Below are 288,358 nucleotides of genomic sequence, written 5' to 3' on the forward strand. Positions count from 1 at the left end.
GTACGATGGAATCCGTAAACAAACAAAGTTACGTCTGCCGCAGTTATTCACACTGTTAACAGGGCGTACATCTCCAAAGACCACAATGACGTGTTGCCGATTCTCAGTGAGTAGCTACACGACGGCAATGAGGCAGCCATGGGTCATACCGTAACACATCATGATCGATGATGAGCTTCAAGCGTTATTGCGTTCTAACGCGCAGAACCACGATTTCGAAAACAAGTAGTTTCAGAAGGTATGGTTGTAACAGACGGAAACCAGAAACTTGTGACAACATGGAAGTGTTTGTTTAAGCTTCAATATACCACGGTCCTTGTGCCAGCTTGCGAGAAGTTCCTACAGTCTGCGATGTCAGCACTATATCTGTATGGCGAATGCATGTTGCCCAAAGATTCGTACGTACCTCCTGTTCCTCATACAAGGGGTGTATGGACACTAATTCATTCAGAGAATTACGCACCGTGAATAGGCCATTAATAACTTCACTCTGGCTGTCTAAAATATTTTTATGTTCTCTGATAAATTTACGTGGTTCATGGTGTGGGTTCCTGTAGTCATGTCCTAGTTCATGAACCACGGGCAACGTATGAGTGGCCAAGTAAGTGGTCCCGACAGTCGGGACACCAGTTACTTTGGAATAAGGCTGGGCATCTCGGACATATTCTGAGTCGTGGTCACCTTTGTGCTCATACGGCAAAGACTAACAAATCCACCGGTTAGTCCCTCAACCGTTAGGGGTAAAACTCAATGGGAGTCGGGGCAAGTAAGGCTAGCAACCTGCTTCCCTGCTACTTTAAATATGATGCTGGCAACAATCAGAGCAAAATGCCTCGGACCTTTGAAGGTGACGGAGTCCCACCTCTAACTGACAAACTAGGGACTCCTAAGTTACGACTTGGCAAACAAATGGTAATGAGATGGGGAGCTATTAATATCAATGGGGGCTACTCTGGGAAGAAGGTAGAGCTGGCAGAGGCTGCAAGTAAGATGGGGCTGGACGTTTTAGCTGTTAGTGACATTCGGGTAAGGGGTGAGAAAGAAGAGGAAGTGGGAGAATACAAGGTCTACCTGTCAGGAGTCAAAGCAGGAATAGCACAATGGGGTATAGGGCTTTACATCAGGAAAGAAATGGAACCCAGCGTAGTTACAATAAGGTATGTAAACGAACGACTGATGTGGATGGATTTGACAGCGTCTAGCAAGAAAATTAGGATTGTGTCAGTATATTCGCATTGTGAAGGGACAGACCAAGATAAGACGGATAGTTTTTATGAGGCACTCAGTGATGTAGTTGTTAGAGTAAAGGACAAGGACAGTGTTCTGCTCATGGGTGATTTTAATGCCAGGATTGGAAATCGAACAGAAGGGTACGAAAAGGTTATGAGTAAATTTGGAGAGGATATGGAGGGCACCAGGAACTGGAAACAACTCTTGGATTTCTGTGCCAGTATGGGCTTAGTAATCACAAACTCCTTTTTTAAACATAAGAACATTCACCGGTATACTTGAGAAGGCAGGGGAACCAGATCTGTCATTGACTATATAATAACAGATCAGGAATTCAGGAAGGCTGTGAGGGATACACGTGTATTCAGGGGATTCTTTGATGACACTGGTCATTATTTAATCTGCAGTGAAATTGGGATTGTGAGGCCGAAAGTGCAGGAGGTAGGTCCATATGTAGGAGAATAAGAGTGGAGAAACTTCAGGATAAGGAAATCAGGCACAAGTACATAACAGCGATCTCATAAAGGTACCAGTAAGTTAAATGCAGTCAATTATAGTCATTGGAAAAGGAATGGACAAGGTACAGGGACACAGTACTAGAAGTGGATAAAGAATGTCTTGGAACAGTAGTGTGTAAAAGTAGGAAGAAGCAAACAGCTTGGTGGAATGACACAGTCAAGGCAGCCTGTAAAAGGAAAAAGAAGGCGTATCAAAAATGGCTACATACTAGAACTCAGGTAGACAGAGAAAGTTATGTTGAAGAAAGAAACAAAGCCAAACAGATAATTGCAGCATCCAAGAAGAAATCTTGGGAAGACTTTGGAAACAGGTTGGAGACTATGGGTCAAGCTGCTGGAAAACCACTCTGGAGTGTAATTAGCAGTCTTCGAAAAGGAGGTAAGAAGGAAATGACAAGTATTTTGGACAGGCCAGGAAAACTGCTGGTGAATCCTGTGGATGCCTTGGGCAGATGGAGGGAATATTTTGAAGAGTTGCTCAATGTAGGTGAAAATACGATCAGTATTTTTTCAGATTTCGAGGTAGAATTGGATAGGAATGATGATGGAAATAGGATCACATTTGAGGAAGTGGAGAAAATGGTCAATAGATTGCAGTGCAATAAAGCAGCTGGGGTGGATGAAATTAAGTCGGAACTCATCAAATACAGTGGAATGTCAGGTCTTAAATGGCTACACAGGATAACTGAAATGGCCTGGGAGTCGGGACTGGTTCCATCAGACTGGACAAAAGCAGTAATCACAACAATCTTTAAACATGGAAACAGAAAAGATTGTAACAACTACAGGGGTATCTCTTTAATCAGCGTTGTGGGTAAAATCTTCTCAGGTATTGTTGAAAGGAAAGTGCGAGTATTAGTTGAGGACCAATTGGATGAAAATCAGTGTGGGTTTAGGCCTCTTAGAGGTTGTCAGGACCAGATCTTTAGCTTGCGGCAAATAATGGTGAACTGTTACGAGTGGAACAGGGAATTGTATCTATGCTTTATAGATCTAGAAAAGGCATATGACCGGGTTCCTAGGAGGAAGTTATTGTCTGTTCTACGACATTATGGAATAGGAGGCAATCTTTTGCAAGCAATTAAAGGTATTTACATGGATAGTCAGGCAGCAGTTAGAGTTGACGGTAAATTGAGTTCATGGTGCAGAGTAATTTCAGGGGTAAGACAAGGCTGTAACCTGAAAGTTCCTGGCAGATTAAAACTGTGTGCCCGACCGTGACTCGAACTCGGGACCTTTGCCTTTCGCGGACAAGTGCTCTACCATCTGAGCTACCGAAGCACGACTCACGTCCGGTACTCACAGCTTTACTTCTGCCAGTATCTCGCCTCCTACCTTGCAAACTTTACAGAAGTTCTCCTGCGAAGCTTGCAGAACTAGCACTCCTGAAAGAAAGGATATAGCGGAGACGTGGCTTAGCCACAGACTGGGGATGTTTCCAGAATGAGATTTTCACTCTGCAGCGGAGTGTGCGCTGATATGAAACTCCCTGGCAGATTAAAACTGTGTGCCCGACGGAGACTCGAACTCGGGACCTTTGCCTTTCGCGGACAAGTGCTCTACCATCTGAGTGAGCTACCGAAGCACGACTCACGTTCGGTACTCACAGCTTTACTCCTGCCAGTATCTCGCCTCCTACCTTCCAAACTTTACAGAAGTTCTCCTGCGAAGCTTGAAGAACTAGCACTCCTGAAAAAATGGATATAGCGGAGTGCTAGTTCTACAAGCTTCGCAGGAGAAATTCTGTAAAGTTTGGAAGGTAGGAGGCGAGATACTGGCAGAAGTAAAGCTGTGAGTACCGGACGTGAGTCGTGCTTCGGTAGCTCAGATGGTAAGTCGGCTTTTGGCGGCCGTGGTGTGCGGACTTCCGGCGTGTGCTGTGCGCTGTGGTCTGCTGCGCTCCGCTCGGTAAGTCAAGCGCCTGTTGCAGTAGTTACTGCGTTATTTGAGACTCTTGATGGATTCATATTAGAAGGAGAGATGGATCAGCCTAATAGAAGAGACACATTGAAATTTGTTTTTGACCAGAAAGGGCAGAGACCGAATTCGTTCGAAATTGAGACATGGTTAGAAGAAGTTGTGAAAATTTCATTTGAGTGTATACAACGCCGAGTGGCCCAGCTGCCTGCGGGCGAAGCAGTGAGACCCCCAGCCATGTCATCGTTGCCTTTAACTTATGTAGCGGCAGCCGCTGGACAATTCCATACGCGTGACGCTCCTGACGCTACTCGGGACGCTACCCAGGATGATGCAGCTCGCGACAATGAAGTGATAATAGAAGTTAACGACTCGACGGTGACAACACAGCCAAAGAGTCAAGACAAAGAGCCAAATGTCTCTGTTCAAATAGAAAGAACTCCTGAACCGGTTATAGTCCTTCAGAATGAGCAGTCTCCAGAAAACCACAAGGAAACCAACCCATCACTTGCCAGCGAACAGGACCGAGCGCAAGAAACCCAAGATGTAATGGAAAACGATGAAACCTTCCCAAGAGTCAGTCCGCCAAGGAAGCATAAAAAGAGGAGACTAGCTCATAAGGGAGCTGAACAACTGGCACCCCCTTTGCGAGAAAAAGCAAAGCAGATTAGCAAAAAACTGCATGAAGAACAACATCGTAATCCGGTTCTGAGTATGCAGGCACCTGACCCCTTGCAAGCCAAATAAAATACACCATGCCCCATGTCAACGGACCATTCGTCACACGAGAGGTTGAAGCTGATAGTACATTTCGATGCAGACAAGGTTTTCCTTGATACTAGAAATGCAGAAAAAGAGACATCAAAAACTACTCAACACAAAACCTGGGCTGATGAATCGGATGAAATGAATCAAGATGAAGAATTGAATGAAACTGGAGGAACGGAACAGACTCCTGCCCCAAGAGATCAACTGAACACGATGGATACATCATTGCCGGAACATACATGTGAAAAAGGATTTTCCTCCGACAGCACTTCGTTTGACGAATATTGACTTCGGTAATGAATAGGACAATATGAACGCAGCACAAGCCTACAAAATCGCTACGTTGAACATTAATAAGATACGTTCCTCCCTGCATTTACAACATCTGAAAGACTTTCTATACGCAGCTGACGTTGATATACTACTGTTACAGGAAGTAACAGATATTAAATTAGAAAAGATACGTGGATACAACGCCATAATAAACCCCGGTATCGGTGCAGAGCTGGGAACCGCAATTCTCACGAAAGAAGGCATCCGTGTCACACAAATAGCAAATCTTGAAAACAGCAGAGGGGTTGCAGTGACTGTTAACAATGCCCGCATCATCAACGTTTATGCACAGTCAGGCAACAATAACAGGCGTGCTAGAGCTGATTTTTTTAGAAGGGAAATCGTTCATCTCTTCGGTACACGTCAAGATTATATAATCCTAGCCGGCGATTTTAATTCTGTACTTAGCCCGAAAGACCAGACACCGAATTTCAACAAGTCCGTAGAACTGGTAAGAATATTCCACCAAATGCAGTTAACCGATACCTGGGAACATACCCATGGCGCATAGGCCGGTTTCACATATTTTAACAGTCACTCAGCAAGCAGGCTAGACAGAATTTACGTGTCGTCCAACCTTAAGAACCATGTACTCCAGTCTGAGGTCTGGCCCACTATGTTTTCTGACCATGCCGCGTACATCACCACAGTAAATTTGGAGAAACAAGAGACTTACCGAGCGAGGGGCATATGGAAACTCAACATTACACATCTCCAAGATGAGGAATGTCGCGTAGCATTTACTAATGTGTGGCAAGAATGCGAGAAACGATTCCCGCAATACAGTTCTGCCATAGCTTGGTGGTTACAATGTGCGAAGCAAAAAATAAGAAGAATGCTGATGGATTACTCGCGACAGAAAAGTTTCTGGATTAAAAAGACGACTGAATTTTATTTTAGCTGCCTTAGAGACCTGTACACCTTGGACACACGATTAATGGAGAACTTTAGCCGGATTCAGAAAGTTAAAGCAGAACTTTTAGCGCTGAAGCGGCGACAGACAGAAGGTTTAAAAGTCAGAGCGAGACTACACAACATTGTAGAAGGGGAAGAAACGGCTATGTACCATGTAATGCGTGAGAATAAGAGATTAAACAGAAAAGTACTGACAGAAGTTAAGTTACCTGATGGGACCAGGCACACAAAACAGCATGAAATTCAAAACGCTGTTCATAAATATATCTCAGATATGATGTCCACCAAACCTACCGTCGACGAGGCGCGGCGTGATCTTGTTAGAAACGTATCAGGACGAATTAGTACAGAGCAAGTAGAAAATCTCATGGCCGAAATAGAAGAGAACGAATTGAAAGACGGAATAGCACAGAGTCCTAAAAATAAGTCTCCAGGACCTGATGGTATCCCCGTGGAATTCTACCAAGTGTTCTGGCCACAAATGAAAAGCAAGTTGCTATGTATGTACAACGAAATCATGAGTGGCACTGTTGCCGCTCCCAAAGAATTTCCTGAAGGGATCATAGTTCTAATTCCTAAAAACTCACTTAGCAAAGCGATTGAAAACCTTCGCCCAGTAACATTACTCAACAGTGATTACAAAATTATGGTCCGCGTATTAGCAAGACGAATAAAAATGGTTATTATCTCTGCAACTGGCATGTACCAAACATGTGTAGGCAAAGACAGAAACATCTATCAGAATATATGCGAATATAGGGATATAATATCAACCGCAAATGTGTGCCGAATAAAATGTGCTTTAGTGTCATTAGACTTCGAGAAGGCGTTTGACAGAGTCGATCATAAGTATCTCCTTGGTATCATGGAAGTAATGGGATTCCCACCACGATTCGTGAGGATTATTCAACAAATTCTGAAAAACAGTGTAGCACGAATAATGATAAACGGACAACTAAGTAGAGAGATTGAATTGACTGGATCTGTACGTCAAGGTTGCCCAATGTCAATGGCCCTTTTCGCAATAGCAATAGAACCTCTCCTCGCGACGCTCACGCATCACCTGCAAGAATTGTGTATAAACGGCAAGAAAATAGTGTGCAACGCCTACGCAGATGATGTGGGCGTCCTGGTTATAAATGAAGATGAAGTGGCGAAAGCTCTTCAGATTGTACACACATATGAACTTGCTTCTGGCGCCAAACTAAATAAAAGGAAGTCAGGCATCACGAACCTAGGCAGAGGAATATCCATGCAAAATCGGGGACAATTGACGGAAGTATCCACATTGAAATGTTTGGGTATTGAATTTAGGAGCAACATCCAACACACTATTGCCGTCAATTATAAAAGACTACTTGCAAGCAGACGAGCATCTGTACAAGGAAACAGTATGAGGCAACTGGACGAGATACAGAAAATCAAACTAGTAAATGTGTATATAACATCCAAACTTAACTATGTTGTCCAAGCTTTTCCGATGCCATTAGAAACAGCCAGAAGAATTTTATCCGTGATAGGAAGCTTTGTATGCCAAGGCAACATTTTCAAAGTGAAGTTCAATACACTGACACTCCCAACAAGGAAAGGAGGTTTAAACTTTGTTGATGTCAGTTACAGGTCACGAGCGTTATATGTGTGTCGAATGTGCAAGCAATGGAAACAGATGACCGACAGCTTAACGGCCCACTTGCTGAATGAAATTGCTCCAACAAGCATGCAGCCGCCAATAGATGTGAAGCATATACCAGCTGGTCTTTGTCACCTGAAAACTTTTCTTGTTGAGTACAGTTATATCTCTTCGAGGCTCTCAGAACAGCAGTTGAAGAGACTAAAGGACATCTATACATATTTGATGGAAGATAAGGAAGGAAATATTATTGAAAGAAAATACCCCAACAACGACTGGTCTGCAGTTTGGAAAAATATCCACGATCGGAACTTACCCTCTAAGGTGAAAGCAACTTGGTATAATGCAGTCAACAGGAAAATATCAACTAATTCCAAATTGCATGCTATACATCTCACAAATTCGCCCTTGTGCGCGTCATGCAACCTTCTTGACACTGAAGAACACCGATTCGTGTGTGAAAGAGTAAGAGACATATGGCATATAGTTATGCAGAAATTAGCGACCGTTAACAGAACATCTCCAACCGTTTTCACCGCCGCAGATTTTCTGACTCCAGACGCAGTGCCATACCCTGCTACGAAAAGAAATGCTGTTAACTGGCTAAAAGGGCACACAGTGCACTATATCTTGAAGGCAGGAAATAAAAGCAAAGAAGATTACTGGGTGTATCTAACGGCTCAGCACCATCATATCATGCGGACGAAAGACTACAAAAAAAATTACGCATGCTTCCTAAATAGAATCATGGAGTAACATTATACAGAGAACAATAACAGATTAAGATTGGTACGGAATTCAGAGTTGTCAGCCTTACACGATTACAGATACCTGGAACCGGAATGTCTTCGATCCTTTCACGAGACACTGCAGAAAAGAAATCAAGTCCGTGGCAAGACGCACCGGACTACATCCTCATGAAGATTATAGACATCAAGTTTTATGTATTTTATTTTTTTTAATTATCTTATGCCATATGCAGAGAATTTTAAGTTCCAAAAAACGTTTTTCAAGGGGATGCAAGATTTTATGTTTTCCTTATGAAGATGAGAGACTTCACGTTTGAGTTTATTTTAATATACTTGTCTTTCCATTAGCAAGAGGAGGATTCATTACCTTTAACTAATATTAAGAAGAACTATTTATTCTCATTTCTGTTAGCTAAGGTAATTTAGGCATCCAGCTTACAGAAAAAAATTAAGAAGCCGATATAAACAATAAAATAAAATGAAACAAATAAAAAATACAAACAAAATAAAATAAAATAAAAAGGTACAAAAAAAGAAAAAGTGGCCGAGCACTCGCTAAAAGTAAGAAAAATGAGGATTTTGCATCAAAAACATAAAAAAGTACATAAAATAAAAAAAGTAAAAAAAGAGTTGGTACGTGGGTGGATTCATAATAATAATAATAATAATAATAATAATAATAACGACAAAGCAAAGAAGCTAGCCGAAGAAGGCAAAACAAGGTTAGCGTATGGAAGGGCTGTGAGGGGAGAAGGGAGGCCCAAAAAAAAAAAAAAAAAAAAAAAGAAGGGGAGAGATGGTAGAGCACTTGCCCGCAAAAGGCAAAGATCCCGAGTTCGAGTCTCGGTCGGGCACACACTTTTAATCTGCCAGGAAGTTTCATATCAGCGCACACTCCGCTGCAGAGTGAAAATCTCATTCTGGAAACATCCCCAGGATGTGGCTAAGCCATGTCTCCGCAATATCCTTTCTTTCAGGAGCGCTAGTTCTGCACGCTTCGCAGGAGAACTTCTGTAAAGTTTGGAAGGTAGGAGGCGAGATACTGGCAGAAGTAAAGCTGTGAGTACCGAACGTGAGTCGTGCTTCGGTAGCTCAGATGGTAGAGCACTTGCCCGCGAAAGGCAAAGGTCCCGAGTTCGAGTCTCGGTCGGCCACACAGTTTTAATCTGCCAGGAAGTTTCATATCAGCGCACACTCCGCTGCAGAGTGAAAATCTCATTCAGGGCTGTAACCTGTCTCCACTGTTGTTCATATTATTTATGCATCATATGTTGAAAACAATAGCCTGTCTGGGTGAGATTAAAATATGTAAGCACAAAATAAGCAGCCTTGCATATGCGGATGACTTAGTTGTGATGGCAGATTCGATTGAAAGTTTGCAAAGTAATATTTCAGAGCTATATCAGAAATGTAAGGACTATGGTAATAAGATTAGCATCTCCAAAACGAAAGTAATGTCAGTGGGAAAGAAATATAAACGGATTGAGTGCCAAATACGAGGAACAAAGTTAGAACAGGTGGACGGTTTCAAGCACTTAGGATGCATATTCTCACAGGATGGCAACATAGTGAAAGAACTGGAAGCGAGGTGTAGCAAAGCTAATGCAGTGAGCGCTCAGCTACGATCTACTCTCTTCTGCAAAAAGGAAGTCAGTACCAAGACTAAACTATCTGTGCACCGTTCAATCTTTCGACCATCTTTGTTGTATGGGAGCGAAAGCTGGGTGGATTCAGGTTACCTTATCAACAAGGTTGAGGTTACGGATATGAAAGTAGCTAGGATGATTGCAGGTACTAGTAGATGGGAACAATGGCAGGAGGGTGTCCACAATGAGGAAATCAAAGAAAAACTGGGAATGAACTCTATAGATGTAGCAGTCAGGGCGAACAGGCTTAGATGGTGGGGTCATGTTCCACGCATGGGAGAAACAAGGTTAACCAAGAGACTCATGGGTTCAGCAGTAGAGGGTAGGAGGAGTCGGGGCAGACCAAGCAGAAGGTACCTGGATTCGGTTAAGAATGATTTTGAAGTAACAGGTTTAACATCAGAAGTGGCACCAATGTTAGCACTGAATAGGGGATCATGGAGGAATTTTATAAGGGGGCTATGCTCCAGACTGAACGCTGAAAGGAACAATGTCTTAAATGATGATGATGATGAATTTACGTTCACAAATCACTGTGCAGCGAACCGTCATAATATGCATAACTAGACCAGATAACCCCCCCCCCCCCTATGAACCATGGACCATGCCGTCGGTGGGGAGGCTTGCGTGCCTCAACGATACTGATAGCCGTACTGTAGGTGCAACCACAACGGAGGGGTATCTGTTGAGAGGCCAGACAAACGTGTGGTTCCTGAAGAGGGGCAGCAGCATTTTCAGTAGTTGCAGGGGCAACAGTCTGGATGATTGACTGATCTGGCCCTGTAACACTAACCAAAACGGCCTTGCTTTTTTAGTACTGCGAACGTCTGAAAGCAAGGGGAAACTACAGCCGTAATTTTTCCCAAGGGCATGCAGCTTTACTGTATGATTACATGATGATGGCGTCCTCTTGGGTAAAATATCCTGGAGGTGAAATAGTCCCCCATTCGGATCTCTGGGTGGGGACTACTCAAGAGGACATCGTTATCAGGAGAAAGAAAATTGGCGTTCTGCGGATCGGAGTGTGGAATGTCAGATCACTTAATCGGGCAGGTAGGTTAGAAAATTTAAAAAGGGAAATGGATAGGTTGAAGTTAGATATAGTGGGAATTAGTGAAGTTCGGTGGCAGGAGGAACAAGACTTTTGGTCAGGTGAATACAGCGTTATAAATACAAAATCAAATAGGGGTAATGCAGGTGTAGGTTTAATAATGAATACAAAAATAGGAGTGCGGGGAAGCTACTACAAACAGCATAGTGAACGCATTATTGTGGCTAAGATAGACACGAAGCCCACGCCTACTAAAATAGTACAAGTTTATCTGCCATCTAGCTCTGCAGATGATGAAGAAATTGATGAAATATATGATGAGATAAATGAAATTATTCTGGTAGTGAAGGGAGATGAAAATTTAACAGTCGTGGATGACTGGAATTCGACTTTAGGAAAAGGAAGAGAAGGAAACGTAGTAGGTCAATATGGATTGGGGCTAAGAAATGAAAGAGGAAGCCGCCTGGTAGAATTTTGCACAGAGCATAACTTAATCATAGCTACCACTCGGTTCAAGAATCATGAAAGAAGGTTGTATACATGGAAGAACCCTTGAGATACTAAAAGGTTTCAGATAGATTATATAAAGGTAAGACAGAGATTTAGGAACCAGATTTTAAATTGTAAGAGAATTCCAGGGGCAGATGTGGACTCTGACCACAATCTATTGGTCATGAACTGTAGATTAAAACTGAAGAAACTGCAAGAAGGTGGGAATTGAAGGAGATGGGACCTTGATAAACTGACTAAACCAGAAGTTGTACAGAGTTTCAGGGAGAGGAGAAGGGAACAATTGACAGGAATGGGGGAAAGAAATACAGTAGAAGAAGAGTGGGTAGATTTGAGGAAAGAAATAGTGAATGCAGCAGAGCATCAAATAGGTAAAAAGACGAGGGCTAGTAGAAATCCTTGGGTAACAGAAGATATACTGAATTTAATTGATGAAAGGAGAAAAGACAAAAATGCTGCTAGTGAAGCAGGCAAAAAGGAATGCAAACGTCTCAAAAACGACATCGACAGGAAGTTCAAAATGGCTAAGGAGGAATGGTTAGAGGACAAATGTAAGGATGGAGAGGCTTATCTCATGAGGGGTAAGATAGATACTGCCTACAGGAAAATTAAAGAGACCTTTGGAGAATAGAGAACCACTTGCAAGAATATCAAGAGCTCAGATGGAAACCCAGTTCTAAGCAATGAAGGGAAAGCAGAAAGGTGGAAGGAGAATATAGAGGGTCTATACAGGGGCGATGTTCTTGAGGAAAATATTATGGAAATGGAAGAGGAGGTAGATGAAGATGAAATGGGAGATATGATACTACGTGAAGAGTTTGACAGAGCACTGAAAGACCTAAGTCGAAACAATGCCCCAGGAGTAGACAACGTTCCATTAGAACTACTGACAGCCTTGGGAGAGCCAGTCCTGACAAAACTCTACCATCTGATGAGCAAGATGTATGAGACGGGCGAAATTCCCTCAGACCTCAGGAAGAATATAATAATTCCAATCCCAAAGAAAGCGAGCGTTGACAGATGTGAAAATTACCGAACTATCAGTTTAATAAGTCACAGCTGCAAAATACTAACGAGAATTCTTTTCAGACGAATGGAAAAACTGGTAGAAGCCGACCTCGGGGAAGATCAGTTTGGATTCCTTAGAAATGTTTGAACACGTGAGGCAATACTGACCCTACGACTTATCTTAGAAGAGAGATTAAGGTAAGGCAAACCTACGTTTTTAGACTTAGAAAAAGCTTTTGACAATGCTGACTGGAATACTCTCTTTCAAATTCTAAAGGTGGCAAGGGTAAAATACAGGGAGCGAAGGGCTATTTACAATTTGTACAGAAACCAGATGGCAGTTATAAGAGTCGAGGGACATGAAAGGGAAGCAGTGGTTGGGAAGGGAGTGAGACAGGGTTGTAGCCTCTCCCCGTTGCTATTCAATTTGTATATTGAGCAAGCAGTAAAGGAACCGAAAGAAAAGTTTGGAGTAGGTATTAAAATCCATGGAGAAGGAATAAAAACTTTGAGGTTCGCCGATGACATTGTAATTTTGTCAGAGACAGCAAAGGACTCAGAAGAGCAGTTGAACGGAATGGACAGTGTGTTGAAAGAAGGGTATAAGATGAACATCAGCAAAAGCAAAACGAGGATTATGGAATGTAGTCTAATTAAGTTGGGTGATGCTGAGGAAATTAGATTAGGAAATGAGACACTAATATAGGAAAGGATTTTGATATTTGGGGTGCAAAATAACTGATGATGGTCAAAGTAGAGAGGAGATAAAATGTAGACTGGCAATGGCAAGGAATGCATTTCTGAAGTAGAGAAATTTGTTAACATCGAGTATAGGTTCAAGTGTCAGGAAGTCGTTCCTGAAAGTATTTGTATGGAGTGTAGCCATGTATGGAAGTGAAACATGGACGATAACCAGTTTGGACAAGAAGAGAATAGAAGCTTTCGATATGTGGTGCTACAGAAGAATGCTGAAGATTAGATGGGTAGATCACATAACTAATGAGGAGATACTGAATAGGATTGGGGGGAAGAGGAGTTTGTGGCACAACTTGACTAGAAGAAGGGATTGGTTCTTAGGACATGTTCTGAGGCATCAAGGTATTACCAATTTAGTATTGGAGGGCAGCGTGGAGAGTAAAAATTGTAGAGGGAGACCAAGAGATGAATACACTAAGCAGATTCAGAAGGATGTAGGCTGCAGTAGGTGCTGGGAGATGAAGAGGCTTGCACAGGATAGAGTAGCATGGAGAGCTGCATCAAACCAGTCTCAGGACTGAAGACCACAACAACAACAACAGACCAGAGAAAATCGTACATTACTTTTGGACGTGAGTGTATATAGTCCATCAATGTGTAGAGTGGAATGCTTGGGGACGAAGTCATAGACTCACACTAGTTCACAAGAACTCTGACATTTGAGAAGTGTCGTGTTTAGTTTTCAACCCCGAGCATTTTTTGCATACTATGCCCATGACATTGTAAAGAATGTTTTTTTTCGTAATACATTTTACACGGGTGAATATTATTGTCACTACCTTTCTTTTTTCTGACTAGTAATTCCAAACTGAAAAACTATTCCTGCAAGGAATACCGTGTGTAGTAATCCTCCAGTTGCATTTAATATAAGGGTCAGGAGCGCGATTCCCTTCTCTAAGTGGCTACAGATGGGACGTATCTGTCTCCATCTGTACTGGAATAGCAAGACTTGTAAGAGACCTAGTTGCATCTTCCTGTGTTAAATCAAAGCATCGACTCTCTAATATTTCCACCAACATGACGTCGTTAAGTGACGTCGCCACCCCATCACAGACGTACCACGTATATCTATAGCTGTGAGGCTATAATGGAAGTACAATGAAACAAGCTAAGTTTCCTTTCACTTAAATAATGAGTTCCGTAGCTCATAGGGATGCCTACTACCTTTTTTTTTATTGTACGCATTCTTCTTTCACATAAGGCAGCAAACTCGACAATTATTTTGCGTAATAATGCGCAGACCTACAGAAGTCACTCGAAAAGTTACCAATCATTCTGAATGGGTACAGTACAATTCTTTGTTAGTTTCAAACCAAGGAACTAATATTATCGTACCAGAAGTCAAATTTTGCTTTCCTCAACTCAATAATAGCTGCTCACAGATTCTTCGACTTAGACGCACCCTGGGTTACATCCAACTTAGCAACAGAACTATACTCTCTTCTGATTTAATACTGAACTGTTTTGCGAGAATCAACTTGATAGTCGCTCCTTTGGCAAGAAGCTGATGACACATAAGTGATTTGGCTCTTTCTACTTCCTCAGTTGTCTACTGCACGGACCGAGCGAGGTGGCGCAGTGCTTAGCACCCTGGACTCGCATTTGGGAGGAGGACGGTTCAAACCCGCGCCCGGCCATCCAGATTTAGCTTTTCCGTGATTTCCTAAAATCTCTCAAGGCAAATGGAGGGATGGTTCCTTTGAAAGGGCGCAGCCGACTTCCTTCGCCATTCTTCCCTAAACCGATGGGACCGATGACCTCGCTGATCGGTCCCCTCCCCCAAATTAACCAACAAAAATCTACTGCACGCTACATCTACATCTACATCTACATTTATACTCCGCAAGCCACCCAACGGTGTGTGGTGGAGGGCACTTTACGTGCCACTGTCATTACCTCCCTTTTCTGTTCCAGTCGCGTATGTTTCGCGGGAAGAACGACTGCCGGAAAGCCTCAGTGCGCGCTCGAATCTCTCTAATTTTACATTCGTGATCTCCTCGGGAGGTATAACTAGGGGGAAGCAATATATTCGATACCTCATCCACAAACGCACCCTCTCGAAACCTCGACAGCACGTTACACCACGATGCAGAGCGCCTCTCTTGCAGAGTCTGCCACTTGAGTTTGATAAACATCTCCGTAACGCTATCACGCTTACCAAATAACCCTGTGACGAAACGCGCCGCTCTTCTTTCGATCTTCTCTATCTCCTCTGTCAGCCCGACCTGGTACGGATCCCACACTGATGAGCAATACGCAAGTATAGGTCGAACGAGTGTTTTGTAAGCCACATCCTTTGTTGATGGACTACATTTCCTAAGGACTCTCCCAATGAATCTCATCCTGGTACCCGCCTTACCAACAATTAATTTTATATGATCATTTCACTTCAAATCGTTCCGCACGCACACGCCCAGATATTTTACAGAAGTAACTGGTACCAGTGTTTTTTCCGCTATCATATAATCATACAATAAAGGATCATTCTTTCTATATATTCGCAATACATTACATTTGTCTATGTTAAGGGTCAGTTGCCACTCCCTGCACCAAGTGCCTGTGGTTCTTTAGTGGACACAGGAGCGAGAAGCACATACTGTTCATAAATAGAGAATTCCGGCATTAATTTATTCTACACCTAATATCAAATAATGAAAAACAATACGTAACTTTGTTGCTGTAGTCTGCAGCGTCATATTTGAATGTAGAAGTATATACAGACACAAAAGATTTATAAATCTATCTACTACTACTACAATGTGATCAGGCCCCGTGAACCGCACGCATCTACAAGTTTCCTCCTCCACTGTATTCTGTCCATTGCTGCTATCCGCCATCCGTCAACATCTATTGACACTTGGTTTAAATCTTCATGGAGTCCATCCCTCCAACGCTTCATGGGTCTCCCTGGCGATCTCTTTCCTGTAGGTGTGAAATCAGGAGCTTCCGAGGCCATCTGTGATCCTCCGTCCGGGCCACATGGCCGGCCCACTGAATTCGTTTGGCTGCTATGGTGGACTGCTGGTATAGTTACTCAAGCTCTTGCTTGTATCTGATCCTCCATTTCCCTGTATCTGCATCCAGAACCGGACCGAGGATCTTCCGAAGCACTTTTCTCTCAAAAACAAGGAGCTTATTGAAGTCCTGTTTCCGGATACTCCATGTCTGTCACTCTTTCATACAATTTCTATTCAGAAAATGTCGATCCCTGACCAGTATGAAGGTCTGTAAATGTTATTCAACTGGCGAACACATAAAATGGACTCAGTGCATGAGCGTTCGAACTTAATTAAGAACACCCTCCGCTGGAGCTCCGGAAAGGGTCTGTTCGCACATCATGGATAGCGGCGTAATCGTTCATGGGATCTCCTCGTCCCGCGGTGTCGGCTGTACGAAACGCGGCATTGTAACTGGCGGCCAGCCTATTTGAAAGTGCGGCCGACTGGATAGCGGCCAATACCAGATAAATGTTTGATGAAATCTTCTCACGTTACCGGTCAAGTCATGGCGCCGTGTTGTCGCAGTCTTTCGATGAGTTGCCTAGTCGTCATTGTGAGGCGGAGTGACTTGGTCTGAAGATGATGCGAAGAACAATGATTGAAACTTTGCGAAAACACAACGCCACGACTTGGCCGATAACGTGGGAAGATTTCATAAATGAAATTCACCAACAAAGCCTACGTCCGTGTATAACAACGTGGTGTTTCGATTACTGTACCTTTACTGAACTGAGGTGTGATATGTGGGAATGAAGCCATGGCTCCAAGTACCAGATAGTTTACAACCTGAGGTTTTCGGAGATATCAGGATATCTTTAACGAAATATTGCTAACCAACCGCACAGGCGTATTAGAAACAAACTGTTTTCAGTTAGATCCGTATCTAAATGGGCTCAAATTTCACACAAGAAGTGGTAAAGCGCGACGGGGCAGTACATTTTTTTCCTGATGTGAGACAACTAACGAACCAGTGTGATCCAAGCCCGAACACAGTTTTTATCATGCCCACCAAAATCACCTGACGTCAATCTTCTGGATTTTCTGGCTTGGGTCACCTGAAAAGTGATTCGTACAGCTCTCCTGTTGATAGGGAGAGAATATATTTATTCTTTAATGAAATTTGTCATTAAAAATATAGCACTTTTTTAAACCAACAGATCAATTCATGGAATCAATACTAGAAATAAGAATAATCTTCACAAGAATTTCAAGTCACTTAGTCTTGTACAAAAAGGTGTGCATTACTCAGGAACACAATTTTCAATAACTTGCCAGCAGCCATAAAAAGCTTAACAACCAATGTAATTCAGTTTAAGAGAAGCCTAAAGGATTTATTGGTGGCCAACTCCTTCTACTCCATTGATGAATTTCTCAGTAGAACCAACTGATTTGTGTGTGTATATATAAGTACAATATAACTTATGCACAATTTCAGTGCAGTAATGTGTTCATTGTAATTAAGTGTGTTTGTGTGTGTGTGTGTGTGTGTGTGTAAGTACAATGCAACTTCTGCACCATTTCAGTGCAGTCATGTGTTCATTGTAAATAAGTATTACAGTAGTTGTATTACTCGTTTATTACCTTATAAACAAATTAAAAAACCAATTTTATTTTAAATAAATATTAGTATTTGTAAAATGATTCTTTCATATAGTGTTCATTAAAAAACGACGATCATTCCACTTGGGACCTGTGGAATGGTGCATTGTTTGAGTTGTAAATATTTGTCAGGTATTATTGTTTTTCTGACATGTTCTACATCCTGGAGGACCTCCTCACTACGGATCAATTGGAATGAAAGTAAATCTAATCTAAACCGGAAATGCGAACTGTAGAATTTATCAAGATTTACGAGACCGACCTTTGGGTATTATAAAAATTTCTTATTCTACTGCAGAGAAGAATGCATTATTGCATCACAGTACGAGAGCGACACGTGTAACACTAAGTTAAATTTAACAGTTTATGTTCTTGTTTTCCTTTTAAGGCTGGCCATGTTTCAGATTCGTGCCGAACTTGATGGGGTCGTAATCGAAGAGATTACGTTTCAAATACTTGTATACTGTCTAGTCCAATAGTTGAAGTCAATGGCCCTTCCTAATAACATATTCTGAGATTGTGGACACACATTTGTTTCTAGTAAGTTGAGAGTTGGCAATACTCTCTTAGGATTTAAAGGTTGGCTACAGCGCGCATACACAAGCTCTGGAATCTAAGATATTGTTGTCGCGCTTCGCAGCGCACGGATTAATTAGTGGCAGTTTGGAAGCCAGTGTAGCAGCCCGCCTGCTGTGGTGCGCACGTGTGTTGGGCGAGGGGTCGTCGCCGAGCTGCCGTACTGCCGTGTCCGCCAGCAGCGACACAGGATTTGGTATTGAGTTGATATTTTTTTAATAATTTGCAGCGCTCTTATTAATTTAAAGAAAAGGGTTTGTGTATGTGCATAGCAGCAGGCGGTAATTTTGATAATGATAGGAGTTGAATTCTTAAGGGACACCATTGTTAGGCGAATAGAGTAAATATTGATTTTTGTCATTGATTTCTTTTGTAATTGTCACGGAATTGTTTCACTATGTATTTAATTGAGAAGTTTTTCAGTCTGTCTCAAGGGTTTGATTAATTTGTAATATTGCTTTAAGGCCACTGGAGGCGGATTTACATACGAAGCGATTGTTCAAAGAGCTTCTAGCGTTTTGTTAATTGAATGAGAAAGAAGCGCTTTCAGAATATAGTTTTTGAAAAAAGAAATTACTTGTTTGGGTTATCATTTATCGAGTTTAGATTTGACCAAACCCTTTCTCTTGAATTATATGTAGTTGTAGTAAGCAGCAGCAGCCGCAGCAACAGCAGGAGCCGCCATGCAGAACATGCATTGCACTCAGCAAGAACAATAGGTTTTTTTATGTTTTTGATAAATAATGGAGTGCAGCAGATCAAGCAGTGGCAGCAGAAAGACCAAGTAGATTATTTGTTGCACATAGGACCAATTAAAAAAAAATAAAGTTTACAAGAGTACAACCATGAGATTTCCAGTAGAAAACACGAGAAAAGAAAGAGCTCCCGCGACTGTCAAAGTGTATTTTCAGTCATCTTATTTTCCATTGTTAATTATGATTTCCTGTGTAGATTGTGTCATTCCACTGATGGTGCTTTAAGGCGTACACTTTTCACAAGCAGAAGAACAAAATAACATACTAGTGTTTCACAACAAGATTTATTAGTATTGACACTATCCTTTTAAAGGAGAGGTGACAAGCTTTTCTTCTGAGATTTAGTTGTTAGCAGTAGACTTGGCCCATATTACAAGAAATAACGATGAGCCATCGAGCCGGGCGCCGCTGTCGAGATTGCAGGGCGCCGGCCGCTCAGTAGCCCAGCTGCTTGAGGGCGGCCAGGACGCCCATGAAGGGCGCGTTGTAGACGATGCACACCTCGTTGTGGACGTAGTCGGTGCGGTCGTCGTTGTAGTCGTCGTTCTCGCCGGGCCCGCCCACCAGGGCACCGGTCACCTCGTGCGGGTTGGGATCCGTGGTGCTGTACTGCGTCCAATCACAGGTGGCGGGCAAGTCCGGGCACGACCTGTGGACGCGTTTGTCTGCGGTCAGCAAAAATAGCACGTGTGCGTAGTAAGCGTCTTCATAGTTTTACGAAAGGCACCAGACAGCGTACCGAATTAAGGCATGCAACAGGTATGCTACGAGGGGCGTTCAGTAAGTAATGCAACACACTTTTTCCCGGCCTGTTTGGACTGAAAAATTGCTGAATTTATTGTGGGACATCGTAGAATATTCCCAATTCATCCCCTATAGTTTCACATAGTTCCGATAGGTGGCAGCATTAACGTAGCCTCCAAAGTGGTGTCTGCAACAGCAATGCGTCCCTAGACGTTAGCTGTCATCGAGTTCCTTTTGGCGGGAAACCTGAGCGTCGCAAACATTCGCAGGAGTTTGCAGAACTTCTACGGAAAGCTGGCAGTGAACAAAAGCCCTGTGAGTCGTTGGGCGATGCGTCTGTCATCAATGCAACAAGATCACGAAAATCTGATCTCCCGAGTACCGGCCGGCCGCAAGCAGCTGTGACTCCCGCCATGTTGGAACGTGCGGACACTCTCATTCGTGGTGATCGATGGATCGCGATCGAACACCTCCCGCCAAAACTTGCGGTCTCTGACACATTCATCCACCAGTTGGAGAACTGAAAGGTATGTGCCCCCTGGGTTCCTCGCCGCCTTACAGAAGACCATAAAGAGCAACGAACGACCATCTCAGTCTTTACGCGTTACGAGTCTGGTCGTAACAATTTTTTGTCGAACGTCGTCACAGGGGATGAAACACGGGTTCATCGCTTTGAACCGGAAACAAATTGGCAATCGATGGAGTGGTGCCGCGCCGTGTGCAAGTCGCGTTGATGCCTTCCATAGCAAAGCATCTTGTCTCGTTTTCTTAGTGTCTTCACTGGCGCCACTACGTTTTCTCCCCTTGTCTGTCGGTGAGTGGCAGCATCAGCGCTTATCGATAGGGGTAGCTGCGAGAGCGACGACTTCGTTGCACACCGTGCCCTGCACGTTTAAGTTGAGTGAAGACTTAACTGCTAATGCAGCCTCGACTATTCTGTTGGTGAGCTTCGGCCCCAAAATAGTCGATTTTTTTCCTGTGATAAGGCCTTCAGCCGTCAAACAGTCAATTGTGTTTTTTAAGGGGTCGTTTTAAAATTTTAATTTCTTTAAATAAAGTTTACGTATTTGTTGTGCAACCGAGAGTAACTGATTACGGCCCCGTCCACAATCGTAACCTTATCCTGTCCCATCCTGAGAAACCAGCTCTCAGGCACCACTCCTTCTCCTCTTCGAAGGAAAAGTTCAAAGCCGCACCATTGCTGGTAAAGTCATGGCGACTGTCTTCTAGGACTCGGAAGGGATTATTCTGTTTCATATTCTCCCTGAAGGCGCAACGATCAAGTCTGAATGTTGTACTATCCTCAGAAAATCGAAGAAATAACTTCAGCGTGTTCGTCGACACAAAAATGGAAATGAACTGTACTTCTCCATGAAAACGCAAGGCCCCGACCAAGTCTGCGCACCCGAGTGAAGCTCAGAAGACTTCATTGGACTGTTCTGCCTCATCCACTCTACAGCCCGGATCCCTCACCTACTGACTTTCATCTGTGTGGCCCAATGAAGGGGCCGGCCGGAGTGGCCGTGCGGTTCTGGGCGCTACAGTCTGGAGCCGAGCGCCCGCTACGGTCGCAGGTTCGAATCCTGCCTCGGGCATGGATGTGTGTGATGTCCTTAGGTTAGTTAGGTTTAATTAGTTCTAAGTTCTAGGCGACTGATGACCATAGCAGTTGAGTCGCATAGTGCTCGGAGCCATTTTTTGAACCCAATGAAGGATGCATTCCGTGATGAGCAGCATGTGAATGATGGGGGGGCTATTGATGCAGTAAGACGTTGACCAGGAGAGTGGTGCCATACACCCATAGAGTCCCTCCCACTAAGGTGGTGTAAGGCCGTCGCGCCGAACGGAGATTAGGTTAACAGCACCACTCACTAACGTTACTGGAACACGCCCGCTTCTGCCGCAATTTCAACGTTGGGTTGTGCTTCGCCTGGTCTGATGGATGGCTGCGAAGCACTGTGCTCTAAATACCGCCCACCTTTATTAGTGCGGGGCCATGTCTGGCGCATTCCTAAGCCCTGACCTTTGTTATCCTCTGTAAGAGGCTTTCTGGCAGCTAGGATTGAAGAGGATATTCTCTTGCATCTCACTTACCAGAGATGCTCTATTTTAAGATATTTTAACCTATTTATCCCTAGTCAAACATCCTGTGTAAACTAACATTTTAATATACACCTGAAGAAGGGGACGTGAGTTCCTTTCTAGAAATAAATAATTTTTACAACAATAGCGGATTTTATCATTGACTATGTATAACAGATGTGGATGTCCCGTGAATAGAAACTTGTGTAAAATAGGAATTTGTAGCCAAAAAAGTGGGGAATCATATGGTGCTTCGGAATCCTGAAAGAAACTAACGTGCTTCAGGAGAAAAGAAAAGTGTGTTACAATACTTCCTGAACGACCCTCGTACGATGTCATTTTCAAATTTTCAACTTCACTGTTGTTTAACATTACATGTAAGGACGGAGCTTTTCAAGTTTTTTGCGCAACACACAGGGGCATGCTTCCCTCGAACCTACGAGTGACATGTCACTAGCAAAAACGATAGTATTCGTAATTATAAATAGATAAAGCTATAAGCGTCTTTGAGAGAATGTGGAACGAGACACGGAGCAGTAGGGGCAGCTAGTGGTATGCCGCCCGCAGCGCTACAACTGGTGGGAGCCACAACTACAGCTTAGGGGAGTGTGACAGACTGCAGACAGAGGCCATCCGTGTTGTCCTCTCCAACGCTCCAACTACAGTAACAAGTTAATCTTGCTTGCTATCTGAAGCTACTATAATTAGACAGGAGTCAGTCTAGGAAATAAAGATCGCTGATTTTTGCAACAGTGCATAAAGTGAGTGTAACACCACATCCCAGAACACTTCAAAAATTCAGAAACAGACCGAAAGGCGATTTTTTATTTATTTATTTCCTTTCAAACAAAAAAAAAATTGCTCTTCAGTTTGTAGCGACGCTTCGTATTTCCACCTCGATACTTTTCGATCTTTGCAGAATACAATCAAGCATAATACATGTGGATGTTTAATATGTTGACACATTTACCAGGACCATTGTTAGCATCATATAATTCACTCGTTTCCCAACTTCCTTTCTAATTACTTAAGTAAGAGCAATTACCTAGCAGGTACAGAATCGGTTGGAGTCACTCACTGCACTCAACGCTAACAAACTGTGGAGAAGCGAGTGGCCAGAGGCATGCAAATAATTGGTAGAAAGTGGAGGGATGCAAAGCTGCGAAGTTCCGTAACTTCCCAACGCGAGAGTCTGGGGTCATTCCGTTGTCACTCTTCTGCATTCTTCTTCTGTTTTCTGAGTCAGGTGGACTGCTTTACGAGATTAGCAGGCATCTCTACGTCCGGCTGCCCTGGCAAAGGACAGGAGGTACTTGTGCTTGGCAATTACCAAGTGCAGACCGGCCAACTGCATTAGCATGTAGTCAAGTAGAGCTTTTTCTGTTTTATCTTCAGTTGTCACGGATGAAGCTCTGTTCATAGCTTCAAGATTTAACAGACTGCTGGTTACGAGAACGGAAAATGAAAAGGATTTCGAAAAATTTTCGTTTGCTGATCCATGTTTGGGGAGCTTTGACACTAAGTGTGGATTCACTCAGGAGCTTCACTCAGAGTCATACGGTCTACTCTCCCGTTAGTTTTTCTTTACTTCTACTGATTTTTGCACAAGTTTCATACCCTTTACGCCGAATGCACACCGACCAGCGCAGGTCGTTGCATCCGCAGCACAGTACAGTCACCCGCTATTATAAAGTACCGCTCAGCTCCGGTGTGGTACGAAAGTCAGGTGGCAACACTGAGGGCCATTTCATTCGATTCATTCGCTTTTCTCTTCTCTTCAAGGCATCTAGTATTTCGTTAACATCTGTAATACAGATTCATTATTATTCGGGAAGGACAATTTGTCTCGTGAACGAGGAGTAGGAAATCTGTTGGTTTCTATTCCCTTCTTTCCCGTATCCAAACACCCGTCAACTATTCAGTAAAAATCATTCCTGTTTTTCTAATGGATCCTATGGTTGATGTTTATTGTGGTCTCCAATTTCTGAAGTCATTTTCAATGCCCGTATTTATGCGGTGAATATAGATGGTATTCACTGAACGAAACATCTTGTTTCAAACAGTAGCACCATTCATCCTCTAAATTCGTGTGTTAGGTTAAAAGACGTCCCAAGTTCAGTTCACGTAAGTCGCATGCGTAATGAAAAAGAAATATGAAATTCAGTTTAAGAAAGTCAGATGCGTTATTACAAATAGTTAGGAGTAAGGGTAATTTGTGCTAAATTCCAGACCATAAAGTGAATGTCAAGGGGTCAAATTCATTCCTTTAGATGCGGTTTTTAGATCTTTGTGCGGGTTCTTCCAGACATTCTACTTTTGATCTGCGCACACGAGTCAGCCGACACTTAAAAATATAATCACTCCAACCGGCATTTCAAGTCGTCCGACCACAATTTAAGAGCCCAAAATACTTTAATGACAGTGTCATTTTTGTTTGATATTTTCGAAGTATTACCACTGACTACGGCGACAAAGAACGCCACCATACGGCTCTGCAGGCACTTGACACCGTGGGGAAACTACTTATCAGTCTAGATGAGTCGAAAGGGGAATCATTCTAGCGGTGATCCGGACCGGGAATGAGGAAAGCCACTGACGTAAGTTGCTCTGACAAAGGGCAGATTTTTGTTGGTGAGAGTTGTCTTTAAGTGTTACTGTCGAAAGGGTCGCACCCAGTGCTTAAGTTACATTTGGACAGTGGTACGAATATTGCACGTTCTGCTTTGCGACAAACCAGTCTTACGCATGACAGCTAAATTTGGGGCCGTTGTTCAGAAAGCGAGACCGAGGTGGGTTACCACCCGTCAGTTGCCCAATGTGGAGAATTTTTGTGCGGGCCACAGCTTCACTGCTGCTAGCAGCAGCAAACTACAGGAACTAACTGTGAATGCAGGTGTGTGTTCCTCTTGTTCAAAACTTTGTCCCCACTGCGCCGTCATTATTTTAATGATTAGGCCGCAATGCCATAAACAAGACGTAGTCCGATTGCCGGACTAATCTCGTGGCTGTACAAAGGTTTTCTGACATCTTATCGGTTGGTAAAGCCTAGGGGCAGGTGAGTCGAATCGCTTTGTTCAATAGAGCTGCGACATTAACATAACCAGGCAGTAAGTAGTGTTACACACAAACAACCACGATATGGAGTATTTTCACACATATGACAAGACTCGAAGAATATTTGGCTAACAGAAAGCAGTACGTTACACATATCGCGAATGTTCAACTGAAGAGTGTAATGTAACTCTCTCAATACATATGATAAGAGCAGGAGCTCTAACAAAGTGTTCTCTAATAATGCCGTTGTCTACATGGAATTATCGTCGTTGAACGATCGTGGGGAAATGTAAAAGGACTTGGACAAAATTCCACTTCGTGTAATGAATGGAACTCCTCGTGTAATGAATGGAACATAATGTCCACAACAAAGAGTAGTATCAGTCAGTATCGGCTTACAAGATGTGAAATGTGACAGTCATACGAAGAAAATCTTAGGTAAGACGAAGAAGATTTGTTAAAAGAGCCATGGAAAGTGTAGAACACAATGAAGAAAGTAACTAAGAAGGTGCAGTTTGTATGGTTTACTTCGATAATCTGTTGCGACATTCGACACAGAACATCTTCAGATCCATACAAATAATCACTGCAAAGAGCAACTTGTCTGCAGAGTAAAGAATGAGATAAATCATACTAAGTGACCCAAACGGCGTCCTTCTCCATCATAAATACATGTGGTCATAGTTCTGCATATCTTCAACCCAGTAACGGATATCGCTCGCATCGAGCTATTGTGAACAATGTTAGAACACTGCTCCAGCATTTGTGTTCTTCACTCTAGATGTTGAAATCACAGGTGCGCTGCTACGATCAGTACACATTGGTATAGTTTATAGGAAAATGAAACAGAGATATTTGTCGAATTTCTGGAAGAAAGGCAACGTTTCTGTCATGTAAATCTGTCCGGTAAATTTTAAGAGTCGTTATTTAACGAAGACTGTACAACATTGTGCTCCCCTATATCGGGCAGGGATAGGGAGAATAGCATAACAGAGGTTAGGTTAGTATCTGCAGAAGCTATTCAATCTGCCAATGGAATAGGGCAGGAAATCGCTAATATTGGTAGAAAGCACCTTCTGAAATTCACTGCGGCGTGGCTTGCGAAGTATATTTATAGAGATTTAGGCGTCCGGTCGAGTAAGGGTAGCATTACACAAGGTGAGACTATAGCAGTAGTTTGCATAGAATAAGTGGCTAAGAAGGATGGAGAAGTAATAAAGATAGGTCAGTAGCGGTTAAAGTTCCCTAAACTCACAATCTAATTTTGTCACGGAGCTACTTTGACTGCTTTGAGGGTTGTTATGAACGCATTTTGGATTGTTAGCATTTACTTGTACCACTTGGATGAACTTTTAACATAGCACAATGACGACTGCTTGTTAGGTTGTAAGGTTTTCTCAGACCAGCTGTGAAAGTAGTTAAAGTGACAACTGAATATATAGACTGGTTCAACAAACATGGAAGATAGCGCCTGCGTGTTGATTTAAAAGAAGTGATTATAAAATAAAGAAAAACACAATGCCTGTGAAAGGTTTGTTTCCAAAAACACTGTTATCTCATAGGTGTGGAATTAACAGCCCGAAAATACAAAGGGTGTACAGAAAGTAACTTCAGATCGGTCGCCAAATGGAAACAACGGTGAAATCCGAAGAAGTTTTGCGCAGATATGTTGGATAGTGTATCAAGTATGACCGTCGATCGCGTCACGTTGACTTTGCGGTTCTGAGCGCATAGTGAGTACGTAACAGGAAAACAGGCCTAGAAAATAGTGTCTCCTGCCAATTACAGGTTCCTGGTGAGAGATTCCCCTTATTTCATGCAAGCCCACATTACGTAACTGTCATGTACTTCCTTTTCCATTACTATTCTCTACCGTACACTGCAGGAGCAATGAAGACGATTCTGCAGCATCTGATCACCCACTATAAAGTCTGGACGTGGCTCCCACTGATGTTCGTGTCTCTTCGCACGAGTCGCTGGCTGTGAAGAGAGCATTTAGGCATAGACAACGAAACGCAGACGGCTGCCGTCTGTGACGAGGATATTGGAAATTTGCTTCAAAATGTCTAAGTCGGCGAGGCGACTATGTGCAGAGGTCGGTGGAAGGTTGGTTTTCACTGTGGTTTCCATTTCGCGACCCATCGGAACCTACATTCTGGACAAAGCTCGTAACAAAAAGTATGTTGCGACCGCGAGTCGAGCGATCGCAATTTCACTGCGAGCTAGCCTTCTCTCCAGCATCATAGTTTCCACGGGACAGCCTAATTGCCAGGCGGTGTCAGCGCGCTGGCAATTCGAGCGTCGTACTATAGACGTCGCCAGCATAACGGGAGCTGTGATGGATGTCAGAACTTAAGTAGAACCAGTGGAACGAAATTTCATGTTACTGTGCAAATCAGTATAGAAATCGCGTTGCAGTTGCAATTGCACCTCCAGTTCATCTCAGTACATCTACCGAGGTACGCCGATCTGCCCGCCGAAGGAGCCGCCACGATCGTCAACGACGAGTCTAACGTGGTATCAGCAGCCCAGTGACAACACAAGATGTAATCACCGTGGAGGCATGTCTACGCCCAGAAGATCACAGTAGTGTTCACCGATTTGGACTTAGTCTCCGAATGGGACTGGCACAGGCTAGGTCATTTTACTGAACAAATCAATGTTTGGAAGTAGACATTTGTAGTTGCTTCAGTAGTTGTGCTTTATGTGTCTGCTACCAGGTGCTGTTTGTTGAGAGTAGCGCTGCCGGTCACATAGACATATCACTGGCACTTCGTGGGCTGTCAAAGTACAGATTTCACAGTAGTCACATAGATTAACGTCAAAGTGAAATTGCAACAAAATCTAAACCTCTTTCCTTGACAGAAACACCAGAATAAAGAAAGACTCGCCTTCTATACCAAACCATGGTTCTTCTTATGGAATCTCAACCTCTCAAGAAGCCTGACCGGCTTTCTGATGGGTCGCAACCAATAAGCCACGTTTTTGCATTGAAACAGAACCATGGAACAAAGAAATGTGTCTGTGGATATTAAAGCGCTCCAAAGCATGCTGTCTGGGGATTCCTCCGTATGAGGATGTGACCACTGCTTGGTGGTCACAACTGCCTCGGCATGTAGCACGAGGTGCTAAGGAGTCATCTTGGCACATACTAGACAACACTGCTGACTTACAGTTCATAAGAGACTGAATGGCACATAGTAAAAGCGCTCCCCGTGCACTATTGGATCAGCAGCGCCGCTGAGCTACTGGTTTCCGCACCTGAGGAACTCGAGAAGCGAGTGGCGGTGGTCCACATTAGATATGTCAACCCCACAAGAAGGGCGCATACACACTGGAGTGGTCGAAGAATTCAGCGTCCTCCATAGTGCCCACGGAGATATATTTATGCACCTACCAACTGTTTTACGGCAGATTATGAGGAATCTGTAACGTGAAAACTGTGTAACTGAAATGAGCAATTTGATAAGATATTATAGCCAGTTTTCTGTGATCATTCGCTGTAACGGCAGTGTAAATTTTATTGAATTAAGTAGTCACAGGTAATTTGATAGTAGTACTATAGAAGATGATTCCGATAGTATTATCAGTAACTTAATTTACTTCATCACATGTGTCCACTTATCAGCATATAACACCATTATCGATTGTGAGTAATTGGTACAGTGTAATTAATTGTACATAATTATGAAGTGTTTATTCAGTATGAGTTAAGTTCTTTGAATTGTTGGAGGGAAATGGTACTTTATGATGTATAATTTGTTTAACTTAATAGTGTGCTTAAATAATGGAATTTTATAAAATATTTCTGTTCGTTGAAACAAAATTTTATGTAAATAACTGGTTCATACTTAGGGAAATTATATGATATAACTTAAAAGGCGTAGGTAACCCCCACCACTACGGAAGGGGCTTGGCGCGCAAGAAAAGGTGGAAGCGGTGGTCATTCTGTGCGGCAAGAGAGAGAGCACGTTAGGCAGTCAGTGGCCAGCAGTCGCTTCGACAACACCGCAGGTACCAAGTGAGGCGTTCTGAAACCAAATGTATGATGGAATGGCCTCGGATGTGGTTGTGGCTGTAAAATGGTGCTCTCGTATTTGGAATTCTAAAAATTATTAACTCACCGCCAAGAAGAAATGAAATAGAACATTAAACGGCCAGAGAAGAGATCAGATAGCCGCCACGTGCTTGCCACCGCTATTGCGCCACTGATTCAACTAATTTGGGAAACAGCTATGTATACCAGTATGAACCAGTGCACTTGTGTGCGTTTCTGCTATAATACTTCAAGTGTTGCAAAATTTGTGTTTGACCATTGAAATTGTCCACTTCATGATACCAAGTAGGGTCCTATCCTAAAAGTGCTAAAAACCGAATATCCTGTTTGTGAAGAACTAATAATTAGTTTTTAATTTGAGCCCAAGTTTCAGTGCTAAAGAGCATAAATGTTGTTAGTTAAAACTACTTGCTTCACAAGTAGTAAAAGGGGTACAAGATATTAACATTGTGGTTAGTTAAAAAACACTTTCTTCACAAGTGGTGTTATAAGGTATTTAATTTTGACCCTATTTCAAATTTAACTCTAACTTGAAATCATTCTGTTGGTTATAATGCTTTGCAAATAATTAATATCAAGTGGGATGGGGAATCAGTATTATTGTAATGAAAAGTGTTTCTGTAAGATGTGCATAGTTGATGATAAAGGAAGGAACACTTTAAGGGTCCCCACTTTAATTTTTGCCAGCAGGAGAAAGTTAATTAGAATCTGGTTTTTGCTTATGAATCTGAAACAGTATGACTGTGGAATGAATATGAAATGTGTTATTTCAGTGTCATATTGTTGCTTTTAAGATGTGTGTATATGTAAGTTAGTTTAACTTGAACTCTCGCCAGGTACTACTTAATCTCGTATTGTCTTTGGGAACATTTTTGTGCTGAATTAGTTAAAAGCTGAAGTAATAATTGAAGTTAACAGGGGTAAAGTCTCTTTTACATTTTTGTGACTGCTAACCTACGCTGTTGATAACTACTGCTACACACTGTGTAGTTCGTCTGGTCGTTGTAGGTGTTCATTGCACTTTAATAAGAAAGAATTAATTAAAGTCCCCTAGTAAAAGAGAATATTTAAATTTTTTGAGAATAATGTTTTCATATTATTGTGCCTAATTAGGCTGGCGACCTTTCTTTTTTGTTCCATTTACATAAATTTTTTACTGCGTTCATTATATTCTAAATTATATTCTTTCTGCTTTCTACTAATTGCCACCCTTACAAAGTTCTCGTTCGGTACTCTCTATCCGTTCTCTGTCCGTTAGGTTAATGCTCGGCCAAACTTCTCGAAATTCCTCCCTTATTACACGTTAAGGTCATATTTGGCATTTGACATTCCGCTTCAATGTTATACTTGGCTTTCCTGACACAGGGCTAGAAGTTCGGTTATTAGAAAACAGGTAGCACGCGCCGCCAAAAGCGTAATAAGCAGTTGCCTGTACTCAGATGCCATAACCTTCTATCCCGCGATTCTTCTTCCGACGCACCTCACATTCCTCAGCTCTGCCTATAGTTCCCCTCCGCTTTGTCCTCGGCCTAGCTATTGGCAGTATAAGTATAAAAGCTCAGCTTTCCGGCGCTAGACAGGCCAACCGGGCTACAACGACCGCCATCTAATCCTCTGCCAATTGTGTCACCGGGTGCTGTACGGAGGGGTTTGTGGCATCACATCGCTCTCGCGGTTGTTATCGGACTTCTTGAACTTGGAGCCTCGTCTGGTTCGTCAAGTAGCTCCTCAGTTGGCCCACGAAGTTGAGTGCACCCCGCTGCACCAAGGAAAATCTCCGGCAATATCGGGAATCGAACTCGGGTCTGTCGCATCGCAGTCAGCCGCGCTGTCCATGCCGCTACGGAGGCGGACAGCAGTAATAATTGTAACATCTGCTCTGCTTCTAACCAATATTGTTGGTTATTGTTTAACATAAAGTGAACACAGAAATAGACGTTTAGACAGAATAACGTGGCTTTCAAAGCACTAGCTAACCTGCTACAATGTAGAGGCCATTGCATCCGTAGGAAAGGACGTGAAGTCTGCCATACGTCCTACCTAAGGATTACTGCTGAGAATGGATTAGACTAAATTTTCTCTTTTTGACAAGACACAATGAGCGACCTGTTTTATTTGCTGAAACATTCTAAAGCCAAACTGCATTTTTTAAACAACTGGTTTAGACAGACTTTGCTGTCATCTTCACTCTTAAATAATATTTTTGTTATGAAAAGTCGTCATTTTAAGTTGGACCTCAAGCCACATTGCCATGTGGCTAAAAAAACAGCACATTATAAAAGGTTTGTCATAACTAAAATATTTAAAAAATATAAAACACATGGCCAACTAAACAAAGTGCTTTATGTTTTTTTAAATATTTTAGTCACGACAAATCTTTTATAATGTGCTGCTTTTTATCCACATCACAATTTGTCGTGAGATCTAACTTATAACAATCACGTTTCACAACAAAAAACATATTAAGCTTTGAAGATGACAGAAAAGTCTGCCGAAACTGCTTGTTTTACATACAGAATTTTTTTATGTAATCTTGGCTTTAGAATGTTTCTAGCAAGAATGAATTACTGCAATCTCTCACGAGTGTAACCTGAATCCCTGCCTATTGTGACCAGTATCCTACTAGTTGCTCAAAACAGGCGCCGATCCAGACCTCGTTTTAACTGCTCACAAACACTCAACGCCAATTAAATTCCACACCGAGTCAGAGACTACAGTATCTGACCAAAGGTATCCGGACGCGTATTAGCGGACATTATTAATACGGGGTATGCTCACCTGTCGCTTTCATTACGACTTGAACTGTGCTGGTGACATTTTCAGTGAGGTGTCTGGAAGTCTGTGGAGGAATGCCACCCCATTCTTCCTCAACAGCCGAAGCTAGAGGAAGTAGAGATGTTGGGCCCTGGGGTCGGCTGCGAAGTCGACTTTCTAAGTCATTCCTATGGTGCAACTCTGGCCCGGACACTCCACGAATCTTATAACCCACACGCCTATGCCTCACAGGTGCTGCTCCAAGATCGGCTACATAGTCATGACAATTAAATGAGCGGATGGCATTGTTGGTCGGTAGGTCCCATTCGGGTTCGGCTGCCAAGTGCAAGTCGTATTTCAGTCTGCGCCACATTGGGCGACTTGCGGCCGATGATGAGAACAACACAACACACAGCCCCAACTGGAGAAAATCTCAAACCAGGCCGGGAACCGAACCCGGACCCAGTGCATGGGAGGCAAGAACGTTACCACCCAGTTAAGCAGGCGGACTGCATTGTCATGATGATACAGACATACTCACAGAACTGTTCCTCCGGTGAGTGCAGAGTTTTTTTTTTTTTTTTTTTTTTTTTTTTTTTTTTTTTTTTTTTGTCATCAGTCTACTGACTGGTTTGATGCGGCTCGCCACGAATTCCTTTCCTGTGCTAACCTCTTCATCTCAGAGTAGCACTTGCAACCTACGTCCTCAATTATTTGCTTGACGTATTCCAATCAGTGTTTTCCACATATTCCTTTCATCTCCGATTCTGCGTAGAACTTCCTCATTCCTTACCTTATCAGTCCACCTAATTTTCAACATTCGTCTGTAGCACCACATCTCAAATGCGTCGATTCTCTTCTGTTCCGGTTTTCCCACATTTCCCACAGTCCATGTTTGACTACCATACAATGCTGTACTCCAGACGTACATCCTCAGAAATTTCTTCCTCAAATTAAGGCCGGTATTTGATATTAGTAGACTTCTCTTGGCCAGAAATGCCTTTTTTGCCATAGCGAGTCTGCTTTTGATGTCCTCCTTGCTCCGCCCGTCATTGGTTATTTTACTGCCTAGGTAGCAGAATTCCTTAACTTCATTGACTTCGTGACCATCAATCCTGATGTTAAGTTTCTCGCTGTTCTCATTTCTACTACTTCTCATTACCTTCGTCTTTCTCCGATTTACTCTCAAACCATACTGTGTACTCATTAAACTGTTCATTCCTTTCAGCAGATCAATTAATTCTTCTTCACTTTCACTCAGGATAGCAATGTCATCAGCCAATCGTATCATTGATATACTTTCACCTTGTATTTTAATTCCACTCCTGAACCTTTCTTTTATTTCCATCACTGCTTCCTCGATGTACAGATTGAAGAGTAGGGGCGAAAGGCTACAGCCTTGTCTTACACCCTTCTTAATACGAGCACTTCGTTCTTGATCGTCCACTCTTATTATTCCCTCTTGGTTGTTGTACATATTGTATATGACCCGTCTCTCCCTATAGCTTACCCCTACTTTTTTCAGAATCTCGAACAGCTTGCTCCATTTTATATTGTCGAACGCTTTTTCCAGTTCGACAAATCCTATGAAAGTGTCTTGATTTTTCTTTAGCCTTGCTTCCATTATTAGCCGTAACGTCAGAATTGCCTCTCTCGTCCCTTTACTTTTCCTAAAGCCAAACTGATCGTCACGTAGCGCATTCTCAATTTTCTTTTCCATTCTTCTGTATATTATTCTTGTAAGCAGCTTCGATGCATGAGCTGTTAAGCTGATTGTGCGATAATTCTCGCACTTGTCAGCTCTTGCCGTCTTCGGAATTGTGTGGATGATGCTTTTCCGAAAGTCAGATGGTATGTCGCCAGACTCATATATTCTACACACCAACGTGAATAGTCGTTGTGTTGCCACTTACCCCAATGATTTTAGAAATTCTGATGGAATGTTATCTATCCCTTCTGTCTTATTTGACCGTAAGTCCTCCAAAGCTCTTTTAAATTCCGATTCGAATACTGGATCCCCTATCTCTTCTAAATCGACTCCTGTTTCTTCTTCTGTCACATCAGACAAATCTTCATCCTCATAGAGGCTTTCAATGTATTCTTTCCACCTATCTGCTCTCTCCTCTGCATTTAACAGTGGATTCCCGTTGCACTCTTAATGTTACCACCGTTGCTTTTAATGTCACCAAAGGTTGTTTTGACTTTCCTGTATGCTGAGTCTGTCCTTCCGACAATCATATCTTTTTCGAATATAATGCCGTAAAATTCGTTGATATCCTTCCGCATTTAGTTGTTTCTTCAACACAGTAAGGTAACCACGTAAAGCACCCCCCATACCGTTATACCAGTCACCTGTACTTCAACGTTGGCACTACGCATTATGGCAGGGAATCTTCTCAAGGAATGCCTCAAACACAAATCCTTCCATCGGATGCCCAAAGTGTCTCACCCGTTTATAGTGTCCTACTGTCCAGTCTCGTTACAGCACTTCAAGCGTCGCTCACCACTGATTTGATACAGTTCCCCACAGTCGTTTAATGAACAAAGTAAGAGCATATGGACTATCAGGCGAATTATGTGATTGAATTGAAGAGTTCCTAGACAACAGAACGCAGTATGTCATTCTCAATCGAGAGAAGTCTTCCGAAGTAAGAGTGATTTCTGGTGTGCCGCAGGGGAGTGTCGTAGGACCGTTGCTATTCACAATATACAAAAATGACCTTGTGGATAACATCGGAAGTTCATTGAGGATTTTTGCGGATGATGCTGTAGTATATCGACAGGCCGTAATAATGGAAAATTGTACTGAAATGCACGAGGATATGCAACGAATTGACGCATGGTGCAGGGAATGACAACTGAATGTCAATGTAGCCCAGTGTATTGCAACCATATAAAATTAATCGTCGGTAAAGCAGATGCCAGACTGAGACTCATTGAAAGAATCGTAAGGAAATGCAATCCGAAAACAAAGGAAGTACGTTACAGTACACTTGTTCGCCCACTGCTTTAATACTGCTCACCGGTGTGGGATCCGTACCAGATACGGTTGATGGAAGAGATACAGAAGATCCTACGGAGAGCAGCGCGCTTCGTTACAGGACCATTTAGTAATCGTGAAATGGTTACGGAGATGATAGATAAACTCCAGTGGAAGACTCTGCAAGAGAGACGCTCAGTAGCTCGGTGCGGGCTTTTGTTGAAGTTTCGAGAACATACCTTCACCGAGGAGTCAAGCAGTATATTGCTCCCTCCTACGTATATCTCGCGAAGAGACCATGAGGATAAAATCAGAGAGATTAAAGCCCACACAGAGGCATACGGACAATCTATCTTTCCACTAACAATACGAGACAGGAATAGAAGAGAGAACCGATAGAGGTACTTAAAGTACCCTCCGCGACACACCGTCAGGTGGCTTGCGGTGTATGGATGTAGATGTAGATTACAGATATTTGACCCCTATGAGGAGCTGCACGATGACTGAACCACGTTCTTTTTAGCTCCCAATACACAATCATTGCTCTAGCTGGGCTGCTGGTAGCACTTTGAAATTCAAAAGTGACTACCCCGCTGATTTCATGCGACTTTTAAATTTTTTATAACCACCATCACCAACGGTGCACCCTCTCTGTCCGTCAGTAAGTGAGATCTACATGATTTAAAAATGGTTGTTCCTTCGCGTTTCCACTTCACAATCACATCTATCGACAATGCCAGTTTTATAAGCGTTGAAATGTTCGTGATGAATTTGTCAGTTAGAGGACATCCAGTAAGTACGTCACGTCGACGTCAGGTGGCCGAGAGGTTCTAGGCGCTCCAGTCCGGAACCGCGCGACTGCTAAGGTCGCAAGTTCGAATCCTTGTAGGGCATGGATGTGTGTGATGTCCTTAGGTTGGTTAGGTTTAAGTAGTTCTAAGTCTAGGAGACTGATGACCTGAGATGTTAAGTCCCAAAGTGCTCAGAGCCATTTGAACCACGTCGAAGTCACTGAACTCTCCCGTCCGACCCAATCTGCTGTTACTACTTCTACACTTACTGGCAATACACCCCGCTTCTCCTGACAGCTAGTGGTTAATTCCACGTTGCATAAGGTTGTCCGGATACTTTTGATCAGAGAGTGTACTTTATGCAGGCATTTTCTCTCTGCTCTTAATGGGGAAACACTATAGACTTCTTTTAAATATGTTTCTTCCTTCCTACTTTGCACTTTGGTCAGTTCCACTTCGCTCTCCTACTCTCTCTGCCTGTTGCTAAACCATTCATCTTCACGTACCAAATGGTACGAAATCCTCAAACTCCTATATTCTAAATTAGGCACCTTCCCATACTTTTTTCTTTTACAGTTTTTTTGTAGTGCAGTTTAGTGCTCACAAACACGACAGCATATATATCACCAGTTCATCTTCCTAATCCGACCAATGCTTTAAAACTCTTCTCGTGTCATTCTACACAGTCCCTCAATCCTATGTTACACTTTGGATTTCCCTAATGTACTGTGTAAACTTTTGAAAACCCGTCAATGTAGTTATATGTACGCAGTGTAACACGCTCAAATAAACTTGGCTGATATTAGACAATGAAACGCAGATAGAAGAGGAATGATGATAATTACCTGCCGGCCGGGGTGGCCGAGCGGTTCTAGGCGCTACAGTCTGGAACCGCGTGACCGCTACGGTCGCAGGTTCGAATCCTGCCTCGGGCATGGATGTGTGTGATGTCCTTAGGTTGGTTGGGTTTAAGTAGTTCTAAGTTCTAGGGGACTGATGACCTCAGAAGTTTAGTCCCATAGTGCTCAGAGCCATTTTTTTTAATTACCTGCTTTTTTTCGAGCATGATTAAACTTTTGGCAACGTAATATACAATAAAATTTTTAGAATGCTTGCCATATAATGTCTGGAGTACGTATTTATTTAGTTAGATATTTCATAGACAATTTGAAAGACTCTCTTATGAAAAATATGGAACCTGTTAATCTACAGGATACGTATACGTGATCAGTTTTAACCTTACTGTAGCTTTGTGTACAGACTAAAATTCGTCCATGGTACAGAAGGGTTGTTATGCAGAAACGATTCTAGGTTAGGTTTAAAACATGCCTCGCTACTTCCAGGTATTTTACATTATTGGGCAAATTATCAAACTTTTTGGTGCTGCACATTGAGCTTCTCCCGGAGCCACTGACAGTTTTAATAATTAGTAACAAAGGTTGTGTTTTTCTCTAGTGTTGTGGGTATGGACATAACCATTCACATATTGTGATGTATTAACCACCACGGGTAGCTGAGTGGTCAGCGCGACAGACAATCAATCCTAAGTGCCCGGGTTCTGTTCCCGGATGGGTCGGAATATTCTCCGCTCAGGGACTGGGTGTTGTGTTGTCCTAGTCATCATCATTTCATCCCCATCGATGCGCAAGTCACCGAAGTAGCGTCAAATCTAAAGACTTATACCCGGCGAACGGTCTACCCGACGGGACGCCCTCGTCACGCGACGTCTTCTTCTTCTTGTGATGGATTGCTTATGATGAATTTGTTCAACGAAAGTGTATATTTTGGTGGCTTAGTTAAAACGCCTAACTCCTTGTACGGCTTCTGTTACTACATGGCTACTGCAGGAGAACTCGAAATATTATTCTTACTATCCGGTTTTCTGCGATCAGTACTTTCTTTCTAGGTGATTAGTTACCCCAGATAATTATTTCATACGATATTATTATGCAAAACATACGCGGAGGAGATTGGCTTTGGTACGGGGCTGTTTTTCTAAAATTCCTCCATAGCCCTAATGATTAACCTTTATTCCGATGAGGAGACCCTGTCCATTTAAATTATTAACGGTGCCTGAAAGTATACTCCTTTACTACTTGAAGTGTCTCATTTCCTAATCTAATTCCCTCAGCATCACCCAACTTAATTCGACTACATTCCATTATCCTCGATTCGCTTTTGTTGATGTTCACCTTATACCCTCCTTTCAAGACACTATCCATTGCGTTCAACTGCTCTTCCAAGTCCTTTGCTGTCTCTGACAGAATTACAATGTCATCGGCAAAACTCAAAGTTTTTATTTCTTCTCCATGGATTTTACTACCTACTCCGAATGTTTCTTTTGTTTCCTTCACTGCTTGCTCAATATACAGATTGAATAACATTGGGGAGAGACTACAACCCTGTCTCAGTCCCTTCCCAACCATTTGCTTCCCTTTCATACCCCTCGAATCTTATAACTGCCATCTGATTTCTGTACAAATTGTAAATAGCCTTTCGCTCACTGTATTTTTCCCCTGCCACCTTCAGAATTTGAAAGAGAGTTCCTACTCCAAATTTTTCTTTTATTTCCTTTACTGATTGCTTGATATACAGATTGAATAATTCTGTCTCAGTCCGTTATCAACCACTGCTTGCCTTTCGTGCCCTTCGACTCTTATAACGGCCATCTGATTTCTGTACAAATTGTACAGATCCTTTTGCTTCCTGTATTTTACACCTATTACATTCAGAATTTGAAACCGAATGTTCCAGTCAACATTGTCAAAAGCTTTCTCTAAGTCTACAAATGCTAGAAACGTAGGTTTGCCTGTCCTTAATCTTTCTTCTAAGATAAGTCGTAGGGTCAGTATTGCCTCACGTGTTCCAACATTTCTATGGAATCCAAACTGATCTTCCCCGAAGTCGGCTTCTACCAGTTTTTCCATTCGTCTGTAAAGAATTCGCGTTAGTATTTTGCCGCTGTGACTTATTAAACTGATAGTTCTGTAATTTTCAAATCTGTCAACACCTGGTTCCTTTGGGATTGGAATTATTATTCTTGAATTCAGATGGTATTTCGCCTGTCTCATACATCTTGCTCACCAGACGGTATTGTTTTGTCAGGACTGGCTCTCCCAAGGCTGACAGTAGTTCTAATGGAATGTTGTCCACTCCAGAGGCCTTGTTTCGACTCAGGTCTTTCAGTGCTCTGTCAAACTCTTCACGCAGTATCATATCTCCCATTTCATCTTCATCTACATCCTCTTACATTTCGATAATATCGTCCTCAAGTACATCGCCCTTGTATAGACCCTCTATAAATTCCTTCCACCTTTCTGCTTTCCGTTCTTTGCTTGGAACTGGGTTTCCATCTGAGCTCTTGATATTCATTCAAGTGGTTCTCTTTTCTGCAAAGGTCTCTGTAATTTTCCTGTAGGCAGTATCTATCTTACCCTTAGTGAGATAAGCCTCTACATCCTTACATTTGTCCTCTAGCCATCCCTGCATAGTCATTTTGCATTTCCCATCATTTTTGAGACAATTGTATTCCTTTTTGCCTGCTTCATTTACTGCATTTTTATATATTCTCCTTTCATCAATTAATTTCAATATTTCTTCTGTTATGCAAGTGTTTCTACTAGCCCTCGTCTTTTTACCTAATTGATCCTTTGCTGTCTTCACTATTTCATGTCTCAAAGCTATCCATTCTTCTTCTACTGTATTTCTTTCCCCCATTCCTGTCAATTGTTCCCTTATGCTCTCCCTGAAGCTCTCTAAAACCTCTGGTTCTTTCAGTTTATCCAGGTCCCATCTCCTTAAATTCCCAACTTTTTGCAGTTTCTTCAGTTTTAATCTACAGTTCATAACCAATAGATTGTGGCCAGAGTCCACATCTGCACCTGGAAATGCCTTACATTTTAAAACCTGGTTCCTAAATCTCTGTCTTGCCATTATATAATCTATTTAATATCTTCTAGCATCTCCAGGGTTCTTCCATGTATACAACATTCTTTCATGATTCTTGAACCAAGTATTAGCTATGATTACGTTATGCTCTGCACAAAATTCTACTAGGCGGCTTCCTCTTTCATTTCTTAGCCCCAATCCATATTCACCTACTATGTTTCCTTCTCTCCCTTTCCCTACTCTCGAATTCCAGTCACCCATGACAATTAAATTTTCGTCTCCCTTCACTACCTGAATAATTTCTTTTGTCTCATTATACATTTCATTAATTTCTTCATCATCTGCAGAGATAGTTGGCATATAAACGTGTACTACTGTAGTCGGCGTGGGCTTCGTGTCTATCTCGGCCACAATAATGCGTTCACTATGCTGTTTGTAGTGGCTTACCCGTACTCCTATTTTTTATTCATTATTAAACCTACTCCTGCATTACCCCTATTTGATTTTGTATTTATAACGCTGTATTCACCTGACCAAAGTCTTGTTCCTCCTGCCACCGAACTTCACTAATTCCCACTATATCTAACTTTAACCTATCCATTTCCGTTTTTAAATTTTCTAACCTACCTGCCCGATTAAGGGATCTGACATTCCACGCTCCGATCCGTAGAACGCCAGTTTTCTTTCTCCTGATAACGACATCCTCTTGATTAGTCCCCGCCCGGAGATCCGAATGGGGGACTATTTTACCTCCGGAATATTTTACCTAAGAGGACGCCATCATCATTTAATCATACAGTAAAGCTCCATGCCCTCGGGAAAAATTACGGCTGTAGTTTCCCTTTGCTTTTAGCCGTTCGCAGTACCAGACCAGCAAGGCCATTTTGATTAATGTTACAAGGCCAGATCAGTCAATCATGCAGACTGTTGCCCTTGCAACTACGTTTGTCTGGCCTCTCAACAGATACCCCTCCGTTGTGGTTGCACCTACGGTACGGCTATCTGTATCGTTCTGGCACGCAAGCCTCCCCACCAACGGCAAGGTCCTTGGTTCACGTGGGAGGGTGGAGGGGGGGGGGGTGGGGGGGGGGCGGAATCACGCGTTACATGCAATTAAATCTAATACCAATGATTTTTCCTTTAACTCTGTGCGGTGACAGTCCTTATAGTGTTCTTTGAAGGCTTAGGATAGCCTGACGGCTATGAAAACGAACAAGTGCTCGGAAGGGGTGTGCTGCAGACAGACATTACTAATGTTTCTGCTGAAAGCAAGCAATGAGTCAGGTACAAGCCGGGAATAGAGTGCTGCTTGTTTTCGAAAGACTCGAGAACAGGAGGCGTTCATTGTGTGGGCCGCAGGCCGAGAGAGAGTGCTGTGCACATTATAAACTTTCATAAAGCAGGGTGCTTAAGGAATGACCTTTAGAAAAGACAACATCTGTGAAGGTGGAGGAAAAAAACGTGACGCACTAAGTGCGCGGCACAGCCGTTGTGTGGCCTGAAGAACGTCACAGGCGCAGAAGTTTAAATTTTGTAAGGGGGCCGGTCCTTGGCTCATGACAATTAACTTCGTAGTAGTAATAGAAACTCGCTAGTGAATACGTACATTAGTTTCCATTAGACGAAAAGCGAAAAAACAAGTACTGTGCGAGAGAATTTCTGTCTACTGCCCCAGTCTAAGAGACAACTGAGCACTACTGACTTACTACAACAATCTCGTTATGAGAAGGGAAAATGAAACTTTTTTTTTGTAAACTATTTCGTTGGTTGGAACTCAGAATGTATACTGCCACTGTCTACCAAGATCGCAGTACTGGCAGAACCAGACAGTTTTTGTGGAGGACACAAGAGTGACTCTTCGTCTGCAGTGAGGAGAGATTTGGTGTCAGGGTACAAGAGAGTACACTTTAGTACTGCAGAGGGATACGTCGTAACTTTAGAGCTGATCACAGATACTGGTACTGAACTTAGGATTCTCAGTCACTACTACAGCCATCCTTTCCGTCTGAATATCGGCAGAGTTGAAAGCATAAGGCTCATTTGCGTACTTCGTGAAGAGGGGACCGCGAAGTTATTTGTTTGAACTCAAAGTACGTTATTCTGAACTAACTAGCTGCACTCAATAAGTGCTTAGGCGAGACTTGAAGACTTTTGCAACCTTGTGCCTCTTGTAATTATTTGTATGGCTTATTCACTGACTTTGACCTCATTAACGCATCTAGCAATACATCTGATTGTTATAGTGACCTTTAGCTTCATTTACCATTTTGATGGAAGCCCTTATCAGTATGTCTATGTGAGTTGCGATGCCCGCATTGCATGCTTAATTGGGCCACCCCTGTTTGATTCAGATATTCAACTAGTTACCCGTCAGGCGACTTTCCTTTTTACTTCAACTGATCTCATGGGGAGCGATTAGTTCACTGAACAGTTTATAGGGTTAAAGTCTCGTGGCATCCAAAGGGTATCGTAAATATTCACCCGTCACCTCGCAGTATGATTCATAGACTAGCAGTTATACGAAGAGCGAATGTTGTTGGTGCTGTTGTTTTCAGTCCAGAGACCGGGTTGAAAGAGCCCTCCATGCTACTCTATCCTCAGCAAACATCTCCGAATTATATCTGTAACATTCATGCTTCTGAATCTATACTAGATGTTAACAAATTTCTCTTCTTCAGAAACAATTTTCTTGCCATAGTCAGTCTACCTTTTATATCCTCCGTACTTCGACCATCATCAATTATTTTGCTCCTCAAATAGCAAAACTCATTTACTGTTTTAAGTGTCTCATTTCCTAATATAATGCCCTCAGCATCACCTGATTCTAAGTTCTAAGTTCCATTATCCTAGATTTGCTTTTCTTGATGTTCATCTTATATTCTGCTTTCAAGACGCTGTCCGCGCCGTTTAGCTGCTCTTCCAGGTCCTTTGCTGTCTCTGACAGAATTACAATGTCGTCAAAAAACCTCAAAATTTTTATTTCTTCTCTATGGATTTTAGTTCATACTCCAAATTTTTCTTTTATTTCCTTTACTGATTGCTTGATGTACAGATTGAATAATTCTGTCTCAGTCCGTTACCAACCACTGCTTGCCTATCGTGACCTTCGACTCTTATAACGGCCATCTGATTTCTGTACAAATTGTACAGATCCTTTTGCTTCCTGTATTTTACACCAATTACATTCAGAATTTGAAACCGAATGTTCCAGTCAACATTGCCAAAAGCTTTCTGTAAGTCCACAAATGCTACAAACTTAAGATTGCCTTTCCGTAACCTATCTTCTAAGATACGTCGTAGGGTCAGTATTGCCTCGCGTGTTCCAACATTTCTACGGAATCCAAACTGGTCTCCCCCGAGTTCGGCATCCACCAGTTTTTCCATTAGTCTGTAAAGAATTCGTGTTAGTATTTTGCAACCGTGACTTACTAAACTGATAGTTCGGTAATTTTCACACCTGTCAACACCTGCTTACTTTGGGATTGGAATCATTGTTTCTTCTTTAAGTCGGTCGGTGGGTATTTCGCGTTTCTCATACATCTTGCTCACCAGCTGGAAACGTTTTGACATGGCTGGCTCTCCTAAGGCTATCAGTAGTTCTAATGGAATGTTGTCTGCTCCCAGGGCCTTGTTTCGACTTTAGTCTTTCACTGCTCTGTCAGATTCTTCACGCAATATCATATTTTTCATTTCGTCTTTATCGTCCATTTCGATAATATTGGCAATTACATCACCCTTGGATACACCTTCTAAATACTCCTTTCATCTTCCTATTTCCCCTTCTTTGTTTAGGACTGGTTTTCCATCTGAGTTCTTGATTTTCATAAAGGGGATTCTCTTTTCTCCGAAACTCTATTTAATTTTCCTGTAGGCAGTATCTACCTTACCCACAGTGATGCATGCCTCTACATCTTTCCATTTGTCCTATAGCCATCCCTGCCTACCCATTTAGCACTTCCTGTCGATCTCACTTTTGAGATGTTTGTACTCCTTTTCGCTTTCTTCATTTACTGTTTTATATTTTCTCCTTTCATGATTAATTCCAATATCTCTTCTGTTACCCAAGGATTTCTACGAGCCCTTGTCTGTTTACCTATTTGATCCTCTGCTTCCTTTACCATTTCATGTCCCAAAGCTACTCAATCTTCTTCAACTGCATTTCTTTCGACTGTTCTTGTCAATCGTTTACTAATTCTCTCTCTGAAACTCTTTGCAACCTGTGGTTCTTTCAGTTTATTCGTGTTTCATCTCCTTAATTTTCTACCTTTTTTCAGTTTCTTCAATTGCAATCTAGAGTCATAACCAATAAATTGTTGTCAGTGTTCACATCTGCCTCTGGAAATGTCTTACAGTTTAAAACCTGGTTCCTAAATTTTTGTCTTACCATTATATAATCTATCTGAAACCTTACAGTGTCTCCAGTCATCTTCCATGTATACATGATTTTTAAACCACGTGTTAAGTATGATTAAGTTATGCTCTGCGCAGAATTCTATCAGCCGGCTTCCTATTTCATTCCTTACACCAGTCCATATATACCTACTACTACATTTCCTTATCTTCCTTTCCCTACTATCCAATTCCAGTCCCCCATGACTATTAAATTTTCGTCTCCCTTAACTATGTGAATAATTTTTTTTTTCGCATCCTACAGTTCTTCTGTCTCTTCATCATCTGCGGAGCTAGTTGACATATAAACTTGTGATAGGCGTGAAATTCGTGTCTATCTTGGCTACAATAATGCGATCACTATGCTGTTCGTAGAAGCTTATCCGTGTTGCAGTTTTTTTTTTTTTTTTTTTTTTTTTTAAATGGTTCAAATGGCTCTGAGCACTATGGGACTTAACATCTGAGGTCATCAGTCCCCTAGAACTCAGGACTACTTAAACCTAACTAACCTACGGACATCACACATATCCATGCCCGAGGCAGGATTCGAACCTGCGACTGTAGCGGTCGCGCGGTTCCAGACTGTAGCGCCTAGAACCTCTCGGCCACACTGGCCGGCGCAATTTTCTTTAATTCATTGTTAAACCTACTCCTGCATTACCGTTACTTCATTTTGTATTTATAACCCTGTATTCACCTGATCAGAAGTCTTTTTTCTCCTGCCGCCGAACTTCACTAATTCCCACTATATATAATTTTTACCTATCCATTTCCGTTTTCAAATTTTCTAACCTAACTGCCCGATTAAGGGATCTGACATTCCACGCTCCGATCCATAGAACGCCAGTTTTGTTTCTCTTGATAATGACATCCTCCTGAGTGGTCCCCACCTTGAGATCCGAATGGGGGACTATTTTACCTCCGCATTAATTTAACTAAGAGGACGTCATCATCATTTAACCAAACAGTAAAGCTACATGCACTGGCAATGATTACGGCTGTAGTTTCCCTTCCTTTTGCTTTCAGCCGTTGCAGCACCAGCACAGCGAGGCCATTTTGGTTGAAATGTTACAAGACTAGATCAGTCTATCACCCAGAATGTTGCCTTGCAACTACTGAAAGTCTGCTGCCCCTCTTCAGGAGCCAGAGGTGTCTGACCTCTCAACATATACCTCGGCACTGTGGCTGCACCTACGGTACAGCTATCTGCATCACTGACGCACGCAAACCTCTCCACCAACGGCAAGATCCATGGTTCATGAGGGGAGACCGAATGTAGCTATTGCTGGAAACTTGACCTGGAAGAAGCATGTAAATTAGCTGCTTAAAAATTAAGTTCAGAGCGAATGTAGCTGTACTTAATTTTTTGAGCAGCTAATTTACATGCTTCTTCCAGTTCAAGTTTTCAGCAGCACATACCCTCAAAAATTTGGAACATTCTAGCCTGTTCACTGACTTCCCTTCATGTGCTACATGAATTGTCGGTGAGACTATTTCGTTATAGAGAAACCGACAGAGTATGTTTCCTCAAGGTTAAGGTAGATTTCATTTACAAAGAACCACTTGAGAAACATCGTGAACAACCACTCTCGTTGCCCTCTCCCTAATGGTATTTGTTATAACACCAGTATCGTTCGCAAAATGTATAGATTCTGCTTGATGAATTTAAGAGGAAAGTCTCTCACGTGTATAAGGAATAGGATTGCATCCAAAATTGAACCTTTTGGGACCCTCTTCGTGATTTCTCTCCAATCAGTAGATTTTTGTGTATTTCAACATTGCCGGCCGCGGTGGTCTCGCGGTTCTAGGCGCGCAGTCCGGAACCGTGCGACTGCTACGGTCGCAGGTTCGAATCCTGCCTCGGGCATGGATGTTTGTGATGTCCTTAGGTTAGTTAGGTTTAAGTAGTTCTAAGTTCTAGGGGACTAATGACCACAGCAGTTGAGTCCCATAGTGCTCAGAGCCATTTGAACCATTTATTTCAACATTATTTGAATTATTCATAACAACGCTGGTGTGGAAAGCCATTAATTCCATAGAACTTAACTTTTTCTGATAAAGTAGCACGATCTACGCAGTTGAACATCTTGGAAAGATCAGAAAAAATACCGATTGGTTATATTTTATTATTGAAACTTTGTGATATTTGGTGAGTGACTGTATCAATAGCATTCACAGTGGAACAAATTTCTGGAATCAGATCTGCTAAAACGTCTAATTTTGGAAGAGAAAAATGAAAGGGGAACAGATACTAAGACTGAGATTCTGATCAGACCTACGACGGACTTAGATGACCTGTTCAAAAGAATATACAATACACTTAATATAAAATATGGCTTAAAATTAAACAGAGGAACAACTTTGATAACGAAGAGTGGTAGATGGTAAAAATGACATATTTAGCATCAAAACTGAGAACTACACAGTAGCTCGAGAAATTGAATGATTCTGCCTTCTTGCAAGCCAGGCTACACTGGATGGCCGAAGCGAGAAAGGTATTATGATTAATTCGGCACAGGTGAAGAAAACGTTGGAACGGGAAGGGGGGATCAGTCAGTGGTACCAAAGCATCCTCTGCCACACATCGTTAGGTGGCTAGCGGATTATGATGTATATGTGGAAAGGCATGTTGAATGTACAAAGATTCGATGCAGTGAAGGAAGCTACTATATGTCCTAAAACAGAGAGATTCATAGGTTTGCTTTCGTAAGTGGCAGAAACGTGGGATGGTTGTATTCGCTTTGAAGCAAGTAATAGAGAATGTGATCTAGGTAAGTTGTGATAGTTCTAATTAGTGTATTTTGGGAACTTTCAGACACCACTTTGTATATAAACTTAAATTTTAGTAAGACAACACGGTGATGATGTGAAAACCACGTTTATGGTGACACAAGTGCGAACTAAAAGGAAGCTCAGTGTTGGCCGTAATATAGATGTTAATTTATAGCAGAATCGATTTTCGATCACATAGTGATCATATTCAGTGCTGTACAAATTAAACTTAGACACTGGTATCAAGTTATCAAGAACCAAAACTGAGAAGCGATCACAATAACTTGTTCAGTTATTGTGATCGCTTCTCAATTTTGGTTACTGATAACTTGATACCAGTGTCTAAGTTTAATTTGTACAGCACTGAAGATGATTACTATGTGATCGAAAATCGATTCTGCTATCAATATTACGGCCAACGCTGACCTTCCTTTTAATTTAACATATATGGTCGTTGTGCACACAGCGCTCCATGGAGTCGCCAATCAACAAGTGCGATTGTTGATGCTGTGGAATACTGCTAACTTTGCATGTGGAATTTTGGTAATGAGGGCTTTGGAGATAATTTTGTGTGAGAAAGAAAGTAACATGTGCGTGGACGCAGGCTGAAAGCAGGAATTTCTAAATGAGTAATTTTGCAGTTTGGCTGGAGAAAAGTTGGGATGAAGCCTTCATTTTGGACGATCTGGAAAATGAACACGGTGTATGTACGATGGAAACATCTCAGGTGTGATTTTATAGTCTGGAGGATGAAGGTGGTGAGATTTGCTTTGTGTCAGTATTTGGAGTGTCTGCAGAGGAAAGAAATATGGTATACGTTTCTATAGCCGTTACAGAAATCCATTGTTCTTAAATACTAGGTGTACGATGGACTACTGGGAGATGTAGGAGAGACGAATTTGGATTTGGGGATCGAGAAGGTGTGGGTTCTTCATGAGCTGGTGCAGGATACAGGCAGGGGAAAGTGACCGGAAACGGAGAGGAGTTGTGAAATATGGAGAGGAGCGGCCACAGCTGCAAGACGTGGGTGACGGCTTTTGGAGCAGCTGAGGTAGGACAGTACAGCGGGAGAGGAACGGAGCGCAGAGCTACTCACGCGGCGCGGTGGTGGGCCCGCAGTGGCGGGTTCTCGCCGAAACCCACGACGTAGCTGCGGCCCGTGTCGCCCAGGGCGTAGTCGATCTGCTGCTTAGCGAACGCCTGCAGCGTCTCCTGGTCCAGGCCGAGGTTCGACACCTGCCGCGAACGACGGAAGCACGTGAGAAAAGAGGACACTGGGGCGGATACGTGTTACTGTCGGAGACTGCCACATAAATTCGAGCAGTTAGCACCAGTGATGCACCAAAACTACACTACTGGCCATTACAATTGCTACACCACGAAGATCACGTGCTGCAAACGCGAAATTTAAACGACTGGAAGAAGATGCTGTGATATGCAAATGATTAGCTTTTCAGAGCATTCACACAATGTTGGCGCCGGTGGCGACACCTACAACGTGCTGACATGACGAAAGTGTACAACCGAATTCTCATAGACAAACAGCAGCTGACCGGCGTTGCCTGGTGAAACGTTGCTGTGATGTCTCGTGTAAGCAGGAGAAATGCGTACCATCAAGTTCCCGACTTTGATAAAAGTTGGACTGTAGCCTATCGCTATTGCGGTTTATCGTTTCGCGACATTGCTGATCGCGTTGGTCGAGATCCAATGACTGTTAGCAGAATATGGAATCGGTGGGTTCAGGAGGGTAATACGGAAACCTGTGCTGGATCCCAACGGCCTCGTATCACTAGCAGTGGAGATGACAGGCATCTTATCCGCATGGCTGTAACGGACCGTGCAGCCACGTCTCGATCAATGAATCAAGAGATGGGGGCGTTTCCAAGACAACAACCATATGCACTAGCAGTTCGACGACGTTTGCAGCAGCATGGACTATCAGCTCGGATACCACGGTTGCGCTGCATCACAGACAGGAACGCCAGCGATGGTGTACTCAACGACGAACCTGGGTGCACGAATGGCAAAAGGTCATTTTTTCGGATGAATCCAGGTTCTGTTTACAGCATCATGATGGTCGCATCCGTGTTTGGCGACAGGCAGTTGGAAGCGTGTATTCGTCATCGCCATACTGGCGTACCACCTGGCATGATGGTATGGGGTGCCATTGGTTACACGTCTCGGTTACCTCTTGTTCGCCTTGACGGCACATTGAACAGTGGACGTTACATTACAAATGTGTTACGGCCCGTGGCTCTACACTTCATTTGATCCCTGCGAAACCCTACATTTCAGCAGGATAATGCACGACCGCATGTTGCAGGTCCTGTACGGATAGAGAAAATGTTCGACTGCTGCGCTGGCTAGCACGGTCTCCAGATCTCTCACCAATTGAAAACGTCTGGTCAATGGTGGCCGAGCAACTGGCTCGTCACAATACGCCAGTCACTAATCTTGATGAACTGTGTTATCGTGTTGAAGCTGCGTGGGCAGCTGTACCTGTATACGCCATCCATGCTCTGTTTGACTCAATGCCCAGGCATATCAAGGTTGTTATTACGGCCGGAGGTGGTTGTTCTGGGTACTGATTTCTCACGACATATGCACCCAAATTGCGTGAAAATATAATCACATGTCAGTTCTACTAAATATATTTGTCCAATGAATAACCGTTCATCACCTGCATTTCTCCTCGGTGTAGCAATTTTAATGGCAAGTAGTGTAAATTATTGGTGCCAACTGGGGTAATTACTTTGTAGCAACTCACCTCATGCACAAAGGTCTTTCTGACCCAAAAGCAAGTCATTCGGATAAAAAGTAAAAGGTTTATCATAATTAAATTTAGGCTATTTAGGAGAAATGAATAATGAAATGTACACATAATATAACATATACATAGTATACCTCGCTGGAGGATGATACGATGGTAAAATAAACCAAAGGAAAGCTAGATTTCTTGGTTATGTTTTCTGTATTGTAAGTCTGTTGTTCTTGTGTAGGGATATCAGTCCACACGTTATACATAAGAATGGGGAGAGCTGCTGGACTAACAGGCGGTCACTTGTTCTGTACCCACTCAAAGAATTTCATTTCTGTGTTAATATTCAAAGAAGTTACGGGTTCACTGGCAGCCGTCATTAACTAACTCGGCACCTGCCAGTCACCTTCAGTTGAGCCATTGAAGAGTGAAGAGGAATCTCCCAACCCTGCAATTTATTATTGCGCTCGTGTCTTTCGGATTTGCATTAAGCCTTTGAGTGCCACTTCTATTTCAAAAAATTAATGTATTTTTATTTTAATTAATGTCTTAGTCAGATGTAACTACACGAAAAGAATATTCCCACCGTTTCGTTTTCCGAGGAATTTGGGGGGTGGGGAGTAGGACAGATGGCATTATTCGTAAGTACCTCCAGGGTTTCAAAAGACAACTGTGCATAAACTACAAGACACCCTGAGCACAGACGCAGCTCGTCACAGAGCTTCTCTCCACGTCTGTACTTCGCACTACAAGGGCTCAGTGTGGGGTTTCGTTTGAGATGTGGCAAGCGTCCGTCCGTGGATGCAAGTAGTTGACGCAGTGTGTCCGGGAAGGTGTGAAGGTAGCCCGCTTTGTGAATCTGGTAATTGGGTAGCTACGAGGGTCATTCCAAAAGAAATGCACACTATTTTTGTAAAAATACAGTTTTCAGTCTGCATGTGTGAAACTTTTACAGTGTGTAGATACATCCATCCCGCTTGTTTTCAAACTTAGTTCAACCTGTTCCCGTGAGTGGCGCCGTCACAGCATGTCTTCAAGATGGTTGCTACACTTGACGTTCGTCAGAAGTAACGTGCTGTCGTAGAATTCCTGTGCTGTGAAAACGAGACACTGGGAAACATCCACAAGAGGTTGAAAAAGGTGTATGGAGATGCTACTGTCGATCGCAGTACAGTTAGTCGGTGGGCAAGCAGGTTACGTGATGAAAGAAGCGGGCACGGCAATATTGAGGATTGTCCTCGCAGCGGCAGGCCTCGTACTGCACACACTCCAGACAAAAGGCAGAGAGTTAACGAATTGGTGACTGCTGACAGTCGCATCACAGTGAACGAGTTGTCACGCTACATTGGGATAGGGGAAGTAAGTGTTTGCAGAATACTGAAAGTGTTGGCGTTAAAAAAAGGTTTGTGCCAGGTGGGTTCCCAGGATGTTGACAGTGGCTCACAAAGAAACAAGAAAAACGGTATGCAGCGAACTTTTGGAACAGTAAGAGAATGGTGGAGATGAATATCTAGGAAGAATTGTGACAGGTGATGAAACATGGCTCCATCTTTTTTCACCAGAGATGAAGAGGCAATCAATGGAGTGGCATCATGCAAATTCACCCAAGAAAAAAAAATTCAGTACCACACCTTCTGCTTGAAAAGTTAAGGCTACGGTGTTTTTCGATTCCGAAGGACTCGTGATTGTGGACATCATGACAAGTGAAACCACCATAAATTCTGATGCATATGTGACGGCTCTGAAGAAACTTCAAGCTCGACTGGGTCGTGATCGACCACATCGGCAAAAGCAGGATGTTAAGCTGTTGCACGACAATGCACGGCCCCATGTCAGTCAAAAAACCATGGAAACGATCACAAAACTCGGATGGACAACACTGAAATACCCACCTTACAGTCCTGACCTGGCTCCATGTGACTATCATCTCTTTGTGAAACTGAAAGACTCTCTTCGTGGAACAAGGTTTGAAGATGATGACTCCCTTGTGCACGCTGCCAAACAGTGGCTCCAGCATGTTGGTCCAGAATTTTACCGTTCGGGCATACAGGCACTGGTTCCAAGATGGCGTAAGGCAGTTAAGAGGGATGGAAATTATGTGGAGAAATGAAAATATTCTTCCTAAAGGATGTATCTACACCCTGTAAAGCTTTCAAACATGTAGAATAACAGATGGATTTAAAAAAAATAGTGTGCATTTCTTTTGGAGTGACCCATCACGTTTCCGACTTTGATAAAGATCGGGTTGTAGCCTATCGCGATTGCGGTTTATCGTATCGCGACATTGCTGCTCGCGTTTGTCGAGATCCAATGACTGTTGGCATAATATGGAAACGGTGGGTTCAGGAGGATAATACGGATCGTCGTGCTGGAACCCAACGGCCTCGTATCACTAGGAGTTGAGATGGCAGGCATCTTGTCCGCGTGGCTGTAACGGATCGTGCAGCCACGTCTCGATCCTTGAGTCAACAGAGGGCGACGTTTGCAAGACAACAACCATCTGCACGAACAGTTCGACGACGTTTGCAGCAGCATGGATTATCAGCTCGGAGACCGTGGCTGCGGTTACACTTGACGCTGCATCACAGACAGGAGCGCCTGCGATGGTGTACTCAACGACGAACCTGGGTGCACGAATGACAAAACGTCATTTTTTTGGATGAATCCAGGTTCTGTTTACAGCATCATGATGGTCGCACCCGTGTTTGGCGACATCGCGGTGAACGCACATTGGAAGCGTGTATTCGTCATCGCCATACTGGCGTATCTCCCGGAGTGATGGTATGGGGTGCATTTGGTTACACGTCTCGGTTACCTCTTGTTCGCATTGACGGCACTTTGAACAGTGGACGCTACATTTCAGATGTGTTACGACCCGTGGCTCTACCCTTCATTCGATCCCTGCGCAACGCTACATTTCAGCAGGATAATGCACGACCGCATGTTGCAGGTCCTGTACGGGCCTTCCTGGATACAGAAAATGTTCGACTGCTGCCCCGGCCAGCACATTCCCCTAATCTCTCCCCAATTGAGACCGTCTGGTCAATGGTGGCCGAGCAACTGGCTCGTCACTATACGCAAGTCACTCCTTTTGATGAACTGTGGTATCGTATTGAAGCTGCATGGGCAGTTGTACCTGTACACGCCATCCAGGCTCTGTTTGACTCAATACACAGGCGTATCAAGGCCCTTATTACGGCCAGAGGTGATTGTTCTGGGTACTGATATCTCAGGATCTATGCACCCAAATTGAGTGAGAATGTAATCACATGTCAGTTGTAGTATAATATATTTGTCCAATGAATACCCGTTTATCATCTGCATTTCATCTTGGTGTAGCAATTTTAATGGCCAGTAGTGTAGTAACATGTCGGTCAATTAGCATTACTCCCAGTTATGACCGCGCAAGTAAACCCCTCAATGCCGCGTGTCACACAATGCGGACGCCAGGGGATGTGCTCACCTCGAGGCACATGAGAGCGACGGTGGCAGCGACCTGCAGGGAGCCCCACTCGCTGAGGAACAGCAGGCCCTTGGGCGTGCGCTTCTCGTTGGTGAGCAGGTAGCTGCAGGTGCCGCGCAGGTGCTCCAGGTACTGCCCGTTGCTGGAGATGTTGGCCAGCACCGCCTGCGAAACGAGAAAGTAGCAGTTCGCACACATATGAACAGTGCCTCTAGCGGTGTACAAGTAGCTCTCCGTCCGGACGAAACGCTCCAAAACTTTTAACAGCATGACGGATGGGCAGCCGGAAAGTAATTAAAAGAATTACCGAAGGCTATCCTCAAGACTCGATCCGCTGCCGCATATTCTGGGACATTACGATCGATCCACTCCTACAGCTTCCAAATGAAGATGACAGGGTGCCTATTCTGAATCTTTCCCTATTGTGCCGATCGATTCGGTACTCAAGAGCACCGAACGGTCTAGAACTCGAATTAGAGCACCTGCGTTATTCACTACGCATTTCGGAAGCGATACCGTTCGGGTCTAGAGAACTGAAGCGCAGTTGTCGGTTCGCGTCGTTCAAGCCAATCAAAAGCAAGCGGCCGCGCATGTGCACAGTGCCACGAAACAAGTGGCTGGCAGGCGACACAGGAGCGCTATTCTTCGAAGTACCGAAAAGATAGCGTATTTGACTGTATTCTGCAGATTGTCGTAAATGCCGCATTATGTCATCTTATTCTCATTCTCACTGTCATCGTGTTTTGGATTTTACGTTTCGGAAAATGAGTTAGAATAGTATGTAGTACCACATTGTACTAATACATCTATAAAAACACCCGAAAATTTGATTCTGAGAGTTTCAACGAATAAGAAGATAAACAGAATGTGGCTTTAACTCGCTCCAAGAGATCCAAATGATTAAGTAGCCCACTTCCCTATATGATACGTCAACGATTAGGGTATTAAAAACAAAATTGAAAAAAAAACGCTTTTCGAAAGCTCCTGCAGTTAGTCGAAGTTTATAACATGCATCTCACGAATGAAAATGTTTCGTATATGGTGCTACAGTCTAAAAATATTACGATGGAGATCTCTCATCTCCGTCTACTGTTGTTGAGGATTCGATCTCAGATAAATACTTGTGACAAGCAAGATTATGAAGATAACTGCTGCTAGTTACATTCCCAGTATTTTAAGTTGTGCTCTTAGATTCCTGTCTAACCGCATACTCGTAAATAGCTACAGATTCGGAAAAAATGGTGATTCATTTCTGACAAGAAAATATATAAAGGTCACTGTCGGTTGTTTCACTCACAGCAATTTTATATTTCGATTTTTAAACACACACAAATCACGAAATCATTACTGAGGAAGTGTGCTCTTACGTGTGATAACAAAAATTGCAGAAAAATCTTCACTTACACGAACAACATTGTCTTAGAACCTGTTGCATATATGAAGAGGGAAAAAAATTTCCTACTCCTCCTTTTTTTAAATTTTTTATTTAATTTAATTTTTATTTGTTTATTCATTTATTTTTTATTTTATTTTATTTATTTTTTTTATTTTTATTTTTTTTTGAAACCATGCTTGAACCTGTGTCCTTTCATATCACATCCACGCACGCTAACCACTTCGGCACGCCAAACAACAGTAACACAGAGCTCAATTCTTGTACTATTGTGGAGAGGAGCGTAGGCTGACTTCGTTGCCAAACGGTGTTGCGTAAGTCATAAATGCGTGATAGTTTGGAAGGTTTCCAATATGAGGCTACTCATAATTGCTTACCATTGTTACTTGAAAGTTGTAAACACGTTTCGATAATTACTAACGAAACCATTTGTGGGAAAAAGTTCACAAAGTGACTAGTAACATCAGTTTACACTCATGTAATATACGTAAGCAGAGCCGATGTCTTGATATTTAATGATCTTTAAACTCTTGTTTGCATAAAAAATAACACGTATTTTGAGAGAATATTGACCGAAAACGTTTTTTTTTTTTTTTGATGTAATTATTCACAGTAACAACCTAAGCTAACCATATTTCTAACAAAGGACAATAGTCTATTATGAAGTCACTTTCCAACTGGATGCATCCTCTGGTGATTCTTTAGTAACACAATCACTAAATCCAACGCTAAAACCGCTAAATATATTTAAAATAACAAATTATAGGTGTACATAAACCACAGATCACCGAGCGACAGAGCCACACCGAAATCCAAAACCTCTCGGTACAATTGTAAAATCGATGGGAGGACCGTTCGGTAACAGGTCTCAGAAGCTTACTGAATAGTATATTTCGATAAAGAACCGAAAATGACACTACCGAGACTAACCCGCTACACCGACCGGTATGAACGATGCAGAATAGGGCCCCAGGTCAGACGTAATTGTCGCCTGCGCAGACGATCTATTACTTGTATTCACTGCAAACAACAGAGCCCAGCTAGATGAGAAAGCCAGTACAATATTACAAACAATTACTCACTGGTGTCACATCAACAGAGTCGGGATAGCCGGAGACAAAGCAACATACACGTTACTGAAACGATCACTGCAAAGGAATCTTGCATTTAAAGTAGGGGATACAAACATCAAAGAAACACATGTTATACGATATCTTAGGGTACATATATATAAGAAATTGAATCTACACGAACATATAAGGCTAACAACAGGAAATGCCAAAAAAAAATTGCATGAACTGCTGAGTTTAAATTCAACCAGCACAGACAACCTCACCAGTAATACGGACATACCACTGTGCATTCTTCGGTTCAGCACGCAGCTTGGCAGCTAGCTCGTGGGCATATAGACAAAATCTGGTCACCAACTAACAAGGGGAGGCCGCCAATTGTGAAATTCAGATTCGATTCATACTGCGCATAATAAAAGCTCATGGCCAGAGGTGTAATGTGGCAAAGCACCAAGATGCACTTCTCAGCCGTTGTCGAGAAAATCGACAGTTAAACAAACCGTTGCCGTGAAATACTCTCTACGATCATCAATTTTCTACAGCGTCGTTCGTGGCGCAGCGGTCGCGGGATCGAATCTCGCGCCATGCAACATTTTTTTTAGTATTAGTTTATTGTAATTCATATATATATATATGAATTACAATTCATTAATAGTTTATATATATATATATATATATATATATATATATATATATATATATATATATATATATATATATATTAATGAATCGCTTATGCATGTTGGTGAAGGCGGATCGCTCTCCAATTGTACCGCCTCCATTTTTCCGTTTTTTTAACAGGGTGTACTAAAGCTCTCACGTCCGCACTGATTTTCGGCGATGTTATAAGTTGCGCTAGGGACCGCATCTACCTTCTTTCGAAGTTAGCAGGCAACTACGCTGTTATGCGGCGGCTCGTTTCGGCCCATTCAATGTCTGTCCTTCAAATGTAACGAGCGAGTAACGGAGTTTATATTTCATACCTGCCACAGCAAATTTGTGTTCGTGGGGTTTCTATTCTAATTCGAACGTTTGACTTACGCTATACGTATTCGTTTCGGAATATCGTTTCTACGTCTTCCGTTAACTATACGTGGTTAACATTATGAAGACAATTAATAACATTGGTGAAATACAACTTTGTTTGCGGAAAACATAATGATGTTCGAAGTCGCCAGTTTTTCCACGACAAACGACTTTCAACAACTTATTATATGCATAATTATTGCAACTGATTGCCGGGAATTATATATATATATATATATATATATATATATATATATATATATATATATATATATTTGAATTACAAAAAATACTTAAAAAAAGTTGCAAAGCGCGAGATTCGATCCGGCGACCTTCAGATTACGAACCCGAGCGCTTACCGCCACGACACTGTAGGAAATTGATGATCGTGGAGAGTATTTCACAGCAACGGTTTATTTTAACTTCCGATTTTCTCGACAACGGCTGAGAAGTGCATCTTGGTGCTTTGCCACATTACACCTCTGGCCATGAGCTTTTTTTATGCGCAGTATGAATTGAATCTGAATTTCACAATTGGCGGCCTCCCCTTGTAAGTATCAGTCAGACCAGGGCAGAGAAGTGCCGTGCTGATTCTGCTTGGAGCCTTCGTCGCCACCACAGTGGATGCACTCTCTGTGGTGTCCAATAGATGTCACAATCAAATACTGAGTTGAAAAGTACTGGTTAAAGCTGTGGAGACTACATAAGGTGCACACAATAACTACTGTACCAATACAGGCTACAGGTCAACTTAAAAGTTGGCGTTTGGGTACATGGCAAGGTGACTGGGATGTAAGTGATAAGCGACTTGGAGTGCACGACTTCCTTCCTAAGGGAACGGTTGAGAATGAGACATATCGATCCCAGCCGCGGCATGGTACATTTCTTGAGTGGACACGACCTTAACCGACGCACTGTATAGAGAAGACGGGTACCGACTTTCAGAGTCTTCTCTGCCAGCCGTGAAAGCTTTGCGGAAGGACAGCTCTCGCAGAGCAACAGGCACGCGGTACGCCACAGCGGTGGAGGGGTCCACAGAGCGCCGACGCGGCCTAGTCGATACTAGGCAGTTAGTAAACAACGCTACGCTGTGGTCTCCTATTCGCCGATTTCCAGCGATGGAAAGCACTAAAGGAAACTCCAATGAAAAACGCCCGTTTCCGCGAAAGATAACACGCAGTGCAAAGACCAATAAAATGAACTCCTAATAACCTTCCTCCTCACCCTCATATCCAATGCCAGCACTCCTCCAAAGCATATAATTATCCAAACTAGTGCTCATTCAGCATTTAGCAATACACCTTGAGGAAGGCGCCTTGCAACAGTGGCCGAAACGTCGGGATTTTACAAATGACAAAGCGGCCTCCACCCCAGAAGAATTTTATTGACTGTGACAACGGCCGCTGAAGCCTACATTTACATTTAACGGATCACAAACAGTTTATGTTCCGTCGTAGCCTGCTGCTGTGAGAAAGCGTGGTGCTCTGCTATGGTACCAAGGAAGTAACAGTGCGAAACACTGAAAACTGTAATGATAAAATGGATGACTGCCGCTGAATACTAAAGAAATTTTATTAATGAAATGCGAACCCAGTGACGATGGAGCAACTATGATGAAACATGTTTGGGCAATACACGTTTATATAAAAAGGTTATTAAGACACACAGGAATTACAGTCATTGGCTGCAAGCGGACATTGATTGAAATCTTTTTTTAGTCAAAGAAACCACCTTTTTTTTTTTTTTGCGCCCAACGGAAGAAATGGGGGCAACGTGGACAGCGGCCCTAACCCTAGGTCTGACCACAGTGTCCTGATCTCTCCCGCAGGAAATAAGGAAAGCATAGAGAACACGAAGTAGAGGTACAAAGCATGTGAAGGAGAGAAGGCTTTTCATTCAGTGTAATTTATTTACCTTTTATTCATCTTTTTCTTAGGTTTCATTTAATTCATCGAATGCATCAGGAAACCGACGTCGCTGAGAAGAACAGTCCAGTGATCAGAGAATAACCAGTACGAAGAATGAAAAATGCGTGGATCAACTCCTCATTGCAGTAAGAACGCAACGCCAGAGTAGATGAAGAAAGACACAACAAATTAAGATAGAGGAAAATTGTCTGCATTTGAGACTGCGGACAACTGCACAATATCGTTGATTAAGGAAGTGACAAAAACCAAGTACATTTTTCTCGCCCTCAGCCAACAACTGCATGACCACAAAGCCACTTCAGGGAAATCGTCTTAGTTTGTATGAAGCAGTCCGGAAAGATGAGCAGGCGAAGAGGTATCTGTTGGGGAGTAGTACGGGTAATTAAGCCCATCATCTGTCGCACTAGCATGGACTGTGCGGCTGGTCCCGGCGGAGTTTCGAGTCCTCCCTCGGGCATGCGTGTGTGTGTTTGTCTTTAGGATAATTTCGGTTAAGCAGTGTGTAAGCTTAGGCACTGATGACCTTAGCAGTTAAGTCCCATAAGATTTCACACACATTTGAACGTTTGTCGCACTAAGAACCAGACACTTACCGCCGATCCGTACACTAGACGAGGCTCGTTTATGTCCAGAAAATCACAGCCATCCGGACACAGTGGTAATTAGAGTTGCACGCAACATCCTAGCACGCTTCCGATCTGACCAAAATTTTCAACTTGTCCCACACTACTAATCTAGTACCATTTGCCGATTATCCTCATTATTCGCAGCATTTCTCAGATTCTCCTATTACCGTAAGAGTTCGAGCCTGGTGTACGTCTGCACTGAAGCGGTCATTGGCCGTCTGGCCTTATATACAGCTGGCCGGTGTGGCCGAGCGGTTCTAGGAGCTTCAGTCTGGAACCGCGCGATCACTATGGTCGCAGGTTCGAATCCTGCCTCGGGCATGGATGTGTGTGTCCTTAGGTTAGTCAGGTTTAAGTAGTTCTAAGTTCTAGGGGACTAATGACCTCAGATGTTAAGTCCCACAGTGCTCAGAGCCATTTGAACCATTTGAACCTAATATACAGGGTGGTCCCTTGATAGTGACCGGGCCAAATATCTCACGAAATAAGCATCAAACGAAAAAACTGCAAAGAACGGAAGTCGTCTTGCTTGAAGGGGGAAACCAGATGCCGCTATGGTTGGCCAGCTATATGGCGCTGCCATAGGTCAAATGGATATCAGCTGAGGAACCGCCATTTTTATTACATAGTCGTGTAGTACGTAAAGAAATATGAATGTTTTAGTTGGACCACTATTTCGGTTTGTGATAGATGGCACTGTAATAGTCAAAAACGTGTAAGTACGTGGTATCACATACCATTCCGCCAGTGCGGATGGTATTTGCTTCTTTATACATTACCTGTGTTAAAATGGACCATTTACCAACTGCAAAAAAGGTCGATATCGTGCTGATCTATGGCTATTGTGATCAAAATGCCCAAAGGGCGTGTGCTATGTATGCTGCTCGGTATCCTGGACGACATCATCCAAGCGTCCGGACCGTTCGCCCGATAGTTACGTTATTTAAGGAAAAGAGGAAGTGTTCAGCAACATGTAAAACGTCAACCACGACCTTCAACAAATGATGATGCCCAAGTAGGTGTTTTAGCCGCTGTCGCGGCTAATCCGCACATCAGTAGCAGACAAATTGCGAGAGAATCGGGAATCTCAAAAACGTCGGTGTTGAGAATGCTACATCAACATCGATTGCACCCGTACCATATTTCCATGCACGAGGAATTTCATGGCGACGGATTTGAACGTCGTGTACAGTAATGCCACTGGGAACAAGAGAAATCACGGGACGATGACAGATTTTTTGCACGCGTTCTATTTAGCGACGAAGCGTCATTCACCAACAGCGGTAACGCAAACCGGCATAATATGTACTATTGGGCAACGGAAAATCCACGATGGCTGCGACAAGTCGAACATCAGCGACCTTAGCGGGTTAATGTATGGTGCAGCATTATGGGAGGAAGAATAAGGGGCCCTATTTTATCGATTGCAATCTAAATGATGCAATGTATGCTGATTTCCTACGTAATGTTCTACTGATGTTACTATAAGATGTTTCACTGCATGACAGAATGGCGATGTACTTCCAACATGATGGATGTCCGGCACTTAGCCCACGTGCGGTTGAAGCGGTTTTGAATAGCATGTTTCATGAAAGGTGGATTGGTCGTCGAAGCACCATACTATGACCCGCACGTTCTCCGGCTCTGACGTCCCCGGATTTCTTTCTGTGGGGAAAGTTGAAGGATATTTGCTATCGTGATCCACCGACAACAGCTGACAACATGCGTCAGCGCATTGTCAATGCATGTGCGAACATTACGGAAGACGAACTGCTCGCTGTTGAGAGGAATGTCGTTACACCTTTATTGCCAAATGCATTGAGGTTGACGGATATTCATTTTATGCATTTATTGCATTAATGTGGTATTTACAGGTAATCACGCTGTAACAGCATGCATTCTCAGAAATGATAAGTTCACAAAGGTACATGTATCACATTAGAACACCCGAAATAAAATGTTCAAACTTACCTACGTTCTGTATTTTGATTTAAAAAAACTACCTGTTACCAACTGTTCGTCTGAAATTGTGAGCCATATGTTTGTGACTATTTCAGCGCCATGTGTCACAAAGCGAAAAAAGTGGTTCAACCAAAACATTCATATTTCTTTACGTACAACACCGATATGTAATAAAAAAATGGGGGTTTCTACTTTTAAAAAACGCTGTTGATATCCGTTTGAGTTACGGCAACACCATCTAGCGGGACAATTATAGCGCCATCTGGTTTCTCCCTTCAAGCTAGCCGAGTTTCGTTTTTTGTAGTTTTTTCGTTTCATGCTTACTTTATGAAATATTTGGCCCGGTCACTATCAATGGCCCACCCTGTATATTTGTGTGTGTGTGTGTGTGTGTGTGTGTGTGTGAGTAGCGTCTGTCCTTTTGGACAGGTCAGAATGAACAGACACCACACAAACAAAAACACACACACTCACATGTATAAACTTGTCTCCTTGAATGCGCAGTAACGTTGCCGTATTCCTTCTTTACACTGTGACTTGCAATAGTTGAAATCACACCCGCCATTCACGATAAGAGAGCACCGGAATCGGCGCTTAAAGCGGTCGCGTTAATATGGCCGTCGGCCGCTGCAGCCGCATTAGTGTAACGAGGTCTGCGGTAGGCACAGCTGTCGCCAAGTGTACACTCCAGGGCCGGAGACCGCAGCGCCACGCCTGCCAGCGGCTGCTAATGAAACACTACGGCGGACCGTAATGGCCAGCGAACCCACGACGCTCGCACGCTAAGCTCCCCTCTTCTGCGGTGAACCGCAGCGCAGCGGCTGAACGCCTCGACAGCTCTGCTGTTCAATGGTCACTTCCGATACCTTTCAAAAGCGAAAAGAAACCTCGGGTAATCGTTTGTGCAACAGTTAAACGTACGAGAAGGTTCAGACCAGGCGAAGAGAACTTATACTCTCTTCTTTCTTTCTTTCTTTTGCTGGTGCCTTGTCCTGCAGTTTCGAAGGATCGGCACGGTTAGGAACGGATTTGGCAAGGTTAAATTTAAGGGGTGGCCGGATGCCCTTCCTGCCGCCACCCCGTACCCACCGGGACGGAATTAGGGTACCCCAGCTGCCTCGCCGGCCGGAGTGGTCGAGCGGTTCTAGGCGCTAGAGTCTGGAACCGTGCGACCGCTACGGTCGCAGGTTCGAATCCTGCCTCGGGCATGGATGTGTGTGATGTCCTTAGGTTAGTTAGGTTTAAGTAGTTCTACGTTCTAGGCGACTGATGACCTCAGAAGTTAAGAACCATAGTGCTCAGAGCCATTTCAACCATTTTTTGGAAAAGCTGCCTGCGTCTAGTGCAATCCATGGAATAGTGCGAACGCGTTCAGGTGTCTGCGGGCCGTGTAACTAAGGCGGAACGTGGGGACCAGCCCGGTATTCACCTAGCGGGATGTGGAAAACCGCCTAAAACCACATCCATGCTGGTCGACACACCGGCCGACGTCGGTAATCTGCCTTGCGGATTCGATCCGCGGCCGGCGCGCCTACCCGATGTCCAGGAAGCAGCGCATTAGCGCTATCGGCTAACCTGGCGGGTGAAGAGAAACTTCTACTGAGATGACAAAAATCATAACTCCCAATATCGTGTCGAAGCTCCCTTTTCCCGGCATAGTGCACACACTCGGCGCAGCATCGACTCAAAAAGTCGTTGATTGTCTCCTGAAGAAATATGGTGCCATGCTGCCTGTACAGCCGCCAGTAACTGCGAAGGCTTTGCCGGTGCTGGATTTTGAGCACGAACTGACCTCTTGATTAAGTCTTGTAAATGTTCCACGTGATTCCCGTTGGGAGACATGCGTGGCCAAAGCATTCCTTCGAACTACCCATAATGTCCTTCAAACCAATCGCGAACAATTGTGGCCTGATGATACGGTGCATTGTGTAATGGTACTTGAATTACATAACCATTACGGCACCTCACCTCAACCTCTCGACACCAGCAATATTCTACTGTGTTTCTGTAAAATAGTTAACATACACTTATGGAAATGGAAAAAAGAACACATTGACACCGGTGTGTCAGACCCACCATACTTGCTCCGGACACTGCGAGAGGGCTGTACAAGCAATGATCACACGCACGGCACAGCGGACACACCAGGAACCGCGGTGTTGGCCGTCGAATGGCGCTAGCTGCGCAGCATTTGTGCACCGCCGCCGTCAGTGTCAGCCAGTTTGCCGTGGCATACGGAGCTCCATCGCAGTCTTTAACACTGGTAGCATGCCGCGACAGCGTGGACGTGAACCGTATGTGCAGTTGACGGACTTTGAGCGAGGGCGTATAGTGGGCATGCGGGAGGCCGGGTGGACGTACCGCCGAATTGCTCAACACGTGGGGCGTGAGGTCTCCACAGTACATCGATGTTGTCGCCAGTGGTCGGCGGAAGGTGCACATGCCCGTCGACCTGGGACCGGACCGCAGCGACGCACGGATGCACGCCAAGACCGTAGGATCCTACGCAGTGCCGTAGTGGACCGCACCGCCACTTCCCAGCAAATTAGGGACACTGTTGCTCCTGGGGTATCGGCGAGGACCATTCGCAACCGTCTCCATGAAGCTGGGCTACGGTCCCGCACACCGTTAGGCCGTCTTCCGCTCACGCCCCAACATCGTGCAGCCCGCCTCCAGTGGTGTCGCGACAGGCGTGAATGGAGGGACGAATGGATACGTGTCGTCTTCAGCGATGAGAGTCGCTTCTGCCTTGGTGCCAATGATGGTCGTATGCGTGTTTGGCGCCGTGCAGGTGAGCGCCACAATCAGGACAGCATACGACCGAGGCACACAGGGCCAACACCCGGCATCATGGTGTGGGGAGCGATCTCCTACTCTGGCCGTACACCACTGGTGATCGCCGAGGGGACACTGAATAGTGCACGGTACATCCAAACTGTCATCGAACCCATCGTTCTACCATTCCTAGACCGGCAAGGAAACTTGCACGTCCGCATGTATCCCGTGCCACCCAACGTACTCTAGAAGGTGTAAGTCAACTACCCTGGCCAGCAAGATCTCCGGATCTGTCCCCCATTGAGCATGTTTGGGACTGGATGAAGCGTCGTCTCACGCGGTCTGCACGTCCAGCACGAACGCTGGTCCAACTGAGGCGCCAGGTGGAAATGGCATGGCAAGCCGTTCCACAGGACTACATCCAGCATCTCTACGATCGTCTCCATGGGAGAATAGCAGCCTGCATTGCTGCGAAAGGTGGATATACACTGTACTAGTGCCGACATTGTGCATGCTCTGTTGCCTGTGTCTATGTGCCTGTGGTTCTGTCAGTGTGATCATGTGATGTATCTGACCCCAGGAATGTGTCAATAAAGTTTCCCCTTCCTGGGACAATGAATTCACGGTGTTCTTATTTCAATTTCCAGGAGCGTATTTCTGTGACAACATTCAGATTTGATTTCATTATTGTAGAGGTACCTCGATACATCGATATGTATATATTGCAATGATATTATTCTTATGTGTATTCTTTATTTTGTCACTATGATCTTTGACGTACTTGTAACTCTGATTTTTGGGCGCGTAAGCGGTTATTAGAGAGTCAAGCTTTGGTCGTCATGTTAAAAAGACGCAAATTGTAGTCAGTTTATGAAATGTGAACTTTAACAGTGAGGAAGATATTTTCAAGTATGTTTTATATTGTGAAGTGATGTTTTGGAACGAGTTACGTGATATTGCAACAAAAGTAATAAAAAAGAAGTGTAACTTAAATTCGGAGTGCTGATTACTTTTTTACATCACCATTGTCCTAACTTGCAAAAGTTTAATCTTCAAGAATGGTTTATGAAACACGTCTATAAAACTTTTGAATATCGCAGAATAACACCAGGCCTCTTTGCATCCGATCTTGGAATCATTACTACCTAGATTTTCGACGATTGAGCCATGAGTTCACAACGAGACCAGCGTGGGAAACACGAAAAGATGAGTGCCTAATCTATCCATTATTTCAAGAAATGACTTTAGTAACTCTGATCTAATGACCCCTGCCACATAATATAGCTTTGGCCGGCCGGAGTGGCCGTGCGGTTCTAGGCGCTCCAGTCTGGAACCGAGCGAGCGCTACGGCCGCAGGTTCGAATCCTGCCTCGGGCATGGATGTGTGTGATGTCCTTAGGTTAGTTAGGTTTAATTCGTTCTAAGTTCTAGGCGACTGATGACCTCAGAAGTTAAGACGCATAGTGCTCAGAGCCATTTGAACCAATATAACTTTGTAGTTGCCCCAAAATGCAATATTTAGCAGCGTGAGCAACACTACAATCATAATTAATTTTTGACCTTTGTTGTTAGAATTGCCAGCCAGAAAAATTCCATCGTTGTTCGGCAACACCAAATCTGTGTATGGCTATACATGGTCTCCAGGTAGCCGCATAACCATTTCCAACCAATGATCATTTGTACTTGATGACCCAGTCCTTTCCATGCAAACACCGCCAACACCGTCACAGAACCACCACCAGCTTACACAGTGCCTTGTTGACAAATTGGGTCCATGACTTCGTGGAAGCTGCGGCACATTAGAACCCTACCATCAGCTCTTAACAACTGAAATCTGGACTCATCTGACCGGGCCATGGTTTTAAGGGGACATTGTACGAGGTGTGGCTAGAAAAAAACCGGACTAGTACTGGTGAAACAATAAAACGAATGCAATAAGGCTGAAAGTCGCGTGGCCTGTCACGTGACTCTCGCTCCGCCTACTGCTCGAGTTTCATCTGCCTCCTGCACTCAGTCTGCCCGTGGCGTCTGTTTTAAGTAGTTGACGTTTTGTCTGTGCGTCGGAAAATGTTGAGTGTACAGAAAGAACAGCGTGTTAACATAAAATTTTGTTTCAAACTAGGAAAATCTGCAAGTGAAACGTTTGTAATGTTACAACAAGTGTACGGCGATGATTGTTTATCGCGAACACAGGTGTTTGAGTGGTTTAAAAGATTTAAAGATGGCCGCGAAGACACCAGTGATGACACTCGCACTGGCAGACCATTGTCAGCAAAAACTGATGCAAACATTGAAAAAATCGGTAAACGTGTTCGACAAAATCGCCACAGGAGGCAGATGAAACTCGAGCAGTAGGCGGAGCGAGAGTCACGTGACAGGCCACGCGACTTTCAGCCTTATTGCATTCGTTTTATTGTTTCACCAGTACTAGTCCGGTTTTTTTCTAGCCACACCTCGTATGTCCTATGCCGCCAATGTTAAATTATCGAATTTTGTGACCCATTATCTTGGAAACTTTTCAGGACACCAACTTACAATTTTCCATAATTATTGAATGGACTTTTCTAGATACACTGAACTAGAATTATTACTAAAATTGTATTGCGGGGCATGTTATCTTTTTTCTTCAAACGCGCAATTTTTTGACAAAATTTTGTAAATAAATGAACATAAAAAGAAAACAGATCAGGATATTTTCATTATTCTAGTTCCATATGTGTTGAATCTCACACTTGGCATGGTGTGTAAATTTCATGTCTCTACCATCAGTACTTTTTTTTAGAAAACGGGTCATTTATTGCAAAAAATTTAGTTCAGAGATACTGAGATTTAAAACTTTTTTATTACAGATCCTTATACAGACTTACATTTCTGCGTCTTTTATGCACAAGATTACCCTGGCCCATATTCTGTGTCTTCTTCAGTGTCGCAACAGCATAGTGCTTGCCTCCTCCTTTTCCCTCTTGCTTTTTTTGTCATTTGCCGACAGCTAACTCTGCTTCACGTACAGGAAGCTCATCCAGTTCCCGAAGTCCTTTAGCTGTGTTCTGTCCAAATTTTACCTCTAACTTCTCCAGAACCTTAAGTCTTTCATAGTTCCCACTGTGGTGTCACCGCCAGACACCACACTTGCTAGGTGGTAGCTTTAAATCGGCCGCGGTCCATTAGTACATGTCGGACCCGCGTGTCGCCACTGTCAGGATCGCAGACCGAGCGCCACCACACGGCAGGTCTCGAGAGACTGACTAGCACTCGCCCCAGTTGTACGACGACTTTGCTAGCGACTACACTGACGAAGCCTTTCTCTCATTTGCCGAGAGACAGTTAGAAGCTAAGTCCATGGCTACGACCTAGCAAGGCGCCATTAACCATTTGAAGATAGAGTCTCACTTGTATCATCAAGAATGCTGTATACAAATGATGGAATAAAGTTAAGTATTCTAGCAGCTACGTACTTTTCTTTATAGCATTCATTACGAATCCTGTTTCAGACCTATCTCTCGCCTGCGTCAGTAACGCGTGCCTTTCGGCTACTTCCGTGGCGTGGCTGTCTTGCTACGCCACAACAGCCACCATTAAAAGTTATTACAGTATCAGACACTGCTAACTTTAGAGTCATAAGGCCAACAAGTACATTTTTAGGCGTAGGGCACCACACAACATTATTGAAGGACTGATTCTGGGTCTTCCCATGTAAACACTTCTTTAGTATCTCAGGATCCGCCAAATCTCTGTAAATAGGTTTGATTGACTCCATTACTGCCAAAGGAAGAGAATGTTTATGTGTAAATTCATGCAGAGTGGCAGAAAATTCAGCTTTCCTATATTTACACCAAGTGTTTGGAGGTGGACACAAAGCATGACATGGCTTTCCATAGGTTGATACTCGATGAAAGAAAGTCCTCCACACAGCTATTTTCATCTTTTTGTACTTTCAACACTGCAGCACAGTCAGCAATCGTGATAATCTATTATATAAGAAACTATTAGCCTCGATTGCGGTAATGAACCCAACCTTTACCAAGGTTTGAGCCCAAATAATTGAGCCTTCTTCAGAAAATATACCTGAATCTATAATTTGTCAAAGAGGGCATGGTCTAGAAATAAAACTAAAACAGCCTGAATAGGACTACACGTTTTAAAAATGCTGTAATTAAGTACTAAGTCAACAGCAAGACTTAACTTAAGCTCTGGCGTGCGCCTCGTCTCCATGGACGCCGTGCAGTGGGCCTCGGGAGATCACGTGAAACTAAGTAGGACTAGATAGCGCGCTGCAAATCAACATGGCAGGTAACATGGCGCATGTCTAATTGATACCATGACTGTCAAAGATAAAAGACTAACGCAGTCATTTCTTAAAACAAATCACTTATAGAAAGGTTGAAAATCTTAAACATGAAGCCTCTGCACCAGATTATGACTAAAATGTAACAAACTATGCATGAATTTATATAAGTTCGAAGACACTACCCCTACTTACACTATTAGAATATATCGGCCCTTTCACAACGAATGCTGCATAACGCACCCATCGTTATTAATGAAAGATGACATAGGAGATAAAACAGTGAAACTGTTCTATATAAACGCCATAATGCAATAATTTCGGTTAACCCGTGCACAGATGGTCGAGTAGGAGTTTTTATCAGTTGATGTAGATATACTTCTTATTGCTGACACGCACTGAATCAAGAAAATGATCGAGATTAATATTTTTATGTTACTAAAATTGACGCGTGAGTGAACGAACAACGCCATTTCATGGCCATGTAATAGCAAATGACCAGCATAGATCAAGTTATGTTTTGCGTGTAAAAAATATGGTAATTGCGTGAACGGACCTGCAACGCCCTTTCATCGCCCTTATGCTCTATCGACCGACAGAGGTCAAGTTCACTACGCGCTACAAAAGAGAATTATCGCCTCTTATAGTAAAGGCTATTGTTAAATAGATATGATATGATAAAACGTGGCCGGCCGCGGTGACCAAGCGGTTCTAGGCGCAACAGTCTGGAACCGCGCGACCGCTACGGTCGCAGGTTCGAATCCTGCCTCGGGCATGGATGAGTGTGATGTCCTTAGGTTAGTTAGATTTAAGTAGTTCTAAGTTCTAGGGGACTGATGACCCCACAAGCTAAGTCCCATAGTGCTCAGAGCCATTTAAACCATTTGATAAAACGTGCTTGACCCGAAAAGACACATCGAAAAATTTTATGGACACTTCACATGGGAAAACGGCATGTTCTTCACTGGGGAGAATTAAAAAGAAATAAAAGATAGCTACTAATATGCCCATGTGCATAACCAATGATGCCAATTGCTGTTGTGTGTTTGTCCGTCTGATGATGCTTCCCAAATAAAGAAGCGAAACACTTATAGCAATAAACCTTCATTTAGTTGCATAGACGGCACATACCTCCATGAATTTAGAGCAACTAAGGGAAAGACGGAAAACAGATAAAAATGACGGTACTGCAATATTGTCAGTAAAAGCGAAACATTTCACCATAGATCTTCATCTTCCTGGTACTAGATGGATTCCTTCGACGTGTTTCTTTCGTAGTTCTTTATTCCACTCTCTCACGACCTTTTCTGAAGCCAGATTGAAGAGAATCGGTGACAGTCCATCGCTCTGCCGAACATCTTTGTTGATTCTGAAGGTTCAGAAACCTCTCAAAGGAATTAAATTTTTCAAGTTGTGTCTGTGAGTGTCTATTCACTTAACTGTGTGGTGGTTTCGTCGATATATACTTCTTTCACTGACAGAAATACTGTCTGTCTGTCTACATAAGCACAGGCTTCCTTGAAATCAATGAACGTAACGACTGTGTGAAGGCTCCAGTTGATCTTATCCTGAGGATTGTTTTCAAGTTAAAAATATGCTGTGGGCAAGATCCTTTTTTCTCTGACTCCCGCCTGGTAGCCGCCAATTGTGTGTCCTGCTTGGTCATCTGTCTTATTCAATGCAGCTTTGGATATAATTTTGCAGGTGACTGGAAGCAGAAATATGTGTCGGTAATTGTTGGTGCTTGCGCTGTCACCTCTCTTCTGTAGCGGGTGAATTACGGCTTGTATCCAATCGTTCGGTATTCTTACTTTCTGTCACAATGTTTAAAAATCTTCATACATGATTTCAGATACCCGCTTCTCTCCCAGTTTCCAAATACTCATTTGATGCATCACGGTATATGTCGGCTTCAGTATCCCATGGAGTTATTTGAATAGGTCCAGAATTTATCTCGAGACTACATAAAACAACAACATATTTATCAGTGAAGCAATTTGATTGTTACCCCATGGATATTTGGCGGAAAGGTGGTTCCATTTTCCTTTTGAGACCACATACATACAAAACCTACAAAATAAAAAATACCATCAAATAAAGTGCTGTGATTAAGTCAGTTGCATCTAATGTAGCTGTCTGTAAGACTCCTCTAAATCTCCTATTTACGCAGAAAAATTTGCTGTATTTGTGAATACATACTGAGCAGTGTTCATCCTAGAGCACACAGAGTTCCGTTCAACAGATACGTCCTGTTGAAGTGAAGAGATCAATTCTCTGTAACTGAATCCGTAAATAAATGTCAAGGTAATGCAGTTATTGCCTTCCTGTAACACATCAATGGACAGATGCTGTCCTTCAGACTTCGGTCATCAAAGTCACTCGTTAATCACATAATGCAATTTACAAACAAAGAGCAGCCGTGGAGCGGCAGATAATCTCCCTCCGAGAGTTTAGATTCGGTCCCCTGTGAAACATGTGTGCAGCTCGTGTTTGCACAGCCGAACAAAAAAAGTCTTCTCTCTCTAAATTAACCGATTCGAGGGCTTAATGAAGTATTTTAATGCACAGCTATTAAAATGATGAATAGCAGGCCCCTAATAGCTTAACAAATTTATTTCTCAATTTCAGTGTTTTATGAGTACGTTATTAGATGCCTGTTAGAGCCTTTATTAATTTAAAATCTTTGCCCTGCAGCACGGTACAAAATTCCACAACGAATCTCGGCAACTGCGCGCGCGGAGTATCTTTCGGTATTTATTACGGAACTCTCCTACATTATAAAATACAGTATCTGTGCTCTCTACATACACAGACTGCTCCTGTTACGTTGTTCAAGCTGGATAACTCACTCTACAAAGGGACTCGTTCTTTGTACTGTAGCAGAAATTGTTTCCATTTGTCACAGAAATTCATGTGATGCTAAAATCTGCTTTAAACTGTTTGCTAGAAGGAAGTTAAATTGCACATACGTTCTTGCAGTAACGAAATTATACAACGGAGTAATGAGTATGAACCCCAGATAAATCGGCCGTTGATCCAACCTACAAGAGTGCAGTAATGCACGCCATATTAATACAGGCAGAAGATATTCAGAATTGAACGAGTCAGAGACGGAAATTTAGTAGTATCAAAACTATTCTCAAACGTCCTACAATAAATTTCAAGAACGCTAATATGAGAAAACGGCGCAGGAAGTCGTGTTACTGGAACTCATACGAACCACGATCGTTCATTTGACCAGACTGTACTGTTTGACTCTGCTGCTGATAAATTTCTTCTGAGAATGAAGGAACTTTGCGAAGTAGATTGTAGAGTAGGTTGAAAATCTTTTACCATCAGATAACCCACATATCGAAATGGAAGCAATAAAAATCAATCATGTAGTCAGAATGCAAATACTAGGATTAGTGGTGCATATGGAAAACTTCAGCAGGTGGACCTAAATTCGTCGAGGTTTTTGTCCATCTCGGCCTTTCTAACCGTGTGTGGAACTCAAACTTCAAAGAAGAAAGTTTATTGGTAAACTTCGGCCGCGAATTTCCACGCACCCTGACACAGTTCCGACATTCACATCCTATAACTTGTTGGTATTGAATCTGAAGTTGACGAAAGCAGAGCAATTAGAGACTACTTTCACTTTGATGTAGTGCATGATTTGGTTCCTATAAAAGCCAGATCTTTTAGTTAGTTAGCCTCATGGTCTTCCCTCGTATAGGGCGGTCCATTGATAGTGACGGGGCCAAACATGTCACGAAATAAGAATGAAACGAAAAAACTACGAAGAACGAAACTCGTCTAGCTTGAAGGGGGAAACCAGATGGCGCTATGATTGGCCCGCTAGATGGTGCTGCCATAGGTCAAACGGATTTCAACTGCGTTTTTTTTAAATAGGAACCCCCATTTTTATTACATATTCGTGTAGTACGTAAAGAAATATGAATGTTTTAGTTGGACCACTTTTTTCCCTTTGTGATAGATGGCGCTGTAATAGTCACAAACGTATATGTACGTGGTATCACGTTACAATACGCCAGTGCGGACGGTATTTGCTGCGTGATACATTACCCGTGTTAAAATGGACCGTTTACCAATTGCAGAAAAGGTCGATATCGTGTTGATGTATGGCTATTGTGATCAAAATGCCCAACGAGCGTGTGCTATGTATGCTGCTCGGTATCCTGGACGACATCATCCAAGTGTCCGGACCGCTCGCCGGATAGTTACGTTATTTAAGGAAACAGGAAGTGATCAGAAACATGTGAAACGTTAACCACGACCTGCAACAAATGATGATGCCCAAGTAGATGTTTTAGCTGCTGTCGCGGCTAATCTGCACATCAGTAGCAGACAAATTGTTCGAGAATCGGGAATCTCAAAAATGTCGGTGTTGAGAATGTTACATCAACATCGATTGCACCCGTACCATATTTCTATGCACCAGTATTTGCATAGTGACGACTTTGAACGACCTTGAACCCAGTTCTGTCACTGGGCACAAGAGAAATTACAGGAGGATGACGGATTTTTTGCACGCGTTCTATTTAGCGACGAAGCGTGATTCACCAACAGTGGTAACGTAAACGGGCCTAATATGCACCACTGGGCAACGGAAAATCCACGATGGCTGCGACAAGTGGAACATCACCGACCTTGGCGGGTTAATGTATGGTGCGTCATTATGGGAGGAAGGATAATTGGCCCCAATTTTATCGATGGCAATCTAAATGTTGCAATGTATGCTGATTTCTTACGTAATTTTCTACCGATGTAACTACAAGATGTTTCACTGCATGACAGAACGGCGATGTACTTCCTACATGATGGACGTCCGGCACATAGCTCGCGTGCGCTTGAAGCGGTATTGAGTAGCATATTTCATGACAGGTGGATTGGTCGCCGAAGCACGTTCACCGGACCTGACGTCCCCGGATTTCTTTCTGTGGGGAAAGTTGAAGGATATTTGCTATCGTGATCCACTGACAACGGCTGACAACATGCGTCAGCGCATTGTGAATGCATATGTGAAAGTTACGGAAGGCGAACTACTCGCTGTTGAGAGGAATGTCGTTAAACGTATTGCCAAATGCATTGAGGTTGACAGACATCATTTTGACCATTTATTGCATTAATGTGGTATTTACAGGTTATCACGCTGTAACAGCATGCGTTCTCAGAAATGATAAGTTCACAAAGGTACATATATCACATTAGAACAACCGAAATAAAATGTTCAAATGTACCTACGTTCTGTATTTTAATTTAAAAAACCTAAATATTACCAACTGTTCGTCTAAAATTGTGAGCCATATGTTTGGGACTATTACAGTGCCATCTATCACAAAGCGAAAATAGTGGTCCAACTAGAACATTCATATATCTTTACGTACTACACGAATATGTAATAAAAAATGGGGGTTCCTATTTAAAAAAACGCAGTTGATATCCGTTTGACCTATGGCAGCGCTATCTAGCGGGACAACCATAGCGCCACCTGGTTTCCCCCTTCAAGCTAGACAAGTTTCGATCTTTGTAGTTTTTTGGTTTGACGCTTATTTCGTGAGATATATGGCCTGGTCACGATCAATGGACCACCCTATATATATATATATATATATATATATATATATATATATATATATATATGGTGAGTCACCTAACATTACCGGTGGATATATAGCCCCTCTCCTCACGTTCGGTCTGTGGAATCGGTTCGTCAGTATTTGATGTGGTTTACGAAATATATCCAGCAACATTACCGGTGGATATATATATATATATATATATATATATATATATATAGGGTGAGTCACCTAACATTACCGCTGGATATATTTCGTAAACCACATCAAATACTGACGAATCGATTCCACAGACCGAACGTGAGGAGAGGGGCTAGTGTAATTGGTTAATACAAACCATCAAAAAATGCACGGAAGTATGTTTTCTAACACAAACCTACGTTTTTTTAAAAATGGAACCCCGTTAGTTTTGTTAGCACATCTGAACATATAAACAAATACGTAATCAGTGCCGTTTGTTGCATTGTAAAATGTTAATTAAATCCGGAGATATTGTAACCTAAAGTTGACGCTTGAGTACCACTCCACCGCTGTTCGATCGTGTGTATCGGAGAGTATCGAATTACGTAGGGATCCAAAGGGAACGGTGACGGACCTTAGGTACAGAAGAGACTGGAACAGCACATGACGTCCACATGCTAACACCTTTTTATTGGTCTTTTTCACTGACGCACATGTACATTACCATGAGGGGTGAGGTACACGTTCGACGGGCGTTTCATAGGACGTGGAGGACGCATAAATTGGCCAGCCCGTTCTCCTGATCTTACACATCTGGACTTCTTTCTGTGGGGTACGTTAAAGGAGAATGTGTGCCGTGATGTGCCTACAACCCCAGAGGATATGAAACAACGTATTGTGGCAGCCTGCGGCGACATTACACCAGAAGTACTGCGGCGTGTACGACATTCATTGCGCCAGAGATTGCAATTGTGTGCAGCAAATGATGGCCACCACATTGAACATCTATTGGCCTGACATGTCGGGACACATTCTATTGCACTCCGTAATTGAAAACGGAAACCACGTGTGTACGTGTACCTCACCCCTCGTGGTAATGTACATGTGCGTCAGTAAAAAAGACCAATAAAAAGGTGTTAGCCTGTGGACGTAATGTGCTGTTCCAGTCTCTTCTGCTCCATCACCGTTCCATTTGGATCCCTACGTAATTCGGTGCTCTCCGATACACACGATCGAACAGCGGAGGAGTGGTACTCAAGCGTCAACTTTAGGTTACAATATCTCCGGATCTAATTAACATTTTACAATGCAACAAACGGCACTGATTACGTATTTGTTTATATGTTGAGATGTGCTAACAAAAATAACGGGGTTCTATTTAAAAAAAACGTAGGTTTGGGTTAAAAAACATACTTCCGTGCATTTTTTGATGGTTTGTAGTAACCAATTACACTAGCCCCTCTCCTCACGTTCGGTCTGTGGAATCGATTCGTCAGTATTTCATATGGTTTACGAAATATATCCAGCGGTAATGTTAGGTGACTCACCCTATATATGCCTGTGTTGTGTGTGGCCATATGCACACATGTGAAGTTCGTACATTCGATTTTTGAGGCTGCATCCCTCTTACTTCATCCGCAGCAGCCTATTACCCAGTAAGCCTCCGTAGTTAAGTGGTCAGCGTAGACGACTGCGATGCGGATCACCGGAGTACTGCCAAGGATTATTCCTGCGTTGGAGGACCGGTACCGGGTGCACTCAGCCTCGTGACGCAAGTTCGGGAGCTGCCTGACAGAGTGGCAGAGGCTCCTTAGTCTGTAAAGTCTGCGAAAGGCTAGGAGAGCAGTGAGCTGACTACGTGTAACCCCCCCCCCCCCCCACAGACACACACACATACACACTATTGCATCGGCATGACGACGCAAGACAGAGGACGACACGGCGGCCGGTACACAACCCTTGGACCTTGTAAGGTGCCCCTACGTGAGTAAGACGTATTTACCAGTTTTAATAAATTATTGTGTCTCACTGATTAAGAAGTGCTGTAGTCCGTAGCCGGCCATGAATCGGAGAGCATTTCCCACGCTGGCTGGCTGGCTGGCTAGGTGACGAAGCGACCATATGTCGCGCGTAGTGGGGTGGGGCTCGGCTCTGGACCTTAGGCCGGTATTACACTATCAAATTTCTTTGTCCAATATCTTTGTCCAATATCTTTGTCAAAGATATTTGATAGTGTAATAGGGATCTTTGACAAATGACGTCCAATATTTGATCAAATCTAGGCCGAGGCCGTATATTTGATCAAAGAAATCGCTTGTCTTCTGTTCACTGCAATGCGATATGTTACCACGCGGAGCGCTAGCATCGCTGCAGCGTTCTGTCGTCTGTAGTGTTTTTATAACCATTGCCGGTAAATACAATTGGTGTGTGCCGACAACTACTAAATTAAAAGTGATGTCTGAAGCTGATGAGGCGCTTTACAACGTGAGGCACCCTGAATACAAAAATAGATTAAGAAGATTGGAGACCTAACCTAACCTAACATAACCCTCTCCTGTAGCAAGGAATCGGAGTGTTATAGTGAGCCTGTCTTCTGAAGATGTAGCAGTTCTTAAGTGAAAATTGTGCTTTGTGATATGAGGATACACTTCATTGAGCACATACAGAAATGTATGCTCATCCATTCTTAAGTAATTGATGTACGACTTGACGTCTTCCACTGTAAGCTCACGTAACAAGTTTTGTTGAATGCTTTTATCGTGTCGTCGTAAAACCCACGGCTTCACCCAGATTAGATTAGTTTTTCGTTCCATAGATCCGTGCTGAGGAGATCCGCGTGGATGTGGAACATGTCGATTTTTTTTAAGCTGAAATAAAAATGCTAATAGTATGAATAAATACAATACATCATTTGTTTCTATTAAAAATTTCGCCAATGGAGTAGAAGGAGTTGGTCAGTAGTAAGTCTTTCAGGCTCCTTTTAAACTGATAAACTGATCTTTATTTCTAACTAATTTTTTTTATGTTTCCTGGAAAATTATTGAAGATTAGTGTTCCTGAGTAGTGGACCCCCTTTTGAACTAAAGTAAGTGCTTTTAAGTCGTTGTACAGATCAGTTTTGTTCCTGGTATTGTATGTATGAACTGAGTTGTTTGTTGGAAAAAGAGATATATTATTTACGACAAATTTTATTAAGAAGTAAATATACTGAGAGGCAGTAGTTAGTATACCCAGTTCTTTGAAGAGGTTTCTGCAGGAGGTCCGTGAATTTACTCCACAAATAATACGTATTACACGCTTTTGGACCTTGAAAACTTTTGTTTGACTTCAAGATTTACCCCAAAATACTATCCCATATGACATTATGGAATGAAAGTATGCAAGCTTTTTCATTTTTATGTTGCCTATGTCTGCTAACACTCGAATTGCAAATACAGATTTGTTAAGGCGTTTCTGCAGTTTTGTGGTGTGCTCCTCCCAACTGAATTTATTATCAAGTTGTAATCCCAGGACTTTTAAGACTGTCAACCTCGTATGTATGGTTCCATTTTTCCCCCCCACTTCTTTTCCGCATGTGCACACAATGCAATTGGTGTACGTAGAACTGCTGCGGTTAATAACAAGTTGTTGTCAGCCATCTTGAACTTTGACGAAAAATTTGATGACAGTGTAATACCCCTTGTAGCGCTACGTCAAAGATCTTTGTCAAATATATTGGACGGAATATTGGATCACATCTTTGATCAAATCTTTGACAAAGAAATTTGATAGTGTTATACCGGCCTTAGCAACTAAAGTGCGCGTCATATATCTTGGCGGCCGAGTTTAGGTTCGTTCTGCGCATCTGACGTCACAAAACACAGTCAGCCAATGAACAGAGAACGACGTTGCCAGATCTCGCTGCAGCGCAGAGCACGGACGAGTGTCTTCAGTTTTAGAAACGTTCAGTCATAAATAAAGTAATAGAACAAAAGCCATGTCTTGATAGCAGACTTTCTTTTATAGAAAGTTTGTAAAAAGTGTTTTTTATACCAATTGCTTCATATTATATTAATTAATTAAACCAAACAAGCAATAAGACTCCTAATTCAGGCGATAACAAGGGAAGGTGTTTGCATCAATCTCACGAACCGCCTTTTCGCAATAAAGAACAGCGGTAATTGTTTATTTCCTATTATACTTCGACGAAGCATGAGTAATTCATAGTCATACCAATAGTGTTTGTCAGTATTTTGCTTGACATATTAGAATCTTTATGGAGTATTACTGGCACACAAGCTGCGATAGTGTAACGATTAAAGTGCTGAGCTACTAAGCGAAAAGTTTTGAGGTCAAACCTTGTGTGGTGCATAAATTTTTCTTTATTTAAAAACAATATCGAAGTGTCTTACTTCAAGAATTTTATTCGTTTGAATGGAGTTTTTTGAAATTTCTAGTGCTTTGTCTCTTCATTAACCCTTTCGCTGCTGCAGACACGTGTTCCCCGCATTCCGCGCTGTGCGCGATTTTGTCATCACTGCACTGCTTGCCTGTGCAGACACACGGTGTTCCGGCTGGTTTGACACACTTTATCATTCGATTTCACAAAAACTATTTGGCCCAAAAATTTGATTTTTACACATCATCTTGACTGATGCCTTCCGCCCATAAATGACTAAATTTTGTTTCGATGTTCAACTCAGTTATTGTGCAGCATTAAATGTAGTAAACCATTTCACGGAATTTTGAGGAGTTTGCAGAGGTAAAAGTCCATAGCGTATACTTTCCGTATGGTCGATTTTAGTTGCCACAATGTTGAGAATGAAATGTGGACAAGATACACCTAAATTTCATATAAAATTTACTGTATAACAATATCTCATTTAATTTAAGTACCACATAGGTCTTGTATGTAATATTGAGAAATATTCCATCTTCCGCGACTATAATAAAAGTTTTATTTACACCAGGCGCTTTTGGCTTTATTTTAAAGCACTTCAATCAATGAAAGGTATGGTACATACACAATGGTACTCATGTTCTCTTTCTTGTTTTTGTTCCACAGTCGCAGTTTCACCTATGGTACTGAAATATATTCCTCTTCTGCAACTGTAATAAGCGACTTATTTAGACCAGACGCGTTTCTCTCTTTTGAAGCATCATAAGAGGACTGTATTTTGTCTCCTCCATTGCCAAGTCACCTTTCGAAGTTTTGTGCTGCGGTAACACAATATTCAACATTTTTGTCGGCTGATCAGTGTTTTAGCAAATAAATGCTGTCTGTGTGTGCCACACACAAAATTATATTTGACATAGCTCTGAGCACTTCACTGACAGATGGTATATTCAAGTCCTAATGTTTTTGTAAGTCCACAGTTTTGTTTAATGTATTTTGTCTACTTCCTTTTGATTGATTGAAGTGCTTTAAAATAAAGCCAAACGTGCCCAGTGTAAGTAAAACTTTTGTTACAGTCGCGAAAGGTGGAATATTTCTCAATATTAGATACGACACTTATGTGGTACTTAAATTAAATGAAATATATAGGTATCTTGTCCACATTTCATTCTCAACATTGTGGCAACTAAAATCGACCATACGGAAAGTATACTCTATGGACTTTACCTCTGCAAACTCTTCATAATTTCGTGCAATGGTGTACTATATTTAATGCTGCATAATAACTGCGTTGAACATCGAAACAAAATTAAGTCATTTATGAGGGGAAGGTATCAGTCAAGAAGATAGGTAAAAATCTAATTTTTGAGCCAAATAGTTTTTGTGGAATCGAATGATAAAGAGTGTCAAAGCAGTCGGAACACCGTATGTCTGCACAGGCGAGCAGTGCAGTGACAAAATCGCCCACAGCGCGGAATCCGGGGTGCACGTCTCTGTAGCAGCGAAAGGGTTAATGCGGCCGTGGTGGCTTTACTTCATGAACTGCGCGCTCCCCCCTAAACGTAAGCTTGCGAACTATGCTATACTATGGCGCTGCTTCTATTGGCGCGTGCGTCGTGTGCAACTGGCAACGCAGCAATCTCCCGCGTCTGGGCGGGCATGCGCGAGCCGCCAAGATAAAAGAATTGAACTATAGCGTTATCCTGGGAAATATACATGACGGGAAGTACCGCCATCTTGGCGCCAAAGTCAACGATTTTGTTTATTTATATTTAATAATTAAAGTCATTTATGACAACATGAATACTAGGAGGAGCCTCTGGATGTTTGAAGCTATTTATCATAACTTTGCCTCGTTCAAATTCACACACGTTCATTAACAAATGCATATCTTAGTAAGTACGAACTTGATCGGAAATCCACGAACTATGACGAAACTAGTAAGAGATACGGACTGCGCGCCAAAGTCGGCAGTTGGCGTTAAGAACTCTTCCTGTCTTGTTCGATGGTAGTCATGCTCTCGGTTACGAGTAGTTTGTGACATGAGTGTTTCATTATTGATTTAATAGGAATAAAAGTGATACTACGGCATTCTGAATGTTAATTTCCAGTAAATAGATACCCCAAAGTTGATCGACAGCAAGTTCAGATAATTAGCTTCCACCGACGGAGACATCCAACGCGCCAATGAAGAATCTGAACGGGACGACATTTACGAGAACTGCACCGCGCACAGGTAGGAGAAAATCCGACAACATGACCCACCAAGGCGGATCAAGGAAGGTCCGACTTACACTCGCAAATTTCGGGTGGAAATGCTGACCAGTCATACTGTACGTCACATATACCACCCTCTACGGACTCGCGGATAAGCTGAGTAGTAACAGTATCAGTTTAGAAGCGACGGGCTCTTGCAACCTTCACAGCCTGGCGGGGTGCTCGTAAAAATCTACTCCTCAACATCTCTCCGTACCGTGTCCATCAATTTCTCGAGTGGGTGCTAACGAATAACCGCTTTTGCGGCATAGAATTAGCGAAAAGGCAGTGTCAGTGTGCTAGCGTTACTGGCTGTTAACTCTGAAGTGGCAGGTTCGGTTCCCGATGATAACCTCGGATTTTTCTATGACGAAAAGGTCTGAAAGTGGATGCACTCATCCTCTTGAGGCCAAAGGAGAAAGTTCTCGGTAAAGTCAGTATCTAGTAATCGACACGTCAGAGTGACATGAGATCGACAGGCATGCATCAGACTGGGAGTTATGTCATTATTTTTTTATTCGGTTAACTAAAATCTTATTTACTCAAAGGGCGTCTGCTTTGTGACTACTTCAAGCCGAGAATGTTTGCTGTCAAGTCTTTCAGTTCTATTAGGGCTTCATAATGCGTTTCTTAATTCTCCTTCTAATGTCACTTAACAAGCCTTCATCTTCATATAACCACATGCTGCTCCTTTGGTTTTAAAGTATCCCTGAGAAGAGCTTTTTTTAATCAAATTATTTGAAATTCTCTCCAGACAGCAGCAACGATTAATGTATACAGTACTACACGCCAGCGTTCTACGTCGTATCCGCAAATTTAATATGCAGTTTCGTGCCAAATATTCATGGAATACCGACCCAGTTACTTCACTGATAAATAATGTTGCTTTATGTAGCTTCCAGATAAATTCCGACCATGTGCGAATCATTCTGTGGGGCACTGACGTCGACGTAGGTTGCAACACATCAAATACCACATTGACTAATGAATGTAACAATACTCTTACGTTCACAATGAAGATTGTTATGTCTTGGATGTCAAATAATCTTCAGATCAAACTGATACCAGTGCAGGCATTACGTTCAGTCTTGTGATACTTACGTCAACTCCTGACGCCTTCTGCTCCCAGTTCAGGCCGCCTCCTATGTTGATGAGTCCGAACTCCTCGTACACCTCCTCCGCCCGCTGCAGATAGGTCTGATCGTTGGTAATTTTCGCCAGCCACGCGTAGCCCCAGGCCAGTTCGTCCCCGTAGCCTTTGGAGCTGAAAAAATGTGTCGCATGTGAGAAATAACAGACCCAGTGGCAGTGCGTTACATAAACAGGGGCCTGAAACTCAAATCCATAGATGTTTGAACACGTGAGGCAATACTGACCCTACGACTTATCTTAGAAGAAAGATTAAGGTAAGGCAAACCTACGTTTTTAGACTTAGAAAAAGCTTTTGACAATGCTGACTGGAATACTCTCTATCAAATTCTAAAGGTGGCAGGGGTAAAATACAGGGAGCGAAGGGCTATTTACAATTTGTACAGAAACCAGATGGCAGTTATAAGAGTCGAGGGACATGAAAGGGAAGCAGTGGTTGGGAAGGGAGTGAGACACGGTTGTAGCCTCTCCCCGTTGCTATTCAATTTGTATATTGAGCAAGCAGTAAAGGAAACGAAAGAAAAGTTTGGAGTAGGTATTAAAATCCATGGAGAAGGAATAAAAACTTCGAGGTTCGCCGATGACATTGTAATTTTGTCAGAGACAGCAAAGGACTCTGAGGAGCAGTTGAACGGAATGGACAGTGTCTTGAAAGAAGGGTATAAGATGAACATCTGCAAAAGCAAAACGAGGATAATGGAATGTAGTCTAATTAAGTCGGGTGATGCTGAGGAAATTAGATTAGGAAATGAGACACTAATATAGGAAATGAGTTTTGATATTTGGGGTGCAAAATAACTGATGATGGTCAAAGTAGAGAGGAGATAAAATGTAGACTGGCAATGGCAAGGAATGCATTTCTGAAGTAGAGAAATTTGTTAACATCGAGTATAGGTTCAAGTGTCAGGAAGTCGTTCCGGAAAGTATTTGTATGGAGTGTAGCCATGTATGGAAGTGAAACATGGATGATAACAAGTTTGGACAAGAAGAGAATAGAAGCTTTCGAAATGTGGCGCTACAGAAGAATGCTGAAGATAAGGTGGGTAGATCACGTAACTAATGAGGAGGTATTGAATAGGACTGGGGAGAAGAGAAGTTTGTGGCACAACTTGACTAGAAGAAGTGATCGGTTGGTAGGACATGTTTTGAGGTATCAAGGGATCATAAATGTAGCATTGGAGGGCACCGTGGAGGGTAAAAATCGTAGAGGGAGACCAAGAGATGAATACACTAAGCAGATTCAGAAGGATGTAGGTTGCAGTAGGTACGGGGAGATGAAGAAGCTTGCACAGGATAGAGTAGCATGGAGAGCTGCATCAAACCAGTCTCAGGACTGAAGACCACAACAACAACAAACATCAATATGTAACGCAAAAAGGGATGACAGTCAATCGACGGTAAGTAACACACCACTCCTATACAATGCATGTCTTTGAGTGGAAGGCAAGTCGAGTCGCTTTTACTTTTGAAAAGTCAGGTCCACAACTTAAGGGGGTGGCAGGATGGAGGACAGGGACCCCGGGCCAGGTGATTCAAACTGGAGGGCCGCCTGTAGCGAGAGCATCGGTACAAGACCAGAGAAGAAGCTTTAGAAAACTGCAGTTCGAAATTCCAATGGGATACGAACAAAAGCAAGTGACGCATTTTCGTCCAGCGAGTGAGACACATGAAAAGGTCAATGTATTTTAGGCATCTAGAACGGGCACAAAACGTCCGATTGGTGGAAACTCAAGAGGAAGGAGGAAACTACTGAAGTTTTTACGCATTTTGATAGAAGGGACGTTGCGATTGGTAGAGGGTGTTTCTACAAAATAAGAGGAACGCTCCTATTGGTCGAGAAAGGCCGTGACGTGAAAAAGGAACCTAAGTGGAGGGAGGCAGATTTGCAATGAGAGGACAAGAGAGAAAATTTTGTGGGGGACCCTTCTCTGAACTGGTGTAAAGTGCAGAACGGAGCGCTTAACGCTACGTACGATGCAGAGAAGAAATTGGTGTTGACACTGCATTCACAGCAGCTGCACTCCAGCTAAAATTAGCTGTAGCAACGTTTAACTCCAATTGTGGAGAAACGAACCAGCCAAATTAGTTAATTGCTCTGGCGAGAACTGAGAGGGCACTATAATATGCACGCTGCTCCAACCATGTACGTGTATATTGCCACATAATAAGACTAGAGCTGAGTATATGTTTTCTCGCATAATGAGAAACATAGGTGCCGCGCGGGATTAGCCGAGCGGTCTTAAGGCGCTGCAGTCATGGGCTGTGCGGCTGGTCCCGGCGGAGGTTCGAGTCCTCCCTGGGGCATGGGTGTGTGTGTTCGTCCTTCGGATAATTTAGGTTAAGTAGTGTGTAAGCTTAGGGACTGATGACCTTAGCAGTTAAGTCCCATAAGATTTCACACACATTTGAACAGTTTTTTGAGAAACATAGGGAAAGTTTCTGGTGAAAAGTTCAGCAAAGGCCAGATTAGTTTTGTAGGAATTTCAGTGGGAGAGAGCGGCCTTGCAGACAGCAGCACATCGCAGCTTAGGTAAATATCGCGTGCAGAGGCGTAAACTCGAGCGTAAACTCGAGCGGCCTTGGGTAATCCTGCGCTCGAATTTGTCACTTGACTAACCATCCACCATAGACTTGATTGTCAACCTAAATAGTACCGAACTTTGAACCGGAATCGGGTGATTTTAATAGTACTGACCAACATCATAACGTATATGTAGGAGCAAGTTTGTAAAGAAACGTTCAATTAAACTTTCAAATTATTGTGCTTAGGATTAACGTAAAGAAACTTTCAATTAAACTTTCATAATATTGTGCTTAAGATTAATGTTCTTTCAGAGTGTTAATATATAACATTGTTTTCTATAAACTTGTTTCACTTTTTGATGTTGGCAAGATGCGTTATCCATTGCGCTGTTTTTTTGTTGGCGAGTTGAAAACTGTGTGAAAACTGTAATGTGGTGAGAAATACTGCAGCATTAAACTTGTCATTTCACCTCACACAGTTGTTCTCAATTCAAGAATAAGCAAAAACATAAACCCCACCCTGTTGGCAATTTGTCGAACAATAATATCGCTTATTTCACGAAAAAAAACAGGAGAATACACTAGAAACGTTCCACTCATGCCGTAAAAACGCTCATTAACAAGCAAGGTGTTGGTATTTGCCTGGAGCAGATTTCCGCAGACTGGTCAACCTCTTTGCACCAAGTACAGTGATGAGGACAATTCGTTCGATTGGACACATCACAAATTTGCACTGCTCAGGTAGCGCCACGGGGTCTTGTCGATTGATATCCGTACAGAAAGGCAAAAATCTCGTACTTAATTATTTTCTGTGTATGGCAGTGGCTGTACGGTGGCCTCTGCCCTCAGCGAGGACAGGCATGGGCTCTAACCAACAAAAGGATGAAGTGGGCCATGGCCCCGCTGCCGTGAAACTGCTCAAATGTCCAGGGATGCTGGCCCTTCCTAGGGACATTCACAGAACCCTTCTGCCGACAAAGGAATCAGAGCCCACACCAGCTGCGCAGCTTAACAGCAAGAAAAACGCAAATATTTCCTCCCAAGCTAACATGCCCAGTACTCTCAACAGAATACCTACGAAACATGAAACAGTATCGCATAGTGATATGTGGCAGTCACGTTACAGTCTAAGCGCCCCCTAGCCAATAGCTGTGGGAGGGTGAGTTTTTCATACAGAACAAGTTCCTGGTATTCTTTGACAAGTACAGCAGAATGAAAAACAAAGTGAGACTGCAAACAGTTACCGTCCCTTGAAAGCATATCTCCAAAGGGCTCGACACCACTTGTACGATCGACGCAGCCGACAGGAAATCTGTATACACTACTACTTCTCTGGTGTCCAAGTGGCTAGATCGCAGTTGTCGACATCTGGAAGAACTGCAATTGAAGGACAGTAAATACTCTGCAGTGTATTGTGCGACCCATTTGCCATTGATAGACAGGTATAAAAAATTTTTACGACCCACTGGTCTATTAGTTGGTTGCAAAATACCCATACCATAAATTATTCAGAGAAAATAACTCACACAGGATCATTTAACAACGGAGTTTGGGTACTATTGTGCGTTTGGTGCATTCTCCCCTTATTATACCGAGATTGTAAAAGAAAATATTTAACACAGTGAATTAAAATGTATTTTAACCTACTGCAGCAATTCTTGGGCTTCTGCTGTTTCTGTCTTGTCTTCATTATCACGTGGGTAGCTTCGGCTGATATTTAAAATTCGGCATTACGTCATTATTGTTATATTATAAAAGAAATGGTCCTTACCGTTTACAGTACAGGTACACCAGACTATCACACACGAAGAAACGTCACCTGGATCCCTTGTGTCTTCACCGAATGTTGTTTCCGACCAAAAAAGCAACTGCACAGTCGTATTTCTTTCCCTAGACCTAGAAAAACCCTTTGACTGCACATCGAATTCTTGTTTCCTTTCTGAAGTCAGACAAATGCCATTCCATTCCAATGAGCTATATCGGACTAACTGCGTTCTCTCAATGCTCTTCGTCCATCTTGCGTATCGCATTCAAAACTATCAATACATGTGTGAAAGTGTCCCAGAGGCTTGTCATAGCCACAATACCACACACGTCAAAAAAAGTTTACTATCACTTCGGTTCCGAGAGTTCCGGTTAAAAATGGTTTAAATGGCTCTGAGCACTATGGGACTTAACTGCTGTGGTCATCAGTCCCCTAGAACTTAGAACTACTTAAACCTAACTAACCTAAGGACATCACATACATCCATGCCCGAGGCAGGATTCGAACCTGCGACCGTAGCAGTCGCGCGGTTCCGGACCGCGCGCCTAGAACCGCGAGACTACCGCGGCCGGCTAGAGTTCCGGAATCAGTACGCAACATTGGAATAGAGATCAACATAAACATCATTTACACCATTTACACCCTTTTTACTGTTCACGAAAACCACACATTGCATGTTGTACCACCATACAGTCAAACCTTCAGGGGGGGGGGGGGGGGGGGGTGTTCAAGACTGCAGTACACAGAGGTACCTCTACTGCATTAAATCAATCGTCGGAGGCATATGACACGATGAATACAGGCATGCACGTCTTCTTGCATTGATGCATGCCTGTATTCATCGTGGCATACTATCCACAAGTTCATCAAGGCACTGTTGGTCTAGATTGTCCCATTCATTTAAGGCGATTCAGCGAAGATCCCTCAGAGTGGGTGGTGGGTCACGTCACCCAGAAAAAGCCCTTCTTCAATCTATGCCAGGCATGTTCGATAGGGTTCATTTCCGGAGAACATGCTGGCCACTGTAGTCGAGCGATGTCGTTACCCTGATGGAAGTCATTCACAAGATGTGCACGATTAGGCGGGATTTGTCGTCCATGAAGACGAATGCTTCGCCAATATGCTGCCGATATGGTTACACTATCGGTCGGAGGATGACATTCACGTATCGAACAGCCGCTACGGTGCCTTCCATGACCACCAACGGCGTACGTCGGAGCCACATAATGCCACCCCAAACATCAAGGAACTTTCACCTTGCTGCATTCGCTGGACATTGTGTCTAAGGCGTTCAGCCTGATCGGGTTTCCTCCAAACACGTCTGCGACGATTGTCTGGTTGATCGATGAAGAGAACGTGATGCCAATCCTGAGCGGTCCATTCGGCATGTTGTTGGGCCAATCTGTACCGTGCTGCATGGTGTTGTGGTTGCAAAGATGGACCTCGCCATGGACGTCGGGAGTGAAGCTGCGCATCATGCAGCCTATTGCGCATAGTTTGAGTCGTAACACGACTTCCTCTGGCTGCATGAAAAGCATTATTCAACATGCTGGCGTTGCTGTCAGGGTTCCTCCGCGCCATAATCCATAGGTAGCGGCCATCCATTGCTGTAGAAGCCCTTGGGCGGCTTGAGTGATGTATGTCATCGACATTTCCTGTCTCTTTGTATCTCCTACATGTCCGAATAACATCGCTTTGGTTCTCTCCGAGGCGCCTGACCACTTCCCTTGTTGAGAGTCCTCCCTGGCACAAAGTAAACGCGATATAACGGCGGTATTGATCGTCTAGTCATGCTTGAACTACTGACAACACGAGCCGTGTACCTCCGTCCTGGTGGAATGTCTGCAACTGATCGCCTGTCGGACCCCCTCCGTCTAATAGTAGCTGCTCATGCATGGTTGTTTACATCTTTGGGCGGGTTAAGTGACATTTCTGATGAGTCAGAGGGACTGTGTCTGTGATACAATATCGACAGCCAACGTCTATTTTCAGGAGTTATGGGAACTGTGGTGATGCAAGACATTTTTTGATGTGTTTGTATCCAATTTACGCAGGTGACATTCCCATTTCGTATACTCCAGTACTCCTACTTCAGTAAGCCGACGACATCGAGTTCCTTTCTTTGACGAAACCCTTCATTTCTTCTGAAGATCCCTTCAACTGCATCTTAAGAATTTCCCTGCGTATCTTAAATCCGACTAAGGGCCAGGCAATAACCATACTAAGAGACACCTGACAATTCCACCTTTCCGACTCACTTTACAAAATCATCCCGTCCTGCTCACTACGAAATTAAAACCGCTGGGATCGGCCTCAACCTAACTTATGAATCACACCATCCTACTCACTACGAAATTAAAACCGCTGGGATCGACCTCAACCTAACTTATGAATCAGAGTCACTGTTCAACAGAAAGACACCGATAGAACGAAGCCAATGACTGATCGTACAAAGGAGTTGCTTAGTGCTACCGCCATACTGAGCTATACAAGCCTTAACCCTTTCGTGGGAAAAATTATTGATCAGTTTTTTTTTTTTTAATGAATGGAGAGCAGATGGTAGTTAACAGATAGGTATGTTTACCATACAGAATATCAAATTTGCTCCAACTGTGAAAGTGAGGTCACACAACAAGGTGGGAAGTATTCTTCCCACTGCCCTTCCTTGGAGTTAAATGACAAAAACAACAATTTTTCAATATGTCATATTTATTTAATAAATTTACTTCTCTTGTTACAATGATTGTTCACAGTTACTTGCCATTAAATTTTCTGAAACATGGATCTATGCAAAGTGGCATATGACAATATGTACAAACACAGCGAGTGCTCTTTTCCGTAGCATTGGTACTACAATGACGGCACGTCCAGTAGGTTTCTCCTAAAATGGGTCGATGCTCCCCTACAGCCACATGACGAAAATCTTCAGGTACTTTAACCCTTTTTGCCAGAAAGACAGGTTTTTGTCCGCGCCATTTTTGGGATGAGAAGCCAGCGATCAATTGTCTGGCTAGATGGATCCTGTACGTGATCTGATCATGATGTCCACTTTCTCTTTTACTTATTTTCCACAAGATAGAACTGTTCACTGCAGCAACGTCCACAAGGAAATAAAATATTCTGTGCCACCATTTTACAGAAAGTCTGCCAATAGCATACCTTTCTCGTAATTGATCAAACTTACCGACACCACCCATAATTTTGTTGTATTCTGACACAACTGCAGGGCAAGAAATCTCTGTACTAGTACCATCCTTGTTTTTCCTTTTCACTGTTGCTGTTTCTAATGGGTCATGAATTGAGGACAGGAAAGTGACTGGACGGTTATCCATCTATTTTACTGCAGAAATAGCTCCTTTTGTTTCAAACTGGAATTCGTCTCGTTCCAATTTTAGGTTTTCTTTCATAAATTTGGGTAAATTAAAAGTATTTACCTTAAACTATAGCTTTGAGGAAAATATCACAAAATGTTCGCAAACAGCAGTGAAAGGCTCCTCTACAGAACAACACTCAGCTATACAATGCCTCTGCGCGAAGGTACGGCAAAAACGGCGGTAACTTCCGATTGGAAGCAGTACCCTATACTGTTCACTAGGTGGTAGCACCATACAGAGGTGGGAACTGTGAATCCCACGGGACTAGGAGCGAGTTCATTTTAGTGGGAAGCATGTTTCCCACGGCCCACGAAAGGGTTAAACTGACTTAGTTTTTCCTTTGAATATGTTCATTGGACTTCTGCTCCTCTGATGTTTTACAACTCTCTAAACGTTCTTGAACTCTCTGCTCACTACCTCACACCTCACATTCACCTATCCTCCCCTAGACGAATCTATCAACAGCTAAATAAGCTTCCACACTTCCTCAAATTCCTAAAACATCACAACATGACCGGGAGATTCCCAAAGTGGCTCCACTACTCACCCGACTTGGACCGCTGCCGCTCCTCAGTCAGCATGTGCGTAGTCTTCTTCCTATCCACATACTACGTATCCTGCCTCCAGTTAACCTTAAACAATTCTCAGTTAATGGCTTCATGATTCACAAATAAATATACAAAGCTATCCATACCAGCTTTATTCCTTCCTTCCCTCCATCAAAAATGGTTCAAATGGCTCTGAGCACTACGGGACTTAACATCTATGGTCATCAGTCCCCTTGAACTTAGAACTACTTAAACCTAACCAACCCAAGGACAGCACACAACACCCAGTCATCTAGAGGCAGAGAAAATCCCTGACCCCGCTGGGAATCGAAACCGGGAACCCGGGCGCGGGAAGCGAGAACGCTACCGCACGACCACGAGCTGCTACGACGAGTTCTTTATGGAGATAAATATATCGCCGTCATTACCGTATAGCCTAACATATATAGGGTGTTTCCGTAAGAGAGAGCAAAAATGTAACAGGACATTGAGAATGCTCCACTGAACTGTTTGAGGATAGGAATTTCGGGTCGGAGAAGCTAACTTACGAAGACGTGGAAGTCAACTTGTCTACCGCTGTGTCTAGCAGTACTGTTTTCCTATCTTACTTACAACAAACTTGCGTACAGGTTTACACGTACTGTGCTGTTTATTTACATGTAAATTCATTATTTCCTGCAAGGAAACAAGGAGGGCAAGCCTGATTACCAGGAAGTTATGATGCACGTTTTGTTTACTTTACTTGTCCATAAGGTGGCTCTGTTGTACCGTATTTACATTGGCCCATGACAGAACGTGCTATGAATTAAAGGCAGACCCATTCATTACTCACTGCTGTTCAGAGACGTACAGCACAATACGATGGAGCAGTACCGGTACAGTATTTCCTGGTCGCTGGATTGGAAGGGAAGGTCGTATTCCAAATCCAGCGAGGCCGCTTGAGTTGAACCCCGCATGGGGAAATCTAAAGTCACTTGTGAATGAGACCCCAGTGCATACGGAGATGGAATTAGTTGCCAGAATTGGGGCTACCTGTGATGTGATTCGAAACACACGAGGGGTATTTGTCAGAGTGCTTCAGAATCTTGTTCGTCGATGTCATGCTTGCATTGAGGTTGACAGACGTAAGTTTCAGCACATTTTGTAAGATACGGTACAAATGGTACGTTCATTGTGTCAACGATGGTACTTACAGTTAACAAATGTACATAAAAAGTACACTAATTTTACTCCTAGTGCCTCCTTAAGCTGGCTCCTCTGACCCTATGTTCCCTACATCAAATTGTTCAGTGGAGCATCCTCTATATCCTGTTAAATTTTTGCACGTTCCTACGAAAGCACTTGTGTACATCCCTATCTGAATTAAGATATTCATTTCATTATCTTCTGGTTTGAGCTAGCTTTCATTTGCTTACAGTATGGGCATTATATAACTACGTAAGCTATACGGACGCCATTACCTTTAAGGAACTATAGTAATTCTGAACACTTCTGCAGTTGACTAATACCATGTTAACAATTTCTGCAGGACAATAGTTCTCCACTGAGTAATGTAGCATATCTCTCTCTGCTTTCATCAGAAAACTTATCATTGCCCCAAAGGAGGTGTTCCTCTAACCTACAAGAAAAGTCCCCGTATGCAAGCCACAATCATTCTGCTACTCGAGTAGTCGATTCCTACGCATAGTGCACGTCTGACCTATTAAGGGGAACCCTATAATTTTCGACTCGATAGTGGAGGTCGAGAAATTCGCATCTGAAATTCATGCAGAATCGCCTGACGCTCTTATTTAGATGTTCCACTCGATTCCAAAACAACGGGCCGCGATCTTTTCGGGGTACGAGGCTGCAAAAACCCATGTGTGTACCCCTCGGGAGAGACTAACTGTCTTCACCAGTTTAGCCAACTGTCTAAAGCAACTGGGCTCAGCATACAGGCGGCAAGCGTATTTGGAGCCACCTGCAGCCAGTGTGCTCAGTATCTGCTGGTATAGTCTCAAACCTCGGACAACACCTCCCCGCAAGTGGACTGAGCGCGTCCTGGCGTTGTTTACAGATTTGCCTGTTATTCCCAAATGGTTCAAATGGCTCTGAGCACTATGGGAATTAACATCTATGGTCATCAGTCCCCTAGAACTTAGAACTACTTAAACCTAACTAACCTAAGGACAGCACACAACACCCAGCCATCACGAGGCAGAGAAAATCCCTGACCCCGCCGGGAATCGAACCCGGGAACCCGGGCGTGGGAAGCGAGAACGCTACCGCACGACCACGAGATGCGGGCTGCCTGTTATTCCGCTGAGATGTTCTATTACCAGCCTAATTTTTGATCTACCAATGGCTGTGATTGTCCAGATGTAGCAAGAAAATTGATCCCAGACATAACAAGCGAGACGTCAGATGCTGACTCAAATGTGTTATGAAGACAGGGCAGCCCGTCGTAGATGTTACAAAGGCTTAACGTGACACTCGCGTGGCCAGTTACCTCCTATGCCTTCCACCGAGAGACACCCGAACCAATAACTGTCTGCCAGTCGGGCTCGATTTAGCACAAGCCGGTTGGATGGTATGTGAAGACGCAATGACATCGTAATTGCCGGGGGATTACAACGCCAGCAGAGATATCGCAGCCTTCGCCACTTGTGCGCAAGCGCTGCTCAAGTTTTGGGCTGCAGCCAGCAGATCGTGGCCAACACGGCTTCAACTTGTTACCGGACAGGCGCTAACTCATCTTGCGTTAGCGCATAGCAAGCACAATCCCTATACAACTGGTAAGGTAAAAAAAAACTAGCTCTGATGTCCTTTTTATGCCGCTGAGGGCGTTACTACAAACCGACGTCACTAAATGAAAAGCGCAGGCTGCTATATGAACAACAGCACACTGAACACACTTGCACAGCATACAGGCAGCGAATGAAATGGGATACAGGGGATTGAAGCAATGAGATACACGCGAATAATTACACTACTGGCCATTACAATTGCTACACCACGAAGATGACGTGCTACAGACGCGAAATTTAGCCGACAGGAAGAAGATGCTGTGATATGCAAATGATTATCTGTTCAGGAGGTTGGCGCCACTGATGACATCTACAATGTGCTGACATGAGGAAAGTTTCCAACCGATTTCTCATACACAAACAGCAGTTGACCGGCGTTGCCTGGTGAAATGTTGTTGTGGTGCCTCGTGTAAGGAGGAGAAAAGCGTAGCGTCACCTTTCCGACTTTGATAAAGGTCGGAGTGTAGCCTATCGCGATTGCGGTTTATCGTATCGCGACATTCCTGCTCTCGTTGGTCGAGATCCAATGACTTCTAGCAGAATATGGAATCGGTGAGTTTAGGAGGGTAATACGGAACGCCGTGTTGGATCCCAACGGCCTTGTATCACTAGCAGTCGAGATGACAGGCATCTTATCCGCATGGCTGTAAAGGATCGTCCAGCCACGTCTCGATCCCTGACTCAGCAAATGGGGACGAACAGTTCGACAACGTTTGCAGCAGCACGGACTATCAGCTCGGTGACCATGGCTGCGGCTACCCTAGACGCTGCATCACAGACAGGAGCGCCTGCGGTGGTGTACTCAACGACGAACATGGGTGCACGAATGGCAAAACGTCATTTTCTAGGATGAATCCAGGTTCTGTTTACAGCATCATGATGGTCGCACCCGTATTTGGCGACTTCACGGTGAACGCACATTGGAAGCGTGTATTCGTCATCGCCGTACTGGCGTATCACCCAGCGTGATAGTATGGGGTGCCACTGGTTACACGTCTCGGTCACCTCTTGTTCGCATTGACGGCACTTTGAACAGTGGACGTTACATTTCAGATGTGTTACGATCCGTGGATCTACCCTTCATTCGATCCCTGCGAAACCCTACATTTCAGCAGGATAATGCACGACCGCATGTTGCAGGTCCTGTACGGGCCTTTCTGGATACTGAAAATGTTCGACTGCTGCCCTGGCCGGCATATTCTCCAGATGTCTCACCAATTGAAAACGTCTCGTCAATGGTGGCCGAGCAACTGGCTCGTCACAATACGCCAGTCACTACTCTTGATTAACTGTGGTATCGTGTTGAAGCTGCGTGGGCAGCTGTACCTGTACACACCATCCAAGCTCTGTTTGACTCAATAACAAGGCGTATCAAGGCCGTTATTATGGCCAGAGGTGGTTGTTCTGGGTACTGATTTGTCAGGTTCTGTGCACCAAAATTGGGTGAAAATGTAATCACATGTCAGTTCTAGTATAATATATTTGTCCAATGAATGCCCGTTTATCATCTGCATTTCTTTTTGGTGTACCAGTTTTAATGGCCAGTAGTGTAAAACGAAAGAGAGAAAGTCCAGGATGGGAATAATACAATGAAATAAATGATTTGTTTCCTCAGGATGAACTCAGCAGTACAGAGAAACAGTAAACACTCGCGAGAAAGAAGCGTTGCATGCATCTGAATGATGAACTAGGAAGTATCGGCCTGTGCCGCGCCTTACAGGTAAGCCGTGCCGTCGGAGTCTGGTATGGCGCCGGACTCTGTGTAGATGGCTCGGTAGTTGTCCGCGAAGGCGATCAGCTCCTTGGCGTGCTGCAGCAGGGTGTCGGCGTACGTCGCGTCCACCGAGCGGAAGACGCCGGACGCGGCAGCCAGCGCCGCCGCCGTCTCGGCCGCCACGTCGGTTCCTGCCGAGTAGGAAGACCGCTGTGTTACCTGCGTCTCAGACACACCAGGAACTCAGAGCTAGCCACAATTCTAAGTGAGCTCACCGCAGGAAATTCAGGTCAGCAGTTAAGAGAGGATACTAGTCGGCCTGGAGCGTTGCGGATGCTGGGGAACTGGTGTCAGGCGGTCAACTGACCATCGACCGCTGACTTATCGTGGCAATGAAGTGACACATATGTAGCATTCGGGTGTCTGGGACGACCGCAGTCAGATAGGTCGACGTGTAAACGTGACAGAATAGCAGAAAGGCGCTATCGCGTTTGTACGTGACCAGTACCGAGCCCTGAATGTACAGGGCTATTACAAATGGTTGAAGCGATTTCATAAATTCACTGTAGCTCTATTCATTGACATATGGTCACGACACACTACAGATACGTAGAAAAACTCATAAAGTTTTGTTCGGCTGAAGCCGCACTTCAGGTTTCTGCCGCCAGAGCGCTCGAGAGCGCAGTGAGACAAAATGGCGACAGGAGCCGAGAAAGGGTATGTCGTGCTTGAAATGCACTCACATCAGTCAGTCATAACAGTGCAACGACACTTCAGGACGAAATTCAACAAAGATCCACCAACTGCTAACTCCATTCGGCGATGGTATGCGCAGTTTAAAGCTTCTGGATGCCTCTGTAAGGGGAAATCAACGGGTCGGCCTGCAGTGAGCGAAGAAACGGTTGAACACGTGCAGGCAAGTTTCACGCGTAGCCCGCGGAAGTCGACGAATAAAGCAAGCAGGGAGCTAAACGTACCACAGCCGACGGTTTGGAAAATCTTACGGAAAAGGCTAAAGCAGAAGCCTTACCGTTTACAATTGCTACAAGCCCTGACACCCGATGACAAAGTCAAACGCTTTGAATTTTCGGCGCGATTGCAACAGCTCATGGAAGACGAAGCGTTCAGTGCGAAACTTGTTTTCAGTGATGAAGCAACATTTTTTCTTAATGGTGAAGTGAACAGACACAATGTGCGAATCTGGGCGGTAGAGAATCCTCACGCATTCGTGCAGCAAATTCGCAGTTCACCAAAAGTTAACGTGTTTTGTGCAATCTCACGGTTTAAAGTTTACGGCCCCTTTTTCATCTGCGAAAAAAACATTACAGGACACGTGTATCTGGACATGCTGGAAAATTGGCTCATGCCACAACTGGAGACCGACAGCGCCGACTTCATCTTTCAACAGGACGGTGCTCCGCCGCACTTCCATCATGATGTTCGGCATTTCTTAAACAGGAGATTGGAAAACCGATGGATCGGTCGCGGTGGAGATCATGATCAGCATTTCATGTCATGGCCTCCACGGTCTCCCGACTTAACCCTATGCGATTTCCTTCTGTTGGGTTATGTGAAAGATTCAGTGTTTAAACCCCCTCTACCAAGAAACGTGCCAGAACTGCGAGCTCGCATCAACGATGCTTTCGAACTCATTGATGGGGACATGCTGCGCCGAGTGTGGGAGGAACTTGATTATCGGCTTGATGTCTGCCGAATCACTAAAGGGGCACGTATCGAACATTTGTGAATGCCTAAAAAGACTCTTTGAGTTTTTGTACGTGTGTGCAAAGCATTGTGAAAATATCTCAGATAATAAAGTTATTGTAGAGCTGTGAAATCGCTTCAATCATTTGTAATAACCCTGTACGTGGTGAACCAATGTGGACCGTCAACCTGTGTTGCAGGAATGGTGTACCACTCCAACCCACATAACATGAGCTAAAACCTGTGGTCGTAAGTAGATCATAAACGACAGAGACTGGTTGCGAATGAAGTCTAATGACTACAGGCTATGGATTGAAGAAAGACGAGAGTAACGAGAAGCAGCAGATATGAGAATAGTGACACACTTAACACCAAAATTGCAATCTCGAAGTAGATGAAATTAAGGAATTATACTACCTTGTGAGCAAAATGACCTACGGCAGACGAAGCATGGGGAACGTAAATACACTACTGGACATTAAAATTGCTACACCAAGAAGAAATTCAGACGATAAACGGATATTCATTGGACAAATATATTACACTAGAACTGACATGCAATTATCATGTGATTACATTTTCACGCAGTTTGGGTGCATAGATCCTCTGAAATCAGTACCCAGAACAACCACCTCTGGCCGTAATAACGGCCTTGATACGCCTGGGCGTTGAGTCAAGCAGAGCTTGGATGGCGTGTACAGGTACACCTGCCCAAGCAGCTTCAACACTATTCCACAGTTCATCAAGAGTAGGGACTGGCGTATTGTGACGAGCCAGTTGCTCGGCCACCATTGACCAGATGTTTTCATTTGGTGAGAGGTCTGGAGAATGTGCTGGCTAGGGCAGCAGTCGAACATTTTCTGTACCCAGAAACATGCGATCGTGCATTAACCTGCTGAAATGTATGGTTTCGCAGGGATCGAATGAAGGGTAGACCCACGGGTCGTAACACATTTGAAATGTAATGTCGACTGGTCAATGTGCCGTCAATGCGAACAAGAGGTGACCGAGACGTGTAACCAATGGCACCCCATACCATCACGCCAGGTGATACGCCAGTATGGCCCTCACGAATACACGCTGTCAGTGTGCGTTCACTACGATGTCACCAAATATGGGTGCGACCATCATGATGCTGTAAACAGAACCTGGATTCGTCCGAAAAAATTACGTTTTGCGATTCGTGCACCCTGGTTCGTCGTTGAGTACACCATCGCAGGCGCTCCTCTCTGTGATGCAGCGTCAAGGGTAGCCGCAGCCATCGTCTCCGAGATGATAGTCCATGCTTCTGCAATCGTCGTCGAACTGTTCGTGCAAATGGTTGTTGCCTTGCAAAAGTTCCCATCTGTTGACTCAAGGATCGAGACGTGGCTGCACGATCCGTTACAGCCATGCGAATAAGCTGCCTGTCATCTGGACTGATAGTGGTAGGAGGCCGTTGGGACCCAGCACGGCGTTCCGTACTACCCTCCTGAACCCACCGATTCCATATTCTGCTGACAGTCATTCGATCTCGACCAACGCGAGCAGCAATGTCGCGATACAATAAACCGCAATCGCGATAGGCTACAATCCGACCTTTATAAAAGTCGTAAACGTGATGGTACGCATTTCTCCTCCTTACACGAGGCATCACAACAACGTTTCACTAGGCAACGCCGATCAACTGTTGTTTGTGTATGGGAAATCCCTTGTAAGCTTTCCTCATGTCAGCACGTTGTAGGTGTCGCCACCGGCCACAACCCTGTGTGAATTCTCTGAAAAGCTAATCATTTGCATATCACAGCATCTTCTTCCTGTCGGTTAAATTTCGCATCTGTAGCACGTCATCTTCGTGGTTCGGCTCTAACTACCATGGGACTTAACATCTGTGGTCATCAGTCCCCTAGACTTGGAAACTTCTTAAACCTAACTAACCTAAGGACATCACACACATCCATGCCCGAGGCAGGATTCGAACCTGCGACAGTAGCAGCAGCGCGGTTCTGGACTGAAGCGCCTAGAACCGCTCGGCCACATGGACCGGCCATCTTCGTGGTGTAGCAATTTTAATGGCCAGTAGTGTAGCTGACTGTCACAGACAAAGAGGGCATTCTTCGAAAAGGGATGTCCACTAGTATCAAACATAGCCCTTTAAACCAGAATTGTACAGGTTATTTATAAATTATTTGTATGAAAATAACTTTTAATTGCAAAAAAGGTAAATAACTTGCAAAAATGTTTGATACAGTACTGAATGCAGTACTAACACTGTTAGTTCGTGACGTTCTTGCTGGGTGCTTTGAATGTTAGTTCGTGACCTTCCTACTGGGTGGCATTTGTTACTCCAACAGTCATCATGGAGTCCTTTAACGACACAGCGCATGCGCAGTTTTCTTTATGGTTTCTCGCTGCTAATGTTCGGGAACAAATCGGGCCTCTCGCGCAGCAATTGAACAAGTGCGACATTCTTACATTAATAGCCCGGGTAAATCACCGAAAGGTACCAGTTTAGAACTGAATATGCCTAGTGTTATACTGTAGAAGGTATTACGGAAAAGCCTGTCATTTAAACCCTGCAAATTGGAACTGTTGCAAGCTTTGAGAAAAAGTGACAAAGAAAAACGAGCTGAGTTTCGTGCGGAAATATTTTTAAAAATGCAGAGGAAATGTGATTTTCTTAATAAAATTCTTTTCAGTTGCACGTTCTATACCTGCTGTAAAGTGAATCGGCATAATATTCGGATATGGAGAAGGCAGAAACCACGTCGCGCAATCGAACATGTGTGGGACTAACCTAAGGCAAATGTTTTTTTGCGCTTAAGCTGTAACAAGATTTACGATCCTTCCTTTTTTGTCGAGTCAACTGTAACTGGCATATTGTACCTGGACATGCTTAAACACTTTCTAATGCTTCAATTACTGCAGATCATGGGCACAGATTTATTTTCCAGCAAGATGGCGCGCCACCACATTATCGTCGTAGTCCCGTACCTCCATAGGGATGTTCCTGCTTCGATTGGACAAGGTAGAACAATATCGTGCCCAACAAATCATCTAATTTAACGCCAATGGACTTCTATGTGTGGGGCTACATTAAAGTAAGAGTGTCTGATTCTCCGCTTCGCGGAAACGCGGACTAGCTGAGATAAAGAATAACCAAGCAGTTGGCACCATACACCAAGACCTGCTTCATACGATTTCAAAGTAAATTGACTGCAGATGTGACACTGTAATTCTATCAGAGACAGCAAAGGACTTGGAAGAGCAGTTGAACGGAATGGATTGTGTCTTGAAGGGAGGATATAAGATGAACATCAACAAAAGCAAACCGAGGATAATGGAATGTAGTCGAATTAAGTCGGGTGATGTTGAGGGTATTAGATTAGGAAATGAGGCACTTAAAGTAGTAAAGGAGTTTTGCTATTTGGGGAGCAAAATAACTGATGATGGTCGAAGTAGAGAGGATATAAAATGTAGACTGGCAATGGCAAGGAAAGCGTTTCTGAAGAAGAGAAATTTGTTAACATCGAGTATTGATTTAAGTGTTAGGAAGTCGTTTCTGAAAGTATTTGTATGGAGTGTAGCCATGTATGGAAGTGAAACATGGACGATAAATAGTTTAGACAAGAAGAGAATAGAAGCTTTCCAAATGTGGTGCTACAGAAGAATGCTAAAGATTAGAAGGGTAGATCACATAACTAATGAGGAGGTGTTGAATAGGATTGGGGAGAAGAGAAGTTTGTGGCACAAATTGACTAGAAGAAGGGATCGGTTGGTAGGACATGTGTTGAGGCATCAAGGGAGGGTAAAAATCGTAAAGGGAGACCAAGAGATGAATACACCAAGCAGATTCAGAAGGATGTAGGTTGCAGTAGGTACTGGGAGATGAAGAGGCTTGCACAGGATAGAGTAGCATGGAGAGTTGCATCAAACCAGTCTCAGGACTGAAGACCACAACAACAACAACATGTGACACTGTCGTGCTACTAAAGGTAACCACATTGAGCATTTGTAAATAAAGCTGTATCATACATTTCTGTAAATTATCTACCTTTTTGACAATTAAAGGTTACTTTTGTATAACTAATTTATAAACACCCTGTACTTTGGAGCACGTTGTGAGTTACAGAATCGTGGACAGTCGGAACATCGGCAGAAGACAAACGGAGCGTCTGAAAAGTGGTGCTGTCGAAGAGTGTTGACAATTAGGAGGACTTATGAGTTAAGGAATCTTAAGGTTCTTGGTAGAATTGGGAAGAAATGAGCAAGGAAAACAGTGACAAAAAGAAGGTAGACGATGATAGGACATGAGTGAAGACATCAGGAAATAACTTTCACGACAGGAGATCGAACACTATGAAGGGTAATGGATGCAAGGACGTTTGGTGTTGGATACATCTAAAAAGGCAACTGCTCACAGTGGAACATGAAACTGTAAATTGTCAATGGACCTAACAATATGGGAACTGGATGGTAGCCCGACTGGAGGCGTTCTGTGTGGTCCGAAGAGTCGCTGTTTCGCCTCTTTTCGAATGAAGCAGACTGCCGAGGGCACGGACTGCACAGTGACGTGTTTAATCAACCGATTTAGAGGATGCAGTTCTGGCCGAGATGCTACTGTGGCCTTTTTGAGATGCTTCTTGCACCGTGAATTGGACTGACTTGTTCAGGTTACTGTGAACATTCATCAGGATGTTCATATCAACATTTCCGGTGACTAAAGGTTACCCTTCCTTCTACATATTCATTATGAGTTTGTTGTGGGCGACCCCGTCTTTCATATTGAGGACAGTCATTTTTCCACTGCTGCACGCAAGTTTCTGGTTTGACGAACACACAGGCATTCTGTCTCTCCTAGACTGGTCCACTAAATCACAGATCGTAATTCCATAGAAAATTTCTATGAGTATTTGTGTAAGCAGCCCTGTAATTTAGTACCACTACGGTTTTTAACTGCCAATGTGTGGCTTTAGCTGGATATGGCATCCCTGAAGAATCTTGCGAGCTCTCGGACTCTTCCACACCGAATTTCGGCTCCTGTTAAGGCCAGATTAAGTGGTATGCCTTATTAGCGTCATGTCTGCCGAGATCGATAACTGCTTTTGTGACCGGTGTGCTTTAAGTTAGTGTTAACCACGTGAATCAAAATATCCGATGGAGTTTGATTTGACTGTAACGTGTAACAGGTGCTTGTAGATTTTTGCTCTTGTCAAATTATGTCAAAACGTTTTCTTTTTTGCTTTTTAGGGTTATAAATTTTGGTTGAATTCGATAATTATTCTCTTGATCGAGTTAATTAGAGACAGTTTCCGTGTAGCAGAGCACTAATGTGCACGGCGAACAGTATACTATGAAGTGCCGCGGGACTGGGATGGAGATATGCCCTACACTGGCCGCCGAAATGACAGTCCTGCACACAATGGAGAATACCGGTGGCAACAGAGAGTTTCATCGCTTCCAGACAATGGGTGTCCGCCGTATGTCGGTGTGGAAGACTAGGGAATCCATTATTGGAGTCACAGTTTAAATGAGCTTTGGAAGGACTGAGATCAGAAAAGGGGGGAAGAGTTACACAACATTCCTTTGGATTTTCTAAAATCATTATAGGAAACTACCACTCAAGTTGGTTTGTAGAATCTATAAGACTGGAGATAGCCCATGACACTTTTGGAAAAATACCATAAACACAATCGTGACGACAGCAAACCGTAGGTATGAGCGAAATCTGTCGTACGGTCAGTGTAACAACACATGCATCAACGACAAAAAAGTGTTCAGAAAAACGGAAAAGAAAATATATCACCTGTTAGATGATGATCAGTTTGGCATTAGGAAGGGTACAGGTACCAGAGAGACAATTCTCACGTTGTGCTCGACAATGGAAGCAACAGTTATGAAAAATCAAGAAAAGTTTAGGGGATTAGTCGATCTAGAAAAAGCATTCGGCCATGTAAAATGCCGGAAAATGCTCTAAATTCCAACACAAATATGTGTCAGCTGTAGGGATAGATACGTAATACGCAGCGTCTACAAAAATCAAGAGGAAACAATACCAACGAGAGGCTAAGAACGAAGTCCTCCAATTGAGCAGATAGGAATAATACTTCTACCATTATCGTTCAACCTAAACATCGAAAAATCTCTGACATAAATAAACGACATGTTCAGAAGTGAGAAGAGAAATTAGGAGTGAAATGATGTCAACTGTAAGGTTCACTCACGGCATCGCTATCCTAAGTGAAAGTGAAGGAGAACAACAGGAACTGTTGAATGGAATGGGCTACCTAATAAGTACAGAATGTTGATGGAAGGTAAATCAAAAAAAGACGAAAGTAATGAGGAGTAGTAAACCTGAGATTAGCGATAAACTTTACATCAGAACTGGTGACAGATGAAACTGAATTATTATGCTACGTTGGAAGCAAAATAAGACGTGATGCGGAAGCAAATAAGACTAGCAAACCGTAAAGATGATGAAGTTCCATACTCCTCGACAGAGCATAGGCGACGATGCGGGAGACATGTACTAGGTAAGGTCCTAGCGGAGGTGGTTTACCATTGCCTTCATCCAACCGAAATTGGGATGAATGATGATGATGAAGACGACACACAACACCCAGTCATCTCGAAGCACGTGAAAATCCCTGACCCCGCCGTGAATCGAACCCGGGACCCCGTGCTGGGGAAGCGAGAACACTAGCGCGAGACCACGAGCTGAGGACAAAGCGTAAAGGGAGCTGGGAAAACAGAATGGCACAGGCCAAAGCCCACTTTTATCCATGAGAAGTCTGTTAGTAACAAACATAGGGCTTAATTTGAGAAAGAAATTTTTAAGTTTGTTTGTTTTCAGCACAGCATCCTATGTTGGTGTATCATGGGCTATGGGAAAAGCGGAAAAGAATAGATTCCAAGAGTCCGACATTTGGTGCTATAAAAGGATGTTACAAATTAGGTGCACCACTGAGATAAGGAAAGAGTTGGCTCTCCACAAAATAGGCGAAGAAAAAAGCTTATGGAAAACACTGGCAAGAAGATAGAAGAAGATAATAAGACACGTGTTAAGGCGTCACAAAAAGAAGGGATCTACTGAAGGTAAGACCTGTAGAGGGAAAGAGAAATTAAAGTATATCGAACATATAATTGAGCACGTTGGAAGTATGTGCTGTTGTGAGATGAAGAAGTTGGCACAGGAGAGAAAGTAATGGTTGGGCGCATCAAATTATTCAGAAGACTGATAACAAAACGAGAACTGGAAGACTGCCTATAGGTCTCACCTTCCGAAACTTTTGGCGAAATTGGATTTAGATTAGATTAGATTTACTTTCATTCCAATTGATCCGTAGTGACGAGGTCCTCCAGGATGTGGAACATGTCAGAAAAACAACAATACATGACAAATATTTACAACTAAAACAAATAAGCTAATGTACCATTCCACAGGTCCCAAGTGGAATGATCGTAATTTTTTAATGAACACTAAGAGTCATTTTACAAATACTAATGCACTGAATTTTAAAAAAAAGTTTTTTATTTATTTATAAGGTTGTATAACAACAGCACTCAAAACAGTAATCGCGGACATCCTCACAAAAGCACAGGACGCCTGTGCGTTTGCCGTAAATCTAAGGAACGGAACACTGATCTTCCGTGAAAAGTAGCTGAAAACTTAATTCCTAAGCGAAATCGTAGTACGCACCATAAAGCTGTCCGCTCCCGTTGGCTGAGTAGTCCGCGCTACAGAATATAGCGGGTTCGATTCCCGGCTGGATCGGAGATTTTCTCCTCTCGGGATCTGGGTGTTGCGTTATCCTATTCACATAATTTCATCCCCATCGACGCACAAGTCGCCGAAGTGGCTTCAGATCGGAAGACTTGCACCTGGCGAACGGTCTACCCGACGGGAGACCCTAATTCACACGACATTTACATTTGCAAACATGTAAATCGTAAAGACAGCTTTTTTTCTTAACATAAACGTTGTAGTCCTATGGAGGACTTGGGGTGCAGCCCAGGTTTCTGTCTCCATATATGTATAAGATATAGGGTTGTGAAACTGGATGAAACTTTTAGAAATACACTCGTACGGATCGCACGCAGTAAATCGTGGTGATAGGATCATCCATGTTATAACATCCACGGTATATATATTTCTTTTTATGAGTGGAGTACGAACGTGTGGATAATATTCATTCAATTATGTAATTATTTCTTTAAAAGATGATAATTATGTAAAACAGAGACAATATTTGTCTCACATTCTTTGTTAATCTATGTCATTCTTTTCTTTTGTTTTGTACCCTTTTGTCGTCTTCTTCTGATGTACATCGCAAAACGCGAATCGATTTGAGGTCTGTTAAATAAAAAACATTTAATGTAAAATTATTGTACTTTTATGTTCGTTTGCTGATAAAAACAAATAGAGCCAGATACGTTAAAACTATTTATGATTAATTATTGAAAATTCACTTCCTGTTTTAATTATAATTTTGTATTAATTGTTTTATCATAGCTGCAAGAAGCGCAGCCATTGTCAGTTGCGATTATATAGCAACTTCGTCTGTACTTCTAGTTGAAAATAGCATGGGTTTGTGTTAAACTAATTTGAGAAATAATTTAATAATTTCTTTTTATTGGTAGCAAAATTTAAATGATTTATTGGGAAAGGGAAAATCTTAATTAAAAAAGAAATCCTCTATCTTTTGTTGGCCGCCATCTTAACTTTTATTACAGTGGCAAATTTAAATTACTTGAAACTGCAAACTTTCAATATTCCGATGTGTAAGAAATAAATGTGCACAGGTGGTACTGAACTCAATTAATAAAAGAAAAAATTAATCGAATCAGACTGCATTTTCTAAGAACAGTGCTGATGGTATTTATTGTTGAACAAGATTTCATTGCTGATGTATGTGGCCAAAATTAAACTACGCACGAATCACGGAGAAAAATATTTCTGCTGGCATACGTCAGTGTTGTGTGCGGGTGGTATTCTGTGGTTCCTTTTCATGATCAATTTGCTAAGAATAATTAAATCCATCGAAGACAAAAAAAAGTTATAAAAGCTCTGATGTACGATCTGTAAATTTAGTGATATGAACACAGCTTACAGTCAACATTATTACACTACGTCAGGTGCAATTCTTGTGCAATTTGAACAAAATAATTATCCGGGAGAAGTTGTAGTTTGAATAATGCTTTATACATGTGTATAATATTGTCAGTGTCATCTACAAAATCAAATCAATGCAAAAACTGCTAAAAAAAACAGAGTGAATTCAAACCGCAGAATACCATAGAGTATCGTAGCATCCATATTCATTGCACTTGTCGATGTTGACGATACACAAAAACCGCCACAATGTTTCAGAAGTTGGTTTAGTTCAATAATTTCTCTTTTTCTCAATAACAGAAAAATATATTAATGAATTTCTCAGAATTCGTAAAAGCAATAACAGAATTTGCAAAATGAGATTCCTAATGTGCAGTTATCAATAGGCCAGAACATTGGACATGTTTTTCCATAAAGCATGAGGAGAGTAGTGGCTGCTGCGTTATTGTCATCAGACTGTGGTCAACCCTCATCTGTGTACACTGCATTTGCTGCTAGTCATACCTGGGTGTTCCGTGTCGACCTTGTAGGCAGGCCTCTCGAGCGTCATGTCTTCGGGTCGCCCCCAGTAGTTGTGGTCGGCGGTCGTGTTGCCGACCTGCACGTACAGCTCGTTGGCCGAGACGTGGGCCTTCAACAGGTAGTCGGTGCCCCATTTGATGGCGTCGCGCACGCCGTCCAGAGCTCCGGCGCTGGAGTAGCCCTGCTCGTAGCTGATGGCGCCCCACGACAACAGCGTCAGTGTGTAGGCCAGTGTGAAGCCGAACTTCATGTAGTCGCCAGCTGCGGAGCCCCAAATTGTGTCGAGTCAGAGGCTGGTTTCACACTTTGGTTTAACCGTGGTGGTTCAAGTGCACAGTTGAAACTGGTGCTAAATTGAGTCTGACGAAGAGCTACTGCTTTCTGCTGTGTTACTGACCACAGACTGCGGCGACATCAATGGAGGTACTGTATTCATCTAACAGTTTATAACAATGAAGTAGACGTCATCAAAATTTTGTAAGTAGTTTAGAATGTTGAAAGTATCTTAGACAAAATTGTATCATTTTTTATTTGTCAAAGTATCAATGACAAGATTGTTCCAAATTAATTATTCAACAAACCTGCATCTGACTGCGTCTGTGAACTTGTTTCCTGCACTCCTCCATTTTGGAAGAAATGGAACATGTATTTGAGTCAGCAGTCAAGTTTAAGAGAATAATGCCATTTGTGCAATGGCATTAAGATGGTACTGAAAAATTAACTTCTGCTCCTGATGTTTATTTAATGAAATTATATATTGACTTGAATAACGCCAGTTGTGCAATGGCATGAAATTAGTTTTTTGAAATAACTTTGCTCTGATAACGTTAGTTATACCAAAATCGATTTCAAACCATGAACTGCACATATATATTGCATAGAGGCCTCATTTTCTTTACGTTCTTTCATTGGTGGGTAACTTTACTACTCATTTTCATATTCAGTACAAGCAAGGGATGTGGATTATGATTCAGGCTGTTAGAATTAAACACAATGTTGATCTCAATATACAGGGTGATTCAAAAAGAATACCACAACTTTAGGAATTTAAAACCCTGCAACGAGAAAAGGCAGAGCTAAGCAATATCTGTCGGCGAATTACGGGAGCTGTAAAGTTTCATTTAGTTGTACATTTGTTCGCTTGAGGCGCTGTTGACTAGGTGTCAGCGTCAGTTGATGCTAAGATGGCGACCGCTCAACAGAAAGCTTTTTGTGTTATTGAGTACGGCAGAAGTGAATCGACGACAGTTGTTCAGCGTGCATTTCGAACGAAGTATGGTGTTAAACCTCCTGATAGGTGGTGTATTAAACGTTGGTATAAACAGTTTACAGAGAATGGGTGTTTGTGCAAATGGAAAAGTTCTGGACGGCCTTCTTCGAAGGTGCTACTGTAACTGGACTACAGTATCTGGAGATGTTAGAGAATTGGCTGTTCCCTCAGCTCGAACAAGAAGCACAACAATTCATATTTCAGCAGGATGGAGCGCCACCACATTGGCACTTATCTGTCCGTAACTACCAGAACGTCAACTACCCGAGGCGATGGATCGGCCGCCAGGCAGCCCGTGACAGAGCACTTCATCACTGGCCTCCAAGAAGCCCTGATCTTACCCCCTGCGATTTTTTCTTATGGGGGTATGTTAAGGATATGGTGTTTCGGCCACCTCTCCCAGCCACCATTGATGATTTGAAACGAGAAATAACAGCAGCTAACCAAACTGTTACGCCTGATATGTTACAGAGAGTGTGGAACGAGTTGGAGTATCGGGTTGATATTGCTCGTGTGTCTGGAGGGGGCCATATTGAACATCTCTGAACTTGTTTTTGAGTGAAAAAAACCTTTTTAAATACTCTTTGTAATGATGTATAACAGAAGGTTATATTATGTTTCTTTCATTAAATACACATTTTTAAAGTTGTGGTATTCTTTTTGAATCACCCTGTATACAGGGTGTTACAAAAAGGCACGGCCAAGCTTTCAGGAAACATTCCTCACACACAAATAAAGAAAAGATGTTATGTGGACATGTGTCCGGAAACACTTAATTTCCATGTTAGAGCTCATTTTAGTTTCGTCAGTATGTACGCTCAATGGATCACGTTATCATGATTTCATACGGGATACTCTACCTGTGCTGCTAGAACATGTGCCTTTACAAGTACGACACAACATGTGGTTCATGCACGATGGAGCTGCTGCACATTTCAGTCAAAGTGTTCGTACGCTTCTCAACAACAGATTCGGTGACCGATGGATTGGTAGAGGCGGACCAATTCCGTGGCCTCCACGCTCTCCAGACCTCAACCCTCTTGACTTTCATTTATGGGGGCATTTGAAAGCTTTTGTCTACGCAACCTCGGTACCAAATGTAGGGACCCTTCGAACTCGTATTGTGGACGGCTGTGATACAATACGCCATTCTCCAGGGCTGCATCAGTGCATCTGGGATTCCATGTGACGGAGAGTGGATGCACGTATCCTCGCTAACGGAGGACATTTTGAACATTTACTGTAACAAAGTGTTTGAAGTCACGCTGGTACGTTCTGTTGCTGTGTGTTTCCATTCCATGATTAATGTGATTTGAAGAGAAGTAATAAAATGAGCTCTAACATGGAAAGTAAGCGTTTCCGGACACATGTCCACATAACATATTTTCTTTATTTGTGTGTGAGGAATGTTTCCTGAAAGTTTGGCTTTTTGTAACACCCTGTATATATATTGTTAAAATTTTAAGTCATACACAAAACCTACGATATCCAACAATTTTGTAGCACGAATCGCTCTTACAAAAAATTTTACAAAACGCTTACTATGTCAAACCTTGGACATACAAATCCTAACACTGAACATTATCTAACAAAAACCATTTTGAAATCATTATATATCTTCTCTCATTTATATGCTAAAGTTTTCTTAGGGTAACTGCGCAGCGAGAGCGACTCCTACCTTAAAGCTGTCTGCACACATCTGCTTCCTCTGGACACCTACCTGCGACTCCCCGGTTTTTACTGCCCTCGCCCGGCTCTCTTAACCATCAAAGATCCTCCTACTCAAAGATATTATAATAATTCCACCTTGCGGTTGGCAACTACCGACTTTATTTTCTGTCTCTACCCTGGTCAAACCTTAAAAGTTACTTTTCAATGTGACTGTCACCTTTTGGTGAGGTACTTGTTATTTTTTTTTTTTCACAGCTCCTCCCAAGCTCAAGTATTATTTGTTATGTTGCATTGAAGTAATCTTCATTTACATAATACAAAACTTTGGGATAATTTTCTACACAGACATGAAAAGTTTTACAGTGAAAGTCATGCTGTTACACGAAGTAACAATTCTCATAAAACGCAACAGGAAATGCATGGTGATCCCCAAGTAGTCTTGCAGCAAGAACAAATGAGGAGCAGCGCGGTCAGGCGGGGGAAAGAGTGCTATGCTGACCTCATGGATAAATCGTCATTCTGTGAGGGCTTATGGCAACTGCTTGGTAAATGAACACTATTCTGCTGCACGACTAACCTGTCAGTGATTAAGTCCTTTGGTGGAAAATGTGTTACTGTTCTATTTGTTCTTCGCACCAAAACGAATATCAGCCTTCAGCTGCACAAAAATTTTATGAAATTCACTTTAACGGTTTTGTCTCTCTGACAAACGACGACTTCATGATCGAGTCCTTCTCTAACTTCGGCTTACTCGTGGTTTATGCCTGTATCAAACTTCTGAAGATGACAGATTAATCTGTCAAAACCCGGTATAGTGAATTAACAAAACTTTTGTGGTGCTGTCGAGCGATTTTTATTTTGTTGAAAAGAATACGCATCGCAGCTGCTGAACAAGACCTATAAACAAAATCGTCTTCTGTTTGTGTTTGGAATCAAATCAGATGAAACTTCCATATGTGTGGTGGTTAGGTAATGAGAAAATAATCTAGAAATTATACATCAAATATAATCTATTTGATACAAACAGACAAATCAACTTCCAAAACAAAATTTCAGAGGTTTTCCAGAGTTATTTTCTGATTGTCATGGTATCAGAACATAATGGTGTCATCGTTATCATCTAACTTGATAGCTACAATAACACTAACATACTTGCAGAGAACGATATTGGTTTTATTTTAATTAATTAATCTATTTCTTTGAATAAATAGATTATTGATTGAGAGAGATTTATAATAGAATAAAACTCTAATTTGCACCATTCGTTTACTTGGACAGGGAAGAGCATCAGTTAATCTAAAAATGTGCACTAGCCTGAGCCTCGGATTCCTAACTTAAATTGAGTGGGAAAGCTGCATTACATTAGAAGAATTCCAACTGTGGAAAACTTTCATATGATCCTTGATGCGTGTTCTGATATATCAACATATAGAAAGTTCTCTGCAAATGGAAAAAAGAGTTCTACTTCTACTTTTTATCTGCAGTTTTTGTCAATAATTCTTTCATTTTATGACCTTCTCATTAACTAAAAAAATAAGAGTGTATTTAGCCCATTAATCATGCAAATAAAAGTGACTCACCGTCAAAGTATCCACCAGTGAGATCCTCTCCGTTCTGGCCTTTGTCATCGAGGCAGGAGTCCTTCCTCCAGTACAAAGAAGGATCCATTCCTGATAATTTGCCTGTGCGCTCCGCCTGGTAGAACAGCAGAGACTTCTGAATCACTTCTGCATAGTCATAGGTCCCACCTGGAAGAAGATATAGCTTGTGTCCATTAAACCAATGTTAAGTGGAAAGTGCCTCTGCTGTATTCGGATTCTAAGTTAATTTACAACTGTAGAACTTTCATGTCAAGTGTAATTGATGTCAGAAAGTAACACACAATATACACTCTTGGAAATGGAAAAAAGAACACATTGACACCGGTGTGTCAGACCCACCATACTTACTCCGGACACTGCGAGAGGGCTGTACAAGCAATGATCACACGCACGGCACAGCGGACGCACGAGGACCCGCGGTGTTCGCCGTCGAATGGCGCTAGCTGCGCCGAATTGCTCAACACGTGGGGCGTGAGGTCTCCACAGTACATCGATGTTGTCGCCAGTGGTCGGCGGAAGGTGCACGTGCCCGTCGACCTGGGACCGGACCGCAGCGACGCACGGATGCACGCCAAGACCGTAGGATCCTACGCAGTGCCGTAGGGGACCGCACCGCCACTTCCCAGCAAATTAGGGACACTGTTGCTCCTGGGGTATCGGCGAGGACCATTCGCAACCGTCTCCATGAAGCTGGGCTACGGTCCCGCACACCGTTAGGCCGTCTTCCGCTCACGCCCCAACATCGTGCAGCCCGCCTCCAGTGGTGTCGCGACAGGCGAGAATGGAGGGACGAATGGAGACGTGTTGCCTTCAGCGATGAGAGTCGCTTCTGCCTTGGTGCCAATGATGGTCGTATGCGTGTTTGGCGCCGTGCAGGTGAGCGCCACAATCAGGACTGCATACGACCGAGGCACACAGGGCCAACACCCGGCATCATGGTGTGGGGAGCGATCTCCTACACTGGCCGTACACCACTGGTGATCGTCGAGGGGACACTGAATAGTGGACGGTACATCCAAACCGTCATCGAACCCATCGTTCTACCATTCCTAGACCGGCAAGGGAACTTGCTGTTCCAACAGGACAATGCACGTCCGCATGTATCCCGTGCCACCCAACGTGCTCTAGAAGGTGTAAGTCAACTACACTGGCCAGCAAGATCTCCGGATCTGTCCCCCATTGAGCATGTTTGGGACTGGATGAAGCGTCGTCTCACGCGGTCTGCACGTCCAGCACGAACGCTGGTCCAACTGAGGCGCCAGGTGGAAATGGCATGGCAAGCCGTTCCACAGGACTACATCCAGCATCTCTACGATCGTCTTCATGGGAGAATAGCAGCCTGCATTGCTGCGAAAGGTGGATATACACTGTACTAGTGCCGACATTGTGCATGCTCTGTTGCCTGTGTCTATGTGCCTGTGGTTCTGTCAGTGTGATCATGTGATGTATCTGACCCCAGGAATGTGTCAATAAAGTTTCCCCTTCCTGGGACAATGAATTCACGGTGTTCTTATTTCAATTTCCAGGAGTGTATAAAAAACATTTTGTATTCTGACGCACGGGAATTTTCCGAGTTGTTTCTCAGTTGCTAAAATATTACATCATTTTCCCCTGCACCTTTTACGTAACGAAGGTGGCAAGAAGTGGATTTAAACTACGGCATAGAATATTGCATGTACTTCAAACGTGAAATAGTATGTTGTCTGATTCTCAATACGATTTTAGGGCAAAACTATAAACAGTGAAATGTTTTGCAAATAAAGTTTCAGATACACTCTGTTACTCTGAATAAAATTTGTTTCTCATTAAATGGATTGGCGCCTTGCCGTTATGAATTCTTATTTATAATCTGTGTTTTGGGTTGGATTGGATTGTTTGAGGGAAGAGACCAAACAGTGACGTCATCGGTCTCATCGTATTAGGGAAGGACTGGGAAAGAAGTCAGCCGTGCCCTTTCAAAGGAACCATCCCGGCATTTGCCTGGAGCGATTTAGGGAAATCACGGAAAACCTAAATCAGGATGGCCGGACGCGGAATTGAACTGTCGTCCTCCACAAAATCTGTGTTTTCCTGACATCAGAAAGTTAGAACTTAACCCTAACAGAATAATACCTTACTAATGAAGGCAGAAGGTAAATTTCAAGTTGTATCTCTTTTGCTTATTTTATTGCACTCTTTTTGCGTACAATTCGTGTAAAATAACTATACTGCATAATGCCGTGTAAATCTTTTCGTTGTGTCACAATAATTAAAATTGGAAATTCGAACTGGAAAGTAGCTGATGGAATTAAGTAAACGAAACTTAGAATAACAACAATTTGGTTTGAAGATAATAAATTAGCTGTAAAGTAAGTTGAAACAGTAAGTGGCTTTTAGCTTGTATAAAATTGACACAAATATTATATTATTTAAATTGATTATTGTACACCTAGAATCTAACTGAACACAGAACTCTTTATACTGTATAATCAGAAGCCAAGTATTTATTTAGAAAACTCCAAGTATGTGTGAGAGATGGTTCAAATGGTTCAAATGGCTCTGAGCACTATGGGACTCAACTGCTGAGGTCATTAGTCCCCTAGAACTTAGAACTAGTTAAACCTACCTAACCTAAGGACATCACAAACATCCATGCCCGAGGCAGGATTCGAACCTGCGACCGTAGTGGTCTTGCGGTTCCAGACTGCAGCGCCTTTAACCGCACGATGTGTGAGAGATATCATGTTGCTTAGGTCTTATTTAACTTTCTTTTATACTTTAAATGTTCACATTGGAATGGACACTGTTATGTGGAAGCTCTTGGGGGAAAGTGAAAGTTTTGCGTAATAAAACAGACCTGTCACATGAGTTGCAGCAGTCATAACACATCTTACAACAAAATGTGGCCTAAAAATTCACTTTTCTAAAACTAAGAATTACGGCAGCCTAATTGTTTATACTCAGCTGCCTATTGTATACAAAATAAGACCACCCAAACTACAAATTACGGCGATCAGTTAATCAACATAATACACATCAAAAGTTACCTCCTGCTCATTTCTGGACTTAGCTTTACAAAAAATAATAAACATACCTGAGAACTAGACGTTTCAATACACTACTTACAAAAAGAAAACCTATCTTATTAAATACTTTACAAAATGTCATACAAAGTTAGCTTAGAAAGGCATTTCTCACTATTGAGGAATGCATCAACTGCACAAAATAGGAAGTTACATATCGAGTCGTTCTTTGAAAATTTGTAGTTTTTTTTATCTTTTGCAGAATTGTATTAATATCTAGCTTTTATTGCTGCCTTTACTAACGTACATTTCGATTTTTTCAACCTATGATGACACTGATAGCGCTTACAATGCTCAGAGGTTGATGAGTGTATTGAGAATTGAGTCAGCTAACCTGTGCCTACAATACTCCGTCTTTAGCAACCAATCATAAGCTGTAAACAGTCGCAAACTCCGAAGTGGACACATCACAAATTACTGTGTATTGCTTTCAAGGTACCATCACCAGCGTCGTCGCGCCAGGTAGTAGTTTATTATTAAAAGTTAGTGGTTCATAAACTAACGTCTCACATACCCTGCTTATTCAAGTCTTCGTATCTCCAGAAATATTGCTTCTGCCCACTGTTTTTTTTCATCTCAGAATACTCATTTTGAGATCTTCTACTGCCTGTTTCATTTTCATCCTAAAAGTTTGGGGCACAATATAACATGTTCTCTGGTACTCTCAACTAATGTCCGACCATAGGTAGCGAACGGACAACCATCCCATCACCTGTACACATGTCATGTAAAGGAAAGCCTTCAAGTAATTGGCAACCCCAGAATGTCGCTCTGGGGACTGATGTATTCGGCGCTGTAAAGAGCTATCCTTCGAAAATTCATTATTGTCACAGAACAATAAATGAGCTAATGGACTACATTTATCTTTCTACATCTACAGCTTACGGTGCGTGGAGGAGGGTACTTCCGGTGCCATCATCATATTCTCCTTTCTTTGTTGCAATTACGAAAGGTACTTGAGGACCAAGACCGTCGATAAGTCGGCGTACGAGCTCCACTTCCTTTGATTTACTCGTCGCGATTATTTCGCGAGGTGCCTGAACCAAAACATTGTGCCACATGCTTAAGAGACTGCTGGTCCCAGTTTGGAATGCAACAGCGGATCTGCTTAGCATGGATTTGATAATCCTTGGTACCTTTTGGAGATAAGAGGCACTAAATGTATACTACAGGTCACGCAATTCCCGTTCATTAAAGGCCGGTGGTTTGTGGGTAAGGAACTGGCGTCTCCCATGTGCTCCATTGGGTTCAGCTGAGGCGAATTTGGTGCAAAGACATCAACGTGACTTCACTAGCGCTCTTCTCAATCTCCTGAAACACTTTTCTAGCCATGTGAAACGGGCGGCTATCCTGCTAGAATACACCATCAAGCATGAAGAGCTGCAAGTGGTCCACATAACATTAAAAAACTCCACAGCTAACATTGTGCCTTCCATTACTACCAGAAATCCCATAGTCCCATGGAAGCCCAGGTATACGTCCCCCCACAGCATAACACTGCCTCCAGTGGCTGGCGTCCTGGCTCTGTGCATGTTTCGAGCAGCTGATCGCCTGTGTAACTGCGTATGCGGACGCAACCACCGATGTCGAATTAGTGTAGACGCGTGGTACGAATACAAACGGCAGAGAAACACAGAGATAGGTCACAAAACAAGCACCACTAACCTAGACTCTAATAACAACAAGATTATAATTTCCCATGGGCTAACGCACGAGCATGGCGCCGGCTGTCAACAAGCAGGACTTTCAGAGAAAGAGGACAGCTCCACCTTTTCAACTGTATCATCCATTCTCGCAGTATAAAGCAAGTATTTACAGGCAAAATACTGTTTGGACCAAATGACTGTAGACAGTTCAATAGACTACCTAGTAGCTCTCGGACTGGCGCAAACTTTCCGAGTGGGCCACACTCGAAACAAGCTTGACGAGTGGGGTAGAAGGGAAGAATCAATGTGGAAATAGCTCAACACATAAGAAACGAATAAAGAAAACTCTAACATAGTATGATCTAAAATGAAATATAAATGGGAATACCACTCTGAAAAATGCAGAAAACATGTTAAACGCATGTCAGGAGGTTTTACTAAGCCGCGCGGGATTAGCCGAGCGGTCTGGTGCGCTTCAGTCGTGGACTGTGCTTATGGTCCCGGCGGAGGTTCGAATCCTCCCTCGGGCATGGGTGTGTGTGTTTGTCCTAGGATAATTTAGGTTATGTAGTGCGTAAGCTTACGGACTGATGACCTTAGCAGTTAAGTCCCATGAGATTTCACACAGATTTGAACATTTTTTTGGTTTTACTAAGACACAAAGACAAATATCGAAACTACCAGCACAGAAACACTGCTAACTCTAGAACCGGAATGTGCTGACCCCAACACAGCTACATCCTGCCTAGTGATGCAAGATATAACCAGAAACTACGTTACATAGTATCGCAGATAATACAAATGTTATTGGAGGAGGAGATTAGTGTTTAGCGTTTTGTCGACAACGAAGTCATTAGAGACGGAGCACGAGCTCGTAGAAGGGAAGGATGGAGAACGAAAGTGGTCATAGTCTGTCGAAGGAACCATTCCGGCATTTGCCTTAAGCGATTTGTGGAAATCATGGGAAACCTATATCTCACATATTACTACAGGTATTCTTAAATATATACAAGTTTATATGCGCTTAGAAAATTGATTTTTAATAGCACGAAGTTTTCGTGTTGTCTCTTGCTACTGAAATGATTTTTATTCCAATTGCGCTATAGCTTGTAAATTGGTCAGTAGTTTCTCTGATTCAGTCACTATTCTACCAATATACAAACAGTGCCATGTCATGGAAAGTTGCTTTCTTAAAAGCCACGACGCATAGCATCACTTAGTATCTTGCCTGCTGTATAGGATATTTTCCTTGTTTTCCACCACGCTAAGTCTCATTCTGTAAAATGTGCTTCCACATTGCACATGTGGAATCTACGCAGTATAGTACTTGCACTGTGGATACGACAAACTCATATAGCTGAGTGAAAATTGTGTGTTGTTTCCTGGTGCTATGTTTGAGTAGCATAATGTTTTAATTGTGATCTCACAACGAACATATGGAAATTATCTGATATTTTATGACACAGTGGATTCGACAGTCTCTTAGTATTGCAATAAGAATTTTCCTTTGATATGAAGATGCACTGCGTCATAATATTTGTTCATTATCTGAATATATCCTTTTGGTGATTTTATATTAATGTTTCATCGAGGTGTACAATAAGAATGAACTACGCAGCTTACACAACATTTGTGACAATGTGTCCTAACAATTGATGATTGTACATAGAAAAAAAGTATCCTGCGGTACGTATTTACGTTGTGGATCTGTTCTGTAAACGAAATCTTCTGTGATATTACAGATCCGAAGATGGCTAACAACGTTAGCCGAAATTAGTAATAAATAAAAATAATTAATTGGGATACTGACGAGTAAAGCATTTTCTCTGAATCTACTAACCGCAAATAAACGCAGAATAATAACAAACATACGTTAACAGCAACTAGTCCACCAAAGTCAATGGCAGAGTAAATGGAGTCTTACGACAATGCAGATTATAAAAGAAAGACTACATTCAGACTGCCCAGAGGGTAGCGATACAATTGACACGTCCACAAGGCGATAATATCTGTTACTAACAGCGGAGCAAACATAATGTTACTAGGAGCAGTAAATCTACCAGTAAATGCTTCAGAACTGTGTGGCCTGAAGAGGGAAATATGTACACGGTACGTTCAGGGACTAAAGCTCTACAAAATATATAAAGATCTTGTACGCAAACGTGGAACAGTTTTATTAGATCTCACCAAAATAGCGCCGCAGTGTTAAGTGTTTAGAAAATATCCGCGATGAAAATAATGCAGCTCAGCGCCAGAAAAGGAGGTTCGTAAGCGCAGAACTAACGAACTCTTTGTGGAGTAAATTCACCTCCAAAAACGGCACTCCACATATCGTCGACGCACATGCCTGCCGCCAGGGACAATGCCGATTACAGCTGACCGAATGTCAATGGCTGCCATAATAGTACTGAATACAACGTTTTAGTAACCAAAATAAGTCATCGCTGTAGTAAACACATAGTAACAACAGGACTAAAATGGAAACATACCAGTTAGATCATAGTATCTCTATACGCACAGTACTCCGGCAATATATAAACATATGCACATTACATTAGGAATATTGTACAATATACAAGGTATAAAGGCCGTATAGTATGCACAGATATCGTCGAAGAATCAGAGTTATGGCGCTACACCCCAGTTAACAATAGAGGCAGTAAAGTAAACGATACATTACATATTACATGAACAGACTTTATACATTATTAACAGTGAGGGACACCCAACAGTCTTTCAAGAAAGCAGAGGGTGGCAAAGAATCACAAATGCATCTATCGTAAATAAAAATGCCGTGACAGAAATGGGAGACTCTACCGTGCACGAAGGCTGCACATAAATTGAATGTAATACAGTCACATATAGATCCGGATCTGTAACGTAGCAGATGACGTATCTAATGACAGACTATCACACCATAAAGCAGACTGGGACAGACTATGTGATATCATGTGAGATTATCAACTGCAAAATGTAACAGGAAGCGTGAGTTATCAAATCCATGCACTCACTGAAGTGTTACCGACGCTACAAAAATCAGCAATAACAGAAACAAGAGCCCACAGGTCTATGAAAACAAACAAAGCAACCTGGAGAATATTAGGACTACAAGCACCTAAAGTGATGAAATACAGACAAAAACCGTTTCAGACAAAGCAACAATATTGGGACCACTTTACAAAATAAATGGTTCAAATGGCTCTGAGCACTACGGGACTTAACACCTGTGGTCATCAGTCCCCTAGAACTTAGAACTACTTAAACCTAACTAACCTAAGGACATCAGACACATCCATGCCCGAGGCAGGATTCGAACCTGCGACCGTAGCGGTCGCGCGGTTTCAGACTGAAGCGCCTAGAACCGCTCGGCCACGTCGGCCGGCGGACCACTTTACAGAAACACAATTACAAGTGCACGTATGGGGATTACCTTATAATTTTTGAAAGGAAAAAGCAAACCCCCACTGGTTTTGTCAACGCTGAGACAAGATGATGGTACGAGTAAGCACGGGTAGAGAGGCCCAGCAGAATACTTACTGCGAAACCTCACACACACACACACACACACACACACACACACACACACACACACACATATATATATATATATATATATATATATATATATATATATGTTAACAATCGAAACACAGATTAACAGATGCAGACCAACATAAGACTTGTTCTCTTGAGCGAGAGGATGTCGCGAGAGCGATAACAAGGAGAAGAAAAACCCCTGAAACAGGAAACTGCCAGGGGTGTGATAAACACATGAAGTACTGGAGTACTCAATGTAAACTAACGATTATCCGAAGCAAAGCCCTTTTGCCATCTTCTCAAAGCAGCACTGATCAGAAACATATCGGTGAAAATTGAAAAGAGAAACATAGCCCGAGTACAGACGACAAGATACCTGGGAATTACAAATAACTACTCTCCTTCAAGATCCATGTACAGAAGAGACAAGGCCGAAGAACTGCTACAAAAGCTAACAAAAATAAGCACCATAGATTACAGATTTCCACTAACACCCATGAGAACATACCAATGTGCGATCTTTGAATCCGCTTTACGCTTTGCGTCAAGCGCATAAGTACATACACTTCGCCTGACGACAATAAGAGCTGTGCGGCGAAGGCAGAAGGGTGTGCTCCTACGGTTAGCAGGCTTCTTTAGAGCTATGTCTCTGGAAGACCACCCACATGCTGCAAAGACTGTTTCGAGAACGTTACACATCTTTTTCTGGGAAGCCCGTACATATTCTCCTCTCAGATCTCATCTTTACGCAAGCGATTTCCGTATTTTTGGATCTCTGAAGAAAGACATTCGTCGCCTTTGATTTGCTTCGGACGAAGAGATGCAGTCGTGGGTACAAACATGGTTCCTTAGGCAACCGCAAACATCTTTCCATGAACACATTGATCTTATTGTATCATAGTAAGACAAATGTAGGCTATTAACGGCTACGGCGATTACTTTTGAAATAACAAACAATTTAATTACTTTTTTCATCTGTCTCGTATTCATTTGACTGCCACTTATAGAATAATATTAGAGATAGAAATATGTACAAACACAGCTGCATAAAAGCTTACAAATAAAGAAAATACTGGCCATAGATGCATAACACCATTTCGAGATCTCTCTTCCTAAAAAGCACCATCGAGTATTGAGAGCAATAACTACGATAATAATCGTCTTTAAACTGTACTTCGTATTGGTATGTAAGCAGTACTGACTACTGCTGCCTAAGAAACACTTATAAATGGAATTAATTTAGGAAATACAGTCAAATTAAATACAAAACTCGTAATGTCAAATCGAAAGGATAAGTCTTGATGTAAATCCGATACGTTCGCATCAAATCATTGATAGTGACGGGAGTTATCATTATCTATCTTCCTCTTTTTCATAATTACTAACTATTTCACTTAATACCTTCAGTTTGTGTCAACTAATTTGCACTTTCTATTTTGTTTTCTTTATTTTCTTTTCCTTTCCATACATTATTATTACTTTTTTGCTGAAAGGAAATATTTCATCCTAATATGGAACTGTTAATGTTATTACAGGTTAAACATTATAAAATCTACATCCTGTTTTAAAGTGCTCAGTAAAAGGTATTCAAATTTGCAGTAAATGAAATGAAAAATGATGTCTGTAACGAAATGGTAGAACGATTGGCAACTTGCTTTAAATGTTCAGAAATGAATAACACAACTCAAGGATGAGGCAACGGGACTGTTACGAATGACCTACTGTCGCCTACAATAGAGTACGAGCAGCCGTCTATGATTGTGGGACATTTGACCTGTACGTCGCACATCTCTCCAGCCGTTACTGCCGGTGGCTGAATCCTAATTTGCCGCCCTTCTTTACTCCTGCAGCTTCTTATTTGGCCTCGCGAGGGTGAGCGAACTCTGTCCCAGATCTCCCTTTCTCAGGAAAATTCCGAAGCGATATTGGAATCGAACCCAGCACCATCAAAACTGAAGGCAGCGACGCTAAACTTTCGGCTACAGAGATAGTCTCCAGGAATATGAAAGTGTACATTTCACGTAAAATGTACTTAGTCTCCTAAAATGGCAGATAGTTTTTATGTGAAAAATTTTGAAGCTTTTGGAATAAAACAAACGTTATTAACATTCTACATCTTTATTCTCCATCTGTACATATTTATTTATCGTCATAGTCACCATGGTGACGAATACATTTCTCCCAATGAGAGAAAAGTTTGTTGATGCCGTCTTCGTAAAATGTCTGACTTCTTTGAAGGAGCAAGAACCTCACCTCTGCCTGCACAGCTTCATCACCGTCAAAGTCCTCGAAGATGTTCTTTAAGTTTTAGAAAGAAATGAAAAGCTTATCGCACAAAGTATGTATGGAGGATGATCGATGGCAACGAATTCAAAACGTCGGATTGTTTCAGGTGTCGCGGTGCTCGTACGTGTTCTGGCATTGTTATGTTGAAGGAGAGGCTGTTCCACGTGATGATGAACGCTTCAAATTCGAAACTCGATTACAGCACGCTGTTTCTCACACACCGACAGTGTTACGTTACACATCACCGTGTTACACACTACAGTTCTGAGACCTGTAGCGGAGAAGGACAGCAAATATGTCTACGTGAAGAATAAAGATGCAGAATGTTAATAAGGTTTGTTTAACTTAAAAACCTTTAAGAGATTTTACTTAAAAAATTCGGACGCGTTACTGTTCATCAAGGGAAACAAAAAATATTTTTTTCAGATCAGTAAACTTGCTCTCACGCTTTCGTATGAATAAGCTGCACAACGATTAGGATTCACGATATCGAGTTTTATGGCACTATACGATAAGCTCGTTGATTCGGAAAAATGCATATGGGACCTGAAGATGGCAAAATGAATTGCCGAAACTGGCTGCGTTCGAAATAAAATAAAACATCTTAGCGTGTACGGCTGTTGGTAAAGTTTATTGATTTGGAAAGTACGTACCAGCCGATGTCCGCTGGTCTCGTAATTGACCGACAGAGAACAAAAACCTTTTGATCACGTGTTTGCTCGACCAACAGCAGAGCTTCATGGATGTGCCTAAAAACGTAAACTAGCACAGTCTCGAAGACAGGCCCAACATATTCCCTGACAGCTACTTACAAAGTTTCAAGAATCGGCTTTAAGTGAGATATGTAGGATTATACACTCCTGGAAATTGAAATAAGAACACCGTGAATTCATTGTCCCAGGAAGGGGAAACTTTATTGACACATTCCTGGGGTCAGATACATCACATGATCACACTGACAGAACCACAGGCACATAGACACAGGCAACAGAGCATGCACAATGTCGGCACTATTACAGTGTATATCCACCTTTCGCAGCAATGCAGGCTGCTATTCTCCCATGAAGACGATCGTAGAGATGCTGGATGTAGTCCTGTGGAACGGCTTGCCATGCCATTTCCACCTGGCGCTTCAGTTGGACCAGCGTTCGTGCTGGACGTGCAGACCGCATGAGACGACGCTTCATCCAGTCCCAAACATGCTCAATGGGGGACAGATCCGGAGATCTTGCTGGCAAGGGTAGTTGACTTACACCTTCTAGAGCACGTTGGGTGGCACGGGATACATGCGGACGTGCATTGTCCTGTTGGAACAGCAAGTTACCTTGCCGGTCTAGGTATGGTAGAACGATGGGTTCGATGACGATTTGGATGTACCGTGCACTATTCAGTGTCCCCTCGACGATCACCAGTGGTGTACGGCCAGTGTAGGAGATCGCTCCCCACACCATGATGCCGGGTGTTGGCCCTGTGTGCCTCGGTCGTATGCAGTCCTGATTGTGGCGCTCACCTGCACGGCGCCAAACACGCATACGACCATCATTGGCACCAAGGCAGAAGCGACTCTCATCGCTGAAGACGACACGTCTCCATTCGTCCCTCCATTCACGCCTGTCGCGACACCACTGGAGGCGGGCTGCACGATGTTGGGGCGTGAGCGGAAGACGGCCTAACGGTGTGCGGGACCGTAGCCCAGCTTCATGGAGACGGTTGCGAATGGTCCTCGCCGATACCCCAGGAGCAACAGTGTCCCTAATTTGCTGGGAAGTGGCGGTGCGGTCCCCTACGGCACTGCGTAGGATCCTACGGTCTTGGCGTGCATCCGTGCGTCGCTGCGGTCCGGTCCCAGGTCGACGGGCACGTGCACCTTCCGCCGACCACTGGCGACAACATCGATGTACTGTGGAGACCTCACGCCCCACGTGTTGAGCAATTCGGCGGTACGTCCACCCGGCCTCCCGCATGCCCACTATACGCCCTCGCTCAAAGTCCGTCAACTGCACATACGGTTCACGTCTACGCTGTCGCGGCATGCTACCAGTGTTAAAGACTGCGATGGAGCTCCGTATGCCACGGCAAACTGGCTGACACTGACGGCGGCGGTGAACAAATGCTGCGCAGCTAGCACCATTCGACGGCCAACACCGCGGTTCGTGGTGTGTCCGCTGTGCCGTGCGTGTGATCATTGCTTGTACAGCCCTCTCGCAGTGTCCGGAGCAAGTATGGTGGGTCTGACACACCGGTGTCAATGTGTTCTTTTTTCCATTTCCAGGAGTGTACTACAACCCGTAATAATTTCTCCCATACGGATCGGGAAGACAAGATTAACTACTGCACGTAAAGAAACGCTTAACTCATTAATCTTTTCAAGCTTCGATATACCCTCCGTAGCTGAGTGGGATAGTGTCGCCTTGCGCCTATGCCGCAGCGCCGTTTGTATCGAAGCTACTCAGTCTTGTTGGTGTATCGGCCGGAGTCACTTTGTAGTTGCGTAGCGTAGTTTGTTGTCGTTGTCCTCTTGGCGGCGGTGTTTTCTGCCCGTGCCATGGTGTCTGTCGAGTCTCCTAAGTCTGTTCCTCGTCGAGCTACTATTCGTTTCAGTTTTGACAAGAGTACGCGTCGTGTTCAGCTCGGCTCTTTAGAAATTCACGATTGGTTGGCTGATGTCCGTGTTACACTTGATCAAGTAGATACTGCTTCCTTTGATTCTGGTTTGTATGCGTTCTTTGTGAAGTTTTATGATCCCGTTCAAGTAGAACGGCGTCTCTCTCGGAATGGTTCTAAAGTGTTGTTTACACATCGAGATGGTTCCGTTAGTCAAGTCCTTCTTGAAAATGCGGCACTCGAGTATACTCCGTTTATAGTTTATAACCTTCCTACTGAAGTGTGCGATTCATTTCTTAAAACAGCGTTTCTTCCGCTTGGAGTAATGCGGCATATCCGATGGAACGCTGGCCAGCACAACACCGCTTCCGGTGTTATAATGGTATCCCGACTGTGGACATGTGCGATAAAAAGAATATTCCTTCCCACTTAACTGTTTGTTGTTACCGGATCCATGTTACGTATGCAGGGCAAGAAGGAACATGTTGTCTCTGCAACGAAAGCGGTCATCTCAGATCCGATTGTCCGCACCGTACTACTGTTCTGACGTCGTCTTATCAAGAACGTCTTCCTTTAACATTAGCAGACATAGTGTCTTCGCAGTCTACTGACTGTCAATCTCCAGCCTTGAGCGATGATGGAGTAATATTACCCCCTAATCCTCGCGAATTTCCACCGTTACCAGCGGGTACCGGTGCGGCATTTAACCATGAGGCTCCTGCAGCGCAAGTCAAACGCCGGCGAACTGAGGACGGTACAGATTTCGAGAGCGTCCTCTCCAGTCTCGGCGTTGACCGAGGGTGCACCTTCTGACGGTACTGAGTTGTCTACTGCCGTTAATTGTGATTCCAGCATTACCAGAGATGATGTAGCTGCTTCTGTTGACATTGAAATGTGTGTTGCATCTGCGCCCCCCCCCCCCCCCCCACCACACTTCACCTGTAGACATCTACATCTACATTTATACTCCGCAAGCTACCCAACGGTGTGTGGTGGAGGGCACTTTACGTGCCACTGTCATTACCATCCTTTCCTGTGCCAGTCGCGTATGGTTCGCGGGAAGAACGACTGCCGGAAAGCCTCCGTGAGCGCTCGAATCTCTCTAATTTTACATTCGTGATCTCCTCGGGAGGTATAAGTAGGGGGAAGCAATATATTCGATACCTCATCCAGAAACGCACCCTCTCGAAACCTGGACAGCAAGCTACACTGCGATGCAGAGCGTCTCTCTTGCAGAGTCTGCCACTTGAGTTTGCTAAACATCTCCGTAACACTATCACTCTTACCAAATGACCCTATGAGGAAACGCGCCGCTCTCCTTAGGATCTTTTCTATCTCCTCTGTAAACCCGATCTGGTACGGATCCCACACTGATGAGCAATACTCAGGTATAGGTCCAACGAGTGTTTTGTAAGCCACCTCCTTTGTTGATGGACTACATTTTCTAAGTACTCTCCCAATGAATCTCAACCTAGTACCTGCCTTACCGACAATTTATTTTACGTGTTCATTCCACTTCAAATCGTTCCGCACGCAGATATTTTACAGAAGTAACTGCTACCAGTGTTTGTTCCACTATCATATAATCATACAATAAAGGATCCTTCTTTCTATGTATTCGCAATACATTACATTTGTCTATGTTAAGGGCAAGTTGCCACTCCCTGCACCAAGTGCCTATCCGCTTCAGATTTTCCTGCATTCCGCTGCAATTTTCTAATGCTGCAACTTCTCTGTATACTACAGGATCATCCGAGAAATGCCGCATGCAACTTCCGACACTATCTACTAGGTCATTTATATATATTGTGAAAAACAATGGTCCCATAACACTCCCCTGTGGCACGCCAGAGGTTACTTTAACGTCTCTCCATTGAGAACAACATGCAGTGTTCTATTTGCTAAAACCTCTTCAATCCAGCCACACAGCTGGTCTGATATTCTGTAGGCTCTTACTTTGTTTATCAGGCGACAGTGCGGAACTGTATCGAACGTCTTCCGGAAGTGAAGGAAAATGGCATCTACCTGGGTGCCTGTATCTAATATTTTCTGGGTCTCATGAACAAATAAAGCGAGTTGGGTCTCGCACGATCGCTGTTTCCGGAATCCATGTTGATTCCTGCAGAGTAGATTCTGGGTTTCCAGAAACGACATGATACGCGAGCCAAAAACATGTTCTAAAATTCTACAACAGATCGACGTCAGAGATATAGGTCTATAGTTTTGCGCATCTGCTCGACGACCCTTCTTGTAGACTGGGACTACCTGTGCTCTTTTCCAATCATTTGAAACCTTCCGTTCCTCTAGAGACTTGCGGTACACGGCTGTTAGAAGGGGCGACTGCTACGGTCGCAGGTTCGAATCCTGCCTCGGGCATGGATGTGTGTGATGTCCTTAGGTTAGTTAGGTTTAAGTAGTTCTAAGTTCTAGGGGACTGATGACCACAGATGTTAAGTCCCATAGTGCTCAGAGCCATTTGAACCATTTTTTTGTTAGAAGGGGGGCAAGTTCTTTCGCGTACTCTGTGTAGAATTTAATTGGTATCCCGTCAGGTCCAGTGGACTTTCCTCTGTTGAGTGATTTCAGTTGTTTTTCTATTCCTTGACACTTATTTCGATGTCAGCCATTTTTTCGTTTGCGCGAGGATTTAGAGAAGGAACGGCAGTGCGGTCTTCCCTCTGTGAAACAGCTTTGGAAAAAGGTGTTCAGTATTTCAGCTTTACGCGTGTCATCCTCTGTTTCAATGCCATCACCATCCCGGAGTGTCTGGATATGCTGTTTCGAGCCACTTACTGATTTAACGTAAGATCAGAACTTCCTAGGATTTTCTGCCAATTCGGTACATAGAGTTTTACTTTCGAATTCACTGAACGCTTCACGCATAGCCCTCCTTACGCTAACTTTGACATCGTTTAGCTTCCGTTCGTCTGAGAGGTTTTGGCTGCGTTTAAACTTGCAGTGAAGCTCTCTCAGTAGTTTCCTAACTTAGTTGTTGAACCACGACGGGTTTTTTCCGTCCCTCACAGTTTTACTCGAAACGTAGCTGTCTAAAACGCATTTTACGATTTCCTTGAACTTTTTCCATAAACACTCAACATAGTCAGTGTCGGAACAGAAATTTTCGATTTTATCTGTTAGGTAGTCTGAAATCTGCCTTCTATTACTCTTACTAAACACACACAGTGTTCCAGTGAAATACTATCCTTCCTCCACGCTGAGACGGTGGAGCAATGGGATTCTACGTGTTCTCATCCTGATGACCATGTGATGCAATCCAACACCGGCACTGCATTACCTGTCTCTTCTGTACCTGATGCTGTAAGTCGTTTTGACTTGTGCTCCCCGATTTCCGATGAGTGCAGTGGAGATGGCTCCTTTATGAAATCGGAGCTTGACGTTCCCCCAACCCTTCCACATCAAGAGTGTATGTGTTCACGGAATGGTGTGAAACAGCGTTTTCAACGTGCAGCGGCGCGTCGTAAAAAGAAAAACGAGGATTCATCATCTTCCGGTGGGGAGGATTGGCATTAAACCTTCTTTCCACCGCCTCCGGACGTTGGGGAGAGAAGGGCGTGATGAGTGCGTTTTCCTTAGTGTTGTTTCATTGACCTTACATGTGCTGATGGATGCAGGCATATACATTTCTTACTCTCAGTGTTCATACGATATGTTCCCAATTACGGCTTGCTGCTGTACGCCAGTTTATTTACGATCCCCAAGCTGATATAGCGTGTTTACAGGAGGTTTTATTTCATGTGGTTTGTCTTCCTGGATACTCTATGTTTTTCAATTTCGCCCATGAAAATTCTACCGGTACGGCTTTGCTTTCTCGAGATGGAATCCCGCTGACTGACTTCGAAACGCTAGACGATGGTCGGAGTATAGCCTGTAGCATTTAGGACTCACCTTAATTTTGCTTTACGCTCCGTCTGGATACTGTCGTTCATCCGACCGCGCGCGGTTTGATAAGGAAGATGTTGTCTATTTACTCCGACGGAACCCGCGCAAGGTTTTTTTGGGGACCGATTTTAACTGCGTCCTACGTCGTGTAGATCAGAACCCCAGTTATACATATTGTCGTGAACTTAACGATATGGTGACGTCTTTGCATCTCCGAGATGCTTAGATTTGCAGATATCTTACACTGGTGCGGTTTACGTTTCTTTACAGCTACTTCAAGTAGACGATTGGACCGCTTTTATATATCTGCCCCAATCTGTAGTCTACCGATTGATGTAATTCCTTACCAGTTTCACTGATCACTGTGCTGTTTCAATAACTTTTAACCAAATCCCGCAGCGGGTCCATCTTTCGCTACCTTTGTGGAAGCTAAACACTTTACATCTCACGGACCCCTCTCTGGAAGGCATCATCGCAAACGTATGGCGGCGGAAAATCCAGTCCCTGGCGCGTTACCCCTCAATTCTAGAATGGTGGGTTAACTTTGCTAAACCTCGTATTCGAAATACACTCAAGCATTTTAGCGCTGCAAAAGCGGCTGAAATAAGACGAACTAGGGAATTTTATTATGTTGTCCTTCGTGATCTTTACGATAATGCTCGCGATGTCCCCTTGAGAGTCGTAGACGTCCACCGTGTGAAGGCAAAACTTCTACAACTCAAACGTAGACAAATGGATGGTGTCCGATTGCGTTCCCAGCCAGGATGAGTTGGCCTCTCTCTATTATCTTCTTCGCCTTCACAAACGATCTCAAATGTCGTGTCTTACTGCCATTCGTTCTCTAGAAGGACGTGAGTGGTCCTCCCAATCTGATATCATGCGTGAACTTTACCAGTACTTTTCCGAACTTTACACTGAAGTGGATTCAGAAGGCCTACCGTCTGTTGATTTTACCTCCCTCCTGATAGTGTTGTTACGCCAGCTCTCCAGGAAGAGTTTTTCTTTGTGTTCCATCGCGATGATACACTTGATATTGTGGCTCGTTCTCCCTCCCACAAATCGCCTCTCTTCGATGGCCTTCCCAAAGAATTTTATATTCGATTTTGGCCCCTGATAGGAGATACGATAACTTTTATGGTGAATGGAGTATTCCACGGAGGCCTTATCCCGCCCAGGTTTAAGGTTGCTAAAATTGTCCTGATCCCCAAGATGCCGGCGCGAGCGGTAAATAGCATACTATCGGTGTTGTTGGCTACCATCATCGCGAGCCATCAAAGTTGCCTTCCGGGTCGTAATCTCCTGACTCCCGTTGCTGAATGTCATGATCTAATTTCGATTGCTTCCACCATTCCCGTGCCAAGCGCTTTGCTTTTCATTGATTTTCATCATGCGTTCGACCGCGTTAATCACGAATTTCTCATGCGAGCATTGACAACTGTTGGTTTCAACGATGCTGCACGATGGATGTTTAGCTCTCTAATTACTGGTATTCGGGAGTCCATTGACGTCAATGGCCCTCTTACTTCCCCCATTGCGGTGTGTCAAGGCATCCTTCAAAGGAGTCCATTATCTGTGTTGCTCTACGTGCTGTTTCTGGAACTCTTATTGCGATCTATACCTGTTCGTTTGTGTGGCTGGTCGCTGTTGGGTGTAAGGTTTACCGTTCATGCATATGCTGATGACGTTATAGTTCTGATGATATACCACTGCTGAAGGAAGTTTTGAATGCTGTTTGTCGTCCTACTGGAGCGCGGGCTATGACCAGAAATGTCGCTTACTGTTTGCGAGAATTTGACGCTGTTGAAATTCCATGGGCTTTGAAGGTCACCCGTTATCGATCGTTAGGTGTCATAATTGACAGTTGTCCGCTAAAGATGGATACGATAAACTGGAAGTCTGTCACGGATAAGATTCAGCGAGCAATCATTGAACACGAGCGTCGCTCCCTCTCACTTCTTCATTAGGTCCGGGCCATGGAAACGTATGTGTTAAGTAAGGCTTATATTGTTGCACAAATCTTTCAGCTTCCCGCGATGACGTACCGCAAGTTGCAAAGTTTAACTGGCAGGTTTATCTGGCGCCACTCTATATTTCACGTGCGTTACGAGGTAATGGCGCGCCCCCGTCTCTTGGGAGATTTGGGCCTCTCTGACATTCGAATTCAGGCTTCTGCCTTATTCATCCGTCGCACCGTTTTAACATGTATACGCGTCCCCCAGTCACTTACTGCTCGCCTTCATGACTGTATCCGATAGGCGAGTTTAACACCTTGCGTAGATATTGGTAGGATTAGTTATAAACTAAGGCACGTTAAGGAATTTTTTCTTGAAGTCCGTTATTTAGGAGTAAATATCCTCTCCCAAGAGAATCTCCCCCTAAAAATGTTGTTACGCCGCTGGCCAAATCCTCATAGCATTCCCTCTGTGCAAGCCCTGTCGCCAAAAACGAAATGGAAGATTGTTTTATCTAACGTTAGCCTCTCGATTTTCCCGATGAAAGTGGCGTCCTCGCGGTACCAAGTTGTTCACGATATTGTACCAACCAACGTGCGACTTTTTCGTATTGGCCTCTGTGTAACGGATCGCTGCAATCGTTGCCATGAAACTGATACATTACATAATCGGTTGATCTCCTGCGGTCATGGCCATTGGAGATGGCTTCGCCGACAACTGGCTTTTCTTCTCAGAACGTCGGAGGCGGCTATCTCGGGTGGAGATTCTCGTGCGTCCCGATTCAACCTTCTTTCCCCGATCGAAGAAAAATGCCATCATGTGGCTTGTTGGATATTATGTCCACTACGTGATGGTAAGTGGATATGACGCAGACCAGAGTCCTTTTCCCAATATATGGTCACAGCCCATTGGACGTGGCTCAGGATGCCACGCTATCGAGAGCTTTTTTCTAATATGCTGTATTTTGTTTTTCATCGACAAGGAGTCGGATGAGTTACAATAGCACCCCTCTTTTTTGTGGACGCTCTTGTTTGGATTTAAATGCTACACGATGTAGATATGACGGAGGAAAAAAGGTGTGGGCACGTTAAAATTAACGCCATATTCTTTCATATACGTTTTTTTCTGATTTAACCCTTTTGTTTTTGTCGAAATGACTTTTTTATTTTATTTTTAATTGATTGCGTTAAATAAGTGCTTTGGAGGAAAAAAAGGAAAAAAGACAGTGGATAGTGTTTTGGGTTGGCGTGTGGGAGGCCGAGGGTTCGCTCCTGTGTTGGGGCAGATGTTTTTTATTTGGCTGGGTCGGGGATTTTCCCGAAGAAAAGAAAAGAGTGGGCAGCGCAGCTGAGTGCCATGTGGGGGATCCGGGTTCAGTTCTCGGTACTGCGCGGAATTTGTCCTACTGGTACGGGGTGCATTCAACCTCGTGAGGCCAACTGAAAAGATTCTCGGCCGATTAGTGGCGGCTCCAAAGTAAAAAAAATAAAAAAAAAAAAAAAAAACAAGGCAGAGACCGGGAGAGCGTTGTGGTGACCGCATGCCCATACCAATGACGCCGTTAGCAAAGGATGACACGACGGCCGGTCGGAGCCGATTGATCCGTCTAGCAGCTGGACTTCACCTTTCCACCATCGACACGTGAATGGCGTAAGTGGTACAAGATGAAGCATCCTCAGTCTCTGCAGAGTACAGATGTAGATGTAGGGTAGAGATGCCATGTTTCTGGAAGTCTAGAAATGTCTTTAACACATGTTAACGAAGAAACTTCCCTGAAGATTAATCGCTGTAGCAGTAACTTAAAGAGATGTTAAGGGGACCACACCCTGCCTATCTAACCCATGTTAATTTAGGCAAGTATTTGACCCATTTCTAAAAAAACTATTTCATGCAGGACTTAAATATTTTTACTGTATGTTACATGATGCCAATAGAGTCAATTGTACTAAAATCTATTTCAACCATTTTATAGTTTTTAAGAAATCCTTTTTTAAATTTATTAACAAAAAATATTAAGTTTTTTCTACAGAAAATATTTTTTGTTAACTATCTAATGGAGGAATATTAATGAATGTGGTACCGGAGGTGCCGGCCGCGGTGGTCTAGCGGTTCTGACGCTGCAGTCCGGAACCGCGGGACTGCTACGGTCGCAGGTTCGAATCCTGCCTCGGGCATGGGTGTGTGTGATGTCCTTAGGTTAGTTAGATTTAAGTAGTTCTAAGTTCTAGGGGACTTATGACCTAAGATGTTGAGTCCCATAGTGCTCAGAGCCATTTGAACCATTTTTTTTTGGTACCGGAGGTGGCTTTTTATGTTATGCAGAATCTCTGAAAATTTCATTCATTTACCTTTGATAGTTTTTGATACGTACTGAAAATTTTAGTTTTCGGAAAATTTACTATAAAGAAGAAACTTTTGAAATTTGTTACAGTTAATTAAAATTGTCCTGCTGCATATGATGGCCCTTCTTTGGCCTCTAGCAGGTCTTCCAGATTCTTTTTCACCTTTCTGAAAGTTTGTCTTGCTTTCTTTTCCAAATTAGGTGCAGATCTGTTTGCATCGGATATCCTCATTCTATCGCAAAGTTGCAGCCCAGTGATTATATTTTTACCAGGATTAATTCCCAGCTTTTTCAGTACCCAACACTTTCCCATATTACGACAATTGAATGTAATAACAGCATCACGAACTCCTAGTTTCATTGTATACATGCCTACAAATACAGTTTTAGGAAGGCAGTTCCAAATTATGCTGCTGAAACATTCATTTGGGTTCTGTGTCTGCCCATGCAGACATTTCCTTAGAAGGTCAGGATGAGCCAGGTCTCTGAAAATAGGTTTAATTGCTATAATAACAGCAGCAGGAAGAGAATATTGGTGAGAATAAGATTCTCCAGTTGTCTGAGCCCTATTATATTTGCACCACGAATTTTCTCCTGATCTACACAATCCATGACATGGCTTATCATCAGTAGAGGACGTTAGATATAGGCTTAACTTTCAGGAGCTTCTCTGTAAATGGCTGTGAAAGAGGTGAGTACATTTGTAAACAAGCACTACAAACATAAGTATAACTACTCGCAGTCACACTTGAACAAAACTAACTGCGTGATTGAAAGCTTGTTGTTTACAAACAGCAGAAACAAAATAATACCGACCATTAATTCCAAGGATAGCCAACACACCCAGGAGTAAAAAAAAAAAAAAAAAAAAACCTAACGTGCAATGTAAAGGATATAAAGATTAAAAATATATGCAGAAGAGTGGGTACAGAAAAGTGGGCGTGGCACATAAACACACGTGGTAGGAAAATGCTCTTTATATGCTCGAAAAGAATTGTTTCAGCAAAATCTTTTTCAGGGTACTCAAATAAAACCTTAATCCATCGAAATATCATGAAAACCGAAAATCGATTTTTTTCGACCTGAACCACGGTGTGGTCCCCTTAAGGTGAGTCTACAGAGGTTGGTGTTTTTACCACACTTCACAGTTGACAGTGTACCTCCCCCACTTACCGAGACAGGCGACGGCCGCGCTCAGCAGCAGCAGGAGAATCGAACGCAGCGACGCCATGACGGATGCACACGGCACTCTGCGGCGCCCCGCACGCCATTTATAGCTGCAGGTAGCCGTGTGTCGCGGGTCTGCCGCGCAGCCCCTGCCACCTGCGATAACAGTCGACGTCTGCGGCGGGCCGCGCCGACACGCCTTTGTGCTCGAGCCGCGACAACAAGACCAATGGCGACGGCCGCGCGTCACGCGACCGAGTGTGCCTGATCAAAGCCCGCACGGCATACTGGGCGAGACAATGGACCGTGTGGTGAAGCTAACGAGCCAAAGAGAAGGTGACCTTCGCATACTGAGCAACAGTTACCACTTTATACACTTTGTCAATAAGGAGGTATGAAAACTATTACCGATACTTCTAGTTCACGAACAGATCATTCTTGTTTATACGACAGGTGAAAGAACAAATCTACACACCATATGCTGCATGCATGACAATAACCTTAAATACCGATCTTGAAGTATATCTGCTACAAGAACTTAACAGCAATTTGTATCAGAAAATAAATAACAAATACAAAAATTTGCAATACACACCATAAGAGAAGGAAAAAGAAACAGCGGAAAGAAGGAAACTGACAATGACAGGCTTCACTATTAATCTTTCTTATGTTCGCCCGTCTGTCTCTTTGTCCTCCGCATCTTCGTACCCTTCAACAGTATTGAGCTATATTTGATAATCGTCGAGAAAAAAATATTTTGCCAAAATGTAGTAGAGCCGTTACATACTGAAGCTGCCATAAGACTCTCGTTGGTCATGTTACAGATATTTCTCCATCGTATTAAAACATTCTGAAGTATAAACCTAGAATACCAGTATGTATATAGTAAATAATACATTATAAATTCAATATCATCATAGTTACATATTCCGCAACCCATAGTATAGTGTGTGGCAGTGGATTTCTCGTACGAATATTAGCAATTTCCCACCCATCTGAGTACTGAGGGAGACAAAAATAGCTGTATATATGCCTTTAAATTTTTTTACCATATTCTCATGATATGTACATGATGCATACGATATTAATAGCATACCCGTCGCAGAGTCTTCCTCGAACAGCGATTCTCTACAGTTATCCAATAGAATCTTCCGGGAACAACATCACTTTTCTGACACAGAATGCCATTACCTTCCCCGAGAGTGTCTGTTACACTTTGGTATGTCCTTCATCGATCTGTTCTTACATCTGCGTGTGTTTGGACTTTTCCCGCGTCTGCTATCATGTCTATTTGATAAGGACTCCAAATTCAATAGATTTTCCCAAACACTGGTTACTGCATGTTGATCCCATTTTTTATTGCATCTTAGTATTACCCTTACGTATATGACGTATGGAACGTTTGATTGCCGGCCGCGGTGGTCTTGCGGTTCTAGGCGCTCAGTCCGGAGCCGCGCGACTGCTACGGTCGCAGGTTCGAATCCTGCCTCGGGCATGGATGTGTGTGATGTCCATAGGTTAGTTAGGTTTAAGTAGTTCTAAGTTCTAGGGGACTGATGACCACAGATGTTAAGTCCCATAGTGCTCAGAGCCATTTGAACCATTTGAATTTGAACGTTTGATTCAGTGTCTGTCTAAAGAAACATAAGTACGTAGAGGGTTGTGTGCTATCTTGTTGGAATCAACGATCTTTCACATCGGCATTGAACCTCTGGAGCTGCGGAATCGATCAGCCACGTAATATTACGAGGTAAGATTGCTGGTTCAAAGAGTCTACAAAGAAAAGGACCCACTCAATTATTTAAATCATAACCAGTAGAGGCTTATACTGCAGTTCATGTGGATTGTCTTTCCTCGTCCTCGTGGTAAATTCGCATATATCGGAGACAAAACAGCTTTCCCCATTGAGGCTCAAGCTTTCCTTGCCATGTCGCTGTATTCTCAGCCACTTTAGCAGTTCGAGTATTATTTCCCAGTCCAATCACAAAGGAAAATTCGTAACACGTATTACACTCGTAATACCAAGCGGTGTGAGAGGAGGGGACAGTACTTTATTACCACTTCTTAAAAATATTTTGATCTAGTCATGTACTATGCATTTTAAAATTTAGAAAATGTATTTACCTTTTTTAATGATTTCTTGCACCCAGATTCCGTAACTGTTTTAATCTTTTCAGTGAAGCTTAACCCAAAACTTCGAGTGTTAGCACCATATGTGACTTTCCACAACACAATAGCCTATTCATATTTTCTGGTTCAGAAACCCTCTTACACATCTGTATATCTTCAAAAAGTATCTTGCGAGTAAAAGTCTACGTCTATTAATGAAATCCATGGTAATAAAATACTACTCCCCAAGGTGTAGAAATTATGAAAAATGCTTTGCTATTGTTGCTATTGCTAATACTGTACTAAAGGATATTTTCAGGCTCTGAACCCTACCTGTTCATCTACACCTATTTAAAAAGTATGTTGTTCATTAATATGAGTTAACAACAATCAATGAGCTTTTTTTTAATTTTTGTGATGGACATAAAGAACGCCCACACCCCTGGTATGAGATGGATGGAAGATCCATTCTTATTGATAAGGTTAATAGCAAACGGCTGGTAATAGAAATTACAAGTGGATGATGGTAGCATACGAAATCGTAAAATTGTCACTATTGATATTTCAGCGCAATCACACGAAGTGCTTAAAGGGACTTCATCTAAATTCTGTGTATAAGGGAAGAGTACCCAGTTCATAAATCGAGTTCGAATGTTGATTGCTTGTGAGAAGATTGTGTTACAGTCTGTGGAGTGAGTTCGTGGTCGGCTAATCAGTAGAAAAATGTATTTGACAGGAAATTCACACATATACATACATCGTCTATGAACGAAAGAAGAATGTAGTTACAATTAATAATTCATCCAGTCACCTGCAGCGTCGATAATTGCTTGGTATGGCCGAGGTATGCTTTAAATCAGATTTTCCGCATATTCACGTGAAAGAGACATCCAAACACGCCGAATTAGCGTTGAAAGCTGTTCCAACGCGAAGATCTTTTTTCCTGGTAGCTTTTTCTCATGAGGGACAGTACACTTTTAATAGGATTAATGCCAGAGAACTGTGACGGCCAATGCAGTACCTGCATACTTTCCTCCTTTTTCCATTCGCTGCAAAGCCTTCTGCGTTGTTACAGATCACTGTCCTGCAGTATCGAGTCTTCATTTTCGTCGATGAATTAACGTATGGCAGTCTGCATCAACTATCTCTGATAATCGCCACACGTAAGCTGCACTCGTGTCTCTTCTTGTGCATCTCAGCCAAGAATTCAAAGTAAATTAATGCTTTGTGGACACTGCATGAAGGACAAAGGTTTTCTCTGTTAGAGGCAATATGTTTTACCATCTGTGTCTAATGCCGACCAAGCTGTTAGTTAACAGACTGTACGTCCCGTGTAAGGAGGATAACTATTACCATTGTGTGTAGGAACTCGACAGCAGCAAGGTGGTGTCCTGTTAAGGCTGCGCATTACCACTCCGCAATATTACTGCCGCCTTTGGCCAGAACCAACGAGTGCAATGCGAATATGGTATCGATTCTTTTCGTGGAGCAAATTCAGTCGTGTTTGCCATAAAGTCAAACGCATAAAACTACACCCAGGCAAGAATGGGTCAAATGCATGTATAACGCTAAAATACGGAACAATGCTGATAGTCTCAATTTTTGCCTTGTGAAGGTTTACAGTAGTGTGGTGACACAACAGAAGTCAGTAATGGTAATAAAGGAGAAATTTCATATGGTAAGATGAAAGTGACTTTATAAAAATACATGTTCTGTCAACGGCATAAAAAATCATCATAAGGAGACGACGTCTCTTAGACACAAAACAGGGCTGTTTACCTCTGACCTGTTTGTAGCTGTCATACATGCACAATCTTACGTGCTAATACAGGTCCGACTAGACGAGAACTGAAAACTTCTTTCCAGTATGCCAACAGCCCGTGAGGACGAACTCGCTGTTGACTCTTGCGAGAAGAATCGTACAGCCACGTTAGCTACCTTGATTCAGGAAATTGGCTAATTTACAGCGTCCACACTAAAAATACGACGGACAACGCCAGCATGGGACCATAATTTTGGCATGCCCTTGGCGGGGCAGTAGAAATGGCTCTGAGCACTATGGGACTCAACTGCTGAGGTTATTAGTCCCCTAGAACTTAGAACTAGTTAAACCTAACTAACCTAAGGACATCACAAACATCCATGCCCGAGGCAGGATTCGAACCTGCGACCGTAGCGGTCTTGCGGTTCCAGACTGCAGCGCCTTGAACCGCACGGCCACTTCGGCCGGCAGGCAGTAGAAAGACACGCTCCTACAGTAGTACGCCGAAAGACTACACAGGTCAGAAGAGTGGTATCACGTCATCTTTTCAGACGAGTTCACGTATTCATGAAGAAGCACGTATCCATTATAGCAGTCTGCGAGCAGAGCGTTACCAGACTGTTTCCAGCGCCTGGCATGTTGGCAGGGGGTGCAAATGGACTGCAGCCGCTGTATTTCTGATGCGTTAAGGCCGCTGGATGTGCTCTATCGTCTAGGTGTCTCTTACGTCATCTTTTAAGAAGATAATGGAAGACCGCTTGTTCTCCTTGTTGTCCTGACCTGGTTCAAAATGGTTCAAATGGCTCTGAGCACTATGCGACTTAACTTCTGAGGTCATCAGTCGCCTAGAACTTAGAACTAATTAAACCTAACTAACCTAAGGACATCACGCACATCCATGCCCGAGGCAGGATTCGAACCTGCGACCGTAGCGGTCGCTCGGTTCCAGACTGTAGCGCCCAGAAACGCACGGCCACTCCGGCCGGCTGTTCTGACCTGCTTCGATACGAAGTATAGCCCTGTCCAACGTTTTCTCCATATCTCCCAGTCAGTGAAAACTGTTGACCGTGGGGTGCCGAGAGAAAAATACGACGCCACTCTCTAGCCACAGAGATTGATGAACACTGACAAAGCATTTACTGACATACCCGATCTGTCATCCTAACTCAGTTCGACTCGATGTCCAGCCGGCCTAAAAGCTTACGTTGCTAGCAGAGGTGGCAGCTTCGTATAGTAAATTTCACATCCTATTTATTCGAGATCACCAATTAATTTTCTTTATTAGTGGGCCTATTACGCTGTAAATGCATGACAAGCAAAATTTCGTTAATAGCTGTCCATTATTTTTCTGCAATTTTAATGACCAACAATGTTCTAAGAGATGAAAAATAGCAAAAAATAAATATTTTGGAGCAACGCCAGAATATATTTCATCAATATATTGTAAATGCGTTTACTTCTAACAGTAATATGCTAGGATGGCATTTAACAAATACGTAAATACTAAAGTGGTAGTAGTCATATTATCAATTACTTATGCAATATTTTCAAGGATGATGTACAGGAAATAATTAATAAGTAGAGTACATTACATATGGAATACGTTTTCGTGTGCATAACCGTGTTATAATAGGCCTCTCCAACGATCGTAGGAAAAGGGAATACTTCTGATCGTATAGGATCAGGAACACCTATTCGCCGGCCGCTGTGGCCGAGCGGTTCTAGGCGCTTGAGTCCGGAACCGTGCTGCTGCTACGGTCGCAGGTTCGAATCCTACCTCGGGCATGGATGTGAGCGATGTCCTTAGGTTAATTAGGTTTAAGTAGTTCTAAGTCTAGGGGCTGATGACCTCAGATGTTAAGTCCCGTAGTGCTTAGAGCCATTTGAACCATTTGAACACGTATTCATAGACTCAGCGATACCAAACAAAACCTCGCGGGGTGGACCATTCCATTATTTTAAATAATTTTTTTCAGAAATTAAAGATGTTCGTTATCCGTTGCAGAGACCCTTCGGTGTTACTATCAAGTATTTGGAAACAAAGAAGTCCTTCAAACCTAACTCCTAGATGATTAATGTCAAGCACACAGCGAAAATTATCAAGATTTTGAATGTACCATCCTACAGTGGAACATAAGCTTTACTTTTAAAATGGCATCTGAGAATCTCCTGCCAAGCACTGAAATATACGCGTCAAAGTCAAGGCTGTTGGAAATAACAAAAGAAGTGTTACGGAGCTAAAACACAAATAGAGTAAGAAACTTGTTCTATTCATTAAAAATGTGTGAAATCTTATGGGACTTAACTGCTAAGGTCATCATCCCTAAGCTTACACACTATTTAACCTAAATTATCCTAAGGACAAACACACACATCCATGCCCGAGGGTCTATTCATTAACTAGAGACCGGTGACTACTTTTTGAAAATTAATGAGGCATAGATAACTGACGCTTAAAGCTCTAAATGATATCTGTACTATGAGGGCAAGGACGAAATTTGTCCAACTGGTCAGATGTGCAAATTATGTTGATAAATCTATCACATTAACCCTTGTTTTGTGCGTTAATAGTACTGAGTCGTCTCATGGCGGACAGATAAATTAGTTCCTTTCCTTCTCCATGTGAATTGCAAAGTGTTAACTCATTTATATTTCCGTGGTTCAATTTTTTTCACGCGAATAGCCAAGCTTAGCAAATAATCAACAAAAGCAACTACATGGTGATTCACAATGTTATGACGACTTCAAATTTGAATAACACACAAAGTAATCGTGAAACAAAGTTGAACATTTTGCGCAAGGTACAGCGTTTATTTAAATTTACTTGCAAAACACTACATCGAACAAATGGCGAACTTTCGTGACCACATAAAGTTTTTGAACCAATTTTTCGTTGTTGCTTGTGGTATTCTGGAAATTTCATCGTGAATTCGATGTTTTAACTGTAGCAAACATTGGGCACGGTTTCGTAACTAACGACAAGGATTCGCCTGAAAACTGCTACGTACGCGTTCCATGTTCTCACGAGTTTACACAGTTTTCCGAGGGCTGGTTTTCCGATTCGATGCATTGTCCTTTGCACGGAAGTTTCTCACCCACGTGGAGCAACTGGATATTGCTGTTGAATCTTGAAATTCGCAAAAATTTCTCGTTGCCCACGTAAGACAGATTCTCAATGACGAAATTAGCACTCCACCGCTAAACGCACGACGTAGCTTTGAGCTGTGCAATATGATTGCTGACCTGGACAGAGAATGAAACTTGGCACTCCACACTTCTAATAGACGGCACCAGCGTCCCTGTGTCTTGTGGTCAACGTGCACTGCTAAAATCTGAAATCGTCAAAACATTGTGAAACACCCTGTTGCAGGGCTTCTTGAGGGAAAGAGGATTTAAGTTAAGCAACACAAGCGATTTGTCATTTGTACGTCATAGGCAGCTAACCAAGACGTATAAAGTGGTACTGAAAAATCACGCCTACAAAGGCACATTCAGCGAGAGAATAGAAAGGCCAGAAGCGATTAATAGTGGCGTAAAAATAAAAAATAAAAATATGAAGAAAATGACCAAATTAAATGCTTAGGCACTAATTCTCAATCGATATTAAGATTTCTTTCCTCACATGGCTGTTTCTACCTCTAGAGATGGCGGGCATATGTGGAAATAACGTATTTCACGGCTTCATTTGAAACTGCAGGTCTCATTACAACTGGCTGGCTAAGTCAGAGGACCATTGGGAAGCAACAGCACACCACTCGTCATGGGAGTGTGCGTAGTAGGGCATTCCAGTACTGCAGTTTTCTCACGAATCTACGAGTTAAGGACTGATGTGTCTTTACCACACAGTTCATCTGATTTGGAGCCCTCCAACTTCCGTGTACCCCACATCGGAGGCAGTTCATAGGCAGCATCTGTTTTGAATGCAAAGAACATAGTTTGGCAGCTACATTCGTGTGTATTTCAACCCTCGACCTACAGCCCACAATAGACTGTGAGCAGGAAGGGAGATCAGGATTTAACGTGGCGTCGACGACGAGATCACTAGGGACAGACTATAGGCTCGCAACAGAAGATATCGGGGAAGAAATTCGACCCTGCTCTCCCTCAAAGCAACCATTCAGCATTCGCACGGCTCTTTTACACAAGCCACGGAAGCTCAAATCTGGATGCCCAGAAGGGGATTTTACTCGAGTTTCCCTCACAAGCGAGTCCAGTTTCTTACCTGTGGCTACTCCAAGCTTAGTGCAATCTCTGGAGAAATATATCGTGTTGGCAGGAGGAAGTTGCTCAAAAAGTAGATGTGTTTTTTTTTTTGCCAAACTTTTTATCGTATCATTTTTAAATGCCAGTCCGTAAACTTTTGATTTTCATCTCTTAGAAGATACAATTGCTTCAGTTTTAACTAAATCTAATGCAACATGTTCAACAGCGACCTCTGGTTGTTTAGGTTCTAATTTCCTTATTTATTTATTTATACCAGTCCACTTTCATTACATACAAAATTACATTTATTTGACTCTTCATGGTGATCTTCAGTTTTCTTTTTTCTTCTATTTTGAATCCTGATCTGAAAAAAGGAAGACTAGGGTTTAACCTTCCGTCGACATTGACGTCATCAGAGACGGAGCACAAGTTCTGATTGATTGAAGAATGGGTAAGAAAATCGGCGGTGCCCTTTCAAAGGAACCATTCCAGCATTTACCTGCACTGGTTTATGGAAATCAAGGAAGAAAATCTAGATGGCCGGACGTGAAATTGAACCGTTGTCCTCCTGAATGCGAGAAACCCGTGCTAAACACATCGCCACCGATCTCAGTTTGAGTACTGAACCGTGTTTGCACTACCTATCATACCCCCCATGAACCATGGACCTTGCCGTTGGTGGGGAGGCTTGCGTGCCTCAGCGATACAGATAGCCGTACCGTAGGTGCAACCACAACGGAGGGGTATCTGTTGAAAGGCCAGACAAACGTGTGGTTCCTGAATAGGGGCAGCAGCCTTTTCAGTAGTTGCAAGGGCAACAGTCTGGATGATTGACTGACGTGGCCTTGTAACAATAACCAAAGCGGCCTTGCTGTGCTGGTACTGCGAACGGCTGAAAGCAAGGGGAAACTACAGCCGTAATTTTTCCCGAGGGCATGCAGCTTTACTGTATGATTAAATGATGATGGCGTCCTCTTGGGTAAAATATTCCGGAGGTAAAATAGTCCCCCATTCGGATCTCCGGGCGGGGACTACTCAGGAGGACGTCGTTATCAGGAGAAAGAAAACTGGCGTTCTACGGATCGTAGAGTGGAATGTCAGATCCCTTAATCGGGCAGGTAGGTTAGAAAATTTTAAAAGGGAAATGGGTAAGTTAAAGTTGGATATAGTGGGAATTAGTGAAGTTCGGTGGCAGGAGGAACAAGACTTTTGGTCAGGTGAATACAGGGTTATTAATACAAAATCAAATAGGGGTAATGCAGGAGTAGAGTTAATAATCAAAAAAACAATAGGAATGCGGGTAAGCTACTGCAAACAGCACAGCGAACGCATTGTTGTGGCCAAGATCGACACGAAGCCCACGCCTACCGACAGTAGTAAAAGTCTATATGCCAACTAGCTCTGTAGATGACGAAGAAATTGAAGAAATGTATGATGAAATAAAAGAAATAATTCAGATAGTGAAGGGAGTCGAAAATTTAATAGTCATGGGTGACTGGAATTCGGTAGTAGGAAAACGGAGAGAAGTAAACGTAGTAGGTGAATATGGATTGGAGGTAAGAAATGAAAGAGGAAGCCGCCTGGTGGAATTTTGCACAGAGCATAACTTAATCATAGCTAACACTTGGTTCAAGAATCATAAAAGAAGGTTGCATACATGGAAGAATCCTGGAGATACTAAATGGTATCAGATAGATTATATAATGGTAAGACAGAGATTTAGGAACCAGGTTTTAAATTATAAGACATTTCCAGGGGCAGATGTGGTCTCTGACCACAATCTATTGGTTATGATCTGTAGATTAAAATTGAAGAAACTGCAAAAAGGTGGGAATTTAAGGAGATGGGACCTGGATAAACTGACTAAACCAGAGGTTGTACAGAGTTTCAGGGAGAGCATAAGGGAACAATTGACAAGAATGGGGGAAAGAAATACAGTAGAAGAAGAATGGGTAGCTTTGAGGGATGAAGTAGTGAAGACAGCAGAGGATCAAGTAGGTAAAGCGACGAGGGCTAATAGAAATCCTTGGGTGACAGAAGAAATATTGAATTTAATTGATGAAAGGAGAAAATATAAAAATGCAGTAAATGAATCAGGCAAAATGGAATACAAATGTCTCAAAAATGAGATCAACAGGAAGTGCAATATGGCTAAGCAGGCATGGCTAGAGGACAAATGTAAGGACGTAAAGGCTGATCTCACTAGGGCTAAGATAGATACTGCCCACAGGAAAATTAAAGAGACCTTTGGAGATAAGAGAACCACTTGTATGAACATCAAGAGTTCAGATGGAAACCCAGTTCTAAGCAAAGAAGGGAAAGCAGAAAGGTGGAAGGAGTATATAGAGGGTCTATACGAGGGCGATGTACTTGAGGACAAAATTATGAAAATGGAATAGGATGTAGATGAAGATGAAATAGGAGATATGATACTGCGTGAAGAGTTTGACAGAGCACTGAAAGACCTAAGTCGAAACAAGGCACCGGAAGTAGACAACATTCCATTACAACTACTGACATGCTTGGGAGGGCCAGTCCTGACACAACTCTACCATCTGGTGAGCAAGATGTACGAGATAGGCGAAATACCGTCAGACTTCAAGAAGAATATAATAATTCCAATCTCAAAGAAAGCAGGTGTTGACAGATGTGAAAATTACCGAACTATCAGTTTAATAAGTCACAGCTGCAAAATACTAACGCGAATTCTTTACAGACGAATGGAAAAACTGGTAGAAGCGGACCTCGGGGAAGATCAGTTTGGATTCCGTAGAAATGTTGGAACACGTGAGGCAATACTAACCTTAGGACTTATCTTAGAAGAAAGATTAAGAAGAGGCAAACCTACGTTTCTAGCATTTGTAGACTTAGAGAAAGCTTTTCACAATGTTGACTGGAATACCCTCTTTCAAATTCTGAAGGTGGCAGGAGTAAAATACAGGGAGCGAAAGGCTATTTACAATTGGTACAGAAACCAGATGGCAGTTATAAGAGTCGAGGGACACGAAGGGGAAGCAGTGGTTAGGAAGGGATTGAGACAGGGTTGTAGCCTCTCCCCGATGTTGTTCAATCTGTATATTGAGGAAGCAGTAAAGGAAACAAAAGAAAAATTCGGAGTAGGTATTAAAATACATGGAGAAGAAATAAAAAATTTGATGTTCGCCGATGACATTGTAAATCTGTCAAAGAGAGAAAAAGGACTTGGAAGAGCAGTTGAACGGAATGGACAGTGTCTTAAAAGAAGGATATAAGATGAACATCAACAAAAGCAAAACGAGGATAATGAAATGTTGTCGAATTAAGTCAGGTGATGCTGAGGGAATTAGATTAGGAAATGAGACACTTAAGTAGTAAAGGAGTTTTGCTATTTGGGGAGCAAAATAACTGAAAATGGTAGAAGTAGAGAGGATATAAAATGTAGACTGGCAATGGCAAGGTAAGCGTTTCTGAAGAAGAGAAATTTGTTAACATCGAGTATAGATTTAAGTGTCAGGAAATCGTTTCTGAAAGTATTTGTATGGAGTGTAGCCATGTATGGAAGTGAAACATGGACGATAAATAGTTTGGACAAGAACAGAATAGAAGCTTTCGAAATGTTGTGCTACAGAAGAATGCTGAAGATTAGATGGGTAGATCACATAACTAATGAGGAGATACTGAATAGGATTGGGGAGAAGAGGAGTTTTTGGCACAATTTGACTGGAAGAAGGGATCGGTTGGTAGGACAAGTGTTGAGGCATCAAGGAATCAGAAATTTAGTATTGGAGGGCAGCGTGGAGGGTAAAAATCGTAGAGGGAGACCAAGAGATGAATATACTAAGCACATTCAGAAGGATGTAGGCTGCAGTACGTACTGGGAGATGAAGAAGCTTGCACAGGATAGAGTAGCGTGGAGAGCTGCATCAAACCAGTCTCAGGACTGAAGACCACAACAACAACAATATCATACGCTATTGGACATTAAAATTGCTACACTACGAAGAAGACGTGCTACAGACGCGAAATTTAACCGATACGAGGAAGATGCTGTGATATGCAAATGATTAGCTTTTGAGAGCATTCACACAAGATTGGCGCCGGTGGCGACACCTACAACCGATTTCTCATACACAAACAGCAGTTGAACGGCGTTGCCTGGTGAAACGTTGTTGTGTTGCCTCGTGTAAGGAGGAGAAATGCGCCCCCTCACGTTTACGATTTTGGTAAAGGTCGGATTGTAGCCTATCGCGATTGCGGTTTATCGTATCAAGACATTGATGCTCGCGTTGGTCGAGATCCAATGACTGTTAGTAGAATATGGAATCGGTGGGTTCAGGAGGGTAATAGGGAACGCCGTGCTGGATCCCAACGGCCTCATGTCACTAGCAGTCGAGATGACAGGCATCTTATCCGCGTGGCTGTAACGGGTCGTGCAGCCACGTCTCGATCCCTGAGTCAACAGATGGAGACGTTTGCATGACAACAACCATCTGCACGAACAGTTCGACGGCGTTTGCAGCAGCATGGACTATCAGCTCGGAGACCATGGCTGCGGTTACCCTTGACGCTGCATCACAGACAGGAGCGCCTGCGATGGCGTACTCAACGACGAACCTGGGTGCACGAATGGCAAAACGTCATTTTTTCGGGTGAATCCAGGTTCTGTTTGCAGAATCATGGTGGTTGCATCCGTGTTTGGTGAAATCGCGGTGAACGCACATTGGAAGCGTGTATTCGTCATCCCCATACTGGCGTATCGTCCGGCGTGATGGTATAGGGTGCTATTGGTTACACGTCTCGGTCACCTCTTGTTCGCATTGACGGCATTTTGATCAGTGGACGTTACATTTCAGATGTATTACGACCCGTGGCTCTACCCTTCATGCGATCCCTGCGAAAGCCTACATTTCAGCAGGACAACGCACGACCGCATGGTGCAGGTCCTGTACGGACCTTTCTGGATACAGAAAATGTTTGACTGCTGCCCTGGCCAGCACATTCTCCAGATCTCTCACTAACTGAAAACGTCTGGTCAATGGTGGCCTAGCAATTGGCTCGTCACAATACGCCAGTCACTACTCTTGATGAACTTTGGTATCGTGTTGAAGCTGCATGGGCAGCTGTACCTGTACACGCCATCCAAGATCTGTTTGACTCAATGCCCAGGAGTATCAAGGCCGTTATTAAGGCCAGAGGTGGTTGTTCTGGGTCCTGATTTCTCAGGATCTATGCACCTAAATTTCGTGAAAATGAAATCACATGTCAGTTCTAGTAGAATATATTTGTCCAATGAATACCCGTTTATCATCTGCATTTCTTCTTGGTGTAGCAATTTTAATGGCCAGTAGAGTATTTTTCCTTACCTCTCTTTCTTCTACTATTGGCCTAACATTTAGATGTTACATTGACGCTACTCTATACGTAGTTGTCCTCGGCTCCTTTGTCCACTCTCAGTCAGGTGCTGCTCTACTGTGACAAAAATGAAGCATAAGTTTTCGTTATTTCAAACTACTTCGACTAACTTCTCTGGTACTATTACAGTAGCATACACTACTACTGCTACAGTACCAAGCGACATAACGATTACAGCTGTATCCTCTGGTTAGTTCCCGCAAACAGGCGGTCGTGCACGGAGACAGTGAGTCAGAGTGAAGCTGTGGGCTTCCTCTGTACGCCAGGCCGCACCGCACCCCTTACGAAAGGGCACAGGCGAGCAAGGCGGCCGTCGGTGGCCCTCGTGGGTCTGGCGTGTGCCCCGCTGTTGTGTTCTGCGGCCGCCCACACAGATGTGGGTACTGCCCACTTCTCCGAAGCACCCTGACGTCAGCCACCTTCGCAGAGCAGAAGCCGCCAGCTTTGTTTGTCTTCCCGCCCGCAGCTCGCATAACAACAACGAATGCTAGAAAACAACTTCTTCGGCTGTTCGATAACAATCAACTATTTCTTTGACGAAGCAGTGTTAGTCTCCCTTCAAACTGGAGCGTGAAGAACTATTTCAAAACGAATGAAAAGTACACTAAAGCAAGATAAAAATAGACATTTCTAAAGATGTGACTGCTAATAGAACTGATACGCAGAACTACCGTCTTATTCTTCTACTTCTCCTTCCTCCCTTTCTCGTTTCTTTTCGGAGTCGGCGTTGTTACATGGGCTGAGGCAATGTTAGTGGTTCTTAGTAGCAGTATGCTCTTCTGACGCCACCACTACCCCCTGGAAGGAATCTGTGTTTCTCACCTGTCTGGCCGCGCGGGATTAGTCGAGCGGTCTAAAGCGCTGCAGTCATGGACTGTGCGGCTGGTCCCGGCGGAGGTTCGAGTCCTCCCTCGGGCATGGGTATGTGTTCGTCCTTACGATAATTTAGGTTAAGTAGTGGGTAAGTTCAGGGTCTGATGACCTTAGCAGTTAACTCCTATAAGATTTCACACACACATTTGAACATCTCACCTGTCTGCATCTAAATTAAAACCTGTCAAATGTGAGAACATTTTATAAATGTTTGTATAGCATCTATCGAAGGCGAGAAGTGGGTACCAGCCGGTATTTACCTAGTTGGACGTGGAAAATGCCCTAAAAACCGATTCAATAGCCCTCGTTCTTAATCTGGCTTGCCTCTGAGTCCAGCGGAAGTAGTGATTTAACGCTCTTTTTTATTTATTTGCTCTAACTGAAAAAAAAATGTTTGACGTGAACGCGACTCGAAGTACGGTGGGTATGTATACCCGTTCCCACCGCATTTCTTCGTCTCACTTCTTTTTTCTTCTTCTTCTTCTTCTTCATAGGCCTTGTTATAACTGTTATAACTGCGAAGCGCAAGGTGTAGCGGTAAGGGAAGTGCATCGCGCAACTAAACATGAGTGCATGACATCCACGTGGCCATGGACAACACACACCCAGTTGTGTGACTTTTTTCTTAATTTTACAAAAACAATGATCGAAGTCACTGCGACAAATATTTTAAAAGCAAAATAAAAATTTGAATCACCTGACGAGAATAGAACTCCCGAATGACTGCACAGAAAGGCCCGACCTTAAGCACTTCTTTTTGCATTAAAAAAATCAAAATAACAAAGACGAAACATTAACAGGAAAGGGATTGTACACATCATCCAAGTTCTTGAAGATTAAATGCGAGATGCAGCATATTCGCAAAAAAGCGCACGCTAGAGTGGCATGTTTTACCATTTCCAGTGGGCCAGACCATACACTGGCACAGGGCAGAAGAGTCCGGGTCATACTCACTCCCAACCACCTAAAACGTAGCGAACGTAATGCCGAGTAGGCCGTATGATTGTGTTGTTCTTCGTTCTGGGAAATAATGTTGAATTGGGACGAAGGGGAATCTCACCGTCTTCCTGGTAAGGAAGGCCAATTGTCGGCGAAGCCAAATCCAATGTCTGTGGTTGCAGGTGACCAACCGTTCATGCAACGTATCCGTTTGATGGCAACGACCGCATCGGTCTGCCTCACTAAGGCCAATTCGAAAAGGTCGAACGTCAGTGGAGAGAACGTTACCAGCGACTTTGTACCATGAGGACGCCACTTCCATCGGAGTGGATCAAACAGTCTTCCAGTCTGTCTCTGGTGAATGAACTCCACTGAGGAAACGCGATTTGGAAACGTCCAACAACGTAACACAATTTTTTAAAGAGAGATGCGACTGGGAAGGAATATCAACCCCCAAATAGCTGACATTAATAAAAAAAAATTCCCGAAAGCGCCCCAATTTATTATTTATCCTACCAACATCTATTGGAGGGCTTAAGCTCGCAGGTCGGAGACAAACAAAAAGGCTAGCTGCAAGTGACTGGGAGACGCAGTGACACGTTAAAACAGTGCGTCTAAGAAAGAAAGTGACCCGAACATCAGAGAGGCCAAAAGCTCCCATCAACCCCCATCTCGCCATAGCCCCATACTGCACCCGAAAGACGGAGTTTCACCAGATTAACTGGTCCGCAGCTCGTGGTCTATCGGTTAGCGTTGCTGCCTGTGGATCATGGGGTCCTGGATTCGATTCCTGGCCGGGTTGGAGATTTTCTCTGCCAGGGACTGGCAGCTTGTGTTGTTCTCATCATTTCATCATCATCATCATTATCATCATCATCATCATTAGTAACAGAGGCTAGACTGGACTGTGTAGAAATTGAACTGTGTAAAAACTGAACTGTGTAAAAATTGGGACTTTGTATGGGCTCCGATGACCGCTCAGTTGAGCGCCCCACAAACCAAACATCATCATCAGATAACCTTGCCAAATAATCGTTGTAACTTTCGGAACATCATCACCGGAAGGGGAAAAATTTGTGGTACAAAATAGGCTTCACTCAACACATAACTTCCCAAGGCCTTATAATGTAACTAGAGGAAGCGACGGTCGTATTCGAGCATCACCCCTTGACTCCTTTCGTTCACAGACTTCCAGTTTAATGCAGCCAACTTCATCACACAAAAATCAATAATACCACCATTCAATCGATGGTGGGTGACAAAAAGACTATTAGAAAGAAATAAACAAATGACAGACGACTACGCGACTTTACACGTCACAGATATTAAAATGCAAACCTGCCCCTGCTAAATACGAAACTACACAATGATTTGACGGATTTAACTAAATAAGTGCGCTAAGAACACTCAAACAAATTTTCAACTTCACTACAACACTTATATGAACGCTAAATAAGCCACTTGCTGCCACTTGCGGACTGCTGACACACTGCTCGGCGGCAGAAGGCTAACTGTATTTTCAGCTGTACGCATCTATATTGCTGCATAATGTTTTACAGTTTCATCTACCATCTATTAGGTCGTTGTTGCAGTGTTTGTATATCTCTTGGGATCTAGCATAGAACTTCATTGGTTGCTCTACCAACCATCTGCCATCGACTCAAGCCCAACTCCATTTAATTTTCACTATGTCTTCAACTCCAGTGTGTGGCTGGTACATTTGTTTATCGTCCTGTTTCTCGTAGCTATTCTCAACAGTAACACAACCCTCAGTTTTTGAATGGTTTTCAGGTTTGAAGTCCAAGTGCCACCAACGTAAGTAATAAATATTACCAAATACTGACTATGAAGGCATAAGAAACTTTGTTTAAAAAACATACTTTGGTTCAACACAATGAATTTATGACAGTTTTGGTCCTCTTTTTTTTATCTTCCTATATATCCAGACAGTTCATCATCTATTCTAAACACAAGAACCTCATCAACTGCCTCCATAACTTCAGCTATATTGGTTATTTCTTGTTTTAGTCTCATTATATTTCGTTTTGAAGTCTATTTACAAACTTTCTCCCCATAATTATTTCATTTGTTGTTGTCCTTTGTCTTCACTGCATGCAAATACTTCCGCTTCATCAGCGACCAAAAGATGGGACAAATTTATTCCATTAAAGCGAATTTCTTATTTAGTTTCACATTATCTGGAAAATTCTTAGAATATTTTTGGGGAAATTTAATTTCCTCACAAGATTCCTCTTTAAATTTTGAATTTCTCGCCATCGTAATGAGGTCAAAAGCATGCTACATCATTTATGTATATATTTTTGAGTTTACCATTTGTATCTGCTCGTCCAAACCATACTATATTAGTCATGCACTGTATTATTCTCTTTTAAGTTCACAAATAAGCGATGTGGTGATAGATTCCATAGGAAAATTATCCTTGGCTTTCTGATTATGGTTTTTTTTTTGTTCAGGGAGGAAACTTCCGCTTAAATACTGGGGTATATATAGCGACGAAATTTTATTGGTCATTAAAAACAGTTTTTGCTTTGTAGAAGCTTTGTCACGTTTCTCTCTGTTCTCTCTAGTCAGGCTTAGGAATTTTCTTTACTTAAAGTTAAGCCAAATCAAACTGATCTGCTTTCCGTTGTGTGCATTCTCTGCAGTACAGTAACTTCATACACACAACTATTTCTTTGTGAACTTCTGTCATTGCTCGGTTTGCAAGTCTAATGCCCAGGGAATTACTTTATTTTGCAATAGGTAGAGAGACAACTACTTACAAATGAATAGTGGTTTGTACAAATTACTCATCCTTTTGCTGTAAAGTATCACCAGTATACCAAAATTATTTGTATGTCTATCAGTGCTTTTGGATGCACGCAGTAGATCATTGAAATAGTCTGAATTACAAATGAATCGAACACAGAAACAGCCATTAGTTATCAAAACCTCACCTTTACTTCTCAGATTCCTGCCATAGCGTTGTAACACAATTTAAGACAAGATTTGCAAGGAGCTGCGTGCTAGAACTTCAGGTAGCTAGATTAGCTGTAACATTCTTACATAGTTGGTTAATTCATTAATTTTTTCCTGTTAGCAACTAGTATTTCCTGGGAAATAGCTGCTTGCAAGTAGCAGCCAGCATATCCATACTCCCACATTCTCTCTCTGACAGATGTGAAATACAGTTAAAGAAGGAAGAACTAGTATCGGTCTCCTTACGAACGTTTTCGCGAGTGGTGCATCAAGTTCAGTCGATTTACTGCCAGTATTCACATATTGTGACATTCCAATATATTATAACACACTATGAGCTGTTATAAGATGATTATCCCGTATCAGAATTAAAGTACGAAAGCTATTTGTGCAGAGTAGATGGTCTGACTCATCTTGGAACGAACATGCAGTATCTTCAACGTATGACGCCACTACCTTCACAGCCTAAATTGTAAGTCAAAAGCGGCATATTTAGCTGCATAAAAGTCATACCAAGTAATGATATATAGCTGGAAGAGAAACACAATCCCACCACCTTCATCTCCATTTCTCGGAAGCCATCATTAGGCATTAGTAGTCGATGAAGGGGATTACAAGAGCAAGGGTCAAGGTAAAGTGCAACATCAAGGTCGTAGCCCCTCCCCTCCTCTCCCCCTTTGATGTCACTCCCCTCCTCCCTTCACCTACTGATATTGCAAGGTGTCAGCAATCTGAAGTTTAAAGTTCTAGATTTCATTCCCAGCATGTTTACTTTTCTTAATTTCATCTGCTTTACATAAATTCTCAGATGGGATTTGACACACTTAGTGTATCTTTTCGACTCGTTATCTAAATTTCATATGCAACGATGTATGGCTTAAAATGCGACAGACATAAAGTGCTGAAAGACGACATTTTACAGTATAAACTCTTAACAATATGTGGTATGGCAGTGCCTGTATTATTCTTAATTACGATACAAAAATCATTATGACATGCATGCACGTGCAATGGAACAGGCACTGTGACTACAGCTGTTATGAAATACATCAAATATATACGCAATTGTGAATATGGACAACCATTAGCTTACCCATATTCACAATTGCGAATACATTTAATGTACTTATTAATGTGTAATGTGTGGTCAGGTACTTAAATTTCAAAGTTTCGTTATAACTATGGATAACAACGAACAGAGATCCTAATTGTCAAGTGATGATATGAAACTGTAAGATGTGAAACATGCAGTTTCCTTCCAAATCGACTGAGAGAGATTTCATGAGAGAGGACATACACAAATGCAATAATCAACAGGTTGATGTAGCTTTCCTTCTTTCATATAAAAATGTTTAAGGGGAGCCGGAGGTGCCTATGCTGCCCATGTTAAAATCACTAAGTTTGAGGAACATTTATGAATAAACTACCAAATAGAAAAAATTGATTTTTTTTTGCATATAGTGTGGTTTAGTATTGCAGTTATGACAGACGGATTTTGGAGTATCTTTTCTAGTTTCCCTCCAATTATTTTTTTTATTAATGACCCAAATTTTTTTACAAATAATTGCTTTATAATTAAACTGAAATGAAACTACTGAACATATTACCAAATGGCTGTGTTACAATGTACGTTTGACCACTAGGAGTGCAGTATAAAACTTTCATCTCTCTAGCTTGAGTGGACTTTGAGAAAATGTTCCTTATATTCGAAAAATTCTAATTTACGGGAAATGGCTATCAAAGTTTCTCAAAACATTCCTGCACTATAGGATGGATTATCGGGGTCTTCTTCTTCATCCTCCAAAAGCTTCCTCTCCTGTCTTCTTTTCTGGCCTGTTGTTCCATCATACTTCATATGCCTTTCTCTTCTTTCTGCTCCTCTTATCCTTTCTCTGTCAATGTTTCTTAGTGCTCGTACAGTGTTCACCCCAGCTGTAAATCCTAATGCCTTCAGAACTTCACACTTCATACTGTTCCCTTAGTTGTAGGTTGCTATTGCATCATAAATGCAAAAGTGCAGTGTTTTTATGCTTACAAACACCCTTTTAGGAATCACTTTCCAAATCAAATTGTTTACGCTCTCATTAGGACTCTGCGTCATTCCGTGTTGACATTTGTGTAACAATTCTGGTTGTGCTAAGTCATGAAGAATTGGTTTTATTGTTCCCTCCTGATTCTTGTACATACTGCATATTACCCGCTTTACACAAGAAGTATAATACTACCAACAACAGGCGCAACACTGAACTAATTCGAATTGGTAAACAGCAAAGAGACGATGTTCCGCGCTCTTATTCCTTGTAGTATCGCAACTTGGTATTAGTGTTAATTTTCTTTTCCCTACGTTCTTCCTCTTCTTATGAACACGGTTACTAAAACGTGGCATCGTAACCAGAACAAAAGTTACGACAATATTAAATGGAGCAAGATGTTCGAAATTCTGAGGAAAACAGGAGTAAGCTGTAGGGAAATACGGGTAATTTTTGTCACAGAAAACAATGTAGCCAACCCTTGCACACTCGCTGTATGCGTAACATAAGGCGCTGTATGCGTAACAGGCTGAGAAAATCCCAAGGAGTTTGCCAGGAAGTCACGAGAGACGGTTAGATGCATTCAGTGGCCGCCCATTTCCTATGCAGGCGTGGGGGAAAATGGTAATAACTCTACTTCTAGGGCGAGTAGAACAATAATTCAAAGTTTACATTAAAGAGGAATGTTCCAATTAATTTTCGGTAGCAAAAAAAATCGTAATTTTTTGGATTTGACCACCTCCGGCTTCCCTTAACGGTATAGCAGATGAATCGATGTTTGGCCCTCTACAGCTGTCTATAAAATGATGTTTCGCCACAGTAGATGTACATATTCTGCTCATGTGGTGTGAGCCACAGTATTATACTAATTCCGTTTAATTTCTTTAATACACAACATATTGCTTGCTTTATTGGCTTATTAATATTGCAGTAAATTTGGATTCCTTATGCCTGGTAGTTATCCCTTGCCCTATGGTGGGATGGGATGGCTGAGAATTCTGTGCCACGCTAAGAATGCGTGCTCCTGGGACAACTCATTACGTATGTATCCTGTAGTGTTATGTATCACTTGATCTCTAAAAACAAATTCTGAGACCTCTTAAATTATGCTACAAATTCATATTATCGATTTCATTGATAATAATGATGAGCTATATGAGCTGCAGTTTATTCTGTGAGTTTGATACAAAAGTTCCCTTGTGCTGAAGATGTTGTGATCCATACATCAGGTAATAAGACAATACATTTATGCCAAGTATGTGACTTATTACTAAACACAATTACCAAGTATGTGATTTATTACTAAACACAATTCACAGAGTTCATGATTATTCACAACAACAATCATAGCAAAATTTTTCTCATTGTTGCCAACTTAATACTGGCAGATCTTCACAAAAATACGGTGCATATCGAAATGCCGCTAACCAGCAGTTTAAGGAAGGTGAGGTCGCAAAACCAATGTACAATAAAGCTATCTAGTGGCAAGTACTATTTTAATTCTAATACTTTAACACGAAAGAAACAGTTCTTTGTATATTAAATCGACCAGCCTGTATATAAATGAGTTAACAACAATATAGGAGTTACTTATTCCTCCCATGACTCATTCTGTCACCCTAGCAACATAAGTTAAACGTTTCTGATGAACTTTAGAATGAGAGTCAAGTTATTGGTGAAAAGGAGTTGTTATGTTGATTCCTAAAGTGGCCTTCATGTTAGCAAGTCTGTAATAATTCCAGAATTACAGAGAATTGAATATTGCAATTAAAATTTTATTACCATTAGTTCGCCTTGTGTCTTTGGGCTGCAGCTATTTGTGTAAAACATTATCATTTGTTCTCTAGCATCACTTGAGTGAACATAACTGTTGAAAACAGTAGTTAAATGAATTTTTGTAACCCAAAACAGATTCTTTTGTCAGAGTGTGATACTGTTTTGGAATTAGTCAAAAGAGTTGGTAGTGTATGAAACCTATTATCCTATCATAACCTTTAGTTGATATAGATCCTGAATTTATTGAAGCAATATATAGGGTAATGGATTTATCTAGTTACAACTTTCTAAATACCATACGTATTTTCTTACAGGGATGTGTAGAAACGATTTTGGAAAAATTATATGGTATCTATGGAATCAGTAAGTAATTAGCAGTATCATGCTGTTCATCACATCACGTTTTAAATATAGTTTAGGGAACATGAGATTCAAGGCACTTGACAATCGATTACCTAAATTATATCTCAGCGCCCCCCCCCCCCCAGAATTTTATACAAACAGGTGATTAAACATTCAGTTCTATTACTAGGAAATATAATTTCTTTTAAGCAGCTACATATCAATTTATGCAAATACTATCTACGCAGTAACTTCATGGCTGAGAAAAATGAGGTAATAGTTGTTCTTCAGTGGACATAAAGATGATTAATAAGCGCTTCAATCTAATAGTTTTTTCTAAGTCACAACATAAAACACTTTAGAGATAAAAGGAAACTGGTTATGTGTACATAGAAATTTTATGCTGTGTGAAATATTATGACAAGCTTAAGTATTATTTGTGTCTTTGCTTAATAGAAATTGGTTTGATATTTTGCAAATGGGTGACATGACCAAAGAACATTATTAATACACCAAAAACAAAATAACTATAATACACTACAGTATAAAACAATTTTCGTACAGGAGATTTGAGTATTGATACTGCAAAGACCAAGAATATGTTTAGCTTGTGTCCTGGTTGAATGGACATTTGTGTGGTGTTTTGTAAATTGGTGAAACATTCAAAAAACATTTTTAAGGAATCAACAAACAAGGTATTTAGTATGTCTTCCAATAAAATCCTTAAATTTAACAAATTTTATGTTATGATGGAATTGGTTTATCCTGACTAGTATCAAGACCAGACGTTGTTGTGCTACATTTGAAGCCTTTTGCACAGCATTCATTGGAATCCTACTATGCCTTTGTACTGTCCCATCTTGTCTTACAGACTCATTAGTTTAATATACTTCATTTAACATAATTCTTACTTGGACTACTTTCAAGGCTGTTTTTGCCTGCAGAACAAAACTAGGTATCAATACCAAGTAAATGATGGTGTTAAAATAGAGGTTTAAAACCTGATAGAATGACTGAGACTTACAATGACTTTCAGATGATGCTGACAAATTTAGATCTTGACAGCTCTCACATTCAGTCTCAAGCTGGCAGACTCTCACATCACTAACAAACGTTGTGTGTCGATAGAGTATCAACCAAACCATTTAGTTCGCGCTATGTGCTGTCGTCCAGCAGAACACACATAAACGGTAATTAAAACTAACATCAGAATACAGAGCAAATGAAAAGCGAAGCTGTGAGAAATTGATCCACAAATCGCCTGCTGGTGAGTTGGTGGAGTGTGAGATTATCGTACCGAAGGAGCTGCGTTCAAACCCCAGGGAAAACAATTGTTTTTAACTGTTTAAGCGTGAAACAGTTATATGAAAGAACATTTTTCTGACATGCAAAAGGACTTTTCGGAGTTTGTATCAATGTTCAGCTGGCAGTCTTTTCCTTCGTTGGCAGAAAGAAGCAAACCTTTATAGTACATTCGAACAGATAGGCATGGTGTTCTGTTGGACATGACAGACACCATAGAACAGACACCACTCGTGATGAAGCAGCTAGTGCACTTGTATTTCGACAGAAATAATCTTAACTTCTTCAGAATGAACAAGCATATGATTCGTAAATGTCCAATTCTCCTCGAGATTCTTCAGAGGAGATTAGTCTGTAACAGGGGAATAATCTATTTAAGCTGCTGTCATTCACATATAATACATTGTGTTCCCCGCATTTCTATAACTCTCATCGGTCGCAGGTCGATAATGGCTAAACTCTTTGATGACTAAGATCCTTTGAAACTCTGAAAAAGTTGTGTTTCAGACACGAGCTTTCACTCTGCAGTCTACAGGGTGAATGCACAATCGTGAGACTCAAGTGTATGGTCTCTTTTGCATTGATATTTCAATGTAATGTAAGTATTGTTAAGCTTATTAATTTGTTTATTATTACTGTTATTAACAAGTTTGTTTGTGTGGCCATCCTCTGCCAAAACAAGTATTACTGTTATTAGTTTTATTATGTGTATTATTGTTATTATTATTTCTTTCCTTTCTCAGATGTTATATCTGGTTAAAAATGGAAAGTGTCTCGGACCTTGATCAAGCGTAACTCCCTTTTAACTGTATGGTATATGTTACATTGCATTTAGGAACTTTTGTGTAATTGAAGATGTATCAATAATTACAGATTTCTGTAGTTGTGTATATATGTTTGGATGTAGCTGTATTGCGTTGATGTACTGGTGGATATTGTGTAGTATGACTCCAGTAGTTGATAGTATAATTGGTAGAATGTCAACTTTATCCTGATGCCTCATGTGCTTGACTTCCTCAGCCAGTTGGATGTTGTTATTGCTGTTGTCTTCAGTCCTGAGACTGGTTTGATGCAGCTCTCTATGCCATACAGTAAAGCTGTATGCTTGTTGGATGTATTTTTCAATTTTTTCTCCTGTTTTCTTCTGTATATTGTTGTATTGGTATGGATATTTCGATTAGTTGTGTTAATTTCTTCTTTTTATTGGTGAGTATGATGTCAGGTTTGTTATGTGGTGTTGTTTTATCTGTTCCAGTATAATTTCTATTCATCATTCTCATGTACATTTTGTGGTGCATACTTGTATGTGGGAACGTGTTGTTTTAGTAGTTTATGTTGTAAGGCAAGCTGTTGATGTATTATTTTTCCTACATTGTTATGTCTTCTGGTGTATTCTGTATTTGCTAGTATTGTACATCCGCTTGTGATGTGATCTACTGTTTCTATTTGTTGTTTGCAATGTCTGCATTTAACTGTTGTGGTATTGTTATCTTTAATAATATGCTTGCTGTAATATCAGGTGTTTATTGTTTGATCCTGTATTGCAATCATGAATCCTTCCGTCTCACTGTATATATTGCCTTTTCTTAGCCATGTGTTGGATGCGCCTTGATCGATGTGTGGCTGTGTTAGATGATATGGGTGCTTGCCATGTAGTGTTTTCTTTTCCAATGTACTTTCTTTGTATCTATTGATGTTACGTGATCTAAAGGATGGTTATGAAATTGCAATGGTGTAGCCGATGTATTTATATGAGTGATTGCTTTGTGTATTTTGCTACTTTCTCCTCGTTATATAAAGAATTTTCTTAAATTGTCTACCTGTCTATAATGTAGGTCTTTTATGTCGATAAATCCCCTTCCTCCTTCCTTTCTGCTTAATGTAAAACTTTCTGTTGCTGAATGTATGTGATGTATTCTATATTAGTGGCAATGTGATCGTGTAAGTGTATTGAGTGCTTCTATTTCTGTGTTACTCCATTTCACTACTCCAAATGAATAGGTCAATATTGGTATAGCATAAGTATTTATAGCATTTGTCTTGTTTCTTGCTGTCAATTCTGTTTTCAGTATTTTTCTTAGTCTTTGTCTGTATTTTTCTTTTAGTTCTTCTTTAATATTTGTATTATCTATTCGTATTTTTTGCCTGTATCCTAGATATTTATAGGCATCTGTTTTTTCCATCGCTTCTATGCAGTCGCTGTGGTTATCCAATAAGTAATCTTCTTGTTTAGTGTGATTTCCCTTGACTATGCTATTTTTCTTACATTTGTCTGTTTCGAAAGCCATATTTATATAATTGCTGACTACTTCTGTTATCTTTAGTAATTGGTTGAGTTGTTGATTTGTTGCTGCCAGTAGTTTTAGATCATCCATGTATAGCAAATGTGTGATTTTGTGTTGGTATGTTCCAGTAATATTATATCCATAATTTGTGTTATTTAGCATGTTGGATAGTGGGTTCAGAGCAAGGCAGAACCATAAAGGACTTAATGAGTCTCCTTGGTATATTACATGCTTAATCTGTATTGGCTGTGATGTGATATTATTTGAATTTGTTTGGTTATTAAGTGTGGTTTTCCAATTTTTAATTACTATGTTTAGGAACTGTATCAATTTAGGATCTACTTTGTATATTTCCAATATCTGTAGTAACCGTGAGTGGGGTACACTATAAAAAGCTTTTTGGTAATCAATGTATGTGTAGTGTAGCGACCTTTGTTTAGTTTTAGATTGATATGTCACCTCTGCATCTATTATCAGTTGCTCTTTACATCCTCGTGCTCCTTTGCAGAAGCCTTTTTGTTCTTCATTTATAATTTTGTTCTGTGTTGTATGTGTCATTAATTTCTGTTTAATGGCTGAAGTTAACATTTTGTATATTGTTGGTAGGCATGTTATGGGGCGATATTTTGCTGGGTTTGCTGTGTCTGCTTCATCTTTAGGTTTCAGATAATTTATTCCTTGTGTAAGTGTATCAGGGACTGTGTATGGGTATGCAATGTAACTGTCAAATAATTTAGTTGGATGTGAATGTGTTAAGGTGAACTTCTTTAGCCAGAAATTAGCTATTTTATCTTTTCAGGGGCTTTCCAATTGTGCGTAGAATTAATTGATCGGGTGACTTCATGTTGCAAAATTATCACTTCAGGAATTTGTGCTATCATCTTATATGTGTCTGTTTCAGCTTGTATCCACCGTGCATGTTTGTTATGTTGTACCGGGTTTGACCATATGTTGCTCCAGAAGTGTTCCATGTCTGTTATGTTTGGTGGATTGTCTATTTTAATGTGTGTGTTATCTATTGTCTGATAAAATTTCTTTTGGTTAATGTTGAATATTTGGTTTCGTATCCTTCTATTTTCACTTTTTTTGTATCTTCTAAGTCGTTTGGCCAAAGCTTGTAATTTCTGCTTCTTTTCATCTAATTGCTCTTTCGCTTCTAGTTGTGAGATTTTACCTAACCTTTTTCGTTTCTTCTCTGATATTTCATTTCTTATTAATTGTGTTAGCTGTCTGATGTCTTTTCTCAGTTCTTCTATTCTGATTTGTAGCCTGTGATGCCATGGTTTTGTGGGTTTCTTCTGTGTGTTGGTTGTTTCTGATCTCTGCCTAGTGTGCATATTTAGTGTAGTGAGTGCTCCTATGTAAACCAGTAGTTGTAACTATTCCATAGTTGTATTTTCATTTATTTTGTTGTGTATGATCGTGTTGATAGTTGTTATTGTTGTTTCGACTTGTGGGTTATTTGGGGGTCTACGCAAGAATGGTCTAATGTCTGCATTGTGTCTTTGTATTCTATATATGTCAGCTAAAATTTTTCTTCTATATCTAACATGTGTGTCACTTCATGTTCTATTTGAGCTTGTTCTGGTGGCTGTCTTAAGATTTCGTTTTCCTCCGATTGTTTAATTGATGTGTGTTGTTCTTTGTTTGTTTGCTCTGGGATGTTTTGTCCATTACTGTATTTTCTTCTTCTTCTGTTTGCACATTATTTTGTTCCAGTATTTGTTGTACTTCTTGTTTGATGTTCTCTAATTCTGACTGGGGTATACTGTTATTTTTGATTATTACACGTATCTGATCAGCTAGTCGTTGTTCTGTTAAAAATTTTAATTTTGGGTATCTGGTAATAAATGTTGCGTATACTTAGCTTGTGATCTGTATCCAGTTGTGTTGGTTCCTAAGTTTGTTGCTTGGTAATAACAAAACATGAGGTGTCGGTTAATTTCATCTGACCATCTCATCCTCTGTCTTTGTTTTCCTTCTAGAGTGGTTGCAGGAAGCATATCCTGCAAAACACCTCTGTTTGCATTTAAATCATTTTCCATGTGGCTAGCAGTGTCGTTACCATTGTGGGCGGGCATAGGGTTCAAGCGTCGTCCCCAACCATGACAGTGCTTGTCCGAGACTTCATTAGTTCTGTCCTGAACCAATTAATCACATTAAAAGGGGGTTAGCCCTATTAGTGGTTTGTTCTTTTCGTCGCCTTTTACGACTGGCAGAACATACCGGAGGCCTATTCTTTGCCTGGGCCTCCACAGGATTTATTATTATTATTATTGTTATTAATACTTTCGCATGTGTGATGCAATTTTTTTTTCTGTTCTGATTGTATATTCTGTGAAACTACAAACGTACATCACATGTTCATTACTTTCAAGGAAACGAATCGAAACCAGATTGCCAAGAGAACATTGCTGTAAACTCCAAACACCCCTTTCACAGTTCATGAACATGTTGTCCACTACAACACTTTCATGCCTAATACAGTAAAAAACGTTGTACTCTTTGGCGTTTGGACCCAGCGCCCTCAGCAAGATGACCTAATATTCTACCAACTTCCCCACAGGAACATGAGTTAGTCAGAGTTACGCTTTTCCTGTGCTACATAGTTCTGGTGTAACTTGCAATTAAGGTTTACGCCTGTTCGGAGGGATGACAGTAGATAGTGCGAACTCAAACGAAGTTTTGGTCAATACTCTATTAACATACAACGTTTGGTACCGATCTAAGTGTCTCACAGTTGCAGGTTTGTGGGTCATTGACTGTGCTGGGGTGTATATATGACAAGCACTTATTGGTACATAACTGACCAACGTTATTAACCCAAATGTAAAAATTAAAAACAATATAATCCCACAACCATGTAAGGTGTACTTAAAAATAAAATTGTAATCAAGTTCGATTACTTACCATTATTAAAAAAAATGGTTTAAATGGTTCTGAGCACTATGGGACTTAACATCTGTGGTCATCAGTCCCCTAGAACTTAGACCTACGTAAACCTAACTAACCTAAGGACATCACACAACACCCAGTCATCACGAGGCAGAGAAAATCCCTGACCCCGCCGGGAATCGAACCCGGGAACCCGGGCGCGGGAAGCGAGAACGCTACCGCACGACCACGAGCTGCGGACACTTACCATTATTGTTCGTACATTTTTTGTCTTACCTTATCACAGTTCTTTAACTGTGTAATACTGATTGTCTTAAATTATTGAGACAGATATGATAATCTATACAGTAAAATTATTTTTGTTTAATGTATAAAGAATAGAAAGGAATTAATATTCACTTCAGCTACAAATGTTACACATCTACAGAATGAAATATTATTCTTAATCATATACTGACAACTCAGGTCAGCCTGGCTTTGTTAGCACCAAGTAAATCCTTGTATTATGCACAATAAATAGGTCAGTCTTGTAATATGAGAAGGTAAGTAAAACATATTTGGATAAACAAGTCAGTCATAATTTTAAATACCAGCCTGCTTAAATAGTTCTAATTCAGTAACTTTTCAAAGTACAAGTTTTATTTTGATTTGGGAAGCAACAGACTGTATGGACGTGAATGTGGATTTTGCCCACAGAAGGTCCACAGCATAAGAAAATTTTCTGAGATAATTAGTCATATAGCATGACTTTTCTTGAGATATTATTAATTCCTTATCCCCTACTTTAAAATAATTAGCTCATCTTCTTTTTAGTTATGCCTCCTTATCATGATATTATCCTTCTTTATAACAGTCTCCACACACTACTGATTCACTTTCTTCAGTTGGTGTAGCATAGCATGGTGAAAATTATTTATCAAATAAAATTCCAAGGTTTCTTATTAAACACTATCTTAAATGGAGAGATTCTCATGGAAATAAGCTGGAAACTATTCATTAAGTACTCAAAACAGGGTTGTATTCTACCCAAGTGGCATGTTTTGTGAACAATATGTTCAGCATGAGTGTCCAGTTTGTTTCATGTACCTCCCTGCAAGGTTACTTCCAGGCTGGTACACAGAATTAGTACATAGCTGATAAAATTCTGTCAGTGAAAACTTTCCAAGTTTCTAATACAAACTGAGATCCATTATCTGACATCATTGCTTCTATGTTTCCTACGTAGGTAAAACAGTCTCTAATTTTGAAATTCAATCGACTGTGACTAAAATAGAGAGAACCCCAACTAGAGCTGGGTAGAGGTCTATTTAGATTCATTGCAGCAAGTCTCAAAAATTTTTCTGATGTGATACTCTGCGTGTATCGTTCGCTAGTTCTATTAGATACCTTGGCCATCTGACACCACTCACATGTAGCTGTTTGCAGTTTTTCTTTGCCATGTTACAAAAATACAAGTTTTCTTGCAGTTTCTACAAGCACTTCTCTGCCCCACTGTACCCACAACTTTCATGGACATTGTTTATTAATTTTGTTTCCTGCTCTTTATGGAAGCATGATTTCTATTTGTCAGAATTCAGATATTATCTTCTAAACGAAATTCCTTTGAAAACATTGCAATATTTGTTTAATTTCTCATAACCCTTGGTACCTACTAGACTCTCCAGTAGTTTCCAGTTTCAATCTTCATTCTGATGCCTCTTGAGATTCTTGTGTAATTCAGCCTTTACCTCTAGCATAAACATCATTTTAAAATCCTATCACTTTCTTTATAGTTAACAGCTTTGTCTCTACCCGGCTGTGATATAAATGTGGCATCAGGAAGGATCTCTGCATGAATTTATATGCAAGGATATATATTTCGTCTGTTTGGGAAAAAATTAAACTTATCGGAAGGGTTCAGTGTGGGACCCTACCCACTCGACTCGTATGGGGTGCCTAAAGAATGCTGCGTTCTCGGGACGCTATACAACAATTCAAGGAAATAAATTAATAGTCTTATTTCAATAAAGCAGATTGACAATACCTAACGTTGTCTTTACAAAAAGTGTCACAAACGATGGGCGACAGGCAAACACTAATATTCTTCACTGAAGACAATGTTCATACAAGCAATTGAGATGGATCACTAACAACTGTTCTGCGAGTACCGACCTACAAGTGTGCTAATACTGTCCTATACTGTCCGAATACTGAGTCGATACTGTACGGTCCAGGCTGACAGGAGAGGCAGTTATATTCTTCTCTTGTAGAGGTCGCTTCTGTCGAGGTGCGGTCCTAATCAACACACCATTGGCCGACGTCGTTCCGCCGCCTTCTCTTCTCTTACGTTCTTCATCTTCGTTCCAGTGCTTGTGGCTACTCCAGAACATTCAGGTTTAGACGTCGAGCTGCAAGACTTTCCAATTAGTGTGAGGCAACTGACCTACTATGTCTTCAGCCGATATTGTGGACCTGATACAAGGTTAGCGTATTTCTTGGGAAAGCCCACCATGTAAGTGAACTAAACTGAGCACTGTTAGTTGGCGCAAGTACTGCAATCCATGTTGCGCAGTTACAGATGGCAAGAAGAAAGTCACCTGTGCAATATTACAACCAGTTCTTCGGCCAAAGGAAATAATGCCTCTGAACTGAACACAACGTAAACTGTTTCACTAAAAACTGGGAAACTTCTGGGTGATTTACAGTCATATAGACCAACAGCACTTCAGTCATGTTCCTTTAAGATGTTACAAAGGATAATAACAACTTGGATAGAAGGGGGTACGAACATACAGCTGTGTAATACATTAGCTCAACTTACTACAGATATCAAGCTTCACCTCAGCAACGAAAGTTTCGTAATAGCGGTTTTTGCGGATACTGGGAATTCCTTTGCCTGCTATGCAGTTAATCTCCGGTTACTAACCAAGAAGCTGGAGCAGTACAATACCCATTTTAATTTTATTGTCGACCTAATTTTCTATGTAAGGACAAAACTTGTATGAATGTTATTAATAACAGCGTACGACAAAGGAGGACGAGTAAAGTTGTCTCGTAAGGATCAGTTCTGACACATTGTTTAACATCTACACCGCAGATGTGAACTCCATTTTCGAAAGCCAAATTAATATACTACCAATCGATGATGATTTTTGCATATACACTCCTGGAAATGGAAAAAAGAACACATTGACACCGGTGTGTCAGACCCACCATACTTGCTCCGGACACTGCGAGAGGGCTGTACAAGCAATGATCACACGCACGGCACAGCGGACACACCAGGAACCGCGGTGTTGGCCGTCGAATGGCGCTAGCTGCGCAGCATTTTTGCACCGCCGCCGTCAGTGTCAGCCAGTTTGCCGTGGCATACGGAGCTCCATCGCAGTCTTTAACACTGGTAGCATGCCGCGACAGCGTGGACGTGAACCGTATGTGCAGTTGACGGACTTTGAGCGAGGGCGTATAGTGGGCATGCGGGAGGCCGGGTGGACGTACCGCCGAATTGCTCAACACGTGGGGCGTGAGGTCTCCACAGTACATCGATGTTGTCGCCAGTGGTCGGCGGAAGGTGCACGTGCCCGTCGACCTGGGACCGGACCGCAGCGACGCACGGATGCACGCCAAGACCGTAGGATCCTACGCAGTGCCGTAGGGGACCGCACCGCCACTTCCCAGCAAATTAGGGACACTGTTGCTCCTGGGGTATCGGCGAGGACCATTCGCAACCGTCTCTATGAAGCTGGGCTACGGTCCCGCACACCGTTAGGCCGTCTTCCGCTCACGCCCCAACATCGTGCAGCCCGCCTCCAGTGGTGTCGCGACAGGCGTGAATGGAGGGACGAATGGAGACGTGTCGTCTTCAGCGATGAGAGTCGCTTCTGCCTTGGTGCCAATGATGGTCGTATGCGTGTTTGGCGCCGTGCAGGTGAGCGCCACAATCAGGACTGCATACGACCGAGGCACACAGGGCCAACACCCGGCATCATGGTGTGGGGAGCGATCTCCTACACTGGCCGTACACCACTGGTGATCGTCGAGGGGACACTGAATAGTGCACGGTACATCCAAACCGTCATCGAACCCATCGTTCTACCATTCCTAGACCGGCAAGGGAACTTGCTGTTCCAACAGGACAATGCACGTCCGCATGTATCCCGTGCTAGCCAACGTGCTCTAGAAGGTGTAAGTCAACTACCCTGGCCAGCAAGATCTCCGGATCTGTCCCCCATTGAGCATGTTTGGGACTGGATGAAGCGTCGTCTCACGCGGTCTGCACGTCCAGCACGAACGCTGGTCCAACTGAGGCGCCAGGTGGAAATGGCATGGCAAGCCGTTCCACAGGACTACATCCAGCATCTCTACGATCGTCTCCATGGGAGAATAGCAGCCTGCATTGCTGCGAAAGGTGGATATACACTGTACTAGTGCCGACATTGTGCATGCTCTGTTGCCTGTGTCTATGTGCCTGTGGTTCTGTCAGTGTGATCATGTGACGTATCTGACCCCAGGAATAAGTCAATAAAGTTTCTCCTTCCTGGGACAATGAATTCACGGTGTTCTTATTTGAATTTCCAGGAGTGTACAAAACAAGTGACAGCCTGTAAGACAAACAATAAGAAATGGATTCCGCGATGAGAGCTCTCATCTACTCGCTGGAGGAAAACGGAAAACTGTCTAATCATATCACAGATAAAGTATGTTGTAACCATATACATCATATATCTGATGCCAGAAATACGATCTCTGACGCTAACAGGATGTGTTCTTCCGGCGAAGCCAATGGTGACCCATTTTGGCCTATACATCGATTGTAAAGTATGAGACACAGTATATGAGTGAAGTGGTAGCAAAATGGGAGATACACCTTAATGTGTAAACAACAGTGGCAGACAATAGGTGGGGTGCAGACTACGATACCAGCATACCTGCATGAATATATATCGTGGCCTAGTGTAGTCACATTTGGCTACGAAAGTGTGTACTATGGATCGGCGACGGATACCTTACTTCAAAAACTTAATGATGTACAGTACAAAGCAAAACTTAATGATGTACAGTACAAAGCGACTATAGTATGTCTTGGTATCATTAAACAATAGCAACAAATAAATTACTTGTGGAAAGTAACAAACCACCCACACACATACGGCGGAAATGTTTAAGCATATAATTTTCAATGAAGACGGCTCAATTTTAAGAGAAAATTTTCTCATCAAAAATTTAGAAACGTTTTGTAATATATTAGATGTCTACTTCCACTAGCAAGGGAATAGGCAATATGCAGTGTAGAGGCAGCACTGACATTTGATTATCCATCTCTACACGACGAACTATCTTGTGTGAACCATTATCGCTGAATCTGACGTGACACTTGTTCGACCAGTTACAGTAACTGTTTCAAACTGTGCCTTACGTGAACTGCTTATCAAACGCCCGGCAAGGATGCTCTAAAATGATCCTCATAAAACCAGGAGGGAACGTAATGCACCCTCCGGGAGTCTCATGTGCAAGTAAAATTTAAGCACAATCTGTCAAAGGAAATCACGTTAACAGCGGCAGAGCTTACGGCAACCTTGAAAGACCTTAAGTAATGTCGTGCACTACTGAGGAAAACACTGACATCTTCTCGGACTCTGTGCTCACTCTCCTAACGTATTTAAATCGAGGACATAAAAGGCACTCGATAACGCACGAGATAGTAACCAAACGTAAAGCAACTAGAAAGGAATCGCCACTGGGTTTCCATGTACTGGATTAAAGCGCATAACATACTGGAAAACCGCTACCTCTCATCTAAGGAAAAAGGAACCTCAGGTATAGAAGACCATAGGTATGTTCCAAAGGAGGATATATTACCCGTTTTACAGGAAGAGGATTCATAGCGAGTGAGATTAAGAATGGCAAGTATCTCTGACAGCTAAAGGAAATACGACGCGCTGATAACAGCATTGCTACCAACCACACTTTCGTACCGTGGAATCAAGTGTACATGACAATTTGCAACTAGCATAGAGGGGTTAATGTTCAACCACAGCTACTTTTCAAAACACCTTCAGAGCATAAGCATAGCACTATTTCCACCCTGTGACTGCGGCAAAGTGGTAGACACAGTCGTAGTCGGTGGATCCTCAAATCGAATTTGTTAGAGAATGTTGTGAGTAAGAAGTATTGCTGAGTGGTACTTAAGATAGGTAAATAAGTTAGTGAAATCAATGTGAAGTGAAGTAGAAATTAGAAAATAAATTAAACACTTAGTTTAGTTTAGAAGAATTACACACTGGCAAACAGTGGGCAGATCAACACTGACAGAAGAGCCAATGACCATGAAGTCCGCAAGTTCAGGAGAAGCCATCGCCCTCCCCACATAAGCGGAAGCTGTCGATTCAGCCGTCAGGGCACCGCCCGACCGGCTCACATGTTTCTTAGTTGTCACATGTGATCAAAGGCCCTCGCCTGCATTCCAAGAGCTGTCGATTCAGACGTCAGGGCATCGCCCGACCGGCTCACGTGTTTCTCAATTGTCACATGTAATCAATGGCCCTCACCTGCATTCCAAGAGCCAATGACCGACGTTGAGAAGATTCTTCGAGAAGCTTTTCAACGTGACAGAAGAGACAATGACCGTGAAGTCGTTCACCTCCAGTGAACTGAAGTGAATAAATACGCGAGACGCAGTGGGCCCGACAAGAAGAGTAGTTTTCAGTTCAGTTTCGGAGCTGAAGACCGTCATGCAGGAAGAGACTACATCGAACACAGAAGCACCAAGTCCGCCGCTGTAATGGAATAGCAAGCAGCAGCCTCGCCGCGAGAAGACAGAAGTTAAAAGGTGTTTGAAGACTGATTTTTACGTACCCGGGTGACTCGTGAGGACGGGAAGGAGACGGCCTCACATCAGCAGTCACCTGTTAGCTGGTGATGAAGATCTGTCAGCCGAAGACTGGCAAGCGGGAGTCCGTTGTTCGAGTCCGGGATACTGGTCTTCCCCCGCAACGCTGCTCCACTGACCAACGCACAACACACGCGGCCGCTTAGAGAAGAGAAACACTGGGACGCCACATCCAAGGTATCACCATCCGATGCATGACTTTGCTCTCAATAATTAAACGGGCCACCTCACGACGCGCATCTCCAGTCAACTGGGCGAAACAGCGACACGAGATACACACCGCCAGGCGTAATCAGACGCCGCCGCCCACGCAGCAGAAGGCTTCGCAAAAGAAACAGCTGCCGCTCTCCGAGCCAGAACATCCAGTAAGGAAACAGTTGTACAAAAATTTCAATAAAAATTATTTAAAATGCTGTTTCATTCTACCTCATACCCGAGCCAAGGAAGAACCCATCCGGCGAACATGTTGTTAAGAGAGATAAATTAATTTATTTAATATGTTCACCCTGAAATAATGCTTTAGAATTAAATGGCCATTGCAGTAATGCTCATCCTGACAACTGACAAGCATCAAAAGAGAAAACCCAGTTACATTTAGTAGCAGAAGTGTTACAGTATCAGTTACCAACAATTGTGCAAACATTATTTGCAACCACAGACATTGCAGTGCATAGAGAACTCTACTTTATGGAAGTCAAAAGACAGATATGATGTGATGTAAGGTAAGTAACTTGGTGTTATTGCAAGTGATTTTGCCTTTGTTTTATATGATCGTAATTAGTGGCAGTTTTACCAGTTTGATTTCTTATCTACACCAATTACCAATAATTCAGATTTTTTTCCATTAATTGTTGTATGTGGTATCCTAAAAGCCAAATAAAAACTCTACGAAAACAAGCTGCAACTCTCAATTAAATCAATTTCTCCATTTTCTGCTTTGGCACTTAATTACTATCAGTACAAGACATTCGCTTCCAAAAACCCAACCCTTACCCAAGTAATATCTTTTCAACTACACTCCTGGAAATTGAAATAAGAACACCGTGAATTCATTGTCCCAGGAAGGGGAAACTTTATTGACACATTCCTGGGGTCAGATACATCACATGATCACACTGACAGAACCACAGGCACATAGACACAGGCAACAGAGCATGCACAATGTCGGCACTAGTACAGTGTATATCCACCTTTCGCAGCAATTCAGGCTGCTATTCTCCCATGGAGACGATAGTAGAGATGCTGGATGTAGTCCTGTGGAACGGCTTGCCATGCCATTTCCACCTGGCGCCTCAGTTGGACCAGCGTTCGTGCTGGACGTGCAGACCGCGTGAGACGACGCTTCATCCAGTCCCAAACATGCTCAATGGGGGACAGATCCGGAGATCTTGCTGGCCAGGGTAGTTGACGTACACCTTCTAGAGCACGTTGGGTGGCACGGGATACATGCGGACGTGCATTGTCCTGTTGGAGCAGCAAGTTCCCTTGCTGGTCTAGGAATGGTAGAACGATGGGTTCGATGACGGTTTGGATGTACCGTGCACTATTCAGTGTCCCCTCGACGATCACCAGTGGTGTACGGCCAGTGTAGGAGATCGCTCCCCACACCATGATGCCGGGTGTTGGCCCTGTGTGCCTCGGTCGTATGCAGTCCTGATTGTGGCGCTCACCTGCACGGCGCCAAACACGCATACGACCATCATTGGCACCAAGGCAGAAGCGACTCTCATCGCTGAAGACGACACGTCTCCATTCGTCCCTCCATTCACGCCTGTCGCGACACCACTGGAGGCGGGCTGCACGATGTTGGGGCGTGAGCGGAAGACGGCCTAACGGTGTGCGGGACCGTAGCCCAGCTTCATGGAGACGGTTGCGAATGGTCCTCGCCGATACCCCAGGAGCAACAGTGTCCCTAATTTGCTGGGAAGTGGCGGTGCGGTCCCCTACGGCACTGCGTATGATCCTACGGTCTTGGCATGCATCCGTGCGTCGCTGCGGTCCGGTCCCAGGTCGACGGGCACGTGCACCTTCCGCCGACCACTGGCGACAACATCGATGTACTGTGGAGACCTCACGCCCCACGTGTTGAGCAATTCGGCGGTACGTCCACCCGGCCTCCCGCATGCCCACTATACGCCCTCACTCAAAGTCCGTCAACTGCACATACGGTTCACGTCCACGCTGTCGCGGCATGCTACCAGTGTTAAAGACTGCGATGGAGCTCCGTATGCCACGGCAAACTGGCTGACACTGACGGCGGCGGTGCACAAATGCTGCGCAGCTAGCGCCATTCGACGGCCAACACCGCGGTTCCTGGTGTGTCCGCTGTGCCGTGCGTGTGATCATTGCTTGTACAGCCCTCTCGCAGTGTCCGGAGCAAGTATGGTGGGTCTGACACACCGGTGTCAATGTGTTCTTTTTTCCATTTCCAGGAGTGTATTTTCTAGTGTTTTCTTATTGAAATAGTGGAAATGGTTCAGCTGGTAAATGAGCATTTCAGTATTTAGCTCAACGGGAAGCTAACGACCCTTTGTTGAACATCTCTCTTCCGTCTCTCATTTATTCGTTGGAGTGTAGCAGAGCTTTCAACACCAATAATGGTGGAACAGCGGCTCCTCCGGAATGTTCATTTCCTAGTGCGTGGATAGCGGCGCCGCGCAGCTATTTCGCGAGTTCCACTCGAGTACGGGGTTTCCGCCAGGGCGGGGTCTGCACCGATGTGGTCATTTCGGAGCGTAGTGTTTCATTAGTATTGCGGTCTGTGGGAGGATGGGAATGTACACGGCCGGCTTGCAGCCACGTCTGCTGCCGAGACCTCATTACACTAATGCAACCGCACCGATGTCAGCAGCGAGGTCTGCAGGTGCTGCGATGAAATTAATCCAAGATGCACAGCCAGTCACTTACATACTGGGGACAGATCTAACCTACAGAAGAAAATCCCTCTGCTGCATAACGCTGCCACAAACTGCAACACTAAAGTAGTATTCTTTAAAACAGAAGAAATTATAATATACTTAGATTATAAGTATCACCTGTCAATAACCAGACTTTTACTTCCGCGCTGATAGGCCGTGGGCGAAGTATAAAACTCTCCCCTGACGTTTCGTCTCCGGCTGCGGGAGACATCCTCGGAGGTAAAGCGGTGAACTGCGAAGAGAAATCGAGGAAGCGCTAGTTATATAAGCAGTACAGATGGCGCCAATGTCCCATCAGGTGTCGTCGGCTATGAGACTGTCTCTGGTAACGCCAACATTCTCGATTGAAAGCAGTCGATCGTCACGCTTGCGGTGCAACGCTGACATCCAGATTTTATCCAGTTTAACACCTTCGTCTTTACTGTTAAAATTATTACAGTGTTTATCTATCTCGATTGCCTGTCTATACATGGGTGCATAATAATGCGAGGTTCTAGATATGACGCTCGTCTCGCTGAATTTTATTTCATGATCACCTTCCTGATAAAAATGTTCGGCTACGGCCGATTTATCCGTGTGACCCAGGCGGCAATTCCTCTTATGTTCAACAAAACGGGTGTTCACATTTCTCTTTGTGATACCGATATAAACCTGTCCACAACTACAAGGAATTTTATAAACCCCCGGTGTAGCCAGAGGGTGTCGTCCATCTTTTGCCGACCTTAAATATTCTTTTATTTTCCTGGTGGGTCTGAAAATAGTTTCCACTCCATACTTGCTTAAGACTTTCCCAGTGCGATCTGTATGTGCATATCGACCAGCCTGTCACAGCATTTGGAGTCTTTAACTTCTGCGCCCTCAGTCAGTGCTCTGGATCTACATGTACGGGTGTGTCTGTTCTCTGGGAATCACTGGGAAGTACCTAGCAGAGGATGACTTTTGTTACTGTTTCTTCCGTTTCACTCGCGGCTGGAGAGTGAGGGGACTGTTTATCAACTCTGTGGAAGCTGCCACTAATCTACGAAAGTCTAGCCGTGCTACCTGTATAGGAGCAGCTGTAGGAGTTTTATAAGCAGGTTCTCGCGACATGTACCGCGTCTTTCTCGGGGTGCCTGCCACTTAAGATATTACAAGATTTCTGTTGCAGTCTCTCGCCTGTCAAACTATCCCATGACTATTCACAAAACGTTTCTTTATACACGCTTGACATTCCCTGACAGACCAGCTTCATACTGAAAGGCGACACCTTTGGTGCAAACTTCCTCCGTACGGCAAACTCATTCGCCATACGACAGTCACTTGTTACCCTCAGAGACCAGCAGTCACCTAAATCTCTTCTAGAGCGATGCATCTCTGAGCAAAAACTGCAAGATATATCCTGACAAGACGATCGAGCTTTGACATAATGCAGCCAGCCCGAATGCTACGTTGGATGTTACAGCCTGGTGGCCAATGCACAAAGGGATCTTCCCTTTCCTGCTTTCAAGACGACTGGTCGTGCCGGCCTGCCCCTTAGTACAAACGCTATTACCTGCGATAGTGAAATGGGCGCTTCGTACCCACTACCTGTCACAGCTGCTCTGCAAAAACGAGATTGTGAATTACGTTGGCTCGAAGATCATGAGGAATTTGGTTTCCTTTCGGAAATACACTTTGTAGTCGTAGTCGGACTGGGAACGTTTCAAGTTACCCACTTCTCCAGGACATGCAGGTAACAGTATCGATTGACACTCACCTCCAGAAAAAACAGAATACGTTGAACGGCTAGAGATAGGACGTTCATATTCACAGGGCATGTACACTGGTATGTTCTGAAGAATTAATTAGCATTTGAACCACGCTGTCCGCGAGTTCAAGGTCAACATCGATAACGCTGTGCAACACCACCTGCTGGTAAAATATGCCTGCGGCTCTCATTGTCGCTGTAAACCGAAGGTAATGGGTTAGTGTGACTTAAGAAGACGTGAAGGATGCCTCGCAGACGTATGCGCAAGCCATACAATCAAATCAGTGAGTCTGAAAGAGGGCGCATTATTGGCATGAGTGAATGTGATGCATCGATCGGGGAAATTGCTGTTCGTGTGGAACGAAGTGTTTCGGCAGTGCAACGGGTGTGCGCAGAATGGTTCTCGGATGGTGGCAGAACACGACGAAATGGGTCAGGCTGCACGAACGAGATTATCGCCCGAGAATATCGACACTTCGTACTGTGAGGTAATGGGCGAGTTGTGGCGTCCTTAAAATATTGTAAGTTCGGAGTTTTCGTGGCCGCACGGGCCGCTCGGCAAGCTGGGGCTCGTCCACGAACGCGTGGTGCCGTACATTAGCCGGAGCTAGAGGGGTAGTCGCAGTGCGTGGCCGGGAAGTCCTTGTTGACACTGTGTCGAGGACTGTACTTTGTGTCGATGAAGGAGATTTGTATGCCACAGAGTGCCAGACATGGCGGACTTAGTGAAAACGTAATGGCGGACGTTTCACAGTTCATGTAGAAATTAATAATAGCCTGAGGAATCATGATAACTCAAAAAGAAACATGTACAATACCATTATTTGCACGATTATGATGGTGCAATCAGATTTTCAGTATCTTTATTAGGTTAAATTTTACAACTAACACCCACAAATGAATATCAAAATCTAAACGCTTCATCCGATTTCGTCGATCGATGTGTCTTTAGAAGGTATTAGTGTGAACCTAAACTGGTATGAATTACAGGCATGTAACTTGAATAGTACATGAGCTATTGGAGGTCAAAGTGGCCGATTACAATTAATCGCATCAGGCCATAAGTACTCCACAGTTACACGAATAAACAATAGCAGCATGCATATAATATATTTATTCGTCTATGTCTTTGTTTATATTCCATATGTGCTATTCATGAAGAAATTGGTTAAATAATTACTGTGTTTTAGAAAGCACAGAGACATAAGGCTACTGGCCTACCTTTTCTTTCCGTTCCTTTTATATATGTTTATTTGATATGTTTATGTATTTAATAAGGTGTGTTAGAGCGTGTTTATGGTCCATCCGTAGGAATATTTATTTAATTTCAAATTATTTAAATGTAAATCCAGTATTTTCTACGTTTTGCAGTATGTTTGTGAGTGTGCGTTGGCTTGGAGAAACGGCGGGAGCTCTCTAGCCAATCACAGCGTTCGTTAATGGGGAGACTGGATTGGAGTGGGGTAGGGGCATCGAGTGGCAGAGAGAGAGAAGTGCTGTACGGGAAGACGAGACAGGAGTCGCGGGAATGACCTGGAGAGTGGAGCAGTTTGCGAGTGTTCGCGGGAAATATTTCGTAGTGCCGACTTTTGCACTTGTCAGATTTCCGTAGCTTCTGCAGTGAAGACGTTATATGCGTTTAGAAGTGAATATCTCGTGAGCTATGTTGTTGTTCATAACTAATTACGTGAAATATAAATCTATTGTTTTCCTGTTATTCAAGTTATATTTTATTTAATTGATTTGCCATCGACACCAACAAGTGTTTTTCAGGAATATACCGCATTCTCAAAAGTACTTCTACTATTGTACCCATTCTTTAAAGTCGTTAAAATAATACACGTAGATTTTATTTAATTGCAACCTTTCATTTATGAATTTCTATGTCACATTCAAAATACGCAATTGCCGAGTGATATGAACCTTCGACCATTCAGTTCATGTATACTGTAGACTCAGCTGTATTTGGCTTGTAATGCGGCAACTACGTATCCCAGCCCCTAGATAACGGTGAGTCTGAGGCTTCGTAGTTGAGGGCCACCACTCATCATATCATTTTATTCGAAAGTCGACCACATGAATGGAATTGCAGGACAGAACTGCGTCATCCTTGTCGATGACACAACAGCTGAACAGTGTACCACATTGTACACTATCAGAGGTGACAGTCCGTTACTGCGCGGTATTAGCCGCGCGGTCTTAGGCGCTGCAGTCATGGTCTGTGCGACTGGTCACGGCGTAGGCTCGAGTCCTCCCTCGGGCATGGGTGTGTATGCTTGTCCTTAAGATAATTTAGGTTAGGTAGTGTGTAAGATTAGGGACTGATGACCTTAGCAGTTCAGTCCCATAAGATTTCACACACATTTTTGACAGTCCGTCACCGTTTATTACGGCATGGGTTACGTGCACATCGTCCACTTCTCTGCCTACCTTTGACGAATGTGTGGAAGATAGACAGCAGTGGTGTATGGAACGACGTCACTGGGGACAGGAATGGCATCAGATAGTGTTTTCAGACGAATCCAGGTTCTCTTTGTTTGAAAATTATGGTCGCATTTTGGTTCGCCGCATACATTTATTTATTCTATTTAAATGTCTTCCGTAGGACCAAATTGAGGAGCAAATCTCCAAGGTCATGGAACGTGTCAGTACATGAACTTACAACATAAAAAGTAATAACACATAAAAATAAATGTTCATCAACCTGAAAGAAAATCGGTCCATAAGTTCAAGCAAACGCTATCAGCAATACAATGAGAATCATCTTAATTTTTCAAGGAACTCCTCGACAGAATAGAAGGAGTGACCCATGAGGAAACACTTCAGTTTCGATTTGAAAGCGCGTGGATTACTGCTAAGATTTCTGAAGTCGAGTGGCAGATTATTGAAAATGGATGCAGCACTATACTGCACACCTTTTTGCACAAGAGTTAAGGAAGTCCTATCCAAATGGAGGTTTGATTTCTGCCGAGTATTAACCGAGTGAAAGCTGCTTATTCTTGGAAATAAACTAATATTGGTAACAAGAAACGACAATAAGGAATATACATATTGAGAGGCCAATGTCAAGATACCCATACTCGTGAAAAGAGGTCGACAAGAGGTTTGTGAACTCACACCAATTATTGCCCGAACCGCCTGTTTCTGGGCCAAAAATATCCTTCTAGAATGGGAAGAGTTACCCCAAAACATAATACCATACGACATAAGTGAATGAAAATAAGCAAAGTAGACTAATTTACTTGTCGAAATATCACTCAGTTTCGATACCGTTCGAATAGTGAAAATGGCAGTATTAAGTCTTTGAACAAGATCCTGAACGTGGGCTTTCCACGACAGCTTACTATCTATCTGAACACCTAGAAATATGAACTGTTCAGTTTCACTAATCATAAGCCCGTTCTGTGAGATTAGAACGTCAGGTTTTGTTGAATTTGTGTGTTAGGAACTGTAAAAACTGAGTCTTACTGTGATTTAACGTTAGTTTATTTTCTACAAGCCATGAACTGAGGTCATGTACTGCTCTACTTGAAACCGAGTCAATGTTGCACACAACATCCTTTACTACCAAGCTAGTGTCATCAGCAAACAGAAATATTTTAGAGTTACCCATAATACTAGAGGGCATATCATTTATATAAATAAGGAACAGGAGCGGCCCCAACACTGATCCCTGGGGCAACCCCCATTTGACAGTACCCCACTCACATCCCACATCACAGCCGTTATCAACATTGTGAGTAATGACCTTTTGCTGCCTGTTGCTAAAGTTAGAGGTGAACCAATTGTGAGCTACTCCTCTTATTCCGTAATGGTCCAACTTCTGGAGCAATATTGTGTGATAAGCACAGTCAGATGCCTTTGTTAAATCAAAAAATACGCCAAGCGTTCGAAAGTTTTTGTTTAGCCCATCCAGTACCTCACAGAGAAAAGAGAATATAGCATTTTCAGTTGTCAAACTACTTCTAAAGCTGAACTGTACATTTGATAGCAAATCGTGTGATATAAAATGATCAATTAACCTTACATACACAGCCTTTTCGATAACTTTTGCAAACGCTGATGGCATAGAAGTAGGTCTAAAATTATCTACATTATCCCTTCCTCCCTTTTTATAAAGTGGCTTTACTATGAGTATTTTAATCGCTCAGGAAACTGAGCATTCCTAAAGGAAAAATTACAAATATGGCTAAATACAGAGCTAACAAGTGCAGCACAGTACTTTAATATTCTACTAGACACTCCATCATAACCATGAGAGTCCTTAGTCTTCAGTGATTTGATTATTGTCTCAATCTCCCTCTTGTCTGTATCACAGAGGAGTATTTCAGACGTCAATCTCGGAAAGGCATTTGCTAAGAAATTTATATGATTTCCTGTAGATACTAAATTTTTATCTAATTCACCAGCAATGCTCAGAAAATATTACATACTGTACATATATCTGATTTATCAGTAACAGAAATATTATTACTGCAAACTGACTTTATATCGTCAACCTTGTGCTGCTGACCAGACACTTCCTTCACAACTGACCATATGGCTTTAATTTTATTCTGTGAATTAGCTATTCTATTTGCATACCACATACTTTTTGCCTTGCTAATAACAATTTTAAGCACCTTACAATACTGTTTGTAATGGGCTACTGTATCTTGATTGTGACTACTTCTAACATTTTGATATAATTCCTGCTTTGTTCTACATGATATCCTTATCCCACTAGTCAGCCAACCGGGCTGGCCATTACTGCTAGTACCCCGTTTAGAATGTTCTAATGGAAAGCAACTCTCAAAGAACATGGTAAATGAGTTATGGAAAGCATTGTATTTATCGTCTATATTATCGGTACTATAAACATCTTGCCACTCTTGTTCATTGACAAGTTTTGAAAAACTCTCTATTGCTGTTGGATTAACTTTCCTACGTAATTTGTAATTAAATACGTCATTGGTTAGAGTACAAAAACCTTTTAGTGTTAAAATTTGTGCATCATGGTCTGAAAGGCCATTCACCCTTTCACTAACAGAATGCCCATCTAGTAATGAAGAATGAATAAAAATATTGTCTATGACTGTGCTTCTGTTCCCCTGCACCCTAGTTGGAAAAAACACAGTTTCCATCAGATCATATGAATTTAGGAGATCTACCAACATCCTTTTTCTTGCACAATCATGTACAAAATTAATATTGAAGTCACCACATAGAACTACTTTCTGGTACTTCCTACAAAGTGAATCGAGAACCCTCTCTAGCTTAAGCAAAAATGCTCTGAAGTCGGAGTTAGGGGACCTATAAACAACAGCAATTAGAAGTTTAGTTTCACTAAATTCAACTAATGCTGCACAACTTTCAAATATCTGTTCAGTGCAGTGTCGTGATACGTCTATGGTCTCAAATGAAATACTGTTTTTTACGTACAGAGCCACTCCCCCACCCCGCAAGGAACTCCTTGAGAAACAGCCAGCTAATCTGTAGCCTGGTAAAGGAAGCCTCCGAATTATCAAATTATTTAAGTGGTGCTCAGATATACCAATAATTTCAGAGTTAGCATCTATTAGCAGTTCACTAACTTTATCTCTAATACCTCTTATATTTTTATAAAATATGCTAATTCCTTCTCTACTTGGAAACATTACATCCTCTGGAGGTGAGCCCTTAGTTAGAGGCACTTCCTTTAAGCAGGTATACCTATCAGCTGACTTCAGTCTAAAAAAGGTGCAGCTCTAACACCAACTACTGTAGGAATTTTTCCGTGAGTGATACCACTACCACCACCACCACCCACTACACTGTTACCTATAAGCTTAGCCAGCCTCCCCTTCCCATACCTATTGAGGTGCAGGCGATGCCCAGTGAAACCCCATCTACTGATAGACCCAACTGGCACCACTGAGATGTGATCCATGCCCTCCGCCATCAGTGCCCTCCGCAGCCCCACATTAACGCGCCTAACATCCGCATTAAGGTGAGGCCGATCATGACGCTGAAACAGCTGCACGAAATGCACATTAGTACCACCAGTTTGAGTAGCTATAGTAGTTACATGGGAAGCGGCATCACAGTGACTGCATTCGCACAGGACATACAGCGCCAGCTCAAGGCCTTATTGAGTGGGATCCTACTGGGTACAACCACATTAGCCGGCCGGAGTAGCCGAGCGGTTCTAGGCGCTACAGTCTGGAACCGCGCGACCGCTACGGTCGCAGGTTCGAATCCTGCCTCCGGCATGGATATTTGTGATGTCCTTAGGTTAGTTAGGTTTAAGTAGTTCTAAGTTCTAGGGGACTAATGACCTCAGAAGTTAAGTCCCATAGTGCTCAGAGCCATTTGAACCATTTTTGAACAACCACAAATCACATCTTGGACGCTGTGACTAGTGTGACCTATGCGAGAGACATCGTGCGATCCGCAGCTAAACCCTTTCTGCATTTGGACATTTCGGTCTATTATCAGGTGCCTTAATTGCGCAGCTCTGTTTCTACGTTTCTGTACATCTGTCGGTAATACAACATGGAAATCGTCTCAGACCATTGATTACTCCAGAGCAGATCAAACGACCATTTTAGGAGGATGAGTCAAATGAAAACCTTAAATTTGTAAAAACAAATCGAAATTTCGCGCCGTTATCCTGTAAGATAGTAAGCGTGCTACAAATAGCATGAGGAATGGCCTGTAGGTGGCAGCATAATGCAGATGCACACATACCGTCGCAGTACCAGTATAAAGATGGCCGCCCCACTTGCGACTTGCACCACGGACGAACAGCGTTCTGTTATTCGGTTATTGCGTACTGAAGGTGTGAAACCTATTGAAATTCATCGACGAATGAAGGTTCAGTACGGTGACGCATGTTTGTCACTGCAACAAGTCTACGAATGGAGTAGGAAGTTCGCAAATGGTGTGACTTGAGTGGACGATGCTCCTCGTCCAGGTCAGGCACAACGAGTTGTGATTCCACAGAACATTGCAGCAGTTGAAGCTATAGTGAAGGAAAACCGCCGAGTGATACTGAATGACGCAATGGGAGAATTTCCGTTCTGATGAAAAGGTACGCCACGCGGTGCATGAGTGGTTGTGCGGACTACCAAAAGAATTTTTTTCTAAAGGAATTTATGCACTTTGTAAGCGCTGGAGGAGTTGCATTGAGCGTGGGGGAGATTATGCTGAAAAGTGACACAGTTTTGTACCACTTCTGCACAATAAATAATATTTTTAAAAAACTTTAAGGTTTTCATTTGACTCACCCTTGTACAAATAACATTGTTTTTTTGTTTGTTTGTAAGTTACACTTCCTTATGACTTTTCCAATAATTCCCCTTTTCCTCATTGTTGTCTCATCCTAAACTGGTCGCGATCGACACTTCAAAATAATTTGATAATATCTACCTGCTCATTTATTTATATCGTAACTAGTAACGGTTCAATACCACTACGTTGAGGTACACCATACACTACCTTGGCTTCGGATGATATCTCCCACTACTTTATGTTTGCTAAGAAGTCTACATGCACTAGCTTAACATTTCGCATATTGGTGTGGTCAAATCAAGACACAAGATCCAAAATGATACATAAAATTGTGCAAGATTGCTTCACACAGAGGTTATTGCAGCATATCCGGAGTTCACAGTGCTAGACCCCTGAGCGATTCCCCAGCTGCGGAAACCCAAGAGAGTCAGAGCCGTATCCAGTCACTAGCCGAGTTCTCTGTGGTCCTTGCCGGTTGCAACACTACGTGGTATCTCTTTCGATTGATACAGACGTGGTTAACATCACCCTCCAAACTCCACTTTCACGCGTGACGTCAACGGCGGAATTCATTGTGATCGAAGTCTTGCTGTTCAGCTGAACAGCCACCGAAACACCAAAAGGGAAATGACTAGTGAAGTACTGCAAAAGCATGACCGTCGTGATCTTCAACGATTCTATGCTAGCGTATTTTTCTACAAAGTAGTTGATATTTTTTTGGCATGTAGGTCTGACTTTATTTTTAATCACAAGTCATACCGTAAAATCTCAGTGTTTCTACTTGAACTACATGTTTTCTGTTCATTACAGTTGTCTTTTAAACGCATGTATAATAACTTTTGTTCCAATCAGTGAGTGACTAACCGTCTTACTGCGATGATTCAAGTCTTAACTGATCAGAAATTAATGTTTAGCTTCAAGAACCTCAAATATCGGTTTCTTATTGAAATTATCCCCCCACCCCCCTGGACCGTGGACCTTGCCGTTGGTGGGAAGGCTTGCGTGCCTCAACGATACAGATAGCCGTACCGTAGGTGCAACCACAACGGAGGGGTATCTGTTGAGAGGCCAGACAAACGTGTGGTTCCTGAACAGGGGCTGCAGCCTTTTCAGTAGTTGCAGGGGCAACAGTCAGGATGATTGACTGATCTGGCCTTGTAACAATAACCAAAATGGCCTTGCTGTTCTGGTACTGCGAACGGCTGAAAGCAAGGGGAAACTACACCTGTAATTTTTCCTGAGGCTATGCAGCTTTACTGTATGATTAAATGATGATGGCGTCCTCTTGGGTAAAATATTCAGGAGGTAAAGTAGTCCCTCATTCGGATCTCTGGGTGGGGGCTACTCAAGAGGACGTTGTTATCAGGAGAAAGAAAACTGGTGTTCTACGGATCGGAGCGTGCAATGTCAGGTCCCTTAATCGGGCAGGAAGGTTAGAAAATTTAAAAAGGGAAATGTATAGGTTAAAGTTAGATATAGTGGGAATTAGTGAAGTTCGGTGGCAGGAGGAACAAGACTTCTGGTCAGGTGAATACAGGGTTATAAATACAAAATCAAGTAAGGGTAAACAGGAGTAGGTTTAATAATGAATAAAAAAAATAGGGGTACGGGTAAGCTACTACAAACAGCATAGTGAACGCATTATTGTGGCCAAGATAGACACGAAGACCACGCCTACTACAGTAGTAAATATATGCCAACTAGCTCTGCAGATGATGAAGAAATTAATGAAATGTATGATGAGACAAAAGAAATTATTCAGGTAGTGAAGGGAGACGAAAATTTAATAGTCATGGGTGACTGGAATTCGTCATAATTGGTGAATATGGATTGGGGCTAAAAAATGAAAGAGGAAGCCGCCTGGTAGAATTTTGCGCAGAGCATAACTTAATCATAGCTAACACTTGGTTTAAGAATCATAAAAGAAGGTTGTATACATGGAAGAACCCTGGAGATACTAAAAGGTATCAGATAGATTATATAATGGTAAGACAGAGATTTAGGAACCAGGTTTCAAATTGTAAGACATTTCCAGGGGCAGATGTGGACTCTGACCACAATCTATTGGTTATGAACTGTAGATAAAACTGAAGAAACTGCAAAAAGGTGGGAATTTAAGGAGATGGGACCTGGATAAACTGAAAGAACCAGAAACCGTACAGAGTTTCAGGGAGAGCATAGGGGAACAATTGACAGGAATGGGGGAAATAAATACAGTAGAAGAAGAATGGGTAGCTTTGAGGGATGAAATAGTGAAGGTAGCAGAGTATCACATAGATAAAAAGACGAGGGCTAGTAGAACCCCTTGGGTAACAGAAGAAATATTGAAATTAATTGATGAAAGGAGAATATATAAAAATGCAGTAAATGAAGCAGGCAAAAAGGAATACAAACGTCTCAAAGATGATAGGAAGTGCAAAATGGCTAAGCAGGGATGGCTAGAGAAAAAAAGTAAGAATGTAGAGGCTTATCTCACTAGGGGAAAGGTAGATACTGCCTACAGGAAAATTAAAGAGACCTTTGGAGAAAGGAGAACCACTTACACGAATATTAAGAGCTTTGATGGAAACCCAGTTCTAAGCGAAGAAGGGACAGCAGAAAGGTGGAAGGAGTATATAGAGGGCCTATACAAGGGCGATGTACTTGACGACAATATTATGGATATGGAAGAGGATGTAGATGAAGATGAAATGGGAGATATGATATTGCGTGAAGAGTTAGACAGAGCACTGAAAGACCTGAGTCCAAACAAGGCCCCCGGAGTAGACAACATTCCGTTAGAACTACTGACAACCTTGGGAGAGCCAGTCCTGACAAAACTCTACCATCTAGTGAGCAAGATGTATGAGGCAGGCGAAATACCCTCAGACATCAAGAAGAATATAATAATCCCAATCCCAAAAAAAGCAGGTGTTGATAGATGTGGAAATTACCGAACTATCAGTTTAATAAGTCACAGCTGCAAAATACTAACGCGAATTCTTTACAGACGAATGGAAAAATTGGTAGAAGCCGACGTCGGGGAAGATGAGTTTCGATTCCGTAGAAATGTTGGAACACGTGAGGCAATACTGACCTTAAGACTTATCTTAGAAGAAACATTAAGGAAAGGCAAACCTACGTTTCTAGCATTTGTAGACTTAAAGAAAGCTTTTGACAATGTTGATTGGAATACTCTCTTTCAAATTCTGAAGGTGGCAGGGGTTAAATACAGAGAGCGAAAGGCTATTTATAATTTGTACAGAAAGCAGATGGCAGTCATACGAGTCGAGGGGTATGAAAGGGAAGCAGTGGTTGGGAAGGGAGTGAGACAGGGTTGTAGCCTATCCCCAATGTTATTCAATCTGTATATTGAGCAAGCAGTGAAGGAAACAAAATAAAAGTTCGGAGTAGGTATTAAAATCCACGGAGAAGAAATAAAAACTTTGAGGTTCAGAGCAAGGGACTTGGAAAAGCAGTTGAACGGAATGGACAGTGTCTTGAAAGGAGGGTACAAGATGAACATCAACAGAAGCAAAACGAGGATAATGGAATGTAGTCGAATTAAGTCGGGTGATGCTGAGGGAATTAGATTAGGAAATGATACACTTAAAGTAGTAAAGGAGTTTCGCTATTTGGGGAGAAATGTAACTGATGATGGTCGAAGTAGAGAGGATATAAAATGTATACTGGCAATGGCGAGGAAAGCGTTTCTGTAGAAGAAAAATTTGTTAACATCGACTATAGATTTAAATGTCAGGAAGTCATTTCTGAAAGTATTTGTATGGAGTGTAGCCATGTATGGAAGTGAAACGTGGACGATAAATAGCTTACACAAGAAGAGAATAAAAGCTTTCGAAATGTTGTGCTACAGAAGAACGCTGAAGATTAGATGGGTTGATCACATAACTAATGAGGAGGTATTGAATAGAATTGGGGAGAAGAGGAGCTTGTGGCACAACTTGACTAGAAGAAGGGATCGGTTGGTAGGACATGTTCTGAGACATCGAGGGAACACCAATTTAGTATTGGAGGGCAGCGTGGAGAGTAAAAGTCGTAGAGGGAGACCAAGAGATGAAAACACTAAGCAGATTGAGAAGGATGTAGGCTGCAGTAGATACTGAGAGATGAAGAAGCTTGCACAGGGTAGAGTAGCATGGAGAGCTCCATCAAACCAGTCTCAGGATTGAAGACAACAACAACAACAACAACATTGAAATTATGTTCTAATGTTGGGAGTATAGGCCTGTATAAATGCTAAAGGTGTTTAAGGTAAGTTCCAGATGGTCAGATAAACAAAATATTTCTTCGTTATTCTGTAGCTAATAATATGTCACTTCAAAACGAACTGAGTCTTTATAAACTCACCTGGCCAAATGTTATTCACTCGTAAAAAAACATAATGATGGTCTTCTAGCACTGCAGATCGTTTGGAGCAGCTGCCACGGGGTTATCTGACTGAGGCCGACAAGCGTCAAGAAAGTGAAGTGGTGCGTACGTATCAGTCGATTGTATGAGATCAGCGTAGGACAAACGTCACAATATGGCTGAAATGTGCTTTCATAATGGACATTCCTGTGACCAAACTGTGAATGAAATTGTCCTTTTTTTGATATATCAACAGGAACTGCTGTCCAACTTGTTGACACGGAATTCTGTACCATTCGCAGCTAGGAATCACTGTGTAAGAGCAGTTGTCGTAAAAGTACGACAATCGACAGAGTCTGGAGACGAGTGTCACGCTATCTCAATGTCAATAGGTTTAAAAATCGACAGGAATAGCTGCCATCAGAAAATGCTGGTCCGTCTCTCTCATTTCCTAGCGAAATGCTTGCAGTTGACATTTACGATGAGGTACCGTGCACCCTCATGAACCACTGACCTTGCCCTTGTGGCTTGCGTGCCCGAACGATACAGATATTCGTACCGCAGATGCAACCACAATTGAGAGGTACCTATTGGGTGGCCATAGAAACGTGTGGTTTGTGATGAGGAACACCAGTCTTTTCAGTAGCTGCAGTTAGGATGAGTAACTGAACTGGCCTTGGAAAATCAACCAAAACGTCCTTCGCTGTACTGGTAATGTGAACAGCTGAAAGCAAGGGAACACTGCAGCCGTAAATTTAGCGGGGGCATGCAGCTCTACTATGGCATCCTTATCAGTAAAATACACCGGAGGTACCCTTTCGGATCTGCGCAGGTTGTCGTCATCAGGAGAAACAAAACTGGCACATTACGGATCGGTGGATAGAATGTTAGGTCCCTTAGTTATGTAGGTAGGTTAGAAAATTTTAAACGAGAAGTGGATAGGTTGAATCTACACTCCTGGAAATGGAAAAAAGAACACTTTGACACCGGTGTGTCAGACCCACCATACTTGCTCCGGACACTGCGAGAGGGCTGTACAAGCAATGATCACACGCACGGCACAGCGGACACACCAGGAACCGCGGTGTTGGCCGTCGAATGGCGCTAGCTGCGCAGCATTTGTGCACCGCCACCGTCTGTGTCAGCCAGTTTGCCGTGGCATACGGAGCTCCATCGCAGTCTTTAACACTGGTAGCATGCCGCGACAGCGTGGACGTGAACCGTATGTGCAGTTGACGGACTTTGAGCGAGGGCGTATAGTGGGCATGCGGGAGGCCGGGTGGACGTACCGCTGAATTGCTCAACACGTGGGGCGTGAGGTCTCCACAGTACATCGATGTTGTCGCCAGTGGTCGGCGGAAGGTGCACGTGCCCGTCGACCTGGGACCGGACCGCAGCGACGCACGGATGCACGCCAAGACCGTAGGATCCTACGCAGTGCCGTATGGGACCGCACCGCCACTTCCCAGCAAATTAGGGACACTGTTGCTCCTGGGGTATCGGCGAGGACCATTCGCAACCGTCTCCATGAAGCTGGGCTACGGTCCCGCACACCGTTAGGCCGTCTTCCACTCACGCCCCAACATCGTGCAGCCCGCCTCCAGTGGTGTCGCGACAGGCGTGAATGGAGGGACGAATGGAGACGTGTCTTCAGCGATGAGAGTCGCTACTGCCTTGGTGCCAATGATGGTCGTATGCGTGTTTGGCGCCGTGCAGGTGAGCGCCACAATCAGGACTGCATACGACCGAGGCACACAGGGCCAACACCCGGCATCATGGTGTGGGGAGCGATCTCCTACACTGGCCGTACACCACTGGTGATCGTCGAGGGGACACTGAATAGTGCACGGTACATCCAAACCGTCATCGAACCCATCGTTCTACCATTCCTAGACCGGCAAGGGAACTTGCTGTTCCAACAGGACAATGCACGTCCGCATGTATCCCGTGCCACCCAACGTGCTCTAGAAGGTGTAAGTCAACTACCCTGGCCAGCAAGATCTCCGGATCTGTCCCCCATTGAGCATGTTTGGGACTGGATGATGCGTCGTCTCACGCGGTCTGCACGTCCAGCACGAACGCTGGTCCAACTGAGGCGCCAGGTGGAAATGGCATGGCAAGCCGTTCCACAGGACTACATCCAGCATCTCTACGATCGTCTCCATGGGAGAATAGCAGCCTGCATTGCTGCGAAAGTGGATATACACTGTACTAGTGCCGACATTGTGCATGCTCTGTTGTCTGTGTCTATGTGCCTGTGGTTCTGTCAGTGTGATCATGTGATGTATCTGACCCCAGGAATGTGTCAATAAAGTTTCCCCTTCCTGGGACAATGAATTCACGGTGTTCTTATTTCAATTTCCAGGAGTGTATATATAGTAGTAATTACTGAAGTTCGATGGCAACAGGAACAGGATTTCCGGTCAGGTGAATACTGGGTTAGAAATGGGCTGAATAATAAATAGGAAAACAGGGATTCGGTAAGCTAATACAACCAGCATAGTGAGCGCATAATCGTATGTAAGAAAGACAAAAAGCCAACACTCGCCACAGCTGTAAATGTTTATATGCCACCTAATTCCGCAGATGATGAAGAGACTGAAGAGATGTATAATGACATTAAAAAAATCATTCAGATTCTTAATGGGGACAAAAGTGTAATAGGGATGGGGGGGGGGGGAGCCTGGAATTCGGTAGTAGGTGAACGAAGAGAAGGGAATATTGTAGGTGAATGTGGACTGGGGGAAAGGAATGAATGAAAAAGCCGCCTGGGAAGTCTGCATAATTTAGTCATCGACAGCACTTGATTTAAGAATCATGAAAGAAGGCTGTATACATGGAAGAGACCTGAAGACCTAGGAATGTTTCAAGTAGATTATATAACAATAGGACAGAGATTTCGGAACCAAGTTTTAAACTGTAAGACACTTCCAGGGCAGATTAGCACTCTGACCACAATTTATTGGCTATAAACTGTAGGTTAAAACTAAAGAAATCGTAAAAACAAAGGGAAATGTGACTTGGACAGGAAGAAAGAACCAGGGGTTGTCGAGAGTTTCAGAAGGGGCATTAGGCAACGACTGGCTGCAACAACGGAAAGGAATACAGTGTATGACGGATGGGTAGTTTGAGAGATAAAACAGCGAAGACAGAAAGGATAACATAGGTAAAACTACAAGGTCCAGTACAAATCCTTGAATAACGCAGGAAATATTGAATTTAACTGACGAAAAAAGGAAATATAAAAATGCAGCAAATGAAACAAGCGAAAGGGAATACAAACGTCTACAAAATGGGACTGATAGCAAGCTTGAAATGGCTAAGCAGGAATGACTAGAAGACGAATGTAATATTCAGAAGCATATATCACTAGAGGAGAGAGAGATACCGACTAAAGGAAAATGAGAAGCAGCTGTACGAATATCAAGAAATCGCGTGAAAAACCAGTCCTAAGCAAAGAAAGGAAATCTGAAAGGTGAAAGGGTGTATAGGGGGTCTATACAAGGGAGATGAACTTGAAGGTAAGATGACAGAACTTGAAGAAGGCGTAGATGAAGATGACTCGGGAGATACGATACAGAGAGAAGAATTTCATAGACCACTGAAACACCTAAGTCGAAACAAAGCCCCGAGAGCAGACTTCAAGGTAACTGTAATAACTCCTATTGCAAAGAAAGCAGGTGCTGACAGATGTGCATATTAACGAACTATCGGTTTAGTGAGTCATGGTTGCAAAATACTTTACATAAGAATGGAAAAACTGGTAGAAGCCGAACTCTGGGAAGATCATTGGGATTCTGAGGAAATGTAGGAACCAACGAGGCAATACTGACCCTATGACTTACCTTATAAGATAGGTTAAGGAAAGGTAAACCTTCGTTTATGGCACTTGTAGACATAGAGAAAACCTTTGACAATGATGACTAGAATACACTCTTTGAAATTCTGATTGTAGCAGAGGTAAAATGCAGAGAGCGGAAGGTTATTTGCAACTTATACAGAAACCAGGCGGCAGTTGCAAGAGGGACATGAAAGGGAAGCAGTCTTTGAGAATGGAGTGGAGCAGAGTTGTAGCCTATCCCCGACGTTGTTAATTTTGTACATGGATTAATAAGTAAAGGAAACAAAAGAAAAATCTGGAGTAGGAATTAAAGTTCTGGAAGAAGAAATAAAACTTTGAGATTTGCCGATGGCATTATAATTCTGTCAGAGACAGCAAAGAAATTCGAAGAGCAGTTGAACAGAGTCCGCAGCTCGTGGTCTCTTGAGGTAGCGTTCTCGCTTCCCGCGCCCGGGTTCCCGTGTTCGATTCCCGGCGGGGTCAGGGATTTTCTCTGCCTCGTGATGACTGGGTGTTGTGTGATGTCCTTAGGTTACTTAGGTTTAAGTAGTTCTAAGTTCTAGGGGACTAATGACCATAGATGTTGAGTCCCATAGTGCTCAGAGCCATTTCAACCATTTTGAGTTGAACAGAACAGACTGTATCAATAAAGGATATAAGATAAACATCAACAAAAGAAAAACTAGGATAATGGAATATAGTCTTATTGAATCATATGACGCTCCTGGCATTATGTTAGGGAGCGAAACACTTAAATTAGTAGCTGAATTTTGTTATTTGACAGCAACGTAACTGATGATGGCAAGAGTAAAGACGATCTTAAATGTCATCTGGGAATGACAAGACAAGCATTCCTGAAGAAGAGACTTTTGTTCACATCGAATATAGATCTAAGTGTCAGCAATTATATAACGAAATAATAAGCAACCAGCCGCATAAAAAATTTAATGTATTGACCATTTTCGGGGACTTAATGCCCTTCTTCAGAATGTTTTACTTGTCGCATTATTTGCGAGTGTAAAAAATCAGCATACAGGAAAACGCCGTGGTCCTAAAAAGTATGGAACCAATAAACAGTACCGTAGGAAGTCTTTTCTGAAAGTTTTATATGGAGTGCAGGCATGTGTAGAAGTGAAACACGGTCGATAAACAGTTAATACAAGAAGAGAACAGTAGCTTTTGAAATGTGGTGCTACAGAAGAATGCTGAAGATTAGATGGGTATATGACGTAACTAATGAGGAACTACTGAATAGAAGTGGGGAGAAAAGAAATTTTGGCGCAACCCGACTAGAAGAAGAGATCTGTTAATAAGACACAATCTGAGAGAAGAAGAGGTCACCAACTTAGTACTGGAGGGAAGCATGGGGGTAAAAATCGTCAACGGAGACCAAGAGATGAATACAGTGAACAGATTCAGAAAGATATAAGCTGCAGAGGTTGTTTGGAGATGAAGGGGCTTGCACAGGAAAGAGTAGCATAGAAAACGCAACAAGACAACCGCACAAAAGGCTGCAAGACAGCAACGATTCAAACTGTACTCAAACTGGACATTACCTGTCTAGAAGCGTGTAGGATGGTGCACAGGGTCAATTGGTCTCTTTTCAAACGATCAAAGGCGTCGAGAGCACTGCCGGGCGAAGAGGCGTCTACCCTGCAGTGTATTGAGAGCGTATTCAGGTGGTTCTGTGACATTTCAAGGATGCTTTTCGTACCATGATTTGGACCTACTCGAACAGGTTACCGTCAACACGAAGTAGGATGTGTTGCTGTTGTTGTTGTGGTCTTCAGTCCTGAGACTGGTTTGATGCAGCTCTCCATGCTACCCTATCATGTGCAAGCTTCTTCATCTCCCAGTACTTACTGCACCCTAAATCTTTCTGAATCTTCTTAGTGTATTCATCTCTTGGTCTCCCTCTACGATTTTTAACCTCCACGCTGCCCTCCAATGCTAAATATGTGATCCCTTGATGCCTCAGAACATATCCCACCAACTGGTCCCTTCTTCTTGTCAAGTTGTGCCACAAACTTCTCTTCTCCCCAATTCCATTCAATACCTCCTCATCAGTTATGCGATCTACCCATCTAATCTTCAGTATTCTTCTGTAGCACCATATTTCGAAAGCTTCTATTCTCTTCTTGTCCAAACTATCTATAGTCCATGTATCACTTAAATACGTGGTTACACTCCATACAAATACTTTCAGGAACGACTTCCTGACACTTAAATCTATACTCGATGTTAACAAATTTCTCTTCTTCAGAAACGCTTTCCTTGCCATTGCCAGTATACTTTTTATATCCTCTCTACTTCATCATCAGTTACTTTTCACCCCAAATAGCGAAACTCCTTTACTACTGTAAGGGTCTCATTTCCTAATCTAATTCCCTCAGCATCACCCGACTTAATTCGACTCCATTCCATTATCCTCGTTTTGCTTTTGTTGATGTTCATCTTATATCCTCCTTTGAAGACACTGTCCATTCCGTTTAACTGTTCTTCCAAGTCCTTTGCTGTCTGTGACAGAATTACAATGTCAACGGCGAACCTCAAAGTTTTTATTTCTTCTCCATGGATTTTAGTACCTACTCCGAATTTTTCTTTTGTTTCCTTTACTGTTTGCTCAATATACAGATTGAATAACATCGGGGAGATGCTACAACCCTGTCTAACTCCCTTCCCCACCACTGCTTCCCTTTCATTCCCCTCGACTCTTATAACTGCCATCTGGTTTCTGTACAAATTGTAAATAGCCTTTCGCTCCCTATATTTTACCCCTGCCACCTTTAGAAATTGAAAGAGAGTAATCCAGTCGACATTGTCAAAAGCTTTCTCTAAGTCTACAAATGCTAGAAACGTAAGTTTGTCTTTCCTTAATCTTTCTTCTAAGATAAGTCGTAAGGTCAATATTGCCTCACGTGTTCCAATATTTCTACGGAATCCAAACTGATCTTCTCCGAGGTCGGCCTCTACCAATTTTTCCATTCGTCTATAAAGAATTCGTGTTAGTATTTTGCAGCTATGACTTATTAAACTGATAGTTCGGTAATTTTCACATCTGTCAACACCTGCTTTCTTTGGGATTGGAATTATTATATTATTCTTGAAGTCTGACGGTATTTCGCCTGTCTCACACATCTTGCTCACCAGGTGGTAGAGTTTTGTCAGGACTGGCTCTTCCAAGGCCGTCAGTAGTTCTAATGGAGTATTGGCTACTCCCAGGGCCTTGTTTCGACTCAGGTCTTTCAGTGCTCTGTCAAACTCTTCACGCAGTATCGTATCTCCCATTTCATATTCATCTACGTATAAAAAATTGATGCTGTTGAGTGCAGATCGAGGATCTACAGTTAGGCACAACGTTGTGCACAATTACACCCCGCAAGTGTCGTCCTAGCATGTCCCGTATTTTCTGTACTAGGGGCATGCGCGATTATCTAGAGGAGTCAAAATTTTTACCCATTCTCTTAACGAGTTCTTCTACACTTTATGACGTGTGTGCCTTTTAGACGAATTCAAAATTGACAACAGCTATGTTCTTATTCCTGGTTTGGCGAACACTCAGGCACCAATTCTAATTTCGACTGGCCAGTTATATCACACGATATTAATCCCACATAAAATTTGTGGGACTCATATGGGCTGTTTCAACTATGTGTGGTAAATGTGAACGTACTCCCTTCTTAGCCGATATGAAGCCATTACATAATTTAGAGACCGGGATTCGCCCTGTTTGCGGGATGTTTCCTAGAGGTAACTAAATCTTTGACGCATGTGTTTCAGTTGTAATCGTGGAATCAGTTCATGCTTCGATGAATATGATGTCATTTGTAGTTGGAAGCTAGGAAATGAGGTGCTGGGAAAGTAAGGATGGAAAGTGCTTGGATAGCTCAGGTGGTAGAGCATTTGTCTGTGAAAGGTAAAGGTCTCCGGTTTGGATCCTAGTGTAGTACACAGGATATTTCATATATACTGGGTGGTCCATTGATCGTGACCGGGCCAAATATTTCACGCAATAAGCATCAAACGAAAAAACTACAAGGAACGAAACTCGTCTAGCTTGAAGGGGGAAACCAGATGGCCTTATGGTTGGCCGGCTAGATGGCGCTGCCATAGGTCAAACGGATATCAACTCGTTTTTTTAAATAGAACCCCCATTTTTTATTACATATTCGTGTAGTACGTAAAGAAATATGAATGTTTTAGTTCGACAACTTTTTTCGCTTTGTGATAGATGGGGCTGTAATAGTCACAAACGTGTAAGTACGTGGTATCACGTAACATTCCACTAGCGCGGACGGTATTTGCTTCGTGATACATTACCCGTGTTAAAATGGATCGTTTGCCAATTTCGGAAAAGGTCGATATCGTGTTGATGTATGGCTATTGTGATCAAAATGCCCAAAGGGCGTGTGCTATGTATGCTGCTCGGTATCCTGGACAACATCAACCAAGTGTCCGGACCGTTCACCGGATAGTTACGTTATTTAAGGAAACAGGAAGTGTTTAGCCACATTTGAAACGTCATCCACGACCTGCAACAAATGATGATGCCCAAGTAGGTGTTTTAACTGCTGTCGCGGCTAATCCGCACATCAGTAGCAGAAAAATTGCGCGAGAATTGGGAATCTCAAAAATGTCGGTGTTGAGAATGCTACATCAACATCGATTGCACCCGTACCATATTTCTATGCACCAGGAATTGCATGGCGACGACTTTGAACGTCATGTACAGTTCTGCCACTGGGCACAAGAGAAATTACGGGACGATGACAGATTTTTTGCACGCATACTATTTAGCGACGAAACGTCATTCACCAACAGCGGTTACGTAAACCGGTATAATATGCACTATTGGGCAACGGATAAACCACGATGGCTGCGCGACAGTTGAAGTTACTCTCCATCTCTACTCCAGCCCACTCCTGTTGCCTATACTCTTTTGTTACTTTCTTTAAGATGACAATGAACAGAACACATGAGAGAGCTTTCCCTTGTCCGAGGCCTGTCTCAGTCTCGAATGTTTCTGATGTGGCTCCTCGCGAACGTACTACTGCCTTCGACCCTTCCATACAAGCTTGCACTATTCTCACTAGTTCTCAGAGATTCTGAAGTCACGCATTGCATTGTATAGGCTATTCCTGTGGATTCTGTCATATGCACACTGAAAATGGACGAACAGGCTGCAGATATCTTTACCTTATTCCCAGTGTTTTTCAAAAAATTGTCTTAGTGTGGAAGTGTGATCTGTTGTCGATCGGTTTGATCGAAAGCCAGCTTGGTACTCCTGTATGTTGTTCTCTATGAATGATTGCAATTTTACTGAGGATAATGATGGACAGTACCTTATATGTTACAGTCAACAAGCTGATTCATCTGTAGTTACCAAATTCCATTTTGCTTCTCTTCTTGTATACTGGGCATATTATAGCCAATTTCCATTCTTCTGGCAGTGTCTCCTTCTCCCATATCAAGTGGATCAGTTTATTTATCTCTAAGTGTAAGCTCTCACCTGCCTCCTTGATTAATTCTGATGTTATTCTGTCCTCCCCGGGGGTTTATTGTTTCTCAGTCCTTTGATTACGATCTTCATGTCTTCTTCACTAACTTCCCATTCTTCTTCATCTTTCCTTTCCTCCGTAGTGTCTGCAGGTAACATCTCATCTGGGTCTGGGCGATTCAACAGTTCTGAGAAGTGTTCTTTCCCTCTTTCTACAATTCTTTCCTTTTCATTTCTCAAGTTGCCGTTCTTATCGCTAATGAAAAATGTTGGGCTCTGAAGTCCACGTTTCCGATTTTTTACGTATTGTAAGAATTGCCTTAAATTCTTGTTTTGGCTCTCCGCCTCCATTTGTTCTAGCAGACTGGTTCGATATATTCTCTTCTCTGCTCTTAGGATTCGCTTTGTCTCTCTTCTGACACACAATGTTCCCTTTTCTGCTCATTCTCCCTGTCAGCTAGTCACTCCTCCTTCATCTTCCTTGTCTTTTCTGTAGCCTTCTGGCATGTCTCGTTGAATCATTTCCTCTTCTTCACTATCTTCTTTCTTCCCAGTATATCCTCCGCTACACTTAGTACCGTTGACTTCACTTTTTTCCACTTTCCCTCCACGTTCTCTCTTGCTTCCAGGGTCTCTAGGACCTCAAAAAGATTTTTAATTTCTGTAGCACATTGTTTTTTAATGACACTTTATCGTAGTTTCTCAACATTCAAAGCAGGTTCTAGTGTCCCCTTCTTCTTATGCATGTAGGTGAACATGAGTTTAAGCCTGCACACAATGACTAAGTGGTCTGACGCACAGTCGCCTCCTCTATACTACCTGACGTCCATGACTCTATTGCTATAGCGCTGGTCCACCAAAATGTGATCTATCGGGTTAGCGGTTCCTCCATCCAGTGAGCACCATGTTCTCTTATGTATTCTCTTGTGTTATAAGTAAGTCGAACTTACTTTCAGGAGTTCTTTGAGATAGCTAAGCTGATCATTCTCTGACCATTCTCATTGGTCTCATCATGCAAACTGTGCCTTCCTATAGTTGGTAGGTAGAATTCTTCTTTTCCTGCTTTTCCATTAAAATATCCCAGCGCTATCCTGATATTTCTAGTTGGTGTGCTCTCAATTGTTTGTTCTAGTTAGTCATAGAACTCTTCCTTTTCCTCATCTGGTTTCTCCTCAGTCGAGGCACGAACAATGATGAATGGGATGTCAGATACTTGGTTTCCACGTACTATGTAGTATATTCTCTTGTAAACAACTTTGAATTCCTTAACGTAATTTGCTACTTTGTTGTTTATCACAAAACCAGTGCCGAATTCGTTTTTATCTACACATCCGCCGTAGAATAGTGTGTATTCATCCTCTTTGTGAGTTCCTGCTCCTAGCCGTCTTGTCTTTTGTTCCGCCACCAGGTTCAGTTTATATCGGTTAATTCCTGAGACCATGGTCTGGATGGTTCCTGGTCTATACAGGCTGTGAACATTCCAAGATCCAAAGTTAAAATTTGTAAATCGTACACCGTTTTTCCTTTGCAGTTTTCGTATTCCATTGTATCCATCCATGTCCGAGGCAAGTTTGTGTTTCATAACAAAGAGTTTATTTTACAGGATTTGGTTGTTAGCCCAATGCCCAACCCCCCCTCCCTTTATCCGGGCTTCGGGCCGGCAGTGGCTGTTGCAAAACAACTGACCCCAGGCGGAGTTTTCCATTTTATGTAGTGTATATATTTCTTATGCCACACATATTAAATAAATGTGTAGCCTTTTTCTGTCCAAACGTTTATTAGAGTATTATGTAAGAATTTGAGTAAATCTAAGAGGTGTGTAGCCTTTGTCCATCCCCACATTTGTTAGGGTACTATGCAAAAATTTGAAATAAATATGTTAAGAATTTTTCGATAACTTTTGCTGACAATATTTCCCTTGGTTTAAAGATACAGATCTTATGTCCATGAAAATGTTTACCAGAGCATCGGGTAAGAAATTAGAAGTAGTTTGGTCATAAGCTTGAGACTTTTTCTGACAACATTGACCTTTATATAGTACATATATATTTGCATACCATATTTATTAAGAAAATGAGTAGCCTATGTCCCTTCGTACGTTTAAAAATCTGAAGTAAATTGGTCAAGTTATCGAGATTTTTAGTAACAGCATTAAACAACGATACACACACACACACACACACACACACACACACACACACATATATATATATATATATATATATATATATATATATATATATATATATATATATGTCTATGCAACTCAACAAAGAAAAAATCATCATGCAAATTAATCACGAAAAATCAACAGACTGGAAGAAACTAACAGAGAAAATTCAGAAAGCCCTCAAATTAGGACAGCCCCCTCGCAACAGGAAACATCGCTGGTGGAATGCAACCTGTGATGAGGCAGTCGACAACCGAATAACTGCATGGAAAAAAATTTAGCAGTCACAAAACTGAAGAACACTGGGAGAACTTTCTTAAAACTCAAATACAGACCTCAAAAATAATTAGAAAAGAAAAACGGGGATATGACAACAATAGACTCTCTGAAATGCAGCAGGATTTCATAAAAAAAATACAAGAAATTTTTATAAGACTTTCAGAGAAAACTTACAGGGATACCAAGCGCCTAGCTTGTGCTTCAAGAAACCCGATGGCTCTTTGGAAACCAACACGAAAAATGACTGCAAAATCTTAGCCCAATATTTCAGTTCCCTCCTCAACTGCGAACCACCCCAAGAAAAACTTGTCTTCTCTTCTCCAGTATTCACACACCCAGACTCACATGCCCCGGATCTTGAAGAAATTATGGAGATAGTCAAGCAGTTGAAAATTAACAATGCACCAGGAGAAGATGGGATCATTGCTGAGTTCTGGAAACTAAACGATCCTATACTTATGCAGAAATTACACCATATAATGTCAGACATATGGATAACGGAGCAGATACCAGAGGACTGGAAATGCGCTCTAATTCACGCGCTTCACAAAAAGGGCTACAAGACAGACATGAACAATTACAGAGGAATTTCCCTGCTCCCAGTCGCTTACAAAATCCTTTCCAAAGCGCTTTTAAACAGGATAGAATCCCAAGCAGATACACTAACTGGTGAATACCAGGCCGGATTCAGAAAAGGACGCTCATGTGCAGAACTGATCTGGTGCTTAAAGACAATATTACAAATGAGGAAATGCAGAAACACAGTAATTACATTCATTGACTTCAGGAAAGCATATGATTCAGTGGACCGTGGGATCGACCGAAAGACACGAAAAATCACAGAACAGACACTTACAGGAACAACGGCCAAAGTGAAATTTATGGGCGAAGTATCAGAACCCTTCGAAATCAAATCTGGAGTCCGACAGGGGGACGGACTATCCCCAATCCTTTTCAATATTGTTCTAGAAAAGATAATCAGGGAATGGGAACCTCACGTAAAGGGTATCCAAATTGGTATCAAGAGAGAGAACCGAGTTAAAGTCAAGTGCCTTGCTTTCGCTGACGATATTGCAATTATCACCAATAACAGAACAGAAGCGATTCACGCAGTGGAAAAATTACATGAAATATCACAAAAAACCGGACTACAGATATCTTATGAAAAAACCCAATATATGGAAAGGCAGCCAGAAAATAAATCCCTTTAATAACAAATTATGGTAAAATTGCACAAGTCTGCCATTTTAAATACCTCGGTGAATCTATACAGTCCTCAGGATTAAACCGAATTGCCAATGAACAAAGAATCACCAAGCTCCAGAAGGCCTACAAGCTAACATGGACGCATTACAACAAGAAGTGCATTTCGACAGACGCAAAATTAAGGCACTATACAACAGTGATTCTTCCAGAAGCAATCTATGCAGCTGAAACAATGGTGATTGATGGTCATTCAAAAATTAAGGAAATAGAAAAGCTGGAAAGAAAAATTCTCAGGAAGATTTACGGTCCAATCAACAAAAATGGCATTTGGATGAAGAGACCACAAAACGAACTGTATAGAAAGATCAACATAGTAACAGATGAAATCAGAAAGCGCCGGACCAAATTTTAAACACACATCTACAGGATGGAAGACTCCAGAACAGCAAAGAAATTATTCAATATTATAACAAGGAGTAAATGTGGCACAGAATGGCTGAAAGAAGTCCAGAGGGATCTACAGCAGATCAACATAAAAAATCTCGAAGATCGCACCGAGTGCCGGCATAAAATCACAAGTGTGAAGTTTGGGGAAAGAACATCGCGTCAGCCTGGTAAAAAATGGGCAGAGGAACGGAGGAAGGAGCATTCTGAGAGGATGAGGAGGTTTTTGGAAGCAAAGAAGAAAAACATCCGAAGATGAAATTATGAAATCAAGTTCAATCGCTCTCCTAAAGGGGAACAATCGTTATAATAATAATAATAATATACTATGTCTCTCCGAATGTTTATTGAGTATCGTGTTAAAGTTTAGAGAAAAATTGGTAAAGAACCATTCGAGGTTTTTTATAACAACGTTAAACGATAACTGGTATTTATATAGTAGTATAGATTTAAGTAGAAAGTAACTGATTTCAATAAAAAATTAAGTGTCCCGATCCACAGCAGTGTAATAAATTTCCCCCTTCTCCTGCTTTCTGTGATCAGGTACATGCTTAATGTTATTAACGGCGGACGAGCAGTCGCGTCAGCGTTAGCTGCTGGCCGCTCCATGGTGCGCGATAGAAAGAGAGAGGCAAGAAGAGAGAGACCGGGTGGAGGCGGAAGTTTGCTGCCGAGTCAGCCGCACTGCTCGTCTGCCGTCGAGTCTGCAGATTTCGTGGAGACTGCAGGCCGTGGCGGGCTTCCCATTGTGGGAGCCTGAGGGGTGGCAAAGGTCGACGGCTGCGTCTCGAGCTGCCGCCACCAGCACCCTGCTAATTCCGTGTTCTCGATGGCAACCGGGTATGGCCTGTGACAGCAGTGATATTTCTGAAATATACTCCAAGACAAAAAATGAGCATCCACGAAGGAATTATTCGAATGGGACGGAAATCAGTAGATGTGATGTACATGTACAGACAAAGAAAAGATTACGAATTAAAAGAAAAAAGAGTGATTCATTCAAGAGAAGGAGCTTCATAAATTGAGCAGGTCAGTAATGCGTTGGCCCATCTCTGGCCCTTACACAAGCAGTTATTCGTCTTGGCATTGGCAAAGTTGTGGAATGTGCTCCTGAGGGATATCGTATGAAATTCTGTCCAGTTGGGGTGTTAGATCGTCAAAATCACAAGCTGGTGTGAGTGCTCTGTCCATGACGCTCCGAACTTTCTCAATTTGGGAGAGATCCGGCGTACGTGTTTGCTAAGGCAGGTACGAAGACAAGCAGTCCAAACTCTAGCCGCGTGCAGGCGGGCGCTATCTTGCTGAAATGCAAGCCACGACAGCTTGGCAAGGAGAGCAAGGGCGCAGATCTTCGTCGATGCACCGCTGCGCTGGAACACTGCAGCGGATAACAACCAAAGAGTTAGTGCTACGAAAATAAATGACACCCCACCATCACTACTGGTAGTTTGGCCGTATGGCGGGCGACACTCACCATGTTATCCCACTACTGTCTGGGATGTCCCGAGAAGTTTTCGGCCTGCAATCTCATCGACTACAGCAGAATTGTCTTCAGCGATGTGTCCCTCTTCGAAATGAGCTCCGATGACCAGCCCTGCTTTGGCCAACAAGTTCACTGGAGCTCTCCCCAGCTCAGAACGTCTGGCGCATTATGAGCACGGCCCTCCAATCAGCTAACGATTTTGACGAACGAAAGTGCCAATTGGACAGAATTTGGCACGAATCCCACAGGAGCACATCCAAGAAATCTATCAATGCCAAGCAGAAAGACTGCTCGCGTAAGTGGAAGTGGTGGACCAACGCGCTATTGGCTTGCTCAGCTTGTGAAGCTCTTTCTCTTAAAAATAAAAAATAAAATCGTCTAAATTTCCTGAAATTGTAGTCACTGTCTTGTACATGTACAACGGATCTATCCATTTCCGTCTCATTATCGTGGTGCGCCCTTGTTTGTGTATGTAGTAGAGCGTATAACATGATAACAGGGGGAAATAACTATTTAATAAGAGTGCAACATTACTGCGAACAGTCATGCTTAGGTGGAATGGAGTGACTGTCTTCCCGTCATTACCCTTATTTCGAGCCGTCCGGAGTGGCCGAGTGGTTCTAGGCGCTTCAGTCTGGAACCGCGCGACCGCTACGGTCGCAGGTTCGAATCCTGCCTCGTGCATGTGTGTGATTGCGTTAGGTTAGTTAGGTTTAAGTAGTTCTAAGTCTAGGGCACTGATGACCTCAGATGTTAAGTCCCATAGTCCTCAGAGCCATTTGAACCATTTTGAAACTTCTTTCGACCGCCGCTCGACGGCATTGAGTGCTGGAAGTTGTCGTACCACGGAACGACAGTGGAGGGAGTTCGGAGTTTATTGCGTGGTCGGGCTGGAAGATACTATCAGGCTTGAAGATACAATCAAAGATTTGCGCTGTGTACGGTCGACGTAAGAGAAATTTACGAAATCAGAGTGCCGAGTTTAATGGAGATGTTAGCACCTGATGAGGTTTACTTTTCCTCTGAGGCGTAGTAGGAGAATCATTGTGAGCTAGGTACAAAGACAAATTTATTAGAATTATGTGAGATTTCTTCAAGCCACGTGGTCCTAACGGTAAATGGGTCGTTCAGCGTAGTTTGAATATCTGTACTCAAATTTTACAATTAAGATAAAATTATTTAAAGACTGAACTTACAGAGAGGTACTTTTAAGTATCATCTCGAAATAATGGAGTCACGATAGTAATTTGTTGTTTTGTTTTTGTTTGCATGCACATATCTGAAGTTTTGGTACGCACTGAAATCCACAGAACTGTAGCAAGCCGCTAGAAGGGAAAACCAAAATCCGCAGCTCGTTGATGAGGTGGTGTGTATTGCGGTAATCTGTTTTCTGCACTTGCGTGGGCACAACGCTGCAGCAATCCAAACTGATTTCCTAGATGTATAAGGCAACTTTTTACCGTCGTGTGACAGTGTTTTTGTGGCAGGCGCTTCCAGTGTGGTCAAACAGGGACGTTGTGGCAGACCGTCGTTTTGACAAGAACCTAAAATCGCAAAAGAAGTTGAGACCTTGGCGCTCCGAGATGGGCGCATCATAACCGAAGCGTTAATCGAAAGAACAAAAATCACGGATCAGTATTCAGCACCTTGCACAACAATTTGAAATGACAATTGTCGACTTCCACTAGGTTCTGCACCTGCTCACACCTATTCAAAAAAGTCAAGAGGAGTTCTCCGGTCACCTAACCACCACGGACTACGCCTATGTACATCAAATTTACTCCGACGCAAAGGAGAAAAATAAACAGTGTAAACTAGCTCAGTCTAGATACAGTGAAGTGAAGTGGCAGATAGACAAGGATTTCTGGTCGGATAAATACAGGATAATATCAACAACAGCAGAAAATGATACGAGGGCAGTTCAATAAGTAATACAACACATTTTTTTTCTGAAACAGGGGTTCTTTTATTCAGCATTGAAATACACCAGGTTATTCCCCAATCTTTTAGCTACACAAAACTATTTTTCAACGTAATCTCCATTCAATGCTACGGCCTTACGTGCCTGCACGGTACCATTCCAGTGGTCGATGTCGGAGCCAACGTCGTACTGCATCAATAACTTCATCATCATCCGCGTAGTGCGCCCCACGGATTGCGTCCTTCATTGGGCCAAACATATGGAAATCCGACGGTGCGAGATCGGGGCTGTAGGGTGCATGAGGAAGAACAGTCCACTGAAGTTTTGTGAGCTCCTCTCGGGTGCGAAGACTTGTGTGAGGTCTTGCGTTGTCATGAAGAAGGAGAAGTTCGTTCAGATTTTTGTGCCTACGAACACGCTGAAGTCGTTTCTTCAATTTCTGAAGAGTATCACAATACACTTCAGAGTTGATGGTTTGACCATGGGGAAGGACATCGAACAGAATAACCCCTTCAGCGTCCCAGAAGACTGTAACCATGACTTTACCGGCTGAGGGTATGGCTTTAAACTTTTTCTTGGTAGGGGAGTGGGTGTGGCGCCACTCCATTGATTGCCGTTTTGTTTCAGGTTCGAAGTGATGAACCCATGTTTCATCGCCTGTAACAATCTTTGACAAGACCCTCAGCCACATGACGAGCAAGCAATTCCGCACAGATGGTTCTCCTTTGCTCTTTATGGTGTTCGGTTAGACAACGAGGGACCCAGCGGGAACAAACCTTTGAATATCCCAACTTGTGAACAATTGTGACAGCACTACCAACAGAGATGTCAAGTTGAGCACTGAGTTGTTTGATGGTGATCCGTCGATCATCTCGAACGAGTGTGTTCGCACGCTCCGCCATTGCAGGAGTCACAGCTGTTCACGGCCGGCCCGCACGCGGGAGATCAGACAGTCTTGCTTGACCTTGCGGCGATGATGACACACGCTTTGCCCAACGACTCACCGTGCTTTTTTCCACTGCCAGATCACCGTAGACATTCTGCAAGCGCCTATGAATATCTGAGATGCCCTGGTTTTCCGCCAAAAGAAACTCGATCACTGCCCGTTGTTTGCAACGCACATCCGTTACACACGCCATTTTAACAGCTCCGTACAGCGCTGCCACCTGTCGGAAGTCAATGAAACTATACGAGACGAAGCGGGAATGTTTGAAAATATTCCACAAGAAATTTCCGGTTTTTTCAACCAAAATTGGCCGAGAAAAAAAAATGTGTTGCATTACTTATTGAACTGCCCTCGTATATAGGGAGTAGCATTCCTTATGAATAGGAAGGTGGGACAGAGAGTGAGTTAATGTGAACAAATGAGTATAGGGTTATTCTAATCAGAATCGACAGCGAACCAACACCGACAATGATAGTTCAGGTACGCGTGCCGACGTCGCACGCTGAAGAAGGGAGGGATAGAAAAAATACGTGTCTATATTGAACGTGTAATTGCGTACGCAAAGGGAGACGAAAATCTAATAGTTATCGGGAAATCGAATGCGGTTGTAGGGGAGGAGTAGAAGAAAAGTTTACGGGAGAATATGAACTTGCTAGAAGGAATGAAAGAGGAGAAAGACTAACTGAGTTCTGAAATAAATTTCAGTCAGTAATAGAGAATACTCTGTACAGGAATCACAAGATGAGGATGTATACTTGGAAAAGGTTTGGAGATAAGGGAATATTTCAGTCAGATTACATCATGATCAGACAGAGATTGCGAAATCAGATACTGGATTGTAAGGCATACCCAGGAGCAGATGCAGACTCAGATCTCAATTTAGTAGTGATTTGAAATAGGATGACGGTTAAGAGAGTATTCATGAAGAATCAGTGAGCAAAGAAGTGGCATACGAAAGTACTAAACAGTGAACAGAGACCCTTCAAGTCCTCTGAGGCTTTAGATAAGGAATAGCTCGGAACACAGTTCACTAGGAGAGGAACGGACAATCACAAAAGTTGGAAGGAAAAATATGGGTACAAAAAAACCGTAGTAACAAAAGAAATACTTCAGCTGGTAGACGAAAGAAGGAGGCACAAAAACGTTCAGTGAAATTCAGGAATACGGAAATACAAGTCATGAGATAAGTAGGAAGCGCAGGGAAGTAAAGGTGAAGTGGCTGCGTGGAAAATGTGAAGAAAACGAAGAAGAAATTACTGTCAGAAAGATTGACTCATCATATAGAAACCTCAAGCAAGGGTGGTAACATTAAGAGTGCAAGGTAATATCTCTGTTAAACGCAGAGGAGAGGGCAGATAGGTGGAAAGAGTACACTGAAGCCTTCTATGACTAGGACGACTTGTCTCATCACTTGATGGAGCAAGAAACAGGGGTCGACATAGAAGACATAGGAAGTGCAGTATTAGAATTAGAATTTAAAATAGCTTTCGTAGACTTAAGATCGAATAAAGCAGAAAGGATAGATAACATTCCATAAGGATTTCGAAAATTATTGGAGGAAGTGGCAGGAACACGATTGGTGTGTAGATTGTATGACGGAAAGTCGAGTAAAACAGAAGTGATTTCTGGCGTTCCCCAAGGTAGTGTTATAGGTCCTTTGCTGTTCCTTATCTATATAAACGATTTGGGAGACAATCCGAGCAGCCGTCTTCGGTTGTTTGCAGATGACGCTGCCGTTTATCGACTAATTAAGTCAACAGAAGACCAAAACAAACTGCAAAACGATATAGAAAAAATATCTGAATGATGTGAAAAGTGGCAGTTGATCCTAAATAACGAAAAGTTTAAGATCATCCACATGAGTGCTAAAAGGGACTTGTTATACTTCGGTTACAAGATAAGTCAGTCTAACCTAAAAGCCGTAAATTCAACTAAATACCTAGGTATTACAGTTACGAATAACTTAAATTTGAACGAACACATAGAAAATGTTGTGGGGAAGGCTAACCAAAGGCTGCGTTTTATTGGCAGGACACTTAGAAAATGTAAGAGATCTACTAAGGAGACTGCCTACACTACGCTTGTCCGTCCTCTTTTAGAATACTGCTGCGCGGTGTTGGGTCCTTACCAGATAGGACTGACGGAGTATATCGAAAAAGTTCAAAGAAAGGCAGCACGTGTTGTATTATCGCGAAATATGGGAGAGAGTGTCACAGAAACGATACAGGATTTCGGCTGGGAATCATTAAAAGAAAGGCGTTTTTCGGTGCGACAGAATCTTCTCACGAGATTCCAATCACCAACTTTCTCCTCCTAATGCGAAAATATGTTGTTGACACCGACCTACATAGGGAGAAATGATCACCACGATAAAATAAGGGAAATCAGAGCTCGTACGGAAAGATATACTTGTTAATTCTTTCCGCACTCTATACGAGATTGGAATAACAGAGATTTGTGAAGGTGGTTCGATAAACCCTCTGCCAGGCACTTAAATGTGATTTGCAGTGTATCCATGTAGATGTAGACCCAAGATAATGACAAGAATAGTGTACAGAAGAATGGAAAAGAAAATTGAGGATGTGTTACGTGTTGATCAGTTTGGCTTTAGCAAAGATAAGGGCACCAGAGAGACAATACTGACATAGTGGTTGATAATAGAAGCAAAAATATAGACAATTGAGACACGTTCATACTATCTGTCGACCTGGAAAAGGCATTCGACGATGTGAAATGGTGCAAGATATTTAAAATTCTGAGAAAAAGAGGGGTAAGCTACAGAGAAAGGGGATAGTATAAAATATGTATAACAGCAAAGAGAGAACAATAAGAGTGGAAGTGCTCGGATTAAAAAAGGTGCAAGATAGGGATGTAGTCTATCGCCCCTACTGTTTACTCGATATGTCGAAGAAGCAATGACGGAAATAAAAACCGCCAAAGGGTCATACTACGGAAATCTCTTTACGTGGTTAAGCGGAGGTTCCGGTCGACAGATACGAAAAGTAGGTGAGTTCAGATTTTTCTTCGTACAAAGACTGTTTTTATTAAACGGGACTTTAACCACTCTACCACGCATATGTTCAAGCATGAAAACCTTTTTCTATCTCATAACTAATTAAAAATAACAGCTGCAGCTCTTGTCGAAGTATGAGTCTCGTGGCACGTCCTTGTTTGCGCAAAGCGTTGTACTGATCAGCAACTGTTTCTCGAAGCCAAAAAAATACAAGTTTCTGAAATTAGTATGAATCAGGGGGGAGGGGGGGGGGGCGGGGGGCGAGGTTGGATGCATCAAGATGAGGGTTTGAAAAGTACCTCTAAATGAAAATAGCGGCTATTTGAAAAACATGTCAACTTCTTGGTGTGCTTTACTTTTTTGAAATATTTAAAAAGTATTTAAAATTCTATTAAAGAAAATTTCTCGCTAAGGTCAACTAAATTTAATTAAATTTCATTAAAAAAATCAAATGTCGAAATTCTATTGCGCTTTGCACACTGAAAAATGTTTCGAGAAAAACATGTTTAAAGATCGGAATAAAAAAAGTAACGTTGTTTCAAAACATACGGTTAATCTGCGATTCGAGGAGCTTAGAGACCTTCTTCCCCTTCTACAAACACGCGCTGGTTCTGGATCTTTTTCATCCCAGGCTCTTTTAACAAACTGGGTCGGTGGCTATGCGTTTCCTGTCGGCTAATGCCTCGAAGTGTGCGCTGTTCGTCCCTTTAATGATTCTTACTTAATACGTTCAGTGACTTCAGAATAGAGGAATAACCTTCGTTGAATATACCTCCAGCTACATATGTTGCTATTTCAGCGATTTTTGTCCCACAATGAAGATGTTTCGATACCAGATTCAAAATGCACGCATTGTACCTGTCATTGTCATTTTGCGTATTATCATCGATGCATTTTTTAAGCAATTCTTCGTTGGACGGAAATTCTTACACTGGTCGAATCTTTCCTTGAGCCTATTCACCGAACGACTACAGCTGCCTATATTTGGGTCGGTGATGTTCCGTGCAACGCGCTGCAACTTACAAAATACTTTTACAAACAAAAAATCCTTTTGCAGTCATAATTAATATACTTGAGGGATGCAAATCGTTCAAAAAATTCAGTTTTTCGGCTATATCTTCCAGAATTACCTCCTGAACAAACTGTCAAGACAAAGTGTTGCAGGAAGCTGTAAAACGGAACGGTTTCTCTCCGAGGCAAAGCACCACTTTATGTTACGCAGGACAAAACTACATGTGTTAGTTGTTAGGGATTTCACATTTTGTCTCTCTTCTCGCATTTAACTGACATGGCAACCATTTATTCGTTCCTCTCTCCTCAGACGAAGAAACCACTGCGTCGCAGGTAATTACAAAAAGGATAAGGTGATTTATGTAGTGAAACGGTTCATGACCAGCCAAGATAAATATTTATACAGCCAGTCACCAAGAGTTATCTGCCGTTACGAAATATCTGTTGTATTGAAGCCGGCAGGAGTGGCCGAGCGGTTCTAGGCGCTTCAGGTTGGAACCGCGTGACCGCTACGCTCACAGGTTCGAATCCTGCCTCGGGCATGGATGTGTGTGATGTCCTTAGGTTAGTTAGGTTTAAGTAGTTCTATGTTCTAGGGGACTGATGACCTCAGACGTTAAGTCCCGTAGTGCTCAGAGCCATTTGAACCATTTTTTTTTGTTGTATTGAAGGATATATATATATATATATATATATATATATATATATATATATATATATATATATAAAAGGACTATAACGATTACCCTATTTCGAGGTCTACATTGATGCTTTTGGTGTTGATCATTAAATCTTGACGATGTAAGTTATGTATATCAATCAATCCGCACTAAAAACCACACAGATCTCTAATACACTTTGAGACAAGAAAATGATACACCACGAAGGAAGTATCCGAGTGGGACGGAAACCCCTACATACGATGTACACGAGCAGACAGACAAATGATTACAAATGCAGCAACACTGAATTTTTTATGCAAGAGAAAGAGCTTTACAAACTGAGCAAGTCAACAACGCGTTGGTCCTACACTGCTCATTGTGCAAACAATTACTGGGCTTGACACTGGTAGTTCAAATGGCTCTGAGCACTATGGAACTCAACATCTGAGGTCATCTAGACTTAGAACGACTTAAACCTAACTAACCTAAGAATATCACACACATCCATGACCGAGGCAGGTTTCGAACCTGCGACCGTAGCAGCAGCGCGGTTCGGGATCGAAGCGCTTAGAACCGCTCAGCCACAGCGGCCGGCGCTTGATATTGATTAACTGAGTTTTTGGATGTCCTCCTCCTGAGGAGTATCGTTCTAAAATTCTGCCTAGTTGGTGCGTTACATCATCACAATCCCAAGCTGATTGGAGAGCCATGCCCGTAATGCTGCAAACGTTCTCAATTGGGGAGAGATCCAAAGACCTTGCAGGCCAAGGACGGAGGCAAGCAGCAGAAACACTCACCCATCTTGCTGAAACGAAGGCCACGGTTACTTGCCATGAAGGGCAAAGTAACGGGACGTAGAACGTCGTTGACGCAGCACTGTACTTTAAAGCTGTCGAGGACGACAACCGAAGGTGTGCCGCTATGGCACGCCAGACCATGTTCCCTTGTTGTCGGCCGTCTGACGGGCGGCAGTATCCCACCGCTGTCTGGCACGTCTCAAGCCACATCTTCCTTGGTCATCGGGGCTCGATTCAAAGTGGGACTCATCACTGAAGACAGTGCTACATCAGTCAGTGAGATTCTAGGCCGAAAATGTGTCTGTGCTTCTTCACTTTCAAAGCAGTAAGAGTGCTGCTGATATTCTGGACCCCGTTTTGTTGCCCTTCATCGAAAGCTTGAATTTCAGAAAGATAATGCCTTCCCGCACACGACGACAGATTCGTCCAATTGTCTTCGCGCTGGCAAAACCCTCTCTTGCCCTGCGAGGTAGCTGAATCTCTTCCGAATTGAAAAAGTTTGGAGCATAATCGGCTTGGCCTTGAAACCAACTAGGGATTTCTCAATCTAACACGTCAATTGGACAATATTTAGCACTATATCCTTCAGGAGGAAATCTTACAACTTTGTCGATAAATGGCAAGCCGAATAACCGATACGTTACTGGCTCGATCATTTTGTGAAGCTCTTTCCTTTGAATAATCCATCCAGTCTTTCCGAAATTACAAGGTGTACAACTTTGCTTTCGCCGTTTGCCGATCGGTGGCGACAACGGTAAGTAGCGGTCGATTTGTGTCTGCATCATAAAGTTGTTCTTGATTGAAAATGTCAGTTTGTGAACCTAATTCTCGTCATTTGCGGGAGGTGTTACTGTTTTGTTTCAATATGAAGAAAACAGCGGCTGAGTCTCATCGAATACTCTCACGTACGTATGGTAAGGACGCTATTAGTGGAAGAACGTGTCGTGAGTGGTTTCAACGCTTCAGGGACTGTGATTTTAACATCTTAGACCGGCATAATGGTGGAGGAGAGAATGTTTTCGAAGATGCAGAATTGGAGACATTGCTGAGTGAAGACTGGCGTCAAACTCAAGAAGAATTGGCACGATTAGTGGGAGTGTCCCAGCAAGCCATTTCAAAACGTCTCAAAGGCTATGGGCATGATTCAGATACAAGGAACTTGGGTCCCGTGTGAGCTGAAAGCAAGAGACGTTGAACGGCGTTTGTGTGTTTGTCAAGAGTTGCTTCAGAGGCAAAAATGGAAGGGATTCCTGCATCGCATTGTGACCGGGGAAGAAAAATGGGCTCATGACGATAACCCTAAATGCAAAAAATCATGCGGATATCCCGGCCATGTTTCCAAGTCGACGACTCAACCGAATATTCACGTCTCCAAGATCATGCTCTGCATTTGGTGGGACCAGCTCGGCATCGTGTACTATGAGGTGTCAAAACCAAGTGAAACAATCACAGGTGCTCGTTACCGAATGCAATTAATGCGTTTGAGCAGAGCATTAAAAGACAAACGCCCGCAGTACAGCGAGAGACACGATAAAGTGATTTTGCAGCACGACAACACTCGACCCCACGTTGCAAAAGAAGTCAAAACGTACTTGGTTAACGTTAAAAAACAGAAGTCCTACCCCCGCCCGCCGTATTCTCCAGACAATACTCCCTGTGACTGTCACCTGTTTACACCAATGGCGCATGGCCTGGCTGACCAACACTTCCGATCTTATCAAGAAGTCACAAATTGGGTCGATTCGTGAATGGCTTCAAAAGATGAACAATTTATTCGGCGCGGGATTCGCACACTGCCCGAAAGATGGGAGAAAGTAGTGGCCAGCGATAAAAAAAACTTTGAATGATACATGTGTAACCAATTTGTTTCATTAAAGCCTCAAATGTTGCGGAAAAAACGGCGGAAGGAAAGTTATACACCTTGTACAATGATAAGTTTCTCTATAAATGTACTTCACATCTACTGATTTGCGGCCTTTTTTGTCTTAGAGTGTAACAGAACAATTCAAGTGAAAATCTAGGTCTATAATTTCCAAGTGAAGTGTATGTCACTTGAAACAGTTAGGAATGTTCAGTTGCGCAAAACGATTCACGGTTGTCACTTTTTTGACCAAATAATCTTTTGACGCTTACATTTATAAATGCTGCCACGTGTGTACAGAGCCCTTACAAGAGAAAACCCAGTTTTTGGATGTTATGGAACACAATCCGTACCGTGGTACGGTAGAGGTAAGATCATTTTAAAAGTGTACCAGAAATTTAGGTCTAGAGGCTACAAAAATGATGCTGTGCGCTTTTCTCGTTAGAGCATTGTAGTGTTCGATTTTACACAACGCAGCCGTCACATTTGGGAGCCAATTGTGAAGTGGACAATTCTGTGGTTCGCAGCGTAAATATAGGCTACACAAATTATATTTTAATTTATTAGTATTTATTTAAATATGTACATTCAAGAGTGGTAGCTGATTAGTATCCAATCACTTTATCGATAAGCTATTCAGAAAAAAATGAAATGATTTGAAAGTACAGTTGTCTTTTAATATAATTTCTGTTATTAGGAAAAAAGTAAATAAATAGAAGGCAAAAAAGGAAATATATTACACACTACCCCAGCAGACACCAAATTTCTCTTTATTTGGGTCACGCAAGGGAGAAAACTTACCTGTATGGCCTGAGCTGATTCTGAAATGAAGCTTTCTCACTCACCAGTAGCCTACAGACAAATATTCGGTCCATTCCGCAATTCACAATACATTGTTGTAATAATGGAGCTATGTGCCCACAAGCCTCTAGTTGTTCTCGTTACCTGTAAGCCTTGCATTTTTCTAAATGTATCCCCATACGCTATCATACTTCTTCTTTCTCTGTCACAACCTCAGTATGCTTTGTCAAGGCTCCACTCTTATTATTCCCTCTTGGATCTTGTACATATTTTATACTACCCGTCCCTCTCTATAGCTTACCCCTATTTTTCTCAGAATTTCGAACGTCTTGCACGATATTATATTGTCGGGCGCTTTTTCCAGGTAGACATATCATATGAAAGTGTCTTGAGTGGAATTAAAATTGAAGGTGGAACGATATAAACGAAACGATACGCTGATGACATTGCTATCCTGAGTGAAAGGGAAGAAGAAGAACTGGAGAATCTGCTGAATGGAGTCAACAATCTAATGAGTGCGCAACATAGATTGATAATAAATCGAAGAAAGACGAAATTGATGACAAGCAGCAGAAATGAGAAAGAAGTTTCTGAGACTGTACGTTTGGAGCATAGCATTGTATGTTAGTGATACATGGACAGTGGAAAATCGGATCAGAAGAGAACTGAACCATTTGAGATTTGGTGATACAAACGAATGTTGAAAATTAGGTGGACTGACAAGGTAACGGATGAGGACGTTCTAAGCGGAATCGGAGAGCAAAGGAATATGTGAAAAACACTGACAATTAGAAGGGTCGTGATGATAGGACATCTGTTAAGACATGAGGGAATGACTTCCATGGTACTAGAAGGAGCTGTTGAGGGCAAAACTGTGCAGGAAGACAGAGATTGGAATGCATCCAGCAAATAATTGGGGACAGATTGCATGTGCCACTCTGAGATGAAGAGGTTCGCACGGGAGAGGAATTCGTGGCGGGCCGCATCAAACCACTCAGAAGACTGATGACAAAAAAAAAAAAAAAGTTTTTGAAATTCGTAATGGTGATCAACAGCAAATAGGCCAAGAGAATAAAGAATGGAGAAGTGTATGAAGTGTAAAGAGGAATCCTTCCGAAATACATTAGAAAGAGGAAAGCGAACTGGGTCAGATACGCTCTGAGGAAGCGATACTGTTAAAAAAAATTATTAGTGAAGGAAAGATAGATGGTAAAAGTAGCGCATGTGGAATAAAATACTCACAGGGAAAGATTTTAGAGAACTGTAGGAAACAGCCAGAAATGTTTCTTCGGAGGAGAAAAATCTCTGCTGAAACCTGCCTATCGGTATATTTATACGTGATAATTATCAACAAGATTATATATAGCCACTTGTCAAAACATCTGTTTATCTCTTAAGAATCAGTTACTTGTGCGGTCCGTATCATAATGTCTTAATTTAAGTTTTCTCTCGTTGTGTTAAACCGCCTCAGAATGCCTGAATGGTTGCTACCACAAAGCTACATACCATGCCATCCATCTTCTGTCTCCAGCTTCTGGGAACATTACTTCCAGGTAAACAAAAGCAAAGCAGTTTTTTATTACGGTGTGTTGATCATTATTACTTTGGGGCCGTCTAACCACAACTGAATAAAGCACAATTTTTGTGTCATACGTATTTCGCCTTTATTGTTTGTAAGGTTCTTCAGTTGCCTGCAGTACGTACATATTATTGTCTATACTATTTAGTTTACATTTCGGACGTTGTATATATAGGCTGAAAACAGGTCTGACACTTTTTTCGTTTCTATGATGGAGTAATAATTTACAGTTCTACTTACAGACTTCGTGGATGCTGTTCTACATGTGCTTTGAATCTTTGTTAGAGATGTTCTTCGTCTGCTTACTGCCATTTGTAATTTCGTTTTTCATACTTCATTGCACTAGGAATTGAGTACTCGTCTTGATGCTACGTTTTGGATAGTATTGTCAACTGTAATCTCTCTCTCTCTCTCTCTCTCTCTGTGTGTGTGTGTGTGTGTGTGTGTGTGTGTGTGAGAGAGAGAGAGAGAGAGACAGAGAGAGAGTGAGAGGGGGGGGGGAGGGGGAGAGAGAGAGATATTATGTATTCGTTTTAATATGGCGATGCACTTAAAACACCACAACCATTATCCTAAAAACATGGAACAAGGCATGACAGTAAACATAATAAACATCCACAAGAAACGACTTATAACAATGCAAGAAAATTACCATATCCAGAAAGCCATTGTTGAGAACAAACGTGATAAACGAGCAGACACACATCAATAAAGACTGTCCACTAAACTTAATAAAAGAAGTGATTAGATACAAATAATTTAAAAAAATCCATTTGTATATATATATATATATATATATATATATATATATATATATATATATATATTCTCTCAAACACACACACACACAAACACACATACACACATCACATGTATCACAATGTAGAAACGCATTCGATATTCGATGGTTCACAATAAAATTTGAAAGTTGACAAGACTATCCAAAACGTAACATCAAAACAAGTGTTCATCTCCTAGTGCTGTGAACTGTGAAAAAGAAATTTCAAATAGCATTAAGCAGACGAAGAACAGCTGTAACAAAAGAGCAAGAACACATACAGTCCAAATCTGTAAGTAGAACTTTAAATTATTGCTGCATCATAGAATAGCAAGAAGAGTCAAAACTGTTTAGAACCGGTGTATATGCAACGAACTAAATGAAACTAAGTAGTATAAACAATGATATGTACATATTCCAAGCCATTGAAGAAGACTTGTAAACAATAAAGGAGCAAAATATACGGTACAAGCATTGTGTTTTATTGAGTTGTGATTCGACGGTCTCACATTAATAATTGTCAGCGTACTGTAATATTATAGGCAGTATTACAAAAGCTTTTTACAGGATCGCTGGTTATTGACATTTGAACTTATTTGACTGCGTTTAATATAATACCTGAATCAAAACGAAACATAATTGGATTAGACCCGTATCTTGACATGGTACAAAGAGGTCGTCAAGATACGATAACTACACTGCTGGTCATTAAAACTGCTACGCCATAAAGACTGCATACAACAAAAGTTTAATTGGCAAGAAGTGGACTGTATTCTTGGATACGCATATCATCACCATGTTACTGCAGCGGCACAATACAGGCAGCAGTTACGCCATCTTTATTCTGTATTCCATTTACGCAGTGCGTTTCACTTCTAGGAATCACATTAGGGCTCTTGTTGTCTGTGACAAGATCGTGTTGTCCTCAACGTCATGCAGGATCTCAATGGCACCAAGCGAGTAACACCTGAGACGACAGACACTGTTCCTTCGGCAATGGACGATACGAGATTTGTCCGTGAAATAAGATTTTCAAGGAGCTGCATTCGAGAGGAACGTTGTTACGTGGGTTCCGGCAACAATGGCGTGTAGCATGGTTATCCCTCTCCCATTTCCCGCCACGGCGAGCTGTCTGCAACGCTCGCTCTTGGCTTGGCAGTCTTTAGAGATTGAGCTCCCACTCGCGTCTCAAGCCAGGTGCGAATTACACTCTGTAATTCGTTTCTTTCTGTGCAAAAAAGACTGCGCCAGTGGACAATCATTCCAATGTGTGTGTAGTCTACCGAGAATCGTGTATGACAGTACAACATGTGCGAAAATGGTGCAGAAAATTCAAGGATGGACGTGCAGACGACCATGACGAACAGCAGCCAAACGTGGAAGAAGCAATGCTGAAAGGCCGAAGGCTGACGGTTCGGGAGTCTGCGAGTTGATCTCTGACATAGTGCCAAGTGACTTCAACCTCTTCCCTGAACTGAACCAGACAGGAGCTGAAGAAGAGTTTTTAAGCTACCTTCGTGGCGCGACCTAGAAACGACGGAGAGCCTTCGTCCCGCTGTAGCCCTCAGTGGTTCACAACCCAACAACAGGCCACAGTAGTCCACCCACCCCAAGCCCCCCCCCCCCCCCCCGGAACGTCTCATACCAGACGAGAGTAACCCCAAAAGTACGCATGGCAGAGTAATTATGGTGTACCTGTACGTGGGGACCGTGTTTGCTCAGCTATCGCCGACATACTGTAACTGAGGCGGAATAAGGGAAACCAGCCCGCATTCGCCGAGGCAGACGGAAAACCGCCTTAAAAACCATCCACAGGCTGGCCGGCACACCGGACCTCGACACTAATCCGTTCGGCGGATTCGTGCCGGGGTCCGGCACGCCTTCCCGCTCAGGAGGCAGCGTGTTAAAGCTCACATACAGAAGATAGTACACCCCCTGCAAACGTGCATGTCGAAAAATAAACCTGGTTACCATAGCCACGTCAGGTGAGTTGATTCAGGAAACGGGCTTGTTTGGAGAGCTATAAATATCCACCTGCACAATACGGCCGAGTCTCGAACACCAGTGACTGACGGCATGGTAATCACTGTTGGGCCGCCCTTGATGCGGCAGCAGAGAGAGCGCGTCGATAGTGGTGCGCTGCCAGTACAACTGCGGGCACACGAGTAACATCACTCTTTTATTGTTACAGATCTTTGCTGTGCGTACAGCATCATGACAGATGTTTGTGTGGATGCTGCCTCAGAGGAAAATGAACGTTGCCAGACAGCATTCGTCATCTTAATATGTGCCCAACAGCCATTTGGACAGCTGCCATCACATTTCTCAGGCGTTAAGATTATTGGCTGTACCTTATCTTCCTTGTATCTGTGACATTACCTTTCGACAAGATAACGTAAGACAGCAAGTTTTCTTTGCTGTATTGACCTACCAACACATACAGGGTGTTCGGATGTTGCCCTGCTCAGCACCCAGCAGTCATAGTAGTGGTACAGGCTACCACTTGATACACGATACGATGACCCCTGGTTTGCATACCTGTTACTTTCGACATTAACCATTACATTTGTTAACGGGTAACACTGACGACTGTGTCCTATCTTCTATATCTCCTTGATAGTATCTTCCAATAAGATAAAAGATAACTCGATATTTACCCTGCTCTCTTGACCTACGTAGTTGCAAAAGGTTTTCGAAATAATTATGAAAAATCCGCCTCGATTGCACAAAATACCTGGTGTTTACCTAGGTTTAAGCGTGGGTAACCACGCCTTCTCTAGAACTATGCCTATTTAGGAAAGCTGTTTTATATTTTGGTCTGAAGAAGGCGTGGTTACCCACGCTGAAACCTAGGTAAACACCAGGTAGTTTGTGCAATCGAGGCGGATTTTTCATAATTATTTCGATACTTACGATTGCTGACGTGCTGCAATGCTGAAAGTTCCCAAAAGCTTTTCGACTAATTTCCTCGTCCTCCATATCTATTAGCCAATGATAACATCTGGAAATGTGAGTCATTGGCATGCCATTGGTTACCAGCCACTACAGCTAAACTCCATCAGAGAACTGAAACAGTATGGAATGACGAACCCTGGCCTGTTATCCAATCTCAGTTGGACTCAGTGCTCAACCAAATTAAAGTAATTGCTGCTGCAGGAAGTGGCAACGATGTGTGCTGAGTTTTGCATCCTGTCCATCTTCAAATGACCTACAAGTACAATCATGTATTCTTTCTTCTCTACTGTATAGGCAATAAAATGATACATTTACTGGTGTTGCAAATTTAGTGGCCATCAAAGCACTTTAGCCCGGAAAGGAAAGAAAACTAAGATTTAGTGTTACAAATCGATGAGCTACCTATGGCTACACCAATGCCTGTTTAAATGTCTGGTTGTGTAAGACAAGTAATGATGCTCCATCTAAGTGCGACTATTCACTGTTACAGGTGACTGACGCTCGCTCTTACAACTATCCCCACAAACGAAATCGAGTGCGTCAGCCTGAGCAGTACAAACAGATAATGAACAATCAAAATTCATTTGCATTAGCATACCCAAAAAATCTTTGGCTGTCTAGTTATCAAAAAAACTGTACCAGTCTATAACAAATTATATTTTTCGAATAAATTATATTTATTATAAATTTTGAATAAATTACTTAAATCGAATATTAGCCTTACAAAGTTCATTTGCCTCTACAACCTGGATGGGCCACTAGAAGTTTAATCCGACTAAATCGTCATAAATTCTAAGACCACTACGCAATATTCAGCCAGCATCACGCACCTGTACGAAAGAGTTCAAAAAACAGTGGAAGAATCGCGAGCGTTTCCCGTCAACATTTCCGAGACCCACTAATGAGCAGGCGCTCTGCCGCTCAGAAACTAACGTTCATCTAGCCGATACAGACTCCTTCTTCTAAGATATCAAATCCTGCTGTCACCATCGTACGGTGGACCTCTCGTATTTGTACCAGCTTACGTCACGATGGTTTAGACCTCTCCGGGCTGCTCCGGTTGAACAGACAACGTGGGGCTCTAGACAGACAGCCTCCTGGAATCTCTCGGATACGGTTAGGCAAATGTTTCACTTTACGTTATTTCGATACGCTACAAATACATTTAATCTATTTTCACTTTGATATAACGTAATGTAGTATTACCGATGATACCACCACTGAAGAGGAGTAACTAAACGCAGTTTTCTTCACAAAAGAAGACGAATTAAACATTCCAGATTTCCAATCATTTCCCCACAAACGAATTCGAGTGCCTCAGCTTGGACAGTACAAACAGATAATGAACAATCAATACGGTAGTTGTTAGGATTCTAGTTTATTTTCAGTATTTAGGGAAATGTAAACTTCACATTTTCATTGGATGTGACATATTTCATATTTGTGCGCTAAACATTTTTCACATACTAGTTTTCGATAGTCGATATGTTACGCTACCGAGGTTCTGAGCACAAGCCCAGTGATCTTTGGTTCTCAGTAGCATTGTCGTTGTAGGAGGCATTCTAAGTAAAACTAGTGAGAGAGTCGGGTGTTGAGTACGATACAGAGCGGATGGAAGTAGGTTATAGAGATCAGAGATAAAGATACAGAGAAGGATGAAGTGTAAATTACGATATTGTAAAGATCAATTGGACAAGCGAAGATCTTTGAAATAAAGTGTTGCTCCATTGCTTGCTCGCACGCAATTGTAATATGTTTAAAACACGAAAAATTTCAGTGAGATTTATCATTATTGGTTTCGGTTAGTCAGATCGTTGTTGAGAGGAGAGTAAGTACAGTTATCAGTTTACATGGCTTTCTCTCAGAGGTTATAGATATTACCACAACTTTAACATCTTTAATAATTAAGGACTTGCCAGACAAATATTCCTAATTAAAGATTATTTTTATAAAGATGATTGTAATAATCATACGGTGAGCTCCACTGTTTGAAATACAGTTTTCCAACCGATTTCACATACACAAGCAGCAGTTGACGGGCGTTGCCTGATGAAACGTTGTCGTGATGCCTCGTGTAAGGAGGAGAAATATGTGCCATCACTTTTCCGACTCTGATAAAGGTCGGATTGTAGCCTATCGCCATTGCGGATTATCGTATCGCGACATTGCTGCTCACGTTGGTCGAGATCCAATGACTGTTAGCAGAATATGAAATCGATGGGTTCAGGAGGGTAATACGGAACGCCGTGCTGGATCCCAACGGACTCGTACCACTAGCACTCGAGATGACAGGCATCTTATCCGCATGGCTGTAACGGATCGTGCAGCCACGTCTCGATCCCTGAGTCAACAGATAGGGACGTTTGCAAGACAACACCCATCTGCACGAACAGTTCCACGACGTTTCCAGCAGCATGGACTATCAGCTCGGAAACCATGGCTGCGGTTACCCTTGACGCTGCATCACAGACAGGAACGCCTGCGATCGTGTTCTCAACGACGAACCTGGGTGCACGAATGGCAAAACGTCGTTTTTTCGGATGAATCCAGGTTCTGTTTACGGCATCATGATGGTCGCATCCGCGTTTGGCGAGATCGCGATGAACGCACATTGTAAGCGCGCATTCGTCATCGCCATACTGGCGAATCACCCGGCGTGATGGTATGGGGTGCCATTGGTTACACGTCTCGGTCACCTCTTGTTCGCATTGACGGCACTTTGAACAGTGGACGTTACATTTCAGATGTGTTACGACCCGTGGCTCTACCCTTCATTCGATCCCTGCGAAACCCTACATTTCAGCAGGATAATGCACGACAGCATGTGGCAGGCCCTGTACGGGCCTTTCTGGATACGGAAAATGTTCGACTGCTGCCTTGGCCAGCACATTCTCCAGATCTCTCACCAATTGAAAACGTCTGGTCAATGGTGGCCGAGCAACTGGCTCGTCACAATACGGCAGTCACTACTCTTGATGAACTGTGGTATCGTGTTGAAGCTGCATGGGCAGCTGTACCTGTACACGCCATCCAAGCTCTGTTTGACTCAATGCCCAGGCGTATTAAGGCCGTTATTACGGCCAGAGGTGGTTGTTGTTTCTACTGATTTCGCAGGATATATGCACCCAAATTGCGTAAATATGCAATCACATGTCAGTTCTAGTATAATATATTTGTCCAATGAATATCCTTTAATATCTGCATTTCTTCTTGGTGTAGCAATTTTAATGGCCACTAGTGTATTTAATAGTATGGTCCAGCCATAGGAATATTTATTTAATTGCAAGTTATATAAATGTAAATCTAATATTTCGTATGTATTTCAGTATGTTTTGAGCGTGCATTGGCTTGAAGAAATGACGGAAGCGATCTAGCCAGTCACAGCGCTCGTTAATGGAGAGGCTGGATGGAAGAGGGGGAGTGCGGGACAGGACATGGGGTGTGCTGGATGGAAGGCGCGACGGTCGGTCGCAGGAACTACGTCGAAAGTGGAACAGTTGGCGCGTGGTCGCGAGAGAGAGAAATACACTCCTGGAAATTGAAATAAGAACACCGTGAATTCATTGTCCCAGGAAGGGGAAACTTTATTGACACATTCCTGGGGTCAGATACATCACATGATCACACTGACAGAACCACAGGCACATAGACACAGGCAACAGAGCATGCACAATGTCGGCACTAGTACAGTGTATATCCACCTTTCGCAGCAATGCAGGCTGCTATTCTCCCATGGAGACGATCGTAGAGATGCTGGATGTAGTCCTGTGGAACGGCTTGCCATGCCATTTCCACCTGGCGCCTCAGTTGGACCAGCGTTCGTGCTGGACGTGCAGACCGCGTGAGACGACGCTTCATCCAGTCCCAAACATGCTCAATGGGGGACAGATCCGGAGATCTTGCTGGCCAGGGTAGTTGACTTACACCTTCTAGAGCACGTTGGGTGGCACGGGATACATGCGGACGTGCATTGTCCTGTTGGAACAGCAAGTTCCCTTGCCGGTCTAGGAATGGTAGAACGATGGGTTCGATGACGGTTTGGATGTACCGTGCACTATTCAGTGTCCCCTCGACGATCACCAGTGGTGTACGGCCAGTGTAGGAGATCGCTCCCCACACCATGATGCCGGGTGTTGGCCCTGTGTGCCTCGGTCGTATGCAGTCCTGATTGTGGCGCTCACCTGCACGGCGCCAAACACGCATACGACCACCATTGGCACCAAGGCAGAAGCGACTCTCATCGCTGAAGACGACACGTCTCCATTCGTCCCTCCATTCACGCCCGTCGCGACACCACTGGAGGCGGGCTGCACGATGTTGGAGCGTGAGCGGAAGACGGCCTAACGGTGTGCGGGACCGTAGCCCAGCTTCATGGAGACGGTTGCGAATGGTCCTCGCCGATACCCCAGGAGCAACAGTGTCCCTAATTTGCTGGGAATTGGCGGTGCGGTCTCCTACGGCACTACGTAAGATCCTACGGTCTTGGCGTGCATCCGAGCGTCGCTGCGGTCCGGTCCCAGGTCGACGGGCACGTGCACCTTCCGCCGACCACTGGCGACAACATCGATGTACTGTGGAGACCTCACGCCCCACGTGTTGAGCAATTCGGCGGTACGTCCACCCGGCCTCCCGCATGCCCACTATACGCCCTCGCTCAAAGTCCGTCAACTGCACATACGGTTCACGTCCACGCTGTCGCGGCATGCTACCAGTGTTAAAGACTGCGATGGAGCTCCGTATGCCACGGCAAACTGGCTGACACTGACGGCGGCGGTGCACAAATGCTGCGCAGCTAGCGCCATTCGACGGCCAACACCGCGGTTCCTGGTGTGTCCGCTGTGCCGTGCGTGTGATCATTCCTTGTACAGCCCTCTCGCAGTGTCCGGAGCAAGTATGGTGGGTCTGACACACCGGTGTCAATGTGTTCTTTTTTCCAGTTCCAGGAGTGTATTTCGTAGTGCCGGTTTGTGCACTTGTGAGACTTCCGTGGCTTCTTCAGTGAAGATGTAGTAAGCGTTTAGAAGTGAATATCTCAACAGCTATGTTGTTGTTCATAACTAATTACGTGAAGTAGGAATCTATTGTTTCCCTGTTACTCAACTTATGTTTTATTTAATTGCTGGACCATCGACACCAATAGGTGTTTTGCTGTAATAAAAGGCATTCTTAAAGGTACTTCTGCTATCGTACTCATCATTTAAAGCCGTTAAAATAGTACCAGCCTAATTTATTTGATTTCAATCTTTCATTTATAAATGTCTATGTTAAGCTCAAAATTCGCAACTGCCCAGTGATAGGAACCTTCGACCATTCGATCCATGTGTATATTCATATTGTATACTGTAGACTCAGCAGTATTTGTCTTATAATGCGGCAATTACGTATCCCAGCCCCTGGACAACGAAACCAGGCAAACTTTTAAAATGTAAACTCTGAGTCTGAGGGTACGTAGTTCAGGGCCACCTCATCACATCACATTTATTTTTGAAAGCCCGTAATACGTTCCAACATTCCCAATCAATGTAGACTTTGATTTCATTGTATTTGTATATATGAAGACAGTACCTGTTCTCGAAAGAACAGAATACTGTTGATGGCCGTGCAGCTTTTCCCTGGAATAAATGATGACTAACTGAAACCCTCAGCTGCCGATAGGTGTTGTTGATATACCTCGATAGAGCGTCTGCCATGTAAGCAGGAGATCCCGGGTTCGAGTCCCGGTCGGGGCACACATTTTCAGCTGTCCACATCGAGGTATATCAACAACACCTGTCGGCAGCTGAGGGTTTCAGTTAGTCATCATTTATTCATTGTATTTGCTTCAAATCTTCAAAAGGGCAGTAAACAACTTATTGAGTATCTAGCTCGGCAAAGCATTTTATTGTCTGTGCACGCCTAAAATTCAGGGTGCAAATGCACCCATCTCAAGTGCATCACAAAAAGCTAGTTTTAAGAAAATTTCACAAAATTATGTATTACCGGACTTGCACAAGTGCAGCATATCTTAATTACGCGCAGTGAGACAGTTGAGGCAGATCTGTTTAAAATATATATATTGAGCTAGCAAATATTTGTCCATGTGCTGTTTTCGCGAAGTTTTAACGAACAATATGGTAAATTTTCTTTACTTCGCAAGCAGTTTTCAACTTGGGTAGCTACTGAATTACAATAAATTGCTTTTTGTTATTAAGTCTAAATAAACAGTCTTAATTGTGGGACGGTACAGAGCCTTCAAGGAGGATTTAAGTGACGTAATGTATGAGGATTTTTGATCATCATGGAGAGAAGAAGGCCGTGAATCACTGCCCTGATGTCAGAAGATGCCGCACGAGCGCCTGCCCCCTTTGCCCAGTGTAAGCAAATACGTACGTAGCTCAGGCACGGTTCATGTATTTATTATTATGATTCTCTTACAAGTGCCAAAGTTGTTGACGTTGAGCTCTGGTACACGCTGGTAATCGAGACAAGCAATACGCCTAATGGACGTTGAAAATCGTCTGCAATTTTCGAAGCACAAGCCCGTAGTATACGGCATTTCATATCTTCTGGAGACGTCGCTGTATTCTTGCAGACTTCTTTATTTAGTTTATTTACTTCTTTCAGCAAGTCTGAATTTGCATCTGACTGTTCGCTCAAATTGTGAAGATTTCATTTTCAGTGGTTTGTAAAAGAACTTGCTTAGAAACGTCAGATCACTGGAGTTTTCGTAAACACGATTCGATGAATAACAACCAAAACTGAAAGGCAATGCCGTGAAGCTCTTGGTGGAGCAAGTTGTGAAAAGAATCAAATGAGTTAGAAAGCAGTCTTTGCAGAGCACTCCTTTGGTTGGAACCACTCCCACATTGAAGGAGCCTCGCAGTGACGCGTTCATCGTTTATCACCGCTCGTAAAATTTAGTTGGACTGCCTTCATCAGTTACGTCTCTTTCCTAGGCCGATAATTTTCAGGTTATGTCTGTACGTGTGAAGTTTTATCATGACATGCGTGTTATGACTTTATTTTTTACTGATGGTTTTAAAAACATAAAGGTAAAACGCGTATGGCACAATAGAGCTGCTTCTATTCAGCTGCACACAAACGTGCGAACATAACTTGAAAATTATCACCGTAACAGTACATGCTACTATGGACGACAGGACAAAAAAATTTAAGGCTTGTTTTTGTTGTTGGTGTATTTTATACTTTGCACTTCGAGTTTCTTGGCTTTTTTATATTGTTTGAAAAGACAGTTCGAGAGGGATGAGTATTTATTATTGAATAAGCATAGTCAGTTACGACTTTATCGGTATATTTGTGTGGACAAATGCACGACCTAAAACCTTACTAGCCTGGCTCGCTACAAATCAAAGAGGAATGGCCGTGAATCATTGCTTTTAAGCCTAAATATTTAAGAAATAGATACTTGTCAAATCATTTACAGCAGAAATAATAAGTTCGAGAAATCAAATAAAAAGTTATAATAATAATCTAACAGAAAAATTCTTGAAAAATACGGATAAACCCACACAAGATAATAATGTGCGCTAAACAAAACACGAGTGCATGCTCAAAAGTCATGCCTGCGATATTTTATGTGGAAACTCTTAACGCTTTTTTTTAATGAAACAAACGTTCTTATCTTTCTACACCTTCATTCTTCACGTCTCCATACTTCCAGCTCTCTACCGCTAGCGGGCTCCGAATTATAGCATGTAACATGGCAGCCTGTAACATGAAAAAGTCGGTGCGCGAGAAACAGCATGCTGTAATCCAGTTTTGAGTTCGAAAAGATAGTCCGCGAATTTTGAATCATCTTCCTCAGCATGACGACCCTGATCCACACACCAGCGCTGCTACATTTGCAGCAGTCCGACGCCTTTGGTTCGCTGTCTACCATCGTCCTCCATACAGTCCCGACCTGGCACCATCCGATTTTCATTTGTTTCCAGAACTTAAAGAACCCATTCTAGGACTTCACTTCGATGGTGATGAAGCATAGCAAGCAGATGTAAGGTTGTGGCTCCGGCCCGAACGTAGCTGAGGCCTATGAAACAACTGGCGACATGGTACAATAATGGAGAAATAGGTGCCACATTGATCGGTGGATTGAGAGAAGCTGGTCGGAGGATATCTAACAGACTGCGTGTTAAGGACGGGATCAGCCCCTGCCGGTGCCGCAACACAGTGTGGACAAAGAGTGCAGAAGATCGTGCCCGCACGTTGACTATTCCGAGGCCCCCTGTTGCAAGAGGCACTGTTAGAGAGTTGTAGCGGACTTTGAAAAGTGCCCCAGCTGACACGAAATATCCAAAGGCTGATTGGATGCGGCGGCCAAGGAGTAACGGCATTGGGAGGATCTGCGAGACGTGTACCAGTTTATGTTGACGCAGGACAAACGTGGGAGTCGGTTTAAGTTAGGGTGCACTTGACCGCGAACATGGTGTCGAATCGACTGCAAAAGCCGCCGGTAAGCGAGGGCCAGTGTGTGATGTGTGGAGCTAGAAAATTCGATACCCACGTAACGAAGGGTGACACTGAATGGCAGTGGGGTCGGCACCATAACCGGGAGGCTACGCCCAATGTGCATCATAGTCAATTTGCGGACATTAAGAATGCTACCCGAAATACGTCCATACTGGATGGCGTCACTGAGTTCCGTGGTGGAGCAGGTGAGAAAGAGGAGGTCGTACGCATAAGCACTGCAGTGAAAGGTGTAGTCACGTAAAGTGAGACCCTGCAGTCTAGAGGTAAGATCAGTGACGAGGGGCTCAAATGCAATGGCATACAGTAGACATAGGACATCCCTGACGCACAGAGCGGCGTATAGGAATCGGTCCTACAAGCCTACCATTGACTTGTACCATCGAAACCGCGGGAAGTAGCAACCGGTGAATGGCATCGACAAAGATTAATGGGAACCCCATACGTGTCGCCACCATGAGGAGGAGTTAGTATCGAACTTGATCAAAGGCACTCGTGAAACCTATGGTTCAAATGGCTCTGAGCACTATGGGACTCAACTGCTGAGGTCATTAGTCCCCTAGAACTTAGAACTAGTTAAACCTAACTAACCTAAGGACATCACAAACATCCATGCCCGAGGCAGGATTCGAACCTGCGACCGTAGCGGTCTTGCGGTTCCAGACTGCAGCGCCTTTAACCGCACGGCCACTTCGGCCGGCCGTGAAACCTATGGATACCAGTGCTGCGTGAAGGCGACAAACTGCCGCCAGCGCGATGAATCACGGCATTCTCCTAGGGCTGTTTGCAGGGTGGCCCCACAACCACGTGCAGTCTGCTCCGATGAAAGGGCCGTAGGTAAGACGGTGCGTATGCGCGCTGCTAAGAGGCCTGCATGGATTTTATAGTCTGCATTCATTAATGTAAGGGGGCGATATGCAGGGACATTAGACATAATACCTTCGGATTAGGCACAGGTAAAAGAATGCCAGTGATGAATTCAGGTGGAATTGGGAAAGACAGAGTAAAGAGTTCCTGAAACATTTCCGTCCAGCGAGGAAGTATAAACGTGGTGAACGCCCGGTAAAACTTCACGGGGAGACCAAACGGTCCTGGTGATTTGTTCTTGGCCCCTTGTTGATCGCATCTACCACCTCTTCTGATGTGATTGCAGACATCATGGACGTTGACTCCGCTACGGTGAGAGTCCGATCGGCCTGCCGAAGTGGCCGTGCGGTTAAAGGCGCTTCAGTCTGGAACCGCGTGACCGCTACGGTCGCAGGTTCGAATCCTGCTTCGGGCATGGATGTGTGTGATGTCCTTAGGTTAGTTAGGTTTAAGTAGTTCTAAGTTCTAGGGGACTGATGACCACAGAAGTTAAGTCCCATAGTGCTCAGAGCCATTTGAAGCATTTTTTTTTTTGATTGCAGACATCATGGACGTTGACTCCGCTACGGTGAGAGTCCGATCGGCCTGCCGAAGTGGCCGTGCGGTTAAAGGCGCTGCAGTCTGGAACCGCAAGACCGCTACGGTCGCAGGTTCGAATCCTGCCTCGGGCATGGATGTGTGTGATGTCCTTAGGTTAGTTTAACTAGTTCTAAGTTCTAGGGGACTAATGACCTCAGCAGTTGAGTCCCATAGTGCTCAGAGCCATTTGAACCATTTGAAGAGTCCGATCAGGGGGAGGATGGAGATCACCAGGAATTGGTGTTGCCATCGGTTCGTTGTCATAAAATTGGCTATAATGTTCAGCAAAGGCAGACATAACTATGTTGTGTGGTGAACACCGTCGGAGGTCGTAATGTTGGGGACGAAAAGTCGACGTCGACGACGATGATCTGATGCTGCATGGATTATGGATGGCATTTCGTCGTGTAGGAGGTCCTGTCGTCGGGAACGCACCACGTCACCATACAGTCGTGCAAGTTGGAGAGAGAGGAGACGAGCTTTAGTACGCTGTCGTTCCCTATGGGTTTCAGGTGATGGAGGGAGCGCATCAATCTCACGGAGGACGGCGTAGTAAAAATTTTTGGTGTCTCAATACATGCTGCTTCTTCCTTGCCACATGAAGATCTTTCTGATCGCAGGTTTAGCACATTTGAGCCACCAATGGATCTTCGATGTGTATTGCGGGACGCGTCTTTCGAAAGACGCCCATGTGGTGGCAATACATTTTCGGCAGTGTAGATCATTAAGGAGGGAGGAATTAAGCTTCTAGTAACCTTTGATGTGCCATACTGACTGAGATGGCATAGCCAGCAAGCAAATGACGGCGCAATGGTCCGAAAATTCAAGGGGCCATCGTTCTGCTTGGGAGACTTCGCTGCCAAGGTGGACAGAATCTGCTCACAGAATGTGCTGTATAATGGGTAAAACCGGGGGTATTCCCATTAATTTTCTCCCAAACGTCCACTAGATGAAAATCTTCGATTAAGGTGAGCAGCGCCGGGCATGGCGAATAACCAGGCATTTGGTCCTGAGGATGAAGGACGCAGTTGAAATCGCCTCCCATGATAAGGCGATCATAGCGCCCAGAAAACAGGGGCGCCACGTCATGTCCGAAAAAAATTGGACCACAGCAAACGGCTCGTGGAGCCAAACGGAGCGTAGATATTGATGACACGCTTGTCGAAGATGGTAACAGCCATGCCCCTTCCACAGGGAAGGATTGTCGCATCCTTGAGAGGGATTCCTCCGTGTATGTAGAAAGCCACTCCACGCCCTGATTGATCACATGTGGACGTGTATGAGTCGTAGCCGTAGACCGGTGGTAGTGTGGCAACGCGTACTTCCTGAACAAGGGTGACGTCGACGTCAGAGGCCCGAAGCATGTCACATAGGAGCTACAGGTTGGGTGTCGATCATGTTGATGTTCAGTGTGGCGAACCGTTACGTTTGTTTCAGTGGTGGTAGATGCGCATCTACCATCACCAAGGGGAGTATGAGGAGGGCACCGACAGGAAGTCCCGTCCCATCTGCTGCAGTGCCTCGCTTTTGATGTTAACTGGCAGCCTCTTCCAGGGGAGGCAATTCATCGGGAGGAGGGGGCGTACCTTCCTCAACGTCGTCGGCCCATGCTCCTGTGCCGTGGGTCTCTCCAATGTCCATGGCAACTGCATAGTGGTGAGAGATATGAGGAGCTGTCGGCGGGGAGACAGGCGTCTCAAGCTGCACACCGATCGTTTCATTGTGCGTGGCGACCTACATGGTGGTCCCGTCCTGCGAAACGTCTTGTCCATCGTGAAAGCTGTCCGCCGACCTCTGCGTGGAAATGACGGTTGGTTGGGCGTCGTCTTCGTCGTCTTGGGTGGCGGCGCTTTGAGAGCCCGTGGGTGAACGGCGGCGTTTGCGCCAACGTGGCCAGCGTTGTTTTCTCACGTGTTCCTTAGTGTCGGACGACGGCAACGAGGAGCGTCGACCTGGTTCGAAGGCGTCGGTGAGTACAATGAAATTGTCAAACAGGTGTTGTGAAGAAGTACTGGTCTCCTCAGCGTCCGATGCGGGAGCCTGTTCGGCGGCAAGGTGGTCAGGTGGGACGTCTGCACCGTGCTTAGGTGAATAGGACGGTGGGACGTGCCGATCGGAGGGACCGCGCGACGGACTGGACGAAACTGTAGACGTGGAAAGAGCCGCTGCGTAAGTGACCGGGAGGGCGTTCATCATGGGTGTGACGGACGCTTCCGACAACGGGAGCTGCGCGACACGTCGTTGAATGCATTCAGAACGTAAATGACCCATTTTCCCGCAACCGGAACAGGTGCGAAGTTGACCATCGTACATTATGATGGCACGGCAACTGGATGCGAACCTGTCTGACACCGTTTAAGACGGGATAGGCCGTTCGAAGATCCCTATCGTTGTTGTGCGAGACCTGCGTGGTCAACGGTAACGGGTCCGACAATTGCCGTCAGACTGACAGAAACGCAGTCCACGTTTTGCCTCTTGAAGCAACTTGTCGCATGCCGTATCGTTGATCAATATGACGTATGCGGTACTAATAACTATGGACAGGTGGTTACCAGTTAGATCCGCTGGTGGTATTTTAACTATAAATCGTTCTTCAAAACTAGACATGGTTGTCTCACTGGGTATTCCGCGATCGTTCATTAAATAAAATATGGCGTTTTAGTCTTCGGTCGCTATTCTTTATTTTCGATTACCGGTTTCGGGCTAGCTGCCCATCTTCAGATCTGTTAGACAATGTTAAAAATGTAATTAACAAGAGGGATACATTTAGTGATAAGAATATCTTAGTTTACAAAAAGAAATTTTGGAACGTATTAAATGCCAAAAGCTTCTGCTCTTCTTTAGAAAAGACAATATCTGTTAGGTTAACGGTTCTGTCATAAAACTTATGTACATACTGTATTTTATCTGTTTCCCTCTCCGCCTTTGCTATTGTTCTACACAGATGAGTAATTTTCTTGTTGTGTCTTTTTATGATTTCGTCCCTATGTACCTGGATTCTTGCTTCAATCTCATATTCAACTTGTCTAAACTGCAGTGGCGACAATAGGTTCCCTAACTTCATATGTAAATCGTACGTGAGCTTATTGAGTTTGTCTTTCTCGATGTACCCTGATTTGATCTCCTGTCTTATCCATGACTGTTCTGCTCTCTTCTTAACTTTTGTGGCTGAGATACTGCTGTTATTTATCTTTACCCTTGCGTACTTCGGTACAACACCTAATTGCAAACAGTTCTTATTCAAATGTATTTTTAAATTAGCTTTCACTATATTAAGGTTAGCTTTAAAAAATGTTTTCACATCTCCCACAGCCTGACTAGGCACAAGTTTATCAAAACTAGACATGGTTGTCTCACTGGGTATTCCGCGATCGTTCATTAAATAAAATATGGCGTTTCAGTCTTCGATCGCTATTCTTTATTTTCGATTACCGGTTTCGGGCTAGGTGCTCATCTTCAGATCTGTTAGACAATGTTAAAAATGTAATTAATAAGAGGGATACAGTTAGTGATAAAAATATCTTAGTTTACAAAAAGAAATTTTGGAACGTATTAAATGCCAACATACCATATGTTGTAGTTACAGAGTAACTTGTCCGTACAGAACTCCACCACCAATGAAAAACAGAAGAGCAAACGCACATTTTCGGAAGAATATCTACATTTAATTATATTTTATGTTTCTTTATAAAGAAATTTTAAAATAATGGAAAAATTTTTCGTTTCATGGTCCACTCAAAAAGATTATTCATATGTTATTACCTTAAAAATTGTTTTATTAAAAAGAATATTCGCCATTAATATATACTGCGAAATAACAGATGCACAATTGTTATAGGTAGAGGGCACTTTCTACTGTTACCAATCAGGTTACTCTTAAATACTGCGATATAATGTTTTAACAGCTTTAAATTTACTTTACTTATGACAGTGAACTGTGTGTTCTGTACGGACAAGTTAAAAAAAATGGTTCAAATGGCTCTGAGCACTATGGGACTCAACTGCTGAGGTCATTAGTCCCCTAGAACTTAGAACTAGTTAAACCTAACTAACCTAAGGACATCACAAACATCCATGCCCGAGGCAGGATTCGAACCTGCGACCGGAGCGGTCTTGCAGTTCCAGACTGCAGCGCCTTTAACCGCACGGCCACTTCGGCCGGCGGACAAGTTACTCTGTAACTACAACATATGGTATGTTGGCATTTAATACGTTCCAAAATTTCTTTTTGTAAACTAAGATATTCTTATCACTAAATGTATCCCTCTTATTAATTACATTTTTAACATTGTCTAACAGATCTGAAGATGGGCAGCTAGCCCGAAACCGGTAATCGAAAATAAAGAATAGCGATCGAAGACTGAAACGCCATATTTTATATAAATCGTTCTACCTCCAGGGCCTTGGGTCGGGCGAAATCCGAACAAAAGTTCAAACGTTATGTCTTCTTCCGATAGTTGTACGCCATGGTGGTAACGGCACTTACAGCGGCAGAAGTAAACACAAACACACGGTGCGCGCCTCGCCTACAGCGCTCTGGCGGGTGACCGCCTCGCAGCACTGCCGGCGGCAGACTAGGCCATCAAGGACACAGACTACAGTGCGACTGCCGGAACTTATCTCTGGCACGCTCCCCGTGAGACCTACCCTTTCTAACTTTCTGACCACAAACTACATTTGTAGTGCCCCTGCCCACCATACTCTGTACTCGCGACAGTCAATCTGCCGATTCCCGTGAGTGCATCCGCACTGAAGAAGATCATTGGCCGGTAAGCCTTATCTATATGAGGTGCGGCTAGAAAAAAACCGGACTGATGCTGGAAAAAACATTTATTTCCAATTATTTACAATTTCATGTTATCTCCTTCAATGTACTCTCCTCCTCGGGCTCTACACCGCTCCATACCAATTTTCCACTGTTCATAGCAATGCTGCAGATCATTTTCGGTAAGTCCATACATTACTTCCGTCGCTTTTTCTTTTACTGCTTCAACAGTCTCAAATCTAGTTCCTTTCAAAGCTGACTTGACTTTAGGGATAAGAAAAAAGTCACAGGGGGCCAAATCAGGTGAGTAGGGTGGATGATCTAAGATGGGAATGTTGTGTTTTGCCAAAAACGTCTTCACTGACAACGCACTGTGAGCTGGGGCATTGTCTTGGTGAAGGATCCATGACTTTTTTCTCCACAATTCGTTCCGTTTTCTCCGTACTCGCTCACGTAGGGTAGCCAGGACGCTAATGTAGTAATGCTGATTCACTGTTTGTCCCTCTGGTACCCAATCAATGTGCACAATCCCTTTGATGTCAAAAAAAAAAAAATCATCATTGCCTTGAATTTCGATTTTGACATTCGTGCTTTTTTTTTGTCGTGGAGAACCAGGAGTTTTCCAATGCATCGATTGGCGTTTAGCTTCGGGATCGTAAGTAAAAAACCACGATTCATCGCAAGTAATAACATTTTGTAAGAAGGTGGGATCACTTTCAATGTTTTCCAGGATGTCAGAACAAATCATTCTTCGGCTTTCCTTCTGTTCAATTGTGAGACACTTTGGAACCATTTTTGAACACACTTTGTTCATGTTGAAACTTTCGTGAAGAATCTGCCTAACACTTTCCTTGTCAACTCCTGTTAACTCAGACACTGCTCTGATTGTTAAACGGCGATCTTGTCGAACAAGTTTACCGATATTTTCAATGTTTGCATCAGTTTTTGCTGACAATGGTCTGCCAGTGCGAGTGTCATCACTGGTGTCTTCGCGACCATCTTTAAATCGTTTAAACCACTCAAACACTTGTGTTCGCGATAAACAATCATCGCCGTACACTTGTTGTAACAATACAAACGTTTCACTTGCAGATTTTCCTATTTTGAAACAAAATTTGATGTTAACACGCTGTTCTTTCTGTACACTCAACATTTTCCGACGCACAGACAAAACGTCAACTACTTAAAACAGACGCCACGGGCAGACTGAGTGCAGGAGGCAGATGAAACTCGAGCAGTAGGCGGAGCGAGAGTCACGTGACAGGCCACGTGACTTTCAGCCTTATTGCATTCGTTTTATTGTTTCACCAGTACTAGTCCGGTTTTTTTCTAGCCACACCTCGTATGAAGCTGGTATCTGTTCAGATATTTATCAACGCCTGTAAGTAGCTAAAGGTCTGGATTTCATTTTAATTTCATTTATGTATAGAGAGAATAGACTGCGATGACAAAACTCACGGGCGGTAGTACCGCGTATACGAGCTATAAAAGGGCAGTGCTCTAGCGGAGCTGTAAGTTTTTTTCTCATGTGACTCATGTAAACAGACTTTGGATGTCAACAGACTTTGAAAGTAGAATTGTAGTTGGAGCCAGACGCATCAGACATCCCATTTCGGAAATCGTTAGGGAATTCAATATTCCGATATCGACAGTATCTAGAGTGTGCCGAGAAAACCAAATTTGAGGCATTATCTCTCACCACGGATAACGCAAATGCCTTCACTTAACTCACCAAAAAATGGTTCAAATGGCTCTGAGCACTATGGGACTCAACATCTGAGGTCATCAGTCCCCTAGAACCTAACTGACCTAAGGACATCACACACATCCATGCCCGAGGCAGGATTCGAACCTGCGACTGTAGCAGTCGTGCGGTTCCGGACTGAAGCGCCTAGAACCGCCCGGCCACCACGGCCGGCTTTAACTCTACAGAGCGGCGTTTGCGTAGAAGAGTCAGTGCTATCAGACAGGCAACACTACTTGAAATATCCGTAGAAATCAGTGTGGGACGTACGACGAACTTATCCTTTAGGATAATGCCGTGAAATTTTGCCAACGGTAGCACACGACCGATGCGAGTGCCTTCCTGCAGCTCCTCTCCTCGGCTCGTGATGATATCGGTTGGACCCTAAACGACTGGAAAGCCGTAGCCTGGTCAGATGAATGCCGGTTTCAGTTCGCAGGAGCTGAGCTCAGGGTTCGAATGTGGCGCAGACCCCATGAAGCTGTGGACACAAATTGTCAACAAGGCACTGTGCAAGCTTGTGTCGGCTCTTTAATGCTGTGGGCTGTGTTTTCATGGAACACTCTAGATCCTCTGGTACAACTGAACCGATCACTGACTGTAAATGGTCATTACAGGCTAGTTGGTCACCATTTGAAGCCATTCATTGACATCATGTCTCCAAACAACGATGGAACTATTGTGGATGACAAGGTGCCATGACACCGGGCCACAATTGTTCGCGACTGGTTTCAAGAAAATTGTGGACAATCTGGGAGAATGATTTGGCCACCACATCACCTGACATGGATTTCACGGAACATTTATGGGATATAATCGAGAGGTGAGTTAGTGCACAAAATGTAATTACGGACGACTATGGTGGCAGATGGGTACATCACATAACTGATGAGGATGCATTGAATAGAATTGGAGAGAAGAGAAATTCGTGGCAGAGCTTGACTAGAAGAGGGGATCGGTTGGTAGGGTATATTCCGAGGCGTCAAGGGCTCACCAATTTAGTAATGGAGGGCAGCGTGGAGGGTAAAAATCGTAGAGGAAGACCAAGAGATGAACACACTAAACAGATTCAGAAGGATGTAGGTTGCAGTAGGTACTGGGAGATGAAGCAGCTTGCACAGGATAGAGTAGCATGGAGAACTGCATCAAACCAGTCTCTGGACTGAAGACCACAACAACAACAGCAACATGGTGGCAGCATGGCTCAATATTTCTTCAGGGGACTTCCAATGAGATGTTGAGTCGATGCAATGTCGAACTGCTGCACTATGCTGGGTAAAAGAAGATCCGACACGATTTTAGGTGGTATCCCATGGCTTTGTCACCTCATTTTTATAGCTGTCCATGACACTTTCCTGGGATACTTCTGACAATGCAATTATCTCCGATGAAGACTTGCGGTCGAGGTTAACATACCGCGTCGTCTTAAGAATCTTCGAGCTACACACATGTCAGGAAACCTACGTTCGTACATCCGTTGAGAGTCTGCAGTGAGGCGCCGTGTCAAACAGTTTTCGGAAATCTAGGAATATGGGTCGTTGGGAGCAACGGTGGATTAATGAAGTTGCACAAACGGATGTAAAGACTGTAGCGAGTAATGGGGCTCTGTACACTGTCTCCTGAGTAGGTGTAAATTAGGTTTCAGTTAATTCGACAAATATGGGTGGCATAACTATGAAAGGAAACTCAAGGAGTGAAATATATTCATAATGTATTTGAACCATGATTTAGCTTCAAATAATATTCTTAAAATTTTATTTTATTTACTAGCGGATCATCAAGAACATTAACACATTTAATCACACTATGTGAGCGTGGAAGTAGTTGCCAGGGAGTAACTGATCAAATCATAATCAAATTGCCTTTAACAAATGGAAATTTTATTCCTAAAAGCGTTTTCTTAAAAGAAACAGATTTAAAATTAAAAGTAGACAGCACCCTCTAAATATCTAGTTACAGTTTATTCAGAGGCAGAAAGAAACAAATTTTTGAGTGTATGAGCTTTTGGGCTGAGAACCTTGCCGCTCCCTTTTGACACGGCAGTAGTCACGACCGCTCACAACAACCTCTGAAAGACTATACCGGTGCAAATCTGCAACAGACACTAACTGCCCCACAAATCCGGACCAGAGACCGACTAGCAAGCTGGGGACGAGAGACTGACCCCAGACTGACTCCAGGCTCACCCCTGACGAGCTCATAGCGCCCCTTAAAAGCACGTGAACAGGCAACCTTTCCCATTTCCCACCAGAGGGAGACACCAAAGCTGCGATTGCCATAGCGGCGCCACGGCCAAAAACGGAGGGCGACTACCTCACACTACGTGCTGCGGCGCGCCCTTCAAAGCAGCAATTTTTACCACGGCTTAGTATTCTGTAATTGACGTGTTAGATATTGGAGGAATTAAACATTCATTTTAAACAGTTCAGTATACGGATGAGATGTGGTTAGCTGCGATGGTTAGGTTCATCTCCAGACACAATGGGTTCCTGAGGCAACTATACAGATCAGAAGATGATCCAAGTAGATCTAAACCAGTCATGTATTAAAAGGATGTGCAACTGGGACACAAACATAAACGATATTTTAAATTCGTATTACCTACTTATCACGGCATCTCGCATCACTTGCGACTCTCTCGCAATGTCACAACCTCATTGCTCCTTTAACAGTTCGGCTACGTTTCTCATACACGACAACCGTATCGACTTTTCCTACTGTCATATGCATTTGGAAAATCTGAATATATGGCATGATCTTATGGGTCTCAATAGTTCCGGAAGAACTCGAATCGTACCTGAATTAAGAGTTTCCTTAAATTTACTAGAATATGTCAGACATTTTTCGGGCCTCTCTTCCTGACCGTGTTATCTCATTGCTTTTTGAACAAGTTGCACACATATTACGTCGTTGAAGTCCTCTTCGAAGACCCTTTCCATTGACATTGAATGTTCTGTTGTAAGGTGTCAGCAAATCCAACACCTTCCATTAAAACCCTGACATGATAGCAAATCCAGAAATATGTCACGTAGCTCCAAATACATCCTGACAATAAATTAACCAAAGTAATATGATCAGTAAGTGAGCAAATGGAATATCACAGACTGATACAAGAACGCCTAAATGCATGTCATACCTTCCCACCGTGAAACAGACGCAGTTCCAAGGGAAGAAACGAGAACAGAAGCCGAGAGCAGAGCCGTGTAGGCTAGAAGGCCCTACAATAAGAGCGGGACAATGGGACATCCACATCGCCGGCCGACCGCCAAGAGGTCCATCCCCCAGCCCATGTTGAAAGATAGAGCCCTCCAGAAGAACAGTATAGGACTTACGATAACACTAAAAGGGCCACAGCAGCTGCAAGTTTTAGCGTGAGACTATATGCATCTCTGTTATGTAGCAAACATTAAAGACATTGCCCCACCATGAAAAGTATAATGTTTCTCATTGGATAGACAGAATTTTTGTAGGTGGAGCTAAAGGTTAACATTGAGACGCTGATGGGTCAGTTGAAAACACAGCCAGATACCTTTTTCTTAAACCAACTTCGCTAAACAGTAGTAAGGATAAATTTGAGAGAGCTGCTACCGAGACGGCGAGGTGTGTGGAGCTGCGCCGCCCGCCGCCCCTGACACTGCCTAACCACCGACAAGGTAATGAACGCACGCCATGCTGCATAAGAGCGCATAAGGCTTCACTCAGAACTGCTTCCTTTTTACGTAATACTAGTGTCGATCGTCAATTAAACTTCGTGGTATTCACATTTGCTACTTGAAGTTAAAATCTGAAACGCGATGATTTTTCTTTTATGTAATTATTGAGAAGCCACATCAGCCACTGTAATTTACAACAAGTTAAATAAGTAATTAAAGATAATTGAGGTCACTATAGACCATTTTTGATAGTTTTCTATTTATTGAAACTTAATTTAAACGTAGATTATTGATGTGATACGGCATAGGCCATCTTCGATCCATTATAGAACTTGGAAACTGATTCAGGGAATATTCGTTGACATTTTTGTTGAACGCAGTTGGTTTTCATCATCCTGTATTAAAATATTTCCTTTTGTCAATAGTACAATTTATAAACAATGTTTTGTGAGTAGAATAAAAATTCCAATGGTAAACTTAACTGCTATTTCGACGTTATTTTACCAGCTAACTAAAAATAGGAAAGCGTTCAACCCCTTCCACTAAATTTAGTTAGTATTAAGATTCTTTTACAGGGAGTGCAGTGGAGCTGAGGCTGAAATCATTTGAATATATCATCGCTAGTCTCACTGAACTCTTCTGAACTCTACATGTCATGTGTGGTCTGGCGTCTCCTTACCAGCAACAGGTCCCAGGTTCAAACTAGTCAATTCCCTAAAAAACACGCTCAGAGCGTCGTTGCGTGAAAGTGGTAGGGAGACACGACATAGAACAAACGGAGACCACGCAGAATGTTAGACTGTTATAGTTGTTTACATAGCTCCATTAAAAAATTAGTCATCTTCATAATTCGGCAGCTATTAATGTTAAAAATTACGTACGCACGTAATTTGTCTGTTATAACTTAGAGAAAATCGCACTCCAGTATATTTACTCGTTTCGGGTACATTTTGAACAGTGTGAATCAGTTTCCTTACAATGGCTATGTAGTCAGTGATAAGCTGTTGAAAACGGGGTGCCAAATCAATTGCTGACGTCTGCGCTGGTGGGGTAAAACTTGCCAGACAACGAGATTCTGCGGCATGTTTTCCGAGGCTGCCGGCCGGCGTGGAAGTCTACGACGAAGTACGGGCGGGAGCAAACAGCAGTGCAAGCGTCGCAGAATCTGACGTCTGCAAACAAACAGAAGAGCCCATTAAGAAATTGGCAAAGAGTGATCGCGGTGAAGTTTCGCTTGCAGTATTTACTCGAGTTGCGAAATCGCGGCCGACAGCGGCGACAGGCGCTGTTATCAAACGGGTCCGCTACTCAGTAATTAGAGGCCGGCTCCTGGGAAAACTGTGGAAGGATCAGAGCGCATAGGGAAGCACGATCCAGCGCGAGGTCTCCCGCAAAACGTCGCTGCAACAAATAGCCGTCCGTTCTGATACAGTTGTGCGACCAATAACGATTTCCGGCTATGAATTTCCACCATACACTGGTTTCAGAACTGCTTCCACAGAGGTTTCGCATAATTTTTAGTACTTGGTTGACTAAATATACTCAAAAGACCTGTACAAACAACAGATACGCAGTGCTTTCTCCGCTTAGAAATAAGTTCTTTGAAACTTAGAGCAGTTTTTCCCAACCTACCTGTGGCACCGCAAATTCATATAACAACCGTCTATAATCCTAGTAACAGCTTTAAAAGAGGATGTAAAGGCAGAAATATTAAGGTCAAGCTAAAGCTTTAATATGGATACCATAATCTGACTTATTATGAGCAGTCTTTGTACTTTATGAAGTGCAAGGAATAAACTGAGATAGTCGTACGGAAGAAATTTGTTCCGCACTTGACTATCCACTATAACGCTCAAAATTCTGCAGCCAAAATACAAGCAACTTTGTGAAACTTCCTAATAGATTGAAACTGTTTGCCGGTTCAGGACTCGAACCCGGGACCTTTGCCTTTAGTGAGCAAGTTCTCTATCGACTTTTATTTATTTTGCTTCCAGTCCACCTATACAGCCCGTCCTTGGGCTCTCCGGCTAACGCCTTCATTGGCTACCTTCCTTCAGCTGTATTCGTATTTTCCTTAGTTAAATAAATTACTCTTTATAAAATTAACTGAATATTTGCATTTCTTAAACCCAAAGCTTCTTCTTGCGAAGACAATGTTATTCGTTGATTTGTAAGGCACTTTTTTTTGTTTTCAAAAATGGTTCAAATGGTTCTGAGCACTATGGGACTTAACTTCGGAGGTGATCAGTCCCCTAGAACTTAGAACTACTTAAGCCTAACTAACCTAAGGACATCACACACATCCATGCCCGAGGCAGGTTTCGAACCTGCGACTGTAGCGGTCGCGCGGATCCAGATTGTAGAGCCTGGAACCACTCGGCCACTCCGGCCGGCTTTTTGTTTTCCTTTATTACCAAAGGCATCTGTTTATTCTCCGTATAAAAAAGTACTTTTCGAAATTAGAAATGTCTGCAGTAACTGGATAATTAATGACGGGTCCTCTCTCTCAGCAATTCCTTAGAATACATTTGAGGCCCTGTAGATTCATGTACATAAACATATACAGTAAAATTTATACTTCTTGCTATTCTGATAAACAAAGAAATTATGAACTAAAATTGATATTTATGACTCTGTGAACTCCATCCACAATTCCTATGGAAGGGAATAAACCCGTTCTTCTTAACGTAACTGAGACTAAAACCATAATCTCCTTGTGGTAACACAACAACTGAAAAACTGTAAAAAACTAATCGTGGTATTTGGGATACTCGGCTATATGCTGGTGACGTTCCACTTGTAAGTTATACAGGGTGAGTCACCTAACACTACCGCTGGATATATTTCGTAAACCACATCAAATACTGACGAATCGATTCCACAGACCGAACGTGAGTAGAGGGGCTAGTGTAATTGGTTAATACAAACCATAAAAAATGCACGGAAGTATGTTTTTTAACACAAACCTACGTTTTTTTTAATGGAACCCCGTTAGTTTGGTTAGCACATCTGAACATATAAACAAACGTAATCAGTGCCGTTTGTTGCATTGTAAAATGTTAATTACATCCGGAGATACTGTAACCTAAAGTTGACGCTTGAATACCACTCCTCCGCTGTTCGATCGTGTGTATCAGAGAGCACCGAATTACGTAGGGATCCAAAGGGAACGGTGATGGACCTTAGGTACAGAAGAGACTGGAACAGCACATTACGTCCACATGCTAACACCTTTTTATTGGTCTTTTTCACTGACGCACATGTACATTACCATGAGGGGTGAGGTACACGTTCGACGGGCGTTTCATAGGACGTGGAGGACACATAAATAGGTCAGCCCGTTCTCCTGATCTTACACCTCTGGACTTCTTTCTGGGGGTACGTTAAAGGAGAATGTGTACCGTGATGTGCCTACAACCGCAGAGGATATGAAACAACGTATTGTGGTAGCCTGCGGCGACATTACACCAGATGTACTGCTGCGTGTACGACATTCATTACGCCAGATATTGCAATTGTGTGCAGCAAATGATGGCCATCACATTGAACATCTATTGGCCTGACATGTCGGACACAGTCTATTCCACTTCGTAGTTGAAAACCTAAACCACGTGTGTACGTGTACCTCACCCCTCATGGTAATGTACATGTGCGTCAGTGAAAAAGACTAATAAAAATGTGTTAGCATGTGGACGTAATGTGTTGTTCTGTACCTAAGGTCCATCACCGTTCCCTTTGGATCCCTACGTAATTCGGTGCTCTCCGATACACACGATCGAACAGCGGAGGAGTGGTACTCAAGCGTCAACTTTAGGTTACAATATCTCCGAATGTAATTAACATTTTACAATTCAAAAACGGCACTGATTACGTATTTGTTTATATGTTCAGATGCGCTAACAAAACTAACGGGGTTCCATAAAAAAACGTAGGTTTGCGTTAAAAAACATACTTCCGTGCATTTTTTTATGGTTTGTATTAACCAGTTACACTAGCCCCTCTCCTTATGTTCGGTCTGTGGAATCGATTCGTCAGTATTTGATGTGGTTTACGAAATATATCCAGCGGTAACGTTAGGTGACTCACCCTGTATATTCCAATAGTGTTGGCTCTTCGTTTGTCAATCGACTGAGCTATCCAAGTACGATCCGCGACCTGCCCTTCCAGCTTTACTTCCTCCAATACCTCTTTTCCTAACCTTCCAAGCTCTACAGAGCTTCCCAAAGGTATTCAGGAGAATTCCTATGACGTTCAGAAGGTACGAGACGAGGTTCCGGCGGAAGTAAAGCTGTGTGGGCGCTTAGTCAATCTGCTGCCGGCAGTGCTGCGGAGCGATCACATGCCAGGACTCCGCTAGCGAGGCACGTCTCGCTTTTTATATTTACTTCGCCCGCTGCTAAGTGCCGCCTTTCATATACACTGAAGAGCCAAAGAAACCGGTATACCTACCTAACATCGTGTAGGGCTCCCGCGAACACACAGAAGTGCCTCAACACGACGTGGCATTGACTCGACTAATACCTGAAGTAGTGCTGGAGGAAAATGACACCACAAATCCTGCAGGGCTGTCCATAAATCCGTAAGAATACGAGGGGTGGAGATCTCTTCTAAACAGCTCGTTCCAAGGCATTCCAGATATGCTCACTAACGACATGTGGAACAATCGGGTTTACTGCCGGATGTTTGTGTCGCTCTGGCACAATATTTCGGCCACGTAACTCGTTGCCTTCTTCAGGTGCTACCTGAGACTGCCGTGTTTTGTCCAGTAGTTATGCCCAGAGGGCGCTGGGTGCTCTCTTTGCCGCCCGCGCCCGCCTGGCGCTGCTTGTAATGTGTTGTCTCTTCCCCGGTGTTCCCTCGGACGTCCGCGCCCGACTTGGGCGCCCTCTGTGGCTGCTCTCTGAGGCCTGTCCTGTGTCGGGCGTTCCGTTCGCGGTCCGTGCCCGCCAGGTGCTGCTCCTGAGGTTTTTACCCCTCCCTGGTGCTCCCACGGACGTCCGCGCCCCGCTCGTCCACCATCTGTGGTCGTGGCAGTTGTCTGGGGCCGGACCCGCATGTGGCGTTCCGTTCGTGGTCCGCGCCCGCTTGGCGCTGCTCCCGAGGTGTTGGCACTTCCCTGATGCTCCGACGGACGTCCGCGCCCGCCTAGTCCACCATCTGCAGTTGTGGCAGCTGTCTGAGGCCCGTCTCGAGTTGGGGGCTCTGTTCGCGGTCCGCACTCGCCTGGCGCTGCTTGTAAGGTGTTGTTTCTTCCCCAGTGCTCCCTCGGACTTCCGCGCCCGACTTGGTCTCCATCTGTGGCAGCTCTCTGAGGCCTATCCTTTGTTGGGCGCTCCATTCGCGGTCAGCGCCCGCCTGGCGCTGATCCCGCGGTATTGGCACTTCCCTGGTGCTCCGACGGTCGTCCGTGCTCGACTCGTCCATCATCTGTGGTCGTGGCGGCTGTCAGAGGCCCGTCCTGCGTCGGGAGTTGCGTTCGCGGTCCGCACCCGCCTGGCGCTACTCCTGCAGTGTTACTACTTCTTGAGGAGTTTGGTGGTTCATTTCGTTGAGCCCTGATAAGCTCCAGAGCCCGACTCCACGCCGAGCTGAGCTGGTAACCGCTGTCTCGGTTAATTAGGTTGTCTGTGACCTTGATCTCGACGGCCTCCTTTATGACACTGTCCCAAAATCTTGTCATCTGTGTCACAATTTTTGTGTTGTTATAGTCCATTGAGTGGCCGAGCTCCAGACAGTGCTCCGCTATGGCATATTTGCTCCTCAAAAGCACTCAGCAAGGGCCTTAACTTAGCAGTGACTCCCAGAAGCGTACCTGTTCAGCCTTCATCAGTTCGGTGGAGCAAGTCATCAACACGCTACCTTCCAACGTGTCTGAAGAGATCCGCAGGGAGACCTGCAGGGCACTCACCAGGACAAAGCACCCAAATCCAACATCTCGAGCCAGGAGAGGGTGGCACTCAGGCAGCTATTGGAGGATGACAGCATTGTAGTTCTGCCAGCTGATAAGGGTAACTCCACGGTCATCTTAAACAAGTTGGAGTATGATAGGAAGGTGCAACAACTTCTGGAAGACACTGCTTACAAACCACTAGATGGTGACCCCACTGACAAGGTGGACAAGAAGACCCGGAACTTGCTGAAGAAGACAGGTCTACCTGAACAGGTCTCCAAGAAGCTGTATCCCAAACACCTGCACCACCCAGACTCTATGGACTCCCCAAGGTCCATAAGGAGGGGGTCCCACTTCGACCTATTGTCAGTAACATTGGCGCAGCGAAATACCTCACTGCACAATACCTGAAGAAGATATTGGCACCATATGTGTGCAAATGTGCACACCACATTCGGAACTCGGAGGACTTCCTACAACGGCTAAGGCAACTACACATCGTGGACTCTGACATCATGGTCAGTTTCGATGTGGTGTCGCTCTTCACACGAGTGCCACTCACCGATTCACTCAATATCATTGGAGAGAAGTTCGATGGTGCCCTGCTCGACCTGTTCAAGCATGTACTGACCTCAAAATATTTTCTTTTTGGCGGTCAATTTTATGAGCAAACAGAAGGAGTGGCAATGGGCAGCCCTTTATCACCTGTGGTAGCCAACATTTTCATGGAAGGGTACGACGAGGAGGCACTTGCATCAGCCACTTACCAACCCAAGTGATTTATTTATTTATCAGTTCTTGTTGAATTGTGAGTTAGAAACTGTAAAAACTGAGTGTTACTGTGATTTAACATCAAATTATTTTCCACAAGCCACAAACTTATTTCATGAACTACATTATTTGATAGTGTTTCAATATTACACACAAGATCCTTCACTACCAAGCTGGTGTCATCAGCAAACAGAAATATTTTTGAATCACCTGTAATACTAGAAGGCATATCATTTATATAAATAAGAATCAGCAGTGGCCCCAGCACCGACCCTTGGGGAACGCCCCATTTAACAGTGCCCCATTGGGACTGAACATCACTACCACTCTCAATATTGCGGAGAATTACCTTCTGCTTTCTGTTCTTAAAGTAAGAGGCGAACCAGTTGTAAGCTACTCCCCTTACTCCATAATGGTCCAACTTCTGCAGTAATATTTTGTGGTCAACACAGTCAAAAGCCTTCGTTAAATCAAAGAAAACACCTATCGTTCGCAACCTTTTATATAATCCGTCCAAAACCTCACAGAGAAAAGAGACTATAGTATTTTCAGTTGTTAAGCCATTTCTAAAACCAAACTGTACATTTGACAACAAATTATGTGAATTTAAATGCTCGAGTAACCTTGTATATACAACCCTCTCGATAACTTTAGCAAACACCGATGGCATAGAAATAGGTCTATAATTGTCAACATTATCCCTGTCTCCCTTTTTATAAAGTGGCTTCACTACCGAGTGCTTTAATCGGTCAGGAAACCGACCACTCCTAAAGGAAAAGTTACAGATATGGCTAAGCACTGGGCTAACATACGTGGAACAATACTTCAGTATTCTGCTAGATACCCCATCATATCCATGAGCGTTCTTGGTCTTTAGTGGTTTAATTATTAACTCAATCTCCCTCTTGTCAGTATCATGGAGGAGCATTTCAGGTAACAGTCTCGGAACACTTTTTTCTACGAGCGCTATATGATTCCCTGTTGGGACTAGGTTTCTATTTAGTTCACTTGCTATATTCAGAAAGTGATTATTAAATACTGTACATATATGCGACTTATCAGTAACACGGACATTCCCACTACGCACTGATTCTATATCCCCGACCTGTCTCTGCAGACCAGCCACTTCCTTTACGACTGACCATATGGTTTTAATTTTATCCTGAGACTTAGCTATTCTATCTGCATAAGACATACTTTTTGCCTTCCTAATAACTTTTTAAAGCACCTTACTGTACTGTTTGTAATGGGCTGCTGCATATAGTTTGTGACTGTTTCTAACGTTTTGATATAATTGCCACTTTGTTCTACAAGATATTCTTATCCCTTTAGTCAGCCACCCAGGCTGCCTGTTTGTGCTAGTACCCTGTTTTGAACGTTCTAACGGAAAGCAACTTTCAAAGAGCACTAGAAAAGTCTTGAGGAAAGCATTATACTTATCGTCTACTGTATCAGCACTATAAACATCTTGCCACTCTTGTTCCTTGGTAAGGTTTGCAAAAGTCTCTACAGCAACTGGATCAGATTTCCTAAAAAGTTGGTAACTATATTTAACATGTGTTGCAGCACAAAAATCTTTTAGACTTAAAATTTGTGCATCATGATCTGAAAGGCCATTCACCTTTTTGCTAACAGAATGCCCCTCTAGTAATGAGGAATGAACAAAAATATTGTCTATGGTTGTTCTACTGTTCCCTTGCACTCTCGTTGGAAAGAATACGGTTTGCATAAGATTATATGATTTAAGGAGGTCTACCAGCATCCTTTTCCTTGCACAATCACTTATACAATTAATATTGAAGTCACCACATATAACTAACTTTTTGTATTTCCTATAAAGTGAACCAAGAACCTCCTCTAGCTTTAGCAAAAATGTTGTGAAATCGGAGTCTGGGGATCTATAAATAACAACAGTAAGAAGTTTAGCTCCACTAAATTTAACCACACCTGCACAACATTCAAACACCTTTTCAGTGCAGTACTTTGAAACATCAATTGACTCAAATGGGATACCGCTTTTCACATACATGGCTACTCCCCCACACCGCAAAGAGCTCCTCGAAAAGCTGCCAGTCAACCTGTATCCTGGTAAAGGAAGCCTCTGAATTATCTCCTTATTTAAGAAGTGTTCAGATATACCAATAATTTCAGAGTCAACGTCTATAAACCGTTCACTAACTTTATCTCTAATACCTTGTATATTTTGATGAAATATGCTAATTCCCTCATTAATCGGATACCTAAGCTTTGTCGAAAGTGGTTTCTTTGTTAGAGAGACTTCCCTTAAGCAGGAGTACCTATGAGCTTCTTAGGTATGTTGATGACACTTTTGTCATTTGGCTCCAAATTCACGCCACCCAAGTATAACATTTACTATGGAGCTAGAGAAGGATGGACAACTCCCATTCCTCTATGTCTTGGTCAAGAGGAAGGCAGATGGCACTTTGGGGCACAGTGTGTATCGTAAGCCCACCCACACTGACTTATACCTTCAAGCCAGTAGCTGCCACCACCCGGCACAGAAGAATGGAGTCTTGAAAACATTAGTTCACAGGGCTCGAGCTCTGTCAGATACGGAAAGTCTGGCCACAGAGATAGAACATCTACACCTGGTGTTCAGCAGAAATGGATACTCCTCCACAGACATCCAAAGGACACTTCATACTACCAGTCAACCACAGGGTACACAAGAGGAGACAGAGGAGGAGAAGAAGGTGGCATACCTGCCATATACTGGACCTATTTCTGCAAAGATCAGCAGAATTCTTTCAAAATACGATATAAAGAGTATCTTCTGCCCACCCACCAAAATTGGCACCATGCTAGGGAGTGTGAAGGACGACCTGGGGCTACGTAAACCAGGCATTTACAACATCCCGTGCCAGTGTGGAAAGTCATACATTGGCCAGACAACCAGGACGGTGGGCGTCAGGTGCAAAGAACACCAGAGGCACACCAGACTTGGACAGGCAACAAAATCTGCCATAGCGGAGCACTGTCTGGAGCTCGGCCACACAATGGACTATAACAACACAAAAATTGTGACACAGATGCCAAGATTTTGGGACAGTGTCATAAAGGAGGCCATCGAGATCAAGTTCACAGACAACCTAATTAACCGAGACAGCGGTTATCAGCTCAGCTCGGCGTGGAGTCCGGCTCTGGAGATCATCTGGGCCAAACGAAATGAACCAACAAACTCCTCAAGAAGTAGCAACACTGCAGGAGTAGCGCCAGGCGGGTGCGGACCGCGAACGCAACTCCCGACGCAGGACGGGCCTCTGACAGCCGCCACGACCGCAGATGATGGACGAGTCGAGCACGGACGACCGTCGGAGCACCAGGGAAGTACCAACACCGCGGGATCAGCGCCAGGCGGGCGCGGACCGCGAATGGAGCGCCCAACTCGAGATGGGCCTCAGACAGCTGCCACAACTGCAGATGGTGGACCAGGCGGGCGCGGACGTCCGTCGGAGCACCAGGGAAGTGCCAACACCTCGGGAGCAGCGCCAAGCGGGCGCGGACCACGAACGGAACGCCACATGCGGGTCCGGCCCCAGACAACTGCCACGACCACAGATGGTGGACGAGCGGGGCGCGGACGTCCGTGGGAGCACCAGGGAGGGGTAAAAACCTCAGGAGCAGCACCTGGCGGGCGCGGACCGTGAACGGAACGCCCGACACAGGACAGGCCTCAGAGAGCAGCCACAGATGGCGCCCAAGTCGGGCGCGGACGTCCGAGGGAACACCGGGGAAGAGACAACACATTACAAGCAGCGCCAGGCGGGCGCGGACGGCAAAGAGAGCACGCAGCGCCCTCTGGGCATAAATACTGGACAAGATCCTCCAACACGGCAGTCTCAGGTAGCACCTGAAGAAGGCAACGAGTTGTTGTTTTTGTTGTTGTGGTCTTCAGTCCTGATTGGCGTGGCCGAAATATTGTGCCAGAGCAACACAACCATCCGGCAGTAGATCCGATTGTTCCACATGTCAAGATCTCGCCGGGAAAGCCTGAAGAGTTACATGCTCAATAATGTTCATGTCTGGGGCGTTTCGTGGCCAGCGGAAGTGTTTAAACTCATAAGACTGTTCCTGGAACCACTCTGAAGCGATTCTGGACGTGTGGGGTGTCGCACTGCACTGCTGGAATTGCCCAAGTCCGTCGGAATGCACTATGGACATGAATCGATTCAGGTGGTCAGATAGGATGCTTATGTACATGACACCTTTGAGAGTCATATCTAGACGTATCAGGGGTCCCATATCATTCCAGCTGGACATGGCCCACATCATTATAGGGCCTTCAGCAGGATTAACAGTCGCCTGCTGACATGCAGGGTCCATGGATTCATGAGATTGTATCCATACCCGTACATGTCCATCCACTCTATACAATCTGAAATGAGACTCGTCCGACCGGGCAACATGTTTCCAACAGTCGAATGTCGGTGTTGACGGTGCCAGGCGAGGCGTAAACCTTTGTGTCGTCCAGTCATCAAGGGTACACGAGTGGGCCATATCAATGATGTTTCGTTGAATGGTTCACACGCTGACACTTGTTGATGGCCCAGCACTGAAATCTGCAGCAAACTGCGGAAGGGTTGCGCTTCTGTCACGTGGAACAGCGATGTCGGTGAGTTTATGTTTTACCGGACTGCTGATATGCACTGTACACTCGTGAAATGGTCGTACAGGAAATGCTGTGTCCAATCGCTCGTGCGCCGACTACAACACCACGTTCAAACTTATTTAAATCTTGATAACCTACCACTGTAGCAGCAGTAACTAATATAACAATTGCGCTAGACACTAGTTGTCTTATACAGGCGTCGCTGACCACGGCGCTGCATTCTGGCTGCTTACTTATCTCTGTATGTGAATACTCATGCCTATACCAGATCAACACGGCACACGACTATCGGAAGACGACTTTACGTACCACCGTCTGTTCAAACTTCGCCCATCCCAAGGCGCTTGACATCGAACGATTTCTTCGCGACGAGGATAAAATAGCACTACAAGACAATTGCAATGCAGCTGCCCTCGATATTACCGTGTACATCAAGATGATTAACAAGGCAGCGTGCGACAGGGTGCTTCAAGAGGCGAAATGTAGAATACTTCACCGACATTACCGTCCATCACACCGGTCTCGTCGTATGAACGATAAGGACTGTAGAACTGCCGTTCGAACTACTCGTGAACGCCGTCATTACTGCAGTCCGACAACAGGGCAGCGTCTTGAATCATGTTGCCGAACGGTGGACACGATCCCGAGCGTATCGCGTCTTGAACGGCGTCAGGCAGTTTTGTATCGGTCTGCAGAGTCACGTGCCGTCCTAGCTTCGTATCGGACGCTTCCGTGCCGTCATCATGTCTGACGGTCAGCCCCACACCTCTTCCGGTTGCGGCAGGACCGCCTTTTGCGGTCTGAATGCATTTAAAAACCTGTCGCGCAGCTCCCGTTTTCAGAACAGTCTGTGTCACCCGCACTAACCACCCTGCCAGTAACTGACACGGTGGCCCACGCCACACCTGCGGCTTCGAACAGCCCGTGGCACGGTCTCTCCGATCGGCACGTCCCGCCATCCTACCACCCTCCGGATGGTGCGGTCGCTTCTTATGACGGCGTGTCTGCCAGCCGGTCTTCGGCGACGGTCGCCATGGATACGGGTACCTCTCCACAACATGAGCTTGACTCCATTATTGCACCAACGGACGCCTTCGAGCCTGGTCGACGCTCCTCCTTGCCATCGTCCAATGCAGAGGAACACGTGAGCGAGCAACGCCTGCTGCGTCCGCACGAACTTCGTTCCCTCCAGCCCGTGAGTCCTTACTGAACTGCCATGCAGATTTCGGTGGATGGCGCGAGTGATGACAATGATGGTCAACTAGTAGAGGCCGCCAAAAACACTGACTGTTTCAAGGGTTGAGACGCCTGTCTCTCTGCCGATTCCTCATGATCTCTCTCACCAAGACGAAGTTCACATGGTCACTGGACTGACCCTCGGCAGGGGGCAGTCGGGTGACGACGTGGGGGATGAAATGCCTTTCCTCCCCCTCCCCCCTCCCACACCAATGACTTGAGTTTGCCCGTTAAGGGGAGCCGGAGGTGGTCAAATCCAAAAAATTACGATTTTCTTTCTTTTTTTTTTTTTTTTTTTTTGCTACCGAAAATTAATTGGAACATTCCTCTTTAATGTAAACTTTGAATTATTGTTCTACTCGCCCTAGAAGTGGAGTTATTACCATTTTCCCCCACGCCTGCAGAGGAAATGGGCGGCCGCTGAATGCATCTAACACCCTCTCGTGACTTCCTGGCGAACTGCTTGGGATTTTCTCGGCCTGTTACACATACAGCGCCGTATGTTACGCATACAGCGAGTGTGCAAGGGTTGGCTACTCTCTGCCTGTTACACATACAGCGCCTTATGTTACGCATACAGCGAGTGTGCAAGGGTTGCCTACATTGTTTTCTGTGACAAATATTACCCGTATTTCCTTACAGCTTACTCCTATTTTCCTCAGAATTTCGAACATCTTGCTCCGTTTAATATTGTCGTACACTTTTGTTCTGGTTTCGATGCCACGTTTTAGTAACCGTGTATATAAGAAGAGGAAGAACGTAGGGAAAAGAAAATTAACACTAATACCAAGTTGCGATACTACAATGAATAAGAGCGCGGAACATCGTCTCTTTGCTGTTCACCGTTTCGAATTAGTTCAGTGTTGCGCCTGTTGTTGGTAGTATTATACTTCTTGTGTAAAGCGGGTAATATGCAGTATGTACAAGAATCAGGAGGGAACAATAAGACCAATTTTTCATGACTTAGCGCAGCCAGAATTGTTACACAAATGTCTACACGGAAAGACGCAGAATCCTAATGAGAGCGTAAACAATTTGATTTGGAAAGTGATTCCTAAAAGGGTGTTTGTAAGCATAAAAACACTGCACTTTAGCATTTATGATGCAATAGCAACCTACAACCAAGGGAACAGTGTGAAGTGTGAAGTTCTGAAGGCATTAGGATTTACAGCTGGGGTGAACACTGTACGAGCACTAAGAAATATTGACAGAGAAAGGATAAGAGGAGCAGAAAGAAGAGGAAGGCATATGAAGTATGATGGATCAACAGGCCAGAAAAGAAGACAGAAGAGGAAGCTTTTGGTGGATGAAGAAGACCCTGATAATCCATCCTATAGTGCAGGAATGTATTGAGAAACTTTGATAGCCATTTCCAGTAAATTAGAATTTTTCGAATATAAGGAACATTTTCTCAAAGTCCACTGAAGCTAGAGAGATGAAATTTTTATAGTGGTCAAACTTACATTGTAACACAGCCATTTGGCAATATGCTCAGTAGTTTCATTTCAGTTTAATTATAAAGCAATTATTTGTAAAAGAATTTGGGTCATTAATAAAAAAAATAATTGGAAGGAAACTAGAAAAGATACTCCAAAATCCCTCTGTCATAACTGCAATACTAAACCACTCTATATGTAAAAAAAAATTTTTCTATTTGGTAGTTTATTCATAAATGTTCCTCAAGCTTAGTGATTTTAACATGGGCAGCATAGGCACCTCCGGCTCCCCTTAATACTGGAATCGACGAACGGTGGCCGGCGGAACGGGCCCTCCTTGCAGTTCCCGCCCCATACCGACTCCGATAAAATCACAAAATAAGAAATACAAATTTTTGCAAAGAACATCCTTCCAACCACCATTAAGTTCAATCCCATCACTATACTAATAGTCTGAGTTTCAGTTATAGACAAGTTACCAAGCATTTACTTTTTCATTGATTTTCGGACCCAGCCTTATTTTTCATGTTTCAAAAATTTGGTAAAATTTGCCGCATGCAGTTATTTTGCTAAATGCCAAATGTTACAAATTAGACCGAATGTTTGATATTTTATAAACACACTCACGTAACCATTTTTTCAAGCAACAATTCTTGACAATAGTGTAAACACTTTCAAAAACTGTGAAGGGGAAGATATCCCCTGACTAAAACCCGCGTCCACCACAGCTGGCACAGACGCACCGGTTCGCCACACTGCACAGTACGATCGCCGCAACGCTAAAGCTGCAGCTCCTTCGTGATATGCTTCCGGCCTCTGACGTCGACGTCGCCCTTATCAGGAATTTCGTGTTGTCACTCTACCAATGGTTTACAGCTATAAAGCATGATGTATGTAGGCAATCGCTCAGGCTGCAAAGTGCACTTTTATATACACGAAGGAATCCCGGTCACGCCAGCGCAGGGCTGTAACAATCTCATCTTCAGTATCAGCCCCGCCTAGCTCCACGAATCGTCGGCAGCTGTCCACATTCTTAGCAGACAACGTGGCCACCCTGTTCTCAAGGCGCTATTATCGCTCTGTTGTGAGTGGCGTTTCCAAATGCATCCCCCACTCGAGGGACCAGACACCTGATTATTCGCCACGCCCGACGCTGCATACCTTTGTTAACGGCTTTCATCTCGTTCACGTCTGGGGTACTATTCATGGCGACACCTTCGGCTATACCCGTTATATAGTACATTCTGCGAGCAGGATCGATCGGTTTTATGTCTCTCTCGACCTCGAAAATGTAGTCTCCCACGCAGAAGGGTGGTCCCTCGAGTTTTCGGACCATTGATCCATCATCTGCACGCCCATTCTATCCACTCTACATGGGCGTCCTGCAAAAGCGTCTCTTGCAGTACATGTCCACAATGCACTGGTGGCTCAAGTGCGCGAAATCTGCTATCAATAATGTTTACATGCAATGTGCAAGGAAGCGGCGTGGGATAGGGACCCTACCAACAGTAACTACACCGTCCTTCTCAAAATAGATGCGCTGCCTCCGTCACCTTATGTCCACATGGAATCCAGCGTACTAAAGGCTGTCTCCGCACTCTCCAACTCGACAGACTGTATGGCGTCGTGGTACGTCCACAATGAAAGAATTTTCTATACGAGGAATCGCCATCCGCGGTCCAAGCTGCATCTGATCATCGTCGTCGACGTCGCCTTTTCGTCTCTATCCTCACCACCTCCCACGGTACTCGTCATACAATGCAGACGGGGATGCCTTCACTGAAGACTGTCATCACTTTTACGACTACGATCCAAAGGTGGCGCCATCTGCAGGAACATATGTATCTCCATGGCAGCCCCTTAAAAAAACGAAAGAATTATGAAATCTATGAATGCCTCTTACCAGCGCACTTACATACGGTCGTATCTATTGTACTTTCACCGGGACACACTGCATTTGGTTGTGACGCTACTCTTCAAACAGCTTTAGGACAGCTGCAATCTGTCGGTTCCCCGCGGCACTGGTCTCCATTCCTTCTGTCGCTTTCGACACCCATTCCTCGTCACGGTCACGACGCATATGTGGCCCCCGCCATTGTGGACGCCATTCGCCACTTATTTCTTCCTGCTGTCTCCTTGGTACAGATCAATGGGAGACTTGGACCGATTCTTATACGCCACCGAGCGAGATGGCGCAGGGGTTAGCACATTGGACTCGAATTCCGATGACAGTTCAAACCTGTGTCCGGCCATTCAGATTTAGGTTTCCCGTGATTTCCCTAAATCGCTCCAGGCAAATGCCGGGATGGATCCTTTGAAATGGCACCGCCGATTTCATTTCCCATGCTTGACACAAACCGAGCTTGTGCTCCGCATCTCATGACCTCGATATCGACGGGACGTTAAACCCAATCTTCCATCCTTCCTTCTTTCTTATGCACCACTCTGTGCATCAAAGATTTCACATGTCATCACACTGATTTTACAGCTCGCTTACAGTGTCTTACCTAGTGCTATCGTACCTGTCGCTGTAAGGTCTATGCGGATAATCTCGCCCGCTCCACAGAGGAACTCAGTGACACAATTCGCTGGATTCAGCAATAGGGACATAATTTTGGCAGCAACCTTAACGTCCATGATGTGTAATGGGCGTGGACTCCAAGAGCCAGACGCACTGTCCATCGGCACCACCCTTCATTACTTAGGGATCGAATTTACAGGCCCCACACACCATACCGTGACATTGGCTTACCGCCGGCTTCTGCATTTCATACGGCACCGCATTCACTGTAGTGTCCACCGTACCTTGAACAAACTACAATGAGTGCGTAGGAAAATCGGGAGGATATTTGAATAGTACGTTGACTTACACGACACTAACTGGGCTGTCTGTTTGAAGAATGTCGTCTCCGCCTACGACTCAAAACAGCATATGAGTACAGGATTGTCGCCATACGAAGTGGTATTTGGTCGTGTTCTGCCATCACTCTTCGACATATTGAAAACGAAGAGAGAAAATACTGGAGAGTCTGTTTGGAAATTTGCCAGAATTATTAGGGAAATTTGGAACAGAGTTCGAAGGACAAATACACGCGTACTGGAGAAACAGGACGAGGCAGTGGGTTGCAGGGCAAGAATGCCACAGTATAAGGTTGGTCAGTTGGTGATGTTTTCAACTTCATATACGCCGAAGGGAACGACAATTGTGTACGTAGTGCAGCTGAAACGTTTTCAACGGAGTCCAGAAGTTATTCCAGGGATATGACATGTGGACCTGAAAGGGAGAGTGAGGAGAAAGATATCACAAGATAAACAAGAGTTTGTTAATGAAACGCCCGCATCTCGTGGTCGTGCGGTAGCGTTCTCGCTTCCCACGCCCGGGTTCCCGGGTTCGATTCCCGGCGGGATCAGGGATTTTCTCTGCCTCGTGATGGCTGGGAGTTGTGTGTGACGTCCTTAGGTTAGTTAGGTTTAAGTCGTTCTAAGTTCTAGGGGAGTGATGACCATAGACGTTAAGTCCCATAGTGCTCAGAGCCATTTGAACCATTTTGTTAATGAAACGGTAACGAGGAACCAGTATGAATTAAGGCCTAGGAGATAATTTAATATTTTTTAGGTTAAGTATAGATTTAGTGTAATTAATACACGCTGCTGTAAAGGAGGAATGAGTTTAAGGTGGAGGACAGTGACAGGTATTCCTATCTGTACGTGTTGTGCAGAGAATGTGAGGTGCTGCCATTCGCACTTATCTTCGGCGTGGTGGAAGTGTTACGGATCCATCACCGGGAAAGGGGTGTGCTGTTCGCCAAGCACAAAGATATAGTCATCACCAATCATCGCTGTGTAATACATGTGGAATTCAAGGCATGAAAGATGCTTAACGAGGTGAGAAGATTGAAAGAAGCATTCAATAGATTCCGCCAGGAAACTGAAATGAACAGGATACTCAAAGGAAGAGCTGAGGTACGTGAGAGAGTACATGGACATGAGAGAAATTAAGAAGTAAGATGACCCAAGCACTGGGATTATTCCACATACGCGAAGGAAGAGGTGTTGGATCAACGCAAGAGGTCGGCTTATGAAAGCATTTTTAGGGACTGCTGATGAAGACATTCGAAGGGTTAACGACACCGTAAAAGAGGTTAAGCAGTGGGGAGAAGGGAACAAAGCCATGAGTGATTGGAACACTATGTGCAGATTGCAAGTTTAGAGAAGGACGTAAAACACATGACTACTACAACAATTGACTGGAGAAGAACTACCGAAGAGGCAGTTAATCAGAACATCAGAGACCTACAAACCGAAGTAAAAATATTAGATAGGGAAACAGTAATGACAAAACGTGAACATCTATGTGGCTTCTAAACTGTTACATGTTGCCCAGATCTTCCTGATGCCACTACTATTTGATCCCCAACTGTAATTGGCATTCAGATATATTTTCTAAGCTGGAGCCCTTTTGGAAGTCAGTTACAACATTCTAGCACTGCCCTCTCTTAAAGGCGTGCTTGTACATGTCAATGTGTGACTGCAATCCAGTGTGTTCTTTGTGCATACTACACTGCAGCACTGACAGGCGTCCTCATTAATAATGTTCAAACTGATTTGATTATTTATTAATACTGATATGACGAGACTTCTCCGTTTCCAGTTATATTACCATAAATAATCTGTACACTTGTTTCCTGTTTATTTAAGGGGAGACGGAAGGCAAGTGGGCTTCAAAATTTCGATTTTTAGATCTGAAATGCCTGGTCTTTTCTGCGTGAAACAGTTTTAGTTTTATATAAATACGACAATTTTTTCGTGAGATATGATGGTTTTCCTGGCACTCTGTCCAATCTGGGGACGGTGACAGCAAGGCTTTTGACCGGGTATGTGCAGAACAACCCTGTGCTCCTAATGTTACAATTTCTGAATTAGAGTGCATTGGACATGTCCAGAAGAGAATGGGAACCAGGTTGAGAAGATTGTTGCAAGAAAAGTCAAAAATAGTATTGGAAGATGGTAAGAAGATAGGTGGTAAAGGTTGCCTGACAAATGTTGAAATAGATACATTACAGAATTATTACGGCTTGGCCATAAGAAGAAATGCAGGAAATTTAGAAAACATGAAAAAAGCTGTATGGGCTATCTTTTTCCGTAAGCTTTCCACAAATGAAAATCCAGTGCACGGTCTTTGCCCAAATGATCCTGACACTTGGTGCAAGTACAGAAGTGCCAGATATTACCACAAACATTCATTACCTGCATCAGTAAAGATACCTTGCTGAAGAAATGTCTTCATGGGAAAACCCAAAATTTAAATGAATGTGTGAATACCGTCATTTCGAACAGGTTACCGAAAACTGTATTTGTTCAGCTTACAACCCTCAAATTTGCTGTTTATGATGCTATTTTATGCTTCAATGATGGTGTAATTGAAAAACTGGATGCTTTGAAATTATTGGGCACAAAATCTAGAGGAAATTCTCCAAAATCCTTGATGCAAATATATAAAGAGAGAATCCTTAAAGCAGATATTGCTAACTTAAAATGCGCAAAAGAAACCAGACAGAAACGAAGAGCGGCAAAGAGAAGAAAAGAAGATCAGTATGATTCAGATGATGCTCACTATGGTGCAGGAAAATATTAGTGGTAAGTAATTCTCGTCAATAACTACACTAGAATTGCAATATTAAACTTTAAATGGATTTGTCTCAAAACTACTTTCGTTTTACTTTCAGGTACCATTATTTGATAAACTAAAGGGGTTATGAACATGAAATTTGGTCAATTTGTACTGCAGATGGTAATAAGTTAATACAAGTAAATTGAGAACCACCAAACAATCAGAAACTGTTTTTTTTTTTATTGCTTTTACGACCCTATTGGATCACTTTAGTTCAAATCTTGTAGTCGTCCTTAGCCGTTTCATTTGTTTGGCTGTTTCTTCTTTCTTTTTAGCCCATATTTTTTTGAGCCGTTCCGATCTTCGTTTTCTTTCCTCCTCTGAATACACCACATTTCGTCTCTGCCTTGGTTTGTGCGTGAGTGTTATTGTGTTTGTTTTTACCCATTCGCTGTATTTCTGTGATTTTGTTACAAGATCCTCCTTCGAGATTCCTAGTTCTTCCATGTCCTTCTGCACTTCTCTCACCCAGTTTGACTTGATTTTTTTATTCCAATAAAAGTCGATCAGTCGTTTAGCTAGTCTAGTGTCTTCCGTTCTCAGTATGTGTCCCAGGAATGATATCCTTTTCCTTCTGAAGAATTCTGTTAGTGGAGTGATTGTTTTGTAGACGGTTTCGTTTGGGATTATTCTCCATTGGCCTTCCACTAGGTTCTTCTTGTTTATACACTTTCTTACTATCCTTCTTTCTATTTTTTCTATTGCTTCTATCTCTCCTATTTTATACGGTCCGGAGATTGTCTCGCATGCGTATTGTATTTCCGGGAGAATCACCGTCTGGTAATGTCTGATTTTGGTTTTTGTTGATAGGCATCTCTTATTGTATATGTTCTGAGTTGTGAATAGAGACTTCTTCAGTTTGTCAGTTCTTTCTTTCCAGTTTATTTTCTCGTTATTGTTGTGTGTTATTGTTTCCCCTAGATACTTGAATTTTTTCACCAGTTCTACTTTAGTGTTGAAAATTGATATGTGATCAACGCAGAGAGGATCCCTGACCATGATTTTGGTCTTTTGGAACGAGATTTTTAGTCCAATTTTCCCAGCTATCTCTTCTAGTGTCTCAATTTGCGTTCTTGCCTCTTTTATGTTGTTTGCTAATAGCGCTAAGTCGTCCGCAAAACCTAAACAGTTTACTTTGATTTTTGTTCCTACTTTTATTAGTTCTGGATTAATCTTCCTCCATTCTCTCATCAGATATTCCAGTGCACAGTTAAACAGAATTGGGGACAGCCCGTCCCCCTGTCTTAATCCTGTTTTAATTTCGAACGCGTCTGAGGTTGCTCCTCTGAATTTGACTTTAGAGGTTGTGTTCTCCAGTGTAAGCCCAATCATTTTGATCAGTTTGGGGTGTAAGCCTAAATTTCTCAGTATCTTCTTCAAAGATTCTCTATGTATGCTGTCGTAGGCTTTTTGGAAATCGATGAAAGAGATCACTAGTTGTTTGTTTCTTGATTTGTAGTAGTCGATGATTAGCTTTAGGTTTAATATTTGTTCTGGGCAGCTTCTTCCCGGTCTAAATCCCGCCTGATACTCTCCCAGTTCTTTTTCTAGTTGGTCTCTGACCCTGTTATAAATTATTTTGGAGAGAATCTTGTACGTACAGTCCAGTAGGGAGATCCCTCTATAATTGCCTGGGTCTGTCTTACTCCCTTTTTTGTGGATGGGACATATTATCGCTGTTGTCCATCTTGTCGGTAATTTCTCCTCTTTCCAGATCTTTTGAATGTTCTTGTGGAGGCTGGCCACTGCGTTTTCTCCGGCGTACTTCCATAGCTCTGCCGTTAGTTGGTCTTCTCCGCTAGCTTTGTTGTTTTTTAATTGTTTAATTGCTATTTCCACTTCTGATATTGATGGTGCTTGTATGTTCTCTTCCGGTGTCCTGACTTCTGTGTTAGTATTTATGTCGAGTATATTGATCGGGTCTTCGCAGTTCAGAAGATTTCGGAAGCTTTCCGCCATAATATTGGCATTTTCTTCATCGTTGTGTGCCGTTACTCCTTCTTTGTTTTTGAGCATGAGGGTTGGTGGTGTAAAGGTTTTGGTTTTTTCCCTAAATGTTCTATAGTATTGCCGTGAGTTGTTTTTGGCAAAGCTATCTTCTATTTGGTCCAGCAGTCCGTGATGATACTTTCTTTTGCTATTTCTTAACGTTCTTTGAGTTATTTTCCTCTGTTGGGTCAGCGTTGCAAAATTTTCGTCAGTTTTGTTATTTTGGAATTTCTTCCACGCTTCATGTCTCTTGTCGACTGCCTCCTCACACACTCTGTCCCACCACTGGTGTTTTTTTCTCTTTTCGGGTTGTGCTATTTCTGCGGCTATTGTTTTCAACTTCTCTGTCAGTTCTTCCAGTTCCGTGTCTGATTGGACTGTGTTTGTTTTCATTGCGTATTGTGTGTTGTTTTGTATTTTTGCTTGGTCGTGGGTTCGTCTCAACCGGTTGGTTCTTTTTTTCTTTTTTCCAGCCGGTGTTATCTTGATTTTTATTTTGGACAGGTAGTGATCAGAGCCCAGGTCCTTTCCCCTCAGAACTTTAACGTTGTAGATTTCTCTGTGATGGTCTTTGTCCATACAGACATGGTCAAGTTGGTATTCGCCCTTTTTCCAATCAGTGTGTTTCCACGTTTTCTTCTTGTGTGGTCTTCTTTTGAATCTGGTCGATTTAATCACCATTCTGTGTTCTCTGCAAATTTCTATCAATCTTCTGCCATTCGTGCTAGTTTTCTTTTGTGCCGGCCAGTCCCCAACAATGTTCCTGAACCTTTTCTCTCTTCCTATCTGCGCATTGAAGTCTCCCATTACGATTTTAGTGTGGTTTGATGGAACATTAGTGAGGACTTGGTCTAGCAGATTCCAGAATCCCTCTACATGTTTCGGGTCAGTTCTGTTCTTCTCGTTTGTGGGTGCGTGCACGTTGACTAACGTGTACGTCTTGTTTGCGGACCTGATGGTCAGAGTTGCTATTCTATCCGTGTAGGCCTTGAACTCCTTGACAGAATTTATTATTGTGTTTTTCACTATGAAACCTGTTCCGAATTGTGGTACATTTTTCATTACTCTCTTTCCAGGGATTCCTTGGTAGATTCTGAATCCCTGTGATTCGTATGGTTCCCGCATTGTGTTTCTCATCTCCTGTATGGCGAGTATTGTTATCCTTTGCTCTATGGCAGTGTCCAGTAGAGTTTTGAGTTTTCCAACCTTAGCTAGTGAGTTTATGTTTATCGTGGCGAAGTTTGTAAAGGTGTTGGTTCTCAGTGTTTGCTTCGGTGTATTCAGATGCTCCGATTCATCCGTAAGTTCCTTTGGTTGATTGCCCCCCGGATCCGATGGCAATCTTTCCTGTCTTATTTTGGCAGGCGGGTAATTTTGACTAAAAGAACTTTCCATGTTTTGAACTTTCAAGGATGTATCTTTCCTGTGTGGAGACAAGTCTCCGAGATTACAACTACAAATGTGATTTGTAGAGGAAGGTGATTCAGCCGCACAATCTGTGAACAGACGCTGACCGCCAAGCCGCTTGATCCAAGGCAGTCGCTTGGTGGATTTTGGCTGTCCTGGAAGTCGCCCATTCTGGGAACTGTCGCTCCTGGACTTGTTTTGCTACTTTTGGTCCGCCCTGAGTATTTTATTTCCTCAGTACCCATCATATCTGATGAGCGTTCCCCTATCCGCCACCTGGGGAGGCGCCCGGTATGAGAGTAGCAACTGTTTTATAATAATTAATGTACAAAAAGAAGTTAAATTTTACTAGTGAAAGAATAACATTTTTTCATTAAAAGTATAAGAGGTATTATGTTCATTTTACTCGTAAATTGAGGCATATGTGTTATATATATGCAGTGAAGATTTCATTGTTTTATCACTTATAGTTCTTTTGAAAAGTGTACCTATTCAAAGGGTAAAGTAGCATTGGCAGAATAGAGATAAAAATTGCCTCCCGTCTCCCCTTAAAGTTGAAATGCAAAACCAACAGGCAGTGGGAAATAAATAAAATGTATGATACTGACACTGTATCTCTAATGCGGTGCAGTAAAATTCCAAGAGTTAGATGACACAGGGATTGTCACCTATGGACAGTGAAATGAAATGTCAAATGGTTCAAATGGCTCTGAGCACTATGGAACTTAACTTCTCAGGTCATCTGTCCCCTAGAACGTAGAACTACTTAAACCTAAGTAACCTAATGACATCACACGCATCCATGCCCGAGGCAGGATTCGAACCTGCGACCCAGACTGAAGCGCCTAGAACCGCTCGGCCACTCCGGCCGGCGAAATGAAATGTCAAGATGAAAGTAGTTTTGTTTAATTAACTTCTTTATTCCAGCCCTCGGCCATAGTACATCAGAAACAGCTTATTGAAGGCATCCAATTGGCTTTCACGAGAAACAACAGACGTCCGTTATTGCTGTCAGCGCAAAGAGCGGGGCGGTGTGTGCCGACACCCCTAAGTCGCTGGCAGTGACGCCTCCAGCTGCGACCCTGTTGACAGTGTGGCAGCGCAGGCGGCCGTCACCTCCTTCCAGTGAGTGGGCGGATCTCTCCTCCAGAGGTGGTTGGTCTCGTGACTCATGGCAGGCTGAACAGTAAACCTTGTAGGGGTGCTTTCCAGAATGTCGCTCTGGGTTTCACAGGCTAGTAGTAGGCTGTGATAGACGAGAATCTTTTAGTACACGAATGGCTGAGTACCTAAATGCTCCAGAGTATGTTCGTTTAGGGTATTAGGCACATACCCTAAATAATTCCGTGGTGGCAAGTCAGGGATGGCTTCCGTCCGTTTCCTAGGGTATTTCAGCACCGGTTGTTTCTATATCGCACCCGGGTGGCTCTGCTTCCAAATGCCTGCCTGTGGCTGCCTCTGTTGCAACTCACTGCCACTCTCGCATACTTTTTGACTGAATATGGTCGATACATTACATTGCCCTCCTTTTTATCAAGAACTCGTGACTAATGTCGGCCGAACTGCATTATCTCTTACACTTGAGTTCTTGGCCTTCTGGCCCAGTTGCACCTCTAAAAATTAGTTTCCTTAACCCTGTCACTTAATCTTGCACATTTCTATAGGGTCCCTTGCCCTGCTCCTTAACTCAAACATCATAGAACTTAATAGTAGGCATCTTGCACGACAAATTCCAACTCGCTACTCCAGACTCACAAGCCAAAATGAATCAGTTATCCTTAATACTACCCCGCTTGTGCGTCCATATACGTTCTGCTGCTTTTATGCTCGGGATATCCAGTCCACTGGAATCTGAACGACAGCTAGGTCTGAGCTCAGTCTTATTGAGCTTGTGCGCTGCTGGCGCCAGTCTCCATCGATTGTCATCCCGATCGTTGTGAGTCGATTTTCGATGCCTGCTTGTCTTCTTCGCATCGTTGGTGGATGGCTGTTTAACTGCGGCGCGCGCGCTCTGCAGGGACTTGAGTTCGGGTATCAGCTGTGTGAGTGGCAGTGACGTGTGGCGCTGTGGATGTATGCAGCGTGACGAATGGCCGAGTCGGTATAACGGAGGAGCGTGGCCAGCTGTGCTTAGCCATTGGGATGCAGATCCGCTGCCGACGGTGATGGGGATTTCCTTGATATATGAAGAACAGATTTCCTTCGCGTCTGTTCCATGTTACTCAAAGTGAGTGAACTGCAGTCTGCGGATTGTTCCTTAGTGGGTTCTGTTCAAGCTAATTGAATACCAGAGTGCACTGAAAACTATCTTGATTGTTTCAGTTACGTGTCACTGTATCTGGTCTGGCCGACTGGTATGTTGACGACATTTAAGAGAGCTCTAGCTACGCACAACAAATAGACATGACGCCGTGCTTAATGCTTAATGCGTAGCTAGAGGTCATACCAAGTAGTGCGTAAGTCTGTGCCTGGCGTTCGAGAGCGGGCCGAAACAATTTTCCCTAATTCCTTTTTTTATGTTATTATTTTATTCGTTTCTTCAATCAGGTTTTAAGAGCCGTTACTGGGCAAGTGGTCACGTAGGTTAGTTTGTGCCGTGCATAATTAAATGTGATTCAGAAGGATTTAGGTTGCAGTAGGTACTGGGAGATGAAGAAGCTTGCACAGGATAGGGTAGCATGGAGAGCTGCATCAAACCAGTCTCAGGACTGAAGACCACAACAACAACAACATAACGAAATGTTTATTTATAACCAGTTGGCCAGATATGTCTTGTCTATATGATGCCCCTGATGCACCAGAATGTTGTCTGCCGCTGATGTCTTTTATGTTTCAGATAATTGGCAGTGGTCGACGCAAGCAAACTACGATCCGGGTATCACGGTGGAAGAGGGAAATTTGAGGAATTGGATCGGTGTCTATGGTTACGTTGTTAGTGTCCTGCAATTCCATCTTTCCAGTGGAGCGTTGTGGTTTTCGGGAAGCTTAATGTAGCACAAAGTTGAGTATAGTTCTACTTCAGCTTCTGGTCCGTGAATTCCTGTAGCTAAAAAAATCTTTCGGTCTGCTCGCGTCCATCACTAATTTTCAACCTAAAATTGAAACGGCTCCATTTTAAGACTATTTAATATGCTATTATTATATTCTGGGGATGAAATGTGAACTTCGTACCTGTATGTAATACTAAAGAGAAGCTTAGTTGAGTGTATTAATCTGATAATAATTTTAATTTGTTAGAATTGCTTAAGATCAGTCCATGGAAGATGTCTTATTTGTTGGAAGCAGTTTTAGAATTTGATATGAGTTATGTGAAAGCCAGTTTGTGTGTAAGTCATGAAGCATCTTAAAAGGTTTGTGAGATTCGTTCATGTCAGCTAAATTTCATTAATGGTGGTTTTATGAACATTGTTTTAATTAGTGAAAATCGGTTGAGTAAATTTTCAAAGATCTGTGTCTATCGAACTTAAATGGATAAATGTTTTAATCCGAGTCCTTCTGGTGGTTCTGTAGGGCAGGTGCCTCTTATTATAATCGTTGTCACTGTTAATTTCATTAAGAGCATGTGTTTGTAATAAATAAGTGTATGCAACTACAAAATGGTTACGTGTTTAATTTTGATGTGTCGAAAGGAATAACACATCACTTATGTTTTGTCTACTACGTACCAACATAAGGACTACACTCAGCACAACAAGTGTCTCTGCTCTGGTTGGTATGACAATTATCAGTGTTGTTTCTTTCCCGCACTGAATTTTCCGATCTAAATTTCTATGCTGCATTAAGGTTTCCAGGGCGACTGGTCCCTACTTCTGGTTCAGAAGCTTGTTTATAGACTGCATTAATTCCAGCCCTAGAGTGTGATTTAAGCTAGTTAGATTTGCAGCAGGTAGCATTTCCGTGGGCTCCTCTGGCCAATAGCAACAATGCTGCGAAACATTCAGGTGAGTAATCCCTGAAATCGTGGCGGGCAGATGAAAAGCAGGGCCCATAATCTCGCGCGCTGTTCCATTTAATTACAAACAGCTCCCTTTTAATTCCAGCTTCTTTGCTGACGTAAGATTCCTCTGCTCGAAAAGCTAGCCACTACAAAATCGTGTCAAAGGCAGAGTACAACCAATGTGGCTCCAGTTGCTGAAAATATAATTCCGGCTCGATCAATTCTTTATTGTATTCTCTTACCCCCCTTTTGTCCCATTAGCTATTTCATTGCACAGTAATCCTGCCCCTCTGTTATTACCATATGCGGACAAACTGTAATTTCCCTCGGTTGCATTTTTGTAGCCTTTCTCCCTCCATTTCTACATATCTTCACTTGTATTCTGTAATTAACACTAGTAGTTGCGTTTTTACGCTTATGTATTTCTTCATTATCCCACACTTGACAGAATACACATGAAGTATATAGCACTCGTATTGCGCTTGTTTCCATGCCATTGGCATAGAAACGGAAATGTAAACTTTCACGCCATCAGTTTTCTCTGATACTGCTGCTCGGATTCTAAAACCAACGGAACTCCGTCCGTAGTTCCTTCTGTACTTTCCTTAGGCCCTCGAAATACTGCTATGGCGACAACAAGTTTATCCCTGGCTGACCTCTTACAGCCTGCTGCATAGCTTCCTGTAGTTCTGTTACTTTTCCTTGAGCTTGCCAAATACCATCTTCTACAGACTACAACCATTTTGTCATTACTGTTTCCCTACATAATATTTTTACTTCGGTTTGTAGGTCTCTGATGTTCTGATTAACTGCCTCTTCGGTAGTTCTTCTCGAGTCAATTGTTGTAGTAGTCATGTGTTTTACGTCCTTCTCTAAACTTGCAATCTGCACATAGTGTTCCAATCACTCATGGCTTTGTCCCCTTCTCCCCACTGCTTAACCTCTTTTACGGTGTCGTTAACCCTTCGAATGTCTTCATCAGCAGTCCCTAAAAATGTTTTCATAAGCCGAACTCTTGCGTTGATCTAACACCTCTTCCTTCGCGAATGTGGAATAATCTCAGTGCTTGGGTCATCTTACTTATTAATTTCTCTCATGTCCATGTACTCTCTCACGTACCTCAGCTCTTCCTTTGAGTATCCTGTTCATTTCAGTTTCCTGACGGAATCTACTGAATGCTTCTTCCAATCTTCTCACCTCGTTAAGCATCTTTCATGCCTTGAATTTCACATGTATTACACAGCTGTGATTGGTGATGACTATATCTTTGTGCTTGGCGAACAGCACTCCCCTTTCCCGGTGATGGATCCGTAACACTTCCACCACGCCGAAGATAAGTGCGAATGGCAGCACCTCGCATTCTCTGCACAACACGTACAGATAGGAATACCTATCACTTTCCTCCACCTTAAACTCATGTCCGCCCTGGTAGCTGAGTGGTCAGCGTGACAGACTGTCAATCCTAAGGGCCCGGGTTCGATTCCCGGCTGGGTCGGAGATTTTCTCCGCTCAGGGACTGGGTGTTGTGTTGTCCTAATCATCATCATTTCATCCCCATCGACGCGTAGGTCGCCGAAGTGGCGACAAATCGAAAGACCTGCACCAGGCGAACGGTCTACCCGAAAGGAGGCCCTAGCCACACGACATCTCCATTTACCTTAAACTCATTGCTCCTTTACAGCAGCATGTATTAATTACACTAAATCTATACTTAACCTAAAAAATATTAAATTTTCTCCTAGGCCTTAATTCATACTGGTTCCTCGCTACCGTTTCATTAACAAACTCTGTTTATCTTGTGATATCTTTCTCCTCACTCTCCCTTTCAGGTCCACATGTCATATCCCTGGAATAACTTCTGGACTCCCTTGAAAACGTTTCAGCTGCCCTACGTACACAATTGTCGTTCCCTTCGGCGTATGTGAAGTTGAAAACATCACCAACTGACCAACCTTATACTGTGGCATTCTTGCCCTGCAACCCACTGCCTCGTCCTGTTTCTCCAGTGCGCGTGGATTTGTCCTTCGAATTCTGTTCCAAATTTCCCTAATAATTCTGGCAAATTTCCTAACAGACTCCCCAGTATTTTCTCTCTTCGTTTTCAATATGTCGAAGAGTGATGGCAGAACACGACCAAATACCACTTCATATGGCGACAATCCTGTACTCATATGCTGTTTTGAGTCGTAGGCGGAGACGACATTCTTCAAACAGACAGCCCAGTTAGTGTCATGTAAGTCAACGTACTATTCAAATATCCTCCCGATTTTCATACGCACTGTTTCAGTTCTGCCATTAGCTTGTGGATCGAGAGGACGCGTCTTTAAGTTTTTCAAGTTCAGTACCTTACAAAATTCCTGGAACAGATCTGTCATAAGTTCGTTCAATGGTCTGAAAATATTGTTTCTTCCACTCGAAACTCCAACATCCAATTATTCAAAAGTGCTTGTGCCAACGTCGCTGCCTGATGGTTTGACATGTATCTTTTCTATGTTCCTTGAAAAATGATCTATGATTGTATACTTATTCCCTACAGGTGTTTTTGTTGAATGGACCTAAAACATCTGTCCCCAGAAATTCGAACGGTGTTAATGCTTCAGGTAACCTCGGCATTGGTACTCTTGTTCGACACGAATCTCTTCTCTGTGTGGGCGGTATCCAGTACCGAACATACTGGTTTGTACTCCACCAACATCTTTCTGCTACTCTTCTCTTGGTAGATAAGCGACCTCCAAGTCCGGCTAATATGTGATCATGAGCTTCTTTTAGCACTCTATTCCTTAGCTTCGCTCGTATTACGCCCGTGGTCCTAACTTGGTTTCTCCGCACAACCCATCCTCCATACAGAACTGTGACTGCTTAAAATACTGCTTACGTTCATCACCCGCTCTCTGTGCAGTTTGCCATTCCTTATGCTCATTACTCTCAATATGTAATACTGCTACTTTTCTGCTGAAGTCATCACCGTTTCCGTCCTTCTTCCAAGATTTATGCGTGACTTCGAAATCAAATTCACTTATTCTACTTCCCACCGCGTCAACCTGCTAGCAGGTTTCTTGAACCCCAATAAGAATTTTAATACTGCGCAATCTGTTACTGTTTTCAAATTTAGATGTCTGTAATCACGACAAAACTTATATATTTTCGTGTCAAATCTCTTTTTTTTTTTTTTTTTTTTTTTTTTTTTTTTTTTTTGCACAATGCCTACAGGAATGTCTGTCCCTCATGCACTATTACTTTCTTCAGTTAATGCATCTTTCAGCTGTTGATCGATAAATTCCTCCAAAATTCGTTGTAAATACCTTGTAATTCTCTGTGGCTTGCAGTAGACTACTGGTATGCAGTGCTGTGTAATATGCACAGCTGGCAATGGCCTGTTTGGAAAAAATAAATCCTTCAATTCCAAAAGTAATTGAGTCATCCATTCTCTATTGCTTCCCTCTAGGTGCTTCATTTTGCCTCTTATTGTAGTTTCAATGGCGTTTAGTGATTATCTGTGGCTGACATCCTTCTCTTTTCCTCCTGGATATCTCTATTAGCGATTAACAAACCCTTTGTTAATCCTATGCCCTCTGGGCTAAAATTATTTATAAAGACAGGTACCTTCTTCTCACCCTTCAATTCTTGTACACGAACAATACCTCTTTTAACTAAGCAATCTGCCTGATCTAACACCTCATTCTGTTCTATCGGTTCAACCACACACAAAATTCCTACCGGCAAGCTAGATTCAGCACTGACCCAAAGTGATTTTCCAGTACCCTTAGGTACACACAATGGTGTGAATCAGGTGTTATTGTCATCGTTCACAGTTTAATCGGTTTGTCTTTCGTGACAGACTCCCCTCGTGACATTGGTATACTGACAATGGCTTCACCTAACTTAAATATTTTTCTCTTAAGTTCCACCCTATGTTGCCGAATATCGATTATGTGACAATGCTGATATAAAAAATTTAATCCTAGAATCATGTTGTAGCCCTCACTCACGCGTGACACAGTCTCTTCACATTGTTTAAATTGAACTGTATCCGGCAAAAGTCAATGTCACACGATCCTAATGGTGTGATATCCCCCACTCCACGCACTCTATACCATGTTGGGTCCCATTGCCTACAGTTTACCAGATCATTACTGGCGACCGGCATATGCACCCCTATCTCGAGTAATATCCTGCAACTGTTTTATTCCCCTACTGTTCATTTATCAGACAGTCCACCTCTCCATACGATTTCGTAATATCCAATCTCACTGGGTATGACTGTACATAGGTCTGAGCTTCCCGTAGGCGTTTAACACCTTATTCTTCCCTGGTCCTCTTCTTCTAAAATTATTACTTCCTTTTAATTTATTCACATCACCCTGAGGCTGGCGATACTGCCTCCTTACATGTCCTGTTCGTCCACACATGGGACATTTTATATTAGCTATAAACACTGTCCACTTACCATGCATTCCAGTCGACGAATCGATATCCTCATACTCTATAGCTAACCACACCGTTGCGCGCAAGTCCATCGGATTCCCTTGACACTTCTGCATGCAACCCTCTTAAAAAAGCGGTGAGCGCCATCTTCTCAGTTTGTTGTTGTTGTTGTTGTGGTCTTCAGTCCTGAGACTGGTTTGATGCAGCTCTCCATGCTACTCTATCCTGTGCAAGCTTCTTCATCTCCCAGTACCTACTGCAACCTACATCCTTCTGAATCTGCTTAGTGTATTCATCTCTTGGTCTCCCACTACGATTTTTACCCTCCACGCTGCCCTCCAATACTAAATTGGTGATCCGTTGATGCCTCAGAACATGTCCTACCAACCGATCCCTTCTTCTGGTCAAGTTGTGCCACAAACTTCTCTTCTCCCCAATCCTATTCAATACTTCCTCATTAGTTATGTGATCTACCCATCTAATCTTCAGCATTCTTCTGTAGCACCACATTTCGAAAGCTTCTATTCTCTTCTTGTCCAAACCATTTATCGTCCATGTTTCACTTCCATACATGGCTACACTCCATACAAATAATTTCAGAAACGACTTCCTGACACTTAAATCTATACTCGATGTTAACAAATTTCTCTTCTTCAGAAACGATTTCCTTGCCATTTCCAGTCTACATTTTATATCCTCTCTACTTCGACCATCATCAGTTATTTTGCTCCCCAAATAGCAAAACTCCTTTACTACTGTAAGTGTCTCGTTTCCTAATCTAATTCCCTCAGCATCACCCGACTTAAGTCGACAACATTCCATTATCCTCGATTTGCTCTTGTTGATGTTCATCTTATATCCTCCTCTCAAGACACTGTCCATTCCATTCAACTGCTCTTCCAAGTCCTTTGCTGTCTCTGACAGAATTACAATGTCATCGGCGAACCTCAAAGTTTTTATTTCTTCTCCGTGGATTTTAATACCTACTCCGAATTTTTCTTTTGTTTCCTTTACTGCTTGCTCAATATACAGATTGAATAACATCGGGGAGAGGCTACAACCCTGTCTTACTCCCTTCCCAACAACTGCTTCCCTTTCATGTCCCTCGCCTCTTATAACTGCCATCTGGTTTCTGTACAGATTGTAAATAGCCTTTCGCTCCCTGTATTTTACCCCTGCCACCTTTAGAATTTGAAAGAGAGTACTCCAGTCTACATTGTCAAAAGCTTTCTCTAAGTCTACAAATGCTAGAAACGTAGGTTTGCCTTTCCTTAATCTTTCTTCTAAGATAAGTCGTAAGGTCAGTATTGCCTCACGTGTTCCAGTATTTCTACAAAATCCAAACTGATCTTTCCCGAGATCGGCTTCTACTAGTTTTTCTATTCGTCTGTAAAGAATTCGTGTTAGTATTTTGCAGCTGTGGCTTATTAAACTGATTGTTCGGTAATTTTCACATCTGTCAACACCCGCTTTCTTTGGGATTGGAATTATTATATTCTTCTTGAAGTCTGAAGGTATTTCGCCTGTTTCATACATCTTGCTCACCAAATGGTAGAGTATTGTCAGGACTGGCTCTCCCAAGGCCGTCAGTAGTTCCAATGGAATGTTGTCTACTCCTGGGGCCTTGTTTCGACTCAGGTCTTTGAGTGCTCTGTCAAACTCTTCACGCAGTATCGTATCTCCCATTTCATCTTCATCTACATCCTCTTCCATTTCCATAATATTGTCCTCAAGTACATCTCCCTTTTATAGACCCTCTATATACTCCTTCCCCCTTTCTGCTTTCCCTTCTTTGCTTAGAACTGGGTTTCCATCTGAGCTCTTGATGTTCATACAAGTGGTTCTCTTATCTCCAAAGGTCTCTCTAATTTTCCTGTAGGCAGTATCTATCTTACCCCTAGTGAGACAAGCCTCTACATCCTTACATTTGTCCTCTAGCCATCCCTGCTTAGCCATTTTGCACTTCCTGTCGATCTCATTTTTGAGAAGTTTTATTCCCCTTTTGCCTACTTCATTTACTGCATTTTTATATTTTCTCCTTTCAGCTTATTGCAAAGTAATTTCATTGACTGCAACATCCTGTCCTCATTCGTAGGTACATCCAATAATTTTCCTTATCCTATCCACAAATTGTTCCACAGTTTCGTATTTATCTTAGTTATTACCCCACATTGTTCCCTACAGTGTCTAGTGCTATTTCGTTTCGTATATCTCTAAATTAACCCTTCTTTAAATTCTTCAAATGTTATGGCTCCCTTGAGGGCCTCTGTATACCCTACATAAGTTTTAGCTCCCCCCTGTTAGTCTCAGTTGTGCAACACTCAATAAATTCTTATCAGACCAACCTTCCATCTCAGCCACATTTCCAATGTCTACCACAATGACCTGCACATCCTCGGCTGCCTTACCAGAAGAAGGAGAAATTAAAATTACGGCTGACAAATCTAAACCCCATTTTGACAACCGCGATTCTACTGAAAGTAGTTTACTGTGGCGCATTTGTATGTGGCACCACAATAAGATAAGAATATTAATAAATTAAAATAAAACTGGTATACCATAACCGATCCATGTCTCCGATATGGTCGATAATGCGGATCGCTGACTGTCCGCGACGCAGAGCCAAAGATACTGCTTTGTTGGAGTTAGAGAGACCCGGGAGCACATTTGTTGGTAGCTGCCTGTGAGGGAAAGACGATGGAGTAGGCAGTCTTTGGGCTGTGTTGTGTGAATCCACCAAGAGCTAGATTAATGTAGGTATGTCAATATTGTTGAACTTTGAAACAGAAGTCTTCATGTAACCAAGGTAAAAAATGTTAAATAATTATGATTTCTGTTTTTGGCAGCCCGTTAGTATAGATGAGTTGGCTGATAATTTGTAATTGTTGAGTAACCCCAGAATGTACAGAAACTGTTTTGATAAAAAGGCTAGTTAGATATTTCATTTTTGTAATGCTTTTAAGATATGTTAACAGAGCTATGTGTGATTTGATGATTTGCATTTGTGTTGGATTAATGAAATTTGATAATGCTTATTGTTTAAATCTCATTGTTAGTGAATCAAATGTTAGTAATGTAACTTCAATTGTCAGTTGTTTTTGAAAAGATAAACTTAATTTGCAATATAATTTTGTTAAAAAAACTGAGTGCTAGTAATTCACCATATTAATACCGCCTTCTAGTCTAGGTCATACATTTTTCAAAGAAGTTGGATTTTCTTAAGTGTTCTCGTTTATCAGCCAAATGAATTCCATGTGCATTTCAAGTATTATGGTCAGCATTGCACACTGCTGAGCCTTTAGCTAATATATTTTTTAGTTTTTGATTTTTTCTTTCTGAGAGGCTATAATATATCGCGTTACTCCGTGGCTGCTTTAGAGGTAAGACCATTTAATTTATTTGCCATGTGAACAGGGATCAAAGTTATCAGTTTTGAACAGGGCCAGATGGCTCAGTGCCTAAGGTGCTGAATGTATTTTTCAGTGACTGTATTTCTCTGTTGGTACTGGGAGTTTCATTGCCCAAACAATTCGTGTCAAGTTTGCTAACACTAACACAGAGAAAGCAAACTACTTGCACTTACAACACGCAACACGACAATTCGAGTTCTGTATCCATTCCACAATTCAGACATTCCTTCAATGAAATCGTAATCTTTCTCATTCTTCTTTTAAAGAATGATACACTACCAACCCACGAAGTTCTGTGTTATCTGCGGTTAATTGTGCCACGTTTTCTAACAATATGTGTACTGTTTCCGGCTATGACACAACTTCCACCTCTGGTTCTGCCGAAGCTATGTCCTTGACAACACTCACTTTGGGAACCAACATTCACAAGACAAGAAAACAAAATACGTAAACTTAATTCTCACATACGATCGTGAGCCGTCTCGACTCCTGGTATTGCCTAGCCATATGCCCCTAACAATTATTTGTATAACATTGTACTGGAACTGATTCTGTACGTGGAGCTGGCTGGCTCTCAAGGCTACACTGTGGACATCTAACGGTCACTAGCCAATCGTGACTAACATTACCTCTAAAACTAGACAAACCCACTGGTTCTCTACTCGACATGAAATCCACTTCATAAAATGCGTGACCATCAAACCTTTTCTTCTTGACCTAAATACAGTCAACACTTTTTGGACACAGCATACTGTAGGCTATAGGTTCAGATGTTGCTCTAAGAAGGCAATGATCTGACACCAGTGATCATAACTCACAGATTGTCACCTGTGGAGAGTGAAATGAAATGTGAGGGTGACAGTAGATTCCTTTCATTAACTACTTTATTCTGGGGCTTTGCCATAGTAACGTGTGATCAAAAAGTCAGTATAAATTTGAAAACTGAATAAATCACGGAATAATGTACACTCCTGGAAATGGAAAAAAGAACACACTGACACCGGTGTGTCAGACCCAACATACTTGCTCCGTACACTGCGAGAGGGCTGTACAAGCAATGATCACACGCACGGCACAGCGGACACACCAGGAACCGCGGTGTTGGCCGTCGAATGGCGCTAGCTGCGCAGCATTTGTGCACCGCCGCCGTCAGTGTCAGCCAGTTTGCCGTGGCCCACGGAGCTCCATCGCAGTCTTTAACACTGGTAGCATGCCGCGACAGCGTGGACGTGAACCGTATGTGCAGTTGACGGACTTTGAGCGAGGGCGTATAGTGGGCATGCGGGAGGCCGGGTGGACGTACCGCCGATTTGCTCAACACGTGGGGCGTGAGGTCTCCACAGTACATCGATGTTGTCGCCAGTGGTCGGCGGAAGGTGCACGTGCCCGTCGACCTGGGACCGGACCGCAGCGACGCACGGATGCACCCCAAGACCGTAGGCTCCTACGCAGTGCCGTAGGGGACCGCACCGCCACTTCCCAGCAAATTAGGGACACTGTTGCTCCTGGGGTATCGGCGAGGACCATTCGCAACCGTCTCCATGAAGCTGGGCTACGGTCCCGCACACCGTTAGGCCGTCTTCCACTCACGCCCCAACATCGTGCAGCCCGCCTCCAGTGGTGTCGCGACAGGCGTGAATGGAGGGACGAATGGAGACGTGTCGTCTTCAGCGATGAGAGTCGCTTCTGCCTTGGTGCCAATGATGGTCGTATGCGTGTTTGGCGCCGTGCAGGTGAGCGCCACAATCAGGACTGCATACGACCGAGGCACACAGGGCCAACACCCGGCATCATGGTGTGGGGAGCGATCTCCTACACTGGCCGTACACCACTGGTGATCGTCGAGGGGACACTGAATAGTGCACGGTACATCCAAACCGTCATCGAACCCATCGTTCTACCATTCCTAGACCGGCAAGGGAACTTGCTGTTCCAACAGGACAATGCACGTCCGCATGTATCCCGTGCCACCCAACGTGCTCTAGAAGGTGTAAGTCAACTACCCTGGCCAGCAAGATCTCCGGATCTGTCCCCCATTGAGCATGTTTGGGACTGGATGAAGCGTCGTCTCACGCGGTCTGCACGTCCAGCACGAACGCTGGTCCAACTGAGGCGCCAGGTGGAAATGGCATGGCAAGCCGTTCCACAGGACTACATCCAGCATCTCTACGATCGTCTCCATGGGAGAATAGCAGCCTGCATTGCTGCGAAAGGTGGATATACACTGTACTAGTGCCGACATTGTGCATGCTCTGTTGCCTGTGTCTATGTGCCTGTGGTTCTGTCAGTGTGATCATGTGATGTATCTGACCCCAGGAATGTGTCAATAAAGTTTCCCCTTCCTGGGACAATGAATTCACGGTGTTCTTATTTCAATTTCCAGGAGTGTAGATAGAGAGGTACAAAATGACACACATACTGGGAATGTCATGGGGTTTTATTAGAAACAAAAAGATACAGAAGTTCAAAAAATGTCCGACAGATGGCGCCTCATCTGATCAGAATACCAATAATTAGCATAACAAAATAAGATATAGCAAAGATGAGGTTCTTTACAGGAAATGCTCAATATGTCCACCATCAATCCTCAACAACAGCTGTAGTCGAGGAATAATGTTGTGAACAGCACTGTAAAGCATGTCCGGAGTTATGGTTAGGCATTGGCGTCGGATGTTGTCTTTCAGCATCCCTAGAGATGTCGGTCGATCACGATACACTTGCGACTTCAGGTAACCCCAAAGCCAATAATCGCACGGACTGAGGTCTGGGGACCTGGGAGGCATGACGAAAGTGCCGGCTGAGCACACGATCATCACCAAACGACACACGCAAGAGATCTTTCACGCGTCTAGCAATATGGGGTGGAGCGCCATCCTGCATAAACATCGTACGTTCCAGCAGGTGTTTATCAGCCAGGCTGGGGATGATGCGATTCTGTAACATATCGGCGTACCTCTCACCCGTCAAGGTAGCAGTTTTGATGTCCAGTGCCATCTGTCAGACATTTAGTGAGCTTTTTTCGGTTCTAATAAAACCCCATGTCATTCCAAGCATGTGTGTCAATTTTTACCTCTCTATCTACATTATTTCGTGCTTTATTAAGTTTTCAAATTTATACTGACTTTTAGATCACCCTGTACATCAGGAACAGCTTCATAGAGGTGTCCAGTTGCCTCTCCTGCAAAACAATAGACATCCAGCATTGCTGACAGAGAAAAGAGTGTGGCCGAATGTGGTGTCACTCAAATGCCTCTGCCAGCGACGTCTCTGGCTGTTTCCATGATGACAGCGCTGCAGCGCACCTGCTGATACCGCAGAGGCGGCCGTGACCTCCCTCCAATGAACGAGCGTCTTTCTGCTTTGGCGGCGAAAATCCTTGCGAATCAGGTCAGGCTGCCCCATCCTGTCGTCGAGAAGGGGACCCCATACTGCATTCCAGGATGTCAATCCAAGTGTCATAGGCTCTTAGTGTAGGCTGTGATACTGAGATGAGTACGCAAATGTCTGAGTACTAATGCAGTCCAGACTATGTTCATTATTGCTTAAGGTTACATACCCTAAGCACTTCCATGGTGGCAAGTGAGGAAGGGCTTCCATCTGTCGCTAGCGCATTTCACGTTGGCTGTTGGTATACAACATCCAGCCGACGCTGTCCACAATGCCTGTTGGCAGTGTTTCGCTTTAAATGGTTGGCTCTGAGCACTATGGGACTTAACTTGTGAGGTCATCAGTCCCCTAGAACTTGGAACTACTTAAACCTAACCAACCTAGTGACATCACACACATCCTTGCCCGAAGCAGGATTCGCTTTAAATGCATAACACTCTTGCCTGCCTGTGGCTGGCTCTGTTGCAACTCACTTCCACCCTGGTGTATCTTTCATGAGTGTGGCCAATATGCTACACAAGAGAAGATGCAAAAAGCTTTGCAAAGAACATCCTTACAAGCACTGTTATGTCCAGGTCTACCACTACACCCCCCCATGAACCATGGACCTTGCCGTTGGTGGGGAGGCTTGCGTGCCTCAGCGATACAGATAGCCGTACCGTAGGTGCAACCACAACGGAGGGGTATCTGTTGAGAGGCCAGACAAACATGTGGTTCCTGAAGAGGGGCAGCAGCCTTTTCAGTAGCTGCAAGGGCAACAGTCTGGATGATTGACTGATCTGGCCTTGTAATACTAACCAAAACGGCCTTGCTGTGCTGGTACTGTGAACGGTTGAAAGCAAGAGGAAACTACGGCCGTAATTTTTCCCGAGGGCATGCAGCTTTACTCTATGGTTAAATGATGATGTCGTCCTCTTGGCTAAAATATTCCGGAGGTAAAATAGTCCCCCATTCGGATCTCCGGGCGGGGACTACTCAAGAGGATGTCGTTATCAGGAGAAAGAAAACTGGCGTTCTACGGATCGGAGCGTGGAATGTCAGATCCCTCAACCGGGCAGGTAGGTTAGAAAATTTAAAAAGGGAAATGGATAGGTTAGAGTTAGATATAGTGGGAATTAGTGAAGTTCGGTGGAAGGAGGAACAAGACTTCGGGTCTGGTGACTACAGGGTTATAAACACAAAATCGAATAGGGGTAATGCAGGAGTAGGTTTAATAATGAATAGGAAAATAGAAATGCGGGTAAGCTACTACAAACAGCATAGTGAACGCATTATTGTGGCCAAGATAGATACGAATCCCACACCTACTACAGTAGTACAAGCTTACATGCCAACTAGCTCTGCAGATGACGAAGATATTGAAGAAATGTATGATGAATTAAAAGAAATTATTCAGATTGTAAAGGGAGACGATAATTTAATAGTCATGGGTGACTGGAATTCAGCAGTAGCAAAAGGGAGAGAAGGAAACGTAGCAGGTGAATATGGATTGGCGCTAAGAAATGAAAGAGGAAAACGCCTGGTAGAATTTTCCACGGAGCACAACTTAATCATAGGTAACACTTGGTTCAAGAATCATAAAAGAAGATTGTATACGCGGAAGAATCCTGGAGATACTGACAGGTTTCAGATAGATTATATAATGGTAAGACAGAGATTTAGGAAGCAGTTTTTAAATTGTAAGACCTTTCCAGGGGCAGATGTGTATTCGGACCACAATCTATTGGTTTATGACCTGTAGATTAAAGCTGAAGAAACTGAAAAAAAGGTGGGAATTTAGGGAGATGGGACCTGGATAAACTGACTAAACCAGAGGTTGTACAGAGTTTCAGGGAGAGCATAAGAGGACAATTGACAGGAATGAGGGAAAATAGGAATGCGGGTAAGCTACTACAAACAGAATAGTGAACGCATTATTGTGGCCATGATAGATACGAATCCCACGCCTACTACAGTAGTACAAGCTTACATGCCTACTAGCTCTGCAGATGACAATATTATGGAAATGGAAGAGGATGTAGATGAAGATGAAATGGGAGATATAATACTGCGTGAAGAGTTTGACAGAGCACTGAGTGGAAGAAGAATGGGTAGCTTTGAGGGATGAAGTAGTGAGGGCAGCAGAGGATCAAGTAGGTAAAAAGACAAGGGCTAGTAGAAATCCTTGGGTGACAGAAGAAAGACTGAATTTAATTGATGAAAGGAGAAAATATAAAAATGCAGTACATGAAGCAGGCAATAAGGAATACAAACGTCTCAAAAATGAGATCGACAGGAGGTGCAAAATTGCTAAGCAGGCATGGCTAGAGGACAAATGTAAGGATGTAGACGCTTATCTCACTAGTGGTAATATAGATACAGCCTAGAGGAAAATTAAAGAGACCTTCAGAGAAAAGAGAACCACTTGTATGAATATCAAAAGCTCAGATGGAAACCCAGTTCTAAGCAAAGAAGGGAAAGCAGAAAGGTGGAAGGAGTATATAGAGGGTCTATACAAGGGCGATGTACTTGAGGACAATATTATGGAAATGGAAGAGGATGTAGATGAAGATGAAATGGGAGATATAATACTGCGTGAAGAGTTTGACAGAGCACTGAAAGACCTGAGTCGAAACAAGTACCCGAGAGTAGATAACATTCCATTAGAACTACTGACAGCCTTGGGAGAGCCAGTCCTGACGAAACTCTACTATCTGGTGAGCAAGATCTATGAGACAGGCGAAATACCCTCAGACTTCAAGAAGAATACAATAATCCCAATCCCAAAGAAAGCAGGTGTTGACAAATGTGAAAATTACCGAACTATCAGTTTAATAAGTCACGGCTGCAAAATACTAACGCGAATTCTTTACAGACGAATGGAAAAACTAGTAGAAGCCGACCTCGGGGAAGATCAGATTGGATTCCGTAGAAATGTTGGAACACATGAGGCAATAATGACCCTACGACTTTTCTCAGAAGCTAGATTAAGGAAAGGCAAACCTACGATTCTAGCATTTGTAGACTTAGAGAAAGCTTTTGACAATGTTGACTGGAATACTCTCTTTCAAATTCTAAAGGTGGTAGGGGTAAAATACAGGGAGCGAAAGGCTATTTACAATTTGTACAGAAACCAGATGGCAGTTATAAGAGTCGAGGGACACCAAAGGGAAGCAGTGGTTGGGAAGGGAGTGAGACATGGTTGTAGTCTCTCCCCGATGTTATTCAATCTGTATATTGAGCAAGCACTGAAGGAAACAAAATAAAAATTCGCAGTAGGTATTAAAATCCATGGAGAAGGATTAAAAACTTTGAGGTTCGCCGTTGACATTGTAATTCTGTCAGAGACAGCAAAGGACTTGGAAGAACAGTCGAATGGGATGGATAGTGTCTTGAAAGGAGGGTATAAGATGAACATCAACAAAAGCAAAACGAGGATAATTGAATGTAGTCGAATTAAGTGGGGTGATGCTGAGGGAATTAGATTAGGAAATGAGACAGTTAAAGTAGTAAAGGAATTTTGCTATTTGGGGAGCAAAATAATTGATGATCGTCGAAGCAGAGAGGATATAAAATGTAGACTGGCAATGGCAAGAAAAGCGTTTCTGAAGAAGAGGAATTTGTTAACATCGAGTATAGATTTGAGTGTCAGGAAGTCATTTCTGAAAGTATTTGTATGGAGTGTACCCATGTATGAAAGTGAAACATGGACGATAAATAGCTTACACAAGGAGAGAATAGAAGCTTTTGAAATGTGGTGCTACAGAAGAATACTGAAGATTAGATGGATAGATCACATAACTAATGAGGAAGTATTGAATAGGATTGGGGAGAAGAGACGTTTGTGGCAGAACTTGACTAGAAGAAGGGATCGGTTGGTAGGACATGTGTTGAGGCATCAAGGGTTCACCAATTTAGTATTGGAGGGCAGCGTGGAGGGTAGAGTACCATGGAGAGGATAGAGTAGCATGGAGAGCTGAATCAAACCAGTCTCAGGACTGAAGACCACAACAACAACAACCAATAGTTCGAAATAATTTACAAGTTCCTAAGCATCTGATTTTTCATTTTTTTTTTTTTTGATGAACATCAAATAATTTATACACAGAATCACATAGGCTTCATTTCACGCCAATCTTTTTACAACAAGGAAAATACTTTTAAAATATGTGAAAGACCTTGATTAAAAAGTGCATTGCATTTAGTTAACTTAAGAAGCATATCAAGATTTTTAACATTCATATTAGTCATTGCAGATCCCACTGACTCTGTTATACAAGTACAGTTCAGTTATATATGAAATATTAGTTACCAAAAGCATTCTTGCACCTGGGAGTGAGAGATCTTCGGCTGGCTTTTCATGAGTTAGCTCGTAATAGGGGTTTCAGAGGAAAGGCAGGATTGTACTACTACAGTTAGCCGGCCGAAGTGGCCGAGCGGTTCTAGGCGCTACAGTCTGGAACCGCGAGACCGCTACGGTCGCAGGTTCGAATCCAGCCTCGGGCATGGATGTGTGTGATGTCCTTAGGTTTAAGTAGTTCTAAGTTCTAGGGGACTGATGACCTCAGACGTTAGGTCCCATAGTGCTCAGACCCATTTCAACCATTTGAACTACAGTTATGCAATGTAAACTGCACTCACTTTTGGGAATTAGAATTATGCAGTGGATGGTCCATAACATAAGGGGTAGGTGCCAAATTCTTCATCAACTGTATGCTTTTCAGTGGAAATCGTTCCAGTTTCATCTGCTCTGTCACTTTCCATATCACTGGCATTATAGTTGCATATTCACCTTCACTCTTCAGACCAACGTTGATTATTATATTGTCTATTGCTCCTTCTATTAACCCATCCCTGTTCCAATATTAATTTTCAATTCCTTTTCAAATGTTTGGAAGTTTTTACCAAATAATATTGGGTAATCTTAGGTAAAGACACTTTGATTATTTGTGTTAGCGTAGAATGGAAGGATATTTTTTCTGAAATTTTTGGTTCATTGCAATCTAGCACAGCATATACCTTACACTTTAAAACTGCATGTAATTAAAAAACGAACTTTGGCTTATTATAATGCGAAATAGTCAAAATCTCATTTCTTTTTAACCCTGGCTCAAAATTGGTTTTGTTCTGAAAGAGCCATTCAGGTATGCAATTTTTGCGACCTGCAGCAGTGGGGGCTTTATTAGTTTAAACAATATGATGTTGTGTGTTATCAAGCACAACAGCACTATCGGCTGGTATGTGATGAATCAGTTTCTTTCATAACCATTTGTGATAGTTACGTCCGTTCATAACATCGTGATAATTTTGGAATTTAGATTTCGAGTCGCAAATTAACATTGTTCCCTGTATGAAACACACTGCTCCTCCAGCTTAGACAACGATAGCTATTGCTCCTGCACTACTATTAGTCATTACACCCCGAAATTCTTCATGTTGCCAGCAGTTCTTCATTGGATAATGCGTTCATGAATACCATTGGCCCCTTTTGCCCCATTTTCATTAGTTCTGATTGCTTTCCAATATTCTGTATGCTTTGAAACATTGTCGGAACGTTTCCTTATGATATTTCTGTTATTTTGACACTTTTTTAAACGAACTATCATTTCTTTCAAAATTTTATGTAATGTTTCCCTTGGCTCCTGCAGCTTTTCTTTCTTTTAATGTAAGTGGATTCTCAAAGCTCGGAATTTCTTCTTCTGCTCTCAGTACAGTATCATAATGCTTTATCGAAGTCATGTACACAAACTACTTTCCTAGATCGCCTTTGATTTTAGGTGTTTCAAGTTTTCCTACGTTATCTTCAGCTTCATTAGTCTTTGAAAATGTATTTTACTGTCCTTTTTTGACGTCCCCACAATATCAGCCGCCCTCAAGATTGTTTACTGTACAGCTATCATTACCTGATTTTACTTATTTCTTCCTATCAAAATTGTACATCTCTGAATATAAGTTCTTTTTCACCAGAATGTGTCCACTCCCGCGGAACCTTCGTCTGTTTCCCACTCACTGGGGCATTCATGATTGTAGGAAGCATCAGACTGCACTAGGGCCGGCCGAAATGGCCGTGCGGTTAAAGGCGCTGCAGTCTGGAACCGCAAGACCGCTACGGTCGCAGGTTCGACTCCTGCCTCGGGCATGGATGTTTGTGATGTCCTTAGGTTAGTTAGGTTTAACTAGTTCTAAGTTCTAGGGGACTAATGACCTCAGCAGTTGAGTCCCATAGTGCTCAGAGCCATTTGAACCATTTGAACTGCACTAGGGTCGATATTTCACTAAGGCACGTTAAACCATTTCATAACTGACCTGAAAGCATTGCCAGAGCGATGCGTTCTCCTTAATCACCTTTCTAGTTCTTTACTGTGACGTCATCGTCATCGCGTATTTCCGATAACGTCCGCGGGAGACCAAGTTCACTAATATTGTGGTTGGGTAGTGCAGCGTGGTTACACTTAAATTTTTGCTACTTTATAAGGACTGCATGATAAACAAGTCATCTCAGGACAATGAAACTTTGTGTCGACATTTTTACGGGCATGCGACAGGGAAATAATTAACATTTTAATTTCAACATGAGAAGGAAACTGCGCACCATGTCTAAATTCCAGGTTACAAATGAAGGGCTTGGTACAAGTCCATTACCTCCACTTTTCTGTCTATAATGCTTCTGACATAATGGTCCAAACAAACAGAAAGAAAGATACATCTCTAGCAAGAAGTCATATGCTTGAATATTTCTGCTATCTCAACTGAAGATTTTTCAGCGCTCATTTAACTTTAGTACTTTGTATCTCAGAATGAACAAAAATGGACTTGTACCAATATTGAAATAAGCCCTTCAAATGTTGATCCACGTAACTATCATCTGCATCCACAACGGCCTGCAACGACACTAGAGATTGTTCCACTGCTCCCCAAAACAACGGTGGACCGTGGAATGCTCAGCTGTTGTGACAAAGATCATCCACTATTTTAAGACCTCACAGAGCATCCAGCATTTGTAGCCATGGTAATAGTAAATTTTTCAACAATTTTTGGCGCCATTGGCCGGAGATCTCTCGTAGGAGCAAATCCCAAATCACCATTTAATATGAATTTCCAAATCGTGTCCTTCAACGTCACTTGCTCTCATAAGAAATCGCAGCACAGACCATAGTTCCAGGTGCAAGTCAAGTGTGTATAGCGCGCAATACAGGTTGGTTGCGGGTCCTGAACTGGTCTCCTCCTCCTAACCAACATGCTGCCATCACTGACAGGCAGAATCTGCTTTCGTAGGAAACAAAGCAGACCTCCGCCCTACCCTCCAATGAGTGCTCGCTTGAGGCCACTAAAGTCGCAAGTGGCGATTGTTTGGAGGCAGTGAAATGCACGCTACAGGCCGTCTGGCAAGGAGCTGTCCTTGAAATAACCGAGTTATTCCAGTTTGTCAATTTTAAATTTACATTCTGTTTAAAGATTTCGAGAATATGGCAGACGCTCTATCCATCTGAGCCACCGCGGGCACAGAGGATAGTGCGTCTGCAGGGACTTATCCCTTGCACGCTCCTCGTGCGATCCACATTCCCAACATGTCCACACCACTACATTCGTAGGCGCCTAATAAATGTTTGCCCATCATAATTACTCGTGGCAGATTAATCTACCAAGCCCAGTACGAGTTCGGGCATAGCGTGTGCGGTTCCGGGAAGCCATATTTTAACCATCCCTGCAGGGATAAATCCCTGCAGACGCACTATCCTCTGTGCCCGCGGTGGCTCAGATGGATAGAGCGTCTGCCATGTAAGCAGAAGATCCCGGGTTCAAGTCCCGGTCGGGGCACACGTTTTCAACATGTCCCCAATGAAGTACATCAACCCCTATTTGCAGCTAGGGTGTCCATTTAATTATCATTTCATTTCTAGCACAGCTGCATGGTCATCCACGGTAACTGTTCTTTCGGGAACAGACACTACCGTCATATATGATTTCGAGAATAGAAAAAAAAAGACGTAATTTAAGTTTGGAAATAGGTGTGTTAGAATTTCATGTCAGACACGAACGTCAATGGATGAAATGAATATATTTATAAGCGAAATCACGTAAGGATTATTAGTACAATCCAAGTACAGGGTGACAATTATTGAACTATACGAAAATAAACGTAAATTAAATACAAACTACATTGTGCACACACTTTATTCAACATGTAAATGTCACTACAGATATTCGGATTTCGATTATGACACATTCGATTTGTCTGCCATCATTGGCGACGATGTGGTACAGATGAATAGCGAAACTCTGCATGACCCATTGAAGTGTCGGAGCATCGATGTTATCGATGACCTCCTGAATGGTTGTTTTCAGTTCAGCCATGGTTTTGATGTTATTGCTGTACACCTTGCCTTTAATATAACCCCACAAAAAAGAGTAGCATGTGTTCAGATCCGGAGAATATGACGGCCAATCGAGGCTCATGCCAGTGGCGTCTGGGTACCCCGGAGCCAGGATACGGTCCCCAAAGTGCTCCTCCTGGACATCATACACTCTCCTACTTCGATGGGGTCGAGCTCCGTCTTGCATGGACCACATCTTGCCGGAATCAGGGCCACTTCGGGTAATGAGGATGAAATCATATTCCGAAAACCTCAGGTACCGTTCGGTAATCACCGTGCCATAAAGAAATATCTCACCGATTATTCCGTGACTGGACATTGCACACCACACAGTCACTTGTTGAGGATGAAGAGACTTCTCGATCGCGAAATGCGGATTCTCAGTCCCCCAAATTTGCCACTTTTGCCTATTGACGAACCCATCCAAATGGAAGTTGGCTAAACCAGACCATTGGCATCCTAATTCCCACCATGTCCCGCGGCCAACCGTGCAGTCTGAACGTCCTGACACAAGCCGTCCTGAAGTTATGACCATATTATTTCATAGACTTCAATAATTGTCACCCTGTATATTGATACAGGGTGTTTCAAAAATGACCGGTATATTTGAAACGGCAATAAAAACTAAACGAGCAGCGATAGAAATACACCGTTTGTTGCAATATGCTTGGGACAACAGTACATTTTCAGGCAGACAAACTTTCGAAATTACAGTAGTTACAATTTTCAACAACAGATGGCGCTGCGGTCTGGGAAACTCTATAGTACGATATTTTCCACGTATCCACCATGCGTAGCAATAATATGGCGTAGTCTCTGAATGAAATTACCCGAAACCTTTGACAACGTGTCTGGCGGAATGGCTTCACATGCAGATGAGATGTAGTGCTTCAGCTGTTCAATTGTTTCTGAATTCTGGCGGTACACCTGGTCTTTCAAGTGTCCCCACAGAAACAAGTCACAGGGGTTCATGTCTGGGCCGGCCGCAGTGGCCATGCGGTTCTAGACGCTTCAGTCCGGAGCCGCGCGACCGCTACGGTCGCAGGTTCGAATCCTGCCTCGGGCATGGATGTGTGTGATGTCCTTAGGTTAGTTAGGTTTAAGTAGTTCTAAGTTCTAGGGGACTGATGACCACAGATGTTAAGTCCCATAGTGCTCAGAGCCATTTTTTTTCATGTCTGGCGAATAGGGAGGCCAATCCACGCCGCCTCCTGTATGTTTCGGATAGCCCAAAGCAATCACACGATCATCGAAATATTCATTCAGGAACTTAAAGACGTCGGCCGTGCGATGTGGCCGGGCACCATCTTACATAAACCACGAGGTGTTCGCAGTGTCGTCTAAGGCAGTTTGTACCGCCACAAATTCACGAAGAATGTCCAGATAGCGTGATGCAGTAATCGTTTCGGATCTGAAAAATGGGCCAATGATTCCTTTGGAAGAAATGGCGGCGCAGACCAGTACTTTTTGAGGATGCAGGGACGATGGGACTGCAACATGGGGCTTTTCGGTTCCCCATATGCGCCAGTTCTGTTTATTGACGAAGCCGTCCAGGTAAAAATAAGCTTCGTCGGTAAACCAAATGCTGCCCACATGCATATCGCCGTCATCAATCCTGTGCACTATATCGTTAGCGAATGTCTCTCGTGCAGCAATGGTAGCGGCGCTGAGGGGTTGCCGCGTTTGAAGTTTGTATGGATAGAGGTGTAAACTCTGGCGCATGAGACGATACGTGGACGTTGGCGTCATTTGGACCGCAGCTGCAACACGGCGAACGGAAACCCGAGGCCGCTGTTGGATCACCTGCTGCACTAGCTGCGCGTTGCCCTCTGTGGTTGCCGTACGCGGTCGCCCTACCTTTCCAGCACGTTCATCCGTCACGTTCCCAGTCCGTTGAAATTTTTCAAACAGATCCTTTATTGTATCGCTTTTCGGTCCTTTGGTTACATTAAACCTCCGTTGAAAACTTCGTCTTGTTGCAACAACACTGTGTTCTAGGCGGTGGAATTCCAACACCAGAAAAATCCTCTGTTCTGAGGAATAAACCATGTTGTCTACAGCACACTTGCACGTTGTGAACAGCACACGCTTACAGCAGAAAGACGACGTACAGAATGGCGCACCCACAGACTGCGTTGTCTTCTATATCTTTCACATCACTTGCAGCGCCATCTGTTGTTGAAAATTGTAACTACTGTAATTTCGAAAGTTTGTCTGCCTGAAAATGTACTGTTGTCCCAAGCATATTGCAACAAACGGTGTATTTCTATCGCTGCTCGTTTAGTTTTTATTGCCGTTTCAAATATACCGGTCATTTTTGAAACACCCTGTAAATAATTGCTGATGTGACTGTGGCCAAGTATTGAATTAATGCACACAGCAACAGAAGATATATACTGAGAGAATAAGTAGTAACCTAATGCGGAGCTGGATGTAAGGTTTGTCGCCAGAGCGTCCCGAGTATAGAGGCGGTCCTGCGTGCGGCAGCTTTGGCTTGGAGCCGTCCGCCTATTGGGCAGGGCTCCGTTCAGAAGCCGTCCCGAAAGGACTTTACCGCCGAGTGACGTGGCGGGCGGCGCTGAATAGCCGGGCAGGCTCACTTATCCGGCGCAGTAGCGAGGGCAGGGCGTGGCCCCATCCGCCCCCGCGCTCGTTCCGTGGCCTTCACTTTGCCGCGCGGCCCTGCCCTGGACACGCCACCAAAGCGATCCGGGCGGGGAAACGCTTCCGCAAAGAGGAAATGCACCGCCGAGCAGCGACTCCACTCAGCCAACAGGTCCCAGTTTCGTAAGAGAGCGCACTGGTCTCGGACGCCCCACGTGACCAAAAGTCACGCAAATGTTGGATTGTTAATGGGAAAGTTTGTGGTCCTTACTCCAACCATTTAGCCTTCTGCCGCCGAGCAGTGTGTCGGCAGTGCGCAAGTAGCAGCAAGTGGCTTATTTAGATTTCATGTGCGTGTAGTATTGAAGTTGAAAATTTGTTTGAGTGTTCTTAGCGCACTCGTTTAGTTAAATCCGTCAAATCATTGTGTAGTTTCGTAATTAGCAGGGGTAGATTTGCATTTTAATATCTGTGACGTGTAAAGTCGTCTGTCATTTGTTTATTTCTTTCAAGTAGTCTTTGTACGTTACTGACAGTACAGTTAGCCTTCTGCCGCCGAGCAGTGTGTCAGCAGTGCGCAAGTAGCAGCATTACTGCATTTACTAGGCAGTCTTGTATTTTAATAACCGTTTAAATTTTGTGTCGAATTGTTTGTGCTCTCTGTAGATTAGTTCAGACGTTCTTTGCTCAACAGTATTTAGCACGGATGGGGACTGCGACTGCTGTGTTCGGATAAGGGCTCAGTTGGCATCCCTTCGCTCCCAGCTTCAGGCAGAGCTGGCTTCAGTCACACAGCTTCAGGCTGTTGCCAATGGGCATCACTGTGGGGATCCGGACGGGGGTTTGTCGGGGACGGCCATCTCGTCCCACACATACCCCGATTGGACTACGGCTGTGGCTGCCCGGGATACTGCCCACATTGAGGCTGACCCCTCACCTGTGGTAGAGTGGGAGGTCGTCTCGAGGTGTGGCAGGGGGCGAAAGCCATTCTGGAGGGCTGAACGGAAGGCCTCTCCAGTTTTTCTGACGAACCGGTTTCTGACTCTGTCTCCGGCTGATACTGATCTTCGGCCGGACATGGCTGCTTGTCCTGTTCCAGAGGTTGCCCCTCAGTCTGCGAGATCCGGGAGGTCGCAGAGGGTGGGCTTACTGGTAGTTGGGAGCTCCAACGTCAGGCGCCTAATGGGGCCCCTTAGGGATATGGCAGCAAGAGAGGGTAAGAAAACCAATGTGCACTCCGTGTGCATACCGGGGGGAGTCATTCCAGATGTGGAAAGGGTCCTTCCGGATGCCATGAAGGGTACAGAGTGCACCCATCTGCAGGTGGTCGCTCATGTCGGCACCAATGATGTGTGTCGCTATGGATCGGAGGATATCCTCTCTGGCTTCCGGAGGTTATCTGATTTGGTGAAGACAGCCAGTCTCGTTGGCGGGATGAAATCTGAGCTCACCATCTGCAGCATCGTCGACAGGACTGACTGTGGACCTTTGGTACAGTGCCGAGTGGAGGGTCTGAATCAGAGGCTGAGACGGTTCTGCGACCGTATGGGCTGCAGATTCCTCGACATGCGTCATAGGGTGATGGGGTTTTGCGTTCCGCTGGATAGGTCAGGAGTACACTATACACAGAAGGCGGCTACATGAGTAGCAGGGGTTGTGCGGCGTGGACTGGGCGGTTTTTAGGTTAGACGGCCTCAGGCAAGTACAGAAAGGGCAATAGCTTCAAAGGATGGGGCAAAATCAGGACATGGGGGACCAAGCAGCAATCGGTATTGTAATTGTAAACTGTAGAAGCTGTGTTGGTAAAGTACCGGAACTTCAAGCGCTGATAGAAAACACCGAAGCTGAAATCGTTACCAGTACGGAAAGCTGGCTGAAGCCAGAGGTAAATTCTGCCGAAATTTTTACAAAGGCACGGACGGTGTTTAGAAAGGATAGATTGCATGCAACCGGTGGTGGCGTGTTTGTCACTGTTAGTAGTAGTTTATCCTGTAGTGAAATAGAAGTGGATAGTTCCTGTGAATTCAAACTTCCTCGCAGATTAAAACTGTGTGCCCGACCGAGACTCGAACTCGGGACCTTTGCCTTCCGCGGGCAAGTGCTCTACCATCTGAGCTACCGAAGCATGACTCACGCCCGGTACTCACAGCTTTACTTATGCCAGTATCTCGTCTCCTACCTTCCAAACTTTACAGAAGCTCTTCTGCGAACCTTGCAGAACTAGCACTCCTAAAAGAAAGGATATAGTGGAGACATGGCTTAGCCACAGCCTGGGGGATGTTTCCAGAATGAGATTTTCACTCTGCAGCGGAGTGTGCGCCGATATGAAACTTCCTGGCAGATTAAAACTGTGTGCCCGACCGAGACTCGAACTCGGGACCTTTGCCTTCCGCGGGCAAGTGCTCTACCATCTGAGCTACCGAAGCACGACTCACGCCCGGTACTCACAGCTTTAATCTGCCAGGAAGTTTCATATCAGCGCACACTCCGCTGCAGAGTGAAAATCTCATTCTGGAAACATCCCCCAGGCTGTGGCTAAGCCATGTCTCCGCTATATCCTTTCTTTCAGAAGTGCTAGTTCTGCAAGGTTCGCAGAAGAGCTTCTGTAAAGTTTGGAAGGCAGGAGACGAGATACTGGCAGAAGTAAAGCTGTGAGTACCGGGCGTAAGTCGTGCTTCGGTAGCTCAGATGGTAGAGCACTTGCCCGCGGAAGGCAAAGGTCCCGAGTTCGACTCCCGGTCGGGCACACAGTTTTAATCTGCCAGGAAGTTTCATATCGGCGCACACTCCGCTGCAGAGTGAAAATCTCATTCTGGAAACTTCCTGTTAATTGTTATGGGTGGAGGCTATACTCAGCAACCGAGCTAGGTTAATAAATGGCACAGCAGCATTAGTGGCAGGACAACTGAAAGAAAATCTGGAATACATTTCACATAAATTTCCTCACCATGTTGTAGTCTTAGGTGGAGATTTCAGTTTACCAGATATAGACTGGGACTTTCAGATGTTTAGGACGGGTGGTAGGGACATTATGCTGAGTGCACTATCCGAAAATTACCTCGAGCAATTAAACAGAGAGACGACTCGTGGAGATAACATCTAGGACCTACTGACAACAAACAGACCCAAAATTTTCGACTCTGTAAGCGCAGAACAGGGAATCAGTGATCATAAGGCCGTTGCAGCATCCCTGAATATGGAAGTAAATACGAATATAAAAAAAGGGAGGAAGGTTTATCTGTTTCGCAAGAGTAATAGGAGGCAGATTTCAGACTACCTAACGGATCAAAACGAAAATTTCTGTTCCGACACTGACAATGTTGAGAGTTTATGGAAAAAGTTCAAGGAAATCGTAAAATGCGATTTTGACAGGTACGTGCCGAGCAAAACTGTGAGGGACGGGAAAAACCCACCGTGGTTCAACAACAAAGTTAGAAAACTACTGCGAAAGCCAAGAGAGCTTCACTGCAAATTTAAACGCAGCCAAAACCTCTCAGACAAACAGAGGCTAAACGATGTCAAACTTAGCGTAAGGAGGACTATGCGTGAAGCGTTCAGTGAATTCGAAAGTAAAATTCTATGTACCGACTTGACAGAAAATCCTAGGAAGTTCCGGTCATACGTTAAATCAGTAAGTGGATCGAAACAGCATATCCAGACACTCCGGGATGATAATGGCATTGAAACTGAACATGACACGCGTAAAGCTGTAATACTAAACACCATTTTCTAAAGCTGTTTCACAGAGGAAGACTGCAC

The 288,358-nt window shown here is 43.2% G+C and overlaps 1 protein-coding gene and 1 non-coding gene across 2 annotated transcripts; one reads left to right on the forward strand and one right to left on the reverse strand.

Annotated features, from left to right (window-relative positions):
- Positions 1-19,225: 19,225 nt before the first annotated feature.
- Positions 19,226-132,296, reverse strand: LOC126195201 (endoglucanase A-like). Its single transcript, XM_049933715.1, has 8 exons — positions 132,148-132,296; positions 109,626-109,793; positions 105,087-105,365; positions 93,792-93,978; positions 81,030-81,192; positions 52,693-52,857; positions 47,568-47,707; positions 19,226-19,609 (listed from the first exon to the last, which is right to left on the reverse strand). The coding sequence occupies exons 1-8, from the start codon at positions 132,203-132,205 to the stop codon at positions 19,396-19,398; spliced, it is 1,374 nt and encodes a 457-aa protein (XP_049789672.1). The 5' UTR covers positions 132,206-132,296; the 3' UTR covers positions 19,226-19,395.
- A 149,067-nt stretch (positions 132,297-281,363) lies between these two features.
- Positions 281,364-281,438, forward strand: Trnat-ugu (transfer RNA threonine (anticodon UGU)). The gene has a single exon. It is a non-coding gene; the product is annotated as a tRNA-Thr (tRNA).
- Positions 281,439-288,358: the final 6,920 nt, after the last annotated feature.

This window comes from Schistocerca nitens, chromosome 7 (genome assembly GCF_023898315.1).
Source record: "Schistocerca nitens isolate TAMUIC-IGC-003100 chromosome 7, iqSchNite1.1, whole genome shotgun sequence".
Lineage (NCBI taxonomy): Eukaryota > Metazoa > Arthropoda > Insecta > Orthoptera > Acrididae > Schistocerca > Schistocerca nitens.

Bases quoted from the DNA above. Each gene is read 5' to 3' on its own strand.
- LOC126195201 (XM_049933715.1), bottom strand. From the start codon at position 132,205: ATGGCGTCGCTGCGTTCGATTCTCCTGCTGCTGCTGAGCGCGGCCGTC. The intron at 93,979-105,086 runs GTATGACTAGCA...CCTACTCGGCAG, and splicing joins GGTCGACACGGAACACCCAG to GAACCGACGTGGCGGCCGAG. The intron at 52,858-81,029 runs GTAAGTATCACA...CTCGTTTCGCAG, and splicing joins AGAAGGCGTCAGGAGTTGAC to GCGGTGCTGGCCAACATCTC.